The sequence below is a fragment of the Cupressus sempervirens genome, chromosome 9 (assembly GCF_028749045.1).
Source record: "Cupressus sempervirens isolate cs-2001-9-10 chromosome 9, ASM2874904v1, whole genome shotgun sequence".
NCBI lineage: Eukaryota > Viridiplantae > Streptophyta > Pinopsida > Cupressales > Cupressaceae > Cupressus > Cupressus sempervirens.
Genome location: NC_143126.1, coordinates 418136581 through 418424938, shown reverse-complemented (window position 1 = coordinate 418424938; position 288358 = coordinate 418136581). Strand labels below are relative to the sequence as shown.

Genomic DNA, 288358 nt, shown 5'->3' with positions numbered 1-288358 from the left:
ATAGACCTCGAAGGGTTAAGGTTTAGGAATACATTATAGAAAGTGTTAGTTGGCATCCACCAACCAAATAGAAGGCTCCAGAAGTCACATTAGAAGTCGGCACAAAATTAGAAGAATCCAAAAACGTTAACCAAACTTTCAGGAGGCCTAACTTTTGAACTATAGCTCCGATTGACAAACCATTTACATTTTTGGAAAGCTCTCAAAGCACTCTATAGCCCTATGGATAGGATTTTCTCATCCCCCATTTTTCAGCCCTATTCGAGGTCATTTAATGCCCCTAACCTAACTGTGAAGCATTCTTAGGAGGTCTCCAGAAACTGAAAAACTGCAATAACTTTCAAACCGTGGGGCCTTTTGACCTTATTCTTTTTTTGGAATGCTTTAAATTATAATTACAATCATCCAACTAATTGACACCTTCTAGTTCACCAAAATGATGGCTCAATTACATACTCCTATTTTTTGGCATTTACACATATCCCAAGGTGCTCAAATACTCTATCCTAGATCACTAATAGTGGAACTATGAGAGTTGGAACATTAATTTGACCCAAATGGGCATCCAAAAATGAAAACACATGAAACAAAAACTAAGTCTAAGTATATTTTTTTGGGTGACATAGGATTGCCCTTATACCTCTGGATGCTCCTACATCATCTCATCACTTAGACATAATAACAATACCCACCTTGTCATGTGGACAGTCTTGGGGGAGAGGTTGCAACATTGTATTTGGATCCAATTCAATCTAATGAGCCAACTTGATCTGCTCTACAATTTTAATGTCTCAAGTATTGCCTAATGGTGTAAGTCGCAGACTATCCAAAGAATCTTATTATGTGGTTTTTCACCATATTTTATCAAGTGGACATTTGATGTGACAACAAGGTTTGAATAATGAAGAATCTTCCTCTCTATTTTCCAATCCTTGAATAACCACAAGTTAGGGTTGTTCATAGAATATCGTCTAAGCCATGTGCCAATTACAACCACCGCACCGACATGGTACTCTAAACTTTCACCATCAATAACCGAGTGATCCAATTTTTGTTTGGCTTGGACACAATGACAAAAATAATAATATATCCCTTTTTCATTGTCTTTAGGTACAATAAAAGCAAAAACATGGCCTACAGTGACAAATGTACAAAATGTAGTCATTAATTCAAAAAATACTTAGATAAAAGTTATAAAGTTACATATTGAAATTACAAAGATATATAAATATATATATATATATATATATATATATTACCAAGTTGCACTAGATTAGAAAAGTGGTCAAAGTCAATAGATGAATCCATCTATAACATTTTCAGTGCTTGTGGGGGACGATAGGTGTCAATTGGGTCCAAAACTCATATATCCCATTTGTCCATCCATTCAATCGACTCACAACCATCCCAATTTTCCTTTGCACATGATGGACAATAGCATGCCATTTTTCATATGTGGATACTCCATAAACCTACATCAGAGCTTCTAAAAGAGTGCAACTCACTAGATCCTATTAGTGTGCAACAATCCTAATATGGTGCAATGTTAGTATTATCTATCAACCAAAAAAATCTACGAACTGTAGACTCACCTTCCTTACCCGGACCCATTGTGGTGTTACACCACTTGATGATGGATTTTTCATTTATCAATATTGCTCCATCTTTGTACTTTAGCTCTTCATGAGCTAAGGCTCTTTTGATGCATGCGACTGCACCATTCTGCTCTCCCTTTCCATGACCAGCCTCTGTGAAATTCTACATATATTGAATTCTACATAACCTGTGCATCCTGCTCAACCAATAGAATATCTACACATTCTTGAATTGAGATGTACAATTGTCTGACCAAATAATGTGATGACAATATGTGATGCCCCTGTTAGCCAAATATCCATAAAATAGTTGAAAATAACCCTATACAAACTCTGTAGAATGTGATCGATCATCGCTAATGTAAAAATGGTACTCCCTCAAAATCTTCCTATCATCCTCTGTACTTATGGGTGAATGCATGAATGTTACATGAACAAATATAGAAACTTATTGAGAAGTGTAATACTTTTCTTGCACCTCATTTTGTGGTTGTGGTGTGTAGTTCTCTATGAAGTCTACAATCGAAACAATGGCATCCAGTGGAAACATATCCTTGCACAACTTGAATTAAAAATCCAACCATCAAGCTCTATCTGTATGCCTTGCATACTCATAAATAATCTTTTCACAAAAAATCTTCATGAACCCATACACTGGAATATTTTCAATGACTAAATCACATCTTTTTCCTTGTTTCCCATCTTTTAGAGCATATGTCACTATCTTAAATTTTTTGTAATCTACTATTTCATTTCCAATTGCATGTGTACTATCCATATGTTGACAAGTTGATAAAAGTTGCAAAGAACCACAAAATAAGCATGTACCATCCAAGCATGATGTCTTGTAAAATTGTTGGCCATCCCCTATTTCAAATAAAATGTTGGATATGAATTCCCTTCAAGATCTTGCTGGCTCATTCATGTCACAATCCTGCAAAACAAACTTAGAATACAAAAACACACATATATGCCTGAAAACATCAAAATGGTTAGAAAATTCAATATGTATCCTACAACAACAAGTTGTTTATGTGTGATTTATCTTGACATAAAAAATTTTACCCATCTCAAAAAATCTTTGACTTATTCGAATTTGAGGATACATACCAATAAATTTTGCAAAAAATTGTGTATGAGTTGAGTTCAAAAAATGTTTTGCATGTGGGTCGCGATTTTGGTTACCAATCCTCCTTCTTACAACATCTCTTTGATTAGGGGAAACACATATGTTATTTTTCCAAAAATCTTTGATCAATGATTTCAAAGCTTCACTAATTTCTTTATCCTTTCACTGTAGTCTATCACTAAATGTCCATAACTCATTTTTTGTTGGATCTTCCAATCTCTCATGCCTTAGCATGGCTCTCCTTAGAGTACCTCTACCAATTTTTAATGTTTTGCTTGTCTTTCTCATGAGTCAAGCTTTCTTTATTTGGCTACTTACTATTGTTGATATAAGTACTCATCTTGTGATATTACTATCTTTGGTGTGTGATTTAGAACCCACTTTGTCATAAGCACTCATTAGATTCTTTACAATATTTTTTTCATTTGAATTGTCCATCGTTCTTAGCCCAAGAATCTTCATGATAGGCCTAAATTTCAAATTCCTCATCATTTCAACAAATAATTGGCATTGATGTATAATATTTAATTCTTCAAAAAATAATCTCCACATACGATTAACTTTTCTTTGACAAGTATTCTTGCTAATCTTGTCAAGCAGTGATTTCAAAATGTTAGTATCAATATCAATCAAATATTTTGGTCTTCTAAAATGAATTCTAGAAGGTGTTATAATCTCTTCCATTCCCTCAACATTTTGAACATCAACATAAGGTTGAGTGTATTGCATACCTTGAACCGAAGATGATGTACCTTGGAAATAAGATGCAAAAGATGGAATATCACCTACTTGATGTGTTGATGTTGTGTCTTCAACATGACATGATGGAGTGTGTCTTCAACATGACATGATGGAGTGTGTACATTGTCACATCTAAAAATTAGTGTCTCTTCAACATGAGAGGATGATATGACACCAATTCAATTGTCTATATGGAAGATGGTGTAGCTTCACAATTCAATTGTCTTCTTGAGCATAATAGTCTCATTCGTTCTCTTTTTCTTTCCAATTCTTCCTCTTTGTCTCTTTGTATCGGTGGTTCTTGATCCTCTTTGAAAGTCAATTCTTCATTATTGCTTTCCAATTTTCTTTTTTCACATAGTAGTTTCATTTTATCTTTTTTAATTTCCAAATCTCTCTCCCTATCTTCATTTGTTTGAGTTTTTGGTTTCTTCCTTGGCATGATGATGATATCTACATGTCAAATTATTCAAACATCTGAATTACTTACAATGTGTAAATTACAAATCATTCAAATACATATAAAAATTACAATTATTTGAATGAATACACAATATATATCAAACAACTTGTCAAATTTCTAACCATTTCAAAATAACATTTCATTCAATCATACAAATTTCAATGAATTCACTATATATTAAACAACATGTCAAATTATAATCAAATATGTATCTATATATCAACAAACAATATTTAAAAAGGATTGCACTAACCTTTTCTATACAAATAATATTCAAAAAGTCTTCAAATCGCATATCCAATGATTGAATTTGGTGTTTGCTAGCTTCAAAAAGTCTTCAAATAGTGTTTGCTATGTTGAAACCCATGTTTTGTATTGGAAGAATAGAATGCGCAATAGACCAAAAGTAGAGAATGGATGAAATGGGACCCAAACTTTCTTTTTTACCATTTTTGGGTGATTTAACATATCCCCTACTCTCTCTCCTCTCCCATCCCCTACTCTCTCTTAGTCTCTCTCTCCTCTCCCATCCCCTACTCTCTCTCACTCTCCCTCTCCTACTCCCTCTCCCATCGCCTACTCTCTTTCTCCCATCCCCTACTCTCTATCTCCTCTCCCATCCCCTGCTCTCTCTCTCACACACTCCCATCCCTCCCTCCCTCTCTCAGGCTACTCTCTCTCCCATCCCCTACTCTCTCTTTCTCTCTCTCTCTCTACTCTCTCTCCCCTCTCCCATCTTGTTCTCTCTCTCTCTCTCTCTCTCTCTCCTCTCCCATCCCCTACTCTCTCTCTCTCTCTCTCTCCTCTCCCATCCCCTACTCTCTCTCACTCTCCCTCTCCCACTGCCTACTCTCTCTCTCCCTCTCCCACTGCCTACTCTCTCTCACCCTCTCTCCTCTCCCATCCCCTACTCTCTAGATCTCTCACACACACTCCCATCCTCCCTCTCTCTCTCTCCCTCTCTCCTCTCTCTCTCTCTCATCCCCTACTCTCACTCTCTCTCCCATCCCCCTACTCTCTCTCACACTCTCTCCCATCCCCTACTCTCACTCTCTCTCTCCCACCTCCTACTCTCTCTCTCTCTGCCACCTCCTACTCTCTCTCACACTCTCACCCATCCCCTACTCTCTCTCTTACACACAATCCCATCCCTCCTCTCTCTCCCTCTCCCACTCCCTCTTCCACCACCTAGTCTCTCTCCCATTCGTTATTCTCTCCCTCTCTCTCTCTCTCTCTCTCCCCCCTCTCCCACCACGTACTCTCTCTCTCACTCTCACTCTTACTCTCTCCCTTTCTACTCTCTCACTACCACCCCCTACTCTCTCTCACATTTTCACACTCTCTCCCATCCCCTACTCTCTCTCTCTTACACACATTTCCATCCCCCCTCTCTCTCCCTCTCCCACTTCCTCTCCCATCACCTACTCTCTCTCTCTCCCATCCCCTACTCTTTCTCGAGCTACTCCCTCTCTCCCCTCTCCCATTCCCTACTCTCTCTCTTTCACATGCATGCACTCCCATCCTCCTCTCTCTTGCTCTCCCTCTCCCACTCCATCTCCCACTGCCTACTCTCTCTCTCCCCCATCCCCTACTCTCAATCTCTCTCTCCCATCCTATACTCTCTCTCTCCCCATCCCCTACTCTTAATCTCTCTCTACCACCCCGTACTCTCTCTCTACCACCCCTATTCTCTCTCCCATCCCCTACTCTCTCTCTCTTACACATATTCTCATTCCCCCCTCCCTCTCCCTCTCCCACTCCCTCTCCCACCATCTACTCTCTCTCTATCATCCCCTACTCTATCTCTCTTACACACACTCTCATTCCTCCTCTCTCTCCCTCCCACTCCCTCTCCCACCACCTACTCTCTCTCTCACTGTCTCCCTCTCTACTCTCTCTCTCCCATCCCCTACTCTCACTCTCTCTCTACCACCCCTACTCTCTCTCACACTCTCTCCATCCCCTACTCTCTCTTACACACACTCCCATCCCCCCCTCTCTCCCTCTCCCACTCCCTCTCCCACTGCCTACTCTCTTTCTCTCCCATCCCCTATTCTCTCTCTATCTCTCTCTCTCCTCTCCCATTCCCTACTCTCTCTCTTTCACAAACACACCCATCCCCCCCCTCTCTCCTCTCCCATCCCCTATTCTGTCTCTCACTCGCTCTCCCTCTCCCACTCCCTCTCCCACCACCTACTCTCTCTCACTCTCACTCTCTCTCTCTCACTTTCTCCCTCTCTACTCTCTCCTCCCCTCTCTCTCCCTCTCCCACTCCCTCTCCTACCACCTACTCTCTCTCTCTCTCATCCCCTACTCTCTCTTGAGCTACTCTCTGTCCCCCCTCTCCCATTCCCTACTCTCTTTTTCACACACATGCACTCCCATTCTCTTCTCTCTCACTCTCCCTCTTCCACTTTGTCTCCCACTTCCTACTCTCTCTCTCTCCCCATTCCCTACTCTCAATATCTCTCTCCCATCCTATACTCTCTCTCTCCCCATTCCCTACTCTCAATCTCTCTCCCCCATCCTATACTCTCTCTGCCACCCCTACTCTCTCTCACATTTCCTCTCTTTCCCATCCCCTACTCTCTCTCTTACACACATTCTCATTCCCCCCCTCTCTCTCCCTCTCCCACTCCCTCTCCCACTACCTACTCTCTCTCTCCCCTCTCCCATCTCCTACTCTCTCTCTTTCACACACACCACACACTCTCGTCCCCCCTCTCTCTCTCCTCTCTCATCCCCTACTCTAGATCTCTCACACACACTCCCATCCCCCCCTCTCTCCCTCTCCCACTCCCTCTTCCACCACCTACTATCTCTCTCACTCTCTCCCTCTCTACCCTCTCTCCCTTATCCCCTGCTCTCTCTCTCCCCTCTCCCATCCCCTACTTTCTCTATCTACCACCCCTACTCTCTCTCACACTCTCACACTCTCTCTAATGCCCTACTCTCTCTCACACACACATTCACATCCTCCTCTCTCTATCCCCCTCTCACTCCCTCTCCCACTACCTAATATCTCTCTACCATTTCATACTCTCTCTATCACCCCTATTTACTCTCTCACACTTCCTCTTTCTCCCATCCCCTACACTCAATCTCTCTCCCCCATCCCATACTCTCTCTTTTCCACCCCTACTCTCTCTCACACTTCCTCTCTCTCCCATCCTATACTCTCTCTGCCACCCGAGCTACTCTCTCTCACTTCCTCTCTCCCATCCCCTACTCTCTCTCTCCCCTCTCCCATCCCCTACTTTCTCTCTATCTCTCTCTCACACACACACATAGCCATCCCCCCTTATCTTGCTCTTGCTTTGCATCTCTTCTTCCTTCTCTATGCACTATTTAGGTCTCAATAGTGTGTGTGCACTATAGCGCACATGCGCTATTGAGACCCAAATTCAAAAGCTTTAAATAGCGTGTGCACGCTATAGCACGCATGCACTATAGGGTGTACGTGCTATTCAAAGTTTTGCATTAAAATAAAGCCTCAGGCTTGGTTTTTCCTTGGAGATCCAACCCAAAGATTTAGAGTTTATAAACAGGTCTGAGACATGTTTTGCTGCAAACATACAAAAAATGATTGATTTTTCTTTTGTGCTCTCCTTCAAGATTCCTTGTGGTTGGGCATCAATAAGATCAGGTTACATGACATTGTAGGTCTCTGTGTTAGCTATATAACCATATAATTTATTTTTAATTTTAACTATTTCAATTCTTTCATCTATAATTTCTTTTGAATGTACCATGTACTAATTGGGCTGTAGATTTTAGCTCGTTCATCGAATTTTGTAACAACTTAGTTTTTTAGAAACTAGACTCCATTCTACACACTTTGAAAAAAAAATTGATTTTAGATTAGTTTTTAATTATTTCTAGGGGCAACACATAGATGTTTCACATTTTTGGGAAGTGTCTAGTTAAAAAATTCATTAAAAAAAAATACAAATTATAAAATTACCCGAAAAATCTGGGAAACTACATAGTGTTAAGTAAATTTTGACCAAAGTGATTTAAAAATTTCAAAAAAAAACTTAAAATTTTAGGGGAGCCACACTTTGTACTATGTTATGTTTTTTTGGAATAAATAGTACCACTTTCTATAGCCCCCTTTTTTGAGGACCTAAAACTAAACCATTTTGAAAAAAAATTAGTAGTTTAGAAACTAGATTCAAAGGACTACTGTTTTTGTCATATCTTAAAATTTTGAGCATAACTATCTTCAAAATCTTGTTGAAGTTCAAAAATTATTGATTTCAAGAAAAAGGTGTCCACTTATACCCCCCTTTTGGCACCACAACTTGGTGCACTTACCCATTTATCCTAGGGGTATGGTGCAAGAGAAACTAGGAGAATGACCAATTTTTTCATATGGTTTTATTTTCCTTATGTTTTCCTATCAATGTAATAACATCTTATAAGAATGTGAGATATTTGAGTCTTTTGGTCAAATAGGATTATCAAACTAGAATGCAACATAACGCCATACAAAATATGTAATCAAGATATCACTATTTTGCAAGATTGGAAATAGGAAAGTTGCAAGATAGTGAAGATATCACTATTTTGAAAGGTTATAGATTGGCAAGTTGTGAAACAATGCAACTTTGCAAGATTTTGCAAAAGTTGAAATCCAAAGTTCATTTAGTTCAAATTATTGTTATGGTCAATTGGAATGTAGTCAAGGAGTTAGGAAATGATGTATATGATTGATTGATGTGGTATTGTTGAACCAAACTAAATCAAAAATTCCATGCATTTTTTGTATGATCAATGATATTGTTGTCTAATTTTGTAAACATTACTCTCTAAAACTCATATTGCATGAAAAAAAATTGAATATCCTTTCATTTTTTGCATTTTCATTGGTTTGGATGAAGAAATAATAGAAAAAACACCCAATATCTATTAAGAGGTTCAAAACCTTGATAAACTAGGGTTTAATACAAAATATGGCATAGCTCTCCATTTTTCCATTAGAAAAATCCAATTCTCAGTGTGATGAATACTTTGCTTGTAATAATACTACACATGGTGTATTTGGGTTAGTTGGTACATGTCATAAGGGTTTTTGGAAGCAAGTAGAGACTAGACATCTATATGTGGTTAACTAGATCGACTCCAAACAAGTATGAAAATATGAATGTATAGAGTGGAACATCAAACTAAGGGTGGATTTAGTGTTTGATTAGTAATACAAAAAAAAAATGTATTTTTTTCACTTGGAGGAACTCAAGAAAGATGTTTATTTGTAAACTTAGCAATTAGGCCCACTAGGGCAATTTAATTAGGGCTTTGGGGTTTGACATCAAGGAGTCAAAACCCAGATGCAAAAAATTATAATATTGTAATTTAAGGAAAATGGTATCTAAAGCAATAATTCCATCTAGGAGTTGTCCAAATGAATTTGAATGTGAATCTAAATTACCCAATTTGGAGGCCTAATTCCTAGTAGGTCTCTAATTAAGCATGTATATAGAAAGAAAGGATGGGATGTTTGAATGGAAGCCAAATGGTCTTGTTGGACATGTGATGTTGTGAGAAGGATACAAAGAATTTCTATAAGTCTTGGAATAGGAGTAAAAGGCAGATCCTGATTGGCAAGGGTTGAATACTTGGTGACCTTCAGTTGTAGAAGGGTTTTTGGGAACAAGCAAGAAGACCCATTAATACAAATTGGATAGTATGTTTGAAAAGCCTTGGAAGAAATCTAGACAAGCCCATCTACTTATGAACCTAGGAGTACAATCTTGGTTGTAGGGATCTTGGTTGAAATGTTTTTAGTGAAGATGTAATATAGTTTTGTCTAGTGGGAATTTGATTAAGTACTCATTACCCTCTACATCGACATGTTAGCATATTGTGGGTGGGAATATGAATTAAAGATGGTAACCTTAAGTTCATCACATAACCACACACACCTCAAAAGGATCAAGTCTGAGTAAATATATTATTTCACACCAACCCTCAAAGGTGTCAAATTTTAGTAGGTTAATGCAATCCAACTGATAAAGGAACATCAAAACAAGCCAAGATCTAAGGATTATGAAGGTAGGGAAAAGAATGTCACTTTCCCTTAAGATCTAAACTAGTAACTTCTAGATCTATGCAAAATATACAATGTAAAGTAATCAAATGCTTAAATGAAATGTTGAATTAACAAAGAGGAATAAAGGTACTTATCTTGAGGTTTTGAACCTTGATTTATGTATTTTATGATATTGTGAGGAGTCAAAAGGACCAGATCTAAGCCTAAAATTGTGAGGAAAACCAAACTTAGAAATATTTTGGCAATATATTAGGGGTGAACTAGATCTTCAAGGGTGAAATAATGGATCATTAGGTGTGCAGTGTGCCTTTAATTGACTATGTGTGATGTTGATTCTGATTTTACAGTTTTTGTAAATGAAGAAAAGGGTACTTTGATCTGCAACATATTTTTCCTTCTGAGATCTATTGATAGCTAAATTTTGGGATATTGGATAGCTATGTAGGGGTTTACCTTAGTCAACCCCCTATTTTGGTTATTCCTAGCTACATAGATAGCTGAATTGGAAATGTAATGTGTGTGATGCCTATGTATGAGCTTGGAATGTGAAAATGCAAGGATCCAAATCCTAGCATGAAGTATTTCACTTGAATATAGATGAAGTAAAAATTTATAGATCTAAGGATAACCTACAAAGCATACTAAGCCCACAAGGCTAAAATATTCTAATCCATACTCATGATCCATGTTTGCTACTCCATGATTGAATCTTGAATTCTTGAATGGTAAATGTGAAGAGGAAAGTAAAGAACTATCTTTCTTCAAAGGATGTTTTGAAGACTCCTTACTTCCACCTTGCAAATGTGCTAAGACAAATTGGGATGTCCAAAATGGATTGTCCACACAAGAAATGCTTTCTTGATCTTATTGGAAATATAAGGTAGGCTAGGCTACTAAGACGGGAGGGGTGAATCAAGAACCAATAAAAATTTAACTCACTTCACCAATTAGTCCTTCATATATTATTTTTATCTAATTGCATGCATGAAAGAAATAAAACATTCATAACACTTTGACATAACATATGGTGACCTAGAAACCTTCCAATTAGAAAGTAAATCTAGGGTGGGGATGATACCCATAAGCTTTAGTATTGTAGTATAAAGTTAACCTATTAAGGCTTACAATTTATCAATTATGATGATCTTCCTTGTTAGGAGCAATAACGACTATGAGGTCCACCTTGTTAAAGGATTTACAAACATACAATGAAGTATGCACTCTACTAGGAGATTTAGCAAAAGACTATTAAGTCCACCTAGTTAAAGGATTTAACTAATACACCTGTTAGAATGTATCAATGATTAATCTCTAGTCTACAACTTTAATTTTTTGAATAAGATTCCTTGAATTTCAATGATCACCTTTCTATGATACATAAATATCTGTTGTCACTTATACTTCTTTTAGCCTTCTTCAATTCACACTCATACACTTCTCGTTGATACATTTGGACATGATATAATGAGCTGCATATATATCAATCCAAATAACTAATCACTAGAGTTGACTACAATACCAATTTCATCATAATTCACAAAGTCGGCCCAACTATTGTAACTTGAGTTTTGAAGACAAAATTAGTGACATTATAACACTTGGAAAACATTATCAATGCTTGGCAAACTCTAGCACTCAGTTGAAGTTGAAGCTCGATCCATACTGATCACTTTGAGTAGCTCAAACTCAATTAGCACTATGTGACTTGGTGAACACTAAGAAAATTGATAGATGTTGAATCACTCAGTTGATAATGCATGACTTGGTCAACACTAGATTCGCATCACTTCTATGGGATAGCTTGGTAGACACTGCTATGCTTGGGCTATACTATAAATTGTCTCAACTGCTAATAAAATACTACGTGGCTCAACATGAACTGCAATCTAATTGTTTAGCTTGGTAGCAAATAAAACACTTGGTTAACATTGTTGGATGAAAGATAAGCTCAGTAGCAATGTAACCAACTGACTAAGTGTTGAGTCACTAATAGAAAAATTGGCCTTAATGTCAACAGTCTCCCCCTTTGGCATTAGTGACAAAAAAACTTACTAAACCAAAATTTTGAATGCTCAAAATTACAAGTCAAAAACTTCTTTTATCAACATTCTATGTCTTTAACTCAATTTTGACTCCTTCCTGCTGTAGCTTAGCAAAATACACTATTTATTTTTATTTTTTAAAATTACTTTTGTAAACATATTTACTACTTATCTACACATATTACTACACCCCCATACATATATATCTCCTATATACATATATCTAGAGTATAATATTCTTCTCCCTCTTTATCAATAATATTCTCCTTTGTGTTTAATAAGTATTAATACTTCTCCCCTTTTTTGATAAAAATGCCAAAGGTGTATAATCTCTACAATTCAATACCAAAATGTGACAAGAAATTAGAATTTCCCTTTAAGATTAGTTTCTTTCAATACCTTACTCGCATGCAAGGCTATATGTACCTCTGTTGACAGTTCCATCATGTGGTCATCTATGCAAAGTTATTATCATGGATGAGAGTCTTTGCATGTTCAATGTGCTTTTGTAGTGCATCCATGTTTGGAATAATCATGCCCTAAATGTTTGCAAGTGTGGACCTACTTTTGTCTTCTTCCCTCACTAATTATGCCTAGAGATTTGATAGATATCTTATCTATGTGAAATGTGCAAAACTATAACTCAGGTCAAGTGATAGCTGGTGTGCACTTGCCTTCATATCCTCATCTATCTTGGATAATTTATCCTTGATCTCCTTTGTGAAGATAGATGTCACTCAACTTGAAAAATAATAAAACAACATTATTGACAGATGTTTCTAATGAAGTAACAATAATTGACAACTCTACTTGATCTATAGAAATATTTTGTGCTACTTGCTCCAAAACTTGATTTTCAAATTTTCTCTCAGCTCTTTGCAATAGTTTTTCTTGTCCATTCAATTCTTCATTTTACTTGTGGATAATATCAACTAACTAATCCTGAATAGGTTGTTTCTCATCAACCTCAATACTCAGAGCATCAACAAATATGCTCTTTATATCCTCAAGGACTTGATTTTTCTTTTCTTCTCTTCTCTAAGCTTTTGTTGCTTATCCCTCTTCTTCCAAAGTTCACCTAGTATATCCATTTGATCAAGAGTAACGTTAGAGTTATCCCAATTTGGAATAACAATGTCCTCATCCAGACAATTTCTTCCTCTTCTTTACTCTTAACCTCTAGAAATGTAGAAACAATATCTTTACCTTTATCTACAACTTTAGTGCTTAGTTGAGACTGATTCTCAATAGTCATTGCACTGGCCATGGTGGAAACAATAGTGGAAAAAGTAGGGATAGCACCAAATGTACTAACAATAAAAATAACACTAACAACAGGAATACCTTGTTGTTTCTTGGTCAAGCCTAATGCTGGAATAACTTGTTTCTCAATAAACAAAGTGCTAGGCACTTCAGTCATTGAAATACTTGGCAGAACAATTTTAGAGATTGGTTGTGTGCATGTTGTTGCAAATTTGTCCTCAACCAACTCGATAGAAGCTTTCTCTGAACCTAATTGCACTAAGGCTTTGCTCGAAGAATGAGGAAAGGAAGTCATAACCTATGTTGCATCTATTTCCTCAATACTTTTTTTTTTTGGAAGGCTTCCTCCAATGGCTTCCTATTCTTCCTCATCATCATCAAGATTGACATCATCTATCTCATAATTTTTAATTTCCACTTCTTCTTTAGCATCATCTTCTTCATCTTTGTCATCAACTTGCACAACAAAGTCACTAGGCTTGTGATGCCCATAGATATTCTTCCATGTGGTAGTATTAGACTTCACCACAATTTCAATTTCCTTAAGAAATATCAGACATGTATTGAATTTGGGTGTGAGATTCTTCTCATTAGTCTTCAAAGATTTCTTTGCCTCTTTGTCACTAAGACTTGCCATAAGTTGTCTTAAGGTTTGTTCACTAATATCTTTGGTAGTTTTCATTGAACTATTCCATCAAGGTTTGACTACATTCAAAAGCATATCAGTAACTTGTTGTGAAAGCTCATCAGATGAATATTTCCACTTACCCACCCAATTTTATCAAAAGGGTATCCTCAATCTACTTTTTCTCTTCTTCATTCCTAGTCTCATACTTAAGAGAATTAAAAAATGTTATACATTTTCCTTGTTCCATCTTCTTTAATATTTCCTAAAGGGTAGGATTAGACCTTTGAAAGATAATCTATTCATCGTCAACTTCACCCAACTTCAACTTCTTCTTTGACTTGGTAAATCTTCTTATAAACACAACAAGGAAAGACATGGTAGGTTTGGTTTTTATTACCTTCCCTTTCTTCTTGGGAGACTCTTCTTCCTTGGATTCTACTTCCTTTGCTTCATCCTCTTCATCTTCATGCTCTACATTATCTCCTTTACCCTCGGTAATCATGAGAGGAGAACTTGATGACTTAGAATTCTTGATTATTTTCTCTATCTTCTTCCTTCCTTTGTATACTACTTGAGGTAGCTTTATCTCAAGCTCAATTATGGCCTTAGCCTCATCATAAGTGCTAAAATATGTATCTTTAGGATCCACAAGCTCATTCAATAGAGCTTCAGTAATATCTTTAGTGTCATCAATGTTAACCTCATATTCCAAAGGCTTAACCCATGCCACTCTAGGTCTAATTGTCTGTATGTAAACCTTTTCATAGTCTACCATAAAACATATGTCCTCATAATCTTCAACTAGTTTCCTGGAAATCCTAAATCTTCTCTACATTTTCTCCTTAAATGTTTCAAAATAGTTGTCCATGATGATGTCAAATTTTTCCCCCATCTCTACTATGAATTTATTTATTTGGTACAATATTGGGGTATCTTTCTTCCATACAATAATTCCTTTAGAAGGGAAAAACTTTTGAACATAGAAAAATAAACATGTCAAGAGAGAACCAAACTTACATAGATTGTTCATTGATACTCAAATACTCTCCATTTTTTTGCTCAATTGATTCAATAGCAGCTCTACAAGGGTGAAGGATAATTTTTTCTTCATCACCTTCTATGCCAGGTCAACTACTTCACATGATATGCTTTTCAACCAGCTCAAGTTGTAGATTTTGTGAGCTATCACATGGATGCCAAACTTTAATTCCATGCTAGTCACACTACTTAGCTTCATGCCTCTTCTATCCCACTTGGCAAGAGTTTGCTATCCCAATTCAACCTGACCTAGGGTTTTAGTGGTCTCTGCCTTGTTTAACATGGGAAATCTAGTGACCTTGTGTATCATCTTCTTGGTTATTAAAATATAATCATTTAACCATAGTTGCATTGATAAACATGACTCAGAATGAGTCTGGTCCACTTTACTTGAAATTCCCTCAGCATATGCAATATATGTGTCAAACCCTTTGTCTCCAAATGTTTGTGCTCATGCTTTAGAATGCCATCTACACAAAGTTTGGTGTATGCTTCATTCATTTCTACAGATCTAAGCTACTGAATAGAATAGTGATAGAAATAACAAATGTCATAGACAAGAAGTACCTTTGGTGGAATTTGAAATTGTGCTCTAGTAGGGTCAAGTGCATCTACAATTGTTGGACTTAGTTTAAATTCAAGAGCCTTTCAATACACTCCATGAACCCACATTTCAAAACCTTTCTTAACTTTGTTGCTTGAAGATGCCATCACTTGGTAGGGTTTTGAATACGAGAGAATCTTCAATAATGACTACCTAAAATCACTCAAAGACTCTAAATTCACACTTAACTCTTTGTTCTAAAAATTTTTAGTGAAATTATTCGATCAATTTTCTCCTTTTAACAAATTTCAATCTTTATGATTTCCATTAATGCTTTGTACACACAGGCTATCCTCCACTCAAATTGGTCTTTAATGCTTGGAAGACACCTTCAATTCAGTAAGGTCTCTTGACTTGGTAGGAACTACCAATTTGGCATTTGCATTCTAAAAACAATATGCAACCTAACCTTGCTCGATAAAGTCTTGCAACCCAACCTTACTCGATAAGGTCTTGAATTTCCATTATCACTCGGTGATCCTTGTGCATCTTGAATGTTGATATGGATCTTTCTGCTTGCTAGTTGGAACTAATGTTAGATGACTTCTTTTGAATCACAGTTCCAATGATCTCCATAGGGAACTAAGTTGAAATGGTTGGGCCACCCAACTCATTGACTTGGATGTCAATAATTTGAGGACTTTGGCTTGCATTCTTTGGAGATTTGTACACCCATTATTGCCTCATTTGTTTTTTGATTTTATCAACTTTGGCTTTCTTTTCATCTTCAATTCTACCTATGTTCATACAGTTCTTGGCAAGTCGTCCAAGTTCTATACAAATAAAACATCTCTTTGTAGTGTCTCTTTTCCTCACGTGATGTTCAACACAGTTTGATCTGATGTGCCCAAACTCACCATAGTAGTGGCATCTACACCATGTGTTGTAATCCCATCCAAATATTGCTTTCACAATTTGCTCTGTCAGGTTCCACTTCTCAGTATTGCACTCTGAAGATCTATGTCCTTGTTTGTTGCAATTGTGACACTTTCCTTCAAACTTAGGTTGCTTTATGCATTCTTTTTCTCTATGACCATGATTATTGTAATTATAACATTTTTCATTGAGTTTTCCTTTACCATTGCTTCAACATTTGTTTTATGTATGACCTATCTTACCACAATGATTACAAGTAGATATTTTGTTCTTTTGAGCTCCTTGCTAAGATGATTCACGTTCTTTTGTATATCCTAATCCACCTTTGCCTTCATCTCTATATTGAGTTTTCTCATTTAGATGATTCATTCTTTCTTGAGATTTCATCATTCTCTCATTGGTTTGCTTTTCAATACTGAGATCATTCTGGAATCTTTCATTCTTTGTCCTTAGATTGATAAACTCTTGATTTGCATCATTAAGTTGATCAATAAAGTTTTCTTGTTGAAGAGATAGTTGTTGAATTCCATTTTTCTTTTCTTCTATCACTTCTTTGGCTTTGTCTTTTTCTTCCATGACTTCACATAATTTGACTAATTAAATTTCTTTCTCTCTTTTTAGCTTTCTAATTTCTTCTTGAAGATTGGAATTCTTTTCAAGTAGGTCTTTAATTTTTGCATCAACTTCATCTAAATTTCTTTCTAGGCATAAGTCTCAATTTGTTCTTCAATGTAGGGATTTTCATCCATTTGTATTGCAAGATCTTTCCTTCTTTGCAAAGTTTCTCTTTTGTTGTCTTCAATTGTCCAATAGCTATTTCAATATCTATACCTTCATTCTCAATATCCTTATCTATCTTGCATACCTCCATTGCCTCCAATCTTTTCACGAGCTATTAAACTTTTGATCTAAGAACCAACTTCTCTGATACCAATTGTTGGAAATATAAGGTAGGCTAGGTTACTAAGAGGGGAGGCATGAATCAGGAACCAATAAAACTTTAACTCACTTCAATTAATCCTTCATATATTATTTTGATCTAATTGCATGCATGAAAGAATGAAAGCAATAAAACATTCATAACACTTTGACACAAGGTATGGTGACCCAGAAACCTTACAATTAGAAAGTAAAACTAAGGTGGGGATGATATCCACAAGCTTTAGTACTGCAGTATAAAGATAACCTGTTAAGGCTTACAATTGATCACTTCTGATGATCTTCCATGTTAGGAGCAATAAGGACGATGAGGTCCACCTTGTTAAAGGATTTACAAATAGACAATGAAGTATACACTCCACTAGGAGATTTAGCAAAAGACTGCTAAGTACATCTAGTTAAAGTATTTAACTGATACACTTGTTAGAATGAATTAGTGGTTAATCTTTGATCTGCAACTTTAATTTGTTGAATGAGATTGTTTGAATTGCAATTATCACCTTGCTTGGATAGATAAATCTTTATTGTCTCTTATACTACTTGTAGCCTTCTTTAATTTGCATGCATACACTTCTCACTGATACATTTGGATATGATATAATGAGTTACATATATATCAATCCAAATAATTGATCACTAGAGTTAGCTACAATACCAATTTCATCATAATTCACAAAGTCGGCCCAACTATTGTAACTCAGGTTCTGAAGACAAACTCGGTGATGTTCTAACACTTAGAAAATACTATCAATGCTCAAAAACTCTAGCACTTGGTTGAAGTTGAAGCTCGGTCCATACTGATCACTTTGAGTAGCTCAAACTTGGTCAACACTATGTGACTTGGTGAACACTAAGAAAATCAGTAGATGTTGAATCACTTGGTTGATACTACATGACTTGGTCAACACTAGATTCACATCACTTCTACTAGATAGCTTGGTAGACACTACTACACTCGATCTATATTGCAAACTATCTCAACTACTCAATAAATATTATGTAGCTCAGCATGAACTACAATTTGACTTTGTAGCTTGGTAAGAAATGAAATACTTGGTTAACACTATTGGACAAAAGATAAGCTCAGTAGCAACTATAGAGCTTGGTAGCAATGTAACCAACTAAGTGTTAAGTCACTAATAGACAAATTGACCTTAATGTCAACAAATCTATCTTGAGCATAATTATGCTTTCTTTATTGATAGTCTACACTCATGAGATATATATCAAATAGATAAATTGAGAGTGTTTATATAGGAATTAGATTCATTTCCTCCCACAAGTCTACCAAGCTCAAAGACCTAACTCTGGACTGAACCCCAAGAAATAAGCTACTTTCAAGACCAAAAATAGGACCAAATTAAGGGTACATTATGTCCCTAATTTGATGATCAAGGATGTACTAGACACCTGATTGATCAAGTCTATGTTATGCCCCTAATAATCAGGTACAAAAACCCTTGGGACTATCTTGGGATGCAAGAATAGGTCCTAGAATCCAGAAATCAAGTCTAGATTCTAAGGAATTCTCATTTTGGTGTAAAAGAAGTTATGTTGATTGAAGTTAAAGGAAAGGAGAGGACCTAGATCCTAACTCAATTTTTGTGTTGTAGAATAAGAATACTAAGGAGAACTTATTAGGTCCTACTTAGATCATATTTAAGTGGATGATAGGTTAGCGACTTAAATTCAAATTCATCACTAAATTACATTGAAAAGTGATAAATAGTCATAAATTCAAGTTCTTCCAATATAGGTTAGTACATTTAGCCCCTAATTTAGCTTAATAAGACACTGCATGTTTGTGTAAGATAAAGTAAAGAAAAATTTTTAAGGGAAAAAAGATATTGCAAAGTACAAGAGTGGTGATCCTACAAGAAAGTGTCAGTACCTTAATATTGTAGAATACATGTTAGTGAAAATTAAAAATCACCTAGATCTTACTAAGAATGATCATGTGAGTTCCATAGGTTCCCATATGCCTCCCTTTTTTCAACTTGCTCTTTTTGAAAAGGTGAAACATGGTAATATACTAACCTTGGCAACTAGAAATGCAAATTGATGAAAAAGGCCTTCAAAATTATTGAGTGATTTATCAAAAGGTCACTCAACCAAATTCAAAGGGAATATAACTAAATCACAATTCCAACACTTATGATGGCAAGGAAATCTGATTTATGTGGCTCAAGTTAGGATAAAAAGAGTACATGCCTATTCTAAATGTATAGAAAGAGTACCCTAATTATAACCCTAATTTATGTTGGAAAAAAAACTATAAATAGAGTCTCTTACCATTCATTTGTTACCTATTTATCTTGAAAAAGTGAAGGAGTGTTGAAGATTAAGGAGCTAGAGCTCACATCACATGCAGTCACCCGCTTTCTAAGGTGAGTGCTAGTGTACATCACTTTTTGTCTCAATATGCATGTTTTTAAGTACTTTGATGCATATTTTTTCCATTTGAGGAGATTCTGACTTGCATTTTGGAAAAAGCCTAAACCCTAATGAACCAAGTCAACCTTGATGAGGTAGGTCGACCCTGCTTCATGAAATGTTGTCCCTATTAAGGGAATGTCAACCCTAAATTAAGGGAGGTCAAACCTAATAAAGAAAAGTCAACCATTTCTAGAATAATTAGGTTGACTCATAGGATGATACTGATGTTGAATTTGATGTGATATGTAGGTGCCAATATCTTTACAGGAGAATTAGATGCCACATGTGATGCACTTCATACAGGATAACATACAAAATATGAGCATGAAGGAAATTTGGCTGCTAAAATATGTGGGCCTGTATTGGGCAGGCTAGAATCCATATTTGACATTCTACCAAGGCATGATCTTAGCATTGATAGAGAAATGGGATAAGGATACTTTTTCATTCCATCTTCTAACTAGGAAGATCATTGTGACACTAGAGGATTTTTACCTAATACTCTACCTTTTGATTAGAGGGCTTCTAGTAAGGCCTTATATTGGAAGGATTATAGAGAATATATTTGAGAATGAGGAGTATTATATTGAAAGAAGATCATTGATGAGTTCCAGAGAAGATCAAATCAATCTACATGATATCATTCTACGTGGTACTCCTTTACTGAGATAATGGATATGTTGCATATTGAGTTGCATCATGACCCCAAATGGTAAGGGAACAATTGTTGGAAACTACAATTGGAAAATTTGTTACATTTTTATTGATGTCAAGCCTACTAGTAAGATATTTTTAAACACTAGAGGGACATTTACTAACAGTGTAGAGTGTCATATCTATTGATTGATGAAGAAGCTTTGAAAAGAAGACATAGCAAGGTGAGCTAATGATGTTATTGAGAAGAGAGAATTTATTATCATGGACATATAATGGGAACTTGAGAAGTTATTCCTTGACAAGATAGTGTGTAGTTCAATCAGTACATGAAGTGAACAAGGAAAATGAAATTGATGTATAAGTGAAATGACAAGAGTTGAGTTAAACCCTAAGCATGACTGACTATCAAAGTTGGTCGATCAATCAAGGAGCTAGAATAGAAGATTAAGGAACTTAAGTAGAAGTCAAACAAATAGTTTAGGTTGAGTGATAGTTATTGCCAAGAAAGTTGGTGAAGAAATCTTAGTAGCAACCAACCATAGTAATGATTGAGTGAGGTAGTGAATGTCGAGCAAAATAGAATAGTGTATGTCAAGCTACACAGTAATGATGGAATAATAGAACTTAGTAATTGTTGAGTGACACCAAATGTTACAATTTGTGAAAGAATTGAATTTGAGGCTCATAGAGTTGAAATTTCAAATTATTCAAAGTGTGTGGATGATAAGGATTGATGAGTTGGAGTATTTAATGCATGAAGAGAGTTTGTTATACAATCAAAGGCAAGGATTCGACTAGAAATTTCTAGAAGTATCAAGAAAAGAGAAAGAGATAAAAATGATAGAAGGATTTAATTGACCTAACCCTAATATCTATGGTGATATTTAAGAGGCAAAAGATCATATTTACCTCTTTGAGGAGGCATAAGAGATATTTTCTAAGATCGATTCATAGTTGATTGGCAATCTTAAGAAAAATTTGTCAGGAGACGAGTAGTAGAGGTGAAGTGTGAAGAATTTGGTGAAGTATGATTTCTTGAGGAAGTACTAAGAAGATCGATGATGGAGATGATAATAAAGGCTAGTAAATGGACCAAAAGATGAGTGAAAGGAGATCTAAATTTGCAAAGTGGGTTGTATGTTTTACATATCAAACCTAGTGTCACATTCTAACCATTGTGACATTCAAAATCATTTAATCAAGGTGTCATTCTAATAGAATGATATAAAGACCTCTAACAAGGTTGCTCATAACAGGTTGATGAAATCCTTTAACAAGGCCACATTTAACAGTGTGTTATATAATTGTTATCAATTTAGCCTACCTCCTAAATTGCTATGTCAAACTTGCTTATATACTGTGCTATGTGTTTTAAGTTGTTGTTCATAGATATTACATAATGGTTTGGATGCAAAATGTGAAGTACAGAAATCAATAGACAAGAGAAATTGATCATTTTTATTCAAATTACATACAAGTACCAAAATAGAACACTTTATTGAAATATGTTTCAAAACTATTTTATAAGGTACAAAATGTTCAAATTTTGGATAGTACTTGATACAATGCATTCAAATACCACACAAGTTGTGGAAACTCCTAATACACTATCGAAATAAACACATTGAATAAATAAAAAATTACTAGAGAGATAAGGGGAAAAACCTCCATTACCTAAATGGAAGGGTCGTTGATCTAAATTTTGAAGAAGATTTGAGCCTGCATCTCCATCTTTGAATAGACATACAAAATGTAAAGATTGGGATCAGTTCATATGAACTAAGCAATGGAAACCATTCCAAATATCTTTGTACTACTTAGTATTCTTACAACATGATTATTCTGTAAGGAAATCCAAGTGTGGAAATAGATTCCTACACTAATCCCTTAAGGAAAGTATTGTTAAAATGTTAAATTCTTACAATTTTAGATTTTATGTTATGTAAACAACAATATTGTAGTTAGCCATGAATATGAAAAATGGATAGAGAAAGAAAACACAAACACAAAGATATGCTAGTGTGGAAAAACCTTTCGATAAAACAACCCCACCCCTCCAAAACCTACATAATGTATTATCTTCAACACAAAGGTTACAACACACTTGCAATGCAAGTTCTTTCAAGACATGGAAGACAAATCTAGTTGCAACAAAACACTACCAACAATACACTTTCACTCTCCTATTTGCAACCCTAAAGTTGCTTATATCATGCACTTCCCATTTTAGGGCAACTTCTAAAGAAGAACCATATTAGGGTTTTACCACTCTCTGAAAAAGTACGAACCCAAAAAAAAATTTGAGACTCGAGTGTACAATACTCAATGATCAATTGCCATGTCTTCATGTCTTCATCCATCATCATATCTTCCAAAGATAGCTCTTACATGTCATAGGAATCTATCATAACCATTTTAGTCATGATCTCCTTACACACTATTCAAGATTCCGACACATGCAAGTGGAGTGAGACATCAACATGCCAACTAGACATGTACACTCACACTTAATTACATTATTTTCAAAAAAATACATTTACAAAACAAATAATAAGAATAGGAATTATCCAAGGTTAAGACACCTTATTCCTAACATTCTCCCACTTGTCAAATACCTTATAAGAGCAATAGGAACATAACAGGAACTAACCGCTATAGGCTGAAAGGCCCATAGACTTCGAACACCATTTGAACTTCTCTATGCCCACTAGTTTCATCAATGCATGTGCAACATTCTTTATAGTATCTACCTTTGCCAAATTTACTTTTCCATCTTCCACCATATCTCTCACAAAGTGAAACTACACATCAATATGCTTCATTTTGGCATGGAAAGTTGGATTCTTTGTAAGGAAAATAGCACTCTGTCTGTCACACCAAATAGTAATCTATCCTACATCAATACCAATATTAGAACTGTTAGTACACATATGGACCCAATTTTTAAACTTTCAATTTTAGGATTTGAACCTCTTTGAAGTACTTCAAACTTAGTTCAAAGTGGTTCGAAGTGGTTCAGAAGTTCAAGGTGGTCCATTGGTTCAACATGCAAATTCAGGTCCAGGCTCAAATTGTCAAGTTCAATGATTCAGTGCAGAAGTTCAAAGGTCATATTTTGGAGATGCTCCTCAATCAAAGAATAAAATACCATCATATTCAATCTTCAAAGTTCTTTTCAGACGTTCAAATGACTCATCCTGCAAGTTCAACTTAAGAGAAATTCAAAATGATCCTAAGGGTTTAGAGTATAATGATTCAATCGCTCAATGTTAAAGCTAGAATCTAAAGCTCAAAGGTTGAAGATTTGAATCAACTTCAGAGTTTAAGATGTAGGTTCAAGAGTTTGTTCAAACCCTAAGTTCATAGTATGGATTGAGTATTTAGTAATTAAGAATATATAACATGCATAAGTGCAGAGTTTTAGAACTTGAGCATTTAAGATTTTTCAAAGTGTTGGCTAGCTGACTCAGGAAGGTTTAGAATCCACTTTTAGTCCATTGCCAAAATCTAATTTGGATTTTGAGGTTCCTTTTATAATTTCAAAGGTTCAATAGTCTTGGTGGCTTGGTAGTTGTAGAGTTCTATTCTGCCATTCAAGTCCACGGTTTGAGCAATTTAATAGAATGTTGACAAGCACCTCTTCACCACGGAGCCTCTTCACCTATCCTCTATCACGAGCACATGGGGGGACATAGAATTTTCCACCAAAACATTTGATCATTATTACATGCTAGCTGATTTGTTGAAGCCAAATGCCTTTCTCATAAGAGATAATTGTTATTATATAAAGAACCCATGAAACATATATGTGCATCTAAAAAAAATTGGATTGTCGAGAGCTAGTGTTGAAGATGTTTTGCATATCATACCAGTATTCCATAGCACATGAGTTGAAGACATACTTAGTCCAAGTAAATAATGGTGATATCAAACTTTGAACCAAACTATATATCACATAGGGAAATTGAAAAACCCAAAAGTTCATGCTCGATGGAGATTGATATGGAAGTGGGATTGAAGATTAAAGAAATAGATGGGCTTGTCCTAAGGGCTTCCCTTTCTCACATAGAGAAGGTAGGAGATCATTATTGAAGTAAAGATTGGACAATGTTGCGAAAGAAAAACCATGAAGTTGAGGGAGAAGAATCTAACCTGGGTGGATATTTTTGAAAAGACTCCTATCAAGATTTCAAATTCTAAACTATAGATGGCATATTGCTATCCAATGCTTGTGTCACTAGATAGTGCAAATTTATGATGAGGAGCAAGATGAAATAAAAAGACACATTAAAGAGATTGTATTGGTGATGAAACTAATTTCAAAAAGACAGTGACCATTCGACTTTGAGAAAACCCAAATGCATGATGGTGGTAGGATCAAACTAGTAGGATTATAGATAAATTCCTTGAGGTCAAATACATAATGTGGATTTCATGGTATCACAAATTATAATGCATCTGTTTCCATCATCAAGCCCATGGCATACGTGCAGACATGGAGATACATTCAAAATAGTTAACAAATGTTTGAAGGTGAGTTTGGGAAAGGGTAAAACTAGGAAATTGTTTTTAGAATATTATGTCCAAATAATAGGGTTGGTGGAATAATTGACAAGAGTGGAAGCACGATCAAGACTCGGGAGCAAACATTAAAATGTCTAATACCATGCCCAAATCTGAAGACTAAAGCTTCTTAGGATGGTGATGGCATCAGTAAAGGTTCCATTAGCACACCTCTACCCAAGCATAAGAAAAATAGAAGCGGCAATGGCTCTAATAAATATGTTTCTACCTACTCATAAGAGACCCAAAATCTATGGTATTTGGTTAGGTTATATGACAGATTCATAACTTCAGAAACCACAAGAAGAATGAAGCCACCATGAGATAAAAAGTCCTACTAAACTTTATGCATTATAATGAGATTAGTGTCTAATTCTGATAAAAGGATAAAATGAAGGCATTAGGAAAATCTATATTAAAGGCTCGATTCATCAATGTTATAGCCTAATTTGAAGACATCATAGTCAGAATTAATAGTCCACTGGATACGATGTGAAAGGTTATCAAAAGAAAATGGCCATTTACTATCATTCATGAGTTCAACTCTCATAGAGTCTCTTATTGGTTTTCAAGGCTCCTAAAGGATCACAGGTCAGCAAATTTGAGGGATAACTTGATGAAAAGCTCATTAACAATGACATACTCTTACTTGGTTGATGGTGGTACTGTTGTAGGAACTCTCTTTCAGTTAAGTTTCTCAATTCATTATGATTGTCCTTTATGTTAAGGAGCATTGAGACTCAGGTTGATTGTGAATGATTGGCATATGGGGACAAGAGTTGAGTTTCAACTAAACTCCATGTATTGGAGTCATCATAGATGATTCAATGTGACATCCAAAATATGACTTCTATTTCCAAAAGGAGTCATAAAATAAATATCTTATGCCATTACAAGTCATGTATAATTATATGACCCCATGCCCAAGCTTTAGAGATACAATGAAATCTGTATTGTGGAGCCTTATGTCACTATTTGGAACCAAACACCCTATCTATGGTGACTAACTCAACTATAAAGAGAGAAACCAAAACTATCCTCATGCATGATTCGTTAAATGGGAATCTAACTAAGATGCCCCAAAACAACTATGGAGAGTCACAAATTTAATATTATGATTCCATATATAAGGAAGTGAGATTGAAAAGCTTAAAAAGTGAAAAAGAAAGGGGGAACGGAAAAGATTTCCAAGAATCAGTTATAGAAATTGAACAGTTTGCCCGCAAATTCTATATATGGTGAAAGCATCAAACAAAAAGGGGTTCCATTTTTTCCTTTCTAGAAGGATATTTTATGCTACCTTAGGGAGAGGATTCTAGTTTTCCATGGGGTAGATTTTCCAGTTCTCTAGGAGAAGAAGGCAGACTTTAGAGCTATAGCTAAACAAAGCTTTATTTTGCTAGACTTTGTGTGGGTTATTAAAAGGAAATTTGATTTCGAAATATAATGTAGGGGAGAGGTTTTTTCCAGTTTCTTCTAAATAGTAAATCTGATGTAGCATGTAATAAGATCTATGTAGTCTTTACATCTTAAAGAAGGGAGATTTGAAAGATGACTACAACTAGAACTTTGTGTTTAGCCAGTTTACTTTCCATTGATTGTTATCTTTCGTAACTTTCAGTTTTCTTTAAGTACATCTAATGTTGTTGTTTTCTGAACACATTTTGATATCAAGATCTTTTTGAAGCTTTGATTCTTCTTTTTCTCAGGAGGATGGAAATCAATCCTTTGATCTTTGTCCTTTGTAATGTAGTATATAGAAAATGAACTTTGTGTAATATGTTGTTTTTTTGTTTCCTTTCTTTTCAATCATTAAGTTTACGCATCTACACTATATTTACGGATAGATGTTTGAAATCTTTTTGTGCTTTCTGGTGAAAAGCATCCATACTTAATTCATTGTATACCTTTCACGGGCAGCTGTACCCAATAAAATTTAGAGGAAGGTTATCAATCCAATGATAACCTGTCCAACTATTGGTGTTGATTTGTCCTCTCACTTGGGCATTTAGGGTTATAATTTCACGCATTTTATTGGAGGACAATCTATTCACTAACAACAACACAATCTTTTAAGCCAAATGGATTCCTTACAAGCATCAGTAGCAGCCATGTACTTAGCTTCTATAGTGGAAAAAGCAACCACAGGTTGTCACCTACTCATCCAACTAATGGCATCACCAAACATAGTGAACACATAAGCACTGGTGGATCTCCTACTATTAATATCACCTAGGCAATCTGAATCCACAAACCCATGAATACAAACTAAATGTAGAGCTCTAGAAGAGTTACCATGACAAAAAATGGAGTAATCTAATGTACTCCTCAAATATCTGAATACTCGCTTAAATGCATCCCAATGTACCTGTCTAGGATTAGCCATAAACTGGCTCAACACTCCCACTACTTGGGCAATGTTTGGTCTAGTACAAACCATAGTATACATAATACTGCCGATTGTACTAGCATAAGGTACTCTACTCATGTCCTCCATCTCACTAGGAGATTTTGGACAGTCATCTACAAATAAATTTGTTCCCATAGAAATAGGAACACACAATGGTCTACAATTTTCCATGTTGAACCTATCCAACACAGACTTTGCATACTTACTCTAACTCAACCAAAGTTTTATGTTAGACCTATCTCTACTGATTTCCATACCCAAGATGTACCTTGCTACCCCAAGATCTTTCATCTCAAACTATGCTAACAACTAAGATTTAAAATTAGAATTCATACCCTTACCCTTCCCAAATAACAACATATCATCAACATATAATGCAACAATAAGAAGGAAATTATTTTCAACTTTGAAATAAACACAATGATCTAATTTTGATCTTAAAAATCCAATTGACAACACAAAGGCATCAAACTTAAGGTACCACATCCAAGGAGATTTTTTCAAACCATATAGAGACTTCTTTGATCTGCAAACCAAAGATTCTTTAGTTTTAACAATGTAGTGGTCAGACTATGACATATAAATCGCTTCCTCCAAATCTCCATGAAGGAAAGTTGCCTTCACATCTATTTGTTCTATCTCTAAATCATATGATGCAGCAAGAGATAAAAGAAATCCAATAAATGTCAACTTTTCAATAGGAGAGAATATTTCACCATAATCTATTCCCTCTACCTGTGAGTACCCCTTTGCAACCAATCTAGCTTTGTACCTTTCAACACTACCATCTGCACATAATTTCTTCTTGAACACCCATTTTCTACCAATAGGTTTCCATCCTTTAGGAAAAGGTACAAGGTCCCAATTTTTTTTTTCCAATGAATTCATCTCATCATCCATGGCCTTAATCTAGGAACTTGCATCTTCCATATCCAAAGCTTCTTTCATAGATCCAAGCTCATCAGTGTTAGTAATCAAAGCAAAAGCACAACTTGAATCTAACATAGAATAACCAAACCTTTCTAGCTTTTTTCTTACTCTCGTGGATCTCCTTAAGGGCTGAGGTTGAGGTTGTTCTTCCTCTTCTTCTGAACTATTAGAGCTACTAGAGGTCTCCTCGTCATTGGACCCAACATGGTCTTTCTGTTCAGTCTTCTCAAGGGTAGGAGGCAACTGAACAATATCTTCCTTCTTTTCTTTTTCATCTGGTTCTAGCACAATAGGAGAAGATATTAGCTCTCTAAAAATAACATTTCTGCTATACAACACCTTACTAGTCATAGGGTCCCAAAGCTTGTATCCTTTCACACCAACACCGTATCCGATGAAAATACATTTGACATCTTTGTTTTCCAACTTAGATCTTTTCTCCTTTGGAACATGTGCATAAGCTTCACAACCAAAAACATGAAGATGTCTAATTGAAGGCTTCTTACTAGACCACACCTCCATGGGTTTCTTACCAACAAGAGTTGATGTAGGACATCTATTAACCAGATAGCAAGCAATGGCCACAGCTTCAACCCAAAACCTTTGTTCAAGACCAACTCCACTAAGAATACTCCTAGCCTTCTCCATTAATGTCCTATTCATTATTTCTACAACTACATTTTGTTGTGGGGTATAAGGAGTTGTCTTATGCCTCTTGATACCTTATTCTTTATAAAAATGTTTGAACTCTATTAAGCAAAACTCACCACCATTGTTAGTTCTCAGACACTTAATCTTCTTACTAGTTTGATTATCTACAAGAGCTTTAAATTCCTTGAACTGACTAAAGACTTGTGTCTTACTTTTTAGGAAATAAATCCATGTCCTTCTACTATAATCATCTATGAAAGATACAAAAATAATAGACTTGGAGATTGAAGGAACTTTTACAAGACCAAATACATTAGAATGAATAAGATCCAAAACATCAAAATATTTGTGAGAACTAGAGTAAAACTAAACACGATTTTGTTTACCATAGACACAATGTTCACAGAAGTCAAACTCGAGATTACAATCATTTAACCCCTCAATGAGGTTCTTATTTTTTAGGGTTTTGAGACCCTTCTCACCAATGTGTCCAAATCTCATATGCCACAATATTGTCTTTTCTGCAGAAAGTTTTCTTTCCAATGTGTTTATACCCTTAGGAACACATGTTGCACTACCATTAGAACAAATAACCATAGTCTTCTTTACTGCTCATTCAAATGGTGGGGATAAAGTCATAGCTACTCTCTTCTTTGAAACAAAAGAACCATTACACTAAGAAATGCATGCATCAAGCTAAAAAAAAGTACCTCTCCTAGTACCCTTAGCAAGCACTATAGCTCCTCTCATCATCTTGCATCCTTCTTTAGAAAAAATAACTTGCACACCTACTTCATTCAACATACTTACAAATAATAGGTTTCATGCCAAACTAGGGATGTGCATTACCCCTTTGATCCTCTTTACTCATCCATTAGGGAATCTAATAGTGACCCATCCTCATCCAACTATCTTTAGGTGAGAATCATCACCCAAGTACACCTTTCCACCATCAAAAACCTCATACTTAGAGAACTAGTTTTAATGAGAGGTCATGTAGAAAGAAGCACCCGAGTCTATCAACCACACATCATCAAATGTATGCGCTTTCAAGGCTGCAATGAAAGCATCACTATCTTCTTAAGATTTTTCTAAACTAGAATATGAGGCCTTCTTCTTCTTTTTCTCTTTACAGTCTTTATGGAAGTGCCCAATCTTATCACATTTCTAACATTTTGCCTTGGAATTTCCAGGAGTCTTTGATTTTCAATGGGATTTGGATCTACCCTTTCTAAACTTGTTATTTTTCTTCCCTCTGTTGTTGGATCTACCATGAATAGTAAGAGCTTCCTTAGCCAAATCTAAAGACTTTCTCCTTGTCTCCTCCAATAATAGCAAAGACACCACATCATCCATTCTAAAAGTGACTAAAGTACTTCCAAGAGCCATCATAAGATGGTCCCATGAATCTAGCAAGGAACATAATAGGGTCATACATCGATCCTCCTCCTCTATCTTGACACCAGATGATGTCAACAGTGCAATCAATAAATTAAAAGCATTTAGATGATCTATAAAAGATCATCCTTCCTCCATTATTAGAGAATACAACTTCTTCCTCAGGAACAACTTGTTCGCCAGAGATTTGGCCTGATACACAAACCCAAGCAGTGTCCACAAACTATGTGTGGTCTTCTCATCAAGAACATTCAAGAGAACTAAATCAACTAGATAGAGTCTAATGAGACCCTTAGCTTTCTAATCCTTGAGATCCCAATATTCTTGAGATATTGTTGTGGGTCTCACATCAAGTGAAGCCACCTCCCATAGATCACAATCTTCAAGCAAGTCTTCCATCTTGAGTTTCCACAACTTGAAATTACTACCATTAAATTTCTCCACCTCCATTTTTCTATATGATGAACTAGCCATCTCAATTTGCAAATAAGATTCAAAATACTTTGCACAAAACTCCCACTCAACTTGAGATTAGCTCAAAAAACCCTACCCAACGACTAGGATCAAACGTTGATCAAGCTCTGATACCACTTGTAAGGAAACTCGGGTGTGGAAATAACTTCCTACACTAATCCCTTAAGGAAAGTATTGTGCAAATTCTATTTAAATCCTTAAAATTTCATATTTGATATTATGTAAACAACAATATTATAGGCAACCTTGAATATAGAAAACAGATAGAGAAAGAAAACACAAACACAAAGATATGTCGATAGGGAAAAACCTTTTGGTAAAACAACCCCACCCCTCCAAACCCTACACAATGTATTATCTTCAACACAAAGGTTACAACACACTTGCAATGCAAGTTCTTTCAGGACACGGAAGACAAATCTAATTGCAACAAAACACTACCAACAATACACTTTCACTCTCCTATCTACAACCCTAAAGTCTCTTATATCATGCACTTCCCATCTTAGGGAAACTTCCAAAGAAGAATTGTATTAGGGTTTTACCACTCTCCAGAAAAGTAGGAACCCAAAAAAAATTTCCATGGTGATGCCCCAAACCTCGTGTGCTAGATGGAGACTCGATTGTATAGTACTCAATGATCAATTGCCACACATCTTCACATCTTCACCCATCATCATATCTTCCAAAGATAGATCTTGCACATCATAGGAATCCATCATAATTGTTTTAGTCATGATCTTCTTACACACTATTCAAGATGCCAACACATGCAAGTGGAGTGACACATTAACATGCCAACTAGACATGTAAACTCACACATAATTGCATTATTTGCAAAGAATACATTTACAAAACAAATATTAAGAATAGGAATTATCCAAGGTTGGGGCACCTTATTCCTAACATATTTAGATAAATGCATTAAAAGATACAAAGGTAAGAAAAGTGTGAGAAGGCAAAAAAAATTAGTTTTTATACTAATAAATTTGTTTCATCTATAGATAAAGGTATGAAGTTTGAGGTTGTTGAAGGATCATTCATAAGATACATGCATGAAGCCTTTTGACTAAGTCATGTAGAGGCAAAGACTATGGGGAGGCCATTGAGGGGGCATGCACAAGTTATGAGCATGGGACTTTCTTGCTTAACTATATACCCAGTTGAAGACAAGGGCCTTTAAAGGAACATGCTCATGATAAGTATGAAACCTTTAGACCTCATGATGTAGTTGTTTGAAGAATAAACTATAGTTGTTGAAGGGACATAACATCATTGTTATGAAACCTGCCATCACATCCAACATTCATTAGTTTCAGAAAATAAAAGAGTCACAGGAAGATTTTTAGTGCAAGACATGAAAGATTTAGTGTCCATAAAGTTACATTAAAAGAAAACCTATCAATAATGTTATTAAAAGAAGAATGGACACGTTTGAAGGAGACTTGTTTGATCAATGAAGGATAAGGTTATTCAACATTTTAAGTGAGGTAAATGGATGTGATTATTGCAATATTCAACTTCCCAAATCAAGTGTGTGTACAATGATGCTACATGAATTCAATGTTTATGGTGATAGTCATTTTAAGTGCATTATTCTTGGGGAAAAAACTAAACAGAACTAAATTGTGGTAGCGATATCATTTTTTATTCAAAATAGGTGATATGAATCATTTATCATTCACTTCAAGGGAAATATATGTTATCACAAAAGATGGACAAATATTTTGTGAATAGACAATACCCATATAAACAACATAAGGAGTAAAGGTGAAGACTATATGTAGGTTTCAAAGGTGGTTGGTTCAATTTATCTAACACATGCCAAAATAGCTAGAGCTAAGGTTTTTGAACACTTTACAATATATATAGTAAAGCATAAAATAGAAACAAATATCTTTCATAGAAAGGAATGGGGTGACATTATTCAAGCAAAGAATATCAAAACTAAAATCATTTTTTAAGTGTTGACTAAAAATACAAAAATGCTCCAATGGGATTTCATAGCTATATTTAAACATGGACTTTATTTACTTTGAGAAAGAAAGGGGAAAAAATATATATATAATGAGTAATGGATGATAGTTGTGGAAAATTTGTAGATAGCCCTTGAATTCCATTTTTTTTTAAAGGGTTTAAAAGGTTTAAATGTATAGTAGTGTGAATGTCAAGCCTTTAAGAGCATTTGATATCAATTTTTTGTTTTGAAATCTTTTCAAAGTTTTATCTTATAAATAGAGATTTCATGTGATGAAAGACTAGAAAAGTCACAGGTTTTAAGGAAAAGTCAAAGTTCATGCATAATCCACCCCAATAATCTAGGAGAATATCCAAAATCTATACAAAGAGCAAGCCAACGGTTTTAGCATACAACAAGGTCTAGTGATAGTAGTATGAGAGAAGTTTTTTTAGTTTTTTTTAAAGGTTTCAAAGAACTAGATTTTTCACTGCTTTAGATAGCCTCTACTTTGAATGAATGATCAAAGTCAATTTCCAGTATTCAAAGTGTATATATCAAAGGCCACATGGGAAAGGAAAGATATTTTTAAAGTTATAATTTCATATATTTATAGATATCTTGCCAATGGACAATATCACAATGATCATATGTGATAATAGCATTATCGAATCCAAATTATAACGTAGTTGATAAGGTATCTAAAGAAAAATGGATGGTCATCTTGTGTTGTCATTTTAGCACAAACAAAGCAAAATTATGAAAATTCAAAATGTGGGTTTTGCATAGAACGATGTGAACTTGCTCTCATGTGGGAAAAATACCAAAATGGTGATTAGAAGACATGTAGATTCAATGATCAAAGAAGACATTCAAGACTGAATGAAATATATTCATTAGAAGAAAGAGAAGTATTATTGTTTCTAAAGCAATAAATCTGCAAAATAGCTACCAGACCAATGGATAAAGGCATTACATTTAAAAACATACCATGAAAACTCAAAAGAGCCTCAACATGGAACCCATGTGAATCAAGTAACCTATATAAAATCTTTTGCCATAACAATGCAAATATGAAAAATGTAAGAATGTTGTTTCATTATTTCCACTTGATCTGAGCATTTTTTAGAAAAGAGGTAATTTTATACAGGAAAATTATGCATAAGCAGCAATATTCAATTCAAAGCACAATTTCAAGGCTTCAGACTTGTTTAAAAGAGGAAGGCATGACTTCAATAATGACAATGAGCTTAATCAAAAGGGTTCCATGTGAAAGTCTTTTCAAGCCACCACACAGGAACATTGTAATTTGTAATAAATAAAGTTACCCAGATTGTGCAAAGAATCCAAGCAAATAGATTTTACATAATAAAACTGATGAGGTTTTCTATTTTCTCATTCACAAATTGAGATTCTAAATTTCCTCATAGTCAACATTTGAACAACAGACAAACTGCTTAAAGGAAGTTCCATTCACAAGACCATGCCACCTCACAAACAAGAGCAACCTCCATAAAAGAATGAAAAGTGAAAAATGTTTTAGGGCTTTTACCCTAGCCTCTGTCGGGGATATTTTTGGCCCATTATTATTAACAAAATAAAATTGATCTCATATTTATTATGAAGTTACCACATGAAAAATAGATAATAGATAAATATAAGATTAATTAATAAAATTATTTGTAATTATCATTACATTTTGTTATATAATTTAATATATATTAAATAATGTTGTTCATTATTTTAAATATATTAAATTAAAATGATAATTAAAAAAATGAGATCTTTTATATAAAATTTGCATGAAATTTATTGTAAATAACATCAATAAAGTGTTATCATTATAAAACACTTATATGGTAGTTATTTTCTTTATATCCAAATAAGGCAAGCTGGGACTTCAACATTGAGCTCTTGTTTATCTGGGAGAATCCTTTTACATGATGCACATAGAGTCTTATTCTACAAAGATCAAATCTTTTTGCATGAGCTTAATGAGAGCTTGATTTTGATTGGAGATTGGAGTTCATTTCATAGTGCTATAGAGGCTATTTCTTTTCTATTGTGTGCGTGTAGATTATTCAAAGGGGATTTTACTTTTCTTTCAGATATAGTGGACTACGAAACGGATTATTATGAGCTTTTGAGGTAGTTATGAGGTAGTTTAGGCTATTTTTACATGTAGTTCACTTTGGGAGCCTCTTTTATGTGTATTTTGCATATTTTTGAGTAATTTGACATGCTATATTTTTGGGTTGATTTTGAGATCTGACCTAGGGTTTTGTGCATGCTTTTGAGGAGATAGAGGTAGTTTTTTAGTTATCTATTAGTTGGATAGGTGTTTGAGGGCAGGTTTGATAGGTTTTTGCACAAATTCGAGCAGTTTTACGGCATATTTTCCATGCATATTTCTGAAATCTAAGTGAGGGCTTTGAGCTCTATTTATGGTACATTCACCTCATTATGAAGTCTCTTCTTTCTCACTTAGATTTTTTTGCATATTGCAAATTTTTGAGTTGATTGTATGAGCACTTTGTAGTAGAGATTTTTTCAGCATTGATTTTACCAAAATAAAACAACTCAAACCCTACTCTAACTCGACAAGGGTAACTTAACTCATGATCTGGCTCGGACTCACTAGTGACTTGGGAATGACTTGGCAAAGTGGAAAAACTTCAAAATTTTAAGATTTTTTAGGATTTAAACAACATTCCATGCACCCATTATTGAATAAATCTTAAATACACAATAACATCATGAAATAGAAGATAATTTGGTCACAATGCACATACTTAAAAGTTAAACATACATCAATTACATAAGTACAAAGGTAAATTGTTAAATACTAAAATTTAATAAGTAGCTGAAGGAAATAGAAAAGTAAAACACAAAATCATAGATATATAAAATGATAAATCCATGAACCCATCAAAATGTATATCAAATCCATGAAATCCAACACATCAATAGTCATCATCAAATGTTCCAAATTCTGATCATATGTTAAGTTAACAAAAATTTAAAAAAATACTAAAGCTATGGCACCTAGTCCTCATCCTAATCCTCATCCCCATCCTCATGCTCCTTGTCCTCATCCTCATCCCCAACCTCAACCTTGGGCTTAGTATAATCTATAAACTGCCTCTTAGTAAGGTGTCTAAGGTAGGTCCTTGATGACTTAATTTCCATAGCATCAACCTGTGAGGTGCCCCTAGAATTAACTATAGTCTCTGCCAGTGCTTTTGAGGTGCCACTAGGAACAACTGTAGCTCTCTAGTCCTCTACTACCATAGCCACGGTCTCAGCCTCTTTGTTTGCCTCATCAACCCACTATAGGTCCTCATCAACAAAGACAAGATCAGTAGCCTTAGTGATCCACTCAGACTCTGGATCAACCTCCTCTAGAGTAATCAAAAAGGTGTCACTATCCAAAATCTCCCTAGTCCTAATGCACACATTGCAATGCACAAAGACTAGCGTATTCATTTTCTCCACAGACGACCTACTACACCTCTTTGAGTGGATGTGCTTGAACAAGCTCTAGTTGTGCTCACATCTAGAAGGGCTACTTGGCTGGCTCATTATGTAGATGGCAATTTTCTGAAGGGAAGGCCCAAAAATTTGCCACCATCTATCTAAATTTTGAAAAAAGGAAAAGAAAAAAAACATTAGTCTCATTTAAAGATTTGAACTTTAAAGCTAGAAATTTAAAAACTAGATTGTATAAGGCTTAAGCTACAATTTTTAGCTGGTTGCAATTTTGTGCAACCTTCTTTGCAAATTTGACTTGAAAAAATAGGCCTAGTTGCATTATAATAGGCATCCATCTCAAGCAATATATCTATGGCATTAGTGGCCATCTTCGATATCATAGTGTATAGGCCACTAAGAACTACATCATCTGCCTTGAAATCTTCATAGAAATGGTATATCGGATTGAGGTAATAGGTTGCTACGTGGATGGGTTTATGAAGATAATTTTTCCATCTTCTATCAATTATGTCCCAAATAGGGCTATACTTGTCTTCAACTCCTACATATTTGGCCTTAATACCCTCCTTGCCCCTATCCATGCCCTTATATATGTAGCCCATAACGGGCTTCTCCCCATCAGCAACTCATAAGAGGGCTACAAGGGACTCAGTGATCTACAAAATAATTAAACAAAAATAATAATTTAGTGAATGATGAACATTTGCAAAGTTGTACAATGAAAACAAAACAAAAATATGTATGAGATAAATTATTTTATAAAATTTTAAGACTTTAGCTTTTAAAATTTAAATTACCTCCACAATCTCCTTACATGGATCCCAAAAACCCTCTTCATCATAAATGCATGTTGTTGCATCTATCCCTATAGGGGTGGTGGTAAAGGAGGAGGAACTCCATTGTGGACCAAAAAACATGCACCTCAAAGCTAACCTTGAACTTAGCAAGTATTTTAGTATGATAAAATTAGAGGCAAATCTTGTGATACTAGGATGAGTCAACTCCTTTTCCTTTGTGTATTCCCTCATAATGCTTAGGACCAATGCATTATTATAGATAATTTTTGGCCTTAGCAATGCATGATTTCACCCATTCAAGCTTGCCAATATCCTCTAACATGAGGTTGAGGCAATGGGCCACACATGGAGTCCAAAAGATTCTTGGGTGTCTCTCCATCAAAAGTTTTCCTGCAACAATTTTAAATTAGTTAGTAAAAAATAAAAAATTTAGATGTGTTAAAACACTTTTTAGTTTCAAAATTTAATGAAAAACTAAAATAAATATTTTAGAACTTAGAATTTAAAATTTTACCTATAGCAACATAGTTAGCTACATTATCAGTCACCACTTGGACAACATTCTCTTCCTCCACCTCCCTTATGACCTCCTTAATAGCCTTACATAAGAATTTGGCATTTTTGACATGTGAGGAAGCATTTATAGATTTCAAAAACATGGTGGATTTTGAAAGTGAAAATTAAACAAAATAATTATCATTGAATAGTCAATAAAACAAAATTTAAGTCATTCAATCATACATTAAATTTTAGACTTTGAGAAGTAAAGGATGATGAATTACCTCTGCTAGAAACAAGAAAATTGAGGAGAGTCCTATTCCTCCTATCTGTCCATCCATTCATCATAAATATACACCCCCTTTGGCTCCAAATATTTCTATGGTCCTCCAACTCAAGTTTCATCTCCTCAACCATTTCATGTAAGAGGGGGCCACTCAACTCATCTTCAATAGGGGCTTTAAACTCCGCACCATAGATGGAAACTACATCAATCATCCCCTACCAATAAAGAATGTTGTTACTTATAAAAAAAAAAATTAATTAGCATATTTCAACATCAAGTTAAAATTATAAAATTTTATTTTAAAAATTGAATTTAAAGCTTAAAACATAAAACAATCAAATATAAATGAAGTTGTAAGTACCTAGCTACTATAAATGGAATGTTGTAGAAATACCAAAAGTTGCAAATTGCTCTTCTTCCATCTTCATGGATCTCCCTATTCTAGACCAAGCTCTCAAGTGAGGATTGTGCACCAGGAGTGGAACGTGGTACAGAAAAAAATTTCCAACCTAGATTTTCTAACTCTAGGACCAAAGATGATGCTAGTACTACTAGTAGGGGCAATGCCACTAGCAGTGCAAGGAATAGATGTAGAAGAAGTACAACTAGCAGAAGTACTAGGATGATAGGAGGGAAAGGAAGCACCTTCTCCAACACAACCTAGTGAATATAGGGGTGTAAAACTAGATATTGAAGCAGTTCCATATGAGTGTGGAAGGATATTGGAACCAATCTAAGCTAACTCTGGTAATTGTTTTTATTTTAATTCCTTTTCGTGTTCATATTTTTGTAAGGCAACATAACAAAAATTTTAGCCTTGGGAGTTGCAACTTTACAAGGCTCAACATCATGACCATGTATGCTAGAAATATGGTATTTCAATATGTTTATCGCCCCACTATTAACGACCTTACAAAATAGGCATTTTGTTTGAGTTCTACCTCTACCCAAAAAAATTTAAGCACTCATCTTTTTTATTGCCTTTAGAGAGCTTGGGTTTTTTAGCCAGAGGAGCCATTATGAGTAAGGAAAAATGTCAAGGTTTCTGCAATAAGAAATTTTACACCAAAATATTACCATTAAGCATTGTATTTTATGAAGATCTAAAGTAAAACAAAACCCATCAATATACCAAAAAAATCATCGAAAAAACCCATAAGCATAGAAAAAAAAAATCATCAAAATCCAAAAAAATCAGCTCTTACCTCTTTGAAATGAGTTTATAAGTGTTGAGAATAGCTCCTATAAACTCCTTGATGATCTAAATGCATTCCTATAGTTGCTCCAATGTGAAAAATGCAAGATCTTCTCCTCTTCCTTTCAGCTGGTTGTAAAACAATAACACTCTATTTCTCTTCTTCCTCTCTCTCTTTCTTTATCTCACAATAGAGTATTATGAAAGCCCTTTTAGGGTCTTAAGGATTAAAAAGAACCAAAAAAACTATTTATAAAATAAGCAAATTTTATTATTTTAACTCTATCAAACGTTGAGTGTCACGATTGTCATGATCTGTGAGTCACGTGAGTTATGCAAATCACCCTCCTTGACCCGTCGATCCCGAGTCATGGGTCATTTTGAATTGGCAAGCCCTCCCTAACTCAATGACTTTGGAGACTCAACTAACTCACAGTGAGTCTCATTACTCTGGATTATACAGATTTAGTGGTTCCTTCTCAATAATTTTTTTAAATTTTTTTTGCAATGTTGTGGATTCTTTTCATTTATGATTGTGTTCATCCTCATTCAAGCTATATTCTTTATTGCATGTTAGAATCTTGATACTTCTAATTGTAGGTATTTTTTTGTGTCCTTATTCTTTTTGCAAAAAATTGGTAAAGCTTAGGTTTTCCTTTCAAAGCAAAAGATTCAAGGTCCTTGCATAGAAATACTTTTCTAATTGCATGCTTGTCTAGGTATTGTGAATCATTCATATTCTAGATAATTTGTATTAATTTAATTAAAGTTACATTTAAATAATTGGTGTATCACCTCATTTAGGTTTATTATTCATTATTTTTATTCACTTCTCATCCCTTTTCCCATAGAAAATTAAGTTTTTAGGTGATCACTATTTAGGAACCGACCAGATCCAGGGATTTATCTCTTATTTTAGGACAACCCACCACCCGAGAGAGTTTCCATGTTTCAATAAGATAGCTAGATTTTGCATCTCATCAAATAGATTTTGAATCTCACTATAGGTACAATCTTGATTGACAACAATAAATTTTAATTAGGTTGATTGTTAACTAACCTCACTTCATTAGAGTGATAAATTGGTAGCATGTTACTTGGTGGTTTTTTCCAAATTGGGTTTCCACATTAAATCATGTTGTTAAAGTTTTATTTACATGTGTGGATATTTCTTTATGCCTTTTATTTTTATATTTGTTTATTTTATTGTTAGTTAGTACACATAGATAGAATAAAAAGTTTTAAAATGTTAAATTGTTGATATATTGATATATGGATCAAGCTATTTTATGAGATTGATTGAGTTGTTTGAGACCGTTAAAAGTTGAAATAGTACATCTAGACCTAGGAATAATTGATTGACTCCCCCCCCCCACCTCTCAGCTATTCTAAATGATTCTAACAATTAGTATCAAAGCATTGGTTCTTGTAAGGATATTTTGAAGGGATTTAAGCTAAATATCAAGATGTACAAGAGAGGATAGCCAAGCTGAACAAGGAAAATTTCCTAGCATGGGAAAGATTAATGAGACTAAACTTATTTGGTATTGGAGATTCTACATCATATTACCTAGACAATGAATAAATTGAGGTGCCAAGACCTGTGCCAATTGAACAAATGAAAAAGAAGTAGGAGCACAACCAAATGGTGATTGAACTTGTAGTATCCCTAGGTTATGTTGAATTTGGCAATGTGAAGGAATGCACCACTACAAAGAAAATGTGGGAAAAGTTGGCAAAAATCCATGGAGTAGACAAAAATGTGTTGAGAGCTAAAGTAGAAAGCTTGAGAGGAAAATTTGATGACATGAGAATGAAAGAAGTTGAAATTGTTGCACAGTATTATGGTTGAATCAAAGAGATGGTGAATACTATCGAAGGAGTTAGATGAGACATATCTGATGAGATTGTGATAAGTAAGGTATTAAGGACCTTAATTCCTATCTATATAATTAGAGTACCTACAATTTAAGAACTGAGATGTACACCTGGTAATGATATGACCTTGGATAGTCTAATTGGTAGATTCACTGCATTTAAAATATCAAATTTTGATAAGTATTCCCCTACTAGTGTTGGATCTACATTTAAGGCACAACTGACTCTTGATGGATCTAAGAAAAAGAATAAAAGAAAGTATGTAGAAAGTGACAGTGGATCTAATGATGATCTTGATGAGCTTGAAGAATTATTGGCTAGAAGACTACCTAGATGAAAAGATAAATGCAAAGGTAAACTTCCTATAATATGTTTTACATGTAACAAAGTTGGTTGTATTGTAGCAAGATGTCTTGATAGAGATGACAAGGAGGAAAGGAAAGACTTCAAGTACAGAGGAAGGAGAGAAAATAGAGAAAACTAAGGCAAAAAAGACTAAAAAGATAAAGGTAATAAATCTTGATGCATTGTTGAAGAAGATGGTTCTGATAGTAATTTTGACGATCATGATGAAGAAGTTTTTTATGTTGCAATGAAAAATGAGAATGATGAACATAAGAAAATTGCATTGATTTTATATGTGAGTAAGAATTATAGATGGATAATTGATAGTGGTTTCTCACATCATATGACCAATGATACAAATAAGTTTGAGAAGTTAGAACATTGTAATGGAAGTAGTGTTAAGTTTGGAAATGATGCATCATGTTATGTGAAAGGTAAAGGATCAATAATATTGAATGGCAAGGTCAAATGTGACAACATATATTGGGTTGATGGTTTAAAATATAACTTGTTGAGTGTGGCACAGTTGATTAGTTCAAGCTACATAGTTGATTTCAAAAACAAAAAGACAAAGATCTATGATGCTATTGGTGAGTTAGTTGGAAGTGGAGAGAAAACAAGAGATAACTTGTTCTATCTAGACCTATGTGAAGATACTTGTCTATTTGCACAATGTGGGGATGTTTGTTTATGGCATAAGAGTCTATGTCATGTGAAATTTGATAACTTGGTAAGAATTAGTAATATCAAAAGAGTTAGAGGGTTACCAAGATTAAGAAAACCTGATAAGGTGATGTGTAAACAATATCAAATGGGTAAAATAACAAAGTCTAGCTTCAAGAGCAAGACCTATTTTTCTGATGGCATTTTGGAGTTAGTTCATACTAATGTTTGTGGTTCTATTGGAGTGAAAATATATTATGGTGACAAATATTTCACTTTTTTGTTGATGAATTTTCTAGAATGATGATGGTGATGTTTCTTAAAATAAAATCTAATGTGTTTCAAATGTTTAAGTGGTATTTGGCTATAGTTGAAAAAGAAACATGAAAGAGTCAAAAGTGCTTGAGATAAGATGGAGGTGAATTCATAGCAGATGAGTTCAACATATTTTTCAATGACAAAGGAATCAAGAGACAAATGAGTGAACCTAGGACTCCGCCATATAATGACATAGATGAAAGAAGGAATAGATCAATTATGGACTGTGCAAGAACATTGATGATGGAGAAGAATGTTTCACATTAATATTGGAGAGAAGTTATAAGTACTACAGTCTCTACTCTAAACCAAGTACAAGTGAAGAAAGGTAAAAATAAAACACCCTTTTCAACTTTGATATGGCTATGCACCTAATGTGAATTATTTCAAAGTTTTTGGAAGCAAGTGTTACATATTTAAAGATGCAAGAAAAGATAAAATTGATGGAAAAAGTGATGAAGGCATAATTCTAGGTTATTCCACTAAAATAAAATCTTATAAGTCTTTGAATTCTAATAGTGACAAAATTGTAGAAAGTGTGAATGTTAGAGTTGATGAATTTGTAGAGAAGAATAAAGAAGAATGCAAGAAGGAAACTAAAGACTACATAAATTTTGTCTATATCTATCAAGGTGAATCCATCACCTTACCTAAACTATAAATGGTGGTTGTTAAGCATCAACATCCAGGCATTTTTGAGGTTCAGCAAAAATATTTTGTCGAGCATTAGGCCATAGGAGCCAAGTAGTAGATAGGCATTGCTTACCATCAGACAGAGGAAGATGGATTGCAACCAAAGACAATTAAAGAAGAAAAACAAGTTGAATCCAGTGAACAACAAGAAGAAGAAACAAAACTTGAACCTATTTTAGCAAAGCATGTAAGAATACATCATACACTAGATCAAATCATTGGATTCAAAGATTCAAGAGTCATCACAAAAGGAAGACTAAAGAATAGTACATGCTTATTATGTAAGTTTAAACCAAAATTAGTCAAAGATGTTCTAGAAAATGAAGGCTACAAAGGAGCAATGAATGAAGAAATTGATAAATTTGAGAAAAAAAAGACATGGACATTACTACCTAGACCAAAGGATAAGAATGTGATTGGAACTAAGCAGTTTTCAAAAACAAGATGAATGAGAAAGGTTAAGTTACAAAGAACAAGGCAAGACTAGTTTGCAAGGGATATACACAAGAATAAGGAGTTTACTATGGTGAATTTTTTTCCCCAAATGCAAGGTTGGAAGGAGTGAGAACTTTTCTTTCATGTGCTTCTTATAAATGATACAATGTATACCAAATGGATGTCAAATATGCCTTTCTAAATGGAATCTTGGAGGAAAAAGTCCACATTGAACAACCTAAAGGATTTGTTGATCCAAACAAAAGAAATATAGTATGTAAGTTACACAAACCTTTATATGGTTTGAAGCAAGTCCTTAAAGCATGGTATGAAAGGTTATACAGTTATTTGATAAAAATTGATTGTGTAAGAACTAATGACAATAGCAATCTATGTTTGAAAAGTGAATCTGAAAGAAAGATATTACTAGCTAAAATTCTTGTTGATGATATCATATTTGGATGAAAAAATTCAATGTCTAAGTCATTTTCTGATCAAATGAAGAAGGATTTTGAGATGTCAATGTTTGGAGAGATAAAATTATTTGTGGGATTTGAAGTCTATCAAATAAAAGGTGGCATATACATTACATAATCTAAGAATGTGAAGGAGCTATTGAAGACATTTGGAATGGAATACTCAAGATCGGTTGGAGCACCTATGGTTAGTGGCCATTAGTTGTAAAAGAATGATAATTTTGTTGAGGTGAATCAAACACTATACAGGTCAATGATTGGAAAACTATAGTATGTTTTACATATTAGAACTAACATTACATTAGTAGTTGGTATTGTTGCCAGATTTTATGTTAATCCCAAAGAAAATCACATGATGATAGTAAAGAGGATATTCAAATACTTGAAAGGAACAAAAGACCATGGACAATGTACAAGAAGAGTGACAATTTTGAATTGAAGATCTACACAAATGTTGACTAGAATGGAGATGTTGATGATAGAAAAAGTACAAGAGTGGGAGATTTTATTTTAGGAAGGAGATTGATTTCATGGACAGGCAAGAAGTAGGATTCTATTTCAACTGAGGTTGAAAATGTCATGGCAATAGTAAATTGTTCAAATATTGTGTGGATCAAGCAATTATTGAAAGGTATGAAGGAATATATCACTAAACCTGTTGTTATTTATTGTTACAACATAAGTGCTATAAACATATTAAAGAACCTTGTGATGCATACAAAGACTAAAAAATACTGAGATCAAGTATCATTACTTGAGAGAGATGGTACAAGACAATGAAGTGAGATTGGAATATGTGAACACAAAAGAACAGATAGCTAACATATTCACAAAGCACTACCTAAGGATGCTTTTGAGTATCTAAGAGGTAAGTTAGGGGTCATCCACCTATATAAAGAAAATTGAGAAGAGATGTAGCCTTGCATCAATTGTTATGATCATAATATCTTACAAGATTGATGCAGGAGGTCACACTTTAGGAGCTACCTAAGGGTGTGAAAAGAAAGACACTAAACTATGAGAAGATGGAGCTATAAAGAGTTAATATTGGAGTGAAATTTCTATATCAGTCAGAACAATGACATGAAGATGTTATGGATGCTAGAGTAAAGAGATGAGATGCATCTAAATGGTTGATTTCTTTGGCATTGTTGTCAAAGAGGGAGATGTGTGGTAGTCATCATTCATATATTAAGGGAGATGTGTAGTTTCTATTTAGAGGTAAAATCTATATGAAATGATTGTTTTCATCTATAGATATGATAGAGACAAAGTATATGTCGAAATGATAGAGGGAGTATCATATAGTTGATATTGCTATAGTGCTAGTGAACTGATTATCTTCCAAAGAAATACATACAAATTAACTCTAAAATGCCCAGATAGGAAGACTAAATCAACGCTAACAATTACGTCACCTTGTTATTGAAGAGCATAAGTTCCCTCTAAATATATCTAGGTATAGCTCCCCATGTGTGATTTACAATGAATTTGTATTAAAATAAGATACATATATGCATACTTTTACTAGAAAGTACTTAAGGTTCTCTCAAAATACTGTTAGGTATGGAGGAATACTTTAAGAGATTACAACAAAAACTAAGGCAAATCAAGAAACACAAATTTTTTTAGACTCTTTAGACTTGGAATAAAAGGAAATTAGAGGAAGTTAAAATAAATATAGAGAAGGAATGATAATCTAATACAAATGATAACCAGTATCATGGAGCAATTGACGTAACAATTTACAAAGTAAATATCACACCAAATTTTAAACATGTAGTACTAAACTGTCCAATGTATTGATGTATACAAATATTTTCCATCTGGCTTAAAGTCAAAAATAGAAAAATAAGATCACCAAATCCTCTTTCCAACTTTCTGTTAGTTCTAGCTTCCCCTTGTAGCATGAAGTATGCTCCTCCTAGATAAAAAATTGGAACCCCTTCTTTTGGAAGACTCTTCCCAATAAATAATCACAATGGGTATATTCTATCCATTTTTGTAACCAAATATTTAAAATAGTTAACCTTTTCCCTTTGTTCCTCATTCTATTGAAATAACTACCTTTTTACAAATGATGTTTATTAGTTCAAATGGCTAACCCTTTAGAAGTTATACAAATTGGGTTTGTCCCTTTATATTACACCTTGGGTTTAATATTTATAAATGTCATGTTTATAAACAAATGAGAAAGGTTCCTTTGGGATTCAGAGTGTGTGCATAATTAAACAAGTGGCACTCAAGTTGTCATCATTAGTTTAAATATTTTGAAGAATCTGCTTGAAATGTCAAAAGTGTTGTTTTCATCAATTGAAGGATGGAAATAATCAAAAGCTTTGATGAAGACTGATCATTGCATATATGATACTTGTAACAAAACCAAAACATGTATCATCTATCATTATATCAACACAAGGAAGGCCACCATATGCATAAACATGTACATTTGAGTATTGCTCATGTATCTTAGAGATGTTTAGTCAAACACATGGAACACATCCTCCTTACCATTACTTCTACTCGTGACTGGTTTTGATATCGAAGCTTAGTCTATTACTCTGTGATCTAGTTATTTACCATGGACAAAAGATTAGACTTTGATGATGGTATATAGCCACAATAGTCAAGTGTGATACAGGCCCAATCCATGATTGGTTACCTTTGGTGCTATCAATCTACCTTTGGTCAAGTTCCCCTTATCCTTCTTGCTTCTCTATTTGACAAAGGATGAGGCTTGAGTCTCCTTGCTTGAGGCATTTAGTTAGATGATTTACATATAACTAAGGAAGACCATAAAAGAATGAAGCTTTGACCTGGTATAAGGCATCATGGAGACACTACCCTTTTCATTTCAAAGGTTATCGATCTTGTGATTGAAGGTAGGTAGGAATACAAGGAGGCACTCTTCGTTGCAAATTTTGATCTATCAATCTTGGAAGGGTGGACAACCATATGAATAAAACTTCTTATGTTGGATTTAGGATGATTTATATGTGATGCCAATATACATATCTCCACTCTACCCAAGCTTTTTGCATAATGAACTTATCTCTATGGGTTTCAATATGCCTCCTATGGATCCCACAGATATCCATGTTCCTTGAGTTGTAAAATTGTGTAACAGATGCCTCTAACCCTTGATGTATTGAATTCTTCATTATACATGTATCTATAGGCTAAAATTTACAATATATAGAGAAGATACATTTTACCATACTCATGAGACATCATTTGATATTAAAATGAATCTCGAGCATTATATATGTTGCTTTGACTCTGCATTGGGCATCACAAATATGATGCTTTTGGGGCTCACAATCATCTAAATTATATACATATTAATCATGATGTATCACAGCAAGGCCCGTGAGGAACTATAGGTGATGTTCCTACCATTGACATCTATCACACCTAATGGCTATGTTTTGCACATCATGCCTTCTCATGGCATCTTATCAAAGTATTGGCTTGTGCTTTCTTTTATTTTCCAATATCCATCTATATTTAACTCTGGCATCTATTTCCACAATTCATGACCATATTGACACTTAGGAAAATGATTCACATGCTTCCTACATGTATCTCCATTTGGGATGAGCCTATGAATCTTATACTTGACCATAGCTTAGGAGAATACCTATGCATGAGCTTCTAATCATATAGAACCACATGCTTTTTGTCAAACACTTATGTGTTGTTCTCCAAACTCCATCCAGATTAGAGGTTTGGCCTTGACTTTTCTTGTGCATTCATAAAAACATGACTCAATCTCCTCATGAGAGCCAAAATCCATGGAACTTCATCTCTACCACTGGTGTTGCAAATACAAGTCTGCCTTTATTGGAAAGATGAGCATATACTCACATCTTTTATGTATTACTTCTCAACCTCATTGATCCTGACCACCATAGGATTTAATACAATACTTGTTATATTTGAATGAACCAAAAATTGGTGAAGCCTCACTGATATTACTTCAAGATGTCATCCTTGTTCCCTGTGTTGACCATCATTGAGGTATTAAATCTTCTACATATCAACATTTGATTGATCTTTGGGGACTAATTAGAACCTTAGATAGGCTTAAGCATGCCATTTTAATCATGGAATATGAACCCAATGTGTCCTAATATGAAGGTGAATTAAAACAAGTGAACTTTCACCCAACACTCTGAGTCTCCTCATATCAAATCGGGTACAGGAATTAGAAGCCTTTGGTAAAACCTCTTAATAATTCATGAGATCAATTTTGGAACTGATGGGGACTTTCCCTAAGGACTAGCATATCTGAGAAAGTGTTTGTTAACACTTTTCAAATGCTTACTATCATTATTCATCCCCTACCAAGATTAGGAGTTTAGTATTGATCTTTATCCTAAATTAATGAATTATTCATTTGGCATAACTTCTTCACTAACCCCAAATTTTCATTGAATCTCCAATGGATGCAGAGATATGGTAGTAGATATGAAAGAATAATCTTAGATAACTTGTATATATTTGACATTAGGAGGACAGAGAATCGCTTACTTTTTTCTTATTAAGAATATCCACTCTGAATTTGATTCCCATGATATATAATCTAGGTTATTTATTGCCTTAGGATTCTTCATAGAAATGTACAACGCGTCTCCAAAATCTTTCTAGACTCTAAGCTACTACATTCAGATACCTTTAAACCAATATAAATTGAGTCACAAAAGGTGTGTAAATTTCTGAGCCTTTCTTTTGAACTTGACTGCATTAATGGTATTAGAGAGAACCTCTAAATGTGACCTTAAGCATGAGCTTTACATCGTTGAGCCTTCAAATTTGTGAACTAACAAACTACATTTCTGAACTAGAAATGAATTACTAAACCCAATACATTAGATTATACATTTGAACTTCTCAAAATGAACCACTAAACCTGTGTAACAAATTTAACCACTTTGAACTAATTTGAACTTAGTTCAAAGAGATTCAAGATCCTAAACTAAAAGTTTTATAACAGGGGTCTTTATGAGGGCTAACATATGGTTTATGTTAGAAGGAGCATCTAGAGTTTGCATTGAATGAGAATCAAAATGAAACTAAGAAAGAGAGAACAAACACAAAGGGAGCTAACATAATGAATTTTTTTGGATTGCATGGTAACTAGAGGTGTTGCCATCAATGCCAAAGATGGAGATTGTTGGAAACTATGATTGGAAAAATTGTTATGTTTTCATTGATATCAAACCTACTAGTAAGATATTGTCAAACCACTAGAGGGACATTTATTAAGAGTGTAGAGTGCCATATCTATTGATTGATGAAGAGGATTTGAAAAGAAGAGATAGCAAGCTGAGCTAGTGATGTTGTTGAGAAGAGAGAAGTTAAATATCATAGACATACAATGGGCACTTGATAAGTTAGTCGTTGACAAGATAATGTATTGTTTTTTCAATATATGAAGTGATGAAGACAAATAAAATTGATGTATAAGTGAAATGACAAAAGTTTAGTTAAACTCTAAGCATGACAGAGTATTAGAGTCGATCGGTCAATGAAGGAGTTGGAACATAAAATTAAGGAACTTAAGTAGAAGTTGAACAAAAATTTCAAGCCAAGTGATAGTTAGTTGGAACATAAAATTAAGGAACTTAAGTAGAAGTTGAACAAAAATTTCAAGCCAAGTGATAGTTATTGCCAAGAAAGTTGATGAAAAAACATTAGTAGCAACCAAGCATAGTAATGACCAAGCGAGCCAGCGAATGTCGAGTGAAATAGAATAGAAAATCTCAAGCTGAATAGTAATGACTAAGCAAAAAAACTTAGTGATTGCTAAGTGATTGCAAAAGTTACAATTTGTGAAAGAATTCAATTTGAGGCCAATGGAGTTGAAATTTCAAATTATTCAAAGTATATGGATGATAAAGATTGGTGAGTTGAAGTATTTAATGCATAAAGAGACTTTTTTATATGATCAAAGGTAAGGATTTGATTAGAAGTTTCTAGAAGTGTCAAGAAAAGAGAAGGGAAACAAAATGACGAAAGGATTTAATGAATCTAACCTGACCCTAAGATCTACAGTGATTTTTAAGTGGAAAAAATCAAAATTACCTATTTAAGGAGGCATAAGATATATTTCATAAGGTTGGTTTTTTGTTGATTGTCAATCTTAAGGAGAAGCTCTAAGGAGCAAAGCAATAGAGGTGAACTATGAAGAATTTGATGAAGTATGATGGCTTAAGGAGGTGCCAAGAAGATCAATGATGGAGATGATAATGGAGGCCATTTAATGACCCAAAAAATGAGTGAATGGAGATTTAAATTTGTACACTGAGTTTTATGTTTTACAGATCAAACCTATTGTTACATTCTAACCATCATGACAGTCAAAATCCTTTAATCAAGGTTGACCTAACAGTGATTTTGTAAATCCTATAATCAAGGTGCAATTCTAATGGAACAATCCAAAGGCCTCTAACAAGCCCACTCCTAATTGGGTGATGAAATCCTTTAACAAGGTTACATTTAATAGTGTGTTGTATAATGTTTCACAAGGTTAGCTCTTAACCAAGCTCACTTCTGATGAGTGGAAAATTGGTAGCATGTTACTTGGTGGTTTTTCCCTAATTGGGTTTCCATGTTAAATCCTAGTGTCAATGTGTTATTAAGTGTGGATTTATTTTTTTATGCATGTTATTTTTATAGTTATTTAGTTTACTATTAGTTGGTACACCTAGGTAGAACATAAAGTTATAGAATGTTAAATTACTGATATATTTCTATATGGACTGAGCTATTTATGAGATTTATTAAGTTGTTTGAGACCATTTAAAGTTGAATTACTACATTTGGACCTGATGATAAGTGATTCACACCCCCCCCCCCCAACCTAACAACAATATTCTTGTCGCCTTTTACTTATTTGGTATGAGAAGTGGAGAGAGACCAGTTAGTGTTTGCATGGGGTAGGAGTATGCTTATTATTATATATTTGAAGTTGAGAAGACTCACTAGGTACCAAAGAGATAGTTTGATAGTATGTAAACTCTTGCAAGTATGGTTATTCAAACATTTTACATGCATTAGGCCAATAGGAGTTCATGTACCACTAGATCAAAGCCTTCTGAGAGTGTCTTCATAGCTTCTTGTTGAGTTATGGTCTTTCAAAGACCTACTACTTTAGAGAGTGAGATTTGATCACATGCAAGGAGAGGAGATAGTGTGGAGACCATATCTCCAGATAGTGGAGTTGCCTGATACAACACACCAAATGAGATACTCATAGAGGAGGATATTCCTAGAGGGATGATAGAGTCATTTTATTATGTTGTATTATTATGACTGGACATTGAGATAGTTTGTCTTATAGCAGGGTGTACCAAGAGTAGTTCTATAGTATGTCCACCCTCAAAGATACATTCAAAGATCTAGATCCATAAGACAACCTACAATAGTTGATGTAAATTTGAGTAATTTAGTAGAGAGAAAGGATGTTCTAGTGACCATAGATGTATATGTAGGTTTTTAAAAGGAGTGTATCCACTACTAGATGAGACATGGAGTGAGGCCCACCTCCCCATTGGACTATCCCATTGGAGACCCTAGTCAATTCTACATAACTCAAAGAATAGTTGGAAGAGAGGAGGAAAAGGCCATGAGAGAGGGCAAGGAGATGGAGGATAAGGATAATCCAATATCAAAGATGAGAGATAAGGAGATCCCCAAGTTAGAGGAGAGAGTAGAGGAGAGACAAAAGCCTTCAACAAAGGAGGCTACTGCAAAGGAGAGAGTAGAGGAGATACCCCCATCAGATCATGTGATGGATGAGTATCCATGTTTTACTATACATGTTATACCATTGTGATCAGAATACCCATGGTCTTAGAATGACAATCCACTCTCATGGCCTGGATAGCGAGAGCATGGAGAGAGTAGTTATTCCATGGCCCCACCCTCAATATTAAAGAGAGAGCTAGAGTGCTTTAAGGGGATACTAGGTAGGGTTTAGAAATGGTTTGTGAGTAGATTTAATCAATTCTTGGAATGCTTCTTGATGTGGTGGTGGTCAACCTCCACTGACTAACTCAATCATATTATGTATATAATAAAAGGTGACATTGCACTAAACTCTGTTGATGATATATGATGTGATAATAGGTCCCAGGTGATACTTACCCACTCAAATCACTGAACATTGTAACCCTACCTTCCAAATGGTAGGGTTCTTGTAGGTAGAGGAATAATAGGCTATGAATTCTAGTTGGGCAGCATTGAGCAAATCTGCCCCTACTAAGATTATTTGGCTTCTAGGAATTATAGATTAAAATTTGATTCAGAGAAAGAAAATATAGTAGTGATAATATTATATATGATTACAAGGATAGAGAGAGAGGAGGATCTTTATGAGTGAGTTCCTAAAGGACCTATCTATAGCTTCGAGGATGCCATCCACCCATCGTCATGAGGTTAGAGGATAGAGAGATCTAGGCATACATGTTGATATCTTTGCTTTTGTCACTCAAGAGCTAAGATTGAGATAGGAGAACAAGGAGAGACTCTAGTGTTGCATAGTAGAGTTAGAGACTGAGCTACAAGTGATACAAGAGTGCATGATGTAGTGTAGTTAATCGAGGAGCCATACCTTTAATATTACATCTCACAAACCATCCTCCTCACACCATAGATGAGAGACATCAGTGAGTCATCACCCGATGGAGCATTGAGATAGATAAATTGGAAGATGATATATATAAAGGTGTATCTTTTATAATTCCTTCCATGTATACCAAATTTTGATGACATATATGAGAGATTATTTTTTATTAACAAAATAGATTTTGAAGGGGGCCTAAAACCCTATACAAAAGATCTAGAGATTAAGAATTAAAGCCCAATAGATGACAACACATACAAAAGATAGAGCTAGCACAAGAAATCTAGCCACCAAAAGACAACGTGAAACAACTAGAAAACCAAAAAGACGCATAAAACACCAAGGGGGAAGGCAAAAGTCAGGTATTAACCCATTCTTTTTATCATCTAAGCTACATTTTCCTCTAGCTTGACCATCTTCTCAACAACCTCTTTGATCTGTTTAATTTCATAAGAGGTCTTGAAAGACATTTTCTTTGTAGTGGATCTGGTCCTTCTTCCCATGCCTTCTTTGTTCTCAATCATAGATCTAGAGTCATCAACAACCATGACAATGGATTTCTCCCTTAGACTGCCCTTCATCTTAGTGTCAAAATATTTATATGCTCATTGGAGGCTTTTAAAATTTTATAGATTTGTTCAGCTATTCTCCTAAGGGTACCTTCAATACCATTGACTTTGTTTTCCAACTCCATCACTTGGGCTTCCAGTCTATGCAAGGTGGCCAAATCAATTAAGGAGCTAGTGGGGGTCTTATCCAAGTTAGTTGCATCCTAGTTCTTGTTCCCACAAGCCCACTCCTCAACACTTGTCACCCTATCCTTCAAGTCTATAATTTGATGAAAAATCTATTTTATTGACCTAAATTTATCAAGAAGGTTATTCCTAGCATTGTTGAGAAGTTCCATGTCTTCCTCCTTGATGTTATTACTTAGAATGATTTGTGAGGGATCAATAAGAGTATAGAGGCCCACCTTACCCCAAATCAGGTTCCCTAACCTTAAAAGTAATTATTTCCCTCACAATCTCCAATCTCACAAAGTCCATAGACATATTTTCCAGGTGATTTTCCTTATTTTCCTTCCTTTCATATGAGATGGAGCCTCATCCTTGCTAAAATTTTAAGTAGATGGAGGGGTAACTTCCTTGTCCTTGGGAAAAAGAGAATCACTATACCAGTCTTTAATATGGTCTAGAGGGGAAATCTCACCTGGTTCCCCTTTCACACTAGCTTTCCCCGTGGTTTTCTTCCACTGCCCAACCTTTTTGGTCCCTTCCTCTTGACCATCAGTGTCCATCTCATCCCCTTCCTCCTCATAATCATTAGAAAAATAACCACTTTAACTTGATTTTTAGGCTTAGGGATTTGTACATTCTAAACTAGCTTTCTCTTCTTAGAAGAACCCTTCCTTCAATTCAACTCCACATCCTCTTCTGAATCCACATAATTTTCCCCATACAACTCCTTGTCCAACTCCACCTTCTTTTTTTTATTTTTGGAAGTCAACCTAGGTTTCCTCAAGGACTTGACAAGAGTGTGGTAGGTGGAGTTCTTTCCCTTCCCTTTGGACTTTGGTCCAACGTCCTTCTCATCAAAGTGCATCCCATTATTGCCTTCTATATCATAAAAGCTATGAGAGTCATCAAGGTCACTATCATCTAGGTCTTCCTTGCCTTTCAGCTCAAGAATTTTCCCAACGAAGTGGGCTTTGATATGCTTGTAAATGACTAACATAAAACCCTCATGTAACAGAGGATAAGTGAGAGATTTCCCCCTAATACTCTTAACACTTGCACTTAAATAGGATAAAAGGTAAAAATGAATAGAGACCTTAACACTATGCCTAAAATGATTCAACAAAACAAAGTGGTACAAGAATATTCTAGAAAATTTGGCATCCAAAGTGACATAATAGATAATAGCTTGAAAGAAAAACTGACAAAATTTCTTGATTAATTGAGGCTAAAAATAGGTCTTTCCTTCCTCTTTCATAAGGGCCTCTCTCTCTCTTGGCTCCTTGGGGAAATCATCAATGGCCACATCTAAAATCTTGCATTCTTTGTAGAAATTCCTCCCCGCTATTGGAATGTCAGTCACCATAGAGATGAGCTCTTCATTGATGACAACTTTTTTGCCATCTTGGTTCAGTGAGCCATCACTCCACTTCTTCTAGAATAGATTAGTGCCCTCAAAGTTTCTTCCATGAAGGTGGTGAGGTTACCATTTTCTAAAATTTCCCACACCCTCAAATATCTCTTCCATTTGGCACAATTTGACAGTTCACTCCTCCTCTAGCCTCCCATCTTGGTTATTTAATTTTTGACTTTCTGAGAGAAAATTACCAAGGAAACTACAACAAGGGTAAGATAAATGGTTCTCAAAAATGTCTAGAAAGTGTGCAAGGTGACAGGTTCATAAAAACATTTATCGTTCACTTGAGCATCCTTACATTTTGAGATCAGTGAAACATCCATTCTAAATGTTTCCATCCTTTTTCATAATCATAATCAATGCATGACATGAAATTTCTAAGGAGACTGTCGTCATCCTACCAAGTCACAACCCCTTGACACCTTACTACCTCATTGGCTATTAGGCTAGCCACTCTATTGGATTTGTGATACATTTGAGAAATGTAGGGCCATCCAAGGAATTGAGGATATCCTTGGTTTCTGATATGATGTTTTCAATAATCCATGAGGTTTTAGTAATTCCTTTTAGGAAATTTATAATATTCATTAAGTCTCCTTCTAACCAAAGATTGGAGATACCCCAGTTTTTAGCCAATTTGGTTATATGGAGAGCTGTCATAGCCTTAGCAACATGGTTGGTCTATGATCCCAAGGGGAGAGCCATTGTTGTAATGCTTTAACCAAAATGATTTCTTATCACTCCCTTGCACCCAGCTAGCCTAGGATTTCCCTTGGATGCCCCATCAAAGTTAGCTTTGTACCATCCTTTCAGAGGAAAACTCCATCTACTTTTTTATCTAGCCTTGTTAACAAAATTATTAGGGGTAGGGTTATCAATAGGTTTCCTTCTAATGACTCCAAACCAGAGGTTGAGATTCTTAGAGATAGCATTATTAATTTTAGAAAAAAAAACCACTAACAAAGGAGCTTCCTTATCCTTGGAAATTATGTTGTTCATTTCCTTCCAAATACCCCAAAACAAATGAGGTAGAGCAAGAGACCAAAATTATTTAGATTCCTTAGAGATTGAAGAAGGAGGGGTCCATTGAGAAAGAAATCAAGGATGGAAGCAAGAAAGGCCCAATAGAATTTTAATTTGCCAAGGAGTCTTGACCAGATATCAATAGCAAAGGAGCAGTGCAGGAAAAGGTGGTTGACAGTTTTAGCCTTGAAGTAGCACAAAACACATTTGTTTGGAAAATGAAAGCCCTTTTGAAAATATTGTAAAATATGAGAATTATGTTGTGGATAAGAATAAAAAATAAAATGTAAATCTTGGAGATAAGGGATGGGATCCAAGCCTTCAACCACAACGAACAAACTAGAGGATCACTAGATAAAACCTGGTATGAAAAAGCCTTAAAGAAGGCTCCAGAAGAAGACGCTTCCCAAATTAAATTGTCTAAATTAGTATTGGGAAGGAAAGATTTCAACAAGAGCGAGAGGGGTTGGAGTTTGGAAAAGCCACGAGTCACCCATCTACCATTCCTCTAATAGTGTGCCACTCTGATCCCAAATTTGTCCACACAAAAATCCTTCATAAAGTGAACCTCCTCTTGGTCATCAAGAGGGCCTATTTGGAGCCAATTATATTCCCAAAACCTAATGAAATTTATATTCCCAAGTTTCCATCTTGCTCTCAAAGATGCCTTTTTTCTGGCTTTTAGAATACCATTCCAGATGAAGGATCCACTGGGAATGTCCTCAGCCATGGGGAATTCTTGAAGAGAAACATGATTAGAGAGGTATTTAGCAAACAAAAATTTACTCCAATCATCATTATTTTTGAAAAGTCTCCAAACTTGTTTGGCAAGAAGAGCAGAGTTAAAGACCCTGATTTTCCTTAATCCTAGACCACTAGATGCCTTGGGAAGATGTATCTTATCCTAGGAGATAAGGGGCAATCTTTTTTTCTCTTCAACACCTAACCAAAGAAATATGAGAGACCATTACTTCTATGGTTAATGTTTAATTGATTGCATAAATTTTTTTTTAAATAGAGAAACACAAATGTTTCTAAAGTAATATTTTGTTATTTTAAATATCACACACTTAAAAAACATGATGAACATTCTATTAGGAGAAACATAAGTATATCAAGAAAGATAAGTTAAAGAGAATAACAATGAAGATGCATAATATTAATAAGTTCCTTGAGAGGAACACCATCTATGTTAGCAATCTTTTGTGCACCAGAGCTATAAACTTCAGCAATCACAAAAGGACCTAACTAATTAGGACTAAATTTTCCCATTTTATCTGGTAGAGTATTAGCATTTCATTGATTTCATAAAGAACAAGATCACACACAAAAAAGAGAATTGAGGTAATTTATTATTATAGCACTTTTGAAGAGATTTATGATAATCTCTTAAATGTTCCAAAGCATTGATTTGTTGTTCATCCAATAGTTCTAATGCATGTAAATGTTGTTCATTAAATGTGTCATTATCAATAATTATATAAAAAGAGACTTGAATGGAAGGAATTATTTAATTCCAATAGCATAATGGCATTTGCACCATATACCAAGTTATAGGGAGAGAAGTATCAGTAGCAGTTCATGTCTAGTCTTATAAGCCCATAAAGCATATGTGAAATGAGTATGCCAATCTTATCCATGCTTGTTCACTATTTTCTATAAGATTTTCAGGATGACTTTGTTAGATGCTTCAACTTGAGCATTAGATTGAGGATAATAAGGGCTAGAAAATCACTGATCAATATGATATTTCTCCATTAATTTCTTAACTTCCTTCTTTTTAAAAGAGGTTCCATTATCAAAAATAATAGTAGAGGAAATACCAAATTGGAAAATGATATTATGAAGGATGAAATCACAAATGACCTATGTTAAAGTAGATTGAAGGGGAACAACTTCAACCCACTTGGTAAAATAATTTGTAGTTGTTAAAATATAGGTATGTCCTTGTGAAGGAGATACCATACCAATGAGATCCAAAACCCACATGCTAAAATGCCAAGATGCAAGTTGAATGTTAAGTACCATAGAAGGAGCATGACTAATATTACCATGTTGTTAACACTACGGACATTTCTCAACAAAAGTAAAGAAGTCTTGTTACATTATATGCCAATAATATCTCATTCATAGTAATTTGATAACCAATGACTTTCAACAAAAATTTCCACCACAAGAGCTAGCATGAGATTCTTGTAAAGAAACCTAGATTTTAGTGTTTCCTAGACATCTTAATAAATGGCCATCATAAGATCTTTTATATAAAGTGTTAGCCAAGATAATGTATTGAATAACCAATTTCCTAATATGACTATGAGCATTTCAAGATGTAAATTCAAGAAAAAATCCACTTTTTAAATACTGGAATATATTAGGAAACCATTCATTAGAACTTAAGTCACAAAATTGATCTACCACAAAATCCATATCTGAAATAATAGGTTCCAAAAGAGTGTGAATAGTGAATTAGAAATCTTTGTTATCATCAAGACATAAGAGAGATGTTTCACTATCCATAGCATCTACATGCCTATTATCTTTGTGAGGAACTAGTTGGATATCATAAGATGAGAAATTTTTTCAATAGACCAAGGGATAATTCATGATATTTTGTCATGTTATAATTCTTAGCTTGATATAAACCCTTTATTTATTGCACAATCAATTGAGAATTGCCAAAGATATTCAATTTTGTAATTTGAAGAGATAAAGCCGCTCACATTCTAGCAATAAGAGCTTCATATTCTACAATATTATTTGTACATAAAATTTTAGTTTATCTAAAGAGGAATTAGCTTCTTAGATGGAGGAATGAGTATCACACTTAGTCCCAACACCATTTTTACATCTAGAACCATCAAAATACATTTTCCAAGATTCATCCTTATCTATAGATACTATTCCTATGTTGGTAAATTCAATAAGAGTGATAACTATATGTGAATAAGGAGCCTCACATAAATGATCCATTAGGACTTACCCTTTGATAGATTTATGAGATATAAATTTCAAATCAAATTCTGCCAAAAGCATAAACCATTTTTCCAATCATCTAGATAACTCTATTTTAGCAAAAGATACTTTAAAGGATCAAATGTCACCATCACATTGACTTCTTCATTAAGGAGATAATGTCAAAGTCTTTGAAATGCAAAAAACTAAGGCCAAACTTTATTTCTCAATTTTTGTGTATCATGTCTCATAAGTGGTCAAGGTACAACTGGTATAGTAAACATGATGCTCCTTACCATGATCATCATGTTGAATAAGAACCTCACTTAATGCATTCAAAGAAGTTGATGTATACAGATAAAAGTGTTTGTCAGGTTGTGCAGGCTTTAATGTAGGAGGAATAGTAAGATAATACTTAAATTGTTGAAATTCTTGTCCACATCCATCATTCCAAGAGAAGGTAGAATCTTTCTTAAGAAAAGATGTGAATGGGATATAGTTTTATCAATGAAATTTGAAATGAACCTTCAAATAGCTTGAATCTTCCCTTGTAGGATTTAAAGTTTTGATAGATTCCTTGGTGCAGGCATAAATTAACAATAGCCTCTATGCTTTCATCATTGACTTCAATACCATGATTAGAAATAATAAACCTCAATATTTTCCTAGTGTTAACTCAAAAGGCACACTTACAAGGATTCAATCTCTTGTTATAGCTTCTTATTTGTTCAAAGATTTTCTACAAGATAACCACATGTTCTTTGTGCTTTATTCATTTAGCAAGAATATCATGGATAATATCATAAAATAATAAATCACACATAAGAGAACACAAGACCCAAATATTTAATGTGGTTTACCCAATCCCTAGGCTATGCCCACCAATAGCAAGTCTAATATTATTATTATCCAATTATTACAATTTGTAATCCCTTACAACTCAATACTACTACAAGAAGCTACAATATCATCATATTATGAAATCCCTAACCCTAAGCCATTTTATACAAGTTTTTTGCTGCTTACAAATTTAGTGCTAGAATAAGTTGTCCAATAGAAAAAATAGTAGTAGATGCCTTTTACAATCATAAAGTTCATTGAGCTTTTGGGGGCGTTGCCCCCAAAAACCCCACGAGGGTGTTGCCACTCAACCCGACCCTATACTATGATAGGAAGCACACCTAAGGTTCTTCCCTAGGATCTCGCAAGGGTCGCTACCTCCAAACCCCCATAGTAAAATCTAGCAGGAAACCATGCCAAATAAAGTGGGAAAAATTAACTTCTAAGTCTGATTAGGTGCTGCCCCTTGACCCTATCTTGGGGGTGCTACCCCCAAACCCCCATAGTAAAATATGGGGGGAAACTATGTTAAATAAAGTGGAGAAAAATTAACCTCCAAGTCTGATTAGGCTCCACATCACATTAATATTATGAAAAGAAGTAGAAGAATTGACAAATAGACTGAAACTAGAACAAGAAGTAAATGAAATAATTATAAAGTTTGATCTAAGCATAAAGTAAATTGATGAACAATGAAAAGAGAAAAGGAGATATGGTGATACAAGTAGACTCAGCTATACCAATAACAATAAATTTGAAATCAGTGAATCATCCAAAATAACCTCATAAAAGACATCATAACTAAACAAAATAAGCAACAATCAACACAAGAAACCCACTCACTATAACTATGGGAAACTAGGATATACAAAAAATATATGTAGAAGTAGACCATCTAATACCTCATTGGAAATATCTTTTAATGGTTACTATTATAACTATATAAAATATGGACGCATAATAAGAGATTGTAGAATGAGAGCATCAAACATCTCAATGGAAGAAAAATTTATGTGTTATTGCTATACATGCAACATATTTGGTCATAAAGAGGGATATTGTAGAAACAAAATGTTACTAATAAAGAAATTGAGAAACATGCAATGTAACCATTGTGGATATCTTGGACACATAGAAAGAGAATGCAAGTTCATAAAAACAAAAATTGAAGATCAATAGGAATATCATGTGACATCTATTACAAGTACAGTCATACAACACAAAAGTGTAGATACCAAAAATATATGTATAGAAAAAATCAAGAAGGAAATGATATGGGAATCAAAACAACAGAATCACATCAAACAAGTTTGGATCAAAAGGGAAGATAAGATTGTATCAAGTCAACAAGTACTACTCAGGGACTCGCATAAATAGTAAAATCTTATTTCATTCCCTAAAAGATAGATAAGAGTGTTAAACAAGAAAGTACAAGTAGATTCCTATTGTGACATTATCGACAAGAAATGACAAACTCTATCGGTTAGAGTATTACCTATTAGAGAAAGTTACTATTGTAAATGCATTATTACAAAATTAACTATTTACTTACTTTTGGGGCTATAAGTACATATAAAGGTGATTCACTCGACACCTTACTCTCTAAAGTTACCAAGTGTAATAAGAATTTTGAAGCAATTTATTGTGAGCGTCTAAAAGAAAGAGTTTCCAAAAGTAATTTGTACCCTAATCTATAAAAATTGAAAACAATTCTATTTAGTGCATATATTGAGTTAGGAGAAACTCTCTAAGAAAATGGTAGCTATTGTGAAGACACCCTTTGTTGTGAGCATCAACAAGGCTCCATAACCAAAATCCAAAGTTATCCTATAGATTCAAGTGTAAGAGATAATGTAGGAGCTCTATCGTCACGTCCACTAAGAGTAATATTGACTGGGGATATCAACACTTTTATTCATAAAAAGATTGTAGTTTTGGGTAATGTAGGAATTGAGCAGATGTACAAGAAAGAATTATGTGTTGATCAAAAATTTAAAAATGGTTATAGGCACCTTGAGGCTCAAGGTCTAATGCATATGGTGCATATGCCAAAAGTATGTTAGCCCCAACTGATGATGTAATTGGTAATTCTATGAATGTGCATAAAAGAATTGTACTATTTTTTATGTTGTCATTGATGTCAATGTCTTAGTTGGATAGACATTATGTTAACTCAATAGAGTGCTATATCATTATGATTGATGAAGAGTATTTGAAGAAAGTATGTTGAAGAGAGAGTTGATAAGTATGGTACTTGATGAGCACTTGAAGAAGTTGGACACTAATAATGTAATGATGGTTTGTATTTTATAATCATGTAACATTGTAATGTATTGAGTTGTGCAAGCTTAACTGAGTGACAAGGTTAAAGAGAAGACTTTATTCACCGAGTGACTATAGTGTTCATTAAGAAAATAGAAAAGTAAGATGGAAATTTAGTATTTCCCAAAAGATTATAGTATTAACCGAGTACTATATTACTTGAGTGAAAAGATATGTTCACCAAGTAACAGCTGGAAGAACAAGTTGAAAGAAATGGAATATACGGTTGATTTTTTATGGAAATATGGAATGCTTGAGATGTTCAAAGGCACAAGTGAAGGTTTTTTTTAAGATCAATGACTAGGAAATTTTGATAAGGATGTGATGATGGAGATTAAAGAAAGCTAGGGAAGAGCACAAAGTTCTATGAAAAGTTCTATTTTCTATGTGGTTAAGTACATTGAATCTAAGATTGACGATTATGATTAAGATGCAATAGATGGAAGAATCAAGAAGCACAAAAATAACTATTTAAGGAGATGCTCAAGACATTTTTATGTTGTTGATTTGGTGATGTTGATCAAATGCTAAAGAGATGATTATGCAAATTTTTTGAAGGTGAAAAAAGATGCTTGAACTAGGTGAACCAAGCAGAGTTGAGGAAAAAGAAAGAGAAGGAGTGGATTGACCAATCAAGTAAAAAGGACATAGATTAGAAAAATCCAAGAATAGAAAGAAGAACTAAACAAGTAAGGTATTACTATTCCTAAACTGATCATTTTTACATTTTTACTTTCTAACCATTATAGCATAAAATCTTATAGAACAAGTGGACCTAAGAAGTCTCTAAAATCCTATATGGTAACATCAGTTAGTAGTGTTTGTAAGTCCTTTAGAGAAGGCCACTCTTTAGACTAGATCAAGAAGTGATAAGGTCTAGATGATCTTTTGGTTAAATCCTCTAACATGGTCACATTAAAATTGTGTTATAACCTTTAACAAGGTTGGCTCCTAACAGAGATCACATTAGAAGAGTGAAAATGTTTAGGTTGTCAATCCCAGGTGATTTTTCCCTTCATAGGGTTTCCACATTAAAATATTGGTGTCAAATGTGTGAATTTTATTCTGTTGAAAGTTGTTTTTTCATGTTTTTTTTTTGTAACTTGGTAACAACTAAGTTTGTGGTTAATAATAATGAAGTTTTATTACTGTCAGTTGATTAAAACATAACAGTGAATGAATAGTTGAGTGAAATATTTAAATGAGTTGTGACATTGAATGAATAAATCGAGTGAAAGTTTATAAAGTTTATGAATATTTTTTGGTACTAAAATTATTTGAAGGAACTTTAATTGATTCACCTCCCAGTTATCTAACAATTGGTATTAGAATGTAGTGCTTGAAGGAAGACATTTAAAGGAACTTGAGCTAAAGATCATAGATGTATAAGAGAGAGGTACCAAGACTAAACACAAAGAATTTCTCATTGTGGAAAGATATAATGAAGATGCATCTATCTAGAAATGGAGATTATGTTATACATTGGTAGGAACATGAATACACTACCCATTTTGGTCCTCTGACTCTAGAGAAAATGAAAGAGAAGGTAAATCATAATAACCTGATGTTTGAGATTAATTTTGCACTTAATGATGTTGAGTTTGATGATATCAAAAATTGCACTACTACCAAACAAATGTGGAATAAGCTGACACTTGTACATGAAGGAGATGATAATGTGAGGAGAGCCAAAGATGAAAGTTATAGAGGAAAGTATGATGAAATGAGAATGAAAGAAGGTGAGAATTTTGCTTAGTATGTAAACTTGATCAAAGACGTGAGCAAAATCAAAGCTACTTGAGGAGTTCTCATTAACTCTAAAATTGTAAGTAAAGTTATTAGGACTCTTCTACCTATTTAGCATATCAAAGTTTCTGCTATTCAAGAAGTGAGAGCTATGCTTGACAATGTATTGACACTTGACAATTTTTTTGGTTGGTGGACTACATTTGAATTAAGCAATTATGACAATAGTTTGGTTATAATTGGAAATTCTTTTGAATATTCACTAACCATTGGAATTTTAAAGAAATAAAAGTAATGTAAAGAAGAAAATGAATCATAATCTAAGGATGATTTGGATGAACTTGAAGCATTTCTTGTAAGAAGATTGTCAAGAGGTAAAGGTAAATTGCCCCTGGTTTATTTCAAATGTAACAAGGTTGGTAACTTTGTTGCTAAATGTCCTAATAGAAGTAAGAGTGAAAAAAATGAAAAGAAAGATTTCAAGTATAGGAAGAGCAAATATTACAAAGATAAAGGGAAAAAGTTATGTTACATTGTTGAAAAATAGAAAACTAAGTCTAGTTCTAATGTTGGCGAAGAAATAGTTGAGATGGTATATGTTGCAATCAAATAAGATCCAAATGGAGAAAGGTATGAAAGTGAAACTACCCTTATTTCACATTAGCAAGAATAACTCGTAGATTATAGATAGGGGATGCTCATGTCACATGGCAGGTGATCTAAGTAAGTTTGATAAATTTTAAGAGATTGATGATGGTGGAACTATTTAGCTAGGAAATTATGGTCCATGTATGTTGAAAGGTAAAGGATCACTAATGTTGAATGATAAGATCATATGTGATTATGCATATTGGGTACAAGGACTAAAGTATAATATTTTGAGTGTTGCACAATTGAATAAATTAGGTCACAAGCTAGAATTTCATAACACAAGGTCAAAATATTTGATGATGAAGGAAATTTTATTGGAATATGAATGCAAAAGGAAATGTAACTTATTCTATCTTGATCCTACTATTGAGACATGTTTATTTGCTAAAGTTGAGGATGTGTAGTTGTGGAACAAAAGTTTGTGTCTCATAAATTTTGAGAAAATGGTAAAATTTAGTAGAAAGAAAAGAGCAAGAGGCTTGCAAAATTTGCAAAAACCTAAAATGTTATGGGTAAATAATGTTAACTCAGTAAAATGACAAAGTCTCATTTTTCTAGTAAGACACGTACTTCAAATGAAATCCTAGAATTGGTGCACACTGATTTATGTGGTCCAATTAGTGTTGATAGTTATTATGGTGACAAATATTTTATATTATTTGTTGATGACTATTCAAGAATGATGACTGCTTTGTTTATGAAGGTTAAATCACATGCTTTTGATATGTTCAAATGGCATAAAACTATAGTTGACAAGGAGATTGAAAAATCTTTCAAATGTTTAAGATTTGATAGAGGTGGTGAGTTTATGTCTTTTGAATTCACTAACTTTTGTGTTCAGAATGGTATTAAAAGACAATTGTTTGCACCGAGGACACCATAACAAAGTGGGATCATTGAAAGGAGAAATAGATCAATTATGGATTGTGAAAAAAATATTGATGATTAAAAAGGAGGTTTCTCAAATATTCTAGAGAGAAGCAATTAGTATTATTGTTTATACTCTCAACTTAGTTGAATTAAAGAGAGGAACAAACAAGACATCTTATGGACTATGATATTGTCAAACACTGAATGTGAGTTATTTTAATTTTTTGGAAGTAGATGTTATATTCAAAAGGATGCAAGGAATGGTAAATTTGATTTCAAAGGAGATGAAGGTTTATTCCTTGGTTATTCATCTAAGATCAAATCTTATAAGTGTTTGAACAAAGCTAATAACAAGATAATTGAAAGTGCAAATGTGAGAATCGACGAGTTTGCAGAGAAAAATGATGTAGAAAGCAAGAAGGAAATTATATATTACAACAAGTTTGTGTATGTGTGTGAAGAGGCACCTGCAACATTACTTGACTTACAAAAAAGAACTCTGAGCACCAGATAATTGTATCTGAGTTACAAAATGCTTTACCCAAGCATCAAATAGTACAACCTAAGCAAGCAATTGAGAAATTGTTGAAAATCAATGAACTAAACCTATATTGGCCAAATATGTGAGAAAGGATCATTCCCCTGAATAAATTATTGGTGATAAAAATTTTGTAGTACAAAGAAGAAGTAATTTAAGAGATAGTACCTCTTTGATTTCTAATTTTGAACCAAGAACAATTAAGGTTGCATTGGATAGTGAGGATTGGATAAATGTTATGAATAAGGAGATTGATCAGATTGAGAATAACAATACTTGGACATTAGCACCGAGACTTGCTAACAAGCATGTGATAGGAACCAAATGGATTTTCAAGAAAAAGCTTAATGAAAATGGAGAAGTGGTCAGAAACAAGGTAAGACTAGTTTAAGACTAGTTTGCAAAGGTTATGCACATGAAGAAGGAATAGATTACGGAGAGACTTTTGTACCTGTTGCAAGACTAGGAGTAAGAACACTATTGGCTTATGATAGATACAAGAAGTCCAAATTCTATCAAATAGATGTCAAATTTGCATTCCTAAATAGAATACTTGAAGAGGAGGTATATATTGAACAACTTGAAGGATTCCTTCAACCTGAAAAGAATTACATGATTTGCAAGTTAAACAAGGCATTATATGGATTGAAAAAAGCACCAAGATCATGGTATGAAAGGTTACATTCATATCTAATTAATATTGGATGTGCAAGAATGAGTGAGAATAATAATTTATATCTTTAATGAATATGAAGATATGGTATTAATTGCTGAAATATTTATTCATGAAATAATATTTGGAGAAATTGGCATGTTGTGTAAGACATTTATTGATCAATTGAGTACAAAATTTGAAATGTCAATGTTTGGTGAGATCAAAATTTTCGTTGGATTATAAGTCTATCAAACAAGAAAAAGGAATATATGTGACTCAATCTAAGTATGTGAAAGAAATCTTGAAGACATTTGGAATGGATGAGTCTAAGCCAATCATTACACCTATGGTGACTAGAGTCAATTTATCAAAAGAAGACACTACTAGAGAGGTAAATGAGACACGATACATATTTATGATTGGTAAGTTATAATATGTTGCACATAGTAGACTAGATATTGCACTTGTTAGTGAAATTGTTGTAAAGTTTTCATCTAATCCAAAGGAGACACACATGATTACTGTGAAAAGGATATTTAGATATCTCAAAGGAACTAAAGATTATGGCTTATGGTACAAACAAGATGATGACTTTGATCTTAAAGTATACACAGATGTTGATTGGGATGGTAATGTTGATCATAGAAAAAGCACAAGTGGTGGAGTTTTATTTTTAGGAGATAGGTTAATTACATGGACAAGCAAGAAACAAAGTTGCATTTCACAATCTACCACCGAGGCTAAATATGTTGATGCTACAATTAATTGTTTAGATATTGTTTGGATTAAGCAATTGATGGAAGGTATGCAAGAAGAGGTAACCAAGCCTGTTAGTATTTATTGTGTAATAAATATTTCAAAAATCCAGAGATACATGCAAAAACAAAGCACATATCAATCAAGTATCATCATTTGAGGGAGCAAGTACAAGAGAAATAAGTGAGGCTTGAATATGTGAAGTCTAAAAAACAAATTGTTGACATTTTAACTAAATCATTGCCTAAGGATGCTTTTTAGTATCTAAGAGGTAAATTGGGGGTCTTGCCCCTATCCAAAATTCATTAAGTAAAGAGGCATGTTGCATGAATTCATGGATGAATTGTAATATATTTTTAGCGTCGATGCAAGATTTTACACTATAAGAACATTTTTGAAGTTGTGAAGATGACTTGATGAAATTGATGGAATTTAGACATGCAAGATACAAGGATAACTAAAAGGTTTAATAAGTTTCATATTGAGATTTATAATGACCTTTGGCATTGTTTGTCAAATGGGGAGATAATTGATGTTGTTGGAGAAGTGTATCAAAAAGGAGGAAAAGTGTATGAGAGGTAGAGTATCTATAATTGTAAGCGAAAAAGGGGAGATGTAAGTAGAAGTATAACAAGATTATCAAAGGGTGAAGTATACCCAAAGGGGGAGAGAATTTGCAAAGGAGGAAAAGTTGATGAATTTTTTTGCTAAAAAAGGTACAAATTGAGTTATAGAGAACCAATTGATGAAGATAAAGAGCTAGAAAGTTGTGCTTTTAATAATGCATACATTTGATTATCCCACGTAATGTTTTATAATGTAAAATCTTATGTTATGTGTTGCCATGAATGTCAAATGGGGAGATTTCTAGCCACAACTAATAATGTAATTGGCAATGTTATGAATGTACGTAAAAGAGTCATATCAGTTGTTATGTTGTTATTGATGTCAAAGTCTTAGTTGGCTAGATATTATGCTAACTTAGTAGAGTGTTATATCATTATGATTGATGAAGAGGATTTTAGTGATGAAGAGGATTTGAAGAAAGTATGTTGAAGAGAGAGTTGATAAGCAAGTTATTCAATGAACACATAAAGAAGTTGGACAATATTAGCATAATGATGGTTTGATTATTTTATTAATATGTAATATTGTAATGTTTTGAGCTATGCAGGCTTAATCAATTGACAAGGTTAAAGATGAAAGATTGTATCCACCAAGTGACTACAATGTTCACCGAGAAAATGGAAAATTAAGAGGAAAAAATAGTATTTCCTGAGTGAGTCTAATATTACCTGAGTACTATATTACCTGGCTAAAAAGTTATGTTCACTGAGTAACAACTTGAAGATCAAGTTGAAAGAAATGGAGTCTATGGTTGACTTTTGATTAAAATATAGAATGTTCAAGATGTTCAAAGGTGCAAGTCATGGTTTTTTGCAAGATCAATGAATGGGAAAATTTGATAAGGATCTTATGATGGAGATTAAAGAAAGTTAAGGAAGAGCACAAAGTTCTATTTTCTATGTGGTTAAGTACATTGAATCTGAAATTGACGATTGTGATTAAGCAATAATAGATGGAAGAATCTAGAAGAAAATAAATGAGTATTTAAGGAGATGTTCAAGATTGCTTTAGGCTGTTGATTTCATGATGTTGATAGAATGCGAAAGAGGTGATTGTGTGAAGTTTTTGAAGGTGAAATAAGATAGTTGAACCAAGTGATTTGATGAGAGTTGAGGAAGAAAAAAGAGGAGTAAATCAATCAATCAAGAGAATGGAGACATAAATCAGAAGATAGAGATTAGATAGAGGCACAAACAAAAAGAAGATCTTAATAAGAAAGATAGCTCTATACCTAAACATATCATTTTTACACTGTAACTTTCTAATTATTGTAGTAGAAAATCTCATAGACTGAGTGGACATAAAAAGTCTATGAAATCCTATATGATAATGTCAATTAGTGATGTTTGTAATTCCTTTAGAAGAGGCCACTTGACTTTAGATAGGATCAAGGAGTGATAAGGTTTACCTGATCTTTTGGTTAAATCCTCTAACAAGGTAAGATTAACAATATGTTGTAACCTTTAACAAGGTTGGCTCCTAATAGAGCTCACTTCAAAAGAGTAAAATTTTATGGGTTGTCAGTCCCAGTTTGTTTTACCCTTCACAAGGTTTCCACATTAAAATATCAGTGTCAAATATGTGAACATTGTTATGTTGCAAGTTATTTTTTCAAGTTATTTGCTTTTTATTGCAACTTGATAACAACTAAGGTTGTGGTCAATAATAACTATGTTTTATTACTGTCAGTTAGTTAAAACATAATAGTGAATGAATAGTTTAAAGTAAAATATTTGAATAAGTTAGTTGTGAATTTGAATGAATCCATCAAGGGAAAGTTAATGAATGTTGTTTGGTACTAAAATTATTTTAAGAGACTATGGATAACTAATAAACCCCCCTCCCCCTCTTAGTTATCTAACAAAGTCTTTCTTTAGGATTGGATTAGGTACATGCTAAGTTGGGTACATGATGGATCACTATGGCTTGATGAAGAAAAACTAATAAAGATCACCAAGGAGATTGTTCACAAGGTCATAGGGCTATTCGTACAAGGAAAAGAATATCCTCTGTGAGTTAGAAACATGAATGAGCTGAGGTAAATAACTAAACCACATCTGACAAGAGGGCTATGATGGTCAATAAAGTCAAACATGAAGGCACAAGGTTTTCAGAAATGATTATTGGGTACAAGATGTATCAATCAAGTTGTCCCAAAAATGTTCCTGGAATAGTTATCTAGACTGGACACGAGATTGTTACTCAAGGTAAAGCATATGACTTAACAAGTATATTTGTGAACTAGTTAAATATAAATATGGAACATCTGAAGAAGGACTAAAAACAAGAAATTAAGTATGGCTCTATATTTATGTGTATTTACTTATACATTAAGAAAAATTTCCCTAGTATAGGAGTAGTATACAATGAAAATAGACCAATTATTTACCATATTAACGAGCATGTTGACCAACTAGAAGGAGAATTCAAGAAAATTGTGTGGATCTATTTCAAACAATTTCAGCTCAAAATACACAAGTTCAATTAGATTCCATCATCCATAGTGGAAAGGTATTGAGAGACATTATGTTTTATTGTTGATATTGATAATAATGAGATTTAGCTAGTCAAACCAAGATCTTATTGGATTTCATTCCTTGATTATGAAGTTATAGAAGAAGAGTTGGTCATCTATGTTGACTACATATTGAGTCTGTTGACCCTATTGCAAGGCATATTGTCAATTAGTGACAAAACACTTAAGATAATCTAGGAAGGTGGGTTAATACCACACCCAAGATTTCCATCAGACATCATGTTTTAGTGTAGCCCAAGAAATTCAAGGATATAATGTTTTAACCGATCTCATATATAAACTAAGTTATCAGTGGAAACCAAGTTCTCAACGTGAACCGAGTTCACAGTTCTCACCAAGTTTATTGTATGAACTGAGCTATCTAGTTCAAGTCAATATGCTCCAACCTGAGTGCCAGAGTATCACCTAAGGTCAATGTGTTGCCCGAGCATCAACATAACACAAAAATGCACACTATTGTCCGAGCATCAGCAAAACACCAAATGCACATTGTTGCCCGAGCATCAACATTTGACTAACTTAAAGGTATAATTTGATTATTATGAAGATATTTCTTGTGTGAGCTAACTTGGTATGAAGTTATTGTTTGATGGATATATAAGGAAGGCAAATTAGTTTGTCTAAGTATGCAACCAAGTGAAATAGATGAATATGTGAAAACTAGAAACGAATATGTAGTAGATTGAGTAGGTAGGCTACAAAGCAATATAAAGGGAAAAGAAGAGGGCTTATCTATCACAGTTAGGTGATCATATTCTTCAAAGGATCTATTTTAGCAAAAAGAGTTACACATAAAAGATCAACTTGTTGATTCATCCTAACAGGTGCATCAATTAAAATCCTCTAACTAGGTGGGCCTAACAATCCTTTGTTGAATCTATTAACAAAGCACATACATCATTGTATTGTAAAATCCTTTCACAAGGTGGACCTAATAGTCCTTCATACTCCTAAGAGAATAGATCACCAGAAGTGATCAATTGTAAGCCTTAACATGCCAACTTTATTACTACAATAGTGAAGCATTGTGGTTTCATCCCCACCTCAGTTTTACCTTCTCATTGGAGGGTTTCTAGGTTACCAAATATTGTGTCAAAGTGCTAATGGTGTTGATTTCTTTATTGCTTTATGCTCATGCATGAAATTAGATTAGATAATCTAATGAAGTAAAAACAAAAGTATGTTAAGTGTGAAAAGTTTAAGTGGTTCCCGATTCACCCCCACCCCTTCTCAGTCACTTGTTCATCATTACATTTCCAACAATTGGTATCAGATCAAGGTTCTCCTATTAGAGGCTTAACAACTTGAGAATAAAGATCTAAGGAAATGGAAGTGTACGAGTTAGAGAAAGCTATAAAGAATGACAAACTTGATCTACACATGGCTATGATGCAAGTCAAGAAACTCAAGGAGTAACTCACTCACTCTCTGAAGAGAAGAAAATAATTGGTTATATAGATGAATGAAAATCTCTACATAGAAGAAGAAATATAAGATCTCTACAAAGAAGGAATTTTAGAAGAAGCAGATGCAACCATAGAAGAACTACTAATAAGGAATGCTACTCTACAAGAAGAAGTGTGAAAATTGAAAAGAGAGCATGAAATTCACTTGGTCAAGCTAGGTGAAGTCATGGAACAAAAGAGGAAAGAAATAAATGACAAAGAAATGGAATTTAAAGAAAAAAGACTACTTTCTATAGGATTAGAAGAAAAAATTAATGAAGTCCAACAACTATCTCAACATTAGGCAGACGTGGCAAATCAACTACATGATGCAAGTCAAGGAATCAGCAATCTTAGAGCAAAAAATAATTGTTGGAGCAATACTATGCAACCAAAGTTCAAAGGTCATTGCTATAACTATAACAAATATAAACACGAGGCTAATGAATGCAAATCTAGATCAAATTTTGAGGGGAATTGTTTCACATGTCACAAGCATTGTCAGAAATCTTTGGAGTGTAGATCAAATCAATATAATGGAACTAAACAAAGAGCATTTATTGATTGGGACTACAACACATAGGGAAGATGTAATCATTGTGGAGAATATGGTCACATTGGAGTTAATTGTGTCAGAACTCACTTCAGAATAATAAAAAACTAAAGTGAGATATTATGTATGCAAAAAGATAGGTCATTTGGCAAGAAATGATATGAATAGAAATACAACAAATTATGGTGAAGAAAAAAAAGGAAAATCCAAGGTTGAACAGATCAAGACTCAAATGAATCAGAAATGGGTAAGGAAAATAGAGGAAAATGCAAAGCAAGATAATGAAGCTATCATCATCCAATCCAATGAGTTGGGTGAAGCATCCACATCCAATTAAGTAGTCAAGGAGATGGTTGGAACTAAGAATTCAAGAAGATCCTACATTAGTTCTAGATATGCAAGTATAAACAATCCAAACCTGCATATTCAAATGCACTAGGTCAAGCAAAGGAGCTATGTTCTAACTGAGTTACATTCTAGTTGCAACTGAGTTATCAAACATCTCTAAGAAAGGTCAAGTTAGAACTCAACTCTAACTGAATTTTTTGACAATCAGTTCATGTCAAGCTTATGATTTGAAGATCTTATCAAGTTGTCTCACCTACCACTATACGATGTATATATGAGGCCCTAAAATTCAAAAAAAATCATAAAAATCAAAATTGAGGGTTTATTGTTTACCTTGCATTCATAATTCAAAGTGATTTCGAGCCCCCAAGCGATCAAGAGCATGTAATGCCCCACCATGGGATCCAAAAGAATTAATCTAAATTTCTATTAAGTTTGCCAAACATTTTTTTTTTCTAAAGAAAGAATAACATACATATCAAACATAAAGTAGTGGAACCAATAACATACAATCATATAGAAGTAGACATCACAGATTACATTCTTTAAGGATCTCAAGACATTGAATCACATTTAAATTTAATTAATACTAAGTCTAACAATTACCACATCCACATGAAAGAATAATTAAAAGTCCAAAGTCCATTTAAATAATATAAATTTGTTCTAAATACCACATGGCAATAAAAATCATAATGCTCAATCATCCACTGTGTATGTCACAAGGTATGAAAGGTTGAAAGAATATACATTTATAAAAATAAATTACATCATCCTTTTTGGCTCCATGAAACAAAGTACAATACAATAAGTGAAACCATCCATCATAAAGATATAACTATCCATCGTAAAGATATAATTATCCATCATAATACAAAAGAAAAGAATGAAAGGAAATACAGACAAGGAAACTCCAGCCATGGGATCAACAAATGGATCTCAATGGTAAGAGTAGAAAGCATTACCATCCAACTGTGTGGTAACTCAAAAAGGCCCTCTCCCACTCTGCTAAGGAGATAGTCTCAAGTCCCAAACATGATATAAATCCAAATATCAAAAGTACTCTCTAAGTCTAGGAAACCCTAAAAGTAATCTAACTCAAAGGTTCCAAGATAAATCAACATCTAGACCCAGAGGCACACAAGACACGTAGGGAACTTACTATGTAAGTGGGCAAGTGTCATCACACAAATCAATGCTAGAGTTACCCTAGCAGTCTCTCAGGACCCCGACCCCCTAGTGACCCTATGCGGCACTAGTATCCTCTCATATTGAAAAGGCATACTAACAATGCATGGTTGCAACCAAGTGTTCTCTCTACTCTCATCCTAGTCTGTATTAGCACTCAAGGCATGGGTGAGTAACATACAAAGACTCTTATTAGGTTCATTTTACTCTTAGTATATGTAGTGCTTTCACTTATTAAACAACTTACAATAGGTTACCTAGCAACCACTTAGGGCCCCGACTTCCATTTCAAGCCACTTCTCGACACTACATATAGATAACCTACCCTAAGCTCATGAAATCACAAATCAAAAAATCATATAATATCACCTTAGTCCTATACAAGTGACTAAAAAGATCAAAAGATAAATCACATTAACCCCTCAGTTGTCGACAAGCAATTGGAAAGTATCCCAAAAATATTGATCAAAGACTCAAAATGGTTAAGTCAAGTAGGTCATAACTTTCATCCTGTTATCCCATAATAAAATTGAAAACAATAACAACAATATAAACAAACTCATCAGAGAGCATACCAACACATTACCATGGTTGAGTTTAAAAGATCAAGATCAGTTTAGTATAATACCACAATCACAAAACTCCCAAGCCTCTGTTAGATGTCCTAAAACTGGTCAACACTCTAGTCAACCCAAACCCAAAGCATAATCAACATACAAATAACATAGTGTAGGTTTCATAGTTTGGTTTGATTTTGGAAACATATTGTTGAGTTAAATGTAAGGTTTTCAATATTCATTTCAATGTATTTTTCAAGTACATACGATTTACAAATTAACACATACAATTTACCCCATCCTTATATTTGAATAAAGTGCTCAATTACCCTAATTTGATTTTAAGTTCATTATTCCAAATGACTTAAGGGTAATTATTTATTTAAAATATTAAAATAATACTAATTGCTTTTAAATAAAATTAATTTACAATTTTATTAAAATCAGAATTAATAATAATTAAATAAATCTATAACTCTATTAATTAACTTCCATTATTGAATAAGCTTAATTAAAATAAATTTAATTAAATTAATTACCAATTATATATACAATAACTATATTTATTTCATTTAATTAAATTATTAAATTAAAACTGTTAATAAATTTTATCAATAAATAATGTTTAAAATTATTAATAAATATCAATAAAAAATTTTAATACAAATTAATTTTAATGTAACATAACATTTATACCTTGCATATAATTTAAAAGTCAGTCGACATTTTAATGGCATGTGGTTGCTGTAGTGCGGACTTACGACTACAACCAAGACAATGGCCTGCTGTGTGGACCATTAATGGCTGTTGGCAATACACTGTCATGGCAGTGTTTGCATCGATGGGAGGTGGGGTTTGTGGCTCGCCTCCCCATCGATATATATATATATATATAACAAATCAAACCCCCCACAAAAATATTTAATTTATTTAATTTTCAACAATTCCAGCATTAATTTGATAGGGAAAATATAACCAATTAGTTGAATTTTCTCTTTAAATTTTCCTTTTTAATATCAAAACCCTTCCTAGTTTAAATCTAATTTAAAAAATTATTGAATAAGGAATTCTAAGATATTTTAATCTCTATGTATGCAAAAGAAATCAGCATGCATACAAGTAATTTCCAAATTTAAATATTCATCAAAGAAATATTTAGATAACCATTGCACAATCACGAAGAAGATAGGAAAAAAAATAGCGTAATTAACTATACAAATTAATCACAAGAATCTACTTGGACTCTGATGCTAAATCACAACACCCAAAAAGATTTATGAGAGAAATTTCTCCTCTCAAAACCTTCTCTCTTCCAAAAATTCTTCTCCCAAATTTGTGGTCCCTCAAAAATGAACCCTCAATTGGTGATAAGGAGTTCTCTCCTAGAATTGGGGCACTAATTGTGTGATCACTCGAGAAGACTTCTTGCTTACTCACCTTTAACTCTTTATTATCTTTTATTTATCTTTTTCATGCATGTTTATTGAAATATAGAATATCTTTATTTAATTTTACTTGACTTCTCTTTTTTAATTAATTTACTAAATTTTAATCTCATGCACAATTTATGCAATCTTAAAACTTTTAATAAATTAATATCTTTTTCACTTTTTAATTTATTTTTGAAATTTTAATTGATAAAATATTGACTAACTTAAATAATAATAGTATTTAGTATTTATTTAAAAATGAACTCTAAATATATTATTATTAAATTAAATAAATATTATCACGTTCTAATATTAAACTTATAACTTTTATCTTTAAATTTAATTCTTTATATTTAATTAATTCTCCAAATTAATTAAATATAATTAAATATTAAAAAATATCATAACAATTTTCCATTAAATTAAATCATTAATTAAATCATTTAAATTGACTTAATTAATAGAAAAATCACCAAAGATTAAAAGGACAAAATACGAAAACCCATCATAGAAAAACACATACAAGATCAAATTAAAGGGTTATAATCTTGAATTTACATCATGCGATGCATTCAAAAGGTAAACATCTCAGATACTTGTCCTCATTTTCTTAGGCAAATGGTTTAAAGGTTAGGATTTGGACTTAATAATTTATCTCCCCTCTCTTACCATTGAGATAATGCAATAAAGTATGTTCATCCTGGCAATTTAGGAAAGTTGATACCCGATACCTACAATCTGCATAAAATCCACACATGTACAAACACATATATACTAAGCTAAACAGGCAATGGCAGGAAGTGATGCATCGTGTAGATCCCAACTAGCAAGTGACTATGACTCCCATCCTTAACCACATCAAAAACATCATACATAAAGAAAATATACATGCACACCATACACATGCAGTATGGGGTAAGTATCCATAAGAAAACACATACGATAATCCATCTAACTAATCATCATCAATAACTGGGCTAAAAGAGTTTGAAAATAATAACAAAATGTAGACTAGGGGCAAGCACTATAGAGAAATTATTGTTAAAAGTGAAGTTGCAGGAAAGAATATCTACTGTTGAGAATTCTTCTTTCACTAAGCATTATGGCATCCAACTCTAGTTCAAAAGTGAAGAAGAGTTCTGAGATGTTATTGAAGAATACAATTTGCAAAGCACCTACATTCAAGCTCTACCCTATGATTACTAAGAAAAAGGATTCATTGAGAGCCCACTTAGCTATTCCTCCTAAGGTACTATTGATAATAAATATATAATCATTTTATCATTGCATAATTCATGAGTTAGGTTCATTTGAGCTGAATAAAGCATATAATGCACTATGCAAAAATTGAGTGTTGAAGCTTGAGCATAAACATCTAGAAGTCAATGGTTTCACACATACCTTGCATATGTCACAAAATTTCCAAGTAAAATGGATTAGGTACGTCCTCAGTAGGGTTCATGACATGTGCTTTTGGCTCGAGAAACCTGTGAAGATCATCAAGAAGATAATTCATCGAGTTGCAAGCTACCTAATGCTGGACAAACCAAAGACTACTAAAACCCTAGCTCATGACGAGCTTGCTAACAAAATCCTAGCAGAATGGGATGACAAGGGAATAAAATTGAACAATGTCACTAACATGGAGATCAAATTTGGGATTGATGTGATAGCCCACAAGATCTATAGTTTAGGCAAGTCGAGTAGTGCTCCCTATGAAGCAATTGACTTGGCATATAAAGTGGTGAAGAACAAGTTGTCTTTTGACCTTGCTAAGTTGCAACTACACCAACTAGGAAAAAACATCGAGAGCATTCGAGCATCGAAGAAAAATGTGTATAAGTTTGGCTCTCTCCTTATATGTTTATTTTTCTATGTGCAAAATTTATTTTTGTCTAAAGGCAGTGTGATTTGGAGTAAGGATAGACCAGTCACTTCTCAAATCAATGATTTCATAAATGAATTGGGAGAAAAATTTGATGGTATCATGGATACATATTTTAATAATTTCAAGTAAAAGATATAGAATAGGTTCAAAATTCCTTAACAATTAGTTGAGCAGTATGCATAAGATATATGTTTCCTAGTTGACTATGATAACACTCGCATTCAAGAAGTCATACCTAGGACTACATGGGTAAAGCACCTAGGATATGAGGTGAACATTGATGAAACCAAGGATATCATTGAGGCTCTTCTAAATGAGCCAATTGACCCCAAAGCTACATATTTTGGTACATATAAAGAAGCCAAAACCAAGATATCTCTAGAAATAGAGATTCCTCAAGTTTTGAAGAGAGGGAAGAAGAGAATGGAAACCATGAAGAAGAAATTGGAAAATAAAAATGATCCTCTTATGCTCACTGGTGGAAAAGGAGAAGATTAGGAAGAAGGAGGAGAGGAAGAAGAGGAAGAAGAGGAAGAGGAAGAAGAAGCTCCAAAGAAAAAGAGAAAAGTGATCATGACAGCACCAAAGAAAGCTACACCTAAGAAGGTAGTTAATCCTATGATCACCACTATAAGGAAGTCCAAAAGGAAATTGAAGTTTCAAGATGATGAAGATGAAGAGGGAGAAAACACCCCTATCGTTCAACTAAAGAAGCTACCACTAACCTTTGAGTAGAAATTGAAGAGATTAAGAAAAGGAAGTGAAATGGTGAAATGGTAGGATTCAAGTATATCAAATATGAATTTAGAGGCAAGGAGGAACAACTAAAAATAGAAGATACTTTGGAGGAAAAGATGGCTAAATGGAAGTATGATCCAAATGAGCTAAAGAGCCAAGCTTATGATGTCTTACTTAAGGTAGTAACACAAAGATGGACCAATGTGAAAATAGAGAGGGACATCAAAGAACAAACTTTGAAGAGCATCATGCCCAACTTTACAGATGAAGAAATCAAGGAGGCCATGGCAAAACATGAAAATAGATAGACTCCTAGATTCAAGGCATTTCAAATTGTGTCTAATAATATTGAAGAGGTTGTTTAGCCCACAACTACTTGTGGAGAACTATTTTTGAGAAAGAGAATAAGATAGAAAAAGATGAAGAGAAAGATGTAAAGACTATAGAAGAGTTAGATACAGAAATGATGGAGGCTATAGTGATTGCCTCTCTACCCTCTACTCTAAGCCAAGCTATTGCTTCATAAGTGTAGAGAAAAAAGAGAAGGAGAAACAAATTCTTGTATCCATGCAAGTAGCAACCAAGCAGTAGCCTTTGACTACTTCTAGGCAAGGCTTAATTGAGCAAAAATTAGAAAAGGATGAGGACAAGGTTGACAAAGAAATTAAAGAAGAAACTAAGAGTCAAACAAGTGGAGAAGAGAAGAAGGATGAGGATAAAGGCAAAGAAATCATAGTTTCTCCAAGTGCCAAAGGATATAAAAGGAATACATCTCTTAAGAGATAGACCTTGATACTGAGATTGTGATTGCAAATTGGGATCAATCCAATCTTGCTGCTAAACAGATGGAGATTTTGAGTGAATTATGGAGGAAAAGAGCACAACATAGAAAATTGAAAGTAGAAAGGGACAGAGGAAAGGTTCTTGAAGACATCAAGGACATATTTTTGGACGTTATGCAATTTGAGGTAAATAATAAGGCCTCTATTATTGAGAAATTAGTTGCTATTGCACATAAATTCAATAAGGATATAGATGGCCAGGATAAACTTCTACAAAGGATAGAAAGAAAATTTGAAAATAAAGTTGTAGATATTGTAGCTAAGAAAATTGCTATTGATTAAATGGAATTGTTCACTCTCATTGGTACTCTAGAGGGAGTTGTAAGTAATATTGTTTTCTTATTTACAAAACTATGTGCTATTTCAATTTTCACCAAGGAAATAAAGGTTAAATAGACTAAGATTGATGAAGACTTGAAGAACAATGCTATTCATTTAGCACTTGACAAAAGTTCCAGCTCTAATCATTTAGTAGAAGTCAGATTTTTAATAGATTTATGGGAAGAGTTACTAAGGGAGGAAGCCATAATTAGGGAAAAAGTAGCAGATATTCAAAGTATGATACTTCCTCACATGGATGTGATGCAAAAATATCTTGCACATGCAAAGACATTAGTTCATGACATAAACTTCTTAGTTGCAGATCTCACGATGGAGTTATCAGCTGAACTTCAGATTGGATTGCACATTATGAAGGTATTGCAAGAAAATTGGTATAAAACTATGTCTTTAATTTTTAAAAAGCATCATGATTTCCTCACTCATTTTGATATAACCTTGTAAAGATATGTATATGGCATTTGTAATAAAAACAAGTGGGAAAATATAGTAGATAATATACAAGAGGGAATATATAGAGAAAAATGTATAAAGGAATATGTAAAAGAAAAATGTATATGTATATATGAAATATATGATCAGATGTATAGATAAACAAAAACAATTTTGAGAAGTCTAAAATTTTATTTTAGTTATGACTGAGCAACAGTTTTAAGTTCAAACTGAGTTGCAAAACCAAGCACGTGGAAAGGGGGAATTTGACAGAATTTTTTTGATTAAGAAGTTTTTGATTGCTAATAGAACTACACAAGATAAGTGTTTTTATCACTAATACCAAAGGGGGAGATTGTTGACCCCATGGAAAGACATATTGTCAATTAGTGACAAAACCCTTAAGATTATCTAGGAAGGTTGGTTAATACTGCAATCGAGCTTTCCATCAGACAACATGTTTCAATGTAGCTCGAGAAGTTCAAGGATATACTATGTTAACCGAGCTCATAGTATAAATCGAGTTATCAATGGAAATCAAGTTCTTGGTGTGAATTGAGTTCAGAGTTCTCATTGAGTTCATAGTATGAACTGAGCTATCTAGTTCAAGTTAGTATGCTCAAGTATCACCTGAGTGCCAAAGTATTACTCAAGTGCACTATGTTGTCTGACCATCAACATAACACCATAATGCATAGTGTTTCCCAAGCATATTTATTTGGTTGACTTAAAGGTATAATTTGGTTATCATAAAGATATGTATTGTGTGAGTTGAGTGTTGAAAGAAGGAGATTATTGAAAATAGATTGATACAAGTATGATAAATGTGTTTCAATCATTATTTTGTTACTGATGTCAAACCTGCTATTTTGTTGGTAAGATAACTACTTATATGATTTAAGTACTATCACTTAGTTGATTGATGAAGAGGATTTGATCAATAGATGTAACAATAGCACCTAGAGGAAAGGTTGAGTTATGATATAAAAAGGAGTACAAGAATCAACTAAGACAGTGATATCATAGTGCATTGATAATCTACTTAAGGTTGCAAAGGTTGGTTACACTAAGCAAGTTTAGAAGAACGAGTTAAACAAAGTTTGTTTGCCAATCTTGACTGAATGGGTAGTAGGTGTCAAGTAAAGTTAGTACAAGCCAAGTAGAAAATTAGTTGGAGCCGAGTAAAAGTCTATTTTAGTGGATGCCAAGTAAAGTTTAGTTGATGCTAAGCACCAGTAAACTTTAGTTCGTGTTGAGTGATTTTATAGAGGATGTTGAGCAATGCAGTTTGTGTGGAGCATTAGAAACAAGTTAATGTCGAGTGCCAACATTATTAAAAAGATCATGAATTCGATGGATCTGAGATGACAAGTTCATTTTCTTGGATTGTGTGAACCAGGTGGAAAATAATATTGATGAGCTGGTGACACAAAATTCATGGTAAACTATTTTGAGGCAAATTCAAAGAGGATTGAAGGAGAAGTTTCTAGAAATGAAATGTAAGGAGGGGTAGATTCATTGAATCCTACCTAATCTGTCCTAACCCTAAATTGGATGATGGAGAATAAATGACAAAAGATCTTAATTCTCTATTTATAGGGATGGTTGGTCAGAAGCAAGGGTTGTCATGTGCGAGAACCTAAGGAAGACAAGGAGTCAAGGGTATTGCTTCATTCAATGACCTAATTGAGAGTCTGCATTGGTATGTTAAGCAAGAAGGTTGGGTACGAATGCTTGAAGGGTGAACAAGCTATCAGAGCTAAAATGTGTGAAAGCCAAGTATAATGGAGGACTGAAACAAAGACCTGTAATCTACAAATGGAGTTGTAAGTTGTTATCAGATCAAGCCTTACTGTTACTCTCTAATAATTATATCAATTTAGGGTAAATCCTTTGGATTAAGGTTGACCTAACAGTCATTTGTATATCCTTTAACCAAGTGCCATTGCAAGTGAATGTTCTAAAGTCCTCTTACAAGGCTCACTCCTAATAGGGTGATTGAAATCCTTTAACATATTCACACTTAACAGTGTGTATTGTAACCTTTAATAGGTTTGGCCTTTCAGAGGGCATCACTTCAAAAGAGTGAAAAAAAAGTAGCATGTTACTGGTGGTTTTTCCCAAATTGGGTTTCCATGTAAATCATTGTGTAAAGTGTGTTGTTGAATCTGTTATGTTTCATGTTTACATTTTTGCAAATTAATTTGACAATAACCTACAAGTTTTTAAGTGATTGCATAATCTTATGGATGCATGCATGATGATAAATGTTTTATGGGTTCACTAAGACGTGAAAAGTTTTATTTACACATTTGGACCTTGGATAACTGATTCACCCCCCTCTTAGTTATTCTAAGGAATTCCAACACTGACTTGGCATGAAGTTATTGTTTAATGGATATATAAGGAAGGAAAATTATGTTGTCTAAGTATGCAAGCAAGTGAAATAGATGAATATGTGAAGACAAGAAGTGAATATGGATCAGTTTGAGTAAGCAAGCTACCGAGCAATACAAAGGGAAAAGTAGAGACTTGTTTATCATAGTTAGGTGATCATATTATTCAAACGATCTATTTCAACAAATAGAGTTGCAAAGAAGAGATCAACCTATTGATTCATCCTAATAGGTGCATCAGTCAAATCTTCTAACCAAGTGGACCTAGCAGTCCTTTGTTGAATCGCTTAACAAAGTATATACTTCATTATATTGTAAAATCCTTTCACAAGGTAGACCTAATAGTCTTTCATACTCCTAACAGAGCATATCACCATAAGTGATCTATTATAAGCCCTAATAGACCAACTTTATTACTATAGTAGTAAAGCATTTTGGATGTTATCCCCACCTCAGTCTTACCTTCTCCTTGGAGGGTTTTTGGGTTACGAAATATTGTGTCAAAGTGCTCATGCTATTGATTTCTTTATTTCTTAATGTCCATGCATGAAAGTAGATTAGATAATCTAATGGAGGAAAAGAAGAAGTATTCTAAGTGTGAAAAGTTTAAGTGGTTCTTGATTCACCCCCCCCACCCCCACAGTCACTTGTTTCCCATTACATTTCCAACAAAGTCTACCCAAGGACACATAACCCACTCACTTAGAAACTTATGAAGAAGTTTTCAGCCACAAGGCATGAGAGGCCCCAATTGTAAAGAAAGAGAAGAAGAAAAATAAGACCAAGAAAAATAAGACCTTAGAGTCACCATATGAAGTATCCAATAGCCTATTGGTGCAATAGGTCACACAAGTGACATCGTCATTAAAATTATCTAGTCTAGTGAAGAAGACAAAGGATAAAGGAACTAAGTCTATAGAAGAGATTGTTGTCACCATTTTGGAACTTGAAGAAGAAAAGGAAGAAGATACATGTGATGATATTATGGTAACATTGGGAGAGGAAGTAGAAGAAATGGTCATAAAGTACAATAAGGGTAAAGTATTTATAAGGAGAATATCCCAACCTATTGCAATAGAAAGGAGAATCACTTGGAGTTAGGCCAAGACTCCACCAACAATGAAGAAGTCAAAAGTAGAACTGGGGAAAGAAGTGAGCTCATGGGGAATAAAGTCTAGAAGAAGGATGTAAGAGATTATATTTGACCTCAAAGAGCTAGCTCAATATATCATTGATTCAGGTCTAGTTGGGAAAATGGATCCTACTGCATTTATAAATTTGATAGAAATTGACAAAAAACTGGTTGAAGAACCATTAATAATTTTTTTAGAGTATCTTACAAGTATCCTTGAGATGTTAAGGATAAAGTGCCAAAGGAACTATACACTACATTACTAGTCAAATGGCACTTTGTGTACCAAAGAGTAGAGGAGTCAAGGAAATAAGTATTGAGAGAATTGTGTCTTAGCTTATTGGTGAATGATATTGAAGTATGGATGGATAAGTACATAAATGAATTTAGAAATAGGGAATACTGGGGGGGGGGGGTGTTGAATCAATATTCTACAAACTTTAGCCCAAAACTAGATATTATCAATTACCTTATAACTTGCATATGAAAGAAAACTAACAATGTTGAACAATAAACATAACCATGAAATAAGAGAACTCATAACACCATATTTTGTTAACTAGGGAAACCCTAGCCAAGGAAAAACCTCGGTGGGGATGGTACCCACAAAATGATTCACTAATAAAAAAATATCTCAAAAATATATTAACCCTATTAGGATTCTATTACATGTATATAGTGTCTTGATCCTTGTTAGAGGACTTAGGCCTTGTTAGAAGCCTCAACCCTACTCGGAGTTGCTTCAACCCTATTAGTAGTCGATACATATACATATAAAAATTGATGTACAAGCTGAGCTCACAGCCCAAACATGTAACTTACAATGCAATTCCTTGATACAAAAAGATAGATACAATAACCTCTTGCTTGTTGCTAATATCTTCAATATCTAATATGTCATTATTGCTCATCACAAAATTCACAATCCTCTAATCATACATCAGAATTCACATCGCATAAGGTTTGCATAGTCTTCACAAGAAGCACACTAAAATTTGTATATATCATACAACTTGCACACTACTTCGCTTATTGCAATCTTTCCTTTATACCCTTACAATTTACAAATTATTGTCTAGTCGGCCTTCAAGCTTTTACACACTTGAAAAAATACAAAACTAACTCTTTCCCTCTTAGGGTTAAAATCTAGGATGTCATCCCTAATTACTCAAGCAATAATTTCATAAAAATAATAATTCCTTAACTCATAATTAACCATTTTCTATTACACTATGTTCTTGTTTGTATACTCCCACAACTGGTGAAATTGTCATATCTTCTTTTGTACTAACTGTATTGATTTACGCACTTACATACATCATCTAGACACTTTGTACTATATGTACCTAACTGTGCACATGCCAATAATGCTTCTGTCATATGTACATATCAAAACTGTCTCTATTCTGCTAGATAAACTATTTTGTACTTAGACAATTTTCAAGTCTAATTGTAGAATCTTCTCCTGCAAATAATGCCTTCTCCATACAAGGTATATGTTTCCATAAATGATAACTTTAACTCTTTTATAACTTATCCTACTTAGCCAAATTTCCAAAAAGGTATAGACTATTAAGGTAGTTGACGAAGAACCAATTTTGATTCAAAATATCATAGAAGTATGGATTAAAGAGCTACAAAGAGATCATAATCAAGCTTTAAAGAGGTAGAACCATCAAATAATAATGATGTGTTTCATTGTCAGTGAGTTAATTGGCTCTAACCCTAATGTTTGAGAAGGAGCAGGTCACTATTGAAAATATAACCAACATACATGGAGAATTTAATGATGAAGATAATGTTAAAGTTAATCTGATACAGGTATAGGGAAGTGCACAAGAAATAGGAAAAGGAAACAATGGTTGGTGTTAAGAAAAGAAAATTTGAGACATCTGATATAGCTATAGATATTTAGTATGCACTCATACTAATAAGCAATTTCAATTTTCCATTGCTTGAACTGACAAGTCATACATTGTTATCATCTGAAGAAGTATTAAATTCTATAAGAAAGCAAAATGAGCAGAACCCTATATCCGTTGAATAGTAGCACATGCCCCCAACAAAAAACTCCCTAACAATGACTAGAGAAAATATTGACAAGCAGAAGGATATTGGTGATACAAGTAATCAGTCCAAGGATTTAGGAGCTCAACAAGAATAAGGGAAGAGTGATACCACTCAACCCCAAATTCATAGCCTAGTCACTATCAACACAGAGAAGCATAATGATAAAGGAAAGGATGATGATGCCACAGATAAGGATAAGAATAGGAAGAAAGATCATGTTGAGGAACATAAGAAAATTGATGTCAAATGAAAAAGGAAAGAGAGGATGAAGAAGAAGAAGAAGAGGAGGAGGAGGAGGATAAATTCCACCTAGTGATGATCCTTAATTTGAGATATTGAAAGAAAATGTTTTAAAATTGAAGAAGAAATACTGAGAAGAGTTCAGGCAAGCCTTGGAAATCAAGACATAGATTGATCAAAGAAGGTCAAAGAGAATTAAGAAATAGGTATTCAATAAGACACTATATATGTTTGAACATCTTATACCATATGTTGTTGTAGACAAGGATAAGCTGGTGCCAAGGCAATTAAAAGTATATTTGGATATTATGGAGGCAACATGAACATATCTTAGAGATTAGTTGGCCAACAAGGTTGCATGCAAAGTTGAAGAGTGGACAAAGAAATCTTTGTCAAATAAGATTACATATTTGAAGAGTAAGCTACAAAATGATATTGTTTTAACATGAGAGATAATAAATAAAGTGATAACTATGTATATTGTTTATGCAATTTTGATACATTCAGTACAGACATAAACACCAACATTATTGGTATAAAAAGTGAGAGATCAAGTCACATAAGAGGATTGGATTCATTGGTAAATATTATACATCATCCATTAAGATTAAAGGAATTGATTGCAAAATAACGCAAACTTAAAATTGAGAGGTAGAAAATAGTAGTTAAAGTTTTAGAGTTACAAGGAATGTGAAGTTTACATATAGATGTTATGAAGTAGAATATGGAAGAAGCACAAGGCATTGTTCAAACACCAAAAATTTGCACAGTAGATGGTATGCAAAATATTAAATCAGAATTACAAAAGCATATTGTTACTTTGTAAGCTTTGAAGAAAACATGGGAAATATTGGTACTGCTCATTAAATAAAGGTACACAATTGTTATGAGAAAATTGTAAATAGTTATAATTTTTACTACATTTTAGTCATGTTTATTGGCAATGATTGCCATAAACAAAAGGGGAAAAAAGGGAGAAAAAATAGAAGATGATAATAAAGATGAAGAACATAATAGAAAGAGAAGTGTTAGAAGAATAAAGGATATTAGAGTATCAGAGACAGATACATGAAAGTCATATGAATGGGGGAGTACAATAAAGGCTCAAAGCTCAGAGTTTTTATTTTTGCAATCAATACCAAGGGGGGAGATCGTTGAAGATTTTTAGTTTTGTCATTGATGTCAAATACCTAATGACTATTCATTGAACTGATAAGCACACACATTATCGGTATCTTAATCTTAAGACACTATCAGAGTATAAGTGTAGTTATCAAAGATCTAACTATCAGAGTAAAGTATGAAAGATGTTATCAAAATACTATCACTATACTAATGAAATTTATTTTTGTAGTCGAAAATAGGAAGGTGAAAGATAGTAACCCTAATATCTACAATCAAGATTGTGTAAAGGGTTAGTAAGAGGAAACCATAATTTTTTGAGATGCAAATAAGTAAGAAAGAGAGCAAGAGATGATAAACAAGGAGAACAACAAAAAGAAACACAAATCAAGAGCCATAACATAATGCAAAAAGGATCTAACAAGCTTAAGGCACAAGAAATAATCAAGTCATCTTATCTTGTAAAAACTTAACCAGTTATCTACAAGATTTGTAAAATCCTTTAACTAAGGTAGTCTTTTAGAAGATTGATAAGTTCATGTATGAAATTCTTGTAAATCCTTTAACGAGGTGAATGCCAAGATAGGAAGGATGAAATCTCATAACTAAGTAGTCATAACACACTAAGGATACAATTCACACTGTATCAATCACTTTTCACCAAGTGAGTTTCTTATCTAAGAAAACAAAATTGTAAAGCCTACTCAGTAAATTTTTTTACTGTAGTGAAAACATTATGGGTATCATCCCCACCATAGTTTTTCCCTTTGACCAAGGGTTTTCAGTAATACCAAAATTTATGTGTGAATTTATTATGTGTTAGTCTTATTTACTTGCATGCATATGAATCATTATGTTATAGGTCATGCTATTGGCTACTTAGAAGGCTTACCAATTTAGAGATTTTATAGACCAATGGTTAATGTGGAGAAAATGATTTAATGGCTGAAGTTTATTAAGTATTGATTCACTCACCCCCTCACCCCCCCTTTCAGTACTTAACCTTTCCAACTAATAATTAACAACTGACATATTAGACATGTATCATTTAAATATTTTCTTGGTCTACTAGCATATTAGGCTTTCAATTCTTTCAATTATATATGATGATCTTACTAGTATTGACTTTTCAATTTATATATATTGAAAGTGGTCAATGATTTTTGGAAGAATATTTGCTACGTATGAGGATTTTAATTTGCTACTTAGGATATATGTTGCCAGATTAAAATAAATTATAGACATTTTGGTGTGCACCTTCTTGGTATCGACATGAGTTTCACAATTAGAATAAAACTCATTAAATTAATAAGAAAAGGAATTAAAATAAGAAGCAATAATGAAAGCAAAAGTAGAAGCAATTCAAGTAGAAAATGAAAGAATAATAATGGAAGCAATTTTATAAGCAACAAAAGATGCAATATAGAAGAAAGGAAAGACATTATAATGGAAGCAAAAATAAAGGCAACACAAAAAGAAAAAAGAAAAGTAAAAATAGGAGAAAACTAGAAGCAAAATCAAAAGCAACAAATGACGTTAAAATAGGCATTAAAAAGGAAGCAATAAAAGAAGCAGAATAATGTTACAATGGAAGAAAATTAACAAGAAACAAAGGAAGGAAAAGTAGAAGCAAGCCTTGAATTAAAACTAGAAGCAACAAAGGGTGTTGTAATGGAAGAAAAATGGGACGCCAAAGCAAAAGAAAAACTAGAAGAAAAAGGGAAGCCAAAGCAAAAGTAAAAATGGATGTAAAATGGAACCTTAATGCGGAATCAAAATGGGAAGCCAAAGTAGAAACAAAACTAGAAGCAAAATGGGAAGTCAATATAGAAGCAAAGTGGGAAGACAAAGCATAAGCAAAATGGGAAGCAAAAATAGAAGAAAATGTAGAAGCAAAATGGGAAGTTAATGAAGAAGCAAAATTAGAATCAAAATGAGAAGCCAAAGAGAAAGAAAAATGGAAAGCTAGAACATAAGCAATGAAGGATGTTCTAATAGAAGCAAAACTAGAACCACAATTAGAAGCAAATGTGGACATAACAAAAAAGGTAAAGTGGAAGCCAAACACAATGCTATATATATGATGTCAAATTTGACATATTTTGTTGAATATTTTTTCAACACCATTTTTTTTGTAGACACATCTACCACATAATATTTAGTGTCAAATACAACTATGATGTACAATACAGTGCTAAATACTAGAAGCATTGGGTGTCAACTTTGTCACCATTGCAGATGCTCATTTTCAAGTTGAAATGCACTAAAATCCAACACCAATTTAAGCTCTGTTATCTAGTTCCATTATAGTGTACCCTTACCATAAATGATAGGAGGAGAGATGTTGACTAGGATAGGTAGCTAGAACTAAAGGTGCACCATAGACTTTTGTAACACCAATGCCTTTTATTTTTTGTGATAGGTGAAATTGCAAGAATGAAAGACACTATTGAATTCTACAAAGTCCTCGACAAATGTGGAGGCTTCCCTTGAGAAATATGCTTTCCTTTCACCCTCAATGAAGAGGAAGAAAAAGAAAAAGTATGTTGAACAACATGGGTGAGTTAAGATGTATAGACAACAATAGAAGGGGTTACACGTGTTAAAGATATATAAGAAAGTTCTCCTATTTATATTATTTATAAGCCTTGAATAGTAAGTTTGAACAGCAAAGAAGGTCCCTACCAGAGTAGGCAAAAATAATCCAAATAAATTCTCTATGGGCATGAGGGTTTTATATACACTATCCTAGTTAGTGTGCACTATAATCTTTTAGGATAAATTTTATGAACTATCCATAGGACCACCTACATTGAGACCAACTAGGGGATAGCTAGATTTACTTGGAAGAGTATGACTTAGGGATAAAAACAAAATTCATAGAGACCACCTTGGGTCCTACAAGGACCATCAAAGTGGTATATCCAAAAGGGCAAATAGTCCATTACAAATTCCACTAGTTTCACGACACTCATCGTATCTTGCACAATATATAATATTGATGAAGAATACCTCCTACATAATAATATTTAGTCTAAATGCATGGGGGATTAATCATTACACCCTTAATGATGTTTTTGTTAATTTTCAAAGGGATGTACAAGGGAGAAGGCTCTTCATAATATGGGACATCTAGAGGAGTAAATGATATCTTCACATTATGTGTCCTTTCTTAGAGGGAGAGATAGAAATAATGATTACCATGTTGACAAAAATGACTATCACCCTATGGAGGGGAAGAATATTATGACACGTAGAAGGTTCGCATCAAGTTCACCAAAACATAGAGAAGGGAATTTTCCACCCTCAAGGAATGATTAAATCCCAAGGAGTGAACTGGCCCTTGCACCACCTTACTAAACTAGCACTTGAGTGAGATAGGGTAATGAATTCATTAACTAGAATTTAGTTTTAATTGAATGCAAGAACAAAAAATACAAAAACTCTATATTTTGAAACGATAAAAAAATTGATTACTGAAAATGAAAAAATATATCACTGAGACTAGTTGTCAAGCCGCATAAGTGTTTAGTTTAGCACACCTATGCAAATTAAGGACTATAGAATAGATTCAAGTTGAAAACACAATGTGTTCATCTTGTACAAGTAGGGTACCTAAGTTGTACCAAAAAATACAAGGTGAAATAACTACTTAAACAAAATTTAATCCATGCTAAAGAAATAAATAGGAAAATACATAATAGTTAGAAATAAGATGGTGAAATGAGAAAGGAAAGGAAGAAGATCTTACAATCATCAAACAAACAAAACTCTTGATGTATTGATCCAATCTCTTTTCAAAACATGTATACAAGAGAAAAAGAAAAATTAGTGAATTGTTGGTTAGTGGATTGTTAAAGTCAAACCCCTATTTTGGTGTTTCCACCTCTAAATAGCCAAGATGAGATAGACGTGATAATAGATACCCAATAAACAACAAAATGATAGTAACAAAGGTAGAAAGTGACCAAGAACTAAGAGATGTGTGTTGAATGAATGAAAACAAATAGATAAACACTCCCCTTAGAAACTAAGACGTTAAAGATTAGCAGAGTGAACGAGAGAAACAAGTTGCCATGCGACGAAGACTACTAGAGCAACATGATTTCATGCACAACCTACATAGATTAACCAAAAATGGTAAAAACATTGCATAGATGAAGGAAAGTTTATCGACAGAGTTCAAAATTTACCAAGAGAGATAGAGAGAGGGAAAATGAAGATAAAAACATGAGTTTGAACATGGTTGGTAGATTCTCGACATTTAGTGGTGTAAAGAGATATTGCATTACCAAAACCAATAGGTGCAATGTCCCAACGACCACTTGCAAATTTGCAAATTTGTAGGATGAGTGCATGTGATGCATATGTATTTGTAGTGCATAAACATCCTAAGATAAACAAGCCATGTGACAATTTGTTTGGATAAGGGAGATGACAAGGTGCATGGAGTGATATGGAGGTTTAGGTGGAATTTTAATTTTTGGCCAAAATACAAACATTATATGATGAAGAATACATAGGATGTAATTTATGACATTGCACTAATAGGTTGCACTTGAGGGGGCAAGGTGTTAGTATGGATGAGGTTAATTCCTAAATTTTGATTAGTGGGAACCTAATAATATGTTAACTTGTGCTCCATAGGTCATTATCTACAAGTTATTTCAATGGTTCCATGTTCACATTATTTACTTTTAGTCAATTGGCATTTAATATTTGCATTGTGGATCTAACATTTTCATCATACATTTAATATTTATATAATAGGTAGTTCTCATACCCCATTATTCCTTTCCTATATAGCAAAAACTCTCATTGAACATTTCACATACAACCATTATTAAGTCAATGCATTATTATGCAAGTTATCTTGTCATTCACTCTTGTAGAAATTATTTCATCTAGTAGGGATTTTAGGGGAATTAAATAGCCATCTGTATACTCCTATAAATAATATGATTATCATATGATAAAGCATGTAGTGTACTTGAGATGCTAAAAATGACCATTTTGTTGAAAATTGACTCAATAAATATATGACAATACTATGTGACCTCTTTCATGCTTTCGATGTTACAAGCTTTGAGGTTTAGATTGTGTTTCATGTAATCCATTAACATGTTATTCATAGATGCCTATACCCATGTTAACATCAATAGATGCTAATGTAATTCTTTTTGAATTTTCTCTCTCTATCAACTAAGCTTGTCATTTGTATCCTCTCAATATGATCTTGCAATTAAAGGGTTTAGATATATTTTGGTACATTGTATTTCTTGTGAGCTTGTCCAAGGCATTGCCCTACTAAAGTCATCAAACTAGTTGAAAAATGAGCATTTTGTAGGTATTTTTTCTCATGCTCGTTAAAGAGGAGCAAAATATCAAGAGGTTCTCTAGTTTATAGGTACCATTTCTCAAGGCTCTAGCTTAGCCATTTAATTGAATGATACTTGATATAATCAGTAATCATTTCTTCCTATGCCTTAATGGTTTTGTTTCTTTATCTAGAAGCGAATTGATCATAAGGATACCTTTAGGTTCTTGGAAATTTCTTCTCCTTTTCAAACTTTATGAGTGGCCTTATGGAATGCAATCCTTGCTAGAAATTGGAAAAAATCTTGTCAATTGTATCACAAAACCTATATCTTTGGTAGAAAAGTTTCAAAAAAGAAATTGTTCTAAAGTTCTTGCTACCACTTGTATCTAATACTCTTTGTGTTGGTATTCTTGAAAGATTTTTTACTTGAAGTTAGAAAAGGCAAACTTTGACACTTTTTTATGTATCTCTTTTGAAGACCAAAAGCTTTCTCACCAATTTTTCAAAGAATTTTGTTGTCTTCCTCATGGACTTTGGAGGTTAGTGGTGTTATCCACTCAACATCAAGGACTGTCCCTATGTGCTAGATTAATTATTTGTGCTCTTCCTAGAAATGAAGCTCAAAAGATTCTTCTTCAAATTTTTATTTCTTCATGCCACCTAGTTAACAAACAAATTTCAAACCTTTCTCCTCATGAACGTTGTTAATTATATCAAGGTCATTTTTGTTGCTAAAAACATTTGGAATGCTTAAGAAGCTACTAAAACTTGAGTCTGATGGGATGGGTATGGATTTCTTGATGGCTACTCCCTCTATCAACATAACATCCCTCTTTCAAAAAATTGAGGTGTTCCTCTAGCTTGATTATTAGGAGTTAAGGCATTATGATTTCACAAAGAAAGGATCTAATTTCATTGACATTTATTCTTTTGAACTTCTATGATTTCTATGTCTCAGGACTAAGCTAAGGCCACATTTTGCCTTTCTCTTTAGATCAAGGAGATATTTGATATAATTATAGGGGACATCCCCATTCATATGATACATAAAATTGATGTTTATTATGCCAAGTCTTAGTGGAAAGATTGGTGATGGGTTCTTGAGACAATTTTTTGTAATTACAAGCCACATCCTAATATTACTTGTATTGTCATCTCTATATAGTACCTAGTTTAAACCCAAAATAACCTGTGCAACCATTGATTGCAATATGGCAATGTAGTTTATTCAACATTTAGTTGACTATTGTGGAACCTAAGCTTGCTCATTTTCCTTGATGTATTCTTTTCCAAGGCTTAAATGTAGGGTCTAGGCCCTATAATATGCATGTTCAAGACCCTTATTATCTTTTTCTTAATTAGTTGGAATTTTTCAAACATCTCCCTTGGCTATTTCATAGATCTCAACAACATTGAAAATTGGTTTGTGATTTCTGTCAACCTTTTAGGTTGGAATTGGAACCTTTCCCTTGGAATATGTCTCTTCTAGGGGTTTGACCTTACATTCCCCATAAATATAATAAGATTTGACATGCTTTTCGGATGTAATTTTAATAAGGATTTGGGAACATAACTTTTTTCCTATTTTTGCTCATTATACTAATGATCAAAATATTTCTCCTTATTCTAAAGCTATCATGTTTTGTAATTTTTTTATTACAAGTTCAAGTGCAAGCCCACATGATTGATCTAGAAGTGACTTATCTTTAGGAGTTGCTTGAACACTACTAAAGTAACACCCCTTCTAGTATTGCCAAGAGTGCCTTTGTCTTTATTTTCTTCTCACAACTTTTCTTGTGCTCATGGATACTACAAAGGGATGAGCCACTTTACTACTTACACTAAGTCTTCTTGGTCAGAGGCTCCTCTCCAATTCAAGGTCTTAAAAGCACATCACATCACAACTTGGTTGTTGTCAATGCCACTCCTTTGATTCTTTGTATCACTTGTACAATTCAATTCACACTTGAGATAGTAACAAAAGCATGGATGAAAGGCAGGGATATCCCTATATTACTTCGTACCCTCATAATATATGAGAGTAGGTAAGCATGGATGAAAGGCAGGGATATCCCTATATTACTTCATACCCTCATAATATATGAGAGTAGGTCGAGTGACTAAAGAGCCTCTACATTAAATGTTTTGTTTGAGTTTAAATATCGTGCAACTCACCAAATCTAATCTTGTATCCACCCCCCCAAATTTACAAGAATTTCAGAACTTAATCTTGAATACAATTTTTTTATTAAACCCAAAGCTTTAAAATATTCCTGGGAAAATCTACCACCACCACATTTTTTTTTTTGAGGAAGAGCGTGCATAGGACCCCACGCTAAGCAACTTAATAATTCACAAACACTTCTAATTTGTCACGAAGGGATGTTTGTATCCTGCTTGTCTCTGGTTCGGCAGGTTCCGCCCCCAAGGGAAGCAACGGGACTTAGTGAATATTAGTTCAAAGTTTATTTACAATGGCGCCTTCTCCATCTTCTTTAGCAGGTTTCTGTTTGTACATTATACAGTTAAAGTTACACTTGTATATTTATTGTAAATGAAATGATATTTCTGCCACATTATTGCTCTTTTGCTGTTTCATTGAATTATGAGACAAATCATGAATTTCAAATGTTGACGCTATTTTTGAAATCTGCACATGTACAACAGATTTATGAGACACAGAGCTTCATTTCAAACCAGAGTTAGACTGCCTTAGGGTTTCTAGTTATGTTTATATTTTTAAATAAACATTGCATACCTTTCTATATACTCTCAATATTCATTACTAGAATGCATTTTAGTTATAATATTCACCAGAAAAATGAAACCGTGGTGGCCTCTAGACAGGTCTAGCATATTTCCCAGTGAACAACAATCTTACTAGTTTAAATTTCTTTGGGTTTTTGGTCATAAATGAGCCTTTTACTGCTCACTGTTCAGTTGAATGACTTGTTTCATCCATGATTCAAAAACATAAAATTGCAAATACTTGGAAGGCATAGAATTTTGACTCAAATTTGGCTCTCCAAAAATTTGAGTATATTAAAAATACATAAATTTGTAAATAAACTTAATATGAAAAAGAGTAAATTGCTTTTTACAGTCTCATATATGATATGATGATAGATCCATTGTCATTGTCATAAAAACTTATAAATCCATATAAATTTGTTTACGAATGTCTTTTCCAGTACAAGCTCCTCATTGATAATGCCCTTGATGTAATGTCTCCTTTTATTAAAACGTGGGAAATAGTTACAAATAACTTACAAAACTCAATTGAAAAAGACTTCTTTCTTTAAAGTCTCAAATAACACTTAAAACTGATAATGATTGATGTAAGAATAATAGTCTACGGTACCACTTTTAAATGATTGTTCTTATGTTATACAATTGATATGATATATGAGAACAATGCCACTGCTATCTCTGATACAACGACTAGGTATATGTAAGATGATTTTGGTCTATATAGCTGCACTTAGTGCAATGCAACAATGTTACGATTATCTCTGCTGTTTCTGATATGACTGATAACAATTATGCAAGGATGATCTTTAAATTGAACTGTGCAACTATTGAGATTGGTAGCTGTCTCTGATATGACAGTGTAAGTAAGCTACAATCTATTCCTACTCTCACTATAATTACTATTGCTCATAGTTATTTATTTGCTATTCTTCATCTGTTAATGAAAACTTGCAAGAAAAGTTCAAAATGATGCTATCGCTGTGTCTGATTTTGATCCTTAAACATATGCAATTATCTTTCAAATATTGCTTATTGTGATATGATGATCTGCTGCTCCTGATATATTGCTATAGGACTGGTTCCACTTATAGTGGTATAATGCTGTTTCTGATTTTGATTTGTCTTTAATATTTATACACTTGCAATAATGGTGCCCTTCCTAATTACATACCTTATATATGCAGTGGGTTTGACGCTAGTTCAATTTCTTAAGAGAGCAACCATTTAAGGATATATAAAATAGATAAAATGATAGTAATGTCTATATATGCAATCCATGCTTTCTGTTTGGTCATTTTATTTTAGTCTTATTGGCTGAAGTGAGACATCCTTTTGCTGATTGACATATTATAACTAGATGATATTCTTCACTCTTGATAGGGTAGAGATATTGAAGAGCACTTGCCCTTGTGATCAATGTGATGAGCCTCTATGAGATATTATAACTTCAACATTCTTATTGCTATCTTCATCATTTCACCATTGTATTATGATTTTTGCAAAGTTTGTATTGCCATGGATACTCTTTATGTGTGAGGTGACATTCATATTGACATTAAACACCATATTTCTTTCATGACTCATTCTCATATCACATTATGCTCTGCCTTTTGATGCCAACTAGGAAAATCATATAATTGATATGACTTCACGATTTTCCATGATGCACTTGATGCTTATTGATTCTTTATCAAAAGAGCATGCATCTATCTACTTGAACTCTTACTTTCTATGTACAACTAGCCACTAACTATCTTCTAACTATCCATACCCAAGGTCTGCCAAGCATTGACCACTGATGTGATTTATTGCTATTGCATTATTAGGGTAAAGATGGGGACATACCACTCAAGTGGTAAAGATTTCTATTTAAGAGTAATATCATACTCAAACATATAATGGACATTACCTAACAAAGCCCCTGTTGATGCTTATTCTTTTACCTGTACTTGTGATTCTATATTCACTGTCCATGCTGCTGTTTTGATTTCCGAATATGCAACCTCCTTCACAAAAAAATGGCCTCCACATCCCTGGCAATCCAATCTGAATATCAATAAACTTATATAATATAAATCAATCATATTATGGGACTTTTTTTCCCTTTGCCTTCCTGAGGCAAAGACAAAGGTTGTAAAGCACATGTCATTAAGATGTTTTTGAGTTGATTTGTTGTGCTTCTTCACACAAATGATCCCAAACACGCTTGAATCACTCTGCACATAGAAGCACTGCATGATTGGCCCAAAATGTGAATGGCAAGGCCTTGAAAGTTTGGTGTTTTGCACTGTAATCTTTTCCATCACAAATCTGCAAATTTAGAACTTTCTAACTAAACTACATTTGCAGTTATTAAATATGTGCACTGTCTAGAAGACTATAATTTAAGTTTTGAAGGGATTAGTTCCTTAACCTAGCTTTAGGGTCATTCTCCTTTAACTATGTATAGCTAAAAAACTCCATACTCTTGTAAGTCCCAGACTTCACAAGTATTGTAACTCTATGAGCTTCATTTGGCATCATCCTATCTATTCATGTGCTGAGGTCATCTGTAATATCCTCATTTGTCCTAAAGACTTGGGAAAGGAAAACTTAGGATTCAAGTAGTAGATTGTAGCATGTACATGGTGGTGGAGTCCCATGTTTCACCTTTGATCAAGTATATGCGAGATGGGTTTATATTTTCTTTTGTTGGACCTTCACTATAATGCATTATGGCCTCCTTGGCTTTGCCCATGGCCTCAAACAATAATTCATTGGGTTATTTCTTTATTCACCAACTTCGACCAAAGGTTGTCACTTGAAAGAAAATATTATGGTTTTTTAAATAAAAAATTGAAGCAATAAAACTTTGAATGACAAAAACAGATTAAAAAAATTGAAAAATGAATAAATTTTACAAAGTTCTAAATTATGGAGTTGATTACTTTGTAAGTTCTTAAGTTTATCACCTATGCACTTGACAAACATATGATAAAAATTCTGTTTTCAACAATGATCCCATGATGGGGATGGCAAGGGATGAGAAACCTTTTTGTAGGTATAGTTAAAAATTAGGGAAGATTTGAAAATATAGTAAATTCAAATTATTCACATAATAAGGAATGCACTATATATTAGATAACTATATTACATAACTGTATTCAATAATATTTATGGTAGATTTTGATGGGTTTTGCTGCTGCCCAGCCTGGTTATTTTTTGTTGGATGTTCATGGGGTTTATTGATGTATTTGCTCTATGCGATGCTCTAAGTTATGCTGTTTTCTATTTGGGATCAGGGCCCTAACCCTAACCCTGATTATATAATTAAAAAACATTAGAGTTCAATCGAGAATGGACATACAAATCAACAAAAAATCATTGTTTTCATTGTCTATGTATGTATAAATAACACACCAAATAGCTGCAAGTACAAAAACAATTTAAAAAATATAAAAAACATTATACCAAATTAAAAATTGTTCTAAGTAGCTAGGTGTTATTTTGGTTGTACCAGATCAGAGTTTGAGATCGAGTCACTCTCAATATGAGGGTTTGCCTTATCCAATGGAACTCCAAGCAATCTCTGCTATTCCTTTTTGTGATCAAAATTTATGGCATATTTGGGATCAACATCCCAATTTGCGACAAGAGTCTTTGTTGAGTCTACAGTCACAAGACACTATACCTAATTCCCAATTTCTTTGATTGCTGAGAAGTAAGCTTATTCTTCATGATTGACTAAAACTATAGAGGAATTGACAAACCTCTCCTTTTCTATGCCCACCATTTGATAGACTTGGTTTGAGCTAATGTGGTCCTATTTTGGCCTTTGGTTTACTGAATGTTGGACCAGCAATCTGTTGGTATTGTTATTAAGCATTCTATAATTATAGATGGAAGAATGACTAGAGAACTGAAAATGATTTAAACTTAATGCATAGGGTCACAATGATTATCACATATGAAATAGTGATAAGCACCCCAAAAGCTTCCTAATCATGCAAATAAATCTTCCCAACATGCTTTTTCTAAATTATTAATCCCATGCACAAATTTGGAAAATATTGTTCATAACTTTGTGCACACAATTTTTTTTGTCAAATAAGCAAAAATGATATTAAAAAATGTTAAAATGTTTTGGAAGCCATTATATAGATGCTACTGTGATAGAAAAATTACATAGCAAAACCCAAATTCTACCACAAACTCTAGAGGTGACCACAATTTTGTGTTTCTCAAGAATTTTACAAAGTCTAGAAATGTAATTTACACGAGTTTTATGATATGTCTAGCTAGACAACCAAAATGACAATGACAATTATGATTACTATACACTACTAGAAAAATTCACAAAGGATGAATTGAGATTCACACAAGTAAACAACATAGATGCAAGTTTTTACAAGAACTACACAAAACTTGAACAAAATGTATAAATTTGATATACAAACATAATTTACCTGCACTAAAGCCCAACCAATCACAATTGAATCTAACAAGAGACTAGTACCATAACATTTTATAACAAACATTTGGCAATAGGTTAGAAACCCTTTATAATATCAATGTCCAAAAATTTAAGTATAAAATTTCTTCTATAAGATACAAACACACAACTTCATAATTCTCAACATTAATGAGCAAAAATCAAAAGAATTAATTTGAACTACAAGACTTTATTCAACTTCAATAAATGAATGATCTTTAGAAACACCATGGATGGAATCCAAGTGAGAATCCATTGAGAAGGCCAATAAAAAGAACTACTTTCCAATTGTATGACATCATCGAGAACAATTGATGCCCATGCTACCCCAGTCAATCGTAATTGTCAAGGAGAAGAGTCATAAATCTAATTATGAGTCTAAGTTTAAATCAAGACATCCACAAGGGACACAAGACAAACAAAGATGCTCACAAGTGGCATCTTACAAAGACATAAGAAGATCCCACACTTATGGCCTCTCTCAAGGCACATATGGATTTACACAAGGTTTACTTGTAACCCAACCAACCATTTGTGGTTCAATACAAAAGGGGCAATCATTCTAAGTTGCCAATTCGGGTTTGCAAGTTCGTCAAAATTTTGGAAAGAAATTTGGGTTCATTAGTACAAAAACATGTTAAAATTATACACACATACATTTTTATGAAGCATGAGATAAAATTAGAATGTAGCATAGTAGCATAAACACATTTAAACAACAAAAACTTGAAAACACCATAAACAGTTAAACTTGTAATCATAGTGATCATACCATCATATAGTAACATAGTTCAATCGACTTCAACATCAAAGATTCAAAACATTTAAAATATCAAGTTCAAGTATCATTGTTTCACGCTCATTGTTCAACTAATGGAATGAAAATCTATTAATATTCTAAGTTCTTCAATCTTCAATCTTCGTAATAAAATGATAGTGAGAGGCCACCAAAAGCAATTCATAACAACTTTTAGGGTTGTGGACGCCAAAAAACATTTAATTTTTGCCTAAAAAACACTTTCCAGCCGTCAGTGGGGCTAGTTCACTGCGGGTCCGAACTGGGTTCAAAATTTTGGGTGTTGGTTCACCTAGGTTCGATCCCAGTTTGAACTCGATTGAATCCACAGGGCAAAAACAGTTTCCTGGTCGAACCAAGTCCGAACCGGACTAGAACTGCGAACCAGTTTGAACTTTTTCGGGGGTGCGGGGGAGAGGACCTTGTGCAGCTTAGTAATCATTTACAAGGCCATCTCAAGTCCAAACGATTTAAATCAAATATTTCTACACAAGGCCATCTCAAGTGAGTAGTATTTAAGTCAAATAAATCTACACAAGGCCATATCAAGTTAAAAAAATTACTACTCAGAGCCATCTCAAGTGAAAATATTCAAATCAACTAAATCTACTCAAGGCCATCTGAAGTAAAAAATTCAAATTAAATAATTCTACTTATGGCCATCCCAAGTCAACAAGATATAAATTAAATAATTCTACACAAAGTCATAGTAAGGCAACTAAGAGTTCTAACCAAACCAAAGAGTTCAAAGATCAAATACACAAGTTTTCTTCACACATAAGAAAGCAAGAATCTCTACATGTTGGTTGGAGATTTTGTAAGTCATTGTGACCACAACTTACAAAACTACAGATGTTTTGCAATCAAATTTTTTTAGGATCGATTGTAAGACATTGGTTCTAGCCACAACATGTGAGACACATTCTCTCCTATTTCTCAGGGAAGACTCCCCCTCGTATTGCTATTGGAATCAACAAAACACTTAACTACTATTTATACTAACCTAAAATAGGGCAGGACATTCATCTTATTCTCTTATTTCAGAATAGATGTTATTATTGCAATATAATTGTAAAGCAATAGTGTAATATACTTACATGGTATCTATTGGACCAATAATTTCAATGAACAAAAGATTAGATGTAAGAATAATCTTCAGTGTACCAACATTTTATGTAATCAAGAAACACATGAGAGCGGAAAGTCTTTTCGTGACTCCTTATAAGATTTTGAGAATGAGAATGAAATACATGTGCAGCTCAAAGTTTCTAGTACATATATCACCTTGTATACACAAACTAAGAAAGTAAAAGCGTCACAAGGTTTGCAAGTCACCTCCTTGTTTGTGTGCTCTACAATAGCTTCAAATGTAACAAGCAGCTCAAAACTTGCAAGATCAAAGGTGGAAACTGTTTAATGGCAAATGAATTTAATAATATAAACTAGATGAGATAAATTCATTAACCAACCATTTTCACACTAAGCCATTCAATACGAGAGAAAAAGGGGCTTCCAAACATAACTCTCAATATAACCCAAGTTAGATTAGCAGAACCCAAGAAGGATGAAGGAATGCCAATACTAAACCCAAATCTTATCAAGGAAGTACACAAGCAAGTCCTCTTCATGCAATGTTAATTAACTTTAAGATGTGAATGTGAATGTAAATTGAACCAATTGATTTTAATGACAAGAGTAAAATAGATCTAGGTGCTAAATGTATGCAATCAGCCCAATTAAAATATGGAAATAGGTCTATGCTAAGAGACAAAAGGAAGGATGGAGAACTTACCTTGAAATATGTAAGAGAAGATGCCCTTTACTCTGAGAATCCTAGATTTGGAACTGTGATTGTAATTTTGATTGTGGATTTGCAACTAGGACAAAACACCCAAAAAACCCTGTTTTCTGAGATCTCTAGGAACACATTGACCCTAAGGAAAAGTGTCTAGATGCTTACAGGATGATCAACATGTATCCGGGGTACTGTACAAAATTGGCCTAGGTTCTCCAAAATGCTTTCACAAATAGTTTTTGGACCAGTAATCACAATTCACATATCTTGCTCTTGCGTACAAGAAAAAATGGTTTTGTTTGTTGGGGAGGGCTTGTCTTGGTTAAGCCCTAGACTGAGGAATCAACCTTAAAATGAAATGTAATGTAAAGCATGAAATGAAGCAAGACAAATGTAAATATTCACCTTGCTTGACGAAGCCCTTGTCAATAAGGATTTTGTAATGCTTGTGTGTTGTAGATGTTGAATTTGCAATGAAGGGTGTAGGAAATCTCCAAAAATGCAATGGATCTACTAGAACCACATCATAGAGCCATGGATGTAAATGTGCACTAAAGAAGAAGATGAATGCCATAATGTAGATCTCCTCTCTTGATGGGCAACAAAATGCTAGATTTTGAAGAGGAAATGCTCACAAAAGGATCCTTGAATGGTTGAAATGCCTTAGGAAATCTACTAGCTTGAGTGCTTGAAGTTGCTTGAGAGCTCAAGTGTGTGTATGTTCATGATGATGTGAAAATGAGGTGCCTAGGCTTCCCTTTATACTAGTTTTCGGGCACAAAAACAAAGCAAGCTGATGGGGTCACCCAATTTCCAAATTTGACTCCCCAAGACAAAATTGGCCTCGAGACTCAAAGCCCTCAAGGAATAGGTTGACCTAGTTCAAAATAGATCGACCTGGGTTGACCTATTTTAGGGTTATCCCCAGAAGGGGTAACCCTGAGGTCTCAAAAAGTACATAGATGAAAATGGAAAAAACAGGACTAGATGAGAGGAAGAGCTAATTGAGCACAAATCCATCCATTGTCCATAAGGTCACTAAAGGGCGAGAGCTAAATTGTCTTAAATGATGGGTGTTTCCATTTTAAGATGGAATAGAAACAAACTATAACTCTGAATGCTATATGCAACTCAAAGTTTGCAAGATGAGCTCAAATCCCTTTTGCACTAAGCACCAAAACTCACAATCAACTCATTAAAATCTCATCACATAACAATTTGGATTGGCACAAAGTCTCAAAACAACCTGCCTCTTTTATTGAAAGTAATCTAGTTTACATCTCAGATCAAAGTCTTAGAGTGCATATACAATCGGGTAGAGCTTTTTTGCCCTACCAAAAGACGAAAATTACAATGAGCACCCTCCTTTATTTATAGGTAAGGGGCTGACAGAATAAAGGTTGGAAAAACCTAACACACTTTGATCTATTCCCTAACAAACTTTGAATTATTCAAATTGCAACTCCTATGTACTTACCATGCAATTTGATTACATGCAACAAATTTACATGTGAAAAAGTCACTTGCAATTACAACTTGTTTCCCAATCAATAACACAATTACAAAATGCATAATGAAAATAAATTGTGTCTAAAAAGACACAACTCCTACTACATCATCCTTTGTTGGTCTTCATGCTACTACAAGATACTTCAAGATGAATGTGCTTAGGTTTCATGGTAGGTTTGGTGGAAACATCTCAAATTGGAATAAGAACTTGCATTGTGGATCATTCTGCATCACAAAAGCATTTTTTGGAAAAGTGTCCTTTCAACAGTTCTTTCCATCTTTGTCTTGAAAGCATTGTATGCTCTCAACCATTCCATTGCTCATCCCTTTGGCTTTCTTTGAATGACTCCATCATGTGATTGTTCTTGCCTCGTGTCACTCTTTAGTATTGGAATCTATTTGCAAAATGCCATGATCTGTTGATTGGGTAGATCATACAGGCTAACAATTTACAAGTCATTGATCTTTCTACCAAGCTAGAACTTTGCAAATCTAAAGCTATGCATGTTGGACAACTAGACCTTGAAGGAAAGTGGAACAAATAAACTTTTTAAATGGGAAAAAAGATGAATTACAGGGTTTTTCTTGAGCATTGCAGGTGAATGAAATGCAAGTATTTGCTATCAAATGAGGCACAAGTGCATATATATACAAGAGAAGACCTTTCTTACTTATAATCAGAGTTTTGAAATCCAATTACAAGTGCACTTGAAGCTTTATTGCTTGCAATCAGGTTTTTAAAACCACTTGCAAGTGAGAAAGAGACTTCATTTATGTTTGGAAAACACTTGCAGTTGGATTTTCAAAGCCCACTTGCAAGCAAGGGAAAAACTCAGATCTTTTTTGGCAAAATAAACTTACAAGCAAGGTTTTCAATTCTGTTTACAAGTGGAGAAAATATGCATTCTTGAAGTTCTTTCTTTGGCAGAAAACTATGCATTTCAACTTGAATCATTTTGAGGAAGAACATGTATTGTTTTTGAAAATAATACCCTCAAACAGTAAACTCCACCAATCTCTTTTTGAGAACCAAAAATATGAAGAGAAAGAAGTCTTGTACTTAGAAGAAAATCCTCAAATCATCTTCAAATTGCAGCTATATAGGGAACAAAAACTAGACTAAATCTTGTCTATGATCAACATTTGCAGTCCTCCATGGTCCTTTGACAAATTTCCATGAATGCAAATTGAAACATTTGAGAATAGCAACCTCCAAGACTGATTCAAACACCAAAAATGGAGTTTAAATCTGCTGTTGCAAGACGACTTGCAATGTTTGCAAAAAATGACACTTTTGGCAAAAACGTGCTTTGTATTTGATAAGCACAAGGCATTTTTAGTTTGTATCTTCTGCCCTAAATGGGCTTTACATGCAGCAATGCAACTTAGAGATTGTTTTTTAATGAAAACTATGATTTAAAGAGCAGGTCGGGGTTTGTAGATGATGTTACAAGTGAAACCACAACTTACAAATACACCTCCTTCATTTTCGTCGGCCTTTTAGAGTCTTATTGCAAGCAGTGAAGTTTTTAAAGTGGAAAGTAAACTTAGTTAACAATGCTCCTCTTGGAGCAGCGGATGTGAATGCCCACAGAGGCTGATGCAGGTGCAGGTTCCCTGTGGGTTTTTGCCAGGAGCTCACCCCAGGCACCTGATGCATGTGAATGCCTCAATCAGGCACCTAGATGCATGTGAATACTTCAGGTGCCCAGGGCGAGCTTCCGACAGGCAACCATAGGGAACTTGGATGCATTTGAGACTCCATGATAATGAATGCATGCATCAACTCTATGAGAGTGATTTCATAACAATAAACAATATATTTCCACACATATTTGTGAGACTAGCTAGAAAATAACTACAAACTTTTACTTTTTAAAGTATTCATGATTGATCATTGTATTGTTCATGGTATTAATGTTACTAACATAAACTAATACATTATTAAATTTTCAATAATGTTTTTTGAATTTTTAAATGGTCCAAGATTAAAGAATAACTGCTGTACAAAGCATCCACCCATGCATACAGAGGAAAAAATCTGGAACTATATTCAGAGATTTTTCTTGAAAGTTTTTAATACCAAAAGAGTACCCAATCTGTACATTTACATATTTTTATAATAAACACTCTAGACATTAATTCATAGCTATTTCAAGCTTTGAAGAACTGTGGAAACATTATAATTTAAGTCTTTAGCATGACAGAAGGAGGTCACAATGGATCCTCAACAAACCCTCATATTTAATAACATAATAGATCTTTAATGGGATAACGATATGCATAAAATGAAATTGGGAAACGGTATAGAAACTTTTAAGCAAATGCAGTTAAATTTAAACTTCATCCCTATATATATATATATATCTTGAATCTTGATCAATGTTAAAGTATCGTACTATCAAATGATTTTACTTTGTATATTTCTTGCATTTCTTTGCAAAATACACACAAGCCCCCCCACAATTTTTTCATGCATCTGCGCCCTCAATTCTCACATCCGCATCCACACTTGAATTGGCAACTTAGAAAATAAATAGCGCAGTTCAGCTTTAAAAGCCCAACTACAACTACAACCCAACACCTTTTTAAAACGACTATTCTTCCTTAGGAATACATCAACAACCTTTTTGATTGCGTTGCAAGCATTTTAATATTTTAAAGTTATCAAGAATGTTTGTAGTCAGCCTTTGAATGCCCGGCCACAACTGAACTTTTCACTTCAAATACATTTGCAATGTCTTGTAAAATAGCATTTAAGAGCATATACGGGTTTTGTGTTGTCTTTTACAAGCATTTTTAGTTCAAGGGAAGTCATGCAATCGGGTTGTAAAACCCCACTCGCATTATAAAATCTCCATTAAAACGATTGATGTTGCTTCAAAATTGCTATTTCAAATGTAACAGGAGATGTTCATCTCTCCATTGCAAGTGAATACTTCTCAAAACAAGTTGTAATGACTCATAAAAAAAATCCAACTTCATGACTTAAAGAGGCCTTGGTGGACTTTCGATTCCATATTGCAGGCTTTTTAAACAAAGAACAATGACCTGCAGTTGGGCTTTATTTCCCCACTTGTAGGTTCCTTAATTCTTTATTATCTCTCATAATATAGCTCAGAATGAAGTCTATGATAGCTCGGAATGAGCAGAATTCAAGAAGCAATAAAGCTAGTACTAAAACAAAACCAAAATCAAACAAAACAATTAAGAAAAATCAATCAAGGTCTTGAAGATTACCAAAAATCGAGCACTTGCAGTCAAGAATGAAAAGGCCGATTTTGCAAGAGAGTAAAAAAAACTCGACGATCATAAAAATGTCATTTGTAGGACGAAAAAGTTAGGCCAATTCAAGGTATAATCGATTGCCTTCGAAAATCGTCATTAAGAATGCCTAACATAGAAATTTAGCTACAAATTTGTGAAAAATTGCATGGGGTTGTTCAATTTCGTGAATATAAAATTCAAGACAATATTAGAAATATCGATTTCATTTAAATACATAAAAGAGATAAACTTCTCAAGCTTTGAATCATGGCAAAACAGACCTTTAGTCATTTCATAGTTTTCTATGGAGAGAATGTAATTAAAATATTTAAAAAGAAAATACATTATTTTACAAGCAATGTCCACAAGATGAAGTGAAGATAGATATTGTTTCTTCAAATGTTTTGAAGAATGTCCATAGGAGTCTACATGAGCTCCTTTAAGCTTCCCAAGAAAAGATTATAATAAGAAATTCCTTTAGCACCCTTAAAAGAGCTACAACATCCTCAAAACTCACATCCCTAAGAAAATGAGAAGCACCTCCACCATTGTTTTAGTGATTCCACAAGCTTCATGCAAAAATTCACAAGGAAACAAATTTTCAAGTTGTCAAAGACTCTCTAACCTTCACAAACTCCATCGAAGCTCTTTCTCGAGCTTTTTTTCCCTTTAAAAATCTATACCTAGAATGGAATATAATGGAATCTTAAAGGAAATAATCACTTCCTTAAACCTAAGCATATGGTTCATTGACCAATCTGAAGCAAGAATTACCCCCCCCTGCCAAAATATCTAAAAAATATTAAAATATTACAAACATTAGAAATCCAGTGCATATGAAAGCCACTTGGTCCTCTAGAAGCTTCCTTGGATCTCTAAGATGCTTCAAGCACCTATTAATTAAATAGAGCATAAAATTCATATTTAATATAATAGGAAAAACCTAAGTTGCCTGTTCAGATTTTGGTTTGGATGTGGGTCTGACATTCGCTGAGTTTTTTTTGGGCTTGGGTTCAGGTTTTTATTGGGTCCGTCTGTACAAGTTATTATTATTTTTATATAAAAATTATATATATGTAAAAATATGCTGCAACAAATAAGTTCATACACCACCATGCTAATATTAAAGCAACTTAGCGAAATACACCATCACATATATTAATGATTTAGTGCGAATGACATAACAAATTGTCAAAATACAGCACCATATCAATGTTCAGTTCAAAAAGAATAATGTCAACATTTCTAATCAGTCATATGTGATCAAATATCATAAAAAAATCATCAAACAAATCATCATCATTGTGTAGTTGCAGATCAAAAGTACAATTAGTGCCGCTAGCATCAGCTGTAGCCTTAGGATCAGCTTCAACATCGCTAAGTATCACACGATCACCATCATCAATTGCAAGTGCATCAAAGTGGGCTTCCAACTTTGCAGATTTTGGTTCAACATCTCAATGTTTTGCCTCCCCTTTTTGGTAAGTATTCTCTTTGTGAGTTGTGAGCCTCAATTTTGAATGGACAAAGACAAAGTTATCTTCCTTCTTGGAGTTTAATTGGTTGCGTTTTATTGAGTGGATGAAGGAGTATGTGCTCCAATTCCCTCTCAGACAATGATGAACTAGCAACCTATCAAGATTTACAAATTTTAAATTATCGAGTGAAGTGTTTTGAATATTGATCAACAAGAAATTAGAAATTAGAATCTTAAGATTAAAGAACTTACCTGTGATAAAATTTTGATGGCAATGGGTTGCAAGAGTTGGCACATTTGTTTATGGAAGTACCACAATTTATGAGCATCAACTTTGTTCTTGTCTTGAAGAGCTTCAAGACCACAATCATTGGTGCATGCAAAACTCATACATTTAGACCTCACTGCAAGTCGTATGCGCTCGAGAAAGAGTCTTTGAAGGGCTGCCTTGTACCTTTGAGCAACTTTAGGATCTTTGTATGGGGTAACTCTAGTGGTACTCCCCTTGAGGACCGATTGGCTAGAGAACTTGGGTCTCAATGCAAAGGCAAGTAGATGCAAAGGGGTACTCATTTTGTTCCATCTCTCTACCATGATTACTTGTAGCTCCTTGAAGAACTTTTCATCAGGTTCTTTCTCTTTCTCATTTATGATATTTCTAATATCATCAATCATGGAGTCAATGCCATCATATACATCACCCAAGCAAGGTCTATCCATGTCACTGTATCAGATCATGCTCAATATAGACTCAGTGAACTTTAGAAGGTACTCAACACGATCCCACCAAGAGTCATCTAATATCAATGCCTTAATGGCAGCTGCCTTGACACTATTAGATTGCTTCCATATGCTCCAGGTTGCCATTCTAGACAATGCACCTTGACCAGGTGTCTCAATACAATAGTCTTGAAGGCAAATCAGGTCTCGGCAACTGCTTTTAATATCAAAGCAATAATAAATTAAAAATAAAAATCAAGATTAAAATTAAAATTTATAAACATAGAAAGTTTACTAAACTAAAGTGACAAAATTTCTAAAACATGTTTAAATTTTAAACAATTGAACTTACCTTTGAGAGCTTCAATTTCGAGAATTATCTAAATATGGCTTGCGTTATATGGTGGTTCATGACAAACATTTGAATATCCTATGCCTCATCATACATTTTTTTTTATCTACTCAACCTTGTGCCAATTTTTTTGTAGCATTAGGTTGAGTAAGTGCATGCCACAAGGTGTCCAAAAAATGCATCATACCTCTCCTCAACCAATAAGCCAACAACCCTACGATTCTTGGCATTGTTGGTTACTACTTGAACAACTATTTGAGGGCCAACTTGTTCAATGGCTTGGATGAGAATGTTTACAACGAAAGGACTATCCTTGACCTCTCTGTCACAATCTACAACTTTCAAAAACAATGCACCTCTTGTGCACATTGCAATAACATTCACAAAAGGACAATTTTTTGCATCTTTCCATCCATCCGATACTATTGTCACACCGGTTTTGATCCATGAAGGGCAGCATAGAATCCTCTACATGGATCTCCTCGTCATACAATAAAGTGGTGTGTATCTTTTCATAACCAGGGCCCTTGAATCTCTCTGGAACCTCATTAACTGCCCAATACAATGAGTGAACAACATTAAATGGCAATCCATTTGCATAGATGCATCTCGCTATGGCTTGGTCGGCAATGTCTTTAGCTTCATTTTGAAATGATGTTTCCAAGGCTGCCATTGTTCTCTTACAACTTCTTGTTGAGGAGAACAAAAGAATGGTTGGTCCTTTGCGGGTGGTTAATTGGTATTGGTAGTTGAATATAGATGATATTTATCCTTCCTTTGAAAACATACCACTTTGCAACGGATGAGAAGAATATTCCCTCTCAACAGCTTCATTTTCTTGCATGTATTTGTTCACAATGTTGTTTGGAAGGTGGGTTTTAGGTAGCAATCCATCAACTCTTGGCTTGCTTGTACAAAATTTAATGCGTTTTTGAAGAATAAAGCACAAATGTGCTTTCACTCTACTATAAGAGCTACTGAATTCCTCTTTGCAATGTTTGCAAATCTACCCATAACCTCCTCCACCGGGCATTGGTTGAACCATTTCCACATATTTCCATGACGGGGAGAATCTGTCTATTTTGAAGTGGGGGTTTCTAGCGCCAAAACCACTTGTAGCCATTCAAAGTTTGAAATAAGAAACTATAGAGTTGAGCATTATTTAGAAATTAGAATTATGGTAGCTTAAGAATTTGATTGTGTATATACCAATTGAACATAGTGGATAGAACAAAAAAGGCTCAAGATAAGCAATATTTTAAAGCAAAGCAATACAAAAATCAGCAGGAACTGTGATCAATATGAAATATTACTATGACTTCGAACCAACTGGGCTGAAGAATCCTTCACAACAGAACTCTAAATTCATTAATAACAACGCATTTTATTCACTTCCTGATCCTTGCAAATCCAAAACTAGCTTTGAGAAAAACCTTCATTTGAAGCATACTGCCAAGTAATGAAGCTGAGAAAAAAGTAGAACATTTGAAGCATACTTACAGTTCAACCTTTCAAGTTCAAACTCTGCAAGTAATAAACCTAAGAAAAAATGGCGAACAAAACCTTGAGAAAAGGATTTGTCGTGTGGGAGGAGGAAAATGGCGAAGAAAACTTTGCTGTTGCGGGAGGAAGAAAACTTTGCTGTTGCAGGCCAAAAAGAATAAATTTAAGTATGCATGAACACTCTTTAGGTTTTAATCACTAGAAAAAGTTGAAAATAATTTTTGAAAAGCCAATAATGTTCACATTCGCTTTGAAGTCGATGACAAGTCATTCCGGGCTTGTGGGGAAAACAAATGTCTTCCAAAGTTGTTGAAGATTCGACCAAGGTCTTGCACAAGAAATTTCAACCGAATTTGCCAAATGACAGATGACTTTATGTCAACTTCGCATCGACCCGACTACGTAGTGAACTGAATGTTGATTTAGCCTGAGGAGGGCAAATATGGTAACTTAGGGAAAAACCAACAAACAAACTAAAGGACTTGAATTTTAAAAATCAGCTAAGTTAAATTTCCCAATGATTCAAAGCAGATTTTGAAGCATTATCTAACAAACAATATATTTTCCCTACAAGCTTCTCTTTCGAGAGTTTATAAATGAGTGCCTTGAGCTCAAAAAATCTAATGAGAATTTGTGGCAGACTTATGGGGCAAAAGTTTTCGTTAAAGTGAAAAATTTAAAATCTTATGTTGTAGATGTGAGTTTTTACAAATTAGCAATAAAGGAGATCCATGTTAAATTTGCATAGCATCTATCTTCTATCGTTTGGAGCATCTTTTCATTCTTCTGATTTATTATTCCTTTTCAATATCGTGCTTCATTCATCCTTGTCAATGATATTATTTCCTTTGTTCAAATCTAATATTTTTGTCAGTACAGATCTATTGATTTTTTCTTAATCAATATATAGCATTGTTGCTTAGTTGCTTAACAAATTAAAAAAGAAAACGTGTGGTGAGATATAATACTACAATGTTCCTAACTGTTTAGTAGGTGGACTGTTAACATAGTTGGGTTCTTGTAGGCTAATGAGATAGGATCAGGGAACCTTGGAGGATGTTTATCAAGCAATTTGACAATATTTGATGGTTAGTTGGAGCTCCCATCGTTATTATGAGCATAATGCCATTTTATGGAGTGATTTTGGGTTAGTCTTCCAATACTTACTATTTTTAATAAGTTAGTTTAGAGTACCAACTGGGCCAACTAGCAAGGTTACTATTTTTATTATTGTTAGTGGATTTAGTTTTGATGACTCTCAACACATCAGAGTCCAATGAATTTAAATAAAATAACAATAAGTTATACATCAATAAAGTGAAATTAAAGATTAATGTAGTTGTTATAAAGTAAAAGGTGATTTATTTTCAATTATATAGGGCCCTATACTTAATGCTACATTGGAGAATTAAAAATGTTGTTTTTAATTTAAAAGTGTGTGTTAGAAGAAAGGGGTCAAACCTCTTGGGGGATATTGTAGATAAGATAAGATAAATTTATGAATGTCCAACAAGAGATCACAAATAGGGTCCAATTGTTTGTTCACCGGTAGCAATCATTTCATCGGACTTTCCAGATATCTTACATTTTCTTTTGTTAAACTCAAATCTGAGTCCTTTATTATTCACCTGAGAAACACTCAACAATTTGTACTTTAATCCATCAGCACAATGTACGTCTTCACATTTAATGTTATTGGTTGACACAATAAGATCTTTTCCTCTAATTATGCAAGGAGTACTGTTTCAAAATCTAACTTAAGCACTATCGCATTCTTCCATTGTGACAAATTTGCCCTTCTCTCCAGTCATGTGATGTGTACAACTATTGTCAATGATCCAACCATCGTTACAATTCATACTTGAGATCAAAGCTTTCTCTCCATTGGTTTCAACATAGTCTGTAGAGGAATCTTCCCTTACAACAACAAACACTATTCCTCATCATCATCATCAGTATTGCAGTTATCATCATCTTCATCTTTAACAATGTAACACAACTTCTTGCCCTTTTCCTTAAGTTCTTGAATTTCTTGAGTTTGTCTTTCTTTTCTTCATTATACTTTTTAGTCTAATTAGGACATCTATGTGCAAAGTGACCTATCCGTCTACAATTCCAGCATGCAATAGGACCCTTTCCTTTGTATCTTCCTTTTCCTTTAGGAAACCTTTTGGCTATGAATCAATGCTTCCAACTCTTCTAACTCTTTTTCCTCAGCTAGTATGTAGTCATAATCATCTGAACTACATGCAACAGATTTTCCTTTTGATGAACCTGGGTTAAGACTAGCTTGAAATGCAGTTTCCATTGTTTACCGTACAGGTAAAGAAATCAACATATACAAATAATGAACACGAACAACCGAATTATATTCGTAATAGTAGATGATTGATTAATGCTTTACAATGATCCCCGATGGGATATAAATACTACCGCCAAACCTTCCTGAAGGAGTCCGTCGGCCACAATTATTCTATCCGCTACAAACTATTTACCGACGATGTCGGCTACAGCATACAGAAACACCGCCAGACCGTCGGCTACAGAAACACCGCCGGACCGTCGGCTACAGGAACACCGCCAGAACGTCGGCTACAGAAAACACCGCCGGACCTTCGACTACAAAGTACAGAAACACCGCCGGACCGTCGGCTATAGAGTACAAAAACACCGTCGGACCGTCAGCTACAGAGTACAGAAACACCGCTGGACCGTCGGCTACAGGATACAGAAACACCACTGGACCGTCTAGTCGGCCAACACCATCCCCCCCAAAAAGAAAAGTCGTCTCCTGACGACTGATAAAATATTTGAGACAAATTAACAAACAAAATACATTAACAGAGAGACTAAAACAAGAGAAATCTGCTTCTGCCACATCACTTCCACATTCATCCCGTTACATCTGTAGCCTCTGCTAACACAATACTGTCTCCTCAAGCTGACCTTGATAGCCACCTGTGCTGTTTTCTCTGTTTTCAATTTCTCGGTACCCTGAGCCAAGTGTTGCTGCACTACCTCCAACTGGACGATCAGCTCCTCCCGAGCTTTCTACGCATCCACCAAGACAGCCTCACAGCCAACACCTGCTCCCACTGCCTCTGGTACACAAACAATCCATGCCTGCAGCAACTTCAACTCTTTTGAACTGGTCAGACTCCTACGACTGATATCCGCCACGATTGGCCGCCAAGACCAAATTAGCACTTCGAAACCCACACAAAAATGCACGAAACACACCATTTCTGTCATTATCTGCCGATTCTGCACTCTTTCTGGCAACCACGGATGTGTCCCCTTCCCTTTGGCATCATCTGTCACTCATTTTGAACAACTTGATTCTGTGGTCGTTTTTTTTTTTTTCTTTTTTTTCTTTTTTCTTTTTACTGCTTCCTCTACAATCCACCACAAATCCCTCTGCACACAGAAATTCTTCTCCTTCTGGCAGAACAAGAACTCTTTTTTATGTCTCTGTTTCCCCACGGAAGTCTTTTCCCTTGCAGTGCGGAGGAGAAACTCTGACTGGCGCCCGCGTCCTATCTACGGCCTTGTCCTCACCCGCGGCCTTCTTGTCGTCGCCCGTGGCCCTCCTGTTTTCACCCGCGGTCTTTTTGTTTTCACCCGCGGTCCTTCTTTTCTCCCCGCGGCCTTTCCGTCTTCACCCGCGGTCTTTCTTTTTCTACCCGCGGCTAACTGGGCAAGGAGAGGAGTTATAAAATGTTAAGCCCGTGGACATCTGCCCGGGGGGCTTTTAATAACCCGTGGACAGAGTGTCCGCGGGGACCTCCGGTTGCCTGCCCGCGGGACTTTCTATCCGCGGTGCGGACAACAATTGCTTGCGGGCCTTTTTGTTCGCGGCCCTTTTTTTTTTTTTTTGGTTCTATTTTTTTTTTTTCCAAAAGAAATCAACTGAGGTACCTCAATTTTGCCTCCAGGCGTCGCCATTCTGCAACGACGACGGAGTCAGCTGGCCATCCTGTGACAGCGACGGAGTCTTCCTGGCACCATATATTTTGAATTTGGATCTGTTGACTGCCGGAGGTATCTTCTGCCCGTCCAAAGTTGATAATCTGATCGCTCCATTGTCGCCGACCTTCCGAATCTGATATGGTCCAACCCATTTGCCCTTAAACTTTTCCACTTTGATTTCATTCTGACCGTCGTACACCTTACGTTTGTTCTGTGCCACCTTCGTCGCCCACTGTGCCTGCGGTCGTCGTGCAACTGGATTATTTCCTTGCTGTCGGTGCCCTTCCACTAATTTTATGCTGCGGTGTAACCTTTTCTTTCCGTGCGGTCTATTCACCATGTACCGGACAATGGGATCTTTCGTTTTTTTGTGTTCAAACTGTATGTTCTTCCCCTCAGCTTTAGCCATGGCAGCTTTTCCTTCTTCCGCTTCCTTGCATTCTTCCGGACATTCATTTTCCTCCTTTTTCTCATCTTCATCGACCCTTAGCATATTGCAACTCGGAAAGAGTTCGTAGTCTTCTATCTGCCAGTGGTAAAGGCCATTAACCGAGTCCAGGTCGTCGTCATTCGATGCTCCGTCAAGTCTCAATACTCCTTCATCCGGTTCCATTCTCCGCTTTCCTTCGTCATCACTTTCGCCTTCACTGTCAGAATCTGACAATGCTGCCTCCTCGCCAACCATTTGCGTGTGCAAGTCAATTATGAATCTTTTGCCTCCGCGCTCCATTGATAGGGTATTGCGTTTCCAATCATGTTTTACTTTTGCTTGCACCAACCAATCCCGTCCCAGAATAGCATCATAGCCTTTTCTTTTTAATGGAATGACCACAAAATCCAATAAAAATGGTTGCGTACCAATTGTTACCGGTTGCGCTTTCAGAATTCTCAACGGTTTGATTCCATGTTGGTCTGCCGTGAGCAACTGAAATGTAGGTGGCCATAATGTCAGCTTTCCCAACTTCTTCCAAGTATCCTCCGGCAACACATTCACGCCGGACCCTCCATCAACAATTGTCTCTGTCAAAACATTTCCCAAAATCCCCATCTTGACGACCGCCGGATGCCGTCCGGAGGTGAGTGCCAGCAGCATTGGGTCTGTTGTCATCACTTCCCTACTATTCCTTCCTGTGTCCTCCGGTGCTTTCGAAAACGGTGTATGATTCAAAATGACCGTCCGTAATTGGGGCATTGTGAGAAGGAGGTCACTTATCTTGACCGGTATCTCCGTTTGTAGGATTTGTCGTACAATGTTTTGTTCTGCAAAGTTCCTTGCCAAGGTGCCGGTGATATCCTTCAATTGAGATGTCCCTGTCGACGATGCCTTTGCAATGTCCGCCTGCGCTTCCCCCACTTTTCTCTTTTCCTCTGCTTGCCTCCCTGTAATTGCCAGAACCTCCTCTACATCCGTGCCAATAGTGATCAAGTTTACTCCAGCCTTTAGACACTTGGAATCTTCATGATCGCCGGGTCCGCACCATCTGCATAATAATTTGGGTGTGTTTGCCGCGGTACAATCCCGCGCAAAATGACCCCACAAATTACACGCTCGGCATTGAACGATTGGCCGTCCGTTTGCATCATACTGAGTTCGACTTCGACTCCCATTATTATTGTTATTGTTCACATTGTTATTATTTTGCCCTCTGTTATTATTCCTGTATCCTCCGGATGTAGCACCGGCGGTATTCGTGTTTCCGCTACTACTCAACGGGGAAGCCTACTGTGTGAGAAACACCTGTGGAGATCCTCTTGTCTTCATGTTAAAGGGACAGTCCTTTGTTGAATGGCCCATGATCTGACAGATGTCACAGAATTGGTTCTTCGGACACGATCCCTTAGTATGACCGTCGGTCTTACATTCCGTGCACCACAGTTCACTACCTTTTGGCTCCTTCTGCATGTTTTTAAACTCCATCATGCGAACCATATCCTTTTGTAGGGCATGAACCTTCTTGCTGCTGCCTTCGTCGTCGCTACTATCATCTCCGACAGGCTCGTCGTCATCAGAATCAGAGGAGCTAGTTTTCTTCTTCTTTGTCTTCTGCTCACTTTCAAGGTCCAGTGCTCTGTTATACGCATCCACATATGATGACGGTGGGATAATTTTCATTTTCCTCCGCAACTTCGAGCGTAGGCCGTCCACAAACCATCTTTTCTGCAATCCGTCCGCTGGCTTGCTTTCCATTTTGTTTATTAAGTCTTTTAATCTCCTGGCGTAGACGCAGACAGTTACGATTTCATTATCATCCCGCAAGAGTTTAAATTCCGCCAGGAACTCCTTTTTAATGTTATCCCAGGTATCTAGCTTCTGCGGATCCATATCCAAAAACCAATCAATTGCGACACCTCGTAGGGTTGCCGAAAATTGCCTCATCCAGTCGTCTTCATCAGTTATGCCATTTGCCCTCCAGATCGTTTCACATGTCTTGCAATGTCGGATGGGGTCGGCTGTACCATCGCCTTCAAATTTCGGCAGCTTTTCTTTGGGTCCCGCCATCACAACACGAGAAGTCTGCATTGTCACACCGGAGGTTTGCACTCCTACACCGGCAATTGGCACTCCCATAGTCGGCGCTCCCACACGGGCAGTCTGAACTCCCACACCGACAGTCGGCACTTCCACACCGACAGTTTGAACTTCCGCACTGGCGGTCTGCACTTCCGCACTGGAGGTCTGCACCTCCGCATCGGAGGTGTCGACAGCTACGAACCTTGGTGAAGAAAAAGGATCCTTTGAAATTGTTTCCCGTGGAAGTCTATCCTGGACGAAAAGATCACTCCACGCTCGTGCTCCATCGGCACTGCGAGCCGTGCAAGTTGATGCTCTTCCGTCAGAGTTTTCCTCCCTTGGCGAACACAAGTTCAAGAACTCCTCCCGTGCTTCTTCCACCAATTCCACCCGCTGCCGAGTCTCCTCCAACAAGTCCTCCGCACTCCTGTTTCTGTCGGCAAGCTTCTGGAACCTCCTTCGGCGCTCTGCCTGCTGTGCCAGAATTAAATGTTCTTGTATAGTACGGATTTCATCTTTTCCCTTCGCCTTATTCCGATCCTTGTTAAGCTGATTTGGCATTAGTCTTCATTCTTCCCACCTTCCAGATTCATAAGGCAACGACGCCAAATGTTTACTGTACAGGTAAAGAAATCAACATATACAGATAATGAACACAAACAGCTGAATTATATTCGCAATAGTAGATGATTGATTAATGCTTTACAATGATCCTTGACGGGATATAAATACTACTGCCGAACCTTCCCGAAGGAGTCCGTCGGCCACAATTATTCTATCCGCTACAAACTATTTACCATACAGAAACACCGCCAGACTGTCGGCTACAGAATACAGAAACACCGCCGGACCGTCGGCTACAGGGTACAGAAACACCGCCGGACCGTCGGCTACAGAAACACCGCCGGACCGTCGGCTGCAGAAAACACTGCCGGACCGTCGACTACAAAGTACAGAAACACCGCCAGACCGTCGGCTACATAGTACAGAAACACCGCCGGACCGTCGGCTACAGAGTACAGAAACACCGCTGGACCGTCGGCTACAGGATATAGAAACACCACCGGACCGTCCAGTCGGCTAACATCCATAGTAGGTTCACTAGCAGTTTAACTATAATCATAATTGCTAAATTCAAATGCAATAAGCATACTGATAAGTGTATCAATTGTAATCTTGCTAGATTCAATTGCTCTCAACTCTTGGATAGAAGAAACTCTAATTGCATACCTCCATGTAAGGGTTTTGAGAACTTTACTTACAACATCATCATCTTCAGGTTTTCCTCTAGCTCCTCCGATAGCAGCAACAACTTCCTTTATCTTGGCAACATACTGTGCAATGTTTTCTTCTTCCAACATCTTCATGTCATCATACTTTCCTTTGAGACTTTGAACTTTAGCTTTCAATACATGTGGATCTCCTCCATGAACTGTCTTCAATTTATCCTACATTGCCTTTGCACTTTTCAGATCCTTGATATCAATATAGTCAGCACTGTTCAATGCAGTCACCATCTCTATCATTACCGAACTATGTACCAATTTTTCGTCTCACTCAACATCTATAGGGGTTCCAGTCGGTGCTACATACTCATTTCCTGATAGGTGTTGTTCCATCTTGCTTGTCCATGTGTCAAAGTTCTCTTCCTCTTTGTTGAATTTGGGTGCGTCCTTCCTATACATCTTGAGATCTTTTCCCTTAGCCGTCAAGCCTTCCAAATTAGAGAACCAATTCTTTGATACCTATTGTAGGTGTAGGAATGATTACGGGGGGGGTAGTCGGTGAAGCAATAATAAAATTTTTTCAGGTTGACTAAACTTAATTAAATAGATTCACTGATTAGACCTTCTATAACCTATAACAATATTATCAGTTTAACCATCAAAGTAACGAGAATTGGAATCGGATCAGAATTGGAAAGGTCGAATCAAATCGTGAATCGGCTATGAATCAGAATCGAATTGGCTATGAATCGACAAATTTAAAAAAAAAACCTTTAAATTTAGAGATTTTAACAATTTAAAATATATTTCATACACCCTTTATTGAATATAACTTATATTTTTAATATATCAGTCTTAGGCCTGATTTATGTAATTGGATATATCGGATGCATAATATTTGCTAAGAATGGGAGAGTGTTATTAACTTATTTGATTGAATATCTAATGGTCTAGTGGTCCATATGAATTCAGAACTATGTTGCCTCATTGGTCTTCTATATGACACCACTGATGTAATTATCCCAATTGTATTTGTTGCACATGTATAAGAGTACGTATTCTTTAGATGTTTCTCTTTCTGAGTTGTCAAATCCTGACATTGTGGGGAGATTTTGAATCCTTTCCTTGGTGGGTGGAAAACTGATAGTTCTATCCCTTACTGGAGATGAGTGATTTACTATTTTAGTCAACTGCGTGAGAGGCGTGGCTATGGTTCTTAGTTTTAAAATTTTTTTAAAAATTAATTTTTAAAATTTATTTGCCGATTCAGGTGGGAAAAAATCTGCTGAACCGATTCACGACTCATAAAAAATCGCCTAGCCTAAATCGAATCACCAAACCGACGATTCAGGCGATTCTTGAAACTCTGATTAATATGCAACATATGAGATAACATTCACACAATGATACAACTAGATATATCTTGTGGAAACTCGATTAGGTTGAAAAATACAGTGTGAGAATGATACGACCAATGTTTGTACTCTTCTGGAATATGCCCCATCAAGGATTACAAAAGCACTATTACATGCTGCCTGGTTAAGGGATTTTGTTGGAGACCTATTAAATTCTTTACCCTATTAGGAGTAACCTTGTTAGAGCATTTTAGACACTATTGAGAATGCCATTTGTTTAGAGGATTCTACGAAAGACCTGTTAGGGCCACTCGGTTAAGGGATTTTACTATTATAATTGTTGGATTAACAACTCACAAAATGATCAGGAATTCACACTATCCTGCTAAATCAGATCCAATATTGTTCCTTAAACATCAACATAACATTCTTTGATCGTCTATTTTGATTCTATAATGTTTCCTCTATGATCGCGACTTCTTTCTTTCTTAGCTCCAATATCCAGCCACAATACCAACACTTTCTGATCTGCGAAATCATTCTTCTTTCATCTTCTTCTTTAAAATAGAAACACTTTGATCACAAACCCTAAACCTAAGTCCAGTGGTCCAAAATAATTCTTACACTTCTAATCATTCAGTTGGCCTTGCAATTCCCGTTTTCTATAAGTCATTTTGACCTTGTAGAAACTTCTCAATGAATCCATCCTCAAACTTTTTACCTTGATCTTTGTGTCATCGCCTCATTATTTAAGTTACACTTTAGCCTTCTTGGTGTCCAATGTTTACCGTACAGGTAAAGAAATCAACATATACAAACAATGAACACGAACAGCAGAATTATATTCGCAATAGTAGATGAATGATTTACAATGATCCCAGACGGGATATAAATACTACCGCCGAACCTTCCCGAAGGAGTCCGTCGGCCACAAATATTCTATCCGCTACAAACTATTCACCGACGACGTCGGCTACAGAATACAGAAACACCGCCGGACCGTCGGCTACAAAATACAAAAACACCGCCGGACTGTCGGCTACAGAATACAAAATACCGCTGGACCGTCGACGACAGAATACAAAAACACTGCCGGACCGTCGGCTACAGAATACAAAATATCGCCGGACCGTCGGCTAGAGGATACAGAAACACCGCCGGACTGTCCAGTCGGCTAACACCATCCCCCCCAAAAAGAAAAGTCGTCTCCTGACGACTGACAAAATATCTGAGACAAATTAACAAACAAAATACATTAACAGAGTGACTACAACAAGAAAAATCTGCTTTTGTCACATCACTTCCACATTCATCTCGTTACATTTGTAGCCTCTGCTAACACAATACTGTCTCCTCAAGCTGACCTTGATAGCCAACTGTGCTGCTTTCTTTGTTTTCAATTCCTCGGTACCCTGAGCCAAGTGTCACTGCACTACCTCCAACTGAATGATCAGCTCCTCCCGAGCTCTCTACGCATCCCCCAAGACAGCCTCACAGCCAACACCTGCTCCCACTGCCTCTGGTACACAAACAATCCATGCCTGCAGCAACTTCAACTCTTTTGAATTGGTCAGACTCCCACGACTGATATCCGCAACGACTGAGGGTCGAGGGGGCAACGCCCCTGGTGGGGTCAAGGGGCAGTGCCCCGGGTGCGCTACAGGGCGGGGTCGAGGGGTAGCGCCCCTCACCGCCAAGACCAAATTAACACTTTGCAACCCACACAGAAATGCACGAAACACATCATTTCTGTCATTATCTGCTGATTCTGCACTTTTTCCGGCAACCACGGATGCGTCCCCTTCCCTTTGGCATCATCTGTCACTCATTCTGAACAACTTGATTCTGTCGTTTTTTTTTTTTTTTTTTTTTAACTGCTTCCTCTACAATCCACCACAAATCCCTCTGCACACAGAAATTCTTCTCCTTCTGGCAGAACAAGCACTCTTCTTTATGTCTCTGTTTCCCCGCGGAAGTCTGGCTGGAGGAGGGAATGGAGTCTGGCGGGAATGTTTTTTACTCACGGCCTTGTTTTTGGCGGAGGAGAAACTCTAACTGGCGGAGCTGAATCTTTTAATTTAACCTGCGTCCTTTCCGCGGCCTTACTTTTTTTACCTACGGCCTATCTTTCCTTACCCGCGGCCTGGTGGAGGAACAATTGTTTTATACCCGCGGACAGGTTGTTGCCTGCGGGGCTTATATTAACCCGCAGGCAGGCTGTCCGCAGGTCTTTCCTTAGTCGCCCGCGGATAGGCTGTAGTCCGCGGGCCTTGTCTTCTTCACCCGCAGGCCGTTAGTTGTCCGCAACGGCGCCAAATGTTTACCATACAGGTAAAGAAATCAACATATACAGACAATGAACATGAACAACAAAATTATATTCGCAATAGTAGATGAATGATTTACAATGATCCCAGACAGGATATAAATACTACTGCCGAACCTTCCCGAAGGAGTCCGTCGGCCACAAATATTCTATCCGCTACAAACTATTCATTGACGACGTCGGCTACAGAATACAGAAACACTACCGGACCGTCAGCTACAAAATACAAAATACCGCCGGACCGTCGGCGATAGAATACAAAAACATCGTCAGACCGTCGGCTACAGAATACAAAATACCGCTGGACCGTCGGCTACAGGATACAAAAACACCGTCGGACCGTCCAGTCGGCTAACATCCAATACAATTCACATTCTTCAATAATAATTCTAACTTCACTTCCTGTTCTATGTCCATCAATAAGACTTGGTTGTTTTCCAATAAGCCTTCTTTGTTCGGATAAGATCATTCATCGTTTTCTCTGATAAGAACTTAGTTTATCAATAGGATAAGTCTCTTACCTATAAGCTTGTTTGGTTAAATCGTCACCATTTGTATTCATTATAGAATCTCGTCTTGACTAAATTATCTCAATAGCTTTATAAATCATATCCAATAATCAAATCAACAATGTCCTTCACAGATTTGACAAACCTTCAAATCATTCAACTATTTTCATCGTCTTGTTCCAACTGTTACCCTATTTGATTGTTGTCTTTACATCTCTTCACAAACTTTTACATAACATCTCTTTTTTGTGATTCATCTTGTAACTCATGCTTTCTTCCTATAGATATGTGGTAACAAATCAAAACAATATGCCAAACAATTTGACATCAATGACAACAATATAATTTATTATCCTTATTGTATCGGCCTTATACTAACAATCAATACCATCCAATTACTTGCAACTATTCTTATCCAATCAATATCTTCATCTTATTAATTAGTTGTGCCAACAATCTCCCCTTTTGACATTGATGGCAAACACTGGTGATACTAGAGATAGAAGTGGAAACAATTTACTCTCCATTCCGCCTAAATATCAGATTCCACTATTTCCAGCCAACACACTGATTAATCATATCATGCTAATGAACATTACTCCCCCTTAGAGTATTCATCTCATTCTGCCTCTATCTGTAGCTCTTTTTGATCTACCAGTCATTCGGATTTTTCTCATTCTCTCCCCATATACTTTTGTCTGTGCTTACTTTCTCCCCTTGCCCGTCTGATCATTACTTATGTCTATACGTATCTGTTATCAGTTTCTCCCTCTTTGACAACAATATCAAAGACGATCAACCTTCTTATTCTGCCTTGTACTCAATTTCTCTGTCATCTGTTCTTTTGTTTGTTTCTGATCTGTTCCTGTTTACTTTTAATGCTCTAGCTTACCATGACTCCTCCCTATGTGGAGTAGTCAACCTGTACATCAATTCATGCTTATGATTTTCTGTTTTGTACCATGAACTGATGTGACTTGCATCCTCCCTTAGTTTATCACCTATAGGGATAGGATCCCCAATCTACCTCTTAGATACTCAACTTTACTTAGGTAGAGGTCTAGTGAATATATCTGCAACTTGTTCCTTGGTAGGAATGTACTCCAGTCTTACTTCTTTATCCTGTACTTGCTCCCTTAGACATGATACTTTATTTCTATGTGCTTAGTCTTTGAATGCATTATTGGATTCTTTGATATATTGATAGCACTAGTGAAGAACAAGTTCTGTTACCTTATCATGCATTCCTTCCAGTATTTGCTTAATTCATAGTACTTGTTGACAATAAATTGCAACAACATATTTAGCTTCAGCAGTAGATTGTGAGTTATAATTTTGGTTCTTGCTTGTCCATGAAACCAATCTATAACCAAGATAGAATGCTCTGCCAAATGTATTTTTCCTGTCATTAATGTTTTCTGCCAATCAGCATCTTTATGTACTTTGAGATCAAAATCACCTTGTTTTTCATACCATTATCCATAATCTTTAGTTCCTCTTAGATATTTTAATATTCTTTCAACAAGATTCATGTGTAAGTCCTTATGATTTGATGAAAATCTTGCAACTATTACAACAATGTGTGCAATATTTGGTCTGCTTTAAACAACCTATCACTGATTTATACAATGTTTCATTTACCTCTTTAGAATCATCTTCTTTTGATAACTTCCAACCAGTAATCATCGGTGTACCAACAGGTTTTGAATCTTTCATACCAAATGTTTTCAGTATTATCTAGTTAGACTGATTGATGTAGATACCTTTCTTCATTTGTTGTACCTGTAATCTTTTAAAGAATTTTATCTCTCCTATCATATTCATTTCAAATTCTTTTCTCATTTCATCAACAAATGATCTGCTCATTAACTCATTTCCTCCAAAGATAATATCATCAACAATATTTCAGCAATTAATACTCTACCCTCATTTTCAGATTTCTAGTAAACATTACTGTTCTCACTTGTTCTATCAAATCCTAGTTTGATAAGATAAGAGTGTAGTTTTTTATGCCATGCTCTCGGTGCTTGCTTCAATCCATACAATGCTTTGTGTAGCCTGCAAACCAGATCTTACCTTTTTCAGCAACAAATCTTTCAAGTAGTTCAATGTAGAGTTCCTTTTCAAGCATTCCATTTAAGAAAGCAAATTTTACATCCATTTGATAAACCTCAAAACTTTTATATGCAGCATAAGCTAGTAGTATTCCGACTCCTAATCTTGCAACAGGTGCAAAAGTTTCTCTATAATCTAGTCCTTCTTCTTGTGCATAAACTTTGAAAACTAATCTTGCTTCATTTCTTATCACCACCATTTTTATTTAGCTTGTTTTTAAAAACTCATTTTGTACCTATAGCATTCTTGTCACTTGGTCTAGGAACCAATGACCATCTTTTGTTCATCTCAATTTGATCAATCTCCTCCTTCATTGCATTCACCTAGTCAGCATCCTTTGGTGCATCCTCTTCTATTCTTGGTTCCATCTCCAATAGTAAACATGTAGTATCCCTTGTCCTTAACTGACTTCTAGTTAATGCTGCTTCATTCCTAGTACCTTCTAGTTAATGCTGCTTCATTCTTAGTACCAATTATATTTAATAAACTGTGATTTATCCTTATATGCCTTGTGGTAACTGGCTTTGTGTTCTGAATTCCTTCATTTCCTTTATTTGCGTTATCAGTTCTAGTTTGGTTATCGATCATCGGTTGAGCATTGCTTGTTCCCGCAGTCACTTGTAGTGTTGATTCTACTTTTATTGGTTCATAATAGATTATTTCACTATATCCTTTTGATTTCTTCATGCTGTCTTCTTCATTTGTTTCATAGAATTCATCAATGTTTACATTTGCACTTTCAATCATTTTATTTGTCCTTTTGTCCTTAAGTTTAAGCACTTGTAAGCCTTAGTAGAATAACCAAGAAATATTCCTTCATCACTTTTAGTATGATATGTACCTTTCTCCTCATCTTTCTTGATATAACATTTACTATCAAATACTTTGAAATAGCTAACATTATCTGTTCTTCTACACCAGAGTTCATAAGGTGTCTTGTTTGTACCTTTCTTCATTTATTTCAAAGAATTCATCAATGTTTACATTTGCATTTTCAATCATTTTAGTTATCCTTAAGTTTAAGCACTTGTAAGCCTTACTCTTAGGAGAATAACTAAGAAATATTCCTTCATCACTTTTAGTATCATACTTGCTTTTCGTCTCATCTTTGTTGATATAACATTTGCTACCAAATACTTTGAAATAGCTAACATTATGTGTTCTTCCATACCAGAGTTCATAAGGTGTCTTGTTTGTACCTTTCTTGAGTTGTACTCAATTCAATGTGTACGCATGGCTACTTATAGCTTGTTTTCAGAATTTTTGTGCATCTCCGTTCTGTTTGCAACGTTCTGAGTTCAACTTCTGACACATTCCAAAATATACCTGTTTCTTCTTTCAATAATTCCAGTCTGTTGCGGCGTCCTTGGTGCAGTCAATTGTCTTCTAATTCCATGTTCATCACAATATTCATTGAACTCATGTTGAAGTAAATTCGCCCCCTCTTTGTTTGATCTAAGACATTTCAATGATCTACTTGTTTCCTTCTCAACTCTTGCTTTATACATTTTTAACATATGAAAAGCTTCTGATTTTACTTTTAAAAACATAACAGACATCATTCTTGAGTAGTTATTAACAAATAGAGTAAAGTATTTATCACCATGATAACTTTCAGTTCCAATAGGACAACATAAATCTGTATGTACTAAGTCTAGAATGTTTTCAGTAGTATATACTTTGCTGTTAAAACTTGAACTTGTCATCTTTCCTAACTGACATTCCTTGCATATTGCATTATCCAGTTTAGTCAATATCGGAATACCTTTAACACTTTTCCTTTTGTTCAATTTTACCAGTTTATTAAAATTAACATGACAAAGCGTTTTATGCGATAACCAACTTTCTTCTACTTTTTTAACTAAACAATGTCCAAATGTAGTATCCAGCTTGAAAATAATACTTTTTGTCTGTTCACCAGTAGCAATCAGTTCACTAGACTTTCTTGATATGTTGCATTTTCCATTGTTGAACACAAATCTGAATCCTTTATTGTTTAACTAAGAAACACTCAACAGATTGTACTTTAATCCATCAGCCCAATAGATATCTTCAGAGGTAATGTTTTCGGTTAACGCAATAGAACATTTTCCTTTGATTACAAAAGGAGTACCATTTCCAAATCTAATTGAGCCATTATCACATTTTTCCATTGTCATAAATTCTATCTTATCTCTAGTCATATGATTCGTACAACCACTGTCAATGATCCAACCATGGTATAATTCATATTTGAGATCAAAGCTTTCTCTACACCGGTTTCAACGTTGTTGGTAAAGGGATCTTCCTTTACAACAACAAACACTGTTTCTCATCATTACCATCAATATTGCAGTTATCATCATCTTCATCTTCGGCGATGTAACACAACTTCTTGCTCTTTTCCTTGAAGTTCTTGAAGTTCTTGAATCTGTATTTCTTTTCCTCTTCATTATCCTTCTTAGTCTTATTAGGACATCTACGTGCAAATTGACCTATCTAACTATGGTTCCAACATGCAATAGGACTCTTTCCTTTGTATCTTCCTTTTCCTTTAGGAAACCTTTTGGCTATCAATGCTTCCAAGTCTTCCAACTCTTTTTCCTCAGCCATTAAGGTCATAATCATCTGAACTATATGCAACAGATTTTCCTTTCGATGCACCAAGGTTATAACTAGCTTGAAATGCAGTTTCCATAGTAGGTTGACTGACAGTTTGACTATTATCATTATTGCTTAATTCAAATGCAGTATGCCTATCGATGAGTGTATCAAGTGTAATCTTGCTAGAATTAATTGCTCTCAACTCTTGAATAGCAGAAACTCTAATTGCATACCTCCATGTAAAGGTTTTGAGAACTTTACTTACAACATCGTCTTCAAATTTTCCTCCAACTCCTTTGATAGCAACAACAACTTCCTTTATCCTGGCAGCATATTGTGCAATGTTTTCTTCTTCCCGCATCTTCACTTCTTCATACTTTCCTTTGAGACTTTCAACTTTAGCTTTCAATACATGTGGATCTCCTCTATGAACTGTCTTCAGTTTATCCCCCATTACCTATATGCTTTTCAGACCTTTGATATCAACATAGCTAGCACTGTTCAATGCACTTACTGTCTCTATCATTACTGAACTATGTATTGGTTTTTCTCTTCGGTCAGCATCTGTAGGGATTCCAGTCGATGCTACATACTTATTAGTAAGATACCCAACAACAGTGTCTCAGATTCTTGATAGGTGCAGTTCCATCCTTCTTGCCCATGTATCAAAGTTCTTTTCTTTCTTGTTGAACCTACATGCATCTATCCTATACATCTTGAGATCTTTTCCCCAAGCTGCTAAGCCTTCCAAATCATGGAATCAATGCTCTGATACCAATTGTAGGTGTAGGAATGATTACTGTGCAGGGGTAGGTTGAATTAGTAATCACCAACTTCAACAAACTTACAGGCCCGATTAAACTTCATTAAACAGATTGGCCGATTAGATCTTATATAACCTATAACTATATTGTCGGTTTAACGAAACAATTAACATTCAACATAAAAAATAACATCCACAAAATGCTAACACCAGATATATCTTGTGGAAACCTGATTAGGGTGAGAACCACGGCATGAGAACGATGTCTACAAATGTTTGTACTCTTCTAGAATACAATGGTTAAAAGCTTTCTTGGTCAAGGGTTACAAGAGCGATGTTGAATGCTACGCAGTTAGGGTTACAATTGCTAGAGAGTAACAACTAACAAAATGATATGTAGTTTGTGCTATCCTGCTAAATTAGATCCAATACAGTTCCTTAAACATCAACATACCATTCTTTGATCCATTCTATAATGTTTCCTTTGTGATCACAACTTCTCATTTCCATCTTCGCTCCGATATCCAGCCACAATGCCAACACTTTTTGATCTGCGATACAATTTTTCTTTTTTCTTCCTTAAATAGAATTACTTTGATCACAACCGGTAAACCTAAATCCAGTGATCCAAATTAACTCTTACACTTCTAATCATTCAGTTGGCTTTGCAATTCATCTTTTCCGTAAGCCATTTTGACCTTGTAGAAACTTCTCGATGAATCCATCTTCAAACGTATTACCTTGATCTTTGTGTCATCACCTCATGACTTAAATTATGCTTTGGCCTTCCAGCTGTTCAACACAATTTAGATTCTTCAATAATAATTCAAACTTTACTTCCTGTTCTTTGTTTGTTGATAAGACTCGCTTGTTTTCCAATAATCCTTCTTTGTTTTGATAAGATCATTCATCCTTTACTTCGATAAGAATTGAGTTCACCGATAAGATAAGTCTTTTACCTATAAACCTGTCTGATTAAATCATCACTATCTGTACTCATTATAGAATCTTGTCTTGACTAAATCATCTCAATAGCTTCATAAATCATATCCAATAATCAAAGCAACAATGTCCTACGTAGATTTGACAAACCATTCAAATCATTGAACTGTTTTTATTGTTTTTCCCAACTGTTACCTTATTTGATTCCTATCTTTACAACACTTCACAAACCTTTACATAACATCTCTGTATTGTAACTAATCTTGTAACTCATGCTTTCTTTCTATAGATATGGTAGCTCAAAACAACATGCCAAACAATTTGACAATTACGACAACAACATTATAATTATCCTGCTTGTATCAACCTTATACAAACAATCAATATCATCCAATCACTTGCAACTATAATTATCCAATAAGTATCGTTGTATTATTAATCAGTTATGCCATCAGGTCGAATTGCAATTGAAGCAATAATTTTGTTTCTGGTTGTCTGCATGTTCATTGCTGAAAAGGTGGAGGAAGAACATGCACTTGGTGCAACTACAAGAATCTTTTTGAATCAGAGAGACAATTTAAAAAGAACTGAAGAAGATTGTAAGGTGTATCAAGAAAAAAATACAAACAGGCTGAAGACGAGCTAGAGAAGTGGCGATCAGCGTTTCATATTGAGTCATTATTCCAACAGACACATGTCCTGAGCTAGGTATTGTGATGATTGCTAAGCAAAATTTGAGATCTTTTGAGGAGGTGCTGGAAGAACAGTTAGAGAATGCAATTTGATAAAGAGGCAACATTTATTGTAAATTTTGCAAAAAAATGGAGCAAGAAATCATAGAGTTAAAGGCAATTGTTTGGGATTTGAAGCCACAACTAAACCCTCAGTTGCTTAAGGTATGTAGGTTACTACTTGAACTAGCCATACATGAAGAGTTCTCTCGTCTAAAGAGTGTTGGAAAGGAAAAAGGTAAGAATGCCAAGGAATTATAAAAGAATCTTGCTGCCGTGAATTTCACAACACAAGCATCAAAAAATTTAGTGATATTTCCCACTGTTGGTTCTCAAAATTGCTGGTTGAATTCCTACAAGTCATGCCCATTCGATGCTGGGAATCACAACACAATCTTGGTCAATGTTGGAAACTGAAACTTAATTGTTCAATCTCCACACTTCAAGCTCTGCGGACCTAGGTGGGTGTACCTTTATCTCAATCCTTGAGAGGGATTGATGCTTGCTTTGGTAGATTTTCAGGGTGATACTCTTGAGTTGGCAAGTATCTTGTCAAGGAGAAATCAGATATCTGAATGGTTTGGGTGTGTACGAAAATTGTTAAGTATGAAGTGTAAGGAAATAAAGTATATGGTATGATGTATGCAGACGGATATGATAAGAATATCACCTCCACAAAACTTTACTTATCTTCATAAATAAATGAAGACCAGTCATTTTCCGTTGGGAGAATAGAGTGAATTTCAATATCAACTATGAATATAAAATTGCCTGGAGATGGGTGCGCTACCATCAATCACTAAACAGAGAACTTGGAGTCTAGAAACCCTAGTTAATTGAATTTAACTTCAAATGATGAAGACTAATTAAACAAAACGTACATAAGCATATGAGTTTTGCTTATTCGAGGGTTTGCACCAATTTCAATCTATCAACAACAATGTTAATCCAAGAGGACAATTAACAGATACTAATATTGATGTTCAGGTCTCAAACTTTGGAACAGAAACAGAGTATCTTTATTAATTCAAAAGAAGCATACAATTGGGCTGTGACTGGTTGTGATATCTATCCTATACTGCATACATATATTTATTGTTTTCTTTTTTATCTGTATCCTTTTGCTTTCTATCACTATATCCACCCTGAGGTCTTGGTACCCTTTCTTATAGAAAATGAAGGGTGCAAGAAGCTTCAGCCTTGTACAAAAACTAACTAATAAATAATTGCAACCATTCACCAAAATTTACGATAACAAAAACATAAAAAATCCATATAATTCTCGTATCATATCCAAAATTTCATGAAAATGTTGATGCCCTTGAGGATCTTGAAACCCTGCAAGAATCTCTCGAACCTCGACCTTGTCCTCCTCGAGCTCTAATTTGCGACAGTCACTGGCATAACTTGCGTAACTAGTCTATAGTTCCCAAGAAACAACATACATGCTATTAATAATGTCCAACTGGTCCTCTTGTACTAGAGTCAAAGTCCGGTTGTACAATAGGCCTTAGAACTTCATCTGCATTATAAACTTGCACTGGTAATCCCATGGTTGTGTGTCTCCAAAACCTGCAGACAAAATACAAGCCTGTCGTCACAAGAATGTCCATAGATGCCAGCCTCACAGTGTCTTTTTAACAATGACCAGGATTTAATGTGTTAATTTCAAACATTTTTTCTTGATTATTCCATATGTGCCATCATAAATTTGTTGTCATATCTGATTCTGTGTGAATCCCAACAAATGCATTTAGCCATTTGCATGTTGAAAATATGAAATGCACTTTGTCTTTGTCATTGATTTTCGCAATTAGAGTTTTGAAATGATCTCTTCTCCGTGAAATCGAGGTAATATTGCTTCATTACCTGAGATATCGTGAATCAAACTGACATGAATTTATCAATTGCAAAATCACGAAATCGGGAGGTTATGACTTTGCCTGCTACGAAGTCGCGAAATCAGAACCTGGTGATCTTAGTCGCTACGAAATCATGAAGTCGAAAACCCTTTTCCTATTGCTTGTCCGATATTTGGATGTTTTGGGTCTTCGACACCAAGCTGATGATATGCTTCTAAAATCTCGAAAAATCGCCATTTCTTAGACTTGCTCAATCTTTGACTCCGAAAATTCGAAATAGCTCAATTATAAGAATTTTTTTTTGGAGTACCATCACCCACAACTAAGTACATACCGAATGTTAGAATTCCTTGCGAGTAGCGAAAATTTCCAAACTATAATGACTCTTTAATAGGTATGAAATTGGTTTAATGTCTCACTAAATTTGTAGCAGAAGTTAAATTTGGAAAAAGTTATAGTTTTTTTGATGAACAGTCGCTTCTCTATTAATTAAATATTAAAGTTACATATTCACAAAAAAAGAGGTCAGGGGATACAATATCACCTTGCGAATGTTCACACAACATAGCTGGAAATCAAACAACTATTCATTAAAAAAAACATATAAAGTGCCCTTAGGCGGCTAAAGCGGTGCGAGCCGAGGGAAGTGGATCCTTCCGATCATAACCCCATATATTAGTGGGGTTGGAGAGTGGCTTGGGAGGAGCCTGCCCATCATCAGCAACAACATCTTTCTCTGCCTTGCGAAATTGCAAGGTCCAGGTAGGGGAATGACCTCTTGGGATCAGTACCAGAGGTAGCAGGTGGAGCAACTGGGGACCAACCAGAGCCTTGCCATGGAGAGGCAGAGCAGTGGCGGCAGACATCCCAACCACCACTGGGAGAGTGACAGGGAGCTTGGGAACACGACGTTCACAAGCAACAACCAAGGAGCTACGACCTCAACAACAACCATAGGGTGGAGTCCGATCTACTGAAGTGGAATCTGACAACACCCGGTTGACCTTACAAGGCGCATTGTCCTAATGATTTAGGAGCTCCTGTAGGTGGGCCACCTCAAGAGCCACCTTGTTGGCTTGTACTTGAATCTGGATCATCACATTATTACATATGCAAGCTTTAGTGTACATAGATACATTTATATCTAGAAAGTTGCGAGTGAAAAGAACTGCATTCCTATCCTTCCATAGAGTGAAAAGAATTGCCATCCTGAAAGCATGCCAAATCTACGTATACTTGAAAGGGATTCTGGGGCCATATGCAAAGAAAAGGGCTTTGGCTTAAAGGCTTGAAAAAATCATGCATCCAAAGCCAATATTTCTTGAGCTATGTGACAGAACCAAAAAATGTATAGGAAAGACTTTGGTTGGCCACAAAAAGGGTAATGTGGGTCAGGAACACCCAAATGATTTATTGATGACCCAAAGGCAACCTATGGAAAATGACACACCATGCAAAGTGTGCAATCTTCAGCTCAGTGATGGCATCCCAAATAGTGTTAAACTTGTATCTCCAATTTTGCTGCGAAGATTGGAGGTGCCAATGATGGTTGAGAGAATCAACCATAGGCAAGTGAGGCACCAGCCAAAGGTGTCCCATCTTGTGTTTGTAATTAACAAGAGGAGTACATAGATACTGTTTCCAATCTTTCCACAATGGTTTGACAGGCTGGATTCCTGGCTTGTGAAGCATGTGGGGTGGTAAAGCAGAGACCAACAAATCAAAAGTCTGACGATCTAGTCGAGTCAGACGAATTTGGATTTGAAAATCCTCCCACAATCTGAGGCTCATGGAAGCTCTAGAAAAATGATGTTTGGGAGTCTTGATGTCATGTTTAAAATAACGTAGCACATTGGCAACTTGAATTTTGGCAAGAGGCACACCTTGATTTATAAACCGGGTGACCACCAAAGATTATGCTACTTCATAGAGAGCCCATCTCTTAGGCCATCACTGGCCTAGTGAAACCACGACTTGATAGGTTCCCAGGCTTTCCAGATGCTTTTGACAACAAAAGAGCCTTGAAATTGCACTGGTTATGGCATGATGTGAAGGGTTTGAAACCCAATCCCATTCCAAGTGGGTTTGTTAACTGGGGATCTAGGGGAAATGCAATGCTTGAGAAGGATTTTCTAGACTTCATCTCTAGTGAGTGACTGGGCAACCCATTTAGCACATAAAGCAATACCCTTTTTTTGAGTGGAAATGAGGCTAAGACCTCTAGATTCTTTGGGAAAACAACAATAATCCCAAGCGACTCTATGAAATCCATGGTGGCTAGCTCTCCAAGCTCAGAGGAAATCTCAGAGGAGCTTCCCCAACTTTAAATAAGAGGCTTTGGAAGTAGTCCAGTAGGAAGAATAATAAACATGGGTATCAACTAAAACCTTGGAACAGATCTGGAATTTTTTGGCCAGAAAAAGAGGCTTGGTGAACCAATAATCCAGCTTCTTAGAAATCTTGGCCAACACGGTGTTCCAAAGATCAACAATTGAAGCTTGGAAAGCAAAGGGTTTACCTAGAAAATGAAATCTCTTTGTGTTGAATCCATTTCCACTAATAGTGGGCAAGCCAAGGTGGAGTTGGAAGGAACGAGTGCTTGTAGCACAGAGTTTTGTGCCATTGGATGGCAGACCTAGTAGGCAAGCAAAAGGTCTCGAGATATCGAAGAGCATTTGAGACATTTTCTTTGTCCTCAATCGGCGTGAGGAAGGAATCATCAGCAAAGTGCCCATTGACAAGTTGAGTAGGAGACTTAGGCAAGGCAATGCCCCTAACACACCCAGAGGAAATGGCATTGGCAAGTAGATATCCAAACCCTTCAGCAACAAGAACATACAAAGTAGGAGCTAGAGGACATCCTTGGCGGATGGACTTGAAAAGACCAAAGGCCTCAGATTGCCTGCCATTGATGGTGATGCAAGCAGAAGCATCCTTTTAGAGTATTTCCATAGATTGGAGGAAAACTGGTTCAAATCCTAAGGCTTGAAGCATAGCAAGATTGAAAGGCCATTCAATACGATCATAAGCTTTGGCAAAATCAATCTTGAGAAAGAGAGCTTGCTGCTTGGACCTATAGGCCCATTCCATACCCTCATAGACAACAATAATGTTGTCGAGGATGTATCTGGATTTGATGAAACCAATCTGCTTAGGGCAAACAATTGAAGGCAAAAGATGGCAAATTTTAAGTGGCAAGGCTTTAGCTATGATCTTGTAGGAGACATTCAATAGGGTGATAGGTCTCCAGTTGCAAATATCTTCAAGGTCACCGACTTTAGGTATGAATTTAATGTTTCCTTTGTTGATAATACTATCGAGTGATTTAGAGTAAAATGCTTCAATGTAGACTTTGTGCAAGTCTGGCCCAATGGAATCCCATAAAGCTTTGTAAAATTCACAAGGAAAACCATCACACCTAGGGGTCTTGTCATCTTCCATAGAGAACGACCTCCTTGAGGTCGTTGAGGGTGAGCATCTGCTCGCAGAAAGCACACTGCTCAACCGCAAGCCGATTAGGAATAACAACAGTGCATTCCTTCAAAGCTTGGTCCCTTTCTTTAGAATTACCCTGTGCGGTAAAAACCTTCTCATAGTGACAGACAAAAGCTTTAAGAATGTTAGGAAGGTCGGAGAAGATTTGCTGACCTTAATGTTTTTAATCCCAACCGAGGTGTGACGAGCTTGAAAAAATAACTTTGAAGTTTGGTTTCCAACTTCAAGCTAGTTGAGACGAGCCTAAATCTGAGCACCCCTAGCAGCATAGTTGTCAACAACCTGCTTTTGATGGCGGAGATTGGCTAGCCGAAGTGGCTAGTTGAGGCTCTAAATTCCAAACATGCAAAATATGAGCCATAGTGGGATCATGACTCAAGAGTGACACGTTAAGAAAAAATTGCGTTTTACAAGGACGCCTTTGAGTTGTTTACCAAATGATAGTAAATAGAATGGGATATTGGTCTGACAAGGTCAAATCCTACAGAGGAATGACAGGTAATTCCATTTCTTCAATAAAAGAGAAAACATATTGTGTAGATATCATTGCACAATCAATTTTTATTAAAAATCTTGTTAGATCCAACTCTAAAATTAGACCAAGTATGCCAAATCCAACCAAAATGGCGATGATGGGCATTGGGATCAAAAAGGCCTAATTTATTGCACATGTAGTAGTAGGCTTCTCTTTCCCTAGCTGTCCATCAAAAAGGTAAAATCCCTTCTTCCTTGCAAACAACCCAAGTGGCAGGTGGCAGAGAATCCACCATCCAACGCCATAGTTGTGATCTTTCAACAACATCATTGGGTGCATGAGCATTAGCTATGCAAAGGAATGATTATTGAAAGACAACAAAATTCATACAATCCTGTGCATGGGGTCAGAGCCATGAGAAATAACTGAAGAAATTGAACGAGGTGAGAGAAGAGTAACCACACCACCTCAACCAACCTCATGTTGGGAAGAAAAAATAGCGCTAACTGGTCAAATAACACAACAAGCAACATTGAACAAAAACTCTGAAATTTCAACTTTCTGGAGACATAAAATATTTAGGATACCAAGCTAACGTTTGGTGTCTCGTACATAATATTTGCAAGGGAGGTCTGTGAGACCCCACACATTCCATGAGAGAAAATTCATAATAACAACTCTTGCATGTCATCCTTGTCCCCAAGAGAGGAGAAATTGCTGTGCTGGTGAAGGTGGGAGAAGAATCTCTGCTAGAGATGATTCTGCACTTCGCAGAACCATCATCTAGGTCATCTCTATGGCCATCTTGTTTGCGAGACCTTCTCAAAGGATGGGAAACTATCATGGAGGCTGCCTCTGGAGTGCAGACCCAAGTGGGCCGAGAGACACCCACAAATGCCTCAGTCCCTTGAGAAGCAGCGTTTGAAACGGGTGGTGGTACCATCGGTGTAACTAGCGTAGCAGCAACAGTGACTAGAACAATCTCCAGTGAAGGCTGAGCGGAGGAACACGTTGGTTGTTTTGGTGGCAAGGAAGTTTTACCCTTGCAAACAACAATTGCCCACTCATCCTTTTACCATTCTCGGCAGGTTTGGCATGCGAATCCTTGCTAGGAGCCAACTTGCAAGGTAGAGCCAGTAGACAATCCTTGATCTTGTGGTTAATCGATTGGCACCGATAGCAGGTGCTTGATAGGTTCAAGAAAAGCACCTTTTGGTTCAAGGTCTGAACCCCAACTTGGATATCCATAGTTTCTTTAAGGTCATGAGAAGGGTCAACTTTAATGCAAACCCGTCTATGGGGACGGGCATTGAAAAACTTTTTAGGTTCTTACCAATGGTTTGAGCAATGGCTTGGATAAAAGACCAGTAGGACATAGAGAGACGTGGGAACTCGACCCATACAGGGACCTTCAGCTTCTTGTTATCTGAGACAAAGAAGTCGTAGGACCATCTCTGGAAAACCAACAGTGAAGACCTAACCGTCCAAGGCCTATGGTTAAAAATCGCATCGGTCTGGGAAGAGTTAGAAAACCGAAACAAGAAAAAACCCCTGGTGAGGCTTTGAATGCCATCAAGCCGGACCCCACGAGGAGTCTAGGATTTGACAACCCATTCTTTAAGCATGCTTTCAGGAGGAGTTCTACCCACAAAATATCCTATCAAAGTATGCTTCTCTAATCATTAATAGACATTATTGAAATCCTGAATGTTGAGAACAATATCAAGGGAAGCCTTACCTCGTGAAACACTTTCGAAACAAACTTGCGAGAGTATTTGTTTTGTGGAGGTTGCATGAGCATCTGTCATAGCAAGTCCAACACCAATTTTAGCTACTGGGCTAAAGTTGGCCAGAGCCATCATAAAAACCCTTAATGCTCTAGGTCTTCGGCAATAAATGTGGTATGATAGTTGCAAAACCAGGGATGAATTTAATGAAAAAGCTATATTGCATGCAAAATCCTAGTAGAGCGCATTCCTCAAGTCTCCTATAAAGTATTAATCATTAGCGTTTGACAAGATTCAATAACTTAAAAGTATACTTTTCCTTTTTGTGTGTGCTTTAATGTGTTTTCTCAAACAAAGAAGTAGATCAAATAAAATTTCTCAAGCGAACAATATCTATGCAAGGATTAACCCTTGCATATTAATACATAAAACAAACTATTTGACAAAACTCTTGGAAGGGTAAGAGTGAAACAAGACAACATATTCTAGAGGTAGGACCTTTTTGTACATTTACACCTTGTGAAAATGTGCATTGAGATTTGTGAAATTCCAACAATTAAGACAATGAAAAATCTGTAAAGCGATCTTTTCTCACAAGATTTTATTGATACATTCAACGATGATCAGCTATGGTATTTGTAGAAAGAGAAGGAATTAGGGAATTCACTGTATTTGATTGGTTTACTACTAGAATGTGAAATTACCCAATGATTGTAATGTTCTGTACTTGCAACTAATTTCAGACAATTATTTTTTTTTCTCTTCACAACATCAGTTAGATGGGGCTAGTATCGAGTTCTGGAGGGCAATACTGTGAGGTGATTCGACCAAGGTACAAGCACAATTAGAGGCCGTACGGTATAGGCCATATGGTGCAATATAAGGCTATTGATTTGCCGTACGGTGAGGGTGGTAGAAAACTATGAGGTGAACAACTTTGGCCGTATGGTGACCAAGGAGGCCGTATGGTGTGGGGGCTAAAAGTGCTGTACAACGTATGCATTGTTGGCTGTATGGTGTGATATCAGAGGAGCAGTATGGTGACCAGTATTGGCCATATGGTAGTAGGAGGATGAAGGCCAAATGGCCGTACGGTGGTGAAATGAAGGAGTTGGGCATTGGCCGTACAGTGGGCAATGTAGTCACACGGAAAGATGAACTTCGTGTCGGCAGAAATGGATGGTGTACAGGTCGAGAGGAAGTGCTTAGAGATATAATAACACAGAGACCCAAATTCATAAGATAGAATCAACAATGGAAATTAGAACACAGAACCTTTCAATAAGATTTGCCAAAAAGATGGGGCTCTGATTTGCCAGATCTGAGCTAAGTATTACAGGCGACGGAATAGGGTGAGGGTTGAATCCCATTGAAATCGGAAATAGCCAAGTAGGGAAGGTTTTCCATTTCGAAATGGTGAACAATAGAGAATCCCAACAAGAATTCACAGTACAAAGAAATAATACAAATTGCATACCCAATGACTACCTATAAGGTGTGCTTAAATACCCGTCAGGGAGAAACTTTCCGAGTGTGTACAAAGATAGCTGATGGCAACACAAACTATGGAAACAAAAATAAAAATGGGTCTAAGATATATTAAATCAATCGGCCCATTACAATAGTTTGATTAATGATTTATTTTATAATGGGAACATTACAGTCCTCCCGTCCCAAATTTTGCTTGTCCTCAAGCAAATGATAATGCCGGGTGCTAGAGAATGTGCTCGCCCTCCCATGTTGCGTCATCCAATGGCAAGTGTTTCCAACGCACCAAATATTCCTTCATTGTGTGGTTCCGCAGGGTCTTCTCATGTACTTCGATGATCTCGACTAGTTCCAATATGAGTTTTCCTTCTTTTAGCGGCGGAAGGTTTGTGGCTACCGTGACGTTCTGTCCCACGACATTTTTCAGGCATGAAACGTGAAAGACGTTATGAATACGGCTTTCCTACGGAAGTTCTAGCTCGTAAGCGACTTTGCCAATGCGACGAACTATGCGATAGGGACCATAAAATCGCGGCTTTACTTTTTCTTTTCCCTTTTCCTTCAAAGAGGATTGTTGAAGTGGTTGGAGCCTGAGATAAACCAAGTCCCCTACTTCGAAACTTCTCTCCATTCGGTGTCTATCAGCGTACATCTTTTGTTGATTTCGTGCCCATTGTAAGCTCTCCTTCAGGTATCGTAGGATGTCTTGTCCCTCTTGAAGCCAATCCCTCGCCCTTGGTACGCGATTGTCTCCCAGCACTGTGTCGATGAAGGAGAGGGGTTTGTACTCGTACAAAGCTTTGAATCGTGCCATCCTGGTGGACATGTGATACGTGGTATTGTAACAATACTCTCCTACGTGTATCCATTTAACCCATGCTCGTTGTGCCGAAACATACTTTCGAAGGTAACCTTCGAGCCACTTGCTTACAATCTTCATTTGTCTGTCTGTCTGAGGGTGGTGACTAGTACTTGGTGACAATTTTGTCCCTGTCAATTGGAATAGTTCTGTCCAGAAGATACTGCTGAACTGCCCATCCCGATCACTGACAATGTTTTGGGGTAACCCGTGTAGACGAAAGACTTCTCTAAAAAATAGCTCAGCAACTTGTGTGGCTTGAAAATTTGAGGGGATGGCGAAGAAATGTGCGTACTTTGTCAACCTGTCAACCACCACGAAAATACAATCCTTTCCATTCACCTTGGGAAGCCCCATTATGAAATCTATTGAGATACTTTCCCACTTATGTTCTGGAATCGACACAAGTTGCAGTAGCTCGGGAGGTAGAGTATGTTTGGATTTGTTTTGCTGGCAGATCACACACTCTCTTATCAACTTGTCAACCACCACGAAAATACAATCCTTTCCATTCACCTTGGGAAGCCCCATTATGAAATCTATTGAGATACTTTCCCACTTATGTTCTAGAATTGGCACAAGTTGCAGTAGCCCGGGAGGTAGAGTATGTTTGGATTTGTTTTGCTGGCAGATCACACTCTCTTACATATTGCAATACATTTCCTCTTAAGTCTTTCAGTGAAAACCTCTCCCGAAGACTTCTGTATGTTTTGAGGAAGCCCAGGTGTCCTGCCAAGGGTGAGTCGTGTACCTCCTTCAGGATTTTTTGCTTCAATTTAGATTCAGGCACTAGGAATATCCAACTCTTATAATAAATGATGTCATCCACCACTTTGTACTGATCATCCTTGGCGATGCCATCCATTAGCTCATAGGCAAATGTGTTTTTGGAATATTCTACCAACAAATGTGCTTTTTAGTCGACTAAAATTTGAGTTAGTAAGCAGACGGCGGGTTTTTTGGACAAAGCATCTGCAACCACATTATTCTTTCATTTTACATATTCAATGTCAAAATCAAAGGCCTGAACCTTGCTTACCCATTTCTGTTGCCTCTCATTCAAATCCTATTGCTCCAAAAAATATCTCAAACTATTGTGATCCATGCGGATGACAAACTTGGCACCTACCAGATACTGCTAGAACTTGTTTAGTGCATGTACGATGGCCAACATCTTTTTGTCGTAGATGGAATATAAGCGTTCTGTTTGCATAAGCTTCCTGGTCTCATAAGCTATGGGGTGTTTATCTTGCATCAGTATTGTGCCAATGCCTTCTTTGGATGCGTCACACTCTAAAATGAACGGTCGAGTGAAATCAAGTAATGCAATTAGGGAACAAGTGCTCATTGCCTCTTTCAGCTTATCAAAAGTGAGTTGTGCCTTCTCATTCCACTAGAAAGACTCTTTCCTTGTCAGAGCTGTTAAGGGTGCGCTGAGCTAAGAGAATCCTTTAACGAACCTCCGGTAATAACTACACGTCCCGAAAAACCCTCGCAAATCCGTAAGTGATTTTGGGGGAGGCCAATCAAGAATAGCCCTAATCTTCTCTCGATGAACTTGAACTCCATATTTACTGACAACATGCCCCAGGTACAATATTTTTGTCATACCAAATTCACACTTGGATTGCTTGGCGAAGAGAGATTGCTCCTTCATGATACTTACGACTTCATCCAGATGTTTGAGGTGTTCCTCCCATGTCCTGCTTAAATAAGAAGATCATCAAAAAATACCAATAAGTACTTACGCAATTGTTTGTTGAAGATGCAATTCATGCACGATTGGAATGTAGCAGGTGCATTTGTCAATCCGAACGGCATGATTAGGAACTCATAATGCCTATAGTGACAACAAAAATCCCTCTTCTCCACATCTTCCTCCCTCATGCTGATCTGATGGTATTCGAAACAGAGATCTATTTTTGAAAAGTAGATTGTGCCATGTAATTCATCTAGCAACTCATCTATCCTTGGAATGGGATATCTATTCTTTATTGTTTTTTTGTTCAGCTCACGATAGTCCACACACATGTGCATCATCCCATCCTTTTTGACCAATACCACTGATGATGCAAAAGGGCTAGAACTGGGGCGGATCCATCCTATTTCTAGTAGTTCTTGGATCGTCTTTTCGATCTCATCTTTGAATTTCTTGAGATGGTGGTACGGTGTGGTTATGACCGGCTTGGCTCTTGCTTCTAACTCGATAGTATGTTCAAACCCTCGATGAGGTGGTATGCCCAAAGGAATGTCAATAAAAACTTTATCATGTTTACTTGAAACATTCTAGAGATCATCATTTTGGGGAGGTGTTCGTTGCCCTTTTATAGGCTCTGTCAAGACAAAATTGTGTGTAGCCCAAGCAACATCATCACGCCGGAAAATTGCCTCCATCCGATGTGTAGAAACTTCCTTTGGACCCTCATTTGCCATTCTACAGAGAACAACCTTCTCCCATCGGCAACAAAAGTGAAATTCATCCATTTCAAACTCTAAGTGTATTCATCCAGTGTTTCCATCAACTATATGCCCAAAATAATCTCCATGTCATCAAGGTCCACTATGAAGAAATCTTCGATCATCGTATGATTTGCCATTGTGAGACTTAGTTGAGGAACAAGATGTGTGCAGGGCAGAAGAGTCCCTCCGGCAACCTTGACCTGAAATCCTGCGTGTGTCTCCATAAGTAGACCTCTTCGCTTCACCAGAGATGAGTTTATGAAGTTGAGTGGCTCCACTATTGGGTATCACCATAACCCTTTGTCCTTGAAGGGTTCCCTGTACACGAAATATTGTGCACTTCAGGCTATCGGTTAGAGTGATAGTTCTTCCATATCGTACCAATGCTGCAATTCTTTCTGTATGGTTCAAACTAACCATGTTGGTGTTGTTCTGATGTTGATTGTCTTCGGCAGGTATTTCTTGCTGTTCGTCCTCATCATCAGAAACGACCTCAATGTAATGGATATTCCCCTTTCTAAGGCATTTGTGGTTAGGTTCCCAAGGTCCCTTGCAATTGAAACATAGTTTCTTCCTTCGGAGCTTATGTCTGGCGGCTTCGTCCATCAATGGCTTCTTGGGCAGAGGTTTATTATCTCTGTTTGTTGGAAACATCGACAGTTTGGAATGTGAGTAACTTTGCGAGTATGATGCCGATGATGATGCCATACTCTGTGCCTTCTTAATGCCTTTCGATAGGGTGGCAGGATTGAACCCCTTTACCCAACCTTTTAATGGTTCTGTCAGTCTGTCCATGAAGAGCACTATTCCTCTTCTTTCAGAAATGTCTGTGACCAAAACATAGAGTCTCTGAAATTCAGCAATGTACTGGTCAACCAATCCAGTTTGTCTTAGCTATGCCAAATCTTTGAAATTGAGTTCCGAATCTTTACCATCAAATCGATCTATCAATCTCTTAGTGAATTCCGCATAAGTATTTATTTGATCATGCCCCAGTATGATGGTGCTGTGATGCCACCATTCATGCGCAACTCCCTCCAAGTGCAATGCTGCAAATTTGATTGCTTCTTCTTTTGGCATGGGATTAAGCTGGAAGTAAGTCTCGGCCTTCATTACCCACGCTTGTGTGGATATGGATCCGGATCCATCAAATGGAGACAAATTCACTTTACTCAATTTCCTCCTGAGATCATCATTAAAATATCCTTTGTTTCCGTTTCCCGAATATCTCATTCTTAGAACTGCATAATCTTTATAGGATATATCTTCCTCAAAATTCGCATTCTTCCAATCTTCTCTCAGCTGTTCTTGCATTTCTTCAAAGGTCGGCTACTTCCCTTTGGGTGGTGTCCAAAAAGACGGCATGGAAGGTCGAGGGCGTGCTGGATGAGGGTTTGTTTTACCCTACACCGAGTCTGCGCTGTGACAATTTTGTTCTCTGGATATTTTATTGTTTGCTAACTTCTTGAGAGTCTCTTCCATGAGTCGCTGAGTATCAGTGATCTCTGCTTGATTCTTTGCAAGTTCTTTCAGCAGTGCCATGAGTTTGGCAGCTGTTGGTTCCAATTCGATAGCCATTCTATCAATGGAATGGGTTCTTTGTCTCTTCCAGCTATAAACTCTCATTCATTGTTCATAGGCTGGCATGATCGAAGCGCTTTGATACCACTATAATGTTCTGTACATGCAACTACTTTCAAATAATCCTTTTTTTTTTTCCTTCACAACGTCAATTAGATGGGGCCAATATGGAGTTCTAGAGGGCAGTATGGTGAGGTGATTTGACCAAGGTACAAGCACAATTGGAGGCCGTACGGTATAGGTTGTATAGTGCAGTGCAAGGCTACTTATTTGCCATATGGTGAGGGTGGGAGAAAATTGTGAGGTGAACAGCTTTGGCCGTATGGTGACCAAGGAGGCCATACGGTATGGGGACTAAAAGTGTCGTACAACATATGCATTGTTGGTCGTACGGTGTGGTATCAAAGTAGTAGTACAGTGACCAATACTGGCCGTATGGGAGTAGGAAGATGAAGGCCAAATGGCCGTATGGTGGTGAAATGAAGGAATTAGGCGTTGGCCGTACAGTGGGCAATGTAGTCACATGAAAAGATGAACTTCGTGTCGGGAGAAGTGGATGGTGTACGGGTCAAGAGTAAGTGCTTAGACATATGATAACGCAGAGACCTAAATTCATAAGATAGAATCAACAATGGAAATTAGAAAACAAAACCTGTCAATAAGATTTGCCAAAAAGATGGTGCTTCGATTTGCCAGATCCGAGCGAAGTATTACAGGCAACGGAATAGTGTGAGCTTTGAATCCCACCGAAACCGAAAATAGCCAAGTAGGGAAGTTCTTCCACTTCCGAAATGGCAAACAACAGAGAATCCCAACAGGAATTTGTAGTACTAAGAAATAATACAAATTGCATACCCAATGACTACCTATAAGCTGTGCTTAAATACCTGTCGGGGGGAAACTTTCCGAGGGTGTACAAAGATAGCCGACGGCGACACAAATTACATAAACAAAAATAAAAATGGGTCCGAGATATATTAAATCAATCGGCCCATTGCAATAGTTTGATTAATGATTTATTTTATAACAGGAACATTATAATGATTTTCTTTCTAAATTAGAAGATTTAGACTCATATCTATCTAAAGTTGATCACTTAGATTGTAGGCTTCTTAATTAGGATTTGCAGCCCTTAATGGTCTTTTTGGTTCAACAAAAGTTTACGGTACATCCACATAAAGATTTAGATTTGCAGTTGCTTCATGTCTTAGTGAAATTACACAAATAACAACCCCTATATCATCCTACAATGATGATGTATTGAGAAAAGTCTTGCAGTTGATTGTAAAGAATTTAAGGGGTTACATGATGACAAAGGCCCTACCTTTGTCAAGAAGGTTAAACTCTTAGAAATTAAATCATAACTTGAATCATTTGCCATGATGACTGATCTTGAATGTAATGATTTGATTCTTAAAATGTTTCAATGCTTGCTAGCAAAATTCAAGTAACATTAACTAGATAAGATGAGGGCTTGTATGGACACTATTATATCATTGATTTTAGAGGAGGATGATGACATCTGTAAGCAGTTGCAATCAGATTTGTTGGTTATTGGAGAAACGAATATAAAATTTCACATATGGGTTATGAGCTCTCAAAGGGGTTGATTGAGCATAAAATTGAAGTGTCACAGGACCACATGACTGAAAATGAAATAATCTCAATGGGCTTTTAGGTTGTAGGAACTCCCAAAATAAGTAAGAACCAAATGAGGAAGGATCAGATTTGTTTTACATGTCAAGACACTTGGACACCTAATCATGTTTGTTGGAATTGTAATGAGGATAAGGCAGCCAAAGAAATTCAGATCAGCAAGGAAGAAGATAAGAATCTCATAGCTTTGGCCCTACAAAATAACACAAATGTGGGTGGTGAGATGGATTCAGCTAATGTTATTGATAAGGGATATACAAATCTCTATATTGGTGCTTTGGAGGTTGTTATCGACAAACATTTTGATGAGGATGGTCTTACTCAGGAGAGAGCATGTTGGAGTCTTTACATGATGAGAATTTTCTTGAAAATTTTGACATGGCAGCAGGCTTGACTTTGTATGTAGATAAATCGAATAAGGGTGTGGAGGCCTATTTTGACATTGATAACATCAATGAAATGTATGATGAATCATATGTTCTTTATCATAGTGATTTAAAGGACCAATCAGAGAAAGAATTTCAGGATGATGGTGTTTTGAATGACCCATCAGAAAATGCATTTCAAAATGACAATGATACTTTGAGGAGTCAGCTGGAAGTTACTGATGATATAGTCATTGCAGCTCTAGTACATAGCGATGACACTCACACGATCATTGAAGATCTCTACAAGAAGCCCCAACTGACAAAAAGACAAAGTGGTATGGAAGGTGATTTTTATGTTGCTGTCTTCCAAGTGGTCGAAGTAGCCTTTGAAACTTCAAAATAAGATTATTTATGTCTACTTTCAGACAGGGTTTACATTTTAAAGGTTGCTGAAATATATGCTGATAAATTGAGGAAAAAGGAGGATGAGGTTAATAAACTCATCAGGGAGCTTAACGATACTAAGGAGATATTGGAGAATACATAGATTGCTCTTCAAGAAGCAAAAAATCAGATTTTGATCACTAATCAGTTAAGGGAACAAGAGAATAGAGAGAGGACTGAGTTTTTCAAGGAGGTGATTACAGAACTTGATAGCACACAACAAACTTATGACTTGGATAGTTGTCCTAGAAGATCAAGTAAGAGATTTTTGGACCAATTAGAACTTCAGTATAAATTGAGAGTAAAGGATAATGTCCAGATTATTGACAGTCCTTTGTTTGAGGTGGGTGTTGTTTGGATGATTGATAATCCACTCTGAGTTAGGTGAGGGAGTTCTTTCTGTCTCCAATGATGGGAATGAAATTGATTGCAAGTTTTGGGACCTAGGTGCAATTTCTAGCGATGAGTTTTGGTCATAGGATTGGAGTAGTGGATCAATTTCTAGAGTTAGTACTGCTGTCCATTCTTCGATCAGCGTACACATGGGTTCAAATTTTGACTTACATATAAGTTGAATGGATTCTATGCTTCAACAGATGAACAACTCTTGGTTGAGGATTGATGTTACTTATGGTTTGATCACAGGAGATGGATTTTCAGCCACTTCCTTACTTATGATACCTATGTATTCAGTGGCATTTCAGATTGATGATTGTTGTATTAGCCCTCCCAACCATTGGTGTTGACCTCAACTTTTAAGCAGTCTGATTTTTACATCAGTAGTGCACAATGGGTGGGTATGTTCTATTGTGTCTATGATGGGTGTTATGCGTTTCCATAGCAGATCATTCACAGTTGGAGAGTTGTTCAATGTTTATAGCTCCTCATGAGACTACTATTTCCTCATATCTGACAGTCGCGATAACATGTTAATTTGGGATACAAGTATTGGCATGTGGGGTGCATTACTTCAGTGGGGTTTTGACTAGTGGTTGCACAATTCCAGTCATGTTATTTATATTAGAGTAGCATAACCAATTGGCAAAGCAAATTTCTTGAAGTTGATATGGGATCCAAGAACTTGGCTTCTGCATGCAAGTGCACATTGCTTGGGGCAAGCAATTTCTGGTAAGGGAGGATTGTAATATCCCCTTTTCTAGCCCATTAATTCTTGATGCATCGTTAGCCCTTTTTGCCTTGGCCCCTTGGGCTAAGCAAGACTTTACAAGGATCAAAGAGAGATTTGGCCTAGGCAATTCCAGTTTTAGGCCAATTAGAGTTGATTCAACATGGTTTCCAGATATTTACTATTTATAGTAAGTTAGAAGGGTTCAATATTTTTGGTATTTCAGTGTTGGACTTGCAACATCTCATTTGAGACCTTTCCAACAAGCTATCACACATGGTTTTCTGAGTTCAATTGGTTATTTATTTTAATGCCAAAAATTAAATAGTCATATTAATGCGTCACTTTATTATTAAAAGGACATTGTAATTTAAAGTGGGTTAATAAATGATTCAGAAAGAAAGATGAAGAGACAGGCTAGGGGAAAATGAAGAGTCATAGGGATGTGTTATAAAAGGACTTTCAGAGGCTCATTCTTTTCATGCTTGGATTATACTTCAATTCTCTTGGAGAATTTTATGAAACTTTGGCTTTCAGTTTTAATACTTGAAGATGGAACCTTCAAGATTTCATGGTGCATTGGACTGTGGAAGGAAACCGGTTCACTTCTTGGTGGATTTGCAACAGAGTTTACAGCTGGGCATAATTGTGTAGGAGGTATTTTACATCCATTGAAAAGTTTGTAAATGTTCATCTTCCTGATTAATTTTGAGATCTTATTTCAGCTTCATTTTATAGAATTTCATGTTTTTTGCATGCAATTTGTTGTCTAATTTGCTGTGTTAAATTCTAGAGATAATATACTCAGTGACAATTACAAACCAAAAGAGCAACAATTGAGGTAGTTTGTAACTACCTCAACAAAATCTCTCATCCCATTTTGGAGTGCCAAGTAAATAGTCATTGACAATGCTTCAAGATTTTCATTAGAAGGGATCCTGAAATTTTGTTATGAATACAGTATGATCTTGTCTCATTCATCAAATTACGATTTGCCGGGAAACAAGCAAGTGAACTTTAAGGTTTGAGTAACATAATGAGTGTGTTCGGTTTCATGTCCAAATATCGACTTTGTAATTCTTTCATTTCTATGATTGAGTACATAGTTTTCTTGTTCAATTTTTATTATTCTTCATAGATTGTTTTTTTGTGTTGCATTGTGTAACCATTTGTTGGTTGCTCATGTTACTAAATTTCTACACATGCTGAAATTTAGTTCTGATTTCAAAGGGTTCATACAATTTCACAAACATTTTACATTTTATTCAGTTCATGCATATTGAAATCATGTTCATTATGAGCCAAAGAATAATAAATGTCCTTGTATTATTCATTCTGAATATACAACTGATATTTACAAAAGAACTGTGATAATCAAAGAATGCTAAAAAGAAAATTCTCTCATACAAGTGACCGTGAGAGTAGTCTCTTGCTGATATCTATTCTACTACAAAATTAAATGACAAAAAATAAAAGAGAGTAGAAGTCATGGGTACCAGTCATTGCCTGTAATGATTGGTCGTTTTCCATTCATTCGCTTCCACCCATCTATTGCCTCTAGTTGCGCTCCATCCACGCATCCAAACCTTGCATTCATTTTAAAATCTGTTAGATCCAATGGATCTAAGCAATGCAAGCATCTCATTCATTTTCCTAACATGCCATTCATTTTCATAAAACAAAATATATATCAGCAAGGAAAGAAAACTATCACATTGATATGCTTTACTACTGACATGTTTGTTTCTTGTGTAGCATATTGTTTCTAATGGGTACGCGGATATAACAGTAGGCTCCCACAAGGGTTATTGAGCTGGGCATACCAGTTAGAAATAGAACCTATGAAGCTGGTCAAGACAAGTAAAGCAAAAAAGCATAATATTAAAGCGACATGTATTCATCATGCATGAAACCTTTTATTATCACTAGTGTTTCGGGACTCTGTGAGTTCGAGGCAGAGGAGGCCTTTCCAAGGCAAATGGCCTTTAGAGTCTGATTCGGCCGAGTCCTGGCAGAGTCCATGTGGACTGGTAGAGTCCTGGCAGAGTCCATGTGGACTTGCCGAGTCCAGGGAATCGTTGAGTCCTGAGCCTAGGACTCTTCCAAAATTTTTATTTTTAAATTTTTTTAAATTTAAATTATTAAAATTAAAATTTTTTTTTTTAAAGATAGATTTTTGGAAGGTGTCTTTTTTTTAGTGTATATTAATTCTGAAAATGATGTTGTGGTATGTCAGGAATTTATTAAGGATTGAATCTTAAATCTTAAATCTTTAAATTTATGTCTGAAAATCTTGAATATTATAAGAAATTTAATGTTTAACTTTAAATCTTCAAATGTCGTTAACCAAGTCATAGCAAATTACATAGCTAAATAACCTGACATCTCAAAATGAAGGATAGATACCCAAATTGAAGGCTCACTGCCAATATTGGTTACTATCTAGGTTTCATTATGAAGAAGTCTCTTTCAGCATTGTAGAGTTCATAATGCTGTACAAATATTTTCAGATTTGTATATATTTGTGTTAGAATTCTATAATGATGTGTATGAGGTTTTTTTTTTTTTTTTAAGACTTACGTGTTCATGAATGTTAGAACTCTCTAGTATTTTACAATAAGTTATTAACTTTCAGACTTATGTGTATATTTGTTGCTGGCTATGTCCTTGATCATTTTCTTGGCAAAAATTTGTAAGCCAACTATAATTGTTATTAAAAGACTTTTACCATTAAAAGTTGTGTTTCACCAAACAAATTGATAGACATACTTGAGAGCCTTGTTGTTGTCTACAATGCTCACATAAGCTGTAACAAACATATTTCTCAATATCTGAGTCTTCCATGACTTATCTTAGGCGAATTCGTAGGAGGGCATAGGCTACTATGAACCTTAGTCTTCTACACTTATCCTGATATTTTGATATATGTTTTCAACTTTTGATTTCATGAATTTCATATATTTTAGACATTTGATAGTGACACTATGTTTAACTTTAATTGTGTCATTCAGTTTTTTTCCTTAATAAATTCGTTGTTATACTTATGTGATCTATGCAAAATTGTGTATGAGTGTTAAGTAGCTTCTATTTATCTCAATTATTGTGTATTTGATGTTAATTGACTAAAGATGCATGAAAAAATCTTTAAATCCTTGAAAATCTATGAATTTCATGGGTTTTTTGATTTTTCGAGTTCTAGCAGAGTCGGTCGCCGAGTCCGAGTCCGAGTCGGATTTTGACTTTCCAATTCAGAGGTGAGTCCGAGTCCCGTAACTATGATTATTACATTGCAGATTGCACAAAAGGGAAAGGATAAATCATCTGATTGTTTAAGGGACAAATTATTATTTGATTTGGAAACTTACAAAAGAAAGTAATTTGCTACAAGATACAAGAAAGAAAGCAAAGGGTAATATAGCGGCCACGGATAATGATAAGAGGGAAAATGTGGTATGAAGTGACACGAGGAGTGATATCAAATGTAAGAAAGATGCTACAAGAATGATACTAATAACAAAAGAATCTAAGTATGCTAGAATATTCTAACTGATAAACAGAGGAGTCTTTGTTACAAGTAAAATGGACTTGTGAATGCATATTGTTATTGCTGAATGTTCTCTAAAACAGAGATAAGTATCAAGTAAGTGGAGAACACATTCAGAATCTTAACTTCAATATACCTAAAATACAAAGTTATCAATAGGTAGATGGAACAATTCAGAAATGCACCTAGGTTTCTATGCTTGTTTATATCTGATAATGTGTGGAATATCTATGGGTAAAAAAATCAAATACATAGATATCTTTCAGATCTGCAAACAAAAAAGCATATGTCGAGGGCTGCAATCATAATTTCAAAAGGATAATGCTATAATGCTAGAAAATGTGTAACAACAAGAGTGTTCTTTAGAAATCATCAACAAAAAAGATCTGTTTTTATTTTTAGCTCAAACATTCAAAGTAAATCTTTGACTTTAATGCAAAAGGGGGCTAGTAAATCAGGCAAAACCAGTTCGGGTTAATTTCAGAATTATCAAATCTCCATTAAACTGTCGCTGCTAAAGGAGCAAATATATCGGCAAGAGAAAAGAAAAATCCTGAATAGCTATGTATCAGATTTACCCGAGAATCAGCAACAACAAATAATGGCTTTAGAAATGCTAGGAAAGCATAAATGGCTTCTAATGAATCACTTCACGTTCAAAGACTCATGCCCAGAAATTACATGGCGACTCCTTTACAGTCTAGATTCAGCTACAAATGAAGATGTCTTTCTGGATATAAAGGAGATATATAAGAAATGAGAAAACTTGAACTCATTTTTAAGAAAAATTATCATGTAACAGGGGAAAACCCATTTCAGGTTTTAGATCTTATAACTGAAAGATCTCATTTTCAAGCAATTTCTGGAAGACTTCAAGTTAGCTTACAGCGTTAATGCCATTTTGGTGTTAAGCAATGAGCAGGGTAAAAGTCCATCTGCAGGAAAACCACACATTACCTCAAACAATGCAAAAAACTGCTCAAACATCAGAAATTTGTAAGGGGGAAAAAACGGCAACAGAAAAAGGCATAAACCCTCATTAATGGCGGCCTCAATACCTTTAAATCTACTCAGAAATTATAACAGAATTCTATCCTTGTATTGAAGGTCTATAACTCTAAGCAACAGGGTAAGAAGGAGAATACCCAGCAAAAAATGTACAGAATATCCATCTAACATAGCAAACAAAGAGTGATTCTATTTAAGCACGATGGCTTTTCTATCAAATACGATAAAATGTATACAGGAAGTGATTTACAGCTCATCATTTCCAGCTAGTATTTCATCAGTCACGATGTGTGATGCAAATATGACTACTTGAGTGCCAAGCAAAAGACCCAGAATGGCATCATGATAAATCCAACAAGAAACGCAAGGGAAAAGAAAACCCACGTATCTTTTCATAGTGGCTCTAAGCAGCAAGAAGTTCCAGTGTTCTCATTATTCCAATAACGAGTCAAAACCCTAGAGAGGACTAAAAGAATGCAAAAAATGTACTTGGAGACTCGCATTTAGTAATTGAACAGATAAAGTAGAAGTTCGCCTGCCATGACAAGAGATTGAAGAGATATAGAAACAGAGTTTGAGATTTGATAGAGGACTTCGATGCCTTCAATATCAAGTTCAGCTATAGAGCAAACAATCAGGTGGCAAATGCCCTCGCACAAACTGCAAGCTCACTAGCACCAATTAAGTTGGATGGCTTGAAGAAATTTAGAGTTGAGTTGGCATCGGTCCCATCAATACCAGACAATGTCAAGAATTTCCAGGTGTTTGAAGATAATAGACATATCCTCAAGTTCTTGACTAACTTAGACGTCTTCATAGCGCAAATCATTGATGGTGAAGTGGATAAAGAAGCAAAGATCAATGTGGGAGTGATGAGCTTAAAGACAAATGCTATTCCAAAGGGAATGATTGAATTCGAAAGAATATTCGACATGGACCAATTCCATAAAGTACAATATCAACCCACAGGAGGTGATGAGTGTGAAAAGGTAAATTTGGGAATAGAGGATTGTCCCAAAATAGTTCATATTGGGAAAGTTTGTACACCTAAGGAGAAAGCGGATATATTGAGTTTGATGAAGGAATTCCCAGATGTAATTGCTTGGGGATATGAAGATTTGAAAACATACGATCCTTCCATCATTACACAGATAATTCCACTGAAGGAAGGGAGTAAGCCATTTAGGCAGCGACAAAGGCCAGTCAACCCTTTGTTAGAACCATTGATATTTCAAGAAGTAAAGAAGTTGCTAGATGCGCGGATCATCTTCCCAGTAAGGCATTCAATGTGGGTCGCCAATCTTGTCCCAATCAGGAAAAAAAATGGAGAAATAAGGCTATGTGTTGATTTCAAAAATTTGAATAGAGCATCAGAAAAGGATAATTATCCATTGCCATCACTAGACGAGGTCTTGCAAATTGTAAACGGAGCTCAAATGATGTCATTTATGGATGGATATTCAGGGTACAATCAAGTGATTGTTGAAGAAGAAGACAGATTGAAAACGGCCTTCACCATGAAGTGGGGAACATTTGCATACAGGAGGATGCCTTTTGGCTCGATCAGTGCAGGTGCAACATTTCAAAGGGCCATGGATTATGCTTTCAAGGACTTAAAAGACAAATGCATTATCATTTACATGGATGACATAACAGTGTTTTCAAAGAACAGAGAGGATCACATTATGGATTTGAGGAAAGTTTTCACGAGATGTAGAAGGTTCGAAATTTCTTTGAATTTGAAGAAATGTATGTTTGGGGTTACCGAAGGAAAACTTTTGGGACATGTGATTTCAGAAAAGGGTATCATGATAGATCCAGAGAGAGTGGAAGCAATTTCCAAACTTGGCATACCTGCTAGCAGGAAAGAGCTCAAATTGTTCTTTGGAAAGATCAACTTCGTGAGAAAGTTCATATCTGCATTTGCTGAGATTGTAAAGCCAATGAATGACATGTTAAAGAGGATGCAAAAATGGATTGGACTCCAGCAATGAAGATGGTATTTGAAGAAATAAAACATGCTATCATCAATGCACTAGTTCTAGTAAGCTCGAATTATGAGAGGCCATTCAATATATATTCTTTCGCCTCTGACCACGCATGTGTGACCATTTTAACACAAAAGAATAAGGTAGGTGAAGAGCATCCAATTGCATTCATGAGTGCACCTTTCAGAGAAGCCGAATTGAACTACCCAAATGTGGAGAAACAAGCTTATGCCTTGGTGAAAGCGGTAAAGAAGTTCAGGCATCACATCTTGAGAAGCAAAGTACATGCAATTGTGCCCGACATAGCAGTGAAGACTCTTCTGATGCAAAACAACCTTGGAGAAAGAAAAGGCAAGTGGGTCGCCACTATCCAAGAATATGACATAGAGATTCAACTGATGAAATTTGTCAGAGGACAACAATTGGCGTAGACCATGGCATTGGACTTGTGCAACAAGTTTATGAATTGGAGGATGTACACCCCGATGAATGGTATCAGGACATAATCAACTATCTGCTAAATCATCGATGCCCTTCACATTTGAGTTCAATGCAGAAACGAGCATTGAGATTCAAAAGTAGAAGATATATGCTACAAAGACCAGTGTTGTACAAGCAAAATCACGAGGGGATATATTTGAGATGCGTTGGAAAGGAAGAAGCCAGGAACATTTTGGAACATTTTCATGATAAATGCGGAATAGGACATGGATCAAATTTGGCTACAACACACTAGATACTAAGAGCCGGATGCTACTGGCCAACTTTGTTCAAAGACATGAGCATGTAAAGACTTGTCATGTTTGCCAAACTATGGCAAATAGAGAAAGGAATCCAGCAATGTCTTTGCGGCCAATTATTGAGGTGAGACCTTTCACGATGTGGGGACTTGACTTCATTGGTCCTATCAATCCACCTTCCTTAGCACAACACAAGTATATTCTAACCACAATTGACTACTGTACTCGGTGGTCAGAAGCTCAAGCTTTCAAAAATTGCATTGCTGAGACTGTCATTAAATTCTCAGAGGAAAAGATCACTAACAGGTTTGGGTGTCCTTTTGCTTTTGTATGTGATAATGGTTCTGCTTTCACTTCTTTGAAATTTCATACTTGGGCATTTGACCACGAGATCATATTAAAATTTCCATCAAGTTACTATCCCCAGAGAAATGGCCTAGCAGAATCCACAAACAAGAACCTTTTAATTGTAATTGGAAAACTTTTAGACAGGAACCCAAGAGATTGGCACACACACTTGAGATATGCTTTGTGGCCGATAGAACAAGAGTTAAAGAGTCCATAGGAATCACTCATCATTTGGTTTATGGACAAGAGCCTGTATTCCCAATTCAATTGAAAATTCCAACTTTAAGGCTCATACAGGAGTACTATGATGAGAATGAAGATAGAGTTAGGTTGGCTCAATTGATGCAACTAGATGAGAAAAGAGACGAAGCCCTAGAAAAATTTGCAAAACATCAAGGGGTAGTTAAGCGTTGGTTCGACAAAAAAACACAAAATAAGGCCTTTAGGATCTCTGACTTGGTCTTATATTGGGACAAAGCCCATGAAAAGAAAGGACAACATGACAAATTCGATAAGCTATGGAAGGGTCCTTTCCAAATATCCAAGATTATCAGAGATAATGTATTTAGACTTAAGACACTCACTGGCGAGGATGTCCCACTGCCTGCCAATGGGCAATTCCTCAAGCATTATTTCCAAGCCTAGGACTCCATCCAGAGCCCTTATTGTACATAGTTGGAATAGGTTTGCTTTCGGTTAGTAGTTGGTTTTCTTTTGTTCTTTAGAGTAGAGTTTGTTTTGGACCTATTTGGCCCAAAGGTTAGAGTAGTTTCCCTTTCAGTTGTTTAGGGTAGTTTCTTTTAGTTGTTTAATTTAGGTTTGTGAGGGAGCTCGAGTTTGATTTGCATCAAGTCATTTGACTTGAAATTTTTAGGCTTCCCTTAGTTAGAGAGCGTTTTGGTTTTGGGTCTTCGCAAGTGCAAAGGGGGTCCATATTATCACTTGTAGGTGAGGTGTGTAGATTTTACATTTTTGGTGACAAAACGGAGTCCGTCTTGTTCATTTCTTGAGTATATTTGATGAGGTTCAAAGGTTAAAGGATGTGCTTAGTTGTCGGTCTATGGTAGGACCTGTACTAAATTTGGGTCGAACTCGATAGAAGTTCTTAAGTTATTTTTGACATGGTTACAACATTCTACTCACAGTTAATTGCTCTGAGTTCTTGGTGTTTTGAAGTGAAATTGGACTTAGTAAAATCATACTCCTGCTGTTTACCGTACTGGTAAAGAAATCAACGCATACAGACAATGGAATAGAATAGCAAAATTATATTCGCATATGCCAGACATACATTATGCTTGATAAGATTAATGATAGAAGACGATTTACAATGATCCCAGACGGGATATAAATACTATCCGCTGAACCTTCCCGGAGGAGTCCGTCGGCCACAAACATTATGTCCGCTACAAACTATTTACCCGTCGGCTACAAAATACAAAACATCGATGACAATCATTCCGTCGGCTACAGAAACACCACCGGGACCATCCAGTCGGCTGACACCATCCCCCCCCAAAAAAAAGGTCGTCTCCGGACGACAATTACAAAATATCTGAAACAAATTAACAAACAAAATACATTAACAGAGTGACTACAACAAAAAATCTGCTTTTGTCACATCACTTCCACATTCATTCGGTTACATCTGTAGCCTCTGCTAACACAATACTGTCTGCTCAAGGTGACCCGGGTTCGGTCCTCGGCAACGGCGCCAAATGTTTACCGTACTGGTAAAGAAATCAACGCATACAGACAATGGAATAGAATAGCAAAATTATATTCGCATATGCCAGACATACATTATGCTTGATAAGATTAATGATAGAAGACGATTTACAATGATCCCAGACGGGATATAAATACTATCCGCCGAACCTTCCCGGAGGAGTTCGTTGGCCATAAACATTATGTCCGCTACAAACTATTTACCCGTTGGCTACAAAATACAAAACATCGACGACAATCATTCCGTCGGCTACAGAAATATCGCCGGGACCATCCAGTCGACTAACACTTGCTTCAGTGCCACTGTGGTCTTCCAAACCCTTCGCAAGCTTCATTGCTTGCAAACCAAACAAAAGATTGAGAAAAAAAGAGAAATATCATGGGAAAAGAAAAAGAGAAATATCATGGGAAAAGAAAAAGAGAAAATATCATGAGTAAAGAGAAAAGGCAGTATCAAAGTGAAAATAAAGATGAAATTTGATTCAAGGGTGTGCAATCATCTCTACCAGTGCTATAAAAATAATCACTAAAGGTAGAACTATGATTGTGGTGCCACAGCGATAACTCCGTCGAGGCTATAGACCCCTGGTTGGTAGCGGGGCTCTATCCAGGTTGCTTTTGAAGTAAGGATATTAGAATAAGCTAAGTTTGATGGATCTGAGAGATTATCAAGTTCTTGTCGAGCAGGGAATAAATCATTTGCACACACGTGAGTAACTTATGGTCAGGATGCTTACGTTCAACTGGAGAGTTTTTTCCCTTGTTGAGTGCTCAACCTTAAGTAGGTTTTTGGGTAAGCCATCCTGAGATTTTTGTTTTAAGTTATTTTATTCTTGAAACGTTCAAAAACATTTCACCTGTGGAGTCGCCAGATGTTGTGAGTTTCTCACACCATCGCCCCAAAATTTTGGGGACCCCCTTTTTTTCGGTCGCCTTGGTAAATTTTTTGAAGTTGTCCAAAAAATTTTGATTCGATTTTTTTTTGAAGACTTTTAAGTCTTGGACACATTCAGGCTAGAAGGGAAAGGATTAGATCTATTTTCACCCGGTTTCAAATTGATTTTGCAGAACGACCAATTTCATCCTTAGGCCAAACAAATTTCAAAGAACAACATTGGGCAGGGTAAAATTGTAAATTTTGTACTTAGATGATTTTTTTTTGAAAATTTGGATATAATTGTGTAAATTTGAAAAATTTTCAAAAAACAAACTTTTGGTAGATTTAAGTTATTTGGAAAATCTTGAATTTCTTCGGTGAGAAAATTAATTTTGTGATAATGGAATCAAATAAGAAAATCGATTTTAGACTCTAGAGAAATGATTTATTTTTAAAATAAATTAAAATGGCTTAGCAAAATTGATTTGGATTGAATTGCAAAAATTAGCTTTAAATGGATTAAATTTGCCTTGAAGATTTTAATAAAATTAGTAATTTAATATTGAAAAATGGCTTTTGGCAAGCCAAAATCCGATTTTAATGATATATTAATTACTAAATCATCATTAAATGGAAACATTTAGCATCTCCAAAGCATTATTTACTTTATTTTTGCAATCTTGGTCTAAGCAACAATTTGAAAAAGTAAATTTCATCTTGGCAAAGTTAATTTTGGGCCTAAGCATTTTATTGGGGGCCAGATTTGTGTTCTAATTAATATTTTTTTGCTCCTAGGGTCCTAGTTGGCCAGCTAAAAGGGGCAAGCAAATGGGGTATAAGAGGAAGTCTTTTCCCCCTATCTCCTCACTTCTCATTCCTCTTCTTCATGGTGCTTGAGCAATTTTGACTGAGAGCAGATTTCTTCTCGCTTGAGCGATTTTGCAAAGGCAGATTGGCATTTTCCCTGGACGAATTTTTTCAGTTAGGGCAGATTGGCATTGTGTTGATGATTTTTAAAGATAATTTGGAGCTGCTTCCCATGCTTGGCGATTCATTAAGAGCAAATCTGCACTCCCCATACTTGGCGATTTCCTTCTAGAGTAGACCTCTCATGATCTAAGTATGATTTTATTCTGGATTTGGCAATTTTTGTCAAGAAGAGCATCCTCCATATTTGGTGAGTTGGATAAAGGGCAGAATTTCCCACTTTTGGGTGATTTTCATAGGTAGATTTTTCATGGTGTTTGGCGTTTTTTTCCTCTTAAGCAATTTGGATCAGACTTCCCATTCTTGACGATTTGTTTTGGCAAAAGGAAACACTTTCAGAATTGCAAAGTTGGAGGGTAGATTTGTTATTGTTCAAGTCTGATTTTATATTTGCTAGAGGGCTGCGATTTTTTTCCATGCCCTAGCTGAATTTTGAAGTCTGATTTTACATCTTAAAGAGGATGTGATTTCTCCCAAGGTTGGATGATTTTTGGTTCAAGAAGAAAGCAAGGAGTTGAAGAAGAAAGCAAGGAGTAAATTCTGATTTGTAGCACGTGCATGGACAATTTCAAGTAGGCCAAATTTTGATTTTTTCAGCTAGGGCATCAAGATTTGCAAAGGATTTGAAATTCTTAAGTCTGATCCTAAATTCCAAAAGAAGACCCGGCCATTGGTAAAGGTAAGTTCAAATCATTTAGAGTGGAAAGGGGTCCTTAAGCGGATTTCTCTTTTTTTCTCTTGTCTAGTTTTGTTTTCCTTGGTTCTTCTTGCATTCATCATCCATCACTTTATCATCCCATCTTAGGTTGAAGATTGGAGATTGATAAGGGTAGAATCCATGATAGGACATTTGAAGAGGCACAAATAAGCTAGACCACCCTAGGTTGAAGTTGGGAGATAAAAGTGTAGTCCATCCTAAGGTAATGGCGAGATAGAAATAAGTGTTAGTCCCACCCTAGGTTGAAGATTGAAGATTGATAAGTGTAGTGATAGGACTTGGCGAGGCAGAAATAAGTGTAGAATCCATCGATAGAAAGAAGATTGGAGATCGATAAGAGTAGTCCATATCACTTAGAATGAAGGGGCATAAATAAGTGTTTAGGATGGCAAATGTTAGTGCAAGCAAGAACCCTAAGGGAACAAATACTAAGAAAGATAGAGGATATGATGCCCAAAACAACTTTCTTCTCGAAAATGAGGCGAATAACCGATACCAATGTCGGTGCAGTAAACATGATACAGGTAAAGGACAGACTAAAGGAAGGACAATCCTCCTTGGCAAAGAAGATATACAGGAGTAGAATTGTACACGCACCAACTTTTCCTCCTACATTGCCTTGTCCAGAATTGGTTATGGAGTGCACATCTAGGTTTAATCTGATTAGTAAATCCATCATTTTTGATGAAGGGAAGAGGGTGTTGGCCAACATTGGTAGACAAGTGATCGAAGAAGCATTTAACATTCCCCAGTACAAGAGCATGATAGTGGTGATGATGGATTAGGCAGCCAAATCATTTCAGGATAATTAGGAGGCTTATTTCATGCATCTAAAACAGGAATGGCTACACGAGGCAAAGAAAGGAGTAACTAGATCATCGAGGCTCACAATGACAGATTTCAAATCAGAATATGGCGATCTCATTGTACTTCTCAGTCGGATCATGGGCCTAGCTCAAGGTATGCAATTCGAAAACTGAATGTACTTCTTTATTGACGAAATTGAAAAAAGAAAAAGAAGATTTGATTGGGCTAGGATCATAAGCGAGAATCTAGAGTTGCAACTTAGAACCTTACAAAACCAAAAACAATTCTACATGGGATCCTGTTTGTTTTACCTAACTGCTAGATTGTATAAAAGTCTGGGACTTAAGGCCTTAGGAGAAGTTGGTAGTGGGCCAGGGCAATATTTGGTGCATGAATACTATCCTCAGCTTCATTTGCACAACAACAAGGATTACAAAATGTTTTGTGATGCCTTTGCCATGAAGATAGTAAGGGTATTACAAGGGACACCTGCTAAGAGACTCTCACCAGAAGAAGTAGAAGCAAAGATAAAGAAGTATGGGAGTTGGTTCATCCAATTTCCGCAATTCACCTGTATTAGAGTAGCAGGAAGCACAATTTGTCCCAAGAGGCTTCCAAGATACCCACTCGACAAGGTAGTTTTGATGGAATTGGCTAGACAACTTGAGCATTATGACAGAATAATGAGACTTGAAGGTAAGACAAGGATTACCTTTTCATTCGGAATTGGCAATGATAGTTGCCCCAATCGGGTCGCCTTTGCAATTGCGGAGAAGGAATTGGAATGGTATCATCTAGGATGGTACAGAGCAAGGCAAGGATTCGATTCTAATGGTCTTATCAAGGTATCTCATGGAAATGCATTTAAACATGTTCCCACTATAGAAGACTTTTGGGCCAATGCCAAGGATGACTTTCATGTGAGAAAGCTAGCTTTCTCAAGGTTGTTGGTGAACATGATGAGAGATATCAAATGGAGAGGCCTTGATATTCCTGATCAATTGGAAGATGATGGAAATGTGCTGAGAGAAGATTATGATACAGTAGAAGGAATAGAGTTGAATCTAGTGGATTGGGATGATCATCAGGATCCTTCCTTGGAAGCAGTCACAAGGACAGTTGATTTGCATACGGAGTCGTGGTATAATGGAAAGTTAAGGAAATTACAAAGTCAAAGGATCCCCCTTACTTATGAGAAGATGAAGCCAAAAGAAGGTCCAACGGAATCAGTTAGACAAAAGGTTGAAGGAAGTAGCCGGCAACAAGAAATAGTTAGAAGCAAGAAGAGAGCTTTGGAGGTTGAGAAAAACAAAGAACATCTGGAACCTCTAGCCAAGAGACAGCATGTGGCACCGTCAAGGGAAAGTATAATTGAGGCTAGGGGCCAAGAAGATAACAAAGTGAGCAAAGGTAGAGGTGACCTTTGATTTAGAGTCAAGTGGTTACAGCAATAGCACCGAGTACTCTCCTCTCAGAAAACCAACAAGGAGATGACATGGCAGTTACTAGTGGAGAAGAAGATAGGTTGATTGATATTGAGGAAATGAGTTAGACGCTTGAGGCCGTTGGTGATGCTTTGTTAGTCGAACCAAATCCAGATTTGGGGAGGTGCACTGCACCACTATGGTTAAGGCAAATGCTTATGCCAAGAGGTGAGGTAGTAACTGCCCGAACAGTTGAAGACATCCAAGGACTAATAGAAAAGGGTGATAGCGAGAACCAAAAAAATGGCAAAAAACAGTGGCAAAGGTAATCGGGAGCGACAATGATGGTCACTGAAAGGTTCAGATTGCTATACCAACAGTCAACAAGGCATTGGATGAGATTATGGCCCAAGAATATGAGATAGTGGAGTATAATTTGGGAAGAAACACTGATGATATAGAATGTGAGGAGATTCGGGAAGGTATAGCTTCAATCAGAGAAAGGTTGAGGAAGACAAATGAAAGGATCATAAAGTTGGAGGCTGAGAACAAATATTGGAGAGATTGCCAACCTATCCAATAGTTGCACTAGGAAGCCCTTCCTCAGGATAGTGGGAGCAACCTAGAAGAGATATCGGCTCAGCTGCATGAAGTCAGGGATTGGATCCATGATACAATCCAAGATGGGCGAAATTTCTTGCCTTCCTTTGTCTCGACATTCCGGTCATTAGTGATTGTCAGAAACAAATTCAAAATATTTGAAGAGGAGTGGAAAGATTTCCTTCCAGTCAAGGATTTAGCTATTCCAAGGCTACAGGCATTCATTGGGCTATCAGAGGCATATTTGGAAAGGGCCAAGTTGGTTGATGAAAGATGATGGAGTACGGTTGAGTCTTGGTTTGTTGCCTTGACTATCAGATTGAGAACACTCGAGGAGATAGAGAATGTAGTTGCACAACACAACCCAAGTGTCGACACTTCCATTTCAACCATGATGAGCGACGTTGGGATGACACTTGATATTGAAGACATCAGAGAAGAAGACATTGATGAGACAAGACTTGGATCAAGATTGGATGAGTTAGGAAAGGTTGCTATCAAGAAGAAACATTTGGGCACCCTTTCATCCCTCAATGCCTTTATTAGATTTGCAAAGGAGTATGAGAACGACCATGAAAAGACACTATAGGCAGCAAGCAGCATGATGAAATCGGTTGAGCTCAAGATAAAGCATACACCTTGCCCTCCCATGGAGGAAGTCAATGAAAGGCTAGCTAGGTTCATTGCCTTAACTAAAAGAATGAAAGAAAAAGGGAGATTTATATTAGAAGATCATTTGATGTAAAGCCCAAGTGGCAATTTCTCTTTCTTCTAGGGCAGGACAAGTGTCAAATTCTATTGGCCACAATTTTGGTGCCTTCTTTTTGATTGATACTTCTCCACTTTTTTCATTGGTCCATTGACGAGGTGGCGTCTTCTCATTGGCTAATGGGTGGCAACCCTAATTAGGGTTTCTAGGATTTAATTTGGATCGGCGGTTTTGCCCCTTTATCTCTACCGTCAGTTGTACATTTTGGCCTCTATATAAGGCCATTTGCTCTCATTTGTAATGGTTGGAGAAAATTGTTGCAAAGATAATGCCAAAATTCGCTATTTCTTTCTCATTGTTGTGACTTGCATGGTGATTAAGAGCCTTTGGTATTATTGCATAGTTTCTACTTCCAAATAGTTAGAGTAAAATTTATTTTCAAGTTGTTAAAGTGGATTGCATTTCAAGTTGTTAAGTAAGAGTAAAGTCAATGGATAGTTGCATGGTAGCATTAGTAGATGTTTGATAGGGATCAATACTAGGCCACTAACATCCTAGCAGCTTGTTGGGAAGCTTTGTGTGGTAAACTAGTTTATTTTCCTTGTAATCATTGCATCTATGGAGGTGGAGCCATTGGTTAACTTTCATTAGATTTGATCCCAATCCATTTGCTAATCTTCCATCCATAGGAGTAGGAATAGAATAGCAAGTAGTTTAGGACTTAAAATTTTGAAGAGAGCTAGAAAGATACTAGTCATAAGAACATTCACCCTCCACCACCATCACCTTCTCCATCGACACCATCTAGCATTCACACCGAATCACCATCTCCATCATTCCACCAAAGTCCAAATTGTCCTCAAACGAACAACATAAGGCCGCCTACATGATTACCAACAAATCACATCGATATATTGAGTTAGTATCCACAGGTGTATGGAACATTGCAGTTATTCTCATGTCCCATGAGTATTAACTTTTCAAGAGAGGAATTGTGTATTTGATACTCCGTATCATTTATTCAATTGCTAATATGTTATGTGGTATAAAAACTAACATCAACAAGTGTAAGGTCGAATTTGGACTTTGATCAAGCATCCTGAGGGTCTTTATGAACTGTTAGAGTGTTTTATGGGCAGTTAGGAATGAGTCATAGGTTCTTTTATGACTTAGTGCAGTTTATCGGTCACTTGTTATCATTTTTGATAAGTATTGACTCCTTTTTTGGAGCCTTCTTTCATGGATTTGACCCAAAAGGATTGCTACTTAGTCTTTTGGACTATGATTGTAAAGGTGTTCTGATTATGCAGAAGAGATTTTTGGTGACAGTTTTGTGTCCTAAAGCATTTTCTGCATATTTTGTAATTCGTTTTGGAGGATATTTGATACATGTATTGAATCATTTAGTGATATTTTTCTTATTTGAAATCTAGCCTAAATTCTTTTTGTCACTGTGTGTGAGTAGTATCTGGTTGATTAAGTGTTAAGTGAATTTCAGGATTCCTTATCATTTTGTCTCGGTTATCACCTAGTTGCAGTTTGCACTTTTACTTGTAGGTTGTAATTTGTGTCTTTTGTTTTGAGATTGTTTATGTGAATGTTTTCACATTCCTTAACTCTCATTATCAAGACGTTGTTATGAAATATTAATGCAAGTCAGTATAGGATTTAAGTTTTGATCAATATAAAGAGTTTCACTGTTTTGTTAACAGTCATGTCTTTAATATTCATGAGTTATGGTGTATCACCTATTAGCTAGGTTCAATTTTGGGTTTATATCTTCATCTTTCTCCCTTTTCCATCAAGTTTAGTTCATTTTAGTTACAAGATCTTAGGTGATTATCCCAAAGAGCCGATCTATAATCTAGAGATCCACTCAGTTTTATAGGAAAATCCCACTGCCTATGAAATTTTAGGACTTAACAGCTCATTTGATCCACATTTGACTGCTGCATCAAAAGTTTGCTTGCAGTTCAACTGTGTCTATAAACACCAGCTTATTGCATTTTTCTTGTCCATGCCTCGTCTTTCTATAAGTAACTGTTGATAATGCTAATTTACATGCTCCTTTTGCAACTTAAGTACTATTTAGCAATGACATACATTTCGAGTCTCTTCTAATATTTCCTTGAGATAATTCCTTATTGTATTTGTCTTGGTTTCATTCCTAGGATAGATTGTAACATGTTGTCTTTCTTGAGAATTTTCTTAAAGAGATTGTCTGAATAGATATTATTTGTGGATTTGACTCTGATACACCTTCGTAGTAAATGGAAGCTAAAAAGTACTATAATTTTAGCACAAGCTAAATAAAGTGTAACCAGCTAACTTCCCTCTTTCTATGATTCCATCTTGTAAGACTCATTTGGTATCATTCCTAGGATCTTATGTGTAATTGTATCCAATCTTTGCCTTGTTTCCACCTAAAGAATTCCTTGTCAAGAACAAGCTAGTGAATTGGAATTGCAGATGAACTCAAACTGACCTTTATCATAAAATATGGAGCCCGTTTCTATAGAAGAATCAGTATTCAGATTATAACTTTGATTTCTCTAGATTATTCAGTCCATTAGATAATGGGGATAATCCTCGGAATTTCTGATTAATATGTTTATAGCACCAATGGGTAGCTTTTCTTTTTCATTGTCTCTAGTGAATTTTTTGTTTAGTGCTTCAAAAACATTATTTGCAGTCATTATTTTTTCTAGTGAATTATTTTGGGAAATTCATTCTTAGTATTTTGCTGCCAATGAAAATCATACCATTAATAGGGTGTGCCTGTGTATTTTACATCAGTTGGGATGTTATTGAACTTCTTGATAGTGAGAAAACTTAAATGGAGTTTACATGCAAAAGCGCTATTATGATATTTCTTACTAAAACATTGCTAGCATTGGTGGTATTGAAATATTCAATGACTCACTTATGTCTACAGGGTCCTGCGAGGATGATATTCGGCACATTTCCATTCCCTCTGTCAGCAACATTATAAGACAATTTTCTACAAGTGGAATAGCTGTTGCCGTAGCAACTGGAGTCACACATCCCATAGGTTGGTTCTAAACAGAAGACATGTTTGAACGCTTTTTCTTTGATGCAGTTATCTTCTTTTTAACGGAAAATTATTTTTTGCAATAAAATCACCAATGTTTACAGTTCATGCAAGGTTGATGGTGGGGGATCCAGCAACTATCTAATTTTTTTTATCATAATGTATACTTATTCTACGTGTAATGTATCCTGGTTAGGTTGGACATAATTATTACATGTTTAATACAAACTTAACATTATATGTCCTAAGAACCAAATGCTCACAAGTAACAATATTCCTGTAAATTGTGTTGATGTTTTTGTAGCTTCTATCGGATAAATCATACAAGACAAGTCTATCAAAGATACATATATATAAATATATTTAGCATATATGAGATATGATATATATACTTAACACACACACACACACACACACACACACACACATTTATTCATTATGTAATGCTGAAGAAATTAATATAAAGATCCAAGAGATATTATGTGCATATACATATACACACATATATATTTATATTTATATATACACAGTCATAAATAATTCTCATTATATTAATCACATAATAATGAATAGACATGTCTCATGAAGGGACATGTCTCTCCTGAGCTCATCCTCAATATAAATGCAAGAGAGATTGCTGCCTTTGGTAAACACCGAAATCACAGGCAGTGCTATTAGAATTTGGAGCGACCATAACTTAAAATGGTATCACAGGTAGGCCGCAAATGTAAGAAAGTGATTAAAGGTCATAATAGAATCATCATAGACTCATCTCTTTGATCAATAGTATTTGACTGGAATAATTCAATTGATTGTTAGAATTCATTTCCTACAAAGAGGGCTACATGACATGTCTATAATGCAGCAAATTCGTCAAACACAGGAGTGTATGATTTCATATATATATATATATATGTCGCTTGAAATAGTGTTGTTATGATATGCCTATTGTTACAAACTATTGCGGGGAATAACTATTGTCACAGACCCATCAATAGTATCACTGAGATGGCTTGGAAATGTCTAATCGTCTAATTTACTCTATTGATAATCTTTGGAGTTGCCAATAATTTTTGATCCACATATTGACTGGTTTCAATTTATCCCAAGAGTTCTTGTTGAGACGTCTTCAAAGGGTGAAGTTGATACCCTTAAGCTTTTGGTGCCAAATTTACATCATTGTTGGAAAAATCCTACCAATACAAAGGAATTAGTAATGGGCATTGAATGAGAGAGTAGAAAGGTTAAGATAGACTTGCAAACAAGGGGAAGAAGCCTTACAACATGGATGCACTGTGAGAAGACTTTACATCATCACCAGATCACATGAATCCATGTATTCGAATCATCTTCGAAATGCAGGTCCTCAATGCTTCCACTAATTGCCGACAGACACATAATTCTTGGTATCTTATAATCTTGGTCAAGGACTATCACTGGCCATTTTATGCCATCTGTAGGAACATTATCGTTGCTCTCCTTTACTGGGCCATGTGTTCTGGAAATATTATGGATCACCAGTTCACTCATTGCAACTGAGAGATTAATTAGAGTAAGACATATTTAACAACTGGTGTTTGTAATATACACCACTCTATTTTGGAAAGGGATCAGCGAACACTACAGTTTAACATTAACTGAATGTATTAAAGTTGGACATCGTTAATGTTTTTTGGTTATGTGCGATTAGGTTCCCTAGAAGCTAATTTGTGCCTCGATTTTATCGGAGCTTTGGAATCATTGCCGGTCAAAGAATACTGGACAAAAGTATCTCATTGCAGCATTATATGTTATGAGGGAAGCTGTTGGGATACACTTATTCATTCGATATCTATAATCGAGGGCACACTGGATTGTAATATGGAATAATTGTTGCTTCCTTGAGAGTCTGCAAACTTGAATGTGGTTATTTTTTTTGAATAATATATAGTGGAATATTAAAGCAGTAACTTTAGGAGTGCTCAAATTTTAAGTTATATTACAACGCAAACAAATTGACTAAAGATATAAATATCTAGTAATTCCCACATGCTGAAAGCTTTATATTGACCAGTGAAAATATATGTATTAAGTGATCATTATTTCCAATGTTTAAGTTTGAAATAATATAGCTGTGACTTTAGCACATGAATAGTTGGAAGGAAATTTAATTTGGACTGCAGCAAATCATTTTGAGCATAAAACTATTAAGTTTGATCGCAAGAGGGTTTCAAGAAGCAACATCTGTAGAGTAATCTTACTTCTGTAATGAATGAGCAATTTCGGAAATGTTGGATGCATGGATTGTTTTGCTGACACTTTTTTTTAAATCTTGAGTCATTCCGATTGAAGCTTGGGGTTTTCTTCTTATCAGTCTCATTTATTATTTAGCTGGCTTACTGGGACAACAATGCAAAGCATGAGAATAAGGATACTACAATTAGAGGGGAGATGTTCCATTCCCATTTCAACCATCATTAGATGGGAGATGTCAAAGAAGTGACACCATCAGAATTCTAATTTGAACCGTTTTTCTGATTTGATACATATGGACCTTCATTGGAGCAACTTGTATCAAGGAAGTTGATGTACAAATAAGTTTTTATTATCCTAAGTATTGCATTTATCTACTCAGTGTAGTCTCTCTTATTTGTATTTCTATACATACTATAAGAGCTATATGTCTTGATCTTTTCTTTTGTCTCTGAGGATGTTCTTGCAGGAAAAATAGTACATTAGACATGCTACCAAATATTGTGCAGGACTCAATCTTATGATAGTAGCTCCAAAGAAGTTTTGATCTAAGATTCATTTTAAGCTGTTGTTCATGCTAGATAAAGTGAGGCTATTTGAGCAAGATAACTTCTATCATTAGAATTATGAGTATCCTATGGCATGAGGGAGTTTGGTACATCTGTTAGAGGTAAATTTGGAAGTCAAGAGGTTGATGCATGAACTTGGAGCTTCAGAAGGGAGCCACTTTAGCATGAATATTTGATGTAACTAAAGTTGGTGATAAATCCATAGTTCAGTACATTCACTCATGTTTCTATGAATTGAGGTATACTTTTGTGACAGAGGGACTAGATAGAGGATATGGTTCAGTTTACTTTTGAGGATCTTCATCATATTTATTTAGAGGGAGTAGATGATGTCGACATGGATTCTCTAGTGATCAAGAAACTATAGAAGTCAGAGGACTACGATTCATGAGATAAAATTAAATATGTGCAGGCTAAAAGGTCTTTATGTGAATGGTTAAACCTTAGATAGATATTTGGAATATTATTTATTTAGAGTACATTATCATTGAAGATCTGACAACCGATATTTTCTCCAAGCCTTCTACCAAAGTTAAAGTTTGTACATTATTGAAGAGAAGCTTGAATTAATGGATCAGAGCCTTTAGTGAGAAGGAGCCTCAACATGAGTGATTACCTGAGATGTACTATAATGCATCCTTCTTCGTGAGAGAGAAGTTTGAGGTAAAAGCCTTTGTTCCACTCTGAAAATGTTCATGGTGGATGTCATGTTAGTTACTACATGATTTTGTGGAAACATAATGGGAGGTGACGATCTTTTATTGATATTTGTTTATGGTTACTATAGTAAGGTGATGATCTTACAATAGTCTGACCTTCTATCATGATGGATGTCATATGGTTGATATCTAAGCAGATATTATATCTTGTAAACCAATCAACTAAAAGATAGATATCGTCACATAGATATCAATGAGTTGTATTGTATAGATATATCATGGTCGATTTAATATTTGTGGTACATGCACACATACCTTGTGAACATTTGAGTACTTGGTGAGTATAACGCGACTTGATAATATGAGGCCTTTATTTCTGATATCATGTGATGATATCCTCATAATGAATATCTTTTGATCAAAGATATCCATACTCATGCCATTCTTGATAGTGCATTCAAGTAATATCAAATCATGTGTTTATCCTCCCTAGCTAAGAGGGAGTGTTGCTGTTTTTGTAGCTTTTGTTGGATGAATTCCATGTGACAAAACTATCGAAGATGCATATATATTTAGTATATAATATATATGAGATATAATATATATACTTAACACACACACACACACACACACATAATATAATTATTATGTGATGCTAAAGAAATTAATATAATGATCCAAGAGATATTATGTGCCTATATATATATACACACACACAGTCATAAATAATTGTCATTATATTAGTCACATAATAATGAATAGACATGTCCCATGAAAGGACATGTCTTTCCTTGGCTCATCCTCAATATAAATGCAAGAGAAATTGCTGCCTTTGGAAAACAAAGAAATCACAGGCAGTGCTATTACATTTGCAGTGATCATAACGCAACATATTGTGATCATACATTTTTGTTTTTTGCCCTTTTTTCACACATATATCGTGGGTTGTTTCTTTGTTGGATGGTTTTCAGGATTTTACCACAAAAAATAATGACTGATGTTTCAGCATCTGGGTTTTATAATTTTTTCTACAATTTCTTTTTGTTTGGTTATATAGTTTTTTTCTAAGAAATTATTGTTCAGTTTTGTATTTTTCGCTAAAAAAATTGTTGGGTTCTTGGATTTTCTCCTCAAAAACCATTTCTAGGTTTTGACAAGTTTTTCTCCTCAAAAATTGAATCGAGTTTGTTTGATTTTTTTCCAAAAAAATCATGACTGGTATTGCGAGGCTCAGGGTGTTCAGTTTTTTTCCAGAAACTGCATAGGAGGGTTTGACAATTTTCTCCTCAAATTGCGGGTTCAGTTTTAGAAGCTGAAATCGGTGTCTCTGGCTACAAAGAGGGATAGTTTTTATTTTCCCAATGTTAGGTTGGAAGGTTTATGGTTGTCTTGGTCATGTCTAGAAGATCTGCAAAATTAGGGTGGCTCTATACCAGAGGCTCACTTAATAGAGCATTTTGAAGAGAAGGGCACAACCTTTATGCATTCATGACTAAAATACCTACAGATTATGTCTTCTATAAGGTAGTTAGAACGATGACTACTAAGTGAGAGTTTGGAAATTCTGCAATGCTTTTTTGATGGTCATCTTAGGTGCTTTTGCAAGTTTCTATTTCGTGTTTTTGTTAAGGAGTGTTTTGTTTAGAAACATTGTCCTGGAATCTGTTATAAATATAATCTTTTGTCTCTGTTGTCTGTATTAATTTATAATAACACAAGCATTAGAAAGGCTTACCTTGTTTCTTGACTTCTAGATGTGAAGATCAAGCTTTGATACCACTTCTCATGAAATGACTTTCACTATTGAAGAATTCAGCACTAGATACTTGGAAATATAATGGAAATGCTTACAAATACGTTATAATTATAAGCTACTTTGGAGAGTCGACCCTCCAAAAGTCGCCAACAAGAATAATGTTCAGAGTATGATTGTAATAAACTAACCCCTAACTCCTATAGATATCATATGTATGTCTTGGATAGCACCCAGGTTGACCCAAATATCTGAAGCTATATAAATGATCATGTAATAATCAAGGGTTTTGCTATCCACAAGTTGGCTACACATATTCCGAGACAACAATCAATGGGTTAAGGACATAGCAAAGAAAGTTGGGACTGTAATTAATTACCGTCTAAACCACGCTTTAAATTATGATTCTAATATATAAATTAAACTTGTATAAAGGAGCAGATGTTACTTATCCATACATTGTTCTCAGTGGAAGCAATGAACATATCCTGTGATATGCTTTTTGCAATTAGATATCTTATATAATGAACTGCCTAAAATGTTCATTGGATAAGTTGGGCTGTGAATAAATTTTAACCTAAAGATTAAGTAACTAAAGTTCTCAAAATCAGACAAATAGATTTTGGTTGCTGAACTAGTTAAATGCATTAAATAGCAATCTCCTTATCCATTCATCAAGAAGGCAGTCATTCACATGCTTAACTTTTAAACATGAGGTGGGGGCGAGTCTGAGGACTCTATCGATTGGGAAAAGGCTCCAAATTAATTAGGGCATCTTGAGGGCACAAAATTCTAAGGATTTAGTCATTCTTCTGATGTCAGAACATTTAAGTCCGTTTTTCCTGGTGGCAGGGATAACTTAAAGTCAAATTGTACGTGAAAGTTAATAAATATCCAATCAACACGTAGAAGACATTTGTAAAAAAGAACCTCAGTATAATGGGAATTAGTTATCAGGTGGGTTCTAATACCATGCTGTGTAATGTGTTAATTTAAACGTAGGCAAGTTTGACTTTAGCATGTGCTTTTTCTCAATTTGGTTTGAAACAAGTGGGAATATCCTCACAATTTAATCTCTTGGCCAACAATTTTTTCTCTGCATATGTCATTCTTGTAGTCATGGATACCTCCTCTAACAGATACGAAGTCTGCATTTGCCATTCTTATGAACATGGGTACATCTTCTATGTACTGAGAGCAACTCTATTCTAAAGGGACATGGGAGTAGAGAGAGGAATGGAGGGGGGGTAAGGAAGGGGTCAGGATTATCCAAACATTTACTTTGTGTTATTTCAAAATGCTACATTATAAACTCTTGCACTTCTTTAGGGCAGATTGCCTTTTTTTAACTCAGCATGATGGTGAATTCTACTAGTTCATCCATGTGTTTTTTTTTGGCTTATTTTGTTTGTTTAGTTTGATTCATTGATTACCAAAATTAATTGGACATTTGCTGTGAAACATAGATGTTGTCAAAGTTCGCCTACAGATGGAATATGTTGGCCAGCGAGGTCCACTATCTGGAATGGTATTTTTCATGGTTTCTTTATCAGTCTTATTGTTATATTCTAGCAGTTTGGAAAATTATTTCCCGCTTTTCTGTATTAATGGAAGTTCTTCCTTTGTGCTCTAAAAGGAAGTCATACGTATGCTTTTTTCTGTGTGGTTTGAGTTCTTTGTTGTCTTCTCATTGCCTACTGTAATACAGTTTTTTCCTTTATCACACTTATTAAGACTTTTATATCATCTTTCATACAGACAAAAACATTTGTTCAATTAACAAAAAACGAAGGACTTTGCACATTATACTCAGGCTTCGCACCTGCTCTTTTGAGGTCTTTTGTTTATGGTGGCTTGCGACTGGGTTTGTATGAACCATGCAAATATGCCAGTAATTATGCTTTTGGGCATACAGGTATAGTGACAAATTTTGCATCAGGGGCATTCTCTGGTTCTCTAGCTACCGCTCTGACAAATCCTACAGAGATTTTGAAGGTTTTTATCACTCAACTCAATTCATAATCTTCTGTTGATTTATATTTTATATAACAAAATCATGGGTTTACGGTGCATTATTTTCATTACTTCTTTTGATTGTGAACTATTTGAGATGATTGTGTTCAGGTTCGTTTACAAATGAAAAAGGGATCTGGAAGCAAGGGATCAATTCATGAATTCTCTCACATTGTTGCAACAGAGGGAATCACTGGTCTTTGGAAAGGGGTGGGTCCGGCAATGACAAGAGCCGCTACATTAACAGCATCACAACTAGCAACATATGATGAATCCAAGCAGGTTGTTTGTTGTGTGGTGCTTCGTTTCCTTTCTTTTAAAATAATTCGTTAGTGCGATTTTCAGTGTGCATTGCTATAACTTGGTTAGGATCTTTCTTAATTGGCAACTAGTAATATTAACCTCTAAGAAGGTTACTAGTTTTTATTCAAAAAAATTGGGAACTAAAATGACTAGTTGGATGTAATATTTTCCTAAATTTGTTACACAGGTTATGACACGCTGGACATCTCTTGAAGAAGGATTCTTTCTACATCTCAGGTAAAGTAAACCTTGCACCATTATAATTTTAAGTCACTATCATTGCATTTTTTACAATGAGTGTATGCACTTCTATTTTCTAGATTTATGGAGTTGAAATTAATGGTGCTCCATTGTCTACTAACATCATATTCTTAAATGTAAGATTGTATGCAGTGCAAGTGCAATAGCAGGCATTGTGGGAACTTTAGCTACCGCGCCTATTGATACTGTCAAAACACGACTAATGATGCAGAGAGAGTCTGCTCAAATCGGAATATATAAGAATGGGTTCCATTGTGCTTACAAGGTAGAAAACATTCTTTTGAAACTGGCTCGTATCATTCAATACAAATTAGTATCATATCATAAACTTCAGCTTACTATTTTTTTCTTGCGATTAAGTTAGCATGTAAGCTAAAATCAAGCTCTTGACAATAAATACTGAACACTATTTTTTTCTTGCGATTAAGTTAGCATGTAAGCTAAAATCAAGCTCTTGACAATAAATACTGAACATATGTTTTTTGTTTTTTTCGGGTCAGTGTTGTATGGTCTTGGGGAATGTTTTCTTTCTCTGTGGTCAGTGAAATGTGGTCTTGGGGACCAGTTCCATTACATTAAATAACTGAATGTCTTATTAAGGTTGAAGTAAAATGTTTTTGTCAGAATTTCTACATGGTTTCCAATCATAGCTTATCAGATATGATCAAACTTTCCAAGTATTGAAACTTAAGGATTCTTACTTTCTGACAGGCAATCTGTTTATTTTCTTGAAATAAAATTAACACAAACCAGAAAATCCACATTTTCAACCTACGAATTTCCTCAAAATCTCTAAAATATTAGTGTGAGATGCAAATTATTTCTTTGCATCTTCCTTTTTGGAAGCATGTATGAGTTGTTTAGTAGTCTCTTTGTTGATGGAAATGATATTGTGGTAATAAGGCTCCTTTTGGCTCTTAATCTGTTTCACTAGTTGCTTTTCTATTGAGTTCTTTTAGATTTGCCATTTTGATTTTAAAGTACCGGAGGTGAAAAAAGGGTTTTAATTTTATAAATTATGCCCTAGACCAACTTTTATTGTTATATTGCACTCTAAGATTGTTTTTTTTTGAAAATTTGTTATTCATTTTGTATCGTTCATGAAGAGGACAGCATTTGATATTTTGTCTACTAGGCTTAGTTTATAGTTATCGTTTTCCATGGTGTGAGGAATGCCAGTAAAAAGTTCAATTTGTTGCCACTGCTACAGATTGTCTGGATTCTGAGATCAGTAGACAACATAAACTTGTAAACATTATGTAAGAAGACTAAACCATGTTCAAACAATACCTTTGAAACATACATAGACTAAATATTTTAAGATGTTGGACTTTGAAGTGAGAATTAATGAGTAATTAACACCATAGATTGTTAGACATTGTGGGGTTCTGATCAGGATGAGAAGTGATGCTTGAGAAAATAGCCAAGGAAAAGTTCAAACATGTAATATGTTATAAATAGAGTTAAGAATATACTAAAACATGCCAGTATTTGTTTTTGTTATTAAGGGAAAATGTGAGATTTTGAAAGAGCCCAAACCCTTTTACAAGTTGGAAGGCAAGTGCACATTGGGTCCCAAATGTAAAGCAAACAAGAAATATGATTCCATGAGAAATGAATCACCATAATATTAACCAAAAGAAAAATTCAAACCTATCGGTAGAATAACTGTACAGTCATAGTGGAGAGGTTACGCATAAGACCTTAATTTTAAGCCTTTTGTTCCATTCCATATCTATCTGAGGAAGCACAGATGTTCCTCAATGACCTCAGTGTTCTCAATGATAATATATTCATTGATCATCTTAAGATACCTTATCTACCCCTTCTTTTGCATGGGGAAAATAAGGCCAAGGTTTGACTAATGTAACTAGAAAGATGGCTATTGTGGGAACTGAAACCAGAAGACGTTGACTTAATTCTAGAGAAATTAGATCACAAGAATCGACTTAGAAGGTTGCCAATGGCCATTAGAAAGCATCGGAGTAGATTAGCTCTAGAAGACAAAATAAATGAAGGTCTTATCTTGGAATGTAAGAGGGCTCAATAACCCTTAGATAGAGTGTAGTCAAATTTTGCATAAAATAAAACTGCCTTGATATGTTATTGCTTGAAGAAGTGTTTTTTAAAACTTTTTTTTAGCTTTGATTGCACTTTTGGTGGGATTGGAACAATCTGGGATGCCCAAATTCTTTATGGAGAGGATATAAGGAAAGATTAAGACTATATTGGAATATTATTTCACAATGAATCCAATAAAGATCATTGGCTTCTTTCATACATATGCACTTCAAACTCTAGAGACAATAGAAAAAAATTGTGGAGTAAGTTTCTTAGACAAGATTGTGCAGGACAAGATTGAGGATAAATGTGTGCGACGGGCACGAGAGCTTAACTTGTGTGTTCGTGGCCTCTCATCGACTTCTGATCCTCTCTTTGCAGGACACTCTTTCCTCATTGATCAGCTCGGTATCTCTGATATTACTTTGGATAAGTGTTGGTTTGGTCTAGGAGATATCCTTTTCATTAGGTCTTTTACCTTTTCTAACAGGCTTCGTGCTCTTAGAGCGAAGAGAAAGTTTTTCTTTCTTCCCTCTAAGATTTATCTTGATGAAGATCTCACGAAGGCACAGGTTACAGAGTTGAAACATGCACAAGGAATTGTTGTAGAGGTGAGACGAGCTGAAAAATGGGCTGTTATTAGGAATCTTAGAGTAGTTGTTCGAGATTCACCTCCTGCTGGTTGGGAGGTGAGGCAACCCCCAAAAACCGCATGATGGTTTTGACAACAAGCTAATAAGAAGGAGAAGCCCTCCACTCCTCTTCTTGTCAATTGCTAGAATGGTAATGGATCTTTATGGTCATTATCGGGTCTCTTTCACGATGCAATGGGGTCTGCCGATATTTTGGCTGTCACGGAAACCCATGAGAGTCCTATGCGCCCTCTTCTAGGTTATCTTGGATACCAATGGTTGTCAGTGTGCAGAGAGGAGGTTCGTACTTCCGGAGGGGTACGTGGGTCCGGGGGTGTTGCTTGTTTGATTAGGGATTATATTTTCAGCTATACATCAGTGGTTCATTCCTACACATTTGCCAAATTTATGTGGGTCCATATTGGCCATTAGAATCACCGATAGAGAGACATCTTTCTTGCAGTTTGTTACTTTCCACTGACCTCTTCCCCTTATGCCATTCACAAGGCTGAGAACGGGGATCCATTTTGCGATCTTCAGGAGAGTATATCTCAGTTTGCTGCTTTGGGTGACATCATTATTCTTGGTGATTTCAATGCACGGACCAAGAATCTCCAGAACCCTATACATGACCGTGGCTCTAATTTGACCTGCACCTTTGAGATCGATCTGACTACTCTGGGAGTTCAACGCACTTTTGAGGATGTTCTTGGGCCGCTCTCTTGCTACGGTCGTCACCTCCTCTAGCTCTACGAGTCTTCTGGTTTGTTGATCTTTAACAATTTATCTTGTTTCCCTGGCTCTGACCTCTTTATTTACTAGCCCCATTGTGGCGGTGCGAGTGTTGTGGACTATGTCATCACCTCGTCTTCATTCATTCCCTCCATTCATAGCTTCACCATTTCTTGTCTCCCCTTTGCTGACCATTGCACCTCCCCTCGCTTGTCGCCCTCTCCTCTGCCCCCCACATCCCGTTTGACACTGCCTGTACCTGTACTCACTTTCACTACTCTGAGGGTGATGGTGAGCTCTTTTCTTACCATCTTAGGAGACTGTTGACACTTGCTAGTTTTGATGATTTGTTCGAAGCCTCTGCTATGTTTGATTCACTGGCTTTCGCTATTTGGGAGTTTGCTCTTCTTTCTATTCCCCACCGCTCCCCTCCCTCTCTGATCTAAGCATTGTAATACTTGTCTTGTGAACCAATGGTTTGATGTAGATTGTAAAGCTTTCCATCGCTTTGTTCGCTCCGCCTTTGAGTCTCAATCCCCTCTTTCACCTACCTCCGTTATTCTTACCTCTGGTTTCTTCGCCACAAGAAATGATCTTTTGCCTCTTTGCAGTGTAGATCCCTTTGCTCCACACTTGTTCAGAATCCCTAGGTCTTTTGGTGTACCCTTTTCCCTCGTTGCCCCTCCACCATCATTCTTGACTTTCACTCGCTCACCTCCCACACTATTACACTCTATGACATTCCAGGGCAGCCACCTCTTCATTCCACTCCACCTCGTCTTTGCCATCTATTCACTTCTTCCGGTATTTTTGAGGCCATCCGATTCATGAGATATAGTAGAGTGGCGAATGAGGAAGATTTCCAGGCAGAACTTTTTAAACTTGGTGCTTTGGTCCTCGGATCCTACCTTCCTACACCCTTTAATAGAGTGGTTTGTACTAGATTTCCTGAGTCTTGGTCTCGACATGTGATTTATCCTATTGCACAAGTCTGGGCCTGCTTTCGATCCAGGCAACTACAGGACCATCATGATTGGGCATACTTTTGCCAAACTCTATGCCACTGCTCTAAACACTATGCTATCTAGAGAGTTTGACATTAAAGGTTGTAGGGCAAGAGGCTAGGTCGGTTTTTGAGCGAATTACCAGACTATGGATCATGTTCTCACATTGTGGGCTATTATTGAGGAAGTTAGACACCGGCCTGAGAAAGTCTACTATTGCTTCGTGGACTTTCGTAAGGCTTTTGACTTTGTTCCTAGGATGGCCTTATTCGAGAAACTTAGCAAGATTGGGATCTCAGATATGATAGTGATGGCTATTATGAGACTATATAAAAAGGTGATCAGTCGGTTCAGGACTCGGGAGGGCTTTTCTGTTCCAATTCAGAGCACTATTGGGGTGAAGTAGGGTTGCCCACTTTCCCCCACCCTTTTCAGGTTATATATCGATGAGCTTGAGGACTTCTTTGTGAACTCCTTGCAACTTGGTGACGGGTGCTATTTACATCAAGTCTTGATCTCCATTCTCCTCTTTGTTGATGATGTTGTTCTTTTGGCCTCTTCCCCTGATAGTTTACAACGACCACTTGATGGTTTGGCTTCGTTTTGTGATCAGTGTCAGCGTGTGGTCAACCTGACCAAGACTTGGGTTATGATTTTTAATTGCTTAAAGATATCTCACCTACATTTATTCTTTTAGGGATAGGAGATTGAGATTACTTCCTCTTACATATATCTCGGGGTGAAGTTTTTTGGAGCCCACTTCAGGTTGAGACTGACTGTTCAGTCCAGAGTTAGTAAGGGTATGGGTTCTTTGGCCATGTTGGAGAGATAGTGCTTCAGACACCATTTTCAGGACATTTCGTCTAAGCTGTCCCTCTTAGACTCCTTGGTTCGACCGATTGTTCTCTATGGCTCGGTGGTTTGGGGGCCTTCTCTTCTTGCTTCTGGTTGGACCTCTATTGAGCATGTTCAGACGTTGCTTTTATGATGTATCATTAGATGTCACAGACACACCCCTTAGAACATTGTTTTGGCCGAGTTTGGAGCTCATCCTTTCAAACTCGTGGCCATTTTTGATCTAATCTAGTTTCTCCATTGGCTTTGTGGCTTTTTGGATTTGGCTGTCGACTGACATAGATATTCTCATTTGGCATATTTTGTTCTTTTGTGATGGTTATGAGATTCAACATTGGTACTAGATCTCGCAGTTAGTATGCCTAGGCCACCTCTATGTTGAGCTCGATCTGGATTGAGATTGATCGTCTCCCTCCTTACTAGTTCTCGCTTGATGCTCTTGCTCACCTCCTCCCCTCACGGTAGGAGTTGAATGAGCATGTTAGACAAGATATCTATAGATAGTACATTATTACTACTTGGAGTAATTCTCTTGCCGGATTGTGTCTGAAGATGGCCTTTTATGCTCAGCATTTTCTTGAGATTCAGAATGGTGTTATTGTTCACCCTGCTTATCTTTACCAATGCTGGAATCACACTTTGAGATCCTCTTTGGACTCTTTCAGAGTTGGATCCCACCATCTTCGGGCCCGGACTGATCACCACATTGATAGAGAGAACTGCATTTGTCGACTATGTACTTTGGCAGAGGTGAAGATTGAGACTCACTTTACATTTTGTTGCCCTATCTACTATGAGATCAGAGGGAGATTTTTCTGCCTTTTCAGAAATTGTTTTTCCCTTTCAGCATTCTTTAGCCATACCGATCAGAGATGTCTTGCACTCTATCTATGGGAGGCCACACAACTTCATGATCATACTTTGCAGTCACTCATACCGTAGGGCCATACTTAAGATCAGCTCATCATTGACTTTTTCTCCCTTCTATCTCCACCACGGGGAGCAAAATGGCCATCTGATACCACTCACTCTAGATCAATTTGACATTGCACCAGTTTTTCCAGACAATGACACTCATCCTGTGGTTCTTGGCGTGGCTCTAAGTCTTTGGATCATCCGCGGTTTTAGCCTTCTGTGACTGCTTTCTTTGTACCAAGGAAGGATCCTTAGTCCTTGCCTTGATTTTTTTGGCTTTTTGTCTTGTATAGCTTTTCTTCCGAGTCACTGTTTGGCGCTCCTACTTTGGTTGGCTCTTTTGTTTGTATGCTCAGTCCCATAAACCCATGTGGTTTTTTTCATTGGACATTAATACTATTATCTTATCTTGTTTTCAAGAATGATTTTAAAGACCTTAAAATGGATGCCAATGGGCGATTTCAACACCCCTCTCTTCCCTTTGACAAAGCTGGTGTAATATCTCGGATGGAAATTTTCCCAAATTTCTCACACGTAGTAAACAGCTAATTCATACAATAACTTTCAACAAATGATAAGACTCAGCAATATCGTTTCATTCTGATTTGCAGCAGCACATATATAATAACCATCATCATATGAATTTACAATCAAATCTTCAGCAGATTAACAATCAGCTCCAATTGTACATATAGAAAATAACGGTTAGATTGGAGAGTAGGAAATAATTTCAAGCACAAGTGAGACACCTGATATGATGTCCCCTCAGACAATGGGTTTTCATCCACCTTCTTCTAGCTAGAGGGTTTCTGTCCTCAAGCTGGCCGGAGTTGAGCTTCCAGTTCTTTAAGAGAAGAAATCTGAAAACAAAACCAGTAACCAAACATGGAGAGAGAGCCTCCAAAAGTCCAGTTTGTAACATGTCACTGTGACTTTAATTTCCTTGGGCTGTCTCATCATATTTCTATCAATTTCCTACCTATTCCTCTTGGTTCATTTCGAGTGGATTCCCATTGGCTCTGTGGTGAAAAAGATCATCAGCTTGACAGGGAGAGGAGTATTTGCTGGTTATAATAATAATTTTACGTTAGTATGCAGATTGCAAAGAAAGAATCCTTTGACTAACTGATTAATTTGACTAATAGCTATGATCTCCCCATCAGATGACAGAATTATTTTCCTTCCTTCATAAATTCCCTACCCACAGTTGTATTAGTGAGTGATTAAGTAATTGGCTGAGTATATATTACCATATATATGCAACATAACATATGTAAACTACTATAGTTGTATAATTATTAACCTGCTTATCTCTCTCTCTCTCTCTCTCTATATATATATATATAATCAGTCACCTCCATATTTTATTTATATATATCATATTGAATCTATATTCGTTCTCTGATTCTTCTTTGTAATCAGTATGAGTCTATATATAGAATCCAATCTTCCATTCGATAAGCACCATTAATCTCTGATACTTTTTCATCTCCCCAGATCAACTGCTCTCTTTCCACTTAAATGCCTTTTGGAACAGTTATGTTTAAAGGAGAAATGCCCTTCCAAAGTGAGTGATTGTATCTGTTCCATAGTAACGAGACTTGCCGCGAGTTACGTGAGTCACCCGGGTTGGTGAGTTGGGTTACCCCTGCCAGGTAGAAATGACTATTGACCTTGACCCGCAAAGTCATCAAATATCTTATATTTCTATAAGGTATTTCTATTAATATGCCTTGGCTCCCCTGAGTCATTGCCGAGTCATGACTGAGTCTGAGCCGGGTCACGAGTCAAATTGCCCTTGTCGAGTTAGAGCCGGGTCTGAGTCTCGTTACTTTGAGATTCTGTTCAACTAACTTACCCCCTATAGTTTATTTAACTCTTATGTAATACTTTATGCCAATCTCTTATTGTGGCATTGCTTCTTCAGGACGCAGCATCGTTAATTGCTTCCTATTGAACATTGTATTTTCTGTTATTTATTATTCTTAGATGCTGTTTATAAAATCGACCAAGTTTAAAAATAGGAACCTCCTAATATTTTTGACTTTGAGAGTAAACTTTAATACAGCACTGATGTAGTAGAGTCATTGCCACATTTTGTGTTTGCTGCTGCCCTGTTTACAAGTCACCATGATCCTCAACTATATTAATGATTGTTATTGCTCAAGTTGCTATCTAATTGGTCCTCCTCAAGATATATTATATTGACCGTTTAGCCTACTTGTATGGATCAGTATAATAATAAATTTGTCAATTTAAAACTTTTATCCAAACAATTAAGTTCGAATTCTGAAATGAACAATTATGCACATGAACACGATAACACAAGATTTATGTGGAAACCCAATGCGGGAGAAAACCACGACAATAAATGCTTTTATATGAACTTTGTTCTTTTACAATGTATTGTCGGCTTCAACCTACTAGAGGCTCCAACTTCTATTTTTATGAGCACCGACTCATTGGAAGCTCCAACTCCCACACTTCGCAGGCTCCGACCTACTGGAAGCACTAACCCTTACTGCCTGTGAGCACTAACCCACTGCACAACAAACTGCTCTTCTACCTGGATAGTGTTGCTCTTACAACTGATGATGGAAATCTTTATAACGCTTTGAAGTCAGTGAACCGCTTCTTTACTTTACTCTACACTCTCCAGTATAACATTTTAAACTTGTATATCAGATAATAATCTGAATATATAAATATTTTTATTTACTTTTTCTCTGCAATATATATCAGATTTAACTATCTGAATATATACTTTCCTTGTATTTCACTTTCTTTATTTTATCTTACTGCTGACTTCCCTTTTATTACTTCATTTCTACTCAATCTGCTCACACTTCTTGTCTGGTCCTTTTTCACTGCACTCTTCTCTATATTTTATCTCTCTCTCTCTCTCTCTCTCACACACACACACACACACGCACACACACACAGACACACAGACACACACAGACACACACACACACACATCAGATTTATTAAATATGAATGTATTCTTTAATCTCCACTCACGTACACATCTGCTTCCTTCTTATCAGCACACAATCTACTTTTCTTATTTTTATTCCTCTACACACTTCCAAACTGTTGACTTCTTATTCTTTCTTCTACACTTTTTTATTTAAACTTCACAAGAACTCTTATTTATATATCTTCTATAAAAATTCACGTCTTTTGAAATGACGAGTCATATCTTAAAATATAATCCTTCTTAACTGATCTCCTTATTAAAGAATCAATCGTAATGTTCATGGTCTTCCTAAAGTTTGGTTATATTAAGTAAAACATCATTGATACCGTCAATTTCTCCATCACTGGTTGATCACCATAGAAGATACTATTATTGCTGAATCATAATTCTTATCATTTTTATTGTTTGTTTCACCCCTCACTCGTGTCATTGTTTATACAGTTGCTGGCAATATCATTTTGTAATTTGTGTGTCCTTTGATTTCGTGCACCTGTAGAACTTTTGGTCTTGCACCTTCAACGCCAACGCTAATATATGTCTTTTTGCTTATCTGCATATCCATACTACTGCTGTAAACCTCCATCATTTTCTATTTCTGACACATCTTTGTCTTGGTGGATTCTTGTATATCATCCTTGCCTCAATAGTCATCGTTCTTATTTGTTTGTCCAGTAAATCACTGCTGGGAGATTATCTGATGTGGAGTCTGAAATATTATTTCTGGAAAGTATTGTATTCAAATATATCCTTCATAGGTCATTCTGTTAGTGCTTTTCTTGTTGCTAACATGACTTCCATTGCAGACCCGAATTCTATATCCTTGATGGTTTTGATAATTTTCTATTCATATTCACTACTGGGCAAATATTATTATTTTGCTTCCATTGTTTATTATGGGGCTCTGTTGTCTGACATAGCAGGCTGTGGACTTTTAATATCTGGTTAAAGATGTTGTTGTTTATCCCCAACACTCGACACATATAACCACCGAGTTGATTACTTATATCCAGTATTCGAACACAATTTCCATGTGTTCAGTTATGTTTATATGCACAAGATGACATCAATTGTATAACCTCCATGGCTGACTCACATCGTTGGGGGACCATATGTCATTTCTAAGCTTCTTCTAGCCAAGTGGTCATCGAGGGTAAGACCATCGTGATTGCCAGAACTGCTCAGTGGACACTTATTATCTTACGCAGGTTATTCATCTTCCACAACTGCATATCAACATGCCATCCTGATAAATAAATCGCTCCTTGCAAATAATTAACTTCTGACGATATTTTAAGTCTTCAGTTAATAACCTTTGACTTGTATATTTGTTGTGCATGTATAATTACTATGCCACCAATCCTCAAACATCAAACTCCACAACACTCTATATACTCTTCTATGCCCATTGCATATATTGTATTTGATTTGTATAAATGCAATGCACAATTTTAGGTTCCTCTATCTTTAACTCTTCAAGAGACGTATAGACTTCTCTTTTAGTCCTTTTGGATCTTGGGAAGTTCTTTCAACATCAATAAATAATATTCTTTATATGCTATTGGCTATCTTGAAACCTATCACACATCATAGTTTAGATTTCTTGTGATTTCATGTTCATAACTTTGACATTGATGATAGTTGTACTAATAATCTTATCCTTACTAGTGAAGCTCTTTGACATCAATGACAATATTTCCATCAATATGTTGATGAAATTTTTGCTCCTGATATTCATTTGTCAAGTATTATGGCAATAGATTATTGTTCACTATATTAATTGCTAGATTTTAAGGGTATGTTCTGTTAGGAGTTAGAGAGACTGAACATTTCTTGTGATTTGTTGTCCTCTTCAATATCTTTGTTGAAGACATCATGTTAGATTATATATTTATTTGATTATTTCTATATTTTAATTTTATTATTATTATTGATTATTAATTCCTATTTTAGAAAGGGGACATTACAGTCAAACATATAATTTTCTACTTAAAGGAATATAACTTCAGTTCAACTATTGGAAGGAATATGAAGTCAAATAAAAGAAGGAAGAAGAAGCCCCTGGCCAGTCCATAAGGACAAATAAACCAAAGCATAAACATATGGGCGACCAAATCACTGTTGAAGTTTGTAGACATGCTCTGGATGAAATAAATAAAGGCCACAAACAGCAACACTAGTATGAGGGACATGTCTCTTGGATTGGGTCGCTACATTGAGAATGATTACATGTTTGTTAGATGGACAGAAAGATGCGAGGAGATATCGATATTCGTTTTCTGACATGCCCAGACTCTTTACAACAGTCATGATTTATATAAACCCAAGCTCTTGGAACAAGATTTTGAAGAAAGCATAATAATGCCTTTACCTGCACCATTACACATGCATTCATGTCTATGCTCCCCCAGCTTTGAAAGTGGTATTTCCTGCTGACCATGGTTTAACTTAAATTCAGCAGTATAATGAATAGAATGCCGACTTTGTCTGTGTTAGTCCTTGCATACTAAACAGGTTGTCCAATGCATCAAACACAATAATCCTTTACAGTGCTCTCAACTGCTAAGGTGCAGAGATCTGCAATAGGGAATATGTATGTTGCAGATGTTGTGATCATATTACTCATTGGTCTATTACTTGGTCAGATGTATAGTTGCAATTGTTGTGACTCATGCCAAGTGATGTATAGTTCAATAACAAATAGTTAACAAGGTTGATGGCAGAGGTACAACTTAAAGATGAACGTGAGTTGTGTAATTTATGTTTACTTCATGTCAAAAAGGTCTAGGTATATGACCTGAAACTTTTGATGAATTGCGAACTCTATAAGAAAATAAAGTTTTCTTTTTTCTAATGGTAATTTAGACTTAGTATATTCAAACCCCTGGCCATGATATCTTTTAGTACGGAGGTGTGACTTTGCACTTAAGCCCGATTGAAAATCATAAAGGATTAATAAACATAAATGCTTAATGATTTTTGTCAAATCTTAGATGGGCATGTCATGATGATAAACCAAACATACATTGAAAACGTGTAAGTTTTTTGAAAAATATTAACTAAAATTTGCCTGGGCCATAGGGGATAGCTAGTTGGTACAGTTTGGGGATGTTTGGATGTCCCTTGTCTATCCCCTAATGTACAAAGGCATCCACTAAACAAAATGTGCATACCAGACATGTTTCCAATTCTTTTCCAAACTAGGGGGTGGGGTGGGAAGTTTTTTTCCCATTCTAGCATCCTTGAAATGCTTCCTATGAGGGACGGGGTCATGTTTGGTAGGGGATCTGTCCCTGGGGAATGCTGATTCAGGTACACAAAACAGTGAAGGGTGAAGGGATTCAAACTGTCATAGGCTCATTATGAAGGCCGCTAGGATGCCATCACAGACTTAATTGTGTTTGATAAGTCCAACATGATGGAGTATTATGGGGGCAATTCGCACTTGTATATGACTAGTCAACTTGTCATTGTATGACAATTAGTGCGTAATGTTATTTTTCTGTAATCACTAGGAGGTTGCATGGAATCTTTTCTAGTTTTGTATTATATCTATTGAAATACCTGATCTTTGGCCATGATAGTTTGCTTGGTTGCCAGACTGAGTGTCTACGATCTGTTTGTGCCCCTACGGTAACTTCTGATTGAAAAATATCTTCTTCACCTTACTGAAATTTTGGTAGTGTTTATGGTAATCTATCTTTAAGTTATAATCTAGCCAACCTAATATTAGGGCTTTGGTGATAAATGTACAATGGTGCCTCACCACAGGGGTTTACTTAGATTCATACCTTCATAGCCATGAAAATTTCCGTGGGTTTCTTTATCACTTGACTGCTACATTCATCTATTTACAAATTATATTTGTGCACATTTTGTCATGTCCAGAGACAGGAAACCAGACTGTAACATTTTTTCAACCTCGGGCACATTTGGTATAATTAGTAGATATCTCAATTTTGATATGCCTGAAACTTAAAGCTTCATTAGTTTGTGGTAAACCCATCCTAGCTATGTGTACCTGCAATAGTTTTCCACCCTGTTTCTGAACAAGATTGTTATTAAGAAATTGCAATGTTTGCTATGGACTGCAGCATTAGCCATAAACAGTGGAAGAGATAACATGCATCAAATGAAAACTTTTTTTTTGCAGCACGATACAACATCAGTTAACCTATATATTAATGATGCTCAATTGCTAATAGCAGGTGTTGCTGAGTGAAGGCCTGCAAGGACTTTACAAAGGGTGAGATTTACTTTTTGTACACAAACATATATTCTGAGTTAACTCTTTCCTGTAAGTATTAAGAGAGTGAAATGGATATAGAAGGTATTCTAGATTTTGTAAGACTAGTGTTCTTATGCTGTTTTTTTGGCAACAGATCACTATTCTAGTTTACAGTGAATTCTTTTATTTTCTGTACATGTTTGTGCAGATTACGTGTTTTGGAAGTTAGCCACTTGTGTATTCAAATTTTAGGAAACTTGCCAAATGTATCTATTTAGATGGTATTGTAGAAGCAAAATGAAGCCCCAGTGAAACCAAGTTGATCAAAATGATCAAGGGAATTGAAGTAATCATAGCAGCATGAATTGTTTGAGGAATAATTTGCGAAACCAAACTGTAGGATTTTTTGATAAAATTGGGAAAAATTGGCAAAAAATCGGATTTACAAAGAACTTATAACTTCGAAAAAACTAACATTTTTTATATAAAAAATTAAAAGACATTTCCATAGCATTAATATATTGGGAGCAAATAAAATATAGAGTTGAACGCATTAATTGTAGGAAACAGATTTTCATTGTTCAAATTCATATTTCTGATTATATTGTCTAAAACACACTGTTGTCCCTTGCACACACGGCGGTTGAAAATAGGGACCCCAATCCTCTTGTGACACCCTGCTAAGCAACCTGACAGGACAATAATAATCTAACCAAAATAAAGCTGCAATTGGAAAAAATTAAAATTAAAAATACTACTACATATTCTCTAAGCATGATTATAAAACCCACTTAAACAGTAAGTTCATTACGCATTCTACAACTGCCATAGCACAAAAGCAGAACTATAAATGCCTTATCATATAACTTAACCTAGGTCCTCTTCGGTTCCCAATCGTTGCTACTTAGGCAACACATCCATAACATACCTAATCATCTAAATACATAATGGATTACATCATATGACTTATAAACATTAACTCCTTTAATTCTAGGTTCATTTTTAAAGCACCAAACTCAAATTTTCCTAGGTTCTTTTCATCATATTAACATCATCATATAGTCACTTGATTCACTAACTGACATTTCATTATTCCCATAGCATTAACATTTATAAATCCACTCAGGTAACAAACTCTAACCATCATCCAATGAATTCCTTATTATGTGATATTTTATAATACAAGTAACAATATCGTTTGTTCAATTGTACAAGTCCATTGTTCACCATTACATATACATTATTATTAGGTAATCATCTTCCACTAACAAGCTTTACATCTCTAAATTAATATTCACATAATCACATAGGAATGTTAACTAATCGTATTCTTATATGCATTACATAACCAAATTCTTCACCAAATACATTGACAATATCATTCGTCTTGATTTAAAAAACATAAAGTACATGATTACATCTCTATCACCATGTCTACAATCACATCACTCTCCTTTAGGGACTATATAAATTACATCATGTACAAGAGTTTATTTTACATGATACAACGTGCAAAAAAATGAAGATCTCTAATGTAGCATAAATGAAAGTATTGATAAATGGATCCATCCATGCAATCACAAGCAACACAAAGCCTCGATAGAGAATGATCGTTACCACTGAACCATATGGAACCTAGAGGGCCATCTCATCGTGCTAAGGAGGTAGACACCAAAGCCTTACACAAAACATACAAACCAAACTAGAAACAAGGGAATGACCAAACTCCAAATACATCAAGGAAAAGCAAGAAGCCATAAAACAAAGCAAAGGCTACCAAAGGCGGAATACCAAAGCCTTACACAAAACATACAAACCAAACTAGAAACAAGGGAATGACCAAAATGCAAATACATCGAGGAAAAGCAAGAAGCCATAAAACAAAGCAAAGGCTACCAAAGGCGAAACGAAACCAGATGGAAAGAGACTCTAGGTCATATGAAGGGTGAGTGTCGTAACATAGCCCTCCCCCTTGGGTTACCCCAATAGTCTCTCTAGACCCCAACCCCCAAGCGGAGACTCATGCGGAACTGAACAACCTTTTGTGATGACAAGGAAAGCTTGATCATACTAGTCTTCACGAACATCTTCCCCACTCCCATCCTTAGCTTATACTAGTGCTCAAAGCACGGGTGAGGCATTAAATTATGTTATTAATTTGAATCTCCCCACCCAACTCATTTAGTAGGTTATTACTTAATATATAAATTCATTAGTGTGTTACCATGGTAGCTACTTAAGGTTGTGTCTCCTGTTGAGAGCACCCATCCTACCATGCACCTAGGTTCCCTAGATTCCCATACAACATTTAAAATCACTTAATCTGGTTTAGGGGACACACATACTTCCCTTCTCACATGGACAAGCCCTAAACACTAATCAAGAATCATAACATACTAGTATCAACATAATAGATTCAAAATACATTTAATCACATAAATCAAACATTAGAATGCTCCAAAGATCAATTAAGATTAATAATATGAGGTAAACAAGCCCTACTCTTCTAGTATGCATCAGAAACCCAAAAATTGCCAAAATCCAAGCAAATAGGGCATTCATCGCATGTGTCTAGATAAGCTACACAATTCAAAGTTTTGCAATGTAGTTGCCTCGTAAAATTAGACAGAAGGATGCATGGGGCAACCTCAGAAAGATGGATGCAATCGGGCATTATTTGAGCCTTTGTAACGAAATCAAAGCGAGACCTGTTTGAGATGTGTCTCATTTTCCTTTCCAAACCTCAACCAATTGAAACCTTAAGACTCAAATTCATGTATGTAATTAAACAAATTCCAAAAATAGATAGATTGAAAACAAGATTTAGGCGAGGTAATATCCACTTTCAGATATAAAACAAAACGAGAAGTACATAGTCTTTTTATCAATTCTACATCATTAACATTTCAAAAACATCAAATAGACAAGAGCATAGACGGTTCACGATCCAAATTGAAGAAGCAACAATAAATCTACCACCACTTGCAAAAATCTCTAAGACCAAAGCAATCAAAACGATAGAAAACTCCTTCCAACCATCAAAAGAACTCTCCTACAAAGTCCCTCTCCAAAATGGAAGAAAAATAATAAAAACTCCAAGCAAGGCACTCACAAAACTTCTTACAAGTCTCAGAAATTTCCATTCCAATTGATGGTCGGATAGGAAGTTGTCCCAATGGAGGTCATGATTCCCAACCTTCAGATAGCCATTGAAATCAGATTGGGGGATATGGAAAGCTTGAGGGAGAAATTGCACAACTCAAATAAGTTGGATGAACAGAGGCTGGTGGCACAATAGGTCACTGAGGTACCACAACAAAGACGCAAGTTGTGGGATGACAAGCACCTCAAACGGGTTTGGGTCGCCCCAGGATAGTGGTAATGAAGTACAATGGAAGAAACAAGATCAAGCCGTGAAAGTTTAAGGTGAAATGGTTGGCTTTGTACCAAGTTAGGGAAGTTGAGGACAATGGCGCTATCAAATTATGAACATTGAACGAATGTGAGATCTCAGAGGCAGTGAATGAGTCTAAGTTAAAGCTCTACAATGAAAGAAAAACTGATAGACAAGGTGACCTGAGCTAGAGGGGGCTGCCACATGAAGTAGATTAAGAAATATAAAAAAGAAAAAAAAAAGCAATCACTGTGGACACCACCATAATATGGCGATCCTAGTCCGTATGACAACTTACAAAGTCGCCATCCAAGCAAACTTTCCGTAGGATGAGATCTTGTTGAAACATTGACACGTGTCCTTGATATCGTCGGTGTGCGGTGATAAAGGGAGAAGCTCAACAAAGGAGAAAACAAAAGTGTAGGCTGTATGGTGTTGGCCCAGTAGAAAGGAAAAAAACACCATATGCCATTGGCAATACGGTAGGGTCGTATGACCTGCTTGACTCCATGCAACGAGATTAGCACTCACTGTACAGAGAGCTTGTAATAAGCCCATGGTATAAAACATTGTACAATTACAACCAATGCCCCTGTATATAACACTGTTGGAGAAGATTAGTGCCAAATGCAAAGCAAGGAAGCTGTAATGTCCCCATTTTTGCCAGCATCGGAGTTTGAGAGATTAGTCTATTATTGTGATCCTCATGGGCTAATTATTGTGGATAGAGGATCTTTAGAGGCAATGGCTTGGCTTGGGAAGGTTTTGTCTTCTCCACAATTTAGTAAGTTACAGGTTGGTCTTCGTTTGGCTCAGAGTGGACTTCGTTTGAGCTTAGTTTTGTGTACTTACTATTTTTGGTAAGTCGGGTGTTGATTGAGATGGACCCTTTATATTTTTGGAAAGTGCATTTGGTCACATGGAGAAATAATAGGTGTGACTCCCATTTCAGATGACATATTTAAATGATGAGTATTTTTAGAGTTATTATATTTTTAGTGGCCAAATTATTTTAAAATCATTAAATGGCTTATTATAAAGTTATAATTAAACCTTATAATTTCGTTTAAGTTGAGGGTTGAGTCATCATTAGAAGAGACCATTTATTATATGCGTAAGCCAAGTATTAAATATTTAAAGTGATGTGTCGGAAAGTTTCAAAAGTTGAGTTCTTTTGGAAAACTTTCACTAAAGTTGAGTTCTTTTAAAAACTTTTATCAACAAAGCATTATAAATATGAGCTCATTTCATTGGAAAAAAACATGCTTGAATATTTATTTTCTTTTGTTGCCTTTGTGGCTTTTATGAGTCTGAAGTTTGTTCCTTTGCTGAAGTACAAGGGTTTGATTTTTGGTGTGCATTTAATCCACAACTGAACTATTGTGGATTAAATTCTGAGACTTGTTCAAGGCTGAAAATCTGAGTCTTCTTTATGTATCTGCTGTTGCTAAGAAGATGTTGAGTAGTTGGGAGAAATTGGTAGAATTAATTACTATGTATTACATCTGCTGTTGGGCATTGGAGATTGTCATTCCTTTTGGCGTTAGTAGGGCCTACAATTAATCACCTATACCACTGCAAAGAAGGTGATTGTCACTGTGAAATTTGGCATTGCATTTCTAGATTTAGCATCACTTCTATTGGGGTTTTGGTATTTTTTAGTTTCATTGCAGATTTGGACTGTGAAAACTACAGATTCCTTATTATATTTTGAAATTGATACTGTATTAGCATTCCAAGTTATCATTAGTTATCATTGTTAATACTGAGCATAAAAAGTGAATGGTAAATTGTTCTTGGTTCATCGTTTGTAAAATCATAACTTATTTATCTAACGAATTTTTACTGGAAATACATAAATCATTGATTAGTTCAGTCTTTGAATTTACATATATATTTAGTGGTACTGGAAGATATTGGAGTATGCTTGCCAAGTATTTTGAAAATTTGCCAAACTCTTAAATTTGTTAAAAATTTGAGTTGTTAAAGTTATAATCTAGTTAGGGTTATTACAGTGGTATCAGAGCGGTTTCTTGCCAGCCTACAAGAATTGGGGTCAAAATTATTTGATCACTGATTTGGTCAGGAGTTGATAGCACTTGTTTCGTTTAGTATTTAGTAGTTATGGATGGGGACAGGAGATTCATTCCCAGTAGACATTATACCTGTAGACGGCATACTTCACCACCTAAGAATGAAGAACCTGCGATATAGTTTGGTATTCTAAAATAGTTGAATGTATTAGTAAATGAGTTGAATCAAAATCACAAACAGATGACCCAACTGATTTCAAATCGGAGATTTGAGCAAAGCATCATATTACTTTTACGAAGAGTGAAAATTTGATGATACAATGGTGGCTATAGATGTGAGAGACATTTCTTTTGAGACACTGCATGAGTTGGACATGGTGGATGTGGAGTATCATAGCAATTCATGTTAGGTTGAGTCAGATGATACAGTTGTTGACATGAGCCCCCAGGATTGTGCGTTTGATGGTGATTTAGTGATAGTGGAGGCAGGAGCATGCGAGGATATTGTCATATCAGCAACCACTTCTATGTCGGTTGAACCATCTACCAAGGAGTTTGGCGGTATGCATGTGGTTGTAGATGTGTACTCTGATGATAGTACACATGTTATTAATGATGAGGTGAGTGATGTAGAGACAGAGTTATGCTATATTACTCATCAACATAATGTTGATATTCACTTTGTGGACAATCCTATGTTCGACATGGATGCAATATTGTCTTATGATAATCCCCATTTTGAGATTGATGTTTATCACTCCCCTGAGTGGAGTTGGGCTCAGTTTTCACCATCTGTAGACACAGTTTAGTTTCCTAAAGCCATAGTTGGTGATGCTCTTGTAGCCACAAATTCTGATAAGGATGTAGTTACATCCATTGCAATTATAGATACAGTTGGCATGAGTGCATATGGTTCTCTTGTAGCTAGGTCTTTTTCAGGGATTGTTGATGATGATCTGGATTCTAGTCTAGTATATATTATATGGGTGGCTATAGGGAAGAAGAGTATACTCAGATCTCCTATGAACTTATCTTTTGGTGATGCCCTGACCTTTACATCATCAGCAAAGGTACTGGGTACTATATTGCAGGCGATGTGGATGGATGTGATGTTGGCTTGCAGTTGGTTCAGTGTTGACAGGTATGACACATACTTCTCCATTTGGGATCCAGGTGGAGGTTGGAGTTCACTATGTTGCCGAATTGCTTGAGGACAAGCAATCTCGGGGAGGGAGGACTGTATTGTCCCCATTTTGCCAGATTAGCCTATTATTGTGATCCTTGTAGGCTAATTATTGTGGAAACAGGATCTTCTGAGGCAATTACTTGGCTTAAGAGGGTCTTATCTTCTCCACAATTCAGTAAGTTATAGGTTGGTCTTTGTTTGGCTCAAATTGGACTTCATTTGGGCTTAGTTTTGTGTACTTATTATTTATAGTAAGTGCATTTGGTTACATGGAGAAATAATAGGTATGACTCTTATTTTAAATGACTTCTTTAAATGATGAGTATTTTGGGAGTTATTATAGTTTTAGTGGCCAAATTATTATTAAATCATTTAGTGGCTTATTATAAAGTTATAATTGAGCTTTATAATATCACTAAAGTTGAGGGTTGAGTCATCATTGGAAGGGGCCACTTATTAAATGCCTAAGCCAAGTATTAAATGTTTATAGTGATGTTGTGTTAGAAAGTTTCAAGAACTAAGTTCTGTTGGGAAACTTTCAGTGAAGTTGAGTTCTTTTGGAGACTTTTATCAACAAAGCATTACAAATATGGTTTTTCTGAGTCCAAAGTGTGTCCCTTTGCTGAAGTATAAGGATTTGATTATTTGTGTGCATTTAATCCACAATTGAAGTATTGTGGATTAAATTTTGAGACTTGTTCAAGGCTGAAAATCCGACTTTTCTTTCTGTATATGTTGTTGCTAAGAAGACGTTGAGGAGTTGGGAGAAATTGGTAGAACTAATTATTGTGTATTACATTTGCTGCTGGGCATTGGAGATTGTCATTCCTTTTGGCATTACTAGGGCCTGCTATTTGTTGAATCTAGAGCCCAGAAATCAATGGTGATAAACAACAATAAGGAGCCAAAACTGAACCAATAAACACCAAAAATATCTTGAGAAAACCCTTCGAGAAGGAAGGAAAAACCCCAGCCACACAACAAAGATATATTTTTATTGATAATGAAATGTTCAAGTGTATAATATCCTTTTCTTGATGCGAATATATAACAATAGGAGAGACTCTTCATATTATAACTGAAGGTCTCTTGAGACTCTCATAACTCCTATAATTAATTATGACTCTTCGAATATTCAGGCCTCAATGCATGTGAATGACATGTCTTTTACATTTATTATTACAAGTTAAAATTAAGTGTCCTTTTTAGCTGAAGATGACAATAACGGTAATAATGTCCAGATTTCGAGAGATGAAGATCTCTATTGCAGATCTAAACTTTAACACTCCCTCTTAGCAAGAGAGAGATCTTTAGCTGAATAGTCACACAAAGCTGCAACCAAAAATGTCAATGATAAATTCTGATCATATGAATTCAAAACATAATTCATGGAGTTACTCAACATGAAAACCTGTAACAATGAGTCGTATTCATGGAATCACTCAACATGAAACCCTGTAACAATTACTTATATTCATGGAATCACTTAACATGAAAAGATTTGCAAGACTGACAACTAAGCCTTTGTTCACAGACTCTCTCAACGTGAACTGCCATGGAATCTCTCAACATGATATCCAACTCCCATCACGGAATCTTTAAACGTGATGACATCATGGACTCTCTTAACATGATGTTCACTATTGCATAGTGAAAGAGTTATCATAGCTGATCTTACAATCTCATTTATTCATACAAGAATAGAAATAGGCATAACAAGACTTAATTCCATTTAAGTCTCAAATCTTACAAATACCACAAGCATCAGAAGCATATATGATAATGAAGAGGATTCCATAAATATTGCCCCTTAATTAAGAATTATTTTGATCACAACAATAAGAAGAGAATGTAACCTCCCTTTGCAGCTGAACATCTCCCTCTAAAACCCAAGCTCCCTCTGAATCTCATATTCAAATTAATTCAATTCAGTAAGCAACATCCTTGTGCAGTCTGCACAATCACCTCATTGCTTCCTGCAGTCAAATAACTCATAAAACTAAACTAGAGATAAATCTGAATGCACTTTTAGACATGTACTAGACTCCTGCAATCCTATCCTTTCTACGATCAAAAAGTTGCAGTTGCATATCCTTTTCTTTACAATTATCTCCAGAATGTATAACCTAATGAATCTCATACAGTATGAAAAAATTTCTTATGATATTCCACAGTGTCAATTGAATGATAGCATATATACATTCTAAAGTTAAAATAATGATCAATACCCAAACTAAAATACTTATCTCAAAAATTATTCCACCCAAAATGTTCTCAGAAACTTGAAGCACTAGCAGCATCCGCAACACTACTTGCATATATCTCAAAAAATAGCTTTGGAAAACAATTTCTTAGTTTTGTAAGTTCTTTGAATGCAATTCTTCTTTTATCTTTATCTGATGCAACGAAAAATCATTAGAACCAAGAAGTTCGTCTCTAACTCTATCCCAAGTGCATTCAAATCGAAAAGCACCTCTTGGATGCAACTTTCTAGCCAAACTGTCTACACTAGAATCTGTGTAAAGACACCTCACTAGCAAAGGATGATTTGCAATCTTACAAATTGCATAAAGTAATTCGAAATCTGACGCTGAGGAATGAAGTGGACAACATTTGATATGTTTGAACCTGTACTTTTTGCCAGATGTGAAGCTGAATGACTTTCTTCAATAGCCTCTTTATATGCATTGACTTGCATTGTCAAAAACTCTATCTTATGATTCTTTTTTATACCAACTGCTGCCTAACATATGATTTCAAGCGCCTCAAATAAATGGCCCCAATATTGATTTGAAATGAGCAATCAAATCTCTGTCTTCTGCTGAAGCACCCAAAATCTTCTTCAAGTCCACATTAGTAGTCTCAAAAAGATTTGGCATCATAAACTCCAAGAGGAACCACAGCTTCTCAAGATCATTTGACGTTACACACATGCGATGATATAAGAAAAGGCCAACCGACACATTTATAATCTCAATATGCCGAGCAAGAAAACGATTGTATAGGAAATCATTCATGAATAGGTAAGGCTACAAATTCACGGAGGAAACTGATGGTAAGTAAAACACATTCAAATGAACATGAATCATAAACATTTAGACATAAAATTAAAACCACCACCATTACCAAGCCATCTTGACAGATAATCATTGAAATAGGTTGTAGTCCTCAATCATGCCAAGATAAATAAGGGCCGCTATCAAGAAAAAGAAAGACATAGAACCGATGACATTCAAAAAATGGCCAAGCACAAATACATCAGCAATAAATCACACCTAGAATTCATTGTCTTGAAGACATACACCGATGGTAAAGCCACGTAAGAGAAATAAGAACCAATGACGATACACAAGAAAAAGTTCACAACAACATGAAGATACGGAATTTACACTCTACAAGAAAGAAAGAATCCCATGAAAACTTCCAGCGAGCCATTGCAACTCTTGCAATAGATGCTATAGAAGACCAAAGCACCAAAAAAATTACGAAAGTCTCACATATGATCGAATCTATCCTCAATAAAGAAATCTAGAACCAAAATATATATTTACACCCTGAAGATAAAAGCACTGCCTTCATCAAGCACAATATAAGAATACGAGCCTCACTTCAAACAGAGAACAAGGATTGATACACCGATCCAAGAAAAATGATCAAAACAAGATTACCAGAATATGTTGAGAAAGATTGTAGGCTTGGTAGTAATGGCATTCACGATCCTCTGCGATAGACATGATCCTACACACTCATGTTGACAAGTTTCGTATGAAAGAATGAATGACATATTTGTCTGCAATCATGTCAGCGATCTGCGTATCAAAATGATCGGACAACAAGAGCTCCTTCATGTCGTGAAATGATTGCTGATAGATTCTTCTGGCCTATTGAACTACCACACTCGAAACCTAACATGACAATTGTTGCACGCTTTGCTTTCAAATTTTGCACTTACGCTACGAAAGGCAGGTTATCGGGATCCTACGTGCGCATGTGCATGATATCCCCTACTTTGCCACGATTCAAATGAGGGACCTCTCGGGAATGATATGGATTGAGATCCAGATGAGAAGTTCGAGTAAGAAGATTTTTCACTGTTGTAGGCAATCTCACCATTTATAGAATGCCGATCCTTCTGTCTTCTCCTTCTCTCTCAAAACCGATATGAAATATCATCTCCCAAAAAAAAAAATGTCCTAGACTCAACATTTCAACTATTGAAAAATAAATATAGGCAACCAATGCATTGAAACATTCAAGATTGCATAGAACCTTTGACTTCCCACATAAATGTACAATTAAACATCCAGAGTATTATTGCAGAGAAAATAAATAACTCCTTGACATATATCACTGCATAGAGACATTTAAATTCTTCTCAAGACATGATCGTAAACTGAGGAAACAAAACCTACACCTCACATTTCAATTTTCAAAACTACGGGCAAGAATAACAGAAGCTGCAAGACTCTTTTATTTGTTGTTATCTGAACTTGGCTTTGATAGCATGTTGAATTTAGAGCTCAGAAATCAATGGTGATAAACAACAATAAGAAGGAACCAAAACTAAACCAATAAACACCAGAAATATCCTGGGAAAACCCTTCAAAGAGGAAGGGGAAAACCAAGCCACACAACAAAGATATGTTTTTATTGATAATGAAATGTTCAAGTGTACAATATCCTTTGCTTGATGCAGATATATAACAATAGGAGAGACTCTTCATATTATAACTGAAGGTCTCTTGATATTCTCATAACTCCTATAATTAATTATGACTCTTCGAATATTCATGCCTCAATGCATGTGAATGTCACATGTTGTAACATCCACTTTTCTTGGGTCTTAATTAACAACTAACATATCAAAGAAATACAATTTTAACTTCATTTTCATAGGAAGACAGTTATATCAGTCATGTTCATGTGAATGAGATTTATGATTAAAATCAGTTAAACACAATTTCTTAACAAAGAATTGAAAACACCATCAATGAATTTACTATGGAAATTAAAATCTACATACCATGAAATTCGAGACCGAAATCAATCTAGGGATGCTTCTGCAACCTCTCAGGTTAGTCTACAAATACCACTATAACAATATCAAATGACGACTACCATCCAATACCACTATATCAAAATCAAATGACTATTACCATTAAATACCACTATATCAATTAGGGCATCACATACCGCTATATCATTTAGGGCTTCAAATACCGCTGTATCACTTAGGGCTTCAGATACCGCTGTATCATTTTTCTCCTTTCGATTTATTAGCTGTGGCAATAACATAAGATTAAAAGATATGCTCATAATCATTATTCTTATATATGAAAAATTGAAATAACAATCCTATAGATATATTCCATATTCAGTTAGATGATTAACCGATCTAACTGGTTGACAATTACATTGACAATACAAGTTGCTTTCATTTAAAGAAATAACTGTAACGATGATACAACTCAATTAATCTTACCTTTTACTTGAATATATATCTTAAAAGTAAAAATACCTATTTCCGACAAATGTTTGAATGCATAGCTTATCTTTATTTGATGCACGTTCAACATCTTGTGGAGAGGGGAAACATTGTCAAGGGCTTAACCACCCAACCTTGGACCATAACTTATCCACACACAATCTCTAACCAAAAAGGCCCTCCCCACCCAGAATAGACAGGGAACATCTTGTCATCCATTGAGCATCATGGTATCTAATCACACCACTCGACTTGATAGCATGAGAATACAATAAACGTGATCATGCATGAGCTATTAAGTAAGATTTTTAAAATTTTTTTTTATTGTATCGATTCTGATTTTACTCTCTAATCCTTGTAGGATTTCATCTCACCTCTTCACCTTTTGTGTGGCTTAACAGCCGGTGAGTCCTAGGTGTTCAGAATTTTTAGAGCATCTGACTCTTATTGATTCAAGAGTATTGCAATCTTCCAACATTTCACAAACTTCTTTTAAAGAAAGAGACTTGCATAAATATTTATCAGCTGACTTAAAAATTTATTGGCAAATGGCTTATGAATCCATGCTATAACACATCAATATGTTTATTGCTAAGCAACTCTCTAAAGTTATAAGTGATGGTAAGTTATAGCTACAACTATGGAAATCACTTGTAAAAATATCACATGACCTGATATAGTTGGGTCTGTCCTGATGTATTTGCAAAAATGACTTGGTAACCAGCTCTCCTTCAATTGCTAAGAATGTATCCAAAATGCTGAGATACTCAGTCTTTTGTGATGATCGATTCACACATAGCAAGGTTCTAAGGCGCTGCTTGGTGAATAGAAACTACAGATTTAAATAACAGTGAATCCGAGTTCTAAAGCACTGCTTAGTATGCTTATCACAAACTGTGACTAGAAAAATTATGTTTTGTGACTAACTAGAAAATATTATTGGATAGTATATTTAATTCCAGATTTATTATACTTGGAAAAACACTTACATAAGGGTTGTAGCTAAATTATTTTGAAAGTTAAAAGAAGAGGACTGATAACAAAGAACATGGAGTATGCAGCAAACTCGTATTGTAGCTTTGAAATAAATTTGGAAAAGAAAGAATCTTGTGAGCCTAATTGGCTGTTATGGAAAAGCAATAAAATGGTATTGAAATAGCATTACATGGCCTGAGGTATATTTTTAATATGCCTGAAAACTTGCAAATCGAATTGGAAAATCTGTTGTATCCAAATGCAGAATACCTATTCCTCAATGGCCGAGTACCTACGACAAAAATACTGCTTGTAAATGGAAGTGAAGACGGGTGCTGAAGGTAGTAGAGAGGGTAAGTAAAATTGTAGTCGGGTGTGTGGATTATACTAACCCCGACTCCCCTCATGGCTTCTATATAAAAGAACAAGCCATGATTTCTTGGCTTCCGTAACATAAAAGATTATTGTCAATTTATCATGCCAAGTGTTAATTGGTTAAAAGCAAAGAATATTAAAATGGAAAAATAAAGTTGGAAGATTATAGTTCAAATATTATTATAATTCGAATGTTATTATATTTTGAATATTATTATTATTTTATATTTATATATGTACATGTAAATATATAAATGAGGTGACATCACTTTATTAAATTATTATAATATAATGATGCCATTTTATTTTTATATCTATATGTACGTATATACATATATATTATAATATAAAGCGCAAGATCATTTAAAATCCTTTGAGGTACGTTTTGTAATTCAATTAAATTGTTTTATGTTTTAAATTATTTATTTAATAGCTCATGCAGTTCCATTGATTGTATCTTGATGTTCAAATTGCTAGGTTCTCAACCCATTTGCCCAGTGATGGTGATGCTCCTGTGCCTAATTCTTTTCTGACAATGCTTCCACCCCTTTGCTGTGCTTCCTACAAGGAAATTCTCCGCAGTTAAATCATATTATCACAACAAGTTATAAATAATCATAACGGCTAACCATCTATTCAATTCTATGATTTCGTGATAAATAATCAACTAGCATGTTATCTTCACATGAAATTATAATGACTAACAATCTTACTATTTCACAGGATTATTACAAATTTAACTATCAACTTACTTCACGTGAACCTCAACGGCTATATTTTAAATAAGGTCAAAAATTGGGATGTAACATGTCTTTTACATTTATTATTACAAATTAAACTTAAGTGTCCTTTTCGGCTGAGGATGACAATAACGGTAATAATGTCCAAATTTCGAGAGAAAGATATCTATCGTAGTTACAAACTTTAACACTATTGATCACCTATATTGTTACAAAGAAGGTGATTGTCATTGTGAAATTTGGTGCTGCATTTCCAGATTTGGCATCACTGCTGTTGTGGTTTTGGTATTTTCAGTTTCACTGCAGATTCAGACTGCAAGAACTATAGGTTCCTCATTATAATTTGGAATTGATTATTGTATTAGCATTCCAAATTATCATTAGCTATCATTGTTAATAGAAATCTGGAGACTTTTACTGAGCATAAAAAGTGAATGGTAAATTGCTCTTGGTTCATCATTTGTAGAATCATAACTTATGTAGCAAATTTTTACTGGAAATACATAAACCATTGATTAGTTCAGTTTAGAGGAATTTACATATATATTCAGTAGTACTAACAGATATTGGAGTATGCTTGCCAAGTGTTTGACAAATTGCCAAACTCTTGAATTTGTTAAGAATTGGAGTTGTTAAATTTATATCTAGTCAAGGTTATTATAGAAGCTTGGAAGCCTGCACCGCACAGAGGAAGCGTAGAAGCTTGCGCTGTACAAAGGAAGCTTGAAAGCCTGCACCGTACAAAGGAAGCCTGCGAGCCTATATCGGCATAATACAAAGCAAGGAAGCCTGCACCGTACAATATTGCTATAGGCACCAAGGGTAGTGGGTGCACAACAAAGACATAAAAGCAATATTGTCATGTATTATAACGGTAAGAAGTTTAGGTGCTCACCGCACAAGGAGAAGGAGATGCCTATTAATACTGATAAAATGAGAACTTTTAGAGGAAGATAGGCAAGGCTATACAGTATTGGCACACACTAAAACACACGAAGGAATATGTCGGTTGAAAGTATAGCATGCCAAGAAGAGAACTTGCTCACAACAACATAAATATATCAGTATACTAGAAGCAATGACGGTTAATGCTGTACAAAGGAAGATTGTGGCAATTGAAGGAAAAGACTATGCGATTGAAAGATTTGGTGCCCGATGCACAATAGTTATGGCAAGGCAAAGCATAACAACAAAGATAATTGCACGGGATGAATTTGAAAGATCGAACACGCAGAAGGCACACACTATTGGCTAAACCCTAATGGTTTTTGTTTCTTTGCACAAAACAACAAAATGTGATATTATTGATGAATGCGGTTGGTAAAAGAAGTTGGAAAGCCAAGTTATAGTTACAAGGAAGTACTTCCAATTGCATGGATGGAAATGCTCAAGTGTTACTTCTAGGAGTAAAAGTTACAGGTAAATTAGATATTGAATCCAACAAGGATGAAGAAAATAAGGCCCAAAGTTCAAGTGGCGTTGACTCCTCCAAAGGATGCAGTAACAACAGAATGTATGGCATTAGAGGGCTTGAATAGGCTCGAATGCAAGAAATGGTGGCAAAGGACCCTTGAAGATGACCTGATAAAGAAACATTTGAGAACAATGTAGGTACAATGGGCAATACAGATGCCTGTGTTTTGTATTAAGGACTACGAAGGTGCAGTCAGAATGATGATAGACCTTCGACATTCCCTAATAAGCACATTACATATCTTGGACGAGACTTGAGAGTTTCATTCACGATTGCGGAGTTTATGCAAATGTTTGGTATACCAAGGTGCAATGGCAAAAAGATTGACATGAAGGCATGAAAGATGACGAGGGAGGCAAAGGAGTTTTGGATAAAGTTGGTATCTTCAAGCCTTACACCTCTAGAATTGGAGTTCATGGCAAAGATGTCGAAGGATCAAGGTATGAAGAAGTCTTTTGTCGCAGAAGGACCATGGCGTAGTATTAGGGATACAGTAGACTAATAGGGTCTAGTCATGTCTCCGATATCATTCTCCCTTAGATAGTATTGATGAATGAACTGATGAATGACACTACATATGATTGGGCTACATTATTGGCAAAGAGAATATTCGAGTTCATGACCCTGCAACATGAAACATTTTACATGCCACACGCATAAAAATTCCATTTGATCAACTAGAGGTGAGACTTGGCCTCTTGACACCTGGCAAGCTTCCCATCATGTGTTGGAGGCACTTGGACACGCTAATAGATGAGAAGGTACTTTCATGGCAGAAGTGGCGAAGGCAAGTTGTCTTTGAATTTGAGTCAAAGGACGTAGATAGTGGATGGGAGGAGATGTTAGAGAGTTCTAGTGCCTCAAAAAAGGGGGATAGTTAGGTGTTCGAGGACGATCTCATTGAGCCAACAATTGCTAGAGTCAACTTGACATTGACACCCTTCCACACAGGTTTTGTTCACACAACCTTTAATGTCAAACACTACACACTAGGCTTCATCAATATCGGTAGGATTGGTGACCTTTGCAACGATTCCACCTTTTGGCCAAATCTGCACGCCAATGAGCATCACACCTATGATAACAGTGCCTTCAGAGGCAGAGACAGTTTTAGCACCTTTGGTGGAGTTAGTTTCAGCACCTTCAATTGAGTTCATTTCAGTTGCACCACCACCTTCAGCGGAGTTGGCTTTATGTTTTAGTTGCACCACCACCTTTGGCAGAGTTGGCTTTACGTATAGTATTGAAGGAGGTTGGGTAGAGTAGAGCCTCAAGGGGGAGATCCCAGATAGACAAAAACAAAGGAGAGAGTGCCATGCAGAGAGATGGAGATCGTCAGGGGTGGCAAGATGAAGAGGAGACAACATAGGTAAATTCATTCCTAAACAAGTAAATATGGTATTGAGGAGACTAATTGGGGGCACCCTCACCTCTCTACAACACGATCTACCAGCCCCATAGGAGATAATCGATTTGGATGCTAAGAGCTCACTAGCGAGATTGATGCTCATGGAGTTAGAGAAGATAGACTTTGAGCCCACCAGAGAGTCAGAAACTCAAGTGGAGTTAATCATTGAGCCTACTTAGGAGATACTTGTGATAGTGATTGTAGAGAAGGGTGTTATATAGGAGCATAGTAAGATGGAGTCTAGAGAGGGTGAAATGGAGCCAATACGTGTAGGAGATGGTTGCTCGAGCTAGGAGGGTGATAGCCTTTGCTTAGTTATGAGCTCAAGAGGAGGTGATAGATGAGTTGGAGAGGCTCTTGACATTTGAATGAATAGGGTGTACAAAGGAGATCAAATTTTGCTATGAGTCTATGGGGTGGCCAACAACATAGTCCCTTGCCATGTTGGTGGATTGGGCACTGCGAGAGAGTCTAGGAGAGACTCAAGTGGCTGCGTTGGTCAGGGAGATTGAGTAGGCCTTTAGAGAAGGTTACTACACTGTATAATGCTTAGAACATGTCTTGGTCACACATGAGACAACTAGTATGGAGTTGGCGACTGAGTTGTGGATGATGAAGGGAGACATGGCTCAAGAGAGGGAGACATGGGCCACAAAGAGGGCAACCATGTAGGCAGATTGGGAAGCCATGTAGATAGAGAGGGATACTTTTTGGTTTAGTTGGAGGAGGCCAGGTTTAATAAGGTTCTGTTGGAGTCATGCGTAGCAAGTTCTATGATGGAGTTTGATGCTAGGGAGAAGCAGGTACTAGAGGTAGCTATGACGGTGAAGAGGACGATGGAGAGGAAGTTGGTTGTAGATCGAGACTTGTAGCTTAGAACACAACAAGTCTACGAGTTGTGGGCTTGCTTACCATCCACCCCACCTCCACCATCCACGACTATGACATCGGGGACACACTCTTAGCCTTTCCTATCTTGATTTTCTTCTCTTTTGTATAGTGTAGTGTAGTTTGTGATTTTTAACATCATTCCATTTTGATTATATGTTGCTAGGAGACAACTTTCTTTCTAGGGGGATGATATTGTCGGGTATAATGCTATGTGTTGTCTAAAATGTTGTTAATGTTAATCATGTCATTGGTCATTAGTGTGGATGAAGGATAGGTAGTTATGGCCGCGATGGTTTACGCCACATCCCCTCAGAGGTTATATGTACACTTTTGAATAGAAGACGACATCATTATCATTGGCATCACTGATGTTGTGCTTATCACCTGATGTATACCTTGATTTATATTAATGGAAGATATGGTAGTTCTCTGATGTTACCTTGCACTTGCTTATATCTGTTATAGATCTTTATCAGTAGCATGCATTATATTACCTTTACTCATAGGCGGTAAACATATTTGGGTCAAAATTCCCCACCTATATGCATTTTAATCCTAACTCAAGTCAATAACCATATTAGTAAACTTGTAAAGTGCAATAAAATGTGCTTTTGGGTTCAAATTCCCCACTTATAAGCACTTAAGTATAACATGTTATGGCCTATAAAAAGTCCACCTATATATATTTAGGACTTGTATTTATTGGCAGTGAGTTTCTAATAGGTGTTTTGCATGTTGATATATATTATGAGTGATAAAAACCCTATCTTTATGCATTTTAAATGTCTCATGTAAGTTAAATTTGATAAATAACTATAGTTTTCAATAAAGTAATATGAAAATAGGTTTAAAATGGTTAATTTTCATAAAACATTAAAAACTATGGTCAAATCAACTCTAAATAAGCGGATATTTTAAAATGGATGTCAAAATCTACTTCAAATATTAAATATAGTTTTATTTCTTGCAATTGCAATTAAAAAGCTCACTTTTGAAGGATTTTAATCAAGACATGTCATCCTCGAAAACCCCACCTTTTCCATTATAACTTGACCTAGACAATTCTATTTGAGGCCTAAGTTCGAAACGAGTGGAATTTCAAGGGCTATTATCCCAAGGGAAAAAGAAGATTAAAAACCACTAACATGATAGGTACAAAAACAAAGAAAAATGCAAAAGCTACCAAAAATCAAGTGCTTGTAGTTAGAGAAGAAAAACTCTTACTAACAGGCCTTTGGGGATTCAAATTGACAAAAACCTTCAAAATTAAGACACAAACAAGGTTGTGCAAATTATAATTCAAGAATGTTGAACTGCCTTTATGACACCTTATTACTGTTAAATCTGTAACTTTGATATTATACTGATCTGATTGCACAAGATCATTCAGATCTGTTCTTGCATGAAAGGCCTATTAATACTTGCTCCTTGTATAAAGTCATGATCAACGTCTCCCTTGGGTGATGATGGCTAAGTATGAAACTAAACTAAACATTAGTTAGTTTGATAACAAACATAATTATCTTCCTTTGGTGCAGATTATGAGAAGTCAAGCAAAGGCCGACCTAGATAGGGTCATGTCCCTTGGAGGGACATGCCCTTTGGTTACTTTATTTATGAAGGGTGTGGTTGAAGGTTAAGGACACACAATTAATAGAACTCTGCTCCTTAAATCAATACTGCCCTAAGACGACTTGCAAAAGTTAAAAGCTGTAACATCCCAATTTTCGAGGTTTAAATTAACATCTAACATACTCAAAGAATACAGTTATTACTTCGTTTCATAGGAAGACAGTTATATCATTCATGTTCATGTGAATAAGATTTGCTGTCAAAAATCAGTTAGACAAAATTTCTTAACTTAATTACTTGAAATACCATCAAATTAAATTAGAAAACTACATACCTCGGAAAACTGAGATTGAAATCAAACTAAGGATGCTTCTACAACCACCCAGGTTAGTCCACAAATACACTGACAATTTCACTTGACGACATCATTTAAAAACCGCTATCTTTAAATCAAATGATAATTACAATTAAATACTACTATATTTAAAATTAGGGCATCACATACCACTATATCAATTAGGGCATCATTTACCATCGGTTCATTTAGGGCTTTCACTACCACAGTTTCAGTTTAGGGCTTCCGCGACCACAGATTCAATTTAGGGCTTCCGTGACCATAGATTCAATTCAGGGCTTCCGCAATGACGGATTCAATTTAGGGCTTCTGTGATGACGAATTCAATTTAGGGCTACTACGACGACGGAATCAAATAGGGCTTTAGATTCCTTTCCTTTTGATTGCTTAACTGTGACAGTAACTCAAGGTTAGGAATATACTTATATTTGATATCCATATAAATGAAAAAAAAACAATCCACGATTGTATATCTTGCATCTAGGTGTAAAATAACAGTAACAATAAATTAACTCAATTTAATCTTACCTCCACATAAATAAGAATGATAATACCTTTTTTTCGATAAACAATTGACTGCATAGCTTATATCTATCTGACGCATGTCTGACATCTTGAGAGAGGTGAATCATTGTCAGGGGCTTAACCACCCAACCTCAGATCATGACATATCCCCACACGATCTTTAATGAGAAAGGCCCTCTCTACCCAGAATAGGCAGGGTCATCATGCCATCCTCTGGGCTTCCTGGTAATTAAGTCACTATACAACTTGGCAGCAGGAGATCACAATAATAGGAATATACATGAGCTATTAATTAATTCATATTAAATGATAAATACTGAAATGTCATAACTGATACTGATTCATATTATTGATGATTCTTTTCTCACACCTCATTACCCATCTTCTTGGCTATACAACCAAGTAAGTCCGAGGTGTTTGGAATTCTCAGATCAACTGGTTCTGTCAATTATACATGATTATGTTCTTTAAAGATTTCAGTATTGATTGTTTAATTCTAATATCCTTCGGCATAATGATTATGGATCTATACTAAATTTTCTTTGGTTTCAATAAAAGATTCATAATACTTGTCTTTCATAAGAGTACAAAAACATTTATATTCACAGCCATTGCAGTGTATCCAACCTGGGTCTATGGCTTTGCAAAGATTAAAAATTTTCTTTGTAACCTATTTACTAGTTCTTCTTGAGAGTACTATCCATTATCTCAGAGGTAGATGGGAAATACTTTTTTATAAGCTTGTATTGATATGATTTCCTTATTAAACAAAGTTCTGATACAAATTCTATATTCTAATACGGAATCTACATTCTGCTTTATAACTTGCTATTCAATACTTAAAACTTTTATACAGCCATCATGAGAAACAAAGAAACTTCTACAGAATAACATGGAGCGAAACAAGTACTGTAATTAATGGTGATAACATTGGCATGATTGTTAATCCATGGATTTCATTTTATTTCCATCTTATATATCCATTATTGGAAAATCTTATGGTTATTCATTCTTTCAAAAACATAATGAATAAGGCAGGACGTCGTCTGATAAAGTGTTAGGAAAATAATTGGATTCAGTACACAGAAAGCCTTACGTGATTTTATCCAACTCATCTCCTTGCTCCCGCGGCTAGAGGAAATAGTCTCTTGTTCGATAAAGATAATGCACAGATAGAAACAAAAATCCGATAATTTACACAGAGCATTATCACAACGATATTTTACAACTTCTTCACCACATACTGGCATCTTCGCCTGGTGAATTCCTTGGTGTTCACTTAATGAGATATTTATAGATGCCAATCAAGTTGTAATGGTTAAATATTGGAATGTTATTCTCTTGTCTTGAATCATAAAAGAACTCCGAGATATTATCTTTTCTCATATAAAGAAATTACGGCAACTTAAAATCAGAATATGGGAGGCATCAAACTTATTATCTGTATTATATTTTTCAAATAGAAATGACAGATTAAGAGATATGATACACTTGTTATTTGAAACAATGACATAGTATCCTATGCTATTTCTATGAAACCCGATGAACATAGACATCAACTAAGTAGCAATTTCATATTCATTACCAACCAAGAAAGGAACGAAAAATGGTTTGTGGAATGTATTAGAACTCTTACATGACTCTGCCCAATTAACTAAGTAGCTTGGTGTGTTGGATGAGTTTGCCAACCTTAGTTGAGATCCGTGGCAAGACCACTCAGCCATATGCATAGTATATCCGCTATCAGGTTGTCTTTGCAAGTTAAATTGATTGCTAATAGGGAGGGTTCAAATGTTTGAAAGGCTTGAAAGCCATGAGCAGGGAGAAATGCCGAGAGCAAGGATGAATGCCGAGATACGTTTAAAGGTTTCATATTAAAGACTTGGGCCAGACCTTACGGCTTCCTTTAGTTACAAGATCTATTCGAATTCCCAAGAAGTTTATATGAATTCCAATTATAAAATCGACCATGAAGAGAGAAAAGGAATAAAAGAAAAATAAGTTGGAAAGAAGAATTGAAAATTATAATAATACAATTATTATAATTCGAACATTAATATAATGTACAACTATTAAATTAATTAAATGATAATGGTGCCAAATCATTTTATATTTAAATGCACGTAATCAAATATTTATTAAAAATAATATGATGAAGATAAATTAAAATCCTTTAAGATACGTTTTATATTTAACTAAATTAATTAAATTAAATTATTAAATAACTCATGCAAGTCTCGTAGATGTATTCTATTTCAAATCGCTAGGTCCTTTCCTCGTCTGCCCAATGATGGTGATGCCCTGCCTAATTCTTTTCTGACAATGCTTCCACACCTTCGACATGCTCCCTGCAAGGAATTTCTACGTAATTAAATTATAAACTATTTAATCATAAATAATCATAACAGTTAACCTTTCATCTTAATTCCATGAATTTGCGATTAACGATCAACTAACATGTCATCTTCACTTGAAATCATAACAACCATCTTACCATTTCACCAGATTATATCAAATTAAAGTGCCAACTGACTTCATGCGAACCTCAACGCCTATATTCCAAGCTAGGTCAAAAATTGGGATGTAACAAAAGCATTTTTGAGAATTATACTTCTCCATTCATTTAAGACTATATATTGAAGATTATCTACAACAACCATAGTAAAGGTACGATTTAAGTCTGATTCATGATAGAATTTTGTAGAAACTTTACATGGTATTAGAGCTCTGGTAGTCGAACCTAGGCTCTGCAAATTAAATAATCAGACTTGATATATATCTAGCATCATTCTCTTAGCTTCAATGGCATACACAATTAGACTCGAGGATAGATTTGATGGGAAAGAACACTTTCATGCTTGGAAATTTAGAATCATGATGATTCTTGCAGAAAATGATGTAAAACAATTTGTTGATTCAGCATCTAGACAACCTGCTGTTGAATCTCATAAAACTATCTGGAGTAAAGAAAACATAAAAGCTATATAGATCATATTAGATGGAGTGAAAAATGAAATAGCACCCATGCTAATGAAACATCAAACAACATTTGATATGATGAATGCATTATTAATTACATATGAGGTTAACAATGCAACTAGATTTCTCACACTAAAAGGGCAACTAAATTATATACAAATAAAGAAAGGAGAATCGATGAATTCTTACTTCCTAAGGGTTACTAGTCTAAGAGATGAACTTGCAAGTATAGGAACCATCATTAATGACACAGAAATAACACTGATGGCTATAGATGGATTACCAGATTCATGGGAAACATTCGCATAAGGAGTAAGTGCCAGAGACAATCTTCCCCACTTCAATAGACTTAAGGGAGATTGTCTTCAGGAAGAATCCAGAAAACTTAAGAAAGGGTGAAAGTTGAAAACTAAAGATGATTCATGTTCTGAACACAAATTCCTATAAAGGCAAGAAGAAACACTTCAAGAAGAAAAAGGGTAATCAAAAGAATGACAAACCTAAGAAAGATCTATCCAAAATAAAATGCTTCAAATGCAAAAAGTTTGGACACTATAGATCTAATTGCCCTGAGAATTCTAAACAGCAAGTGAACTATACAAACATTACAAGGGAAGAAGATAACTATGATCTTAAGAATTGTGTATTGTATTCGACACTACTAAATGAAGTCTCCAGGAAGGCATGGGTGATTGATAGTGGATCTTCTCGACATATTGCAGGATATGAAGAAGCATTAAACTCTATATCATAAAAAATTAATGGCAAAGTCACCATCACTGATAATTCAACACATTCTGTCAAAAGAATTGAAAATTGCACCTTGAAACTAAAGTTGGGTAGTTCTCTTCTTCTCAAAAGAGTACTATATGTACTAGGAATAAAAAAGAATCTAATCTCGGTTACAACACTTGAAGATGATGGACATAATATTGCATTCATGGACAATAAAGTAATAACTTGGGCTAAGAACTCATTTAAGAAAGCAAAATTGATTGGTCAAAGAAAAGGGTACTTGTATGAATTAAATTCAGAACCTAGTCAACCTATTCAAGCCTTAATTCATGAAGTTGCTAATATAAACAAAATACGGCACAGAAGGTTAGGACATCTAAATTTCAAAACCTTATCAACTATGGAGAAGATGGTTACTAGTTTACCTAAACTGAATAAAGATCACTCAAGCATATGCAAAGGATGTGCTTTGGGTAAGAACACCAAAAGTCCATTTCATGATAGCACTATAAAAAGTAACAATGTTTTGGAATTAATCCGCTTAGATTTATGTGGACCTATGTCCATTCCCTCTTTTGGAAGATTCTAGTACTATATACTTTTTATAGATGACTTCTCTAGAAAAACTTGGATTTACTTTTTAAAAAGCAAAGAATCAGAAGAGATTTAAAGAATTTAAAACCTTAACTGAAAACTTATCAGGACATAAAATTAAAACTCTTAGGATTGATAATGGAGGGGAATATACCTCAGATTTGTTTAAAGAGTTTTGTAAGAAAACATGAATTAAGAGGGAGTATACCGTTCCTTATAACCAAGGTTGCATGGGTGTGTGGGTACGGGAACGGGTACGGGTACTTTTCAAAACAGGGGACATGGGTACGTGTGTATGTCTAATTATATATATATATATATATATATATATATATATATATATATATATATATATATATATATATATAATTATCTTATAGAAAATCTGAAAATCAAAATATCAGTCATGAGTCATGACATTGAGCATCCAAAACAAAAAATCCAAAAATGTTTAAACTTATAAATTTATAATATATACTACTGCTGAATGTTTAAAACTTTAAACTTTAGAGTCTAGATACGTAATAGAGAAGACAAACTTTAAATACGAACAATAACAGTATTAACTTCATAATGATAAAGATACTTAATAGAGAAGACAAACTTTAAATACGAACAATAACTTCATAATGATAAATCATATAGATAGGACATATTGATATTAGAAATGATAAACTTCTAGTTTAAACTTAAAAGTTTAAACAGTGAAAATCAGAAAAAGTTTATGGATTATAATCTATTGTCAATCAGCATTGTACCAAAGTCTCAAACCAATTACATATCGAAATAAGCTTGATAAACAGCAAGCTGATATGCAAACGAAAAACTAAAACAAAAATCAGACATCTTAATCTATTTTCTGGTCTTCTATGTCTTCGTCATCCATATCAAGGTCCTCAGTTATGATGCTGTCCAAATAGTCATCACTCTTGAGCTCAGGTTCCTCTATTGGTAGAGTAACAATATGCAAGTCAATAAGGCCATCTACTTCAACCTCTCCATCCACAAGGGTAGCAAGTTCTCCATCAGGTGAGATTTGATCCCATTTTGATGAAGGACCATCATTGTATCCACGATCTAGACGAGAGAGGAGACGAAGTGAGGTGTGAATGTACACCAATTTCTCTGCTTTCTTTGACCCCAAACGGTTTCTCAATAGTGAATGAATGAACCCATAAATACTCCAATTTCTCTCACAAGATGAAGAGCTAGCTACTTGTGAGAGCAATCTTATTGCAAATGATTGCAATTCAGGAGCTCCACCTCTATGGTTTCACCACCACTCTATAGGGTCTATCTTTAATTTCATATCATATAAAACTTCCACAGAACCACACTTACCTTGCCCACGTGAAAGCTTATTCCATTGACTCCTTACAACTGCAGCATCCTCACCTCGGCCATAGATCTTTTTTATTGCAGCCCAAAATCCTTTCATTACCTCTCTATCCTGATGTGGAGCCCCTCTTCCCAGTCACTTGTATATCATGCCATTTAGGATTAAGAGCATATGCAACACAATGAAGAGGTGTGTTAAGCTTATTCCATCTTCCATGTAACTTCTCCTCTATCAAAGGATACAGAGAAGGGTCTTTTATATCAGTTATTGTCTTCACTTTTCACACATGGAATCTATTGCTTCATAAATTTCTCCCAAACATGCCTTATTTGAATCTGCATATCTGATCAGCTCACATATGGGCTTAATAAACTCCACAACAAATTTCACATCAGCCCAAAAATGCTCATCAAGAATCATACCTCGCACCTCAACAGCAGTATTTGAAGTAGATTGTCTCCAAGTTGTCCATGCTTCACTAACAACTGTGGAACACAAAGCTCCCTTGACTTCACAAAGGCGGTCAAGAAGAATGAAGTAAGAAGCAAAATGTGTATCAGTAGGTTTGAGTAGCTCCACCTTGGCAAATTTACAATAGATGGCTTGTGTGTGGTGGTGATCGCATATAAACATTTGTATTTTTCTCCCCTTCTCTATGAGATCTGTAATCCATTGAAACTTGCCAATGTCTTTGAGTGCATTATTCAATGAATGCACACAATAGGGTGTCCAAAATATATGCTTGTACTTTTTTTGCACCAACATACCTGCTGCTTTACAAACAGGGGCAGCATCAGTAACAACTTGGACCACATGTGTAGCCCCCACCTCCTCAATGCCCTCACATAGCTGGGTGTGTAGAAATTCTGCATTTTTTTCTTGCCCTGAACAGTCTATTACCTTCAAAAAATAAGGCCCTTTGCTACATGCTACCATGATATTAAGTAATGGACAATTTCTAGCATCTGTCCACCCATCCATCACAATACTGCATCCCTCTGTAACCCACACTCTTTTCAGTGGTGTAGTTTGTTCATCTAATCGACTTTTCTCTTTATCAAGTAAAGTAGTGCGAAGCTTTTCATATCCAGGTGGTTTATACCCTGTTGGTGCATGAAGGATAGCTTGGACCATCTCAATGTAGAAAGGGGAGTGAGAAACATTAAATGCTATTCCATTTGCATAAAAGAATCGTGCAATTGCTGCATCAACAGCATCTTGACCGTGCACATCAAACAATTCTCCAATGGGATTTGAGTTGCCAATGTGTTGTCTCTTGCGGGCATGTTCTGCTGCTACATTTGTAGTTGAGACATCTACTGCTGAATCTCCATGTTGACTCCGTACAAGCCCTGTTGTTGAAGCATGAGAGCTCTTCTTAGCAACTTTCTCTTTAGCCCTTTCTTGCTTCCTTATAAGATCATATCGTTCCACCTCATTTGTACAAGGATCAACACCTACCCAGATATGTGAAGGAAGTGAGCCTTCACTCTCGTGTAAGAACCTTTCCATTTCAAAGGGCAAAGCTTGCATGTGACCTTGGCTGATCCACCTGAACCCTTTGGCCCTCGAACACGATCAACATACTTCCACAAAGGATACGGCCCTTGCTTTCCTCCGCCTGACATTCTACCTGGAAAAATTTAAAAAAAATTCAATAATTAGTGTCGAACTGTCGAGAAGATATTGTATAGCAAATAAAAAAGAATTAAGACTTAAAGTTGCTTTATATTGCTTTATATTTTAAATTTAATATCTAAAATAAATTTCACTTTAAAATTTAAATGATTATTTAAATTGTAAACATCTATTTAAAATTTAAAAAATCTATATTGATATTATAATTTAAATTTTTTAAAATTTAATATGATTGTGTATTGTGACAAGTCAAAATAGTAAACTACTAAACTGTAAATTAAATCAATAAAATGATATATTAACTAAATTTTATCAATTTTAAATTATATAAAAAATTAAAAATTAAATGAAGACTAAAGTTAAACAATAACATTTAATTTCAATAAAGTTATAAACTGTATAAATATTGAAATTTAAAAATATTTATTAATTTATTTGGTTTAAGTTTACTATAGTTATGTAGTGTTTAAACTTATTATTTTAAATTTATAATATATCCTAAATAATAAAATATAATATGTTCAATCATATATAAAATTATTAAAATATTAAAATTTGTTATAACTTTAAAACTCAAAATTTAAAAAAGTTGAAAAATAATACTATATTTTCTAAACGTGAGCAGTAGAATTAAAAATAGAAGTCGTAACTTCAACAGTAAAATACCTTTCCAAATTTTCCTGTGCGAGCGCCGAGTCTATGGACGGAGAAAAATGGGTAAAACGGACCGAGAGAGATCGTAAGTTTGAGAAAAATCGCTAAAATCGTCTCTGCGTGGAGGAAAACCTAGCGTTTGAACTTTGTCCTTTCGTTTTCCGACTGTGTGCCTGCGTTTAACCTCGTGTTCAACTTGCTACGTTTAAGCTTTAACTTGCTTGCGGATGGTGAGTGTTTAATGCCGCATTTTAGTCAATATAACGCCACATTTTAGGTCAGATTTTATGTTACCTTTCTAGCACGACAAATTGTGCCGCCTCTACTTTCTCAAAAGCTGACGTGGCATTCCAAAATTTTACAAACGTGCCCTAGTCTGTAACCAATATGGGATACGCGTCCCAGTACCTGGTACGTGTACCAAGGGTCTAGGTATGCGTACCCGTGCAACCTTGCTTATAATCCACAACAAAATGGGGTAGCAAAAGGGAAGAATAGGACAATTATAGAAGCTGCAAGAGCTATGATATTCGATCAAAATCTAGAATATTATCTTTGGGCAGAAGCCTCTTGTACTATTGTCTATATTCAAAACAAAAGTCCTCACTTCTACCTTAGAGATAAAACTTCTGAAGAAGTCTTTACTAAGGTTAAACCTAATATAAGTCATCTTAGGATTTTTGGATGTCCAATATATATACATGTCCTAAAAGAAAAGAGAACTAAGTTAGAACCCTCTGGGAGAAAAGGTATTTTTGTTGGGTATAGTGAAACATCTAAAGCACATAGGATTTTCATACCTAGTCAAAAAAATTTTGAACTTAGTAGGGATGTAATATTTGAAGAAGATTTAGCATTCAAAAGAGCTTTAAGTTTTGAAGAACCCTCTCCCTTACCTAGTTCTAAAGGAAATACTAAATCTAAGTCTCAGAGGGAGAACATTGAAGAAATTGAAGATGAAATTCAAAATCTCAATCTTGAAGAAACCCAAAATTCTAAGAAAAGACCACTTTGGGCCATTAAGACAATAGAGGAAGCACAAGAGTTCGCTGCACCATCTGGAACATTCAAAGAAAGCAAAAGACCCAAAAGATTCTCTAGTTATGCAACAAACATGAATGATTTGTCAAAATCGGAATTATCCAATGTTTCAGATGCTATTAAACATACAGCTTGGAAGGATGCCATGACAGAAGAATACCAATCCATTATGAAGAATAATGTTTGGAAAATTATTCCAAGACCTGAAGGAAAATTTGTTGTTTCTTTCAAGTGGATATTTAAAATCAAGCATGCTGCTAAGTGGATATTATGAAGAAACCTTTGCTCTTGTTGCCAGATACACCTCTGTAAGAGCAGTCCTAGCTATTGTTGCATTGAAGGAATGGAAAATACATCAGATGGATGTAAAAACAACATTTTTGAATGGAAAGATTATAGAAGAGGTATATTTGGAGCGACCTGAAGGATTTGAAACTCATAACCCTAAAATTATTGTTTGCAGGCTCTAGAAAGCTCTCAATGGGCTTAAACAAGCTCCAAGGGCATGTTATGAAAGAATTGATAAGTATCTCACTGGCTTAGGATTCTCCAAGAATGGAGCTGATCCAAATCTATATTATAAAAGGAATAAAGGTGATATGGTAATTTTGATACTGTATGTTGATGATTTACTAATAACAGGTGATGTTCATCTCATAGATCAATGCAAGAAAGATCTAATCAGAGAATTTGAGATGAAAGATCTAGGACACCTTCATTACTTCCTAGGACTGAAAGTATGACAGAATTTTGACATCATCATACTCAATCAGGGAAAGTATACATTAGACATCTTGAAGAGATTTGGAATGTGGAACTGCAAGCCTATGTCTTCTCCCATGGAGACTAATTTACATAAACTTAAGGAAGCAGCAACAGAATCACCTTCCATAGATACCACTCTTTACAGACAGATGATTGGGTCCCTTATGTACTTGGTAAATACAAGATTTGACATTTGCTATGTTGTTAATGCATTAAGTCAACTTATGTGTGAGCCAAAGGAGATTCACCTAGTTGCAGTCAAGCACATCATGAGATACTTACAAGGCACTCTTAACCTTGGGCTCAAGTATGAGAAAATCGACTTAGACCTACATGGATACATAGACTCAAATTGGGCTGGAAGTGTTATTGACAGGAAAAACACTTCAGGATGTTGTTTCAATTTAGGCTCAACAATGATATCATGGATATGCAGAAAGCAGTTTTTAGTAGCACAAAGTTCCATAGAAGCTGAATACATTGCAGCAGCGATGGCCTCTCGGGAAGCAGTTTTGACTTAGAAAGTTACTTGTGGGATTATTTAGTCAAGCCATGAATCCTACGATTATTCATTGTGATAATCAAAGTTCAATCAAGCTTTCTTGTGAACCCATTTTTTTCATGACAGGTCTAAACATATCAAAATTCCTTACCATTATATAAGAGATATGGTAGACATCAATACTGTAAAATTAGAATACATTTGCACTGCAAATCAGACAACATATAGTCTCACCAAACCTCTCTCTTGAGTGAAGATAGATCACTTAAGGAAAAGACTTGGTATGGTTGAATTGTAATTCATTTGTATTCTTTAAATTATTAATAAAATAATTTTATTGTCAGGCTATTGACTTTTATGGGCTCCACCATTTGTATTCATTATTTTAGAGGTGACAATCTCTGAGATAATGAACACTTGTAAGAAAGACATTATGAGAGATGACGATCTCTTAGATAATGTACTAATTAGTAGAGATCTACTATCAGATCTAGATGAGTTTAAGATCACATTGTGATATAGACATTTTTATGCCTAAAAGTCACAATTTGGATAAAGGAAGAATTTTATAATTCTCCGGAGTTTAGCCTATGTTCTGGTAGATCTTAACTCAGGATCATGTTGTGATCTAGGAATGCCAGTACCTATGAGTCACAACTTGGATAAATGAAGAATTTTATTATTCTTTGGATATTATGCTGTATATTGTATTCTTTTCAATACTGTTATCACTAGTATCAATGATATGTCATATCATAGGTATAGTAATATGACATAGTATCATGTGGTCGATGATACCACATGCTAAGAAGATTTAAATAGATGTAAAGTATCATTTTATGCTTATTCATTGTAATTGATGATGTTCGATATGTTATCTCTCAGTATTATTATCAAGAGGGAGTGTTAAATCTATAACTATTATATTATACTAATCTGATTGCACAAAATCATTTAGATCTGTTCTTGCATGAGAGGCCCATTAATACTTGCTCCTTGTATAAAGGCATGATCGATGTCTCCCTTGGGTAATGATGGTTAAGTATGAAACTAAACTAAGCATTAGTTAGTTTGATAACAAATACAATTATCTTCCTTTGGCGCTGATTATGAGAAGTCAAGCAAAGGCCGATCTAGATAGCGTCATGTCCCTTGGAGGGACATGCCCTTTGGTTACCTTATTTATGAAGGGTGTGGTTGAATGTTAAGGACACACAATTAATAGAAGTTTGCTCCTTAAATCAATACTGCCCTAAGACAACTTGCAGAAGTTAAAAGCATTTTTCAGAATTATATTTCTCCATTCATTCAAGACTATATATTGAAGATTATCAACAACAAGCATAGTAAAGGTACAATCTAAGTCTGATTCATAATAGAATTTTGCAGAAACTTTACAATTAATGTGTTGAAACATAGAGGATACATCTATGAATCCATGAGAAAATTGCGCAAGGTTACCATAATTTTGTAATGTCAAAATTGAGACAACGACTGGCTCTAAATGGGGAATGTTTGTTCTTTAATAAAAACAAGAAATGTGGAATCCAAACATCTAAGTGCCTTCACCTACTCCATTAGGCTATATAGCTAGGCTCCCAAAAAACAAGACTAAAAAAGGATAATGTAACTAACACAAAACAAACCTAGTTAAAATAAAACAAACTTGTGTAAGTGCAGTTATAAAAAACAAAGAAAAACCTAACTAATTAAAACTAGCCAACAATGCAACATTGTAGATGAAACCATTTATTAGCTCATCAAAATAGCTACCTTTTTCAGTAGCTTGCAGTACCTTCCATGTTCGCTGGTAGTTTTATATAGATGGAACACGAACAACTGAAGCAATGGTGTCAATGCCTGATGATGAACAAATTCACCTTTTTGAGATGAATCGTATGTATTGCTGCTCCAAGATAGGTCCATGAATTCAAAGTGCTTTTGTTGAACCAAACATGCTTCTTTGACTTCTTCAATTGTATTTTTATGTTTAGATGCATGTGGAACGTCTAGCTTTCTATTGGCCTCAAACAAAGTTAGATGTCTTATTGGACATCCCCTTGATAGATCAAATTCTGGACTCTTCTTCCCCAAAGATCCTTGCCTGATTGGTTCATCAATCACTGGCACCTTAGGATGATTGAGAAACCTTCCTTATGATTTCAGAAATGACATGTCTGCATAGCCTACCTTAGCATGCTGCTCACAAACTTCTGACTTGGGAAAGTCTTTATTGTTTATGAGAAATTCCTTTTCAAGCTGTGGGGTAGCACATTCATTCAAAGTATACCCAAGTTCATGACCTCGAGACACAAATACATCATTTTCAGCTTGATTAAGACTTGCTTGCATTTCCACTTTTATGACATGATTATTTTGAACATTGGAAGTAAAATTTTTCCTTTAACTTTTCGTCACTACCCTTCACAGATTGCATGAACCAAATATGAGAGTTGTCAGCTATATCTTCTTCCTTTTCCTAGAAGAGAATCACAAAATCACTAGTTTCGAATATAGGATGCTTTTGTGCTATCTTTGTTGATGGTGCTTTAATAGCAATCTTCTTTGATGATGAAACTAACTTTTGTTGATTTCCAACAACAAAACTGTGACCAACATTTGGGAGAGGCCTCCTTTGTCATCTTCACGAGAAATGAAGAATATGCCTTGAGCTATTTTCTTTTTGAGGGCAAGCAACTCATTTGCTAACCATTGCATTGCAGGATCCGTCCTTGTAATGGAAGAAATGAATTAGAAGAAAGACAAGTCTCTTTAAATGCACTTGCCTCAATCCTTATCCTCTCAACAAGAATTAGCTCATCTTCAATTTCAATTGCCAGTGTTTGTACAACTACAAGAGTAGTTGTGACTGCTCTTCTTAATAGAAAAATGACTTAAGGAATTTGAGCATTGACAAAGAAACACTCCAAATTTGTAGTTGTAGGTTGAGCAAAAATTGGAATTCTTCGTGCAAATTTGTTAAATTTAGAAACAAATCCACGCATAGGTACACACGATACCTTCTTCAATTCTGTAAGTTAGGCCAAAAGTGCATGAATATCTTCAATTAGGCTTGAATCTTTCTTCAAACTTAGCTATGAGAGTAACGCAACTTGTAATAGTATGTGATGGAAAACGGTAAAACCAGTCACCAGCCACACCTTGGAGAGTTTTCACAAACAACCTCACAAACACGTCCTCATGTTCAACACCATGAACACTGAATGCAATGTAAAAAACAAAATGTTCATCAAGATGGTGTCTATCACCGAAGAACTTGGGAAAATTCTTTTGCAAGCCATCAGGAAGAGCATGTAGAGGTAGAGTTAGATTCAATGAACCAAAAGCAATTTCCCAAGGACCTTGGACCATTTACACGTCTTTGGTAAAAACTTCAAACAACTACAAAAAATAAATTACAATGAATAGGACACAAGAAAACTTCAAATGAAAGCGTGAGGCTTTCAAATGTGTGTCATGTTTCCAAAGTCACAAAAACCTGTTAGCTATTTTATTTTTTCTCACTGGCCTTAAAAAAATTGTGACTTCAAGCAACGTTTCATGAGATTTCTCTCACCTCTCAACAATAGGGGATGTTCCCTTCCGACATAGGTGGCTTCAACTAGAACGTAATTGAAATTACAAAAATGACGGTTCTCTTAGTCAATTCCTTTTCTTTCAGGAATGATTTGCATACAACTACTTCTAACTTATTAAAAAGTGTGTAACATGCTATTTTCCCGAAGCCATTTTAAAACTATCATTCAAGATGCATCTATTTTCATAAAAAAATGACAAAGAGAGTTATAATTGCCACTTCATATAGAATATGAATTTAACAAACTTATTCAGATATTGCAATTCATATTAAAGAGATCAATAACGAACTAATCTAATTCACATGAGTTACAATTATAACTTCCCTATCTATTTATTTTCCATTCCTAATACAATCTTTCAAATGATAAATAAGGAAATAACAAAATTATTATGATTACTTAATAATATGTCAAATGATAAACGAAAATACAATAAGAATCAAGCATCAGATATGAAGAAGATAACGGTTACTGTGTTAAACAAGCCTCAACATCTAGTGGAGAGGACAAGCATTTCCATGGGCTTAACCTCCCAACCACGGACCTTTATTTATCCCCACACAATCTCATCCGAGAAAGGCCCTTCCTACCTCGGGGTTAGGCTTGGGGCACCGCGGTCCTACCACCTGAGCATCTCGGTCTGAGTGTCGACTAGACAATAGATGAGGCTGTGGATATCCTCCATCAACCTACCCTCTATTAGCTAGCACTTTGACCTGTAGTGATTGTAATGACAAGCATGCTACTAACCTAGCTTTGCCAATGATTTCGGTGGGCTACTAATTATGCCCAATCACCCATCACTCGACTTGACAACAAGAGGTATATTTTGGACAACCATGAGCTGACTCAGTTAGTAAATATTGTTATCTATATATATATATAGTGATTGTAATGATAAGCATGCCATTAACCTACCTTTGCCAAGGATTTTAGTGGGTTACTAATTATGCCCAATCACCCATCGCTCGACTTTACAACAAGAGGTATATTTTGGACAACCATGAGTTGACTCAGTAAATGCTATTATATATACATATACATATATACATATACATATACATATACAGACACTACTCATTTCATTTTGTTTTTGCTATTGTGGGGATGTTCTCTCCTCCCACCCTTTATCTTGACCATTCTAGTCCTTAAGGGTGCTTCCTAGGAGATCCCTTGAGTGAAGTTCAGTTCTAGTATCAATTTGCATTTCTAAATCCAAATCGTTGTACAATTTTTTTATCATGGCATCAAATTTTATACTTATCTCGGAGACATATTGCCAACACCTCTATATAAGCTAGTGTACTTTAATGATATGCACAGTAAGTACTTCAATGCTTGATTTATCATATCATACACAAAATTCATAACATATGCACATCGGATTACTTGTAGTAATACATTGACAACATATGAAGTTCACATCGATGATATTATCATTCGTTCCTTCTGTTGTAGCATAAATAAAGGAATATCGTAATGCATAGCTTTATTGTACTACTGGAAAGAGGTGTGCTATGTTGTGCAGGTATAGATTGTTATCCTTGTCTAGTAGATGGAAATGAAAATATGCAAAAGTTGGATGCTAAGAAGGACTTGGCAAGTCTGAATCCACAATGCTTGGCTCTTTAAAGATTTGGAGTTGGCTCACAATACTAATTGCAGTGTTCGCAGTAAATGGCTTATGATTATTGCCGCAAGAATAAATAAAATTGCAGAGCTAAAATTGGAAGAAGAATGCTTGCAAAGTTATGGCGAGAGATATATAAAACAGTTTGCAACGCATGCTCAGTTACAAGAAAGGCCGAAGTGGCAGACACATTTCCAGGCATCGGTTCCATAAAGAATTACATTTCCATCGACTAAAAAATAAATAAACTTCATTGGCTGAAATCAAAGTAACGAGACTCAGACCCGGCTTGGACTTGGCAAGGGTAACTCGACTTGTGACCCGGCTCGGACTCGCCAGTGAATTGGCAATGACTTGGCAAACTAACAAAACCCTTGAAATTTTGAGATTTTTTAGGATTTAAAGAACATTCCATGTACCCATTATTGAATAAAGCTTAAAGGTACAATAACATAATGAAATAGAAGGTAATTTGATCACATACTTAAACATACATCGATTACATAAGTACAAAGGTAAATTGCTAAATACTAAATAGTAGCTGAAGGAAATAGAAAACATAGATGTATAAAATGAAAATCCATGAAACACACCAAAATGTATATCAAATCCATGAAATCATCACATCAATAGTCATCATCTAATGTCCCAATCATATGTTAAGTTAAACAAAAAGTTAAAACAAGACTATAGCTATGGCTCCTAGTCCTCATCCTCAGTCCCAGCCTCGGTATAATCTATAATATGCCTCTTATTAAGGCGTCTAAGGTAGGTCATCAACCATAGCCTCAGCCTGTGAGGTGCCTCTAGGATCAACTGTAGCCTCTGCTAGTGCCTGTGAGGTGCCACTAGGAACAATTGTAGCTCTTTGGTCCTCTGCTGCCATCGCCATGACCTCAGCGTCTTTGTCTACCTTGTCAACCCACTCTAGGTCCTCATCATCAAAGACAAGATCAGTAGCTTCAGTGATCCACTCAGGCTCTGGATCAACCTTCTCTAGAGTAATTAGAGAGGTGTCACATCCAAAATCTCCTTGGTCCTAATGCGCAAGTTGTAATGCACAAAGACTAGCTTATTCATTTTCTCCACAAACAACCTATTATGCCTCTTTGAGTGGGTGTACTCGAACATCCTCCAGTTGTGCTCACATCTAGAAGCACTACTTGGCTGGCTCAATATGTGGATGGCAATTTGTTGAAGGTTTTTGGTTGAAGGCCCAAACATTTGCCACCATCTATCTAAATTTTGCAAAAAGGAAAAGAAAAAAATATTAGTCTCATTTCAAAATTTGAACTTTAAAGCTAGAAAGTTAGAAGCTAGATAGTATATATGTGCATCATTGTATATTGTATAAGGCATAAGCTGCAATTTTTACTTGGCTGCAATTTTGTATGACCTTTTTTGCAAATTTGACTTGAAAAAATGGGCCCGGTTGCATTATTATAGGCATCCATCTCAAGCAATATATCTATGGCATTAGTGGCCATCTTTGATATCACAGTATATAGGCCACTAAGAACCTCCTCATTTGCTTTGAAATCATCACGCAATCGGTATGCCGGATTGAGGTAATAGGTTGTTGCGTAGATGAGTCTATGAAGTTGATTTTGCTATCTCCTATCAATTAAGTCCCAAATAGGGCCATACTTGTCCTCAACTCCTACATATTTGGCTCTAATAGCCTCGTTGGCCCTATCCACGCCCTTATATATGTAGCCCATGGTGGGCTTCTCCCCATCAACAACTTGTAGGAGGGCTACAAGGGGCTTAGTTATCTACAAAACAATTAAACAAAAAAACAAAAGTTGCACAATGAAAATAAAACAAAAATATGTATGAGATAAATTAATTTATAAATTTTAAGACTTCAACTTATAAAATTTAAATTACCTCCACAATCTCCTTACATGGCTCTCAAAAACCTTTTTCATCATAGATGCATTTTTTTGCATCTATCCCTATAGGGGTGGTGGCGAAGGATGAGGAAGTCCATTGTGGACTAACAAAACCAACAAACATGCACCTCAAAGGTAACCTTGAACTCAACAAGGATTTTAGTGTGATAAAATTAGAGATAAATCTTGTGATACCAGGATGAGCCAACTCTTTTCCCTCCGTGTACTCTCTTATAATGCTAAGGACCAAGGCATGATTAAGATGAACTTGCAAAGATTTTTGGCCTTAGCAACACATGATTTCACCCATTCAATCTTGCCAAAATCCTCTAACATGAGGTCGAGGCAATGGGCCGCACATGGAGTCCAAAAGATTCTTGGGTGTCTCTCCATCAAAAGTTTTCTTGCAGCAATTTTAAATTAGTTAGTAAACAACTAAAACTTTAGATGTGTTAAAAAATTTAATAAAAAAGTAAAATAAAAAATTTAGAAACTTGAAAGTTAAAATTTTACCTGCAGGAACATAATTAGCTGCATTATCAGTCACCACCTACACAACATTCTCTTTCACCACCTCCCTTACGACTTCAATAGCTTCACATAAGAATTTTGCAGCTTTGACATGTGAGGAAGCATCTATAGACTTAAAACACATGGTTGATCCTGAAAGTGAAAATAAAACAAAATAATTATCATTGAATAATCAATAAAACAAAATTTTAGTTATTCAATAATACATTAAATTTTAGACTTTGAGAAGTAGAGGATGATGAATTACCTCTATTAGAAACAAGAAAATTCAGGAGATTCATATTTTTCCTATTTGTCCATCCATTAGTTATAATGGTACACCCCCTTTGACTCCAATTCTTTTTATGGTCCTACAACTCAAGTTTCATCTCCTGAACCATTTCTAGTGAGAGGGGGCCACTCAATTCATCTTTAGTGGGGGCTTTAAACCCCGCACCACAGATGGAAACTGCATCAATCATCCCCTGTCAATAAGGAGTCCTGTTACATTTATAAAAACATTTAAATTAGCATTTTCATTTTTAACATCAAGTTAAAATTATAAAATTTTATTTTCAAAATTGAATTTAAAAAATTAAAAGTAAAACTTAAAACTTACAACAATCAAATATAAATGAAGTTGAAGTACCTAACTACTATAAATGGAATGTTGCAGAAATACCAAAACTTGCAAATTGTTCTTCTTCCAGCTTCATGGATCTCCCTATTCTAGCCTGAGCTCTCAAGTGAGGGTTGTGCACCAAGAGTGGAACGTCATACAAAAAAATTGTCCAGCTTAGATTTTCTGACTCTAGGACGAAAGGTAATGCCGATATTACTATCAGTGGTAGCGCCACTAGCAGTGGAAGGAATAGATGTAGAAGCAGTACCACTAGCATGAGCTCTAGGACGATAGGGGGGAAGGGAAGAACCTTCTCCAATGCAACCGATTGAACTAGGGGTGTAAAACTAGATACAAAAGCAATTTTAGATGGGCGTGGATGGGAAGGGGAACCAATCTGAGCTAACTTTGTTAATTCGTTTTGTCTTAATTCCTTTTCTTGTTCATATTTTTCTAAAGCAACATAACAAAAACATTGAGCCTCAGCAGTGACAACTTTACAAGGCTCAACATCATGACCATCTATGCTAGCGATATGGTATTTTAATCTATTTACCCCCTCACTATTAATGAGCTTACAAAATAAACATTTTGTTTGAGTTCTACCTCTACCCGGAAAGTTTGTTGTACTTCCAGCACTCATTTTTTTTATTGCCTTTAGAGAGCTTGGGTTTTTTAGTTGGAGGAGCCATTATGAGTAAGGAAAAATGTCAAGGTTACTACAATAAGACATTTCAGATCAAAAATTACCATTTAAGCATTGTATTTTATGAAGATCTAAAGTGAAACGAAACCCATAAACACATAGAAAAAATTCAGCCAAAAAACCTATAAGCATAGAAAAAAATCATCTAAATTCAAAAATCAACTCTTATTTTTTTGATTGAGTTGATAAGTGTTGAGAAGAGCTCCTATAAACTCCTTGATGATCTAAATGCAAGTATATAGCTGCTCTAATGTCACAAATGCAAGCTTTTGTCCTCTTCCTTTTAGCTGGTTGCAAAAAAATGACATTCTATTTCCCTTTCTTCTTCTCTCTTTCTTTCTTTTTCTCGCAATAGAGTGTTATGAAATCCCTTTTAACGTTATAAGCAAAAGAAAGACAAATTTTTTTTATAAAAGAAGTAAGCATTTTTATTATTTTTTAACAAAGTGGAGTGCTCTAGCCGTGGCCGGGTCACAGGGGTCATGACGTGCCAGTTAGGCGAGTCGCCTGGCTTGACTCTCCAAGCCCAAGTCACGGGTCATTTTGACTCGGCGAGCCTTACTCGACTCGTTGACTCGGGAGACTCGCCCGACTCGTGACGAGTCTCATTACCCTGGTTGAAATATTTGAAAAGAACATTTGAGAAATAAAATCCCGATGAAAAGATAGGCAATCACTCAAATCAACTAGGAACAATAATAATGATAATTATAAAGGTTCTTCCTCGACATGATTTATAAAATATATAGGCATCATGGTATCTATGCTACCACTATTACATACGTGTTTGTAAATTTAATTTTTTATTTCTCTTATATCATTATATTGATTTAAGCACACACACACACACACACACACACACACACATATATATGTGCAAGTATAGGTATCACAATATCATGGTGTTGATATATGAAGTATAACAGAAGGCTCCACAATGATCTCAGATAAAAAGTTAACAACTTATCTTATTAATTAAATACTTAATGTTTTTCTTTAATTGATAAGTGTTATGGATTGACTGGTTAGCTCATGGTCATCCAAGGTATACTCTTGCTTGCCTAGTTGTTTAATCCTTAGCTAAGATGGTTAGAATCCATACTTGATGGCCTGTCAGTGGACTAGCTCTCGTTTTGGCAATACTCCCCCCCTTCATCGTGTTCTGCAACCAAGAAGGATTTCCACAATAATAAAATATTCCTTAATATAAATCAAGGTAACGTAAGAAAAAAACATTTTTTATGATCATCATAACAACTAACCACCATTTCAAATAAGCAACTAACTTTTCCAAACTTTTAAAGATAATAAATATTCATTTTCTGTTTAAATTGTAACGAACAACTAACATGTCATCTTCACATGAATATAAGCAAACAACCATATTTCCATTTCACATGATCATATTATTCAATTGATTTACTAGCCAATTGACTTCACACAAATCACATAATGGCTATATGATAATTTAAATTGGGCAAAAATTTGGGATGTAACAAAGTGCCTTATTGCTATGATAATACCGATGACTTTGGAATTGACGTAAGAACAATATCTAGGGCAACATTTTACTTTTTATATTTTGTGAAACAAAAACAAAACCCAAAGTCTCCTATGCTTGTCTTGTGAGGATTCAAGAAGAATAGCTAGTAAGGCACACATTATTTTACTAGATACTCTCGAATTAAATAAAAACACTTACTAAAGCCTAAAGTCTTTGGCTTTAAGCATTTGAAGCCATTACTAACTATCACAATTTGTCCTTCTGTAGAACAAAGTCTTCAAAAACTCAAATTGGCTCTTAATGCAATAGGCATCTCAAAGCTTACACAATTAAATTCAAATTCCTCTTGAGAAAAACTTCAATATTCAATATCAATATCCAAAAAAAGGTCTTCACATAACACCTTAAATGAACACAAAGTTTGAAAGCTAGTTACCTCTTTTATTGAAGACAATTAATATTTACATATAAGTTGTAATGTCACCATTTTTGCTAGTATCAGAGTTTCAGGGATTAGCCTATTATTGTGATCCTTCTAGGCTAATTATTGTGAGTAGAGGGTCTTCTGAGGTACTGGCTTGGCTTGGGAGGGTCTTTTCTTTTCCACAATTCAACAAACTACAGGTTGGTCTTCGTTTGGCTTAGATTGGACTTCATTTGGGCTTAATTTTATGTACTTACTATTTGTGATAAGTCGGTTGTTGATTGCGATGGACTCTTTTTATTTTTTGAAAATGCATTGGTCACATGGGGAAATAATAGGTATGACTCTTATTTCAAATGACATATATAAATGATGACTATTTTGGGAGTTATTATATTTTTAGTGGACAAATTATTTTTAAATCATTAAATGACTTGTTATAGAGTTATAATTTAACTTTATAATTAAACTTAAGTTGAGGGTTGAGTCATCATTGGAAAGGGCTATTTATTATATGCCTAAGCCAACTATTAAATATTTAAGGTGATGTCATTCACCTAAGCCAAGTATTAAATACTTACTATCTCGAATAAGTGATTTTGATTCAGCTAAGTGATTTATATTTACATCTAAACTATAATGTCCCCATTTTTGCTAGCATCAGAGTTTCAGGGATTAGCCTATTATTTGATCCTCATAGGCTAATTATTATGGATATAGGGTCTTCTGAGGCAATGGCTTGGCTTGGGAGGGTCTTATCTTCTTCACAATTCAGTAGGCTAATTAAATGCAATTGAATGTGCCAGTGAATAAGCTAGATCAAAATCACTTAGCTCTTGAAACTTTCTTACACAACATCACTTTAAACATTTTAATACTTGGTTAGCCATATAATAAATGGCCCCTACCAATGATACTTAGGTCATTCATTTGTGGTTTTGATTCAGCTTATTCACTAGCACATCTAGCTGTTTCAGAGTACCCTGTATCTCAGATTCTCCATTCCTTGGTGTAGAAGTACGCCCTCTACAAGTATAATCTCCCCAGAATGAATCTCCTATCACCATCCATGTCATTGAATACCAATCACAAAATCAATCTAATAATCTCAGAAGTAAGCATCGATCAAAAGAACAATTGAGGCCAATTCTTGCAGGCTGGCAAGACACTGCTCTCATACCATTGTAATAACCTCAATCGGTTATAACCTTGACAAACACCAATTTCTTTTCTATTTAGTTTACATTTTGACATTTTGACGTAAACTTATAGACGCCAAAAGGTCACTCCAATTTCTATGTAAACTACGCTGCTCCCTTCGGCCTCAACCCACAAGTATGACCTTTACAGAAAGGTCCCTTGCACCAATAGCAAAGTTGTCGCCTCCTCAAATCCTCTCTAGAAGTGTCATTAGATCTCCCCACTGACTTGCTCTTGTCCTCAACAACTGGTGGGGACTCCTCACCATCAGGTTGAAGAGCAAAAGATTTCCAAGCAACCTTGCTTCGAGAAGAGGACTCTAAGTCTCGTGCCTTCCTCATCACTACCTATAGAGAAGATGGGTCCAATGACTTCACCCATACACGGAGTGGTTCAATCAATCCCTCCATAAATAACATCACTTGTTTGTGCCCCTAAGCTCATATCAACTACTTTGAAATATCATAAACCATGATTGAAACCCTCTAGAACTCATTGATGTTACTCTCCAATCCACCAGATTGCTTCAACTGAGCCAACTCACGGAAATACACCTCTAGAATCTTCCTATCTAATCTCTTGATTAGGCAATTAACGAACTCTTGATAGGAAGTGATTTGATCATGTCGCAAAGAAACTAACCCACGATACCACCAATCATGGGCAACTCCATCCATATTTAACACTCCAAATCTAATAGTGTCCACCTCTAACATAGAATGCAAAGCCAAATATGTGTTGAGCTTATGAATCCAAGCTCAAGCTGTAATTCCCCCAGTACCATCAAAGTGCTCCAACATCATCTTATTGGCAACTTGCTATAACTCAATTTGTCGAGGTTGTTATCTCTCTAGTGCTGACCTTGCTTTAGAATGCTCCCATTTTTGAGTCAGGAACCTATCAAAATCCAAATGATCTTTAATAGCTTGTGGTAAAACATTTCACTCCGCAAAGTGTGCCACCACATCATCAACAAAAGGAGTGGCCTTAGATTCAAAATTGACCGCATCCACCACAGGTCTCAGAAACGTGGGCCTCTGCGGCCTATCATGAGTGCTAGTATGTATGTCAACTCTGTTAGCTAATTCGCGGTGATCCTCAACTCAAACTCGATCGACATCTCTGTACCTATCACCATCTCGAGCTCTATCCTCAACTCGAGATCTATGAGAACCAACAAAAACATCTCAAGCTCTCTCCATACTGTGTCCTCAAGGAAGTGCTATTTGCTGTAGAGTGTTAGACAATTGTTGCAGTACACTCTTCATCCATTGTTGTCCAACTGCCAGATTCCTAAATGTTTGCATAGCCTCTTTGTCAACATCAACATCTCTAACTCTTGACCCGCTGGAACCACTCGGTCTACCAACATAACCAAAATGTATCTCAAGTTCACCTTCCCTAGGTGGAGTGGTACGTCCTCTTCGGGTATAATGCATATCTAGCACAAATCTCCTATTGTCAGCCATGATACTGAATAGAAAATAATGGATCAAATACTGACTGCAATTCTAACCAAGCACTGACCACTATCAACTGATTTGGAGCCTAATTCCTGTAGTCTGGCAGGAAACCGCTCTGATACCACTGTAATAACTTTGAATAGATTATAACTTCAACAACTCCAATTCTTAACAAATTCAAGAGTTTGGCAATTTGTTAAACACTTGGCAAGCATACTCCAATATCTGCTAGTACTACTGAATATATATGTAATTTCCTCTAGACTCGACTAATCAATGATCCATGCATTTCCAGTAAAAATCTGCTACATAAGTTATGATTCTACGAATGATGAATTAAGAACAATTTACCATTCACTTTCTATGCTTAGTTAAAGCTTGAAGATTTCAATTAGCAATAATAGCTAATGATAATTTGGAATGCTAATACAATAATAAATTTCAAATTATAATGAGGAACCTATAGTTTTCGCAGTCCAAATCTGCAGTGAAACTGAAAATACCAAAACCCCAACAGCAGTGATGCCAAATCTAGAAATGCAGCACCATATTTCACAATGACGATCACTTTCTTTACAGCGGTATAGGTGATTAATAGCAGACCTTAGTAACACCAAAAGGAATGGTAATCTCCAATGTCGAGCAACAGGATGTAATACACAATAGTTAATTCTACCAATTTCTCATAACTCCTTAACGTCTTCTTAGCAACAATATCTATAGAAAGAAGACTCGGATTTTCAGCCTTGAACAAGTCTCATAATTTAATCCACAATACTTCAGCTAGTAGATCACTTTTGAGCCACAGAGAATATAGTAGAGAAGATTCAACCAATATCCCAAAATATAATTAAATCACTATACTTTCAGCAGTGATTCAAAACAATTTTCAAAAACTAATTCACTACCTTAGTTGTGAATTACAAACCACTTCTTAGCATCAAAACCCTTATACCTCAGCAAGGGCATCAAAATTCAAAACCTCAAAAAAGTCACAAAAACAACAAAAGCAAATAAATATTCAAACATGCTTTTTCCAATGAAATGAGGTCATATTTATAATGCTTTGTTGATAAAAATTTCCAAAAGAACCCAACTTCAAAAACCGAGAAAGTGTTTACCGTACTGGTAAAGAAATCCACGCATACAAACAATAGAACACGAACAGCAGAATTATATTCGCAATAGTAGATGATTAATGATTTACAATGATCCCAGACGGGATATAAATACTACCGCCGAACCTTCTCGAGGGAGTCCGTTGGCCACAAATATTCTATCCGCTACAAACTATTTACCGACGACGTCGGCTACAGAATACAAAATACCGCCGGCCGGAACCTGTCAGCTGACTGGATGGTTCTGGCGGTGTTTCTGTAGCTGATGGAATGATGGTCGTCGGTGTTTTGTGTTCTGGAGCCGACAGGGTGATGTCCGACGGTGTTTTGTATTCTGTAGCCGACGAGGTGATGTCCGGCAGTGTTTCTGTATTCTGTAGCCGACGTCGTCGGTAAATAGTTTGTAGCGGATAGAATATTTGTGGCCGACGGACTCCCTCGGGAAGGTTCGGCGATAGTATTTATATCCCGTCTAGGACCATTGTAAATCATCAATCATCTGCTATTGCGAATATTATGAAGCCTAATGTATGTTCTGGCATATGCGAATATTATTCTGCTATTATTCCTGTATCCTCCAGATGTAGCACCAGCGGTATTCGTGTTTTCGCTACTACCTGACGGGGAAGCCTCCTGTGTGAGAAACACCTACGGAGATCCTCTTGTCTTCATGTTAAAGGGGCACTCCTTTGTCGAATGGCCCATGATCTGACAAATGTCACAGAATTGGTTTTTTGGACACGATCCTTTAGTATGCCCGTCTGTCTTACACTCTGTGCACCACAGCTCACTGCCTTTTGGCTCCTTCTGCATGTTTTTAAACTCCTTCATCATGCGAACCATATCCTTCATCATCGCTGCTATCATCTCCGACAGGCTTGTCGTTATCAGAATCAGAGGAGCTAGTTTTCTTCTTCTTTGTCTTCTGTTCACTTTCAAGATCCAATGCTCTGTTATACGCATCCACATATGATGACAGTGGGACAATTTTCATTTTCTTCCGCAATTTCGATCGTAGGCCGTCCACGAACCATCTTTTTTGCAATCCGTCCGCCGGCTTGCTTCCCATTTTGTTTATTAAGTCTTTTTAATCTCCTGACGTAGACGCAGACAGTTTCGTGCTTCCCCTGTTTCGTATTGAAAATCTCTGCTAAATCGTCCCGCAAGAGTTTAAATTCTGCCAGGAACTCGGAACTCCTTTTTAATCTTATCCCAGGTATCCAGCTTCTGCGGATCCATATCCGAAAACCAATCAATCGCGACACCCCGTAGGGTTGCCAGAAATTGCCTGACCCATTCGTCGGCATCTTTGATTCCATTTGCCTGCCAGATCGTCTCACATGTCTTACAATGTCGGATGGGGTCGGCTGTACCATCGCCTTCAAATTTCGGCAGCTTTTCTTTGGGTACTGCCATCACAACACTAGAGGTTTGCACTCCCGCACCGGAGGTTTGTACTCCCACACCGGCAGTCTGCACTCCCACACCGGCAGTCTGCACTCGCACACCTGCGGTCTGCACTCCCACACTGGCGGTCTGCACTCCCACACCGGCGGACTGGTCTCCCACACCGGAGGTCTACTCTCCCACACTGGAGGTCTCGATAGTTGCGAACCTTGGTGAAGAAGAAGGATCTTTTGAAGTTTTTTCCCACGGAAGTCTATCCCGGACGAAGAGGTCACTCCACGCTCATGCTCCCTCGGCACTGCGAGCCGTGCGAGTTGATGCTCTTTCGTCTGAGTTTTCCTCCCTCGGCGAACACAAAATTAGGAGACAACTTACAGACCATAGAAGAAATACTAGAAAGAAGGGGGCGTCCCAGAAGTGTGCTGTTGGCAACGTAACTCGTATACCTGCTCCGTCCTGATGCGGAGATTTGTTTGAATCTGAGAATTAACTTTGACGACCTCCTTTAGAAGAAGCGTCGCATCCATGGCCTGCATCCTGGCTAACTGCATCTCATGCTCAGCCGCATCCTTATCTCGAACCGCTGCCTCCATACCTTGCTTAGCCACGTCCCTCTCCTGCACTGCTGCTGCCAAATCTGCCAGTAGTGCAACAAGAAAAATCTGCTCTGTCACATCACTTCACTTTGTCCCGTCTTTGTAGCCTCTGCTATCACAATACTGTGCCTACTTAATGAAGCTGACCTTGACCACCTGCTGCTTTCTCTGTTTTCAATTCCATGGTACCCTGAGCCAAGTGTCGCTGCACTGCCTCCAACTGGATGATTAGCTCCTCCCGAGCTCTCTACGCATCCACCAAGACAGCCTCCTGGCCAACACCTACTCCCAATGCCACTGGTACACAAAAAGTCCATGCTTGCAACAACTTCAACTCTTCTCAACTGGTCAGACTTCCACAATTGATATCCTCCACCACTGGGGGTCCCTCGCCGCCAAGACCAAATTAGCACTTCGCAACCCACACAGAAATGCACGAAACACACCATTTCTGTCATTTTTTGCCGATTCTACACTCTTTCCGGTAACCACTGCTGCTTCTTCTTCCGTTTGGCATCGTCTGTTACTCATTCCGAACAACTTGATTCTGTCGTTTTTTTTTTTTTTAAAATTTTTTTTAGCAAACCCTCCTGCTTCTGTTTGTCTGTCAATTCCATGCAAAAATGGCTTATTTCTCCTTATATTTGTTTCCTTCGTCCGTTACAAAAAATTTCACTCTGGATGTGTCGAAGTCACCTTTCCCACGGACCGTTACGGTAGCAGATAACCACTGGAGGAGTCCGACTCAAATAAGAACCTCCAATCCCGTTCCTTCAGCTATTACATCTTATGGGCATGGCCAAGGGAGATCCTCCAATCAAAAGTAGTACTTGATAACCCATCGACTCACTTCTGTTCAAGATTTCCAAAACTGACGGTAAAAGTGCTTGCGCTGAATGAAGATTTTATTGTGCCATCGAAAATTACAGGCATAAGTCGAAATGGTTCTGTGTGATTGGGTCTACGACTGCTTCAAATATGGTAGATTCAACTCTGTTGGAAAGAATGGTGGTGGTGGTGCAGATCCGTCTTCTCATCCTGTGCGATTTTTTAGCCGGCAAACTTCTTTGCTCCTCCCGTTGAGAACTGCTACCCCTGCACCATTCAATTTCCTTCTGGCAGCGAATGGCAGAAAAGCACGCTTCTTGTTTTATTTGTCTCTGTTTCCCCACGGAGAAATCTGGCACGACCGGCTTGGAGGAGTGAACGAAGAAGTCTAGCGAAATTGTTTACTATCCATGGGGCTTTTCACTTACGGCCTTTGCTTCTTTTACAGCCACAGACAGACTGCCCACGGGGCCTTTTTTCACCCACGGACAGCTGCCCGCAAGGCTTTCTTTCACCTGCGGACAGATTGCCAGCGGGGCCTTTCTTCACCCGCGGACAAGCTGCCCGCGAGGCCTGTCTTCATCCGCGGACAGGCTGTCCGCGGGGCTTGTCTTTTTTTTTTAAAAAAATTTTTGTTTGTTTTTTTTTTTAAATTTTTAAATTTTTTTTTTTTTTTTTGGAATATAATAGCAGAATATTATTCGCAATAGCAGATGAATGATGATTTACAATGATCCCAGACGGGATATAAATACTACCGCCGAACCTTCCCGAGGGAGTCCGTCGGCCACAAATATTCTATCCGCTACAAATTATTTACCGATGATGTTGGCTACAGAATACAAAATACCGCCGGAACCATCCAGTCGGCTAACACCATCCCCCCCAAAAAAACGAACATATATTCGCATGATATATTTTCTTGTTGTAGTCACTCTGATGATATTATTTGTTTGTTAATTTGTCTTAGATATTTTGTAATTGTTGGCCGGAGACGACTTTTCTTTTTGGGGGGGATGGTGTCAGCCGACTGGATGGTTCTGGCGGTGTTTCTGTAGCCGACAGAATGATGGTTGTCGGTGATTTGTATTCTGTAGCCGACAGGGTGATGTCCGGCGGTGTTTCTGTATTCTGTAGCCGACGGGGTGATGTTCGGCGGTGTTTCTATATTCTGTAGCCGACGGGGTGATGTCCGGCGGTGTTTTGTATTTTGTAACCGACGGGGTGATGTCCGGCGGTATTTTGTATTCTGTAGCCGACGTCGTCGGTAAATAGTTTGTAGCGGATAGAATATTTGTGGCCGACGGACTCCCTCAGGAAGGTTCGGCGGTAGTATTTATATCCCGTCTGGGATCATTGTAAATCATCAATCATCTGCTATTGCGAATATTATGAAGCCTAATGTATGTTCTGGCATATGCGAATATTATTCTGCTATTATTGTCTGTATGCGTTGATTTCTTTACCTGTACGGTAAACATAAAGTTTCCCAAAAGAACTTAGCTCTTGAAACTTTCCAACACAACATCACTTTAAATATTTAATACTTGGCTTAGACATATAATAAATGATCCCTTCCAATGATGACTCAACCCTCTACTTAAGTGATATTATGAAGCTAAATTAAAATTTTATAATAAGCCATTTAATGATTTAATAATAATTTGGCCACTAAAAATATAATAACTCTCAAAATACTCATCATTTAAATATGTCATCTGAAATAGGAGTCACCTATTATTTCTCCATGTGACCAATTGCACTTTCCAAAAATAGAAAAGGTCCATCTAAGTCAACATAAAACTTACCACAAATAGTAAGTACACGTATCTACGCTCAAATAAGTCCAATCTAAGCCAAACGAAGACCAACTTTTACCTTACTGAATTGTGGATAAGACAAGACCCTCCCAAGCTAAGCGGCTGCCTTAGAAGACCCTCTATCCACAATATTTAGCCTACAAGAATCACAATAATAGGCTAATCCCTAAAACTCTAATGCTGGTAGAAATGGGGACATTACTTAAGCTCAAAATCTTAGAGTGCATATACAAATTGATAGAATTTACTTGCCTTTGCCAAAAGATTATTATTTATAATGAACTCCACCTTTTATATAGGAAAAGAGTGGAGAGAGGTGGAGAAAGAAGGGGAAAACCTTTAATCACCTTGACTTATTCTCTAACAAACTTCTAGCTAACTTTGATTTATTCAAGGTTGCATGCCTAATGCACTTGCAAGCTGATTACATGTTAGAATTTTGCATGTGATACTATCACATGCAACTACATTTTATTTTTCCACTGCATGTAATATGTCAATTACAAATTACAAATTCATGAGGAGAATATTCTAAGTGCTTGACAAGACACGAGTTTCTATTATATCATCTTTTTTGGTCTTTATGTAGCCAAAGGAATGCTTTATTAATGACATGTTCAGATTTGGTGGAAGCATCTTGAATCAAAATATGAATATGCATCCTTGATTGTTCTATTGAGTGTTCGTTGACCTTTTCTATCTTGAAAACACTCTATGCTTGTAACAATTCTTTCACCTCCTTCTAGGCTCCATTATGTGATCTTTCTTGCCTTGAGTCCCTCTTTCTCCTTTAGATGCATTATTGAAAGACTTTTAAGCAATGAAGGATGAAGGAATTAAGGTAAAAGTAGCTCCTGAAATAGGGAAAAATCTTTAAAACGACGTTTTCTGGGAGCATTGCATATGAATGGACTACAAGTTTTTTGGTGAGAAAATGAAGCATGGATTAGTCAATTGCATGCTTGTTGATGTACAAGTATGGATTTTGGGATTTTGGCATATGGAGATGATTGGAAGCTGTTAGGACAACAAATGGATGCAAATGTTTGAGCTCAAAAACATGTGTTTTTATGGCGAAAATCCCAAAAACGAGTTTTTAATATATGTAAGCATATGCAAACAACGATGATGTTATATGGAAAATGTGTGTAACTAAATGGGAAGGCATCTACTTATAATGAGTTTTGTGCATTCATTATAAGTAAATGTGCAAACATGTGCAAGCAACCACCATCACGAGTTTTTAGGTCATGTGATAGCGGTATATAAATATGAATGCAATGTATGCAAGCATGGAAGTGAGAATTTCAGACACAAAGGCATGTGTTAAATGAGCTCACATTATAAAAGTGTTTTTTCAAGAACAGGGGTTTTAAATCTCGATTGCATGTACAATTAAGGTGAAGCACTTGCACTTGCAACTTGAAGAATTTAGACGAGAAATAGGAGCACATTGTATACATTATGCAAATCTGAAAATTGAAATGAAAATACTTGCATAAGCAAAAGAACAAATATATACAACAAAGCCCTGTGAAAATCGCAAAAAATCTTACCATTTCCTCAAGAAGCAAAGGGGAGAAGTCTTTTAGTATCTTATGCAAATTTGAAAATGAATCCAAAGAGATTTTTAGATTTAGAATGATTGCATGAATGAGAGTTAAATAGACTTCGAATCTTGTCTCAATCTTTGCAAAATGAATGCATTTCTTGAGTCAAAATTCTTAGCTTGCCAAATGTAGGAAGTTGGTGATTAAAAATGCATCATTTTAGCAACTATTTTGACCAAGCAGTATTCAATATGCAATGCATATTAAAACTAGTGTCCAAAACAGTTTTATAGGAATCTGCGAGTCCCAAGCCAAGTCAGGGTTCCAAAGTTTTTTATCCTTTGGACTTTGACTTGGTCAAGTCTTTGGCAGAGTCCAACAGGATTCACAGTCTATGAACTCTGAGTTTAGGTCTCTTCTATGGCTAGCTAAGCCATAGAGTGAAAAATAAACATTTTTAATTTTTTTTAATGACTTTTTTGGCTTTTATGATCATATTGCAATATCGAGTTCGAAAAATTTGTATTGGTGATTCCCAACAAGGCAATCTATATGGAGTATTAAAAGATGTCTTGCATATGGCAGGTATAAAACATAACAATTTGTGTAAAAAGCAGATTACAAATAGGATTTCACTATTTTTTTTTGCCAAAAAACAGTTACATATGAATATCACAAAGCCCTGGAACCAAGTATAAATTTTTTAAAAGAACAGTATCAAATTTGAGAGCATTGCAACAAAGAAAATGCTTTCCTTTTAAGGAATTGATCATCTCGAGAACAATAAAAGAACAGTTTTAAGGTTTGTAAAAGAATGAAAAAGCAAATGTCTATTAAACCGGATATTTGATAAAGTTAAAATATGATGACATTTATGCAACTATGTAGTTGATATCATTCGAAATTGTTCATAATGATCTCTCTAATCTACTAAGGAAAAAATATTTAAGCGGAGTAGTAATGTGCATGCTAGAAGAATATAATATGATTGTTTTGTTTAAAACTTAATAATGATATGCCACTTCAAGGGAGCAACCTCCTAGTCCACTCCAAGGAGGATACCACCAACAATCTTCAACATGAACACAATGCTCAACATGATGATATTAAATATTCTATATTCTCTGATCTATAATTTTACTCTAACTTATTTCCTTTAGAAATTTACATTGATACTTATGTGATTAATGTAAACTTTAGCATTTGCACAAAGTAGCTTCTATTTAGCTCAATTATTTTATCTTTGATGTTAGTTGACTATATGATGCATGAAAAATGTTTTAAATCTTTTAAATAGTTTGAGTTTATTGGGTCTTCAATTTGTCGAGTCCTTCCTGAGTCGGAGTCGGAGTCCAAAATTAACTTGCCAAGTCCAAGGCGAGTCTGAGTTTGGTGACACTGGTCCAAAGCTTTATGTGCAACTTGAAAAGGATTGTATAGAAGATTGAAATGATAAACAATGCTTTAAATCTGACCTTGAGGCAAGAGTTGAAGATTTAATAAAGAAATATGCTCAAACACAAGACATTTTTGGGCAAAAACGTGCTGATGGGCTGTAATATGAACAAAATTTTCTTAAATCTGCAGTTTTGAGTAGCCAAGAATAATCCGTGAGAGATTTAATGCAAAAGCAACCCTATCGGAAGCAAAAATGATTGATTTTTGACCATGAATCTTGTGATTCTTTGCTCCAAAATCCCGTTTTTGTTAGTAACGCCCAAAATAAGTTATTTTTTCGATGTAAAAAACACATACTTTCCTCTCAAAAATTGCCACTCTTGCTTGGTTGATAAAAACACCTTAAAAAGTGAGTAAAGACGCACTTTCCAACCTCCAAAACACATGCCTTCTTGCCCAAAACCGCCACTCTCAAAAACTGCATGAAGAAAGAAGTAAAGACGTGGTTTTGATAATGTAAAGCATGTGCTTTTCAAGCAAAACTCTTCACTTTAAGCCTCAATGGTTATAAATTGAGTAAGGATGCACTATTTGGTGTTAAAAAGACATGCTTTGGGGTCTAAAATTGCCACCCATATGAATATTTGGTCTAAGATGCCTTTGAAGTGAGTAATGTAGTGCTTTTTGAACACAAAAGCACATACTTTTGTCTTAATTGCCACTTTTATGTATTAATATGTACAAAAAGTAATGCTGTGCTTTTTAAAGGGAAAAATATGTGTTTTGAATTTTAAAAAGTCCACCATATGCATTGACATATCAAAATGTCTCTAGGGGAAGAGTAATGACATGTTCTTAGGAAGGAAAAACACATACTTTTCAAAATTGCATGTGCTTTTGGGTCCAAATTCCCCACCTATATGCATTTTTATCCTAACTCAAGTCAATAAACATATTACTAAACTTTTAAAGTGCTATAAAATGTGCTTTTGGTTTCAAATATTCCACTTATAAACACCTAAGTGATGAAATACCATGTTATTGCCTACAAAAAGTCCACCTATATGTATTTAGGACTTATATTTATTGGCAGAGATTTTTTAATAGGCGTTTTACATGTTGATATATGCAATGAGTGATGAAAACCCCACCTTTATGCATTTTGAATATCGCCTGTAATTAAATTTAATAAACAAGTTCTATAGTTTTCAATAAGGTAACATAAAAATACACTTAAAAAGGCTTGGTTTCATAAAATATCAAAAACTATGGTCAAATCAACTCAGAATAAGCTGAAATTTTAGGATGGATGTTAAAATCCACTTTAAATAGTAAATATAAATTTTATTTCTTGCAATTGTCAATAAAAAGCCCAGTTTTGGAGGAATTTTAATCAAGATGTGTTGTTGCCTTGAAAAAACCCCACCCTTTCCTTCATAACATGAGTTGGACAATTGCATTTGAGGCTATGATTGTAAGGGAGAAACTAGATTAAAAACTATTGACAAGAAAGGTAAAAAACAAAGAAAAGACACGGAAGTTACCAAAAATCAAGCACTCGCAGTTAGAGAAGAAAAACTCTTGCTAACAAGTATTTGGGGATTTAACTTGATGAAAGTCTTAAAAAAAAACACATAAACAAGGTTACGTAAAGTATAATTCGAGGATGATGCACTACCTTTATGACACCTTATTGCTGGGTTGAAAGTTGAAACATAGAGGATACACCTACAATCCATGAGAAAATTGCGTAGGGTTGCCACAATTTTGTGATGTCAAAATTGAGGACAACAATATGAATTACATAAATTAGTCCATCGAAGGGGAAATTATTTATTACTTCTGTGAGTAGTAGAAGCTAAGTTTGTTTCAGACCACCATTATGAAGATGCTATCCATCCTACTCAAGAAATTGGCAATATTACTACCCCTTCACATACTGAATTATTAACAACCCTTGGGTTGACATCCATTAGGAAGACAAACAAAGCAACAACGCAAGAGTGGTATGGTTCTCCCATACCCGAATACATAAAATGATATCCATTAATGGGCACTCGATTACGCCATCCATGTATACACAAAGCAAGTATTGGCTTTATGCAACACTCAACAAGACATTGGTATAGGTTTTTCTGCATTCACAAGGGAGGTATATTACCTTTGATAACAACATTTCTATGTATTTAAACTCATTGCTTCCATAATTATGCAACATAACTATTTACAACATTAATGATATACCAATTTCCCGATTTATCATTTATACTATCTTATCAAGGAGACAAAAAAATACTAATCTATTTTCATATTATAATAAGAAATAACTTTTACAATCTAGATGTTTCCACTAATACATGAGATTGTCCTTCAAACATAAGCACATTATGAAACACGCATTGCATATGTGTGCTTTTCCATACTCTGATTTAAATTTTTTTATCAACCCCTACTAAATCATTTACAAATCAACTTTTGTCTTCCACTGCATAAGATATTAGTATTTGCCCACATGCTAATTTCGATACTTATAAGTGAATCTAACAACCAAAAGTATATTTCACCATTATTCATCAAATGAGGATACCTCTCCAAGTTTCAATTAGGGAAGCTAATCATATTGCTACTTATATAGCCACATAATTATGCATGCCAAACACATCATCAAAAGCATATTCAGTTCCTATCAATTCAAGGGCAAGCATTTCACAAAATTCATCGTATTCAAACACAATCACAAGTCCCATTTAGAGAAGGAATACACATCACTAATGACACTTCTACTAAGTCATCCATAACATTCACTTTCATCAAAATGATATTCAATTTTTAATAGCAAGCAGCGCTGCAACACACCTCTCATCTTCCTTATCAATATGTCCAATCTTGTTTATCATCTTTCTATTTATTTGTCGCAATGTCTTAAAAATTCAATGGGAACTCTTCTCATCAAGAGTAAGAAGCATTCTTAGTGCATTGCAAATATGACAGCATACTGAACCCTTTAGATTTCTCTCTTGTTATGAAGACCATACTCTCCACCCTCGAGTTCTCATATAATAATGTATATGAGTGTCCACGTGACTGGAACTCTAATGACATCTCTATTACATCATGTTAATGAATTTGCCATTTTCTCCATATTTGTATGCCGCATATGTATACATGTCTTTTAATGTCTCTATTTTTGCCAGCATCAGAATTTTAGGGATTAGCCTATTATTGTGATCTTTGTAGGCTAATATGGTGGTTAGAGGGTTTTATTGAGGATTGACACTTTATGATGGGGCATTATTTTATATTATAATATTATAATAAAGTGAAAATATTATAATTTCATATTATAATATTATAATAAAGTGAAAATATAAGAATATTTTTTATTCCACATTAGGGAGAAAAGTAAGTGAGCTCTCACAAGGAAAGAATAAAGGGGGCATGAGAGGCTCTTTTCTTATCATCTGATTATTGTCATTTACATTTGATGAGTTGTGTGGAGCCAAGGGTTTCAACATTTGCCACTAGAGAACGGAGTTCTTTTGTGTGCCTCCATTTGAGCTGGTGAAATACCCAGTGAATTTGGTATTGGGAGGACATCATACAGGTGTTCTATTCGAGCATATTGGTGAAAGACCCTTCAAGGGGCTGTAGTTGTTGGAGAAGACAAATCAGTCTTTTCATTGTGTTAAATTTGTGGCCTAGGGCCAGATTCGTGGAGTAATATTTAAGGAATAAGTTGGATATTGCTACAGTAACTTGCTATAGTAATGTTGCTATAGTGTCATTGGTACAATGATCTGCTACAATAATTCGCTATAGAGTTGTTGTTGCTACAGGAACTCGCTACAGGAAAAATCTAGATTTCCTTGAGCTGTTTACCAGGTTCCTATCTATTTCATTTGTATTGCATGGAGGATAGTTTTGAATATTTTAGGGCATGTGTAAGAATTTAGAAATCGTTTCTAATATGATTTATTTCAGAGTTTTACATCGGAATTTGTTGCCCTAATGTCTTATTGATGTAGGTGCATATTTTTTCATTTATAGTCAATGCTCTACATTTCAAAAAAAGATACTAAAACATTTGTTGTTGGTTGTTTGGAGTTTTGCAAGCATATCAATAAAAGTTTGGCATTTTTATATATCCCTTCTGTGTGAAGTGTTTGACGAAATTCTCAAGTTAGCAATTTGGAAATAAAGTCAAAATTGCACCGGATATTATAGTGGTATTAGAGCTTGCTTACAAAGTGTTTGATGAAATATCAAACAACTGAATTAGAGAAGAATTTGGTGTTTGACGAAGTTATAACTAGTTGGGGCTATTACAGTGGTGTCATGTCCCCATTTTGGAGGCAATTTGATTTAATTAATTTAATTAATTAGGTTGTCCAAAATAATGAATATTTTATGAGGATGACTAATTAATTATTTTAATTAAATAAATAAGTGGTATTAAGTTAATTATTTATAAAGTTATCAAATAAATAAATATTAAAAGGTAACTTTATATTTAATTAATTTAATAAAGTGACTTGAATTATAAAATATTTTATAAAGTCACTTAATAGATAAAACAAAATAATGTTCTAGAAGCTTCTGGAGAAAGTGGAGGAAAAAGAATAAATAGGCACCTCAGGCTTCATTCTAATCATCCAGATTTGTTGTTGTTGATGTTGATGTTTGTTGATGTGCATTGTGGAGCCTAGGGTTTTTGCAATAGTCACAACTGGCCATTGAGAACGAAAACTCTCAATTGGTACGCAATTTTGAGAGTGTGAAATATCACTTGAATTATTGCAGCTGGGAGGAAGATACTTCAGTCTTCTATTTGTGCTACATTGAGAAAAAATATTTGTGGCCATTGAGAACGAAAACTCTCAATTGGTACACGATTTTGAGGGTGTGAAATATCACTTGAATTATTGCAGTTGGGAAGAAGATACTTCAGTCTTCTATTTGTGTTACACTGAGAAAAAATATTTGAGTACAAGAAGCAGTTCGAAAAAGCAGGTCGAAAAAGCAGGCCGAAAAAGCGGTTCAAAAAAGCAGGCCGAAAAAGCAGTTCAAAAAAAGCAGGCCGAAAAAGCAGTTCGAAAAAAGCAGGCCAAAAAGCCAGTCCGAAAAAAGCAGGCCGAAAAAGCAGAACCGAAAAAGCAGGCCGAAAAAAGCAGTCCGAAAAAAGCAATCCGAAAAAAGCAATCTGAACAAGCAAATTTGAAAAAGCAAAGAAAATTATTACAGCCATCTACAATCAGGGGCGGCAGCTAGAGAGGCACAACTTGGGCACTTGAGAAGGTTATTTTCTGTTCAGTGGTATTGCAATACATCTATACTTTAAGGTGACTTCATATGCCAGGTTCGATGTGTATTTTCATAGTTGCCTTTCACTATAGAGTGCTATTGTAATTGTCATTTCCTATCAGACCTATCGATAATTCATTAATAGATACATCATTCATTTTTACATTCCTCACAATGGTATCAGCAATCCATGGCTTTAGTTGTATTTAATCATGCATGTGATTAGCGTACTGCTGTAGGGGAGTATTGAAGTTAGATATTTAGTGTTGCATTAGTTTTCATTGGCAGCTGTAGGTGCATATTACTTTACCAACAATCATCATATTTTGATATCTTTGTAAATGCCAAGAGTCTTGGCTAACTTAGTATGAATATTGTATTGGACACTCATTCTCAATTAAGGATATACAATTGCTAGTCATTAATAGTTGTCTTTGAGCATTAATATATCATTTTTTATCAACCAGTTAGCTTGCATACCAACTGTTTGTTAAAATACCAGTTGGCTGTAGGTGATCATTTTCATGATTAGAACTCATATGTGTATTGAATATTGCCAAAATTAGTTGCATATTTATGTTACGTCATTGTTTAAACAATTTGGAGTCTTTTGTAAGCATTCTCTTTGAGGAAAATCCAAACAAGAATCACTGCAGCAATCTGAAAAATTATATCAGTCAGAGGACCCTTGCTTGCAAAGTGTTTGACGAAATGTCAAACAACTGAAGTATAAAGATTTTTGGTGTTGGAAGAAGTTATAACCTGTTGGGGTTATTACAGTGGTATCAGAGCGGTTTTCTTGCCATCCTGTGGGGTGAGAACCAACTTACATGAGTGATCAGCACTCTACTTTATCCATAATGGATAGGTACAGTACAAAGTCTCTGAGGACACAATCTTGGACAATTGATAGACACAGAATCCAGAGTCGGAATTGTAGAAAGGATGGCTATTCAGACATTCGAGATGAACTTAGGAAAATAAGGCATAACATGTCTGAACTGTTGGTTAAGCACCACCGTATAAATGACAGGTTGTCCGACCCAGCTAAGGTGGATAAGTCGACTGGATTTCTATTTGGCAAATCTTCTCGCAAAGCATTGACTGATACAGTGAGAGATGTTACTAGGAACCTTAATGAGGAGTTCGATAAACAAGTTTGCAACCAGTCAGAGGTTTCAGTTCAGTCACAGGAAGAAGTGGTGAAGGATATTACGCTGATGGATAGTAACTGTCAACTTGGTACTCAAGTTGAGACAGTTGTATACAGGCTGCCAAAGGGCGATGTCTTAGGTACTAGGATGGTTTGGTTCCAACAGGCAGTGACTACAACATAGTGGGTTCAGATGATGATTATGAGGATGTTGTTGTACATGATGGTGAGATACCTGGCAGAGATGAGCAGACATTGAGCATTCATGACTTTGCTGAGAGAGAGTACCAGGCACAGTTAGATGCTTCGTCATATGAGGTTGAGACTGGTAGTACTTCACAGGATTTGTCCAACCAGCTCAAGGTGAGCAAAGATAGTATTGTGACTTCATTATCTCATCATGACAGAATGCAGGATATGATAGAGGATCACATCCAGATGATTCAGTTACAGGGTCGACATAAGAGAGTTCAGGCAAAGTCTTCTTGTGTTGACTTACAGGTGATTAGGGAAGGAATGGGAACGATGAAGTTGAGATATTTACATCTTCTATCAGATCGTAACCATCTTCTTAGCCTTCTCGGAGACTATTTAGATGCCTTGAGGAGAAAGGAGGAGGAAGTTGACAAGCTTTCTCGCAAGCTTGAGGACATTCGAGCTTCTTGGATGAATATTCCATTGGCATTACAGGACTGGGAGAGACATGGGAATGAGCATGGCATGGAGCTGAGCTTAGTTTCATCTTGCACTTCTGATTCTTAGTTTTCTGCAGCAGGCGGATCATATGTGGTCGTTGATAATGTTGAGAATTCATCTTGCATTCACATCCAGGATATAGGGACAATGTCAGACAGGTATGTGGAGTTAGTTGGTATTGGTCATATTACTCAGGTGAGGAGTTTGCTTGAGTTACCAGCTGATTCTAGTTTACGGATATGGATTCGAGATTGTTATATTGGCGTTTGGGATGTCAACTGGAGATCTTTATCATTTTTTGGTAGCAGTGATTGTTTGGGTGCTATCATGGATTTGATTAGCAGATTGCACGGTGTTGTCTTTTCTTATGCCAGCAGCTTGTTCGATGTTGGTATTAGTTTTTATACACCGGTGTTGGGCTTTGTTCATATATCCAGTCAACCATTCTTGCTGGAATGTGTTGATGATCTTTCATATTTGGCAGTGTGTACAGATGAGTCCCAGGATCATATTGGCCTTGATGACATCCAGGAGGATGCAGTGGGTAGTTTTGAAGATTTAGCTTCCTTGGCAGTTTCTTTTGGTACAGAGGAGTTGGACAGCAATGCTACAGTTTTTGATACTCCGTATGTTGATATGAGCTTTGGAGTTGATTCGCAGGATATGGTTGGTAATACTCTAGAGACCAGTAACTTTGAGGATACTCCCTTAGACAGTGTGCCAGAGGAGGTTTGTAGGAGACAGTCTAGCCAGTGCTATCATGTGTCTAGTCAGTTGAGAGTTAGTGAGCAAGACATTGCTATCGCTTGCCAGCATTTCGATGCTGCTCGTCAGTTGTTAGCAGTTTATGGATGGGGTTCTCCTACTAGTGATGAGCAGGGAGGCAGTTATCTTTCCTTGATAGAGATCCACTCTTTATGGGAGGCTATTCGGATTCTGAGACAGAATTATATGCAGTTGGTAGCCGACAGAGATTATCTTATGGAGTCGGGGAGTACAGCATACGATGCATTGTTGGCCAAGGAAGTTGAGGTGAGTGAGCTTACTCAGCAGCTCGAGGGGACTTCTGAGATTCTTGAGAGTACACAATTGGCTTTCGAGGGGTCACAATTTCATTTGGTTAAGGTGACCATGGAGTTAGAGCGACTACAGTCTTTATCAGATTCTGTACAGTCACAAGCTGTGGTGTCTAGTGATCCGAGGATGTCCATGGTCGAGATTGTCAAAGACAGTGGAGATGGGGATGCATCCATCCTTGATACTAACATTGGCATATTAGGTTCGTTCCCACTAGAGTCAAGTTCAGTTGAGTTGGGTGCTGCAGCAGATTGTTGTATGCCTGACATGGTGGTGGCCTCTAGTACTAATGGCACGAAGACTAGAGATGTTGTATCAAAGATCATGTGTGATGTTGGTGAGCCGACAGTTGGCATGGTTCCTGCTAGTAATACTACTCCCTTGGCGATGTCTTCGGAGGTAGTAGTCAGTTCCAACTTGGTTAGTGATCGATTGCAGTTAGTTTCATTTGGATTGCAATCTGAGCCACTGACTGAGATTGGCGCATTCTATCGGCATTACACTGTGAGGTATGTTCATCAATTTACCTTTGATGACCATGTTGATGAGATGATGATACAGAGATGTACTTTGGTTCCTAGTGCTTGTCATCAGTTATGGGACGGTTTGACGCCTCGAGATGAGAGTTGTGATGAGCATGACATGGCGATAGGTTTTGCGGTTGACAGCTTGATAATACACGACTTAGAGCAGGAGTTTGGGAGTGATGCTTTAGCAGTTGTTGTTATTGATTCTACTCCTTTGGCTATAACATCTCCTGACTTAGCTGGTGATCAGTCACAGTGGGTTGTATCACTTGTTCATGGTGAGCTGTTGACTGAGGTTGGTTCTTTTTATCAGCATTATATTGCAGGGTATGTGCATCAGTTAGCATTTGATCCTTGTGCTGAAGAGTTGATGGCAGGCAAATTTGGTTTGGGTTCCATTTCTTGCTGTTTATCTTGTGATGTCTTTTCACCATCAGCAGTGCATGGGAGTTATGGCTATGAGACAGTGGCTGGTGATCTGCAGAGTTGTGTTGACTGCAAGAGTTGTTTAGTGTGTGGATTCTCCATACTTGGTACAGTTTCATTCAGGAGCGTTCACCATTGTTGCAGAGTTGGATTCTACATTCCATATAGGCCAGTGGGATGCGTTGATGGTATTTACTGTGTTGGCAGTTGTGATTTTGGAGTTTGGTTGAGCTGTAATTGTCAGTTTGATTATGGATTCCTCTTGGTTATATTGCAGAGGATATTACAGGAGCCTGTGTTGATTGATAGTAGTATAGTACATGACTACATTTGGGATCCAGGCGGATTGATTGGTTTATTGTTCAGCCATTGCTTGGGGACAAGCAATTTCAGGAAGGGCGGACTGTCATGTCCCCATTTTGGAGGCAATTTGATTTAATTAATTAGGTTGTCCAAAATAATGAATATTTTATGAGGATGACTAATTAATTATTTTAATTAAATAAGTGGTATTAAGTTAATTATTTATAAAGTTATCAAATAAATAAATATTAAAAGGTAACTTTATATTTAATTAATTTAATAAAGTGACTTGAATTATAAAATATTTTATAAAGTCACTTAATAGATAAAACAAAATAATGTTCTAGAAGCTTCTGGAGAAAGTGGAGGAAAAAGAATAAATAGGCACCCCGAGCTTCATTCTAATCATCTAGATTTGTTGTTGTTGATGTTGAGGTTTGTTGATGTGCATTGTGGAGCCTAGGGTTTCTGCAATAGTCACAACTGGCCATTGAAAACGAAAACTCTCAATTGGTACGCAATTTTGAGAGTGTGAAATATCACTTGAATTATTGCAGCTGGGAGGAAGATACTTCAGTCTTCTATTTGTGCTACATTGAGAAAAAATATTTGTGGCCATTGAGAACGAAAACTCTCAATTGGTACGCGATTTTGAGGGTGTGAAATATCACTTGAATTATTGCAGTTGGGAGGAAGATACTTTAGTCTTCTATTTGTGCTACATTGAGAAAAAATATTTGAGTACAACAAGCAGTTTGAAAAAGCAGGTCAAAAAAGCAGTTCGAAAAAGTAGGCCGAAAAAGCAGGCTGAAAAAGCAGTTCGAAAAAAGTAGGCCGAAAAAGCAGTCCGAAAAAAGCAGGCCGAAAAAGCAGAACCGAAAAAGTAGGCCAAAAAAAGCAGTCCGAAAAAAGCAATTCGAAAAAAGCAATCCGAACAAGCAAATTCGAAAAAGCAAAGAAAATTATTACAGCCATCTACAATCAGGGGCGGCCGCTAGAGAGGCACAACTTGGGCACTTGAGAAGGTTATTTTTTGTTCAGTGGTATTGCAATACATCTATACTTTAAGGTGACTTCATATGCCAGGTTCGATGTGTAATTTCATAGTTGCCTTTCACTATAGAGTGCTATTGTAATTGTCATTTCTTATCAGACCTATCATTCATTAATAGATACATCATTCATTTTTACATTCCTCACAATGGTATCAGTAATCCATGGCTTTAGTTGTATTTAACCATGCATGTGATTAGCGTACTGCTGTAGGGGAGTATTGAAGTTAGATATTTAGTGTTGCATTAGTTTTCATTGGCAGCTGTAGGTGCATATTACTTTACCAGCAATCATCATATTTTGATATCTTTGTAAATGCCAAGAGTCTTGGCTAACTTAGTATGAATATTGTATTGGACACTCATTCTCAATTAAGGAGATACAATTGCTGGTCATTAAAACTGTCTTTGAGCATTAATATATCATTTTTTATCAGCCAGTTAGCTTGCATACCAACTGTTTGTTAAAATACCAGTTGGCTGTAGGTGATCATTTTCATGATTAGAACTCATATATGTATTGAATATTGCCAAAATTAGTTGCATATTTATGTTACGTCATTGTTTAAACAATTTGGAGTCTTTTGTAAGCATTCTCTTTGAGGCAAATCCAAACAAGAATCACTGCAGCAATCTGAAAAATTATATCAGTCAGAGGACCCTTGCTTGCAAAGTGTTTGACGAAATGTCAAACAACTGAAGTATAAAGATTTTTGGTGTTGGAAGAAGTTATAACCTGTTGGGGTTATTACAAGTGGTATTAGAGCTTGCTTGCAAAGTGTTTGATGAAATGTCAAACAACTGAATTAGAGAAGAATTTGGTGTTTGGTGAAGTTATAACCAGTTGGGGTTATTACATGTCTGCCACATCCCTGTTTACCAAATTAAATACGATAATCAACAGTTTATGTAACCTCTAGCATTTCAATTGTCTCTAGAACCATGGGACAGCACTCCAAGTGTATCTCTTTGGTAGGCTTGGAAGTAAGGTCATTTTCACTTTCAAATATGCTATCTTCGGTCATGCTCAATGCCATTCATTTAATTATCATGACATTAATTTTCTTTTGACATCAATGACGATAGTTCCAACCCAGAGACATTACACCCAGCCCTGCTTTGTGGGCTAACGGATCTTTTTAGTGACAACCTAGCCAATCCATATGTAGATGCCAACAACCTAGCATGACATGATGTTCTGGAAGCCACAGCCTTGAACAACCCTAGAAAAATCCAGAGGCCCAGTTCACAGATCACCATCTGCACTCATAACCTGCAGACCCGAAATGGGAACACCAGTTGCAGTAGTGAAAAAGGTATGATTTTGGGAGGGATGGGAACATAAACCATTACATCTTCTGTTTTGTGATAAATGTTGGCCAGGAAATTGTCAGTGCTTATAAGTAGATTTGAACTTTGGCAGGTTCACATATTGCAGGTAAACTCCATAGTAAACTAATGGTGCAATGTTCACAGATTAGTGGATTTTAGACTACTTGTGTTGAACCTAAAAAGTAATCACATGAAGAAGTAAGTTGAAAGAAAGTACAGAATGATGGATGAGAAAAAATGATTTTGATTTATCTGTATCAGGAAGCAAATTTTTTTTTCATCAGAAGTGGGCCAAAGCCTAGATTAGTTATTATTATTTGTTTTAATTAATTATTTTTATGTGTTAAGCTTGAGTAGACTTGAATCCAAGACCTCCCACATAAGAAGCTCACTAGTTACTGTTGTGTTGTAGGCTCTTGCCTAATCAGGAAGCAAATCCTGTTCCAAGAACTAATACTTCAATTTTTTTTTAATGAAGTTGTAACTGCGAAAACTAAAAGCTGGTAAGTTCTCAATAGTCATTCTGTACCAAACATAAATACATTAGGCAAAGCTTCAGAATAATGTTATATCCAGACGCAGTTGTGGCTGTATATCATTTCTATTTTGTAGAGCAAATGAGTGCTATGATTGTAAGCTATATGGAAATATTTATATAGGTAATGTAAAGATGGATATAACTGGGTTATCAATATCACAATTTGGTTTTGTTGGATTGCATATGTAATGTTTCCTTTAAACTAAAACTTAGTCTGCTTCTGCTGCCCCTTGATATGGCCCCACTGCATCCCAGTCAGCTGCAAACTTCTCAATATTCTAAGTTGCTGAACTGTAGGACTTTTCTGAGCATTTCCTGGTATGAAACATACCGGAATCTGATTCTGAAATGAGTCACTTGTGGGTATACATCTGGGATTTTTGTTTTAAAAATCCCAAAATTAGTGATTCTAGTTTGATCTTTTGGACATCTTTAAGATCTAGACTGCTGAATAGAAAACTCTGAACTTATCTATCATGAGATTTCGGCTTAATGTTTTTGGTATAGAAACCTGAATTTAAATTAGAACAGTATGTTTCAAAATTCGAAGTTTGTAATGGTTTTGTTTAGCATACGTATAGGTGTATGGCATTCTGAACTTAACTCTAAGATAGATCAACACACACATGCTTACGTACAAAAAATGTACCCAACCTACATAAAATTATGCCTTACCAGCGTTTCATACCCATGTATCCGTATCTGTTCCCGTTCTCAATTTGACAATTTAGAAATATTTTTGTTTCTTATATAGAGTGCTTGATCATGCTCATTCAATAGCTCCAAATGGTTGCCTACTCTCTGTCTTCTTAAGTATTATGTCAAGTCCCTTTCATCACTGGAGATATGTTCTGTAGTGGCTCATCATATACAGTGACCTGTTTACAGGTACTTTACCTGTTTTTATCCATTTCATTGCGATGTATGACTTCAAATGTCCTAATAATTTACCGAGGACTTTCTTAATGTAGCATTTCTGGTTTTACCTTTTACCTTTTGTTACCACTGAAACATTTAGGTGGTTTTGACAAACCCTTTTATAACGATGGCCTGCCTTTTACTATTAGTGGAATTTGGATTTTCTATTGATTACCTTCTTGGAGTGATATTAGGTAAGAAGTACTAGAATTTTTTTTCTGCCATTTGGTTTTTGGTTGTTGTCAGATCCCATCAGATCCCATCTGCATCTATTTTTATGCAAGTATTATCATTTCATTGCAATCAGTTTTTCTGGTGTCCTAATCATGCATGCACCTGCTTCTTCATGGCTTATCTTCTATTGATTCTGAGAATGGCATGGAATCAGGGGTACTGCATTGTTTGCAAGATTGGGCCCACAGACTGCAATTACCTTTCTTGTCTATGAGAGGATGAGAGAGTTTTCTGGTATGAAAGCTTTGTGACATTTTTCATAAGAAGAAAGCCTGCATCGAAATGGCTTGCTGCATCAAATATCAACAGTAAGTCCAAGATTTGTTTCCTAAAACCAGACAAACATAACCTATTTGTTAAAAAATATTTTTTATGTAATATTTATTTCATCAATAACAAAGTTGCATATCCTTTCTTAGTTCTCCTTCAAGGAGAAACTAAACTAAGCTTGAATTCCTTCCTTGTAGCACGGGACAGCTTACCCTTTTGAAATCAAATTGTATCAACTCTTGCCAAGAGAGATTTGTAACAGTATAAATGAACTATTAACCTCCATTATTGTTACCCGCTGGGAAAATATGATTCCAGTTCTGCACTAATGTTTTGTTCATTGGTCATACACTAATTGTGGAATTTGGTAATCTTGGTTCTTTTTGTGTTTAATGTTCTGGACTAATGATATAGATAAATCCGTTTAATGTTCTGGACTGATGATATAAATATTTCCGTTTAATGTTCTGGACTGATGATATAAATATTTCCACTTAAAACATTTGCAGAAAATGTAAATTCTACTATTTCACTGGAATAGTCTTTTCCAATGCTAGGTTGGTCAAGAAACTTGCGAAAGGAAAACAATGCATACATAGACATTTTAATAGCCCCAGAAGTTCAACTGATAAGTTTGTTTTTCACTTTCCAAGATGCCATTTGCTGATATGACCAAGCTTATAGTGGGCTAACCTGTAAGAGTGTAGCTGTATATAATTCTTGATTGTTTTGATTGTTGAGTATTCTGGTGTCTAGCGGATCCACTTGTCTGTGATAGGGTCATCTAGAGTGGAATCACAATTTACAGTTTTATTTTACCTCCCAGCAAATAACAGTTATTTGGAACACTTATATCTACTTATTTTCTCAACACAAATTTCAAATTTCCACAAAGAAATGCAAACATATCTCTTAAGACAGCTTGCTTGAAATCTTAACAATGTTGCAAGTATCTAACTAAAATAATAAGCTTGTAGTCTTTTAATTCATGTTTCAATTCACTTATAATATAATGCTCTGTTGGATTGTGATTCTGCAGTTGGCCCCATAGGGCCTTTATAGCTTTTTGTTTGCCATCTCATGTTTGACATTGGTGTTACCAGTCAATATTTGCTTTCTGTTCTTTGTTTCTGGTTGACTATTATTATTTGTTGATACTCATGCAGTATTAACTCTTCCATCATTGTGTTTAAAGATACATGTACATATTGTAAGAAACTCACTGTGGCAGTTTTATAAATTAATGTACTTGGGGAGCTATGCTTGTATGCATCAATAGAAGTATCGAGAATATTTGTGAATTGTGGCACACTAATATACACCAAGAAGACTGTTGAAAAGACTTTCTCATACAAAGTTGTCTGAGAACCCTCATACATCGGTATGGTTTCTTACTAGCACCATAATCAAAAGGTGCTTATGAATCGCTATATGCAAAAATGAATTAGTAAAGAGTTGAGAGAGACATGAAGTGAATTTAAATACTACACAAGACTCTGGTTAAGACACAACCTTGCAAGGTAGCCTCTAAACCTCATGACAGTTGTAATATCCCTAACTGGATATTTTCCCAAAACCCTTGATGGAAAATCAGATTTTTTTAAACAAATATATATTGCAACTTATATCAGATTTCACCAGAAAAAACTCCAAAATATTATTGCATTAAATCTCCAGTAGAGATGCATTCTCAGAATTAATACTTCATTCAAGTTTTTCAGTAAAATAACCCAGAAATCCAATCATAGATACAAAAACTACAAGAAGATTGGATAATAGAAAAGATGGAACCTGAAATATAATGTGAAACACTTGCACGATGTCTCCAACTGACAATGGGTTTCCGTCCACACCCATGGTTGAGGGTTTCCATCCTCCCACCCTTTTAAATATGAACCTTTCAAAAATAACTCTCCAAGAGAGAAAGTGAAACTCAAATGCGAAAACCAAGCATGCTAGAAACGATTTCCTTCCCTTTTAAGAACAGATAGGTGACTCTTTCTAATTCCCCCTTTCTGTTTCTTTATTTCCTTTTCAAAACAATACTTTTCCCCCACTTAAGGAAATAAAATGCCCACAGATAATGACATGACATCAACAATATGAGTTTCAATTATAAAGCCACTTTACAATAAATCAACTAAATCTCCACGCATTGAAATCTCTAATCAAATGGACTCAAATATGTGTGTGATAGCTAGTTGGAAAGACCTTGAAAAGACGCTCCTAGTCTAACCCTGAAATGCCTAGAATATTGAGCCCGCTGGCTTGCTAAAAATAGTAAGTGTCTGGAAACCCCATCGAATCAATCTTAATTGGTTAACAGTTGAAACTGCCTAGGCCAAGAATTGAATTGATCCTAGAGAATACTCAGTTAACTTGTAGGACCAAGGCAAAATGGGCTAATAGCATAATGAGAATCATTGTCCTAGAAGAGGGGACATGATAGTCCTCCCTTCCAAAAGATTGTTTTCCCCAAGCAATCCACATCTGTATACTAGAACCAAATACTTGGATCCCAAATCTACCACAATACTACACTAGTGTAAACATCTTCTAACCCCAAAGTTATAAAACAACTCAGCATGAACCCAAACACCAATCAATTGGATACCAAGAATCCAAAATAGCTCAAGTGTATACTCAATTAGGACAACCTGCCATGTGCTACTATCATAAAATAAAATGCTATCTAAAAACTGAGTACCTCACTCTAGCTGTAATTATGCACACCTATAATATCTCAATGTGGCAAGAGCTCAATAGTAGACCAATCTCCATTTAGAATGGAATGGAGCAAATCTTTCCTCCCAACTCCCTGATCCATAACCATCCATGTTAATGCTATACCTGATCCTAAGTGCACAACTGTGTGATGTCCATGCTATAAAAAACTAGATCTAGTAATACCTTCGCCAATGAAGATTATAATACCTTCTCAATTGACACTATCAGCAAGCCACTATGCTAAACATGGTGGGGCAATCTAATAGCATGTGGCACAAGAGAGAACATCTCTGTAGAGAGCAACTAAAAAAGCCAAGATGTTATGCTTCCCTTAATTGTGCAAGTATATATATCATACCCACTATCCAAATCTCGCACATAGGAGGAATCCATAAAAATAAAAAATAGGACCATGAAGATCCTCAAGCTCTTGTTGCACATATTTGAACTCCTCTTCACCATGCTCGAAGTGGCAAAGCCCATTAGTGGACCCCACCCAAGCTATATTGCTAACTCTATCTATAGTCAGGTCCCAAAATAAATTGTTCTCACCTCCATCATCCATAAGGAGATGCAAACCACTTGAGGAATCTACAAGCCCGCAACTACATCCAACCTCTACAAGACCCCAATGGATGTGTTGACTTTGCAAGTAGCCTAGCTAGTGGCAATTGACACTATAATCACCTTATTAACTTGTATTTGCATGACACATCTGAGACATATAAGTAAGCAATCCATTTAGATACATATTGCTATAATGAAAATTGTTTGATGCCCGTGTAAGTAATCTCCCATCACTACTTGATTCAAATACTTGCAACCTCTATTACCTTCTTTCGAAGATGACAAACCTTCATCCCACAATGTATCATACAATCTTAGATTCACCCACACTTGTGCCTCATCAGATCCTCTATGTGAGGATCAAAAGAAAAATGACGAGCACTCCTCATTGCATAGTCACAACAAATAACTCCAATCTCCATCAAAGACTCAAAGTGTAATTTGGCCCTTGAAAGTGGATGAACGTTGCTCAACCCGATCAACCCTCGTGTTATCATCACTGACAACCTCCTCAATGGTCATATATGAATGTTGGATTGAATTAGAGCACTACTCATTGCATAGTCACAACAAATAACTCCAATCTCCGTCATAGACTCATCATGAAGTATAATTCGGCCATTGAAAGTGGATGAATGTTGCTCAACCCGATCAGCCCTCGTGCTATCATCATTGACAACCTCCTCAATGGTCATATATGAATGTTGGATTGAATTAGAGCACACCAAATCTAATTTCTGATTTAACTCAACAATCTAATTTTCTACTTCATGAAATGCCACTAAAGTAGCCTCAAGGATGTCTTTGGCATTCATGAGCTTATATTTACATACATCTACTTATGGTTCCTTCTTCCTCAATGCTTCTAAGTAAATCTGTGCAAGGTCAAAAGAGATGATGACAATTTGAAAGGTGTAGGTAATCTGATTTCATAGTTTGCAACACTTTTTGTATTATTAATAGATGTGGAAATTCCTTTTTTAAGTCCCATTTGTTTCCTCTCTAATTGTTCCTTCCAAGACTACTTTTCAAACATTGTATGTATTTCATCAAAGCTTGATAAAGATGTGATAATCTTATGCTCAGTCACTTTCATTTGACTCTCTAAATAAGGGGAACTAGTAGGTGTATGAGATACGTCAAGTGCATATGAGGTGAGAGACTGTGTTTCATCACAAAAGGAGTCCATTCCATCTATAAAGACCATTAAGTCTAAATCAAAATCAGCATCAACACTCACATAAATGGGGAATTGTCATCATTGGCTCATTGGTCAACTTCCTTACATTGACTATCAACATGCTTATCAAGAACACTAATGCAAGAAGCCTTGTAAGATTGATCTACCTCCAAATTGCCTGTTAACAAACCTTTGCCACTATTAACATTTATCCTATGATCATGTGAAGGTTGATAACTGGTAATTGGTTGTTCTTTTTCCAAACCACTTGTAACTTGAATTTTGACTGCTGAAAACTCCCCATGCAAGTTTTTTCACCTATCTTTTGCAAGATCTTGGGCCAATTCATAGTACTTTTTCTTTGCCACGTCATTCCTATTTTGAAGATTTGGATGAAAATCCATGTAATCAATGAAGGGTAAATCTCTTTGAACTTGTGTTGGAAGTTTGTTATACTCATCATAAATGTTGAGTGTTTATACTCTTATATCATGTTCAAAATTTTGGGTTAACTACTGTTGTAGCTTCATAAGATCTTTCCTAATTTTATCCAGGCCCTGTATCTTCCTCATGGCTAGATACTACTTGTTTGTAGGTGTGGACAAAATATTGTTGTAATCCCTTCCCCATTAAACGTTGGTGGTTTTGAGTCAACTGATTTTTGTGCATTGCTAATTTTTCAAACACTTGTTTGTAAAGAAAATCAAGATTCTTTACAATATAAGTATAAACATAATGACATAATTTTCTTGCATTCCACTGGTTTCAAGTAATTCCTCATTATGGTTTGATCTGTTTGTTCTACCACTTGGGAAATTTCTCAGAATGGGCAACTTGCTTATGAGTTTTCACCCAATGTTTGATACACCAATGATAGAGCTTAGTATTTATTCAAGAGATTAGGTACGATGTTACAGTTACAAATGCAATTTCATATTATGGTTTCAATTAACTTGAGCAACAACATAATAAGCGCCAATTGTTGTTTCATACAGTTCAAAATTGACTAGATGCAATTTTAAATTAAAGTGGGATGGGTACTATTCCAACCTAGGGATGCAATCAAGGTCCTTTCTCCACATGCGACAAAAGACGCTTAATACTTGAATGCCAATACCCACATCCTCCCAACGATTCACTCCTATTAGAAAATAAAATTTAGCATGTTTTTTGTTTTTTATCCATGTTTTATGGATAAAGCTTCTTTTCTTAGTGTGTAAGCTAACTAAGGAATACTTCTAATTTTTTTAGTTTTATTCTTATTTTTCCTCTACTTTATGCTTTGAGAAAGCCTATATTATTGTAATTGTTTCATTGTAATTAATGAGAAGTTTCATTTGTGTATCTTCTTTTCTAAATTTTTCTTTTCTACAACTGCATATTTTGTTCTATCATTCTAGCTAGATTGTTTGCTAGTTAAGCTTAAATTTAACATGGTATCAATGCTCATGGCTGTTAGAAAGGAGAATAAATTTTTTTTGTTGCGGTACTGGAGAAATTGAGAGCTTCTAAAGACTGGAATTTTCAACCTTCGTTAATTTTCTATATTGCTATTTTAAATGGAAGCCAAAGATTTTGCTTCAGGTCAAAAGTAGAGACTGTTACAAGCTAGAGTTGTGGTTGCACCAAAAGATCAACTTGTCAATGCCCAATGCAACCACTAGACTTATAGAACGCAGGAGGCGGTTAAGCCATGTCATGAATCCTGAAGGGGAATGTTGGCAATTAGTTTGACAATCCCTCTCAAGCATTACTCGAGGAGATTTGAACCTGTGACTAAGCTTTGATACCACATGTTACAAGCTAGAGTTGCTGTTGCACCAAAAGATTGACTCGTCAATACCCAATACAACCACTAGACTTATAGAACACAGGAGGTGATAAAGCCATGTCATGAATCCCGAAGGGGAATGTTGGCAATTAGTCCAACAGAGACTTGCATGGAATAGTAATGACAACAGAGGTTGAACTGAATTCTATTTGTCCATCACAAATAAGCCAAGATCATGCTTTTTTTGCATGAGTTTTGCCTTTATCTTCTTCTTAGTGACACACAATTTCAGAAAACATGCCATGCCTTTCATTTCAAGATTTTCGAGGGTTTTCTACTATTAGTGTTGATGCTTCCTTGGTTCCCCAACTAATCAATTTTGTAGACAATTGACACCTGTATTTTTAACTAGCAATATATTTTTGTATGGTTGAGTAGTATTGTTCAGGTCACTTGTATAGATTTATGTGTCATCTACATCCTTAACTGATAGATGTTTTGCCTTTGTTTGCCAAATATTCATTGTTTGGGGGCTTCTATGCAGATTATTGCCTTTTGTATCTTGGATTGATTGATATTTTGCCTAGTTTTTCATTTTCTCATTGTCCGAGTAGTGTCATTGGGGGCACTCATGTAGATTGAATGGTTGAGTAGCATTATTCGAGTCACTTGTACAGATTTATGTGTCATCTACGTCCTTAACTGATAGATGTTTTGCCTTTGTTTGCCAAATATTCATTGTTTGGGGGCTTCTATGTAGATTATTGTCTTTTGTATCTTCTTTTGACTGATGTTTTGCCTAGTTTTCCATCTGCTCATTGTCCGAGTAGTGTCATTGGGGGTACTCATGCAAATTGATCATGATTTTCATCCTGATTTCAAAGGAAGTTTTTCATTCAACGCTATGAGAGTTATCATTTGACAGTCGTGCACACTTTTCTTGTCTCAAAAGATGCTTTTTCTAATGCATATTTTGAGGGGTGATTTTGTTCTTGCTAGGTTTCCCTCTTTCCTCTTTCTTATTCTTAGGCGTTTGTGTCCTTAGTTAGACTTAAGGGGGGTGTTAGAAAATAAAACTTAGCATGTCTTTTCTTAGTGTGTACCTAAAGAATGCTCTTTTTTTCAAAAAGGAATTTTTTTTTTCCAGTTTTATCCCTGTTTTTCCTTTGCTTTATTCTTTGAGGAAGCCTATATTATTGTAATTCTTTCATTGTAATTAATGAGAAGTTTCATTTTTCTATCTTTTTTCCTAAATTTTTTCTTTCTACAGCTGCATATTTTGTTCTATCATTCTAGCTAAGAATATTTACTGGTTAAGCTAAACTTTGACAACTCCTAGTCTCCCTTTCTATTCTAGTTCTAATGACACCTATAACCTGCTTTGAATACCCAACTGCTCTACATAACGATCACAACAGAGTCTCCAATCACTACTTTTGGTGGTAATGCTATGTCACTGACAATAACCTTGAGTAATGTTAATTGCATAGGAAAGTCCTTCAACAATAACAATAGTCTAGAATAATCATTCTTCAAAACCTTTGGTTGGACCTTTGTTTTATCAAAACATACCTATGATATTTCTTCCCACGAACTGTAATAATCTCAAGAATAACAATTTTATGACCAGATAGAATTTCTTCCAAATTGGAATAAATGGTCCCTTCCTCTCAACCACACAACTCCCATCCAGACACTCACACGTGCTATTTTTGCAAATCCCAGTCTTTTTGCTAATTGGTATTTATTGAGTTTATTGGAACTAAAATTCTGAACACTTTGCAATAGCTATTGATGTTATGTAATTCATGTATTGTTGAAATGCTCAAAATCCCAATGCTTTAACTATCAATGTTGATCTGAGAAGAACTTGCCAACTCGATAATGACAAAACTTTGAAAACTTGAAGTAAGACCTCTAAGAAACCAATATTTAATCTGTAACCTTTTTCAATAAGCAATACCAACAAATTGTTAGCTCCAACAATATTAATGCCAAGTAATTGGAGAGTTGTCGTCCAATGTTTGCTAAAAACCACAGAATCGACACTCGTAACCTGCAAAAAGTTTTGGCCATCCTTAAATATCATACACTAAGGGGAAAATTATGTTTGGAAAAAATAAGTCAACTTCGACTATTAGCACTTTTAGTCTTGGAATGAAAGTTTAATGTGTGATGTTTAAGTTGTTCAAAAATTCTGTGATGCGAATGTTCTGCTCAACCTAATATAATAAATTTATTTTCCAGACTGAAAGTTTGGAATCAATGAGCGCCCAAGTGGTCTCTTCCAAATATTTTGTCCAAATTTGCACCGGATGATGTTTATTGCCTTTGAAATTATAAGGCTTCACTTTATAAAACCCAACAAATTGAAATTTTTGGCATCTCTAAATATTTTGGGCTCAAACTATAGTCATTCTTGACAAATCTATGAAACATTCAAACGAGGGAAGGTGTTACTAATGAAGGGTGCTCCCCTTAAAACCATAAACACATAACAAAAACAAAGAAACAATAACAAATGTGAGAACAAAATATGAACTTTTTATTTGCATTGCAAATGCGAAATTATAGAATTCACAAGTACAATATGCTAACCCACATGAGTGGCTTCATTACAATAATTTGCAATACAAGCTGCAAACTATAACCTAGAGCTGTCATAGACAATGTTTGAGCCTTTCTTAAATAGGCAATTTTATGCCGCCGGAGAAGGTTCTAGACATTGAAACTTAATACCAAGGTTGATGGACCATAACAATACATATGGAGTTGGCCAAATGCATCTTTGACATTTATTTTAGATATTTCAAGTAGCCCAACTTTGAAAGGCCATAATTCATGAACCGTTGCTCCGATTGACTATTATAATCACTTTTCAAAAATGCCAGCTCTTGATCTATAGGCTTGGAATAGTGCAAGTGCTCTACGATCAAGTTTTCGGGCCTCATCTGGGCACTCTAAGGCCTCCAACATTGAGCCTAAAGATTTTCTGCAAATTTTTCCACCAAAAATCTGCAATAACTTCTTCGATACTTAAGTTGGAGGAATGAGATTTCTATGGTAGGATTATAAGTTTAAAATGAACCTTCATGTAGAAAATGAGAACATTTCGAGCTCTTATGACAAACTTACTAAACATAGCAAGTTCCCATAAATAGTAACCACCCTATCTATTAGTTTTTATTAAAATAAAAAAGACAGAACAAAATCATGACATTTTTTGGGTGATACAAGATTGCTCTTACATCGAGGATGCTCCTGCATCAAACAACTAGGGTAATTTGAGAAGTGACTTCGTCATGTTTCAGGTGTTTAAAGGAAAACCATAACGGTGGACCTCCTCCCTTACTAGCCATGATGAATCCTCCGTTGGGATCCCTTTCCATTTGACCAGGTATTCCTCATAAGTTCTGTTCCTTGTACTTTTGTTAACATGACTGTCCAGTATCTCCTCAATCTCCTTTGTAGCCAAGCTAGCTACTGGAATACTCCATTGTGTTTCTACACCTTCATCTCCATCACCTCCTTCATAATACTTTGTCAAATCCGAAATATTAAATACTAGTGAATAATTGAATTCAACAAACTTTTTCATCTTCAACTTATTATATGTACCCACTGGAAAATGCTCGTATCTCAAGTGAACCAGGATTTCATTTCCAATCTGAAATTCCTTATACCTCCTTTTCACATCCGCCTTAGTCTTATATTGTGTATTCATCTTTATGATGTGTTTCCTCACCTCCTCATGGATGTTCTTCAAATGTTCAAAAAATTCTTCTGCTTAAATACTACTTATGTCTCTTTTATCTAACTGCCTCAATTCAGAAGCATTTTTGGAACTACTCCCATATACAATCTGAAATGGTGATTTGCCATTACTCTTGTTGATAGAATTATTATATGCAAATTTCACCTGTGGTAAAATCATATCCCATCCTTTTGGTTTATCTCCAACTAAGCATCTCAGCAAATTTCTCAAACTCCTATTCACAACTTTTGTCTGTCCATTAGTCTGGAGATAATGTGATGAACTTAACTTCAAACCTGTCTTCAACTTCTTCCACAATGTATGCCAGAAATACCCAAAAAATTTGGTATCTCGATTTGAAACTATACTCTTTAGCAAACTATGTAGTCCTACCATTTTTCTAAAAACTAATTCTGCCACATGAACAACATCATTGGTTTTCTTGCAAGGAATAAAATGTGCCATCTTTGAAAACTTGTCAACCACCACAAAAATAGAATCATGCCCAAATTGCATCCCTTGATAATCCAAGAACAAAATCCATGCTAACATCCTCCCATAGCTTCTTTAGTATGGGTAATGCCTGATACAACCCTATATTATGCTTCACTCCTTTCGCCATTTGACGTACTCTACAACTTTATACAAACTTCTTCACATCTTGCTGCAACTGTGGCCAGTAATAATTCTCAGCGACCAAAGCAATGATTTTATCTCTATCAAAATGTCCAACCAATCCTCCACTATGCTTCTCCTTGATGAGATTCTCTCTCATTGAACTTCTAGGAATGCACAATTGGCTTTCTTTGAACAACATAGTATCCTAGATCATGAAATCCAATCACATTGTCCTGTCAAGTGTAATAGGTTCTGTACAAGCCTTCCACGCTTCACCAAAATTAGGATCATCTGGATACAAAGTATTGAGTTTCTTGAAACCAACCATCTCTATCTACATTTCTGTCAGCAAAAGTTGTCTTCTACTAGGAGCATCTGCAACTTTGTTAGACTTCCCACTCCTGTGTTTCAAAAAAAATGTATTTCTGCAAAAACTCAACTCACTTCAAATGCCTTTAGTTCAATTTTCCTTGACTATTTAAATATTGCAAATCTTGATGATCAATATACAAAACAAACTTCTTAGAAAGAAGATAGTGTCTTCACTTATTCAATGGTTGAATTATAGCATAGAATACCTGATCATAAACATAAATTTTTTTTTTTGGCATCATTCAATTTCTCACTAAAGTAAGCAACAGGTCTAGCTTCTTGTCTCATAACAGCTCCTATTGCAGTACCACTAGCATCTCAGTCTACTTGAAACAATTTCTTAAAATCAAGAAGTACTAAAATAGGTTGCTCAATAACTTTCTATTTCAACATATTGAAACTCTTATTTGCTCTTACAATCCACTTAAATTCTTTTCTATCCCCTCTCATTGTTTCAATCAAGGGTCCACAAATACTGCTAAAACCTCTTATGAACTTTCTGTAAAAACTAGCCAGTCCATGAAAAGATCTCACCTCAGTCGCACTTCTTGGAGTAGGTCATCAAAGATAGCCTTCACTTTTTTTGAGTCTATTTTCAAACCTTCTGTTGAGACCAAATTCCAGGTACACCAACTCCTTTACAAAACTGCACTTCTTCAAGTTTATCAACAACTTTTCTTCCCTCAACTTATCAAACACCTTGTGAATATGGATCAAATGCTCCTCCAATGTCTTACTAAAGATCAAAATATCATCTAGATAAACAATGCCAAACTTACCTAGAAACTCTTTTAGTACCTCATTCATGAGTTGCATGAAAGTTCTTGGTGCATTGGTTAGCCCAAAAGGCATGACTAACCACTCATACAATCCTTCTTTGGTCTTGAAAGCAGTCTTTCACTCATCACCTTCTCTGATGCAAATTTGATGGTACCCACTCTTCAGATCTATCTTTGTGAAATACTCAACCCCATTTAAACAATCCATAATATCATCCATCCTCGGCAATAGAAATCTGTACTTGATTGTGATCGTTTTGATAGCGCGAGAATTTGTGCACATCCTCCATTCTCCATTCTTCTTTGGTGCTAATACTATTGGTACAACATCACATGGACTCAAACTCTCTCAAATCAACCCCTTCTGCAACAACTCATGAACTTGTCTATTCAACTCTTCACTTTGTGTTGGGTCATTCTGTGCGCTACCTTGTTTGGAAACTGGCACCTAGAACCAAATCCATTTGGTGACTAATCTTCCTCATTGGGGGCAATCCATTAGGTACATTATCTGATACAGTATCAAAAAACTCTCCCAACATATTTGCAATTTTTGCAAGTATTTCCTCTACTTCTTCTTTACTATTTTTTGGACTTATAGAAAAACACATGCTCATGCATCATACCTTTGTGATACTCTTTTTCATCAACAAAACATATTATGGAAGCACTACATACCTTTTCTTCTTTCTCCTTCAACGACTTCAACTTATGTTTCACTCCATCCTTGGTTAAAATATAGGTATTTGCTCACCCATTGTGTACAACATGCCTATCAAACTGCCACGGCCTACTTAACAACATGTGACATATGTCCATAGGTATGATATCACATAGTACCCCATCCTAGTAGCTTCTAATCTTGAACTTCATGAGGCACTACTCATCAACCATGACCTTGTGGTCATCTTGCACCCACACAATACATTATGGATGCGGGTGTTTCTATCTCTTCAACTTCAACTTGGTGACCATTGTTTCTGACACCAGATTGTTAGTACTTCCACTATTAATGATCACATCACAACACTTATCTTCATATCTGCACATTGTGTGAAACAAGCTTCTTATTTGATCAGGTCCATTCTCACCACTCAGTAAAACTCTTCTGTTAACTAGGACTTCTCTTTCAACATCTTCAAAATTTGAGGATTTGACATCTTCATCAACATATGCAACTCTGGCCTGACCTTCTATTCTTTGCTCTATCCTTCCTTGGCGCTGAGTACATTCAAATGCTCTATGCCCTTCTTCTCTGTAGTGAAAACATTTCCCACAGAAGCCTCCTCTACCTCTTCCTCTCTGATCTCTATTGTTTTGATCGTGGAAACAAATGGAATTGTTTCTCCTTTGGTTTTGATTGCTACTTTTGGCCTCATCCTTGTTCTTTTGATCATCATTACGACCACCATAAGATCGTCCGCTAGATCCTCCATGGCGACCTCTTCTACTATTCTTGTTGTCAAACTTCTTGCTCAATTTCTCCTCAAATCTTAGGGCAAACTGGTATGCCTCCTCAATACTGTTCATTCGGACTAGACTCAGCTCGTCCTAAATACATGCGCTTAATCCATTAAGGTAACATGCGACTTTCTCCTTATCAGCTTTTGCATGGCCGGTTCTAATAAGAACTCAATAGAACTCCTCGGTATACTCTTGAATAGATTTTCTCACTTGCTTCAACCCTTGCATTTTCTTCAACAAATCAAACTCATAATCCACGAGAATGAATTGTCGCTTCAGTTTAGCTATCATCTGTTCCCATCTAGTGAATTTTTCCTTTCCCTTTCTGTTTGGCTCCAACTGAACCTCCTACCACTAGATCTTCACATGTCCCTTCAGTTTTACCTTCGCAAACTTGACCCTATCAGGATCCTTAATATTTTCATACTCAAATTACTCCTCCAGTTCATTGATCCAATTGATTAGCTCCTACGGATTAAGATTTCTTGAAAATGTGGGAACCTCAAACTCAAGTCTTTTTCCAAACTTGGAGATGGCCCTAAAAAGCCTCTCTTCCTTTGGATTTAGAACTGCCTCTACTTCGACATTTTCTTCTATTTCATCCCCATCCTCGCTTTCATCTCTTACAGGAAGATTTATTCCTCTACGCATTTTTTCTTCCAATGCTTGCATTTGTCTTTGGAGGGCTCTAAAACCCTTAGGTGTAACACCTATAGCTCTTCTGCCACACTCTCTTGGTGGAGGCATTTTTTGCGCTTCTATTGAAATCCTAGTGCAAACTGCCTCACAATTGGCGATTTGTCTACACGCTCAGCCCAAACCATGAACTTGGTGCGAACTGCCTCACAGTCAACAATTTGTCCACACACTCAAGAATTGTAGTTTTGATACCACTTGATGAAGGGTGCTCCCCTTAAAACCATAAACACATAATAGAAACAAAGAAGCAACAAAAAATGCGAGAACAAAATATAGACTTCTTATTTGCGTCACAAATGTAGAATTACAAAATTCACGAGTACAATATGCTAACCCACATGGGCACCTAAATTACAATAATCTATAAGACAAGTTGCGAACTATCACCTAGAGCTATCCTAGACAATGTTTGAGCCTTTTTTAAATAGGTAATTTTATGTCGCTCGGGAAGGTTCTAGACATTGAAACTTAATACCTAGGGCCAACGGACCCTAACAATACATATATAGTTGGCCAAATACATCTTTGACAATTATTTTAAATATTTCAGATAGCCCAACTTAGAAAGGCCATAACTCACAAACCATTGCTCTGATTGGCTATTATAACCACTTTTCAGAAACGCCAGCTCTTGATCTACAAGCTTGGAATGATGTGTCCTTCCATCGAGTTTTCAGACCTCATCCGAGCACTCTAAGGCCTCCAATGGTGAGCTTGAAGATTTTCCTGCAAATGTTTCCATCGAAAATCCGCAATAACTTCTTCGATACTTAAGCTAGAGCAATGAGATTTTTATGGTAGGCTTATAAGTCTAAAATGAACCTTTATGTAGAAAATGAGAACATTTTGAGTTGTTATTGAAAAATTGCTAAAAATAGCAAGTTCCCATAAATAGTAACTAGCCTGTCTACTAGTCCTTATTAAAATAGAAAAAATCGAAAATAAAATCATGAGATTTTTTAGGTGATGGAAGATTGCTCTTACACCCAGGATGCTCATGCATCATATACTAAATTTGCTCATATGTATCCACAGTAAATTAAAATGACTTCTTGAAATTTCATTCGCAACTTTATCCATTCCCAAGTTTAAGAATATGTTTTGAGATAAATTATTTCCCCAATACTACTTGTGACAATATGGTTATTTTGTATTGGGCTCAATAAAACATGGAAAACAAAAATTGTTTACTGAAAAAAATGAAGCTCCACAAATTTGTTTTGAAATTACATGGCCAACCAATAATATTAGTTCTTCACTTTATACTATTGTAGATTGTCATTTTCCCAAAAATAATCCTTGAACAAATACAAATAAAACTGCACACACCCAACAATTTATATCTCACTCAAACTATAGAGGAAATAATTAAATTTGCACTATTGTATTAAGCATTAATAATTTCATTGCTCTCAGTCATTGCCACCTGGAGCAAAATAAATTGGCTTATACTTATCAAGTTAGAGCTACGAGCATAAATATAATGTGTAGAGGAAACATTATGTGTTCAAGTAATATTTAAATTTTCGCATATAGTCTCCGCTTGCAAATTTTTTCACTTGAATTCAATCTTGTCATAAGCTCAATGAAGTTCAGATATATCTTTTCCTTGATTATACTATGTGTTATACACCCAGAAATAAGATATTTATGTAAATATTCTAGGTTCAAGAAACATAATTCTTTGTTTCCTCCACTTTGATAGAAATTTCAAGACTGCTTATACCTATTATTCTATTTGTATATTTGCAACTATGTTATGATGAAACTTCTGATTATACCTAACAAGATGACATGTTTGATGCTTTGATACCTTTGTAATATCCCAAACTAGATATTTTATCAAAATCCTTAATGGAAACTCATTTTTATAGACAAATATATATTGCAATGTATTTCAAATTTCACAAGAAAAAATCCCAATAAATAACCAGATAAAAGAAGTCTCAAAATATTATTGCATTAAATGTCATGTCCCCTAATTAGGGTAATATAAGTAAATTATTATGAATAAATAATAATATATTATTGATATAATAATAATATGTTACTAAGGTAATAAGGTAATATTAAAGGTCAAATCATTATTAATAAATAAAATAATAATAATAATGTTATTATCATACAGTATGATATTACATTATAATTATAATGTGATAATAGTATTAAAATATAATAAATAAAAGATTGATAATATTAGTAAGGTAATCAAGATTCATGGATATCAATTGTACACATAACAATAATGTTATTAACAAATTATGTACACTATTATTAAATAAATATTGAATATATAAATATTAATAGTAGTGCATCAAGCATTATTATATAATATTGATATGAAATTATTATTATGATAGTATAAAATGTATAAATAAGACGATACATATATTTTCTACATACAAGCAGTGATTAATTGAACAACTATTTCTAACACTAGAGTGCAATTCAATCAATAAGTAGATATCGACTATTTGGGAAGGCAGTGGTTAGTATAATGTAATCAATAAATATTGCACATAAATGATGCTAATTAATAGTTGATGATGTCTTCTATTTGAGTTATGAAGAGTCACATATTAAGACAACAATAATGAATACAACAATTAAGGAGAGTAACCAAAGGACACTGAGATAATAATAAAACCAATCTGTACCATCTCAGCGATTAGTGGTGTAACTAAAAATTGTTTGATTAAGAGTGTAAGTTTCATCACCAACCCAAGAGCTATGATCTATTAGGGAAGGATATGTCTTTTATTCAAAGGTTACAACCATTTGATTGGTAAAGTATAAAAGGAATAGCCAAGACATTCATTTAATCATTCAGACTAACTTATTCTATTTCATTCTTTTTGGATTTGCTTAGATTGAGTAGTTGGCTTATTGCCAAATCCAGTTGAAGGCATCTAAATATATATCAGATATAGTACCATTATTGTTGCAAGAATACATATTCAAATTAGACATAGCAACCTCATTGCTCTAAGTGAGATCACCATTTTGTTGCATACACATTGTCATATTATATATAGTAACATTTTGTGATTGTCCAAGCATATTGACATATCAGATACATCACCAACTCGTCTGACTTGTAAACATTTATATTAGACACAACCTTGTAAGAAGGTGCATTGCATAGTTTTCTTGTCATATTAGAAATAACAATGATTTCGCTATTCAAAAAATTCATAAGACATATCAGTCACAGTTTTAATCATCGGAGGAAATATGAAAAAAGGGATACAAATAAGGGAAAAATCATAAAACTAATGACCCCCAAAATGGGTTCATTACAATTGGTATCAAAGCCTTGAACCTGCCATCTTGTCGGGTAAATTAGTACGTTGAATTTGTTAACAGCAATGCAACAAGTTAAACTATTATGGGAAAAATGCCAAGTCTAGAAAAGATCCTGAAGGATCTTGCTCAAGCACAAAAAGGTTTAGCTCAAAATTTGCAGCGTTGTGAAGAATCTCTTTCAGGACAATCCACATTTGCAAGTTGTATTATAGGATTGCTTTAGCAAAGAAACAATATCATAAGATAGCTCATGATCTATTTGCACATGGAGTTCGCAAATATCTACACAAGAAAGATGGGCCAGCCAAGGAAGAAAGTGAATTAACTAAAAGTCTTAGTGAGGAGGCTTTCTGTGCACAGTATGCCTGAGCTCTTTCGGTAAAGATGATGAAATCCAGGAGCTGTGCAATTGTAGTCAAATATTTCATAGAAAGTGTTTAGAAAAATGGATTGATGAGCACGAGGAAACTTGCCCTTTTTGCAGATGCCCTCTTCTTCCACCAGATGAAGATCGTCTGCTCTGGAATTAATGGCATGGGATTGTTTGCCATATTTTGTTAAATGTTAAACTATTGTGTCATCAATATTGCATAAGTATATGGAAGAGGATAGAGACTCTCACTATGGCTTTTGCATATACTAAATGATACACGGCGAAATACACTATTTAGTGTAAAGTGCAACCACAATCGAACAAAATTCTTTTAATTCTCTTCCAGGTTGGCAAGATGCTTGTTAGATTTATGACATGAAAATTTTAAAAGGACAAACATAGTTGCATATTTATAATATAAAAAGACGTACGTAGTGACCACCTTTGATTGCAAAAGTTATTTTGATAAGAGCTTTCATGTATTTGAGTTACTAAACAATCGAAGTGTGAAATACTCCTAGAACTAGGAAACTCAAAATAAAAGACGCTCAATACTCAGATATAGGTTGAAATAATAGAAATGAAGTGAATAAATATGATGCTTGTTAGAAGGAAAAATAAAATACAGTGAGAATTAAAGTATCAAAGAACATGTCAAATGTTTATTTTTGTTTATGAATCAGATTAGTGGTCCTTTAAGTTGATGACCCATCCTTAATAAAATGTTGACTGAAGAAATTTCTGACGAGGCTTGCGAAATCTCCTTCTCTGCCTACATGGCATCTCTATATCACCCAAACATGAAGAACTACAGTTCAGCCGACCATGCATTTACCTGATTAGCATATTTGCCAACATGGAGATTTGAACTTGGACAAGTACCCTGCCTTGCAAGAAATGGCTTGTTACATGCTCAATTATCGTAGTTTGCAAAACAGGGAAATACACTAGGGAAAATTATTAGTGCAAAAGCATTTTTGAAATCTGTGATACAAAATTAGTAATATATTTTGTACTTGCAGTGACCAAGAAAGGTATGTGCCTGTAGTCGATACATATAGATGTCTAAATTAATATAGATTTAAAGAATTCAGTGATCGTAAATATGAAACTATTTAATTTGCAAGAATTATAGCATTTGTATAAGAATGAAATAGATATGGAACTCTATATATATTAGAGTACATGGGGATTTGAAGGTATCTAATATATTACATTGGCACCATTCTTTGTACATATGTGAGACACATAAACCCAAGAGATAATACCACGAGGAAAGGAAGAATTCATGGGAAATCCACGTATATCAGAAAACACTCAAACCTGTCATCCAACACTTTAAGAAGCCATGAATGCAAAAAAATGGAATAAAATACAGAGAAATTAAATGCAGAGTTAAATGTTATGTTATAGAAAGATGATGGTAGTACCACCACCATGAAAATTTTGTAGATCATATGGAGTACAATACTGTAAACTAGGTACCACTAAGATTTAAAAAGGTACTTGGATAGAGTGTGCAGTTGATTTTACATAAACATGACCATCCTAGTATTCTAATAACAATAGACAATGGAAAAAGAGAATAATATCAACAAACTGCTAGACTAGGGGAAATCACTAATACATTAGGGGTCAATTTGCGACGGCAAGAAAAGATAATGTGGTTTTGGCTTTTTTTTTTCAATTTTAGCCCGATGGCGTCGCAATTGCGACGCCAGCGGGATATAAGAGAAAAAAAAAAGCCAAAAACCCTCATTTGAATGAAATTGCGCGACACAAGGTTCTTCTGAAAGGCGCGCGCGAGAGAATATCAGAACTCATTTGCATCAGGCATCCTTAAAACTAGTTCCATGGAGTTCATTTTTTGAATGCAATGACCCATTCTATTCTCTATGTTTGGGTGGCAACTTGAGATCTCCATTCACAGGTGAGTCCCAATGACTCAAAAAGATTTTAAGGCACCGGCGTTTTGCGCACTTTGAGGCTGCATTTTTTCAAGGCAAGGCACCGTTTGCAACCTACGTGGATGTTTTATCAAATGGGAGCAGCTGGTTGAAGGAAGGGTGATTAGCAGGAAGAAGGATCTCACTGCCAATGTCTGGTATGTACATGTAAATGTGATAAATTTGTTTATTATTTCTGTGTTTTTTGGATTACTGATTATACAATCTCCTTTAATCTATCCTAGAGACCTGACTGGCATCCTAGTAGCCCAAAAACCTTTGTATGACTATTTTGGGCCAACACCAACATATTTCTATGGTAGATGCTCTATTTTAATTGCATAAATTCACCAGATTACCAAAGGAACTATATGTAAGACACTTCCTAACACCTTCAACTCTTGGAAAATGCCTACTTATACTATCAAATGGTCAATTCCAAAAGGAATTAGCCCCAAGAATTCTGCAACACCCGAATCCCCAAATCTGGACTCCAAACCCCTATTTTAGGGCCTCCTTGATCTCTTGTCTGCACATACTCTTGTAACCAATTAAAGATGGGTTTACCATCTACTGGACATCACATAATATTCCCAATCACCACCTATCTCCTTTGCTTGGCAGATTAGCCACTGCTACAGTTTGTCACACCTTTACAACACATGGTCGGACTATTCTCAACAATGATCACCTTTGTCCCAATGAATTTTGCATATGCATGGTCAATATTATATAATACATGTTAAATTGATTCATTCCATGAATATCAGGCCTACATATTCATGGAATGATCACCATTTCTCTTAAAACCCGACTGTGGTAAAAAAACGGTTAAAGAAAATTACTATTACTTCAACAGGCGCCACAACAGTGAATTCAAAACAATATGGAATTCATCAACTAGTAACTGCAATAGTTAAAGAAACTCTTGTCAAATCCTATGAACTCCAATGAATCAATAAAGACTTCCAAAAACCAAAGAATAGTAGAAATCTCAGAGTTTTTTTATTCACCAATGTTACAAACCCGCACACCAGTCTCATTCACTGTCGCATAACAGAGACTCCACAAGATTAAATAAGTTAAGAAACTATCTCAACCAACTTGTCATTGAATTGAGAATAATTCATTAAACAAAGCACAACTAAACTCTAACTTCACTCCAATCCCAAACTAGCCGTTTATGTTTAAATATTTGAATATTTAACTAACAAAAGGTTTTATTTGAATATTCACCCTTAATTTTAATGTCTTGGGATTACCTCCTACCCAACCTAGACTTATCAAACATTATTAAACATTACATCCCAATACTTAGTCCTTTGTGGACATGACCAAAATTACACAATGAAGAGTACTCCTTTAAGGACCTTGTAAATATGCCAATGTAGTGTACTACTTGAAGGTCATGATCGATGCTAGGTTCTTCCAACTGATCCTTGGACTCCGCTTATACATTCCACACCTCTGATTTGCTTGGAGAGTTTTGAAGGTCTTCATGATCCTTAAGCCTGACTTGAGTGTTTGAAGTGCTCTTGCACCAGTATATTTATTATTTCGACATATATATTAAATATACAAATATATATTCAAACTCATATCCATTCCAAATAATAACCAATATAGTTCATATAGAATTCAAGATTAATTCTATATTAATCCATTACTGATCTGACTGAAACTATAACACTGACAACAATATCATAGATTCATGAATTCAAATACAATTGGCCACAAACAATACAGGCTTATAGAACATACAGGTATATACCTATGCTCCACAGTATAATGGCCCGCCTAGGGCAAGACATGAAAAATAGCAAACTGCATTTTTTCAACCCAAAAAAGATATAATACACTATACATTGAATGCCCTCAAAAGGCTGTGAAACACTGTGGGAGTTCAAGAAAATGGCATGTTTATTCAAGAAACCCTAGTTCTCGCAGTGAACAGGCCAGTGGGTTTGGAATTTTATTACACTATGCCAAACTATTCACAAAGATCTACCAAAACATATAGAGCAAGGAATCAAAGCAAACTAACTAAGAATAACAAGAAATTGTGAATTTCAATTCATATTAAGGTAGTTTCTCGAGTTGCAAGCCAAACTATGACAAAATTGCAGTGTAAATGTTATTGCTTGCTATTAAGGTTTGAGAAATACCTCAACCAATACATACACCAGGCCTTGGATGACCTTATATATCTCCATATGCCATGTTCCAACTATTGGAACTGACCCATAACCACCTTTGGAGATTTTGTAAAATCTTTCCCAAATGTTGAAGTTAAAATGACAACTTTACAACTTTTCAGCATCTTGACTCCTATCAACCTACCATCACCTCAAATCGATGTAGAATGCCTTCCTCAGCTACATGAACCATGTCTCCATCCTTTTCAAAAAATTATGCTAAAAGTGTTAGATGATACTCATCAATGGCAAGTTAAAGCAATGTAAAGTTCTTCTTTGCCTGCAACACATATAACAACAATGTAAACTTATCTTGAAACTTCTTCGTTTCCTGCAACACATATAACAGCAATTATAAGTGCTTGCAAGGTATATACTTATGAATAAATATTACATCCCGATTTAAATGTATGAAAACAATTTTCATTCCTTTTATGCTTCATTCATCTCTAGGTGCAATTCACAAACTCAAGAATAGTGGCTTTTTCAAGATACCTTTAGGGGAAGAGTATGTGAATTGCCCCTTGTGTTTGGAGTCCAGTTTAGAGGAGATGGTTATTTACACTGCTAAGGTTTGTTGAATCTAATTCTGAATAACATTGCTTGCTATTGTATCATGACAGAAATGAAAGCAAATGATTTAAGAGTTAAAAGAACAAAATGGATTTTTTGAAAAGGCTTTAGAAACTTTCAAGTAAATACTATTGCTAATGATTTATTGCTGCTCTATTTTGGTATTTGATGATTGTCCATGCTTAAACATTTAATGTCATTATGGTTATATGAATGGATTCTTTGCCTTAAAACACTATCATCTTCAAAATCCCATATGAAATCTATATGACCATATCATTTCTTCAATATGCCCTATGGATGTCCCTATCTAACTTTATATCTTTTAATTGCATATAATAACTAATTTATGTGCTTTTTCATGACTATGTTTGACTCATATAATTGTGATCTCTCTAGCACTATGTTGTCATTTAATATTTCTTGCTAAAGCTTGTAAATTTTGTTCCTTTCGCGATGTCATGTAATATGTCTTGCCTTGTAGCTTATATGTTTTGAAATTTTTGTTAGGCCTTGTAGCTTGTATGATTTGATTGCTGGAGAGCTTCTACAACTAAGCAAGAAGGTCGTTGCACGAGTTATAGCCGCGCGTTCGGGTATGAAAATTGTATATTTTTTAATCTAATGTATATTTTAACTAGACTTGTAGCTTATATGTTTTGAAATTGTTGTTAGGCCTTGTAGCTTGTATAATTTGATTGTTGGAGAGCTTGATCTATAGCTAAGCAAGAAGGCTATTGCACGAGTTATAGCCGCGCGCTCGGGTATGAAAATTGTTTTTTTAAAATTCTAATGTATATTTTAACTAGACTTTTAGCTTATATGTTTTGAAATTGCTTTTAGTGGCTTAATGTTGTAAGGTCTCTTGAAATAAGACCTTCAGGCCGTTGGTCAAAGTTTTACAAATAATCTTAGGAATAAAGTCAAAGAAAGTATTTTTAAAATATTAAAGTATTTAGCTAGGTCTAAGAAGATTTGTGTACTTTCGACAGTTTTGCTTAGTTTTTGAAAGTTGCAATAGACCGAAGTTTTCATAGCCCGATTTTTGCTTCCTGTAAAGAACGATCATGTCAGATAATATAAGTGAAGAACAAAACAGGGAGACAATTGCTAGATTGTGGTCTAACTTGAAAAGAAAAGGTGATGGAAAATGTTATTGTCCTTGCAATATTTGTAAGGGCTTAAACCATAGAAGACTGCTAATCAAAACAGTTAAGAGACATTGTAGGGAGAATGGTCACATTGAAGGGGGGCATGACTATCATCCATTGGTAAGTCATTCATTATATCATTTTAACAATTTATATACATATGAAATCACTTGATGATGAGTTGATGATCATGGTTTATTTATGTTAATCAATTTTATATAGGTTGATATTCCCAGGGAAGTACATGATATGAACCACAACAATCCGAAGAATATGGTTTTTGAAGTGGAGGAACATGGAGGTGCAAATATCGAAGGTGAAGATAATGATCCCATGGAAGATGACGATCATGCGCCAGAAAACACAATTGAAGAGGATGGTATAAATACATTGATCCATGACACATCTAGTCCAAGCGTATCTGATCATGATGATGATGATAGCCTCGATGTACCTCTACTTCAGAAGGCATACGAGCCCCTATACAAAGACTCCCAAACAACTCTTCTCTCTGCTGTATTGTTGTTGTTGAACTTGAAGGTTATGAATGGTTTATCCAACATAACAATGTCACGTATGTTAAGGTATGTCATATATGTCTTTATAGTTAACAAAGGGTGAATAATGTACCACTAATATTGTTTATATTAACAACTTATATTTTTTGTTGTAGATTGATAGGCGAGTTTCTGTTACCATCATCAAATATTCTACCTCGCTCATATCGAGAATTAACTGCTGTTATGAAAGATATTGGAATGGAGTATGAAGCAATACATGCTTGTCCCAATGATCATATTATATATTATAAAGAACATGAATTTGCAACACAATGCCCTGTATGTCATACGAGTAGATATCGAACAGATCAACTAACAAAAAAGGTGCCTCAAAAGGTTCTTCGTTACATCCCCATTATTCCACGGATGTGACAATTATTCAGGTGTAGTAGCTTGGCTCAATTTATGGATTATCATGCACACAATAGAAGTCGAGATGACATTATTCGAATCCATGCGGATGGTTCGTCATTTATGCACATAGAGAAAAAGTGGCAACACTTCAAAGAAGAACCTCGTAATCTCAGGCTTTCATTGGCAGCAGACGGTGTCAATCCATTTGGAGAGATGAGATCTGTTTACTCGGTGTGGCCTATTTTTGTTATCAACAATAACATTCCTCCGTGGATGTCAATAAAGAGGGAGCACATTATGTTGGCAATGATTGTTCCAGGTATCTTATCATTTGATAGTTATTAATTTACACGTACTTACAAATCTTGCAGTAAAACAGCCACAATAACTATGTAATGTTACTATTCATTCAAGTAGGTAAATATCAAGTAAAAGATATGAATGTATATATTGAGCCTCTTATCGACGAGTTGGTGGAGTTATGGAATGGTGTCACTATGTATGACATGTCTAGACCAATACGACAAAGACAATTTCAATTCCATGCAATACTTGCATGGACAATACATGATGCCCCAAGGCTAACACATTTTTGTGGTATGTTATAGTGAATTCAAGTTGCGCACAATAATTCTAATTATAAAAATCAACATATTTAATAATCCAATTACATCATTATCTTGTAGGTCTTCAAACAAAGGGAAAATTTGCATGTCTAGTTTGTGGTCCAAAGATGAAATCTCGTCATTCAAAAAGTTTAGGAAAGCAGGTGTTTGATGAGTGTAGACACTTTCTCCACAGGAATCATAAGTATCAAAGTACGGAAAAACATCTTTTCAATGGGAAAGAAGAGACTACATCAAAGCCACGAAGAATGACACCTCGCCTATGGAAGTTGGAATATAATAGAATTAATCGTCGAGGTAATGTCGTTCCACCTAATGGTTTATGTTTGTAATTTATGTTCGCATGATGTGCATCCCAGTGGTGGAGGTATACATTTGCTATTAAATTTTTTATATGTAATTGCAATTGGTGTTTGGATTAACGTAACATTTTGTATAGCAGCTGTAGAGGATCGAGGGGTCGATGTTCATGACCGTGTTGACGTTGAGTCCAGACAAAATGATGTGGTCAGATCAGGTAAAGAGACACAGTTATGTTATTTAAAATAATTAAATACTTGTAACAATTATAATAAATTATTTTTAATTTAACTCTTTTATTTGTTATTGCAGAGGACCCCCCTTTGCAACAGCATAGGAATTTGAGATCATCAAGAACAGAGAACAGAACTATTGATGAGGGGGGAATTGATGATGACACTGATGCTCTTCTTAGAGCTTACATAGAAAAAAGAAATAGAAAGAAAAAAAAGAAATGATTGTCACTACATACCTTAATTGATAATGACTGTATTTTATGTCTCAATGAATTTAATTATGTGCTAATGAATGTTCATGAATTATGTGTTAATGCAAAATATTGATGAATGTTGCATGTTAACGAATCTAATGTGTTAATGAATGTTATCATGTGATATTGATTGAATGTTACATTTTATTAATGGTTGAAAGAATGAATGAATGTTAGATGTTAATGGGGAATGTAGAGTGATGTTAGGGGGAGGGGGGTGGGGCCAAATGAGCTTCCACCTTCACGTGGTTGGCCCTGTTTAGTAGAGAATATTAAACTATTCTCGAAACAAAGTGAAGCTCAATAAGATGTAAGTGAAGCTCAAATTGGCACAAATAGGGAGTCTATATGATGTAAGGGGTCATTTGAAGTCCTAGGGTGTCCTAGGAAGAGTTATGGGTGGATGGTAGTGTTTACATGATGTAATAGGCTATTAAAGCCCCTAAATGATGTAAAATGCACTCAAAGTGCAAGATCCGTTATTTCCCGCTCCTTCCCCAATATCAAATGCTTTAATTTTGATCTCCCTGAAGTCATGTCGGAGGCTCCCAATTACACCGATACATGGATGCAAGAACACTGGCAACAACCTCATGTGTTAATAGGATATGGCATAAAGCTGCACAAGATAGATATTTTTGTTCTCAATAAGATATCACAGATAGACTTGAGACTTGATACATATTCCAAATTGAAATAAGTCACCATCTTTTCCTGAAGTAACCAAATTGCGTAAATATGTTACCTTGGATATTTTAGTCTTACAATTTATGTACATATTATTTTATAGTATGATTAAGTATTGTTAACTGCCTATATTTACTATTTAGTTGTATAGGATACTTAATGAAATAAATTAATGTAACTTTTTTTTTTTTTTTTTTTTTGTATGGAGTTACCCAGCCCCAAAAAACATTGTTGTATTGGTATGTTGTATGCAACTACCCATTCCCAATTATGATTCCAATTTGGCAACTTAGGAGTTGTGAGAGCAGTTCAAATCACTCATTGGGGAAGATGGTTCATAATCATTTCCCCACTTGCTTCCTTGTATTGTCATAATTGGAACATAGGCATCTCTCTCTAATTAATGCTTACCTCTAATTTATTAACTGTATTGTTACTATGGATATAACACAATTAAACTTAAATCTCTTGATATCTGGATCATCAATCCAAGCATGGCTGTAGAGAATCGTAGCTGTGTAGACACCAAATTTGAACGGTCCACTTACAATTGAGAAATAGATTATTGGTAGTGTCCTCATCTACTTGACAGATTGAGCATGCAGAAGCTTGGTAGGTGCCTCAAACCTAGCCCTAGTTTCATTGCCAACCATAAATTTGGTGTATACACGAAAGCTGTTTTGATCTTGTGAGCATTGAATATCAGGATCTCCATTTGACTTCTCGTTATTAATGCCTCGACTCACTACTGCTGGATAAACAACCTAGTTGAAGTTCAGTGCAAAGAGGTTGCTGGCTACCAAAGATTTGATAAGTGTTACAAAAATATTCACTGTAACAATCTCCTTCTAAATTGAACTCCCGATGAATATTAATCTGGAATTCTTTTGGCACCATCTTTTTTATTTGTTTTTTAATATTCTAAATTCCTACTCTAGCCTCATTGCTCTATTTTTGTTTTTATTCTATTTAATTATATATGTAATATTACAATGTGAAATTCAATGTTCAGATGTTTGTGGATGAAGTAATGGAACTTGTGGAGCTCACTTCTTTGAGAGGTGCCTTGGTTGGGCTTCCTGGACTGAATGGCCTATCTACTGAATAGCGTAAGCGGTTAACAATAGCAGTAGAGCTTGTGGCTAATCCTTCAATTATATTCATGGATGAGCCAACTTCAGGCTTGGATGCTCGGGCAACAGCTATAATTATGAGAACAGTAAGAAATATAGTTGACACGGGGAGAACTATTGTTTGCACAATCCATCAGCCTAGTATTGATATCTTCGAGGTATTTGACGAGGTAAAGATTTGGTTTTCTTAGAATAGCTTTGTGAAGCATTTGAAATTGGCATCTTCTTAAAGCTAAATGAAATATGCTGCAACTATTCTTAATGAAGCGAGGAGGTCAGCTTATCTATGCAGGTCCACTTGGTCACAATTCTAACAAACTTATAGAATATTTTTTGGTAAGATGCCATCCACTACGGTTTTATTCTGTTGAGAGATTTAGATCTAAATTTGGTACCTTTTGATGAGCAGTTTGAATTTTGGAGTTGTAAGTAGTCATAATTTATTGTACTAGAACCAATAGGAAGTTGATTTTATATACAAGGAATTGGTCATGCCGGATAGTGTTGACCACTAAGCTTTTAGCAAACATTCTCAATACGTTGAGCTTAAGAGTCAAGCACTAGCTGCAATCATCATATATGTTTCAGCTAATTGAAAATGATTCATGTAGGCCATTGAGGGGGTTCCACAGATCAAGGAAGGTTATAATCCAGCTACGTGGATGCTGGAAGTAACTTCTATGTCAGAAGAGCACCGTCTAGGTGTCAACTTTAGTGAAATCTATAAATCATCAGACCAGCTTAAAGCATGATTTTTTTTTTGTTTTTTTGTTTTACTCCTACCGTCGCAATTGCGACGGCGTTTTCGTCGCACCTACAATAACCCCGTCGCAATTGGAGGGGTTGGCATCGCAATTGCGACGGAAAACACGAGAATTGTGACACAGTTGCTGTCACACCTACCCTCCAATTGTGACGGGGTAGCTGTAGGTGCGACGAAAATCCCATCGCAATTGCGACGAAAAACACAAGAATTGCGACGACGATGACGGGACAACATGGTGGCTGCATAGTGACGGATAGGCATCGCAATTGCGATGGCGAGGATAGACGTCGTAAATTGCGACTAAATAACTACGACGTCTATGTCTGTCGCAGTGGTGACACATTGCTGTCGTAATTGCGACACATAGCTGTCGCAAATCGATGCCAAATCTATTAGTGAATCAAATAGGTTTGAGAAACAAAAAGGGTGTGCCATGAGCCATGACAAATGTTGTCCTACCACTCAAGTGAAGTATTAAACACCATGGAAATATATGAAATGAGGTGCAATGACCTATCATAGTTTAGTGACTATTGGTTTTACACCTGACATTACAAAAGAGTAAATACATGTCCATAGAGCAATGTATATTCCAAAAAAGAAAGAATTTAACCTATTATGATAGAAGGGAAAGCCATGTGATTAGATAGTACAGGGGTCTATTTCTCGTCCACATTATGATCTCTTAAGATAGGGAGTTGATGGAGGGAGAGGCAGAGTAATTTTGGGCACATGACGAATATCCTCCAAGGAACCGCTTGTAGCCTGTTTCACGCGCCCTTTGCACCATAAATCTACCATCTCAAGATGATCATAATAAGGAGAGAGAAAGATTCCTATGCCAAATAATTATGTTCATTAGATTAACACTCATTTTCTCGTCCACATTATGAAATCTTAAGATAGGGAGTTGGTGGAGGGAGAGATGAAGTAATTTCGAGCACATGACAGATATCCTCTAGGGAACTGCTTGTAGCCTATTTCACATGCCCTCTGCACCATAAATCTACCATCTCAAGATGATCGTAATAAGAAGAGAGAAATTTGTCTATGTACTATATAAAGAAATGTTCCAAATAATTACATTCATTGGATCAATCTTCTCATCCACATTATGATATCCTAAGGTAGGGAGTTGGCAGAGGGAGAGGCGAAGTAATTTCGGACACATGACAAGATATCCTCTAGGGAACCGCTTGTAGCTTGTTTCATGCGCCCTCTGCACCGTAAATCTACCATCTTATGATGATCCTAATAAGGAGAGAGAAAGATTGCTTCTAAATAATTATGTAGATGAGAAAAGAGATCATCACAAGACTCATCTTTCTTTGGAGCTATTATATGCTAATAATTATTTGTGTTGCAAGATCCATGATCAAAAGGCGTATTGGGGAAGTATATTTTTCATTCCTTTTACTCTACTTCATTGTGAAAATCAACAAAGAATGTATGATGTGTCTACATCGTGTATGATTTGTGCCTTCATGCATCATATGTCTACATCATGTATACTTCGTGTCTTCATGTATTAATGTGTCTTCTTCGTGTATGCTTCGTGTTTGCAAGTGCTCAGATATTTACTTCATGCATTATGACATTAACTACATGCATACCTTATGTATTCTTTCATTCCAGTGTATAACTTGTATATTGAATTCACAATAAAGGTTTAGTGTAACAATCATTGCTTGAGGACAAGCAATTTGAGGAAGGGTGGATTGTCATGTTCCCTAATTAGGGTTATATAAGTAAATTATTATGAATAAATAAATTATTTCTTAATGTTATAATATATTAAAAGAAATATTGATATATTATTGATGATATAATATATTATTAAAGAATAAATAATAATATATTATTGATTTAATAATAATACGTTGCTAAGGTAATAAGGTAATATTAAAGGTCAAATCATTATTAATAAATATAATAATAATAATAATAATGTTATTATCATACAATATGATATTACATTATAATTATAATGTGATAATAGTATTAAAATATAATAAATAAAAGATTGATAATATTAGTAAGGTAATCAAGATTCATGGATATCAATTGTACACATAACAATAATGTTATTAATAAATTATGTACACTATTATTAAATAAATATTGAATATATAAATATTAATAGTAGTGCACCAAGCATTATTATTTAATATTGATATATAATTATTATTATGATAGTATAAAAATATATAAATAAGATGATACATATATTTTCTACATACAAGCAGTGATTAATTGAACAACTGTTTCTAACACTAGAGTGCAATTCAATCAATAAGTAGATATTGACTATTTGGGAAGGTAGTGGTTAGTATAATGTAATCAATAAATATTGCACATAAATGATGCTAATTAATAGTTGATGATGTCTTCTATTTGAGTTATGAAGAGTCACATATTAAGATAGCAAGAATGAATACAATAGTTAAGGAGAGTAACCAAAGGACACTGAGATAATAATAAAACCAATGTGTACCATCTCAATGATTAGTGGTATAACTAAAAGCTATTTGATTAAGAGTGTAAGTTTCATCACCAACCCAAGAGGTGTGATCTATTAGGGAAGGATATGTCTTTTATTCAAAGGTTACAACCATTTGATTGGTAAAGTATAAAAGGAATAGCCAAGACATTCATTTAATCATTCAGACTAACTTATTCTATTTCATCCTTTTTGGATCTGCTTAGATTGAGCACTTGGCTTATTGCCAAATCTAGTTGAAGGCATCTAAATATATATCAGATATAGTACCATTATTGTTGCAAGAATACATATTCAAATTAGACACAGTAACCTCATTGCTCTAAGTGAGATCACCATTTTGTTGCATACACATTGTCATATTATATATAGCAACATCTTGTGATTGTCCAAGCATATTGACATATCAGATACATCACCAAATCGTCTATGACTTGTAAACATTTATATTAGACACAACCTCGTAAGAAGGTGCATTGCATAGTTTTCTTGTCTTATTAGAAATAACAGTGATTTTGCTATTCAAAACATTCATAAGATGTATCAGTCACAGTTTTAATCATTGGAGGAAATATGACAAAAGGGATACAAATAAGGGAAAAGCCGTAAAACTAATGACCCCCAAAATGGGTTCATTACATTAAATCTCTAACATAAATACATTTTCAAAATCAACAATTCATTTAAGTTCTTCAATAAAATAACCCAAAAACCCAATCATAGATACAAAAACTACAACAAGATTGGATAATAGAAAAGATGAATGTGAAATACAACATGAAGCACTTGTGCAATGTCCCCAACCAACAATAGATTTTTGTCCAGTGCCCAAGCTTGAGGGTTTTCATCCTCTCACTTGTTAAAAGTTGAAGCTTTTGAAAATAAGTCTCCAATCTAGAGAAAGTCAAATCCAAATCACAAAACCAAGTATATTGGAAATGGACTTCTCCTTCTCTCCATCAACCCTAAATCAACCCCTTATCACCACCATCTTCTCCCCCTTCTTTCTGACGTGAGGGGGTGAAGCAGACCTCTAGTGCCTCCAATACCCCCATGGCTGGTCGCTCCAGATTAGTGAGACCCCGCACAAGGCTTAATACTACTCTCCAATGACACCACTCCAACAACTTGCAACGATGGATCAGAGTTCCTTCCTGCCCAGATCCATGTCATTCGGTGTTGGATTTCTTTCAGCAGAGAAAGGATCTCTAGTTCTTGCCTCCTTGATGGCTCCTTTGTTGCTCTGTTTCTTTTGTTTCTTGCTTTCTCTTTCGTAGACACCGTTTGGTGTCTTTTTGTCTGCTACTTCTTTGGTTGTATGCTCTCAGTCCCTTAGACCCTTGGTGGTCTTTAGTTGAACATTGATAGATTTATCTTATCTTATCTCATCTCTTTTAAAAAAAAACAAGCGACTCTTTGCATTCCCCCTTTCTATTTCTTTATTTCCTTTTTAAAATAATACTTTCTCCCACTTAAGGAAATAAAGTGCCCACAAATAATAAAGTGACATAAATAATATGAGCTTAAAATTATGAAGTCACTTTATAATAAATCAACTAAAGCTCTAGGCATTAAAATCTCAAACAAATGGACTCAGATATGCATGTGTGATAGCTCGTTGGAAAGGCCCTGATAAAATGCTCCTAGTCCAATCCTAAAATGCCAAGAATATAGAGCTTGTTGACTTACTAAATATAGTAAGTGTTCGGAAACCCTGTTGAATCAGGCTTGATTGGTCAACATGTGAAATTGCCTAGGCCAAAAATTAAATTGATCCCAAAGAATACTAGATTAGCCCACATGACCAAGGCAAAATGGGCTAATAGTGTAACAAGAATCATTGTCCTGGAAGAGAGGACATGATGATTGTGTAGAATCCAATCGTGGAAAGCCATCTATTTTAGGGTTTAGTTGATGCCGAAGTAAAAAAATTGTAATAATGGGGTACACGATATAGAACATTAAAACAAAACATTGTAGGAGTACTTTTTGTAGAACATAATACGTTGTACCATATTTTATGTAAATTTATACATGAATACGTGGTACAAGTGATCAAGGTGTATCAAAAACTAATTCAGGATAAGCTCGCTACTAACAATTATTTTTCACTAGCAAGGACATCTATCTACTCATTTCAATTTAATATTGTTTGGCTCTTTGGACCATGGTTGGATGATTTTATTGGGTTGATTATGTTTATTAGTTTTTTCTTTGATTTGTTTATATATTTATTGCTACAAGGAAAGATGAAATATATTAATGGTTATATTCTTTTAAGAAATATATTTATAAAAAAATACATATGATTTGTTACTTTATATTCAAAGCAGTTCAGATTTGGTCCTTCATATTCAAGATATTTAGTATATATACAAAACTATTAATTGATTGAGAAAAATGTAGTCGCTATGTTAATGTATCATGAATAATGGTTGGTTATAATTGTATAATTTGAGTAGTGATTCAAGTTTTTTTTTGTCTTGTGATTTTCTTTGAAATATGTTGTAGTGATTTATAGTAACTCTTGTTAAACTCAAGTTGGTTGATTGCTCCACTAATAAGAAAAGAATAGAACAAGTTCCATTGAAGATTTGAGCACTTCAGTGCCATATTTTTTTACTACATTGGTATCATTTGATGCAAATCAACATAAAAAAACCCTAAATGATTGTTAACTGTTACAACCGAGAACAACTATGTTACCACGCTAGGAATTTCTTGTAGGCAGGTCACAACAACTTAATGAGATTAGATCAAATTAAAAATAAAATTCTTGCAGTCAAATTGCAACATTTTAACTATATTAACAAAGAAAATTCTTTATAATCTATAAAAAGCTACAAGAAAATTCCATCCAAATTTTCTTTTTCAAATCAAACATTATCTTCAACATATTGCAACAACATGAACACATTACAAATTTGAACAATATTTTTCCAATCAAGCAATGGACACCCAATCTCATGCATTTCTTTTCATTGGAATTTCTCAATCTAGATGTTAGCATTCTCTTTCCTCCAACCTTCCTTGATAATCTTTTTCATCCTTCAGTTATTTTTCATTCTATTCTTCTTGCACATTAGATTATTCTTCTCGTTTCTTCTTTTTCCTTGCTCAATGTGGACATTGAAATCACTAGGCCTTCGTCTTTTGCAATTTTCCATTTTAGGAATTGCAACTCCCTCGCAAGTATTGAATTTTATAACTTGTTCTTTTGCCAGCTCCAAGCACTTGGGGTAGTACAATGCTAAGATAAGAGGCATTGGAAATTTTGAGAATGGGTCCATAACAACATTAAATTATCCACTTAAAGCTTAGGCATTGGATTTCCTTCACTCCATGTTTTGTCAAAAATTTAGGTTGATGAGAAATAAGTTCCATCATCTTTAAAAATACGGGAGCTGCTAACTTACCCAAGTTAAAATATTTTAATTTTTTATATACTTTTTTGTTTGTTGATTGATTGGGAGACTTGTCTGCAACGAACACAACCAAACCATAAAAAATTAAAT

The 288358-nt window shown here is 35.6% G+C and overlaps 1 protein-coding gene, 1 long non-coding RNA gene and 2 pseudogenes across 12 annotated transcripts; all 4 read left to right on the top strand.

Annotated features, from left to right (window-relative positions):
* The first annotated feature begins 94549 nt into the window (after positions 1-94549).
* Positions 94550-254281, top strand: LOC149539079 (Mitochondrial substrate carrier family protein). Of its 11 annotated transcripts, none has more exons than XM_089800429.1 (11): positions 94607-94760; positions 148009-148128; positions 165885-166001; positions 172681-172742; positions 172973-173209; positions 173339-173509; positions 173718-173767; positions 173924-174056; positions 187173-187213; positions 252405-252495; positions 253837-253973. In XM_089800429.1, exons 1-10 carry the CDS (start codon positions 94733-94735, stop codon positions 252463-252465), a joined length of 1020 nt encoding a protein of 339 aa, XP_089656555.1. In that variant the 5' UTR covers positions 94607-94732; the 3' UTR covers positions 252466-252495; positions 253837-253973. The 11 variants fall into 11 exon arrangements, 10 of the variants coding, with proteins under 10 accessions (XP_089656560.1, XP_089656555.1, XP_089656561.1 ...); XM_089800430.1 differs by having other exon boundaries at positions 94608-94760; positions 187176-187213; XR_016356157.1 differs by lacking the exons at positions 148009-148128; positions 252405-252495 and adding an exon at positions 254150-254281 and having other exon boundaries at positions 187176-187213; positions 253837-253990.
* Positions 129645-130347, top strand: LOC149539080 (FKBP12-interacting protein of 37 kDa-like; annotated as a pseudogene).
* A 25056-nt stretch (positions 254282-279337) lies between the features above and the next one.
* LOC149539078 (uncharacterized) lies at positions 279338-279736 on the top strand. Its single transcript, XR_016355873.1, has 2 exons — positions 279338-279484; positions 279580-279736. It is a non-coding gene; the product is annotated as an uncharacterized LOC149539078 (long non-coding RNA).
* A 1720-nt stretch (positions 279737-281456) lies between these two features.
* LOC149539077 (ABC transporter G family member 32-like) lies at positions 281457-282329 on the top strand (annotated as a pseudogene).
* Positions 282330-288358: the final 6029 nt, after the last annotated feature.

Excerpts from the sequence above, each read along its gene's own strand:
- LOC149539079 (XM_089800427.1), top strand. The coding sequence starts at position 94,733 with ATGGCGCCTTCTCCATCTTCTTTAGCAG. Across the intron at positions 94,761-148,008 it reads TTCTCCATCTTCTTTAGCAG|TTTTAATACTTGAAGATGGA; the intron begins GTTTCTGTTTGT and ends TTTGGCTTTCAG. Across the intron at positions 173,510-173,717 it reads CATATGATGAATCCAAGCAG|GTTATGACACGCTGGACATC; the intron begins GTTGTTTGTTGT and ends TTTGTTACACAG.